The sequence below is a fragment of the Hyla sarda genome, chromosome 4 (assembly GCF_029499605.1).
Source record: "Hyla sarda isolate aHylSar1 chromosome 4, aHylSar1.hap1, whole genome shotgun sequence".
In the NCBI taxonomy this organism is placed as follows: Eukaryota; Metazoa; Chordata; class Amphibia; order Anura; family Hylidae; genus Hyla; species Hyla sarda.
Window position 1 is genome coordinate 252392606 of NC_079192.1, and position 288358 is coordinate 252680963.

General features: G+C 41.7%; 1 protein-coding gene across 12 annotated transcripts; it reads left to right on the forward strand.

Annotated features, from left to right (window-relative positions):
- Window positions 1-9239: 9239 nt before the first annotated feature.
- On the forward strand, window positions 9240-239932 carry NRCAM (neuronal cell adhesion molecule). Of its 12 annotated transcripts, XM_056573929.1 has the most exons (30): window positions 9244-9402; window positions 154133-154324; window positions 157574-157679; window positions 159350-159546; window positions 162846-162968; window positions 164671-164841; window positions 167463-167519; window positions 169719-169830; window positions 185953-186137; window positions 193546-193677; window positions 194588-194731; window positions 195608-195716; window positions 202488-202654; window positions 202745-202892; window positions 203175-203299; window positions 205467-205496; window positions 208812-208913; window positions 209281-209478; window positions 209562-209632; window positions 210094-210319; window positions 210419-210534; window positions 211072-211276; window positions 211978-212097; window positions 213752-213937; window positions 226957-227013; window positions 230658-230771; window positions 231254-231397; window positions 234733-234864; window positions 235928-236006; window positions 236724-239932. In XM_056573929.1, exons 2-30 carry the CDS (start codon window positions 154237-154239, stop codon window positions 236959-236961), a joined length of 3882 nt encoding a protein of 1293 aa, XP_056429904.1. In that variant the 5' UTR covers window positions 9244-9402; window positions 154133-154236; the 3' UTR covers window positions 236962-239932. The 12 variants fall into 12 exon arrangements, with proteins under 12 accessions (XP_056429911.1, XP_056429905.1, XP_056429912.1 ...); XM_056573930.1 differs by lacking the exon at window positions 205467-205496 and having other exon boundaries at window positions 9241-9402; XM_056573932.1 differs by lacking the exon at window positions 167463-167519 and having other exon boundaries at window positions 9248-9402.
- The last annotated feature ends 48426 nt before the right edge of the window (window positions 239933-288358 follow it).

Below are 288358 nucleotides of genomic sequence, written 5' to 3' on the forward strand. Positions count from 1 at the left end.
GATAATAGAGCTAATACTACACTAGCAAAGTAAGAAAGCTAATGGGATAATGAAACCCATTGCCTCTTTGTCTATGGCCAGACATGGACAGCTCTCCTGGAAACTACAAAGAACACTTAACAATGTATACGTGCATCATTTTTGGTGAAAATGACGGTGTATACTGTGTGTGCTTTACTTTAGTATTTGTGTAAAAAAAGAATGAAATCTTGTGTTTTATGTTAGCCAAGTTGGCATGGTAATAAGCAAAATCCTTTTAAAAAAGTTTCAAAAAAACATAGGCCCAGAATTCATATTCTGCCTGAGACAAAAACTGTCTGGTTTGCCAATAGCAAAAAATTACACCTGAGCCTTCATTTTACTAGAGCGTTTTAATGTATGAATGCTGAGCTGTGATTGGTTGATGTAGGCAAACCAAGCGGTTTTTGTAATACAGTAGATGAGCCTGACCAAATGACTGGCATAAAATGTAAGCCATAAGATTAAACTAAAGAACTGTACCTGCTCTTACATAAAATAAAATAAAATAAAAAAGTAGCAAATGGCATAAAATGACAGAACAAGAGAATAATTCATAATTAAATTTTGCATGGAAATTTCGCCGTGTGAACATAGCCTAAGAAGCTGTATAGTGTATCCCTTTTTATGCAAAATTTTAATCTGTGGCATGCTTTATGTTGAATATCTAATATTATGGTGTGTGATGTAATGGAGGAGAAATGTGTTTAATAATTAATCATTTAATAACATATTTCATATTTCAGTTTTTGCATTCCTGCAAATGTAGCAATTAGTAATTTTTGTAGAACTTAGTTGTAGTTAGTTGTATACGTAAAATTACTAAATAACCAAAACTAAATGTTCATGCACACATTGCGGAAAACAGCTATTAGTACAATGTTGCATGCAGGGGTCATATGCGTAAACTATTTCTTTTTTTATAGTATTGAAAGGATGTTTTACCTAAAGAGAACTCACTGAAACATGCAGGATATTTATGTGAGGTCCCGTTGAGATTAAAGGGGTACTCCGGTGGAAAACTTTTTTTTTTTTTAATCAATTGGTGCCAGAAAGTTAAACAGATTTGTAAATGACTTCTATTAAAAAATCTTAATCCTTCCAGTACTTATTAGCTGCTGAATACTACAGAGGAAATGTTTTTCTTTCTGGAACACAGTGCTCTCTGCTGACATCACGAGCACAGTGCTCTCTGCTGACATCTCTGTCCATTTTAGGAACTGTCATGAGCAGCATATATTTGCTATGGAGATTTTCTCCTACTCTGGACAGTTCCTAAAATGGACAGAGATGTCAGCAGAGAGCACTGTGCTTGTGATTAAGCAGAGAGCTCTGTGTTCCAAAAAGAAAAGAATTTCCTCTGTAGTATTCAGCAGCTAATAAGTACTGGAAGGATTAAGATTTTTTTTATAGAAGTAATTTACAATTCTGTTTAACTTTCTGGCACCAGTTGATTTAAAAAAAAAAATATGTTTGCCACCGGAGTACCCCATTAACCTGTTGGGGACGAAGGGCGGGCGTATGCATACGCCCTTGCGTCCTCGTACTTAAGGACGAAGGGCGTATCCATACGCCTGTGGGAATTTCGGTCCTCGCCGTGCGCTGGGCGGGGACCGGACCGGGGTGACTGCTGATATCGATCAGCAGGCACCCCTGCAAATGCCCAGGGGAGTCATTAGACCCCCCATGTCGGCGATCGGCGCAAATCGCAAGTGAATTCACACTTGCGATTTGCGCCGATTCCGGGTCATACGGGTCTATGGTGACCCGGTGACCCGAAATATAAGGGGATCGTGGTTGTTTAAGACACCTACGATTCCTCTGAAGGAAAAGGAGTGAGGTGGCACGGGTGCCACCCCTCCTATCCCTGCTATTGGTGGTCTAGACGCGACCACTAATAGCAGTTCGGGGGCGGGGGGGGGGGGTTAACTTTCGTTTTCCCCATCCTGCCCACCCACAATAGGCGGGGCAGGACGGGGAAACTGGCGGGGACCGGCGCTGAAGATTCACTTACCGATCCGGAGGCTGCGGGCGACGGTGATCGGCGGGCGGTGATGGCGTGCGGCAGAAGAGGATGGCTCCCTGGATCCTACGGAAGCCGGTAAGTTGCCTAGCAACATCTGGAGGGCTACAGTCTGAGACCATTATGCAGTGGTCTCTAACCTGTAGCCCTCCAGATGTTGCAAAACTACAACTCCCAGCATGCCCAGACAGCTGTTTGGGCTTGCTGGAATATGGAATATGTAGGTTTGCAACAGCTGGAGGGCTACAGTTTGAGACCATTATACAGTGGTCTCTAAACTGTATCCCTCCAGATCTTGCAAAACTACAACTCCTAGCATGCCCAAACAGCTTTTTACTGTTTGGGCATGCTGGGATTTGTAGTTTTGCAACATCTGGAGGGTCACAGTTTGGAGATCACTGTGCAGTGTTCTATAAACTGTAGCCCTCCAGATGTTGCAAAACTGCAAATCCCAGGATACCCAAACAGCAAACAGCTGTCTCAACATGCTGGGAGTTGTAGTTAAGTACCTCCAGCTGTTGCATAACTACATCTCCTAGCATGCCCTTTGGCGATCAGTACATGCTGGGAGTTGTAGTTTTGCAACAGCTGGAGGCACACTGGTTGGAAAATACTGAGTTAGGTAACAGAACCTAACTGAAGGTTTTCCAACCAGTGTGCCTCCAGCTGTTGCAAAAGTACAACTCCCAGCATGCACGGTCTGTCAGTACATGCTGGGGGTTGTAGTTTAGCAACAGTTGGAGGCACAATGGTCGGAAAATACTGAGTTAGGTAACAGAACCTAACTGAAGGTTTTCCAACCAGTGTGCCTCCAGCTGTTGCAAAAGTACAACTCCCAGCATGCACGGTCTTTCAGTACATGCTGGGGGTTGTAGTTTAGCAACAGTTAGAGGCACAATGGTTGGAAAATACTGAGTTAGGTAACAATACCTAACTGAAAGTTTTCCAACCAGTGTGCCTCCAGCTGTTGAAAAAAAAGAACAACTCCCAGCATGAATGGTCTGTCAGTACATGCTGGGAGTTGTAGTTTAGCAACAGTTGGAGGCACAATGGTTGGAAAATACTGAGTTAGGTAACAGAACCTAACTGAAGGTTTCCAACCAGTGTGCCTCCAGCTGTTGCAAAAGTACAACTCCCAGCATGCACGGTCTGTCAGTACATGCTGGGAGTTGTAGTTTTGAAACAGCTGGAGGTTTGCCCCCCCCCCCCCCATGTGAACGTACAGGGTACATTCACACGGGCAGGTGTACAGTTTTCGCCGCAGCGCAAACTCCTAGCGGGAAACTCACCGTAACAAGCCAGTGCGAATGTACCCTAAAACACTACACTACACTACACTAACACATAATAAAGGGTAAAACACTACATATACACCCCCTTACACTGCCCCCCCCCCCCCCCCCCTCCAATAAAAATGAAATACGTATTGTACGGCAGTGTTTCCAAAACGGAGCCTCCAGCTGTTGCAAAACAACAACTCAACATGACTGTCCAGGCAGGCTGGGAGTTTAGCAACAGCTGGAGGCACCCTGTTTGGGAATCACTGGCGTAGAATTCCCCTATGTCCACCCCTATGCAATCCCTAATTTAATCCTCAAATGCGCATGGCGCTCTCTCAATTTGGAGCCCTGTCGTATTTCAAGGAAACAATTTAGGGCCACATATGGGGTATTTCCATACTTGGGAGAAATTGCACTACAAATTTTGGGGGTCTTTTTCTCCTTTTACCCCTTATGAAAAGGAAAAGTTGGGGGTTACACCAGCCTGTTAGTGTAAAAAAAATAAAAAAATTTACACTAACATGCTGGTGTTGCCCCATACATTTTATTTTCACAAGCAGTTTTCAAAGGAAAAAAAGACCCCCAAAATTTGTAACGCAATTTCTCCTGAGTACGGAAATATCCCATATGTGGGCACAAAATGCTCTGCGGACGCACAACAAGGCTCAGGATTGATAGCGCACCATGTACATTTGAGGCCTAAATTGGTGATTTCCACAGGGGTGGCTGATTTTACAGCGGTTCTGACATAAACGCAAAAAATAAATACCCACATGTGACCCCATTTTGGAAACTGCACCCCTCACGGAACATGACAAGGGGTATAGTGAGCCTTAACACCCCACAGGTGTTTGACGAATTTTCATTAAAATTGGATGGGAAAATGAAAAAAACTAAACTTTTTTCACTAAAATGCTGGTGTTACCCTAAATGTTTCATGTTCACAAGGGAAAATAGGAAAAAAGCCCCCCAAAAATTTGTAACCCCATTTCTTCTGAGTAAGGCTGGGTTCACACTACGTTTTCTCCCATAGGGGAGCGCATACGGCAGGGGGGAGCTAAAAGCTCGCGCTCCCGTATGTCACCGTATGCGCTCCCGTATGTCATTCCTTTCAATGATACGGTGACATACGGGAGCGCGAGCTTTTAGCTCCCCCCTGCCGTATGCGCTCCCGTATGGGGGAAAACGTAGTGTGAACCCAGCCTAAGAAAATACGTGGATGTAAAGTGCTCTGCGTGCAAACTACAATGCTCAGAAGAGAAGGAGCGCCATTGGGATTTTGAAAAGAAAAAGTGTCTGCAATTGAAGGCCACGTGTGTTTACAAAGCCCCCGAAGTGCCAGAACAATGGACCCCCCCCACATGTGACCCCATTTTGGAAACTACACCCCTCACGTAATGTATTAAGGGGTGCAGTGAGCATTTACGCCCCACAGGTGTCTGACAGATTTTTGGAACAGTGGTCCGTGAAAATGAAAAATTAAATTTTTCATTTGCACAGCCCACTGTTCCAAAGATCTGTCAAACACCAGTGGGGTGTAAACACTCACTACACCCCTTATTAAATTCTGTGAGGAGTGTAGTTTCCAAAATGGGGTCACATGTGGGGGGGGGGTCCACTGTTCTGGCACCACGGGGGGCTTTGTAAACACACATGGCCCCTGACTACCATTCCAAACGAATTCTCTTTCCAAAAGCTCAATGGCGCTCCTTCTCTTCTGAGCATTGTAGTTCGCCCATAGAGCATTTTACGTCCTAACAGGGGGTATTTCCATACTCAGAAGAGATGGGGTTACAAATTTGGGGGGGCATTTTCTCCCATTACCCTTTGTAAAAATGGTAAATTTGGGGGGAAAAACTGCACTTTAGTGAAAAAACATTTTTTTTTTCATTTACACATACGATTTTAATGAAAAGTTGTCAAACACCTGTGGGGTGTTAAGGCTCACTGGACCCCTTGTTAAGTGCCTTGAGAGGTGTAATTTCCAAAATGGTATGCCATGTGGGGTTTTCTGCTGTTCTGGCACCATAGGGGCTTCCTAAATGTGACATGCCCCCCAAAAACCATTTCAGCAAAATTAACTTTCCAAAATCCCATTGTCGCTACTTCCCTTCTGAGCCCTCTACTGCGCCCGCCGAACACTTGACATCCACATATGAGGTATTTCCTTACTCGAGAGAATTACAGAATTACAAATTTTGGGGGGCTTTTTTGCTGCTATTCCCGTGAAACACCTAAAGGGTTAACACACTTACTGAATGTCATTTTGGATACTTTGAGGGGTGCAGTTTTTATAATGGGGTCATTTATGGGGTATTTCTAATATGAAGGCCCTTCAAATCCACCTCAAAACTGAACTGGTCCCTGAAAAATTCCGATTTAGAAAATGTTGTGAATTGCTGAACTTTGAAGCCCTCTGATGTCTTCCAAAAGTAAAAACATGTCAACTTTATGATGCAAATATAAGGTAGACATATTGTATATGTGAATCAATGTATAATTTATTTGGTATATCCATTTTCCTTACAAGCAGAGAGCTTCAAAGTTAGAAAAATGCTAAATTTTTAAATTTTTCATCAAATTTTTGCATTTTTCACCAAGAAATTATGCAAGTATCGATGAAAATTTACCACTACCATAAAGCAGAATATGTCACGAAAAAACAATCTCGGAATCAAATTTATAAGTAAAAGCATCTCAGAGTTATCAATGCTTAAAGTGACAGTGGTCAGATTTGTAAAAAATCTCCGTCCCCAAGGGGTTAATAAAACTGATATAAAACTAACTTGCAACTATCTTTGCATTGCATAGAAAAAACAAGCATGCATAATATAACAAACAGTATAATTATGGCATACCACAAAAATTAGAGGCATGCAATATGTATATGTCTCAACCACCCACAATGACACTTGGGGCCCACCCTAATCTTCTCCCTAGTGACCATTGGATACCTTTAGTTGGTGCACATTAAATAGATGGGGCCCATAATAAAGTAATTCTCCACAGAGGCTCCCAAAGAACTGGATATTATTAAAGGTTGGGTTGAACCATCTCTTTGTTTTACATTACATACCTATTTAGATCTATAAGCTCCTTACAGAAGGAAGATTACTAATCTGTTCATCACCTCTAGAACCCCTTTCACAAGGCCTCAGAAAACAACATCAGTGGTATTGATACCACTACCTTTAAAGGGGTACTCCACTGGAAAACATTTTTTTTTTTATCAGATGGTGCCAGAAAGTTAAACAGATTTGTAAATTACTTCTATTAAAAAATCTTAATCCTTCCAGTACTTATCGCTTGCTGTTATGATCCACAGGAAGTTCTTTTCTTTTTGAGTTTCCTTTCTGTCTGACCACAGTGCTCTCTGCTGACGCCTCTGTCCATTTTAGGAACTCTACAGAGCAGGATAGGTTTTCTATGGGGATTTGCTTCTACTCTGGACGATGGCCAATCCACTTGATGTGTTTCCCTCTTTATGCACTGAAGCTGGCACGTTCCCTGAGTTTTTCCAGCAAGATGGTGCACCACCACATTATGGGTGTCAGGTCCGAGCATTCCTAGATGAACAGTTTCCTGGAAGTGGATTGGTCGTCGTGGGCCAGTTGAATGGCCCCCAAGGTCTCCCGATCTGACCCCCTTAGACTTTTATCTTTGGGGTCATCTGAAGGCAATTGTCTATGCAGTGATGATACGAGATGTGCAGCACCTGAAACTACGGATGCAGGAAGCCTGTGCTAGCATTTCTCCTGTGGTGTATATAGTAGTATATAGCAGTGTATACGGATACTGGAAGCCTGTGCTAGCATTTCTCCTGCGGTGTATATAGTAGTATATAGCAGTGTATACGGATACTGGAAGCCTGTGCTAGCATTTCTCCTGCGGTGTATATAGTAGTATATAGCAGTGTATACGGATACTGGAAGCCTGTGCTAGCATTTCTCCTGCGGTGTTGCTATCAGTGTGTGAAGAGTGGGAGAAGAGGGTTGCATTGACAATCCAACACAATGGGCAGCACATTGAACACAATAGGTTTTGCAAATGCTTTTATTAGAAAATTTTCAGTATTTAATACTGAAAAATCCAGTCGACAAACTGGCCACTAGGGGTCCTGCACCAGGTGCCCACAGATTGGGCTACAGTTGTGCGGGGGGTTTGGAGGCACCATCTGACCGGGACTGTAGTTAGATGTGTAGTTAGAGGCGGCCCCGGGCCCAGAGCGCCCCTCGCAGGAGCTGCCGACCCCCGGACATCGCTGCCCAACTACTGGGAGCCCGGAGCAGCAGAGCCTGGTGCACAAGGAGCGGGGTTTAGGGTACAGTATAATAAATGTTTAGCCAGGATTTGTATAATGCCCTGACAGATCTACAGGCTGTCATGGCATGATAGGAGTTGTAGTTGTAGAGCAGCTGCAGAGTGACTGGTTGTGGAGGGAACATATAAAACTTCAACCCTCAGCATGCCCTGACAGTGAGGACATGCTGGGAGTAATTCCTACATGTAGGAATTATGGATTCAGAGGGGTTTTTCACGCACATTTTTGTTAGTTCACAATCCAGAATGTCTTTATGGAATTCTGCATGAATTTATAGCCAATACACATTAATGGGATTCCACTGTCCCATTCACACCGCAGAATTTCCTCTATAAATTCATGCAGAATTCCATGCAGAAATTCTGCCATGTGAACATAGCCTTACCGACCACAGTAGAGAGTATATTTAAAGGGGTACTCCGGCCCTAATACATCTTATCCCCTATCCAAAGGATAGGGGATAAGATGTCTGATCGCAGTGGTCCCGCCGCTGGGGACCCCTGCAATCTCTCATTCTGCACCCACCTTTGTGAGCTCTCCGCAGCACTGGATGCTCCGAGTGTGAAGCGTGACGACCACGGGGCCTGAGTATTGTGACGTCACGACTCCGCCCCATGTGATGTCACGCCACGCCCCCTCCATGCAAGTCTATGGGAGGGGGCGTGGTGGCTGTCATACATCTTATCCCCTATCCTTTGGATAGGGGATAAGATGTATTAGGGCCGGAGTACCCCTTTAAATTAAAAAGAGCGCAATTGCCTCTACTACAATACCATACCAGAGAGCACTCAATCTGCACTACACTGACGTAGCAGAGCACAGTCCCCTCTGCTATATTAACATAACATAGCACAGTCCCCTCTGCTATATTAACATAACAGAGCACAGTCCCCTCTGCTATATTAACATAACAGAGCACAGTCCCCTCTGCTATATTAACATAACAGAGCACAGTCCCCTCTGCTACATTCACATAACAGAACACAGTCCCCTCTGCTATATTAACATAACAGAGCACAGTCCCCTCTGCTATATTAACATAACAGAACACAGTCCCCTCTACTATATTAACATAACAGAGCACAGTCCCCTCTGCTATATTAACATAACAGAGCACAGTCCCCTCTGCTATATTAACATAACAGAGCACAGTCCCCTCTGCTACATTAACATAACAGAGCACAGTCCCCTCTGCTATATTAACATAACAGAACACAGTCCCCTCTGCTATATTAACATAACAGAGCACAGTCCCCTCTGCTATATTAACATAACATAGCACAGTCCCCTCTGCTATATTAACATAACAGAGCACAGTCCCCTCTGCTACATAAACACAGCAGAGCGCAGACAGCCCATTCTGTACCTGGGCACAACTAGCAGAGATAGGGAAAGTGACTGACATCAGTGGCTGACATCCCGCTCTGTGTTTTCCGAAGTATTCGGCAGCGTCCTTCTGCCCGGGCTCTAAAGTTTTCTGTGAGAAAGAAGATCAGCAGAGCAAATAGTAGAGAGTGGGCGTGTCGCGGTCAGCCAATCAGCAAGCGGCTACTACATCAGCTCCACTGAGGTGGTGAATGTCCCAGTTTTCTACCATCTCGCAGAGAACTTTAGAGCTCTGGCTGCTGCTCGCGCGGTCCAGGGAGGCGGGGGCGCGCAGGAGATGCTGCTGGTGTGAGCTGAGGCTGCAGAGGCGTCGGAGGGAGCTCCGGAGGACCGAGCATCATCTTCCCGTGCACAGAGAGGAGGCTCCAGTGCAGGTAAGATGTCTGCATGTGTGGGTGTGGAGCTGTGCAGTTGTGACAGGCAACAGATGAGTAGTGCAGTAATCTCCTTAATGCTGAGCTGGGAGTTCTCGGTCCGGTCACGTCCCTCAGTGCTGTCACCTCTCTGCCGCCCACATATATGGGAAGTTTAATGACAGCTCCCTGGCTGCAGTGTCAGCGCCCCCCAGGATCACAGGCTTGTCTGCCTATAGCAAATGGCCAATAGGAAGTTAAGTAATGGACGTGCCCTGGTGCCCATTCATTTCCCCGGATCGATCATCTGATCAGACATCTCCTCAGGGGCATTAGCTGGCATCAGGGATGGTTTGCTGGCAGCCAGCTCCTCAGTATATGCATTCACTACTGGCTCCAGCTGTCACATAGCGGCAGCCATCGGCCCTGTCTAGTGCTTCAGGGATACTAGACATTGTGCCCTCTCCAGGCCCCAGGGCAGGGGCTCCCCAATACCAAACAATTGTGACTGCTCAGGTGGGAGATACCTTGGTGCATAGTAAAGGCTGTGGTGGTAGATGGCTGGCATCACCACATACTATAGATCACTGCACTTCTACATTTACTGCGTCTTGGTATGTGTGGAGAGCAGATGTAGCAGAGCTGACCTGGTCACTGGTCTAAGCTCATCATGTTGTCTGTGGTTGGATAGAAGAATCTATTATATTGGAGGTTAATCTTTTTAATGTCAGTTTATATAAACAAGCATTATCTAATTGTGTTGCTTGCTATGTAGAATTTCAGTACCCAGCTACATGGACTGCACTGCTTAAATATCAGGAGATAGGGAGCACACTGTACCGGACTACTATAATATTACATATACTATAATATTAGATGGACTGCACTGCTTATATATCAGGAGATAGGGAGCACACTGTACCGGACTACTATAATATTACATATACTATAATATTACATATACTATAATATTAGATGGACTGCACTGCTTATATATCAGGAGATAGGGAGCACACTGTACCGGACTACTATAATATTACATATACTATAATATTACATATACTATAATATTAGATGGACTGCACTGCTTATATATCAGGAGATAGGGAGCACACTGGACCGGACTACTATAATATTACATATACTATAATATTACATATACTATAATATTACATGGACTGCACTGCTTATATATCAGGAGATAGGGAGCACACTGTACCGGACTACTATAATATTACATATACTATAATATTACATATACTATAATATTAGATGGACTGCACTGCTTATATATCAGGAGATAGGGAGCACACTGGACCGGACTACTATAATATTACATATACTATAATATTACATATACTATAATATTACATGGACTGCACTGCTTATATATCAGGAGATAGGGAGCACACTGGACCGGACTACTATAATATTACATATACTATAATATTACATATACTATAATATTACATGGACTGCACTGCTTATATATCAGGAGATAAGGAGCACACTGTACCGGACTACTATAATATTACATATACTATAATATTACATGGACTGCGCTGCTTATATATCAGGAGATAAGGAGCACACTGTACCGGACTACTATAATATTACATATACTATAATATTACATGGACTGCGCTGCTTATATATCAGGAGATAAGGAGCACACTGTACCGGACTACTATAATATTACATATACTATAATATTACATGGACTGCACTGCTTATATATCAGGAGATAGGGAGCACACTGTACCGGACTACTATAATATTACATATACTATAATATTACATATACTATAATATTAGATGGACTGCACTGCTTATATATCAGGAGATAAGAAGCACACTGGACCGGACTACTATAATATTACATACACTATAATATTACATATACTATAATATTACATGGACTGCGCTGCTTATATATCAGGAGATAGGAAGCACACTGTACCGGACTACTATAATATTACATACACTATAATATTACATATACTATAATATTACATGGACTGCGCTGCTTATATATCAGGAGATAAGGAGCACACTGGACCGGACTACTATAATATTCCATATACTATAATATTACATGGACTGCACTGCTTATATATCAGGAGATAGGGAGCACACTGTACCGGACTACTATAATATTACATACACTATAATATTACATATACTATAATATTACATGGACTGCACTGCTTATATATCAGGAGATAGGGAGCACACTGGACCGGACTACTATAATATTACATACACTATAATATTACATATACTATAATATTACATGGACTGCACTGCTTATATATCAGGAGATAGGGAGCACACTGTACCGGACTACTATAATATTACATACACTATAATATTACATATACTATAATATTAGATGGACTGCACTGCTTATATATCAGGAGATAAGAAGCACACTGGACCGGACTACTATAATATTACATACACTATAATATTACATATACTATAATATTACATGGACTGCGCTGCTTATATATCAGGAGATAGGAAGCACACTGTACCGGACTACTATAATATTACATACACTATAATATTACATATACTATAATATTACATGGACTGCGCTGCTTATATATCAGGAGATAAGGAGCACACTGGACCGGACTACTATAATATTACATATACTATAATATTACATGGACTGCACTGCTTATATATCAGGAGATAGGGAGCACACTGTACCGGACTACTATAATATTACATACACTATAATATTACATATACTATAATATTACATGGACTGCGCTGCTTATATATCAGGAGATAGGAAGCACACTGTACCGGACTACTATAATATTACATACACTATAATATTACATATACTATAATATTACATGGACTGCGCTGCTTATATATCAGGAGATAAGGAGCACACTGGACCGGACTACTATAATATTACATATACTATAATATTACATGGACTGCACTGCTTATATATCAGGAGATAAGGAGCACACTGGACCGGACTACTATAATATTACATATTATAATATTACATATACTATAATATTAGATGGACTGCACTGCTTATATATCAGGAGATAGGGAGCACACTGGACCGGACTACTATAATATTACATATACTATAATATTACATATACTATAATATTACATGGACTGCACTGCTTATATATCAGGAGATAGGGAGCACACTGGACCGGACTACTATAATATTACATATACTATAATATTACATATACTATAATATTACATGGACTGCACTGCTTATATATCAGGAGATAAGGAGCACACTGTACCGGACTACTATAATATTACATATACTATAATATTACATGGACTGCGCTGCTTATATATCAGGAGATAAGGAGCACACTGTACCGGACTACTATAATATTACATATACTATAATATTACATGGACTGCGCTGCTTATATATCAGGAGATAAGGAGCACACTGTACCGGACTACTATAATATTACATATACTATAATATTACATGGACTGCACTGCTTATATATCAGGAGATAGGGAGCACACTGTACCGGACTACTATAATATTACATATACTATAATATTACATATACTATAATATTAGATGGACTGCACTGCTTATATATCAGGAGATAAGAAGCACACTGGACCGGACTACTATAATATTACATACACTATAATATTACATATACTATAATATTACATGGACTGCGCTGCTTATATATCAGGAGATAGGAAGCACACTGTACCGGACTACTATAATATTACATACACTATAATATTACATATACTATAATATTACATGGACTGCGCTGCTTATATATCAGGAGATAAGGAGCACACTGGACCGGACTACTATAATATTCCATATACTATAATATTACATGGACTGCACTGCTTATATATCAGGAGATAGGGAGCACACTGTACCGGACTACTATAATATTACATACACTATAATATTACATATACTATAATATTACATGGACTGCACTGCTTATATATCAGGAGATAGGGAGCACACTGGACCGGACTACTATAATATTACATACACTATAATATTACATATACTATAATATTACATGGACTGCACTGCTTATATATCAGGAGATAGGGAGCACACTGTACCGGACTACTATAATATTACATACACTATAATATTACATATACTATAATATTAGATGGACTGCACTGCTTATATATCAGGAGATAAGAAGCACACTGGACCGGACTACTATAATATTACATACACTATAATATTACATATACTATAATATTACATGGACTGCGCTGCTTATATATCAGGAGATAGGAAGCACACTGTACCGGACTACTATAATATTACATACACTATAATATTACATATACTATAATATTACATGGACTGCGCTGCTTATATATCAGGAGATAAGGAGCACACTGGACCGGACTACTATAATATTACATATACTATAATATTACATGGACTGCACTGCTTATATATCAGGAGATAGGGAGCACACTGTACCGGACTACTATAATATTACATACACTATAATATTACATATACTATAATATTACATGGACTGCGCTGCTTATATATCAGGAGATAGGAAGCACACTGTACCGGACTACTATAATATTACATACACTATAATATTACATATACTATAATATTACATGGACTGCGCTGCTTATATATCAGGAGATAAGGAGCACACTGGACCGGACTACTATAATATTACATATACTATAATATTACATGGACTGCACTGCTTATATATCAGGAGATAAGGAGCACACTGGACCGGACTACTATAATATTACATATTATAATATTACATATACTATAATATTAGATGGACTGCACTGCTTATATATCAGGAGATAGGGAGCACACTGGACCGGACTACTATAATATTACATATACTATAATATTACATATACTATAATATTACATGGACTGCACTGCTTATATATCAGGAGATAGGGAGCACACTGGACCGGACTACTATAATATTACATATACTATAATATTACATATACTATAATATTACATGGACTGCACTGCTTATATATCAGGAGATAAGGAGCACACTGTACCGGACTACTATAATATTACATATACTATAATATTACATGGACTGCGCTGCTTATATATCAGGAGATAAGGAGCACACTGTACCGGACTACTATAATATTACATATACTATAATATTACATGGACTGCGCTGCTTATATATCAGGAGATAAGGAGCACACTGTACCGGACTACTATAATATTACATATACTATAATATTACATGGACTGCACTGCTTATATATCAGGAGATAGGGAGCACACTGTACCGGACTACTATAATATTACATATACTATAATATTACATATACTATAATATTAGATGGACTGCACTGCTTATATATCAGGAGATAAGAAGCACACTGGACCGGACTACTATAATATTACATACACTATAATATTACATATACTATAATATTACATGGACTGCGCTGCTTATATATCAGGAAATAGGAAGCACACTGTACCGGACTACTATAATATTACATACACTATAATATTACATATACTATAATATTACATGGACTGCGCTGCTTATATATCAGGAGATAAGGAGCACACTGGACCGGACTACTATAATATTCCATATACTATAATATTACATGGACTGCACTGCTTATATATCAGGAGATAGGGAGCACACTGTACCGGACTACTATAATATTACATACACTATAATATTACATATACTATAATATTACATGGACTGCACTGCTTATATATCAGGAGATAGGGAGCACACTGGACCGGACTACTATAATATTACATACACTATAATATTACATATACTATAATATTACATGGACTGCACTGCTTATATATCAGGAGATAGGGAGCACACTGTACCGGACTACTATAATATTACATACACTATAATATTACATATACTATAATATTAGATGGACTGCACTGCTTATATATCAGGAGATAAGAAGCACACTGGACCGGACTACTATAATATTACATACACTATAATATTACATATACTATAATATTACATGGACTGCGCTGCTTATATATCAGGAGATAGGAAGCACACTGTACCGGACTACTATAATATTACATACACTATAATATTACATATACTATAATATTACATGGACTGCGCTGCTTATATATCAGGAGATAAGGAGCACACTGGACCGGACTACTATAATATTACATATACTATAATATTACATGGACTGCACTGCTTATATATCAGGAGATAGGGAGCACACTGTACCGGACTACTATAATATTACATACACTATAATATTACATATACTATAATATTACATGGACTGCGCTGCTTATATATCAGGAGATAGGAAGCACACTGTACCGGACTACTATAATATTACATACACTATAATATTACATATACTATAATATTACATGGACTGCGCTGCTTATATATCAGGAGATAAGGAGCACACTGGACCGGACTACTATAATATTACATATACTATAATATTACATGGACTGCACTGCTTATATATCAGGAGATAAGGAGCACACTGGACCGGACTACTATAATATTACATATTATAATATTACATATACTATAATATTACATGGACTGCACTGCTTATATATCAGGAGATAGGGAGCACACTGGACCGGACTACTATAATATTACATACACTATAATATTACATATACTATAATATTACATGGACTGCGCTGCTTATATATCAGGAGATAGGAAGCACACTGTACCGGACTACTATAATATTACATACACTATAATATTACATATACTATAATATTAGATGGACTGCACTGCTTATATATCAGGAGATAAGAAGCACACTGGACCGGACTACTATAATATTACATATACTATAATATTACATGGACTGCACTGCTTATATATCAGGAGATAGGGAGCACACTGTACCGGACTACTATAATATTACATATACTATAATATTACATGGACTGCGCTGCTTATATATCAGGAGATAAGGAGCACACTGGACCGGACTACTATAATATTACATACACTATAATATTACATATACTATAATATTACATGGACTGCACTGCTTATATATCAGGAGATAGGGAGCACACTGGACCGGACTACTATAATATTGCATACACTATAATATTACATATACTATAATATTACATGGACTGCACTGCTTATATATCAGGAGATAGGGAGCACACTGGACCGGACTACTATAATATTACATATACTATAATATTACATATACTATAATATTACATGGACTGCACTGCTTATATATCAGGAGATAGGGAGCACACTGGACCGGACTACTATAATATTACATACACTATAATATTACATATACTATAATATTACATGGACTGCACTGCTTATATATCAGGAGATAAGAAGCACACTGGACCGGACTACTATAATATTACATATACTATAATATTACATGGACTTATAGATCAGGAGCTAGGGAGCACACTGGACCGGACTACTATAATATTACATACACTATAATATTACATATACTATAATATTACATGGACTGCACTGCTTATATATCAGGAGATAGGGAGCACACTGGACCGGACTACTATAATATTACATATACTATAATATTACATGGACTGCACTGCTTATATATCAGGAGATAGGGAGCACACTGGACCGGACTTCTATAATATTACATACACTATAATATTACATATACTATAATATTACATGGACTGCACTGCTTATATATCAGGAGATAGGGAGCACACTGGACCGGACTACTATAATATTACATACACTATAATATTACATATACTATAATATTACATGGACTTATAGATCAGGAGCTAGGGAGCACACTGGACTGGACTACTATAATATTACATATACTATATTACATGGACTGCACTGCTTATATATCAGGAGATAGGGAGCACACTGTACCGGACTACTATAATATTACATATACTATAATATTACATGGACTTATAGATCAGGAGCTAGGGAGCACACTGGACCGGACTACTATAATATTACATACACTATAATATTACATATACTATAATATTACATGGACTGCACTGCTTATATATCAGGAGATAGGGAGCACACTGGACCGGACTACTATAATATTACATATACTATAATATTACATGGACTGCACTGCTTATATATCAGGAGATAAGAAGCACACTGGACCGGACTACTATAATATTACATATACTATAATATTACATATACTATAATATTACATGGACATATAGATCAGGAGATAGGGAGCACACTGGACCGGACTACTTTAATATTACATACACTATAATATTACATATACTATAATATTACATGGACTGCACTGCTTATATATCAGGAGATAGGGAGCACACTGGACCGGACTACTATAAAATTACATATACTATAATATTACATATACCGTACTATAATATTACATGGACTGCACTGCTTATATACCAGGAGATAGGAAGCACACTGGACCGGACTACTATAATATTACATATACTATAATATTACATGGACTGCACTGCTTATATATCAGGAGATAAGGAGCACACTGTACCGGACTACTATAATATTACATATACTATAATATTACATGGACTGCACTGCTTATATATCAGGAGATAAGGAGCACACTGTACCGGACTACTATAATATTACATATACTATAATATTACATGGACTGCACTGCTTATATATCAGGAGATAAGAAGCACACTGGACCGGACTACTATAATATTACATATACTATAATATTACATGGACTGCACTGCTTATATATCAGGAGCTAGGGAGCACACTGTACCGGACTACTATAAAATTACATATACTATAATATTACATATACTATAATATTACATGGACTGCACTGCTTATATATCAGGAGATAGGGAGCACACTGTACCGGACTACTATAATATTACATATACTGTAATATTACATATACTATAATATTACATAGACTGCACTGCTTATATATCAGGAGATAGGGAGCACACTGTACCGGACTACTATAATATTACATATACTATAATATTACATGGACTTATAGATCAGGAACTAGGTAGCACACTGGACCAGACTACTATAATATTACATATACTATAATATTACATGGACTGCACTGCTTATAGATCAGGAGATAAGAAGCACACTGGACCGGACTACTATAATATTACATATACTATAATATTACATGGACTTATAGATCAGGAACTAGGTAGCACACTGGACCGGACTACTATAATATTACATGGACTGCACTGCTTATATATCAGGAGATAAGAAGCACACTGGACCGGACTACTATAATATTACATATACTATAATATTACATATACTATAATATTACATGGACTTATAGATCAGGAGCTAGGGAGCACACTGGACCGGACTACTATAATATTACATGGACTGCACTGCTTATATACCAGGAGATAGGAAGCACACTGGACCGGACTACTATAATATTACATATACTATAATATTACATGGACTGCACTGCTTATAGATCAGGAGATAAGAAGCACACTGTACCGGACTACTATAATATTACATATACTATAATATTACATGGACTGCACTGCTTATAGATCAGGAGATAAGAAGCACACTGTACCGGACTACTATAATATTACATATACTATAATATTACATGGACTGCACTGCTTATAGATCAGGAGATAAGAAGCACACTGTACCGGACTACTATAATATTACATATACTATAATATCACATGGACTGCACTGCTTATAGATCAGGAGATAAGAAGCACACTGTACCGGACTACTATAATATTACATATACTATAATATTACATGGACTGCACTGCTTATATATCAGGGGATAGGGAGCACACTGGACCGGACTACTAAAATATTACATATAATATAATATTACATGGACTGCGCTGCTTATACACCAGGAGATAGGGAGCACACTGGACCGGACTACTATAATATTACATATACTATAATATTACATGGACTGCTCTGCTTTTAGATCAGGAGATAAGAAGCACACTGGACCGGACTACTATAATATTACATATACTATATTACATGGACTGCACTGCTTATAGATCAGGAGATAGGAAGCACACTGGACCGGACTACTATAATATTACATATACTATAATATTACATGGACTGCGCTGCTTATAGATCAGGAGATAGGAAGCACACTGGACCGGACTACTATAATATTACATATACTAAAATATTACATGGACTGCACTATTTATACACCAGGAGATAGGAAGCACACTGGACCGGACTACTATAATATTACATGGACTGCACTGCTTATACACCAGGAGATAGGGAGCACACTGGACCGGACTACTCTAATATTACATGGACTGCACTGCTTATAGATCAGGAGCTAGGAAGCACACAGGACCAGACTACTATAATATTACATATACTATAATATTACATGGACTGCACTGCTAAAAAAAATAAAGGGAATACTTAAACAACACAATGTAACTCCAAGTCAATCACACTTCTGTGAAATCACACTGTCCACTCAGGAAGCAACACTGACTGACAATCAATTTCACATGATGTTGTGCAAATTGAACAGACAACAGGTGGAAATTATAGGCAATTAGCAAGACATCCCCAATAAAGGAGTGGTTCTGCAGGTGGTGACCACAGACCACTTCTCAGTTCCTATGCTTCCTGGCTGATGTTTTGGTCACTTTTGAATGCTGGCAGTGCTTTCACTCTAGTAGTAGCATGAGATGGAGTCTACAACCCACACAAGTGGCTCAGGTAGTGCAGCTCCTCCAGGATGGCACATCAATGCGAGCTGTGGCAAGAAGGTTTCCTGTGTCTTTCAGCATAGTATCCAGAGCATGGAGACACTACATGGAGGCCAGTACATCAGGAGATGTGGAGGAGGCCGTAGGAGGACAACAACCCTGCAGCAGGACCACTACCTCTGCCTTTGTGCAAGAAGGAGCAGGAGGAGCACTACCAGAGCCCTGCACTGTGTCCACTCAAATGGTCAGAATCAGACTCCATGAGGCTGGTATGAGGGCCCGACGTCCACAGGTGGGGGTTGTGCTTCCAGCCCAACACTGTGCAGGACGTTTGGCATTTGCCAGAGAACACCAAGATTGGCAAATTCACCACTGGCGCCCTGTGCTCTTCACAGATGAAAGCAGCTTCACACTGAGCACATATGACATATGAGTCTGGAGACGCCTTGGAGAACGATCTGCTGCCTGCAACATTCTCCAGCATGACCGGTTTGACGGTGGGTCAGTAATGGTTTGAGGTGGCATTTCTTTGGGGGCCGCACAGTCCTCCATGTGCTTGCCAGAGGTAGCCTGACTGCCATTAGGTACCGAGATCGATGCCTCAGACCCCATGTGAGACAATATGCTGGTGCGGTTGGCTCTGAGTTCCTCCTAATACAATCACGTGACACATCACGCCGGCACCGCGCATAGACTGGACCAAGACCAGTATACTCACACTATACCTACAACGAAGAGTGTATCCTTGTTATGGACCTGAGGAAGGCTAAATGCCGCAATGCATTGTCCGAAATTACTGAATAAAAATTTGCTTTTTCCTGTGCTGGCCTGTGTTCATTTACTGTCCTCCAAAAAGAGCAGTGCCTCCTCTGAATACCGTCATTTTTTCATACCATTGTCTCTACTAATACAATGCTAGACCTCATGTGGCTGGAGTGTGTCAGCAGTTCCTGCAAGAGGAAGGCATTGATGCTATGGACTGGCCCGCCTGTTCCCCAGACCTGAATCCGATTGAGCACATCTGGGACATCATGTCTCGCTCCATCCACCAACGCACCACAGACTGTCCAGGAGTTCAGGAGCCATCTCATCAGGAGCTTACCCAGGCATTGTAGGGCGGTCATACGGGCACGTGGAGGCCACACACACTACTGAGCCTCATTTTGATTTGTTTTAAGGACATTACATCAAAGTTGGATGAGTCTGCAGTGTGGTTTTCCACTTTGATTTTGAGTGTGGCTCCATATCCAGACCTCCATGGATTGATAAATTTGATTTCCATTTATAATTTCTGTGTGATTTTGTTGTCAGCACATTCAGCTATGTAAATATGAAAGTATTTCATACAATTAGTTCATTCATTCAGATCTAGAATGTGTTATCTTAGTGCTCCCTTTATTTTTTTGAGCAGTGTATAATATTACATGGACTGCACTGCTTATAGACCAGGAGTTAGGAAGCACATTGGACCAGACTACTATAATATTAGGCCCAATTCACACTATAAAGTTATTCCATTAAAAGATCCGTTATGAATGTCAGTTAGAAAAGCAATGTTAAACAGCCGTTACAAAATCCCATTAAAGTCTATGGGATTTTTTGATTATCTGTTATTACCCATTATAGCCTGTCATGAATAATGGACATTATGTGTGACTGAAGAAAAAACGGCACATGCACAAATGTTTCTTCCGTCACAAGAAACGGGTAACTTAATTGCCGTTATTTTTAAGTCTATGGCAAACGGATGAGCTTTTATGTCATCCGTTTGCACCTGGTTTATAATATCCGTTATTACTTCTGAGCATGCTCAGAAGAGGTGACATCAGCAGACTCCTGCAGTGCTGCGGAACTACTACTACCATCATGGAACAGACTTGTTTCCATGATGGGAGAAGTAGTTCCCTGGCTGCGGGAGTCTGCTGGTGGCTGGGGAGGCTACATTAGTGTTTGTACTACAATCCCCATCATGAAACAGTCTCTGTTCCATGATGGGGGTTGTAGTACAGGGGCTGAGGGATTGGTCTCGCTGCTGAGACCCGATGCCATTAGAAGTTATTAAACGGGGGCGGGTGGCATGCTGTGTTCCCCTGCGATGTACAATGTATTTTACTTTCATTTTTAAATTCCCCACTGGGAGCCCTGTTCCATGACGGGAGAAGTAGTAGTCGTGGCTGTGGGAGTCTGTAGGCAGAGGTGTTAAAACTGCCATACAGTGTTATAACGGGTCTTAACGGATGAATATGTGTAAAACCATTTTTACACAGAAAACGGATGTTTAATAACGGATGAATACTCATAGCGTGAAAGGAGCCTTACATGGACTGTACTGCATAGACCAGTTTTAGAGCGCCAAAGAGTTTACAGACACATGCATTAGATCTGTCTAGTGTCGTTGGCTCTGTTTACAAATTATGGTATTACTGTTCATTTTTGTTTTTGCCCTTTAGTTGCCTGAGGGGGCCAAGGCATGGTGGGTAAAGGGAAACAGACAGCTGGCTCACCCCCACTAAACCCAATACACATGTTTATAGGGCACGTGAACTGGATTAAAATGGTGTATTACTCACCCAGATCCTTGGCCCGGTTGCACAGATACACGCTGTTTTAGCCACAGAAGGTAATATGTTAATTAATAACATGCGAAATGGAAGTGGAGCCAGTGTTCTGGGCTTCCATGCCTCTGTCCCACTCTGCTCCGATATGCTTGTCCACCTCAAGCTCACATGGGTGAAGACCATTGCCCAAATATGGTTAATTAACATATGAGCAACGGGGGCTAATATACCGTGTATCTATTGAATCGGACCACAGATCCAGGTGAGTAATACATAATTTTAATCCAGTCCACCTGCACTATAACCCTGTGTATTGGGTTTAGTGTGAGTGAATCAGCTGTCAGATTTCCTTTAAATGTCTGTGTGTATGAAGAGTTCTTATGGTAATGAGTATACAGAGCATTGTGGGAGCATGTCTCCTTACAGCTGCTTACATAAACTTATGTATGTACTGAGGATTTCTTTGTCAGATTATGGAAATGAGAACAAGATTTCCAGGATCTGGTGCATGCTGTACTACTGACGTATCCTCACATTGGTGTGCTTCTTGTTTACTGTTAACCCCTTAGGGACAATGGACATACATGTACACTGTGGTGCGCTGGTTCTTAACGCACCAGGACATACATTTACATCAATTACTTATCCCCTATTCTGTGGATAGGGGATAAGTTCCTACTTTAAAGTAAACCTGTTAGGTTAAAATTTCAGACATTGGCCCATATTTATCAATCAGCCTAAAACCCTAATTGTCTGATTTTTCCCACAGCAACCAATTATAGCTCAACTTTCACTTTACAAGAGCTCGTTAAGATATGAAAGCTGAGCTGTGATTGGTTGCCATGGGAAAAAACAGACAGTTAGGGTTTCAGGCCGATTGATAAATCTCCCCCATTATGTAATAGAGTAGAAAAATCTGAGCTGGGTGGTCCTACCCAGTAATTGACAGCTTTCTGTATGCACGCTTATACACAGATAGCTGTCAATCACTTAGTAGGACCACCCACTTGACTACTTGGCTAGGACTGAACAGATATGTACAGTTATCCTAGAACTTTTTCCACACAATTATACATCAATCCACTTAGCTCCGCCTGCTCTATAACATGTTGCCTGCAGATTAAACTGCATTTGTAATGTAACAGGTGTCTTTTAACATAGCATTCTTTACAAGTGGCAATCCTTTTGAGGAACTTAAAGGGACATTTAACATTGTCTTTTTACATGGTGGCCCTTCAGATGATTGGCAACTCATTGAGTGGCTCCTCATTTTGGCTCTGAGAGGGGGTTTTCGGGGGGGTGAAAACATTCTTTCAAAGTTTGAAAACCAGTGCGGACCTAATGCTTTTCACAGCTGAGAGGCGGATACAGTTGTATGAAGCCTTTGCCTCCAGTTAGAGACGTTTTCTGCCATGTATGTAAGTGTATCAGCCTGGAGCCCAGGACAATTAGCCCACAAAGGTTTGCCTAGGCTCATGGCAACTCGATTTACTTCCTATTTGTGGAACGTTTTAGACCAGAAAGTCAACCTTTATTTATCTGAGGTGGAACCATTAGACACCAGAATGCAACTCCAGCAATAACAGCTGATCGCCTGGGGTTAGAGAAGGTCAACTTTATTCTAACACAACTTCTTTTCTAGTGAGTTATTACAAAACATTAACAAAGAACATTTAAAGGTGTACTCGGGTGAAAACCAATTGTTTTTTAAATCAACAGGTGCCTGAAAGTTGAACAGATTTGTAAATTACTTCTATTTAAAAATCTTAATCCTTCCAGTACTTATCAGCTGCTGTATACTACAGAGGCAGTTCTTTTCTTTTTGAATTTATTTTCCATCTGAGCACAGTGCTCTCTGCTGGCACCTCTGTCTGTCTCAGGAACTGTCAAGAGCAGGATAGGTTTGCTATGGGGATTTGCTTTTGCTCTGGACAGTTCCTGAGACAGATAGAGGTGTCAGCAAAGAGCACTGTGATCAGACAGAAAAGAAATGTAAAAACAAAAGAAATTCCTGTGGAGCATACAGAAGCTGATAAGTACTGGAAGGGTCAAGATTTTTAAATAGAAGTAATTTACAAATCCGTTTAACTTTCTGGCACCAGTTGATAAAAAAAAATGTTTTCACTGGAGTACCCCTTTAACCTCTTCAGGACACAAGGCATACAGGTACGCCCTGACGTCCTGGTAGTTAAGGGCACAGGGCGTACCTGTACACCCGTTGGAATTTCGGTCCCCACCACGTGCCGGGCGGGGACCGGAGCGAGATGCCTGCTGAAATCATTCAACAGGCATCCCGTGGAAATGTCTAGGGGGTCATGTTGGCGATTGCTGCAAATAGCCGATCCATTCAGATCAGCGATTTGCGGCGATTCCGGGCTGATCGGGTCTCTGGTACCCAATCACCCAGAAAATAGGGATGATCCGAGCTGTCAGAGACAGCCCTGATCATCCTAAAGGATAGGAGCAAGGTGGCAGGGATGACACCTCTTCCTATTCCCTGCGATTGGCCGATCAGGACTTACCGGCGAATTGCAGGTGTGGGGGGTGACAGTTCATTTCCCCTGCTCTGCCGTCCCCTGGAAGTCCTGGCAGAGTAGGGGAAGATGGCGGCGACGGCTGCGGGGGCTAGCGTCGTGGGGGACCAGCGGCAGTTACCCAATTACTGGTGGGGACAGGCGCAGACAGCGGGGACCGGCGCAGGCAAGTGGATCCATCGGCGGTGGCGGTGTCAGATGCAGCAGTGAAGATTGCCGTAAAGTGATCTTCACTGCTGCTTCTAGGTGTTTCAAATCTATAATTCCAAGCATGTCCAGAATGTCTGGGCATGCTTGGAGTTGTAGTTTTGCAACATCTGGAGGGACACAGTTTGGAGACCACTGTGCAGTGGTCTCCAATCTGTGCCCTTCTAGATGTTGCAAAACTACAACTCGGCACCATGGGGGCTTTGTAATCGCACATGGCCCCTGACTTCTATTCCAAACATATTCTCTCTCCAAAAGCCAAATGGCGCCCCTTCTCTTCTGAGTATTGTAGTTCCCCCGCAGAGCACTTTACATCCACATATGGGGTATTTCCATACTCAGAAGAAATGGGGTTACATATTTTGGGAGGATTTTTATCATATTACCCGTTGTGAAAATGAAGAATTTGGGGTAACACCAGCATTTTAGTGAAAAAATTGACACATTACAAATTTACATATTTCCACATTACTCACTGTACCCCTTGATACGTTCCTTGAGGGGTGAAGTTTCCAAAATAGTATGCCTTGTGTTTTATTTTATTTTTTTGCTGTTCTGGCACCATAGGGGCTTCTTAAATGCGACATGCCACCCAAAAACCATTTCAGCTAAATTTGCTTTCCAAAAGCCAAATGTGACTCCTTCTCTTTCGAGCATTGTAGTGCGCACGCAGTGCTCTTGACGTCTACACATGGGGTATTTCCATACTCAGAAGAGATGTGGTTACAAATTTTGGTGGGGGCATTTTCTCCTATTACCCCTTATAAAAATTAAAAATTTGGGGGAAAACCATGCCCCCCAAAAACCATTTCAGAAAAACTCACTCTCCAAAATCCCATTGTGGCTCCTTCCCTTCTGAGCCCTCTAGTGCACCCACGGAGCAGTTTATGTACACATAACTTACTCGAGAGAAATTGGTTTATAAATTTTAGGGAGATTTCTCTCCTTTTACCCCGTATAAAAAATAGAAAACTGGGTCTACAAGAACATGCGAGTGTAAAAAATGAAGATTTGAATTTTCTCCTTCACTTTGCTGCTATTCCTTTGAAACGCCTAAAGGGTTAACACACTTTCTGAATGTCATTTTGAATACTTTGAGGGTGCAGATTTTATATTGGGGTCATTTATGGGGTATTTATAATATGAAGGCCCTTCAAATCTACTTCAAAACAGAACTGGTCCCTGAAAAATTCAGAATTTGAAAATTTTGTGAAAAATTGGAAAACTGCTGCTGAACTTTGAAGCCCTCTGATGTCTTTCAAAAGTAAAAACATGTCAACTTTATGATGCAAACATAAAGTAGACATATTGTTTATGTGAATCAATATATAATTTATTTGGAATATCCATTTTCCTTATAAGTAAAAAAAAGTAAAAAAAAAAATGCTACATTTTTTAATTTTTCATCAAATTTTTGCATTTTTCACCAAGAAATGATGCACGTATCGACGAAAATTTACCACTAACATAAAGTAGAATATGTCACGAAAACACAGAATGAAAAGTAAAAGCATCCCAGAGTTATTAATGCTTAAAGTGACAGTGGTCAGATGTGCAAAAAATGGCCGGATCCTTAAGGTGAAAATGGGCTGGGTCCTTAAGTGGTTAAAGAGCTTAAAGGTTTTTTCAGTGGATACAAAATAAAAGAGAACTTGAATTACCCCTTAATTTGCCACCACCGCTCTGGCATCCCCTGCGCAGACATTGCGTTTGGCGCTGCAGCCAATCATTGGTCTTAGTGGCTCTTCATGTAGGAAGACACCGTCAAGGCCAGTGATGGGCTGTAATTTCACATGTACAAAGGGGAATTTGAGGTTGTTTTTTTCCCCTTTTCTTTTTTATTTGTACCACAGTCTGAGCCCATATACAAATGTAACTACGGGAACTCCCCTTTAATGCCAAGCTCAGCCCTGCTCCCACTGTACCAAACCATAAATATATGTGATGTCATAATACGTAAGGCTGTACCGTCGGAAGGATTATGACATCTATTTTGAACAGACAGGTCCAGGTTGTATCACGACTATATTGAAGCAGTCTGATGAAGACATCTTTGATACTGACTACTGTAGATGTACTTGTGTCAGGTACACATCGGCGTAATAGGATATTGTGTTGCCAGTCAGACCTTTTCTAATGGAGATAAGATTGGCAGCACAGCCCTTAGTAGAGTGCATTTCTTTTTGTGTCTTGTCTTAATGAAATATAATCCTTGGATGAGTTGATGTATCGGGTCAATGTATTCTATTATCCAGTGTTTCATTAACCATTTGGAGTGTGTGTCACAATAGCTACCTGTTGGTTTATAATAATCATCCACATGGACTATTCAAGAAGAACGTGGCTTTATAGGGAAGGTAATGGGAAGTATAGGGAAGGTAATGTCTTTGGTAACTATCCTCATGGAGCTTTCCCTATGCATTTTACATATGTATAGGGAAAGCTCCATGTAAATTAAGTCACCTTACACAATTCTCCTGGGGTTCTACCTGTTCCGAACTAGGAGTTGTGTTTACTGGAAATGGAATATGCTTACTACCTTGTCACCATGGAGGCGGATATGGTATAGGTGTCATACAGTCTTTGTGTGCAGAACCAGCAGAAACACTGATAGAGTCTTTAAGGTGTTTGTCAAGGAATGATGCAAGATAAACTTTATTGGTACATTTTTATTTATTTAATGTTTTCATTTTATTTCTAAAGAAAGTGCAGCAATAAGAAAGTCAGTTTCCATGATGTCATCACCCAATACAGTAGTCCCCTGACATACGATGGCCCCGGCTTACGATAGTTTGAACATACGATGGCCATCGAATGTTGAAGGCAGCATCAACATACGATGCCTCTGTGTGTCGGGGCCATCGCAAAAACGCCTATCCGGCAGCGCTGACTTCTTTAGCCGTTTAATATGCCCCATGTGCACCGCTCAATGATACTCACATGTCCCCGCCGCTCCTGCCTGCCAGTTCAGTGCTCCTCTGCTGCCGCAGCTCTCCATCGCCGCCATCACATCACCGTTCACACCGCCCCGTCGTCCAATAGTAGCGACGTGATGACGGAGAGCGACGGCATAGGGCAACGGCAACATAATGACACGGCAGCAGAGGAGCGGCAGACTGACGGGCCGGAACGGCGGGGACATGTGTGTATCATTGAGAATCTACATGTATCTGTATGTGCCTCCATGTTATACAAGTGGTCCCTCATCCCTCAACATACGATGGTTTCAACATACAATGGTCTGCCTGGAACCAATTACCATCGTATGTTGAGGGACCACTATAGTTTAGAGATTATATATAAGTACAGTGGTGGTGGGGAAGAAGAAGAAGAAGTGTGCTAGTGGATTTAAAGGGGTACTCCGGTGGAAAACTTTTTTTTTTAAATCATCTGGTGCCAGAAAGTTAAACAGATTTGTTAATTACTTCTATTAAAAAAAATCTTCCAGTACTTATTAGCTGCTGAATACTACAGAGGAAATTATTTTCTTTTTGGAACACAGAGCTCTCTGCTGAATCACGAAGCACAGTGCTCTCTGCTGACATCTCTGTCCATTTTAAGAACTGTCCAGAGTAGGAGAAAATTTCCATAACAAACCTATGCTGCTCTGGACAGTTCCTAAAATTGACAGAGATGTCAGCAGAGAGCACTCTGCTCGTGATGTCAGCAGAGAGCTCTGTGTTCCAAAAAGAAAATAATTTCCTCTGTAGTATTCAGCAGCTAATAAGTACTGGAAGGATTCATCTTTTTTTAATAAAAATAATTTACAAATCTGTTAAACTTTCTGGCACCAGTTGATATAAATAAATAAATAAATAAATAAATAAATAAATAAAGTTTTCCACTGGAGTACCCCTTTAAAGATAGTGCATTCTGTAGAATGAATGCTTCACCCCTCTCTCCACATTTTCATCTCATACTGTTCTCCTATGTCCCTGTTTTTTCCAGCATGGTGGTCAGCGGTGCTTGGCCCTTTCCTCCTGTGACAACCTTACAGCAGCACGGCCTCTGCACACGCACCTCTGATGCTGCCATACAATATCACTGGCAGCATTGGGAATAGAAGACATTGCAAACAATGTAGTAACAATGCAAAATTGCCCAGTTATGGCTGCCACCTCCTCTGTAATTATCCAATCGTTTCCCCTCTATGCTCTATAGATCGCTGTTAGAGATGAGCGAACTTACAGTAAATTCGATTCGTCACGAACTTCTCGGCTCGGCAGTTAGTTCATTAGTTCAGCTTTCAGGTGCTCCGGTGGGCTGGAAAAGGTGGATACAGTCCTAGGAGACTCTTTCCTAGGAATGTATCCACCTTTTCCAGTCCACAGGAGCACCTGAAAGCTGAACTAATTTATGCAGGAAAAGTCATCAACTGCCGAGCCGAGAAGTTCGTGACGAATCGAATTTACTGTAAGTTCGCTCATCTCTAATCGCTGTATTCAGCCACAGTTGCAAAGCTAAGTGTAGCTGAGGCCTTATCTGCCATAGATCTCTTAGTAACTTGCAGACTGCATCCTTATTCCCTTATAGGATATATGGAAAGGGGCTTGTCGTTGTGAGGGTATGTCCACATGGTGGAATTATCACAATTCCGCAAAAAATTCCATTCAGCAAGCTTTGCAGAATTGTGCTGGAATCCTGACAAAATTGCAGCAAAATTTCTGTTTTCACTGAACACAGATTTCCTCTTAAAGTCATTGACGTCAATGAGATTCTACTGTGGAATTCCGCAAAATATCAGACCGATCTTATGTTTATGAAAAATCCCATTGAAAGTAATAGGTAGTAAATTCCGGCAGAATTTCCAGCAGAATTCGTCCGCGGATTTTGAAACAGTAATTCTGCTGTGTGATTTGTGAACATACCCTAAGGCTATGTTCACACAGCGGTATATGTGCAGATTGTCCGCGGACAAAGACAAACATTCCAAACATATGCTTGTTTCAGCGGCGCTAGGAGGACCGCTCGGAAATGCATTGCCATTTATAGAATCTGTAGAAACTGTGAACCACTTCAATGTTTCTACGGACATTGGAATAGGGTTTTCCCAAAATTCCCGGAATGTCCACAGTGCATCGAAATCCCTCTTAAATCAATGGGACACTGCCACAGTGGGTTTTCCAAGCAGAATATTCCTGCGGAATTCTGCTCGGAAAGTCCGCCATGTGGCCATAGCCTCAGACAGCACTTTAATACTAAGGCTATGTTCACACGGCAGAATGTCCATGCGGAATTCCGCATTAATATTCTGCACAGACATTCCGCAGCAGCAGAGTCCCATTGATTTGAAAGGAATTCCGCTGTAGTGTTCATATGGCCGAATTTACACTTGTTTGCTTTTATTACAGCAAAACATACTTTAGCATAGTCTCTACAACCTTGGTCATGTTGGTTTTCTATATAATTTAGGTCTATGCCAGATCAAAATGGTCTTCCTTTCCTAAACTGTTCCTAAGTGTGTTTTCTGTCATTGCCACTATAAAAGATAAAATGTAACTCCATATGCAGAGGTTTTTATTTTATAATAAAACAGTGATTTTAGAGTTATTTATTATCCTGTGCCAGTGTAAGAGAAGCACCATGCTACCACCACTACCATTCTTTACAGTACATATGCTTTATGCTATGCAGGTCTGGGCCCATGATAATGAAAAATGCATACACCATGTACCATACACCTAGGATCCCTAAGCGTGATTTATTAGACATGAAAGTCGCCTATTTCCGGCTAGTGTAAAGTTAGTTGCTTAACCCCATGCCAATGAAATAATTCCGAAAGGAAACCAAAGCTGGTTGTATTTATCCTGTGCATGCAAGTAAAAGGGTCATCATCACCTATTTGCCTGCAGATTTGATCTGTTTAGTTTACCTATTGGGCAGAGGCGTTTGCATGACATTCAAGCAGTTTTAGGGTTTCTTGTAAACTATGATGCCAGTGTACATGATTTTTAGGTAACTACTAGAGATGAGCGAACTTACAGTAAATTCGATTCATCACGAACTTCTCAGCTTGGCGGTTGCTGACTTTTCCACCTTTTCCAGCCCACGGGATCACCTGAAAGCTTTACTAATTTATGCAGGAAAAGTCAACAACCGCCGCGCCGAGAAGTTCGTGACGAATCAAATTTACTGTAAGTTCGCTCATCTCTAGTAACTACTACACATATCCTCCTGCCTTGTTAGTAAAGGTTTTAGAGGGGTTGCCCAGGATTAATAGACTTTCATTTCAATAAAACTGAGCTGCAATACCTCTCTGAAACTGAGGAAAAGAGTGGTGCTGTTTCTTATCCTGAAAAACCCTTGAAAGACCCCAGCATTGTGCCAACTCAACTGCATTGGCCATCAAATGGGAAATGAAACATTATATGCCAGTTGCTCTAAAGAATGGCTGCCCATAAAATATATATATGCATCTGGCCCATCAGAGTGAAGCTGATTCTACAGAGAAACATTCCATTCTGTTTTATTAAGGGGATCTTAACTGAGAAATCCATTCTGAGACTTGATAAGACATAAAGTCACTAGCTGACTCTTTTCGGCTGACTTAAATGGGCACTGTCACCAACTTTATTTTTTGATATGTTGTAGTACTTATGTACTACAACATATCTCTAATATACTTTTATTATTATTTTTTTCATTAAAAAGGTTTAATTTACATTTAAAAACCGGCTAATGAAAAAGGACTGATTTTAGAGTGGCAATCAGTCCTTTTTCAGTTAGGCTGCACTCGCTCCCTGCCTGTCAATCAGACAGGCGGGAGCGAGAGCATTGGCTCCCCGTCCGCTGTAAATTTAGTTACAGTTTTTTTTTTATATTGAGAGGCTGAAACCCTGATTGAGAGTTTCCATTGATTGTTCTGTTATATTTGATAGCAAGAATAAGTGCTGCATGCTGCGTTATTCTTACATGTTACATGTTATGAAGGTGCATACTAGTTATTAGTGTTGAGCGGCATAGGCCATATTCGAATTCGCGAATATTCGCGAATATATGGACGAATATTCGTCATATATTCGCGAATATTCGCACATTCTCGTTTTATTTTCGCATATGCGAATATTCGCGTATGCGAAAATTAACATATGTGAAAATTGGCAAATACAAAATTAACATACGCGAATATTCGCATATGCGAAAATTAGCATATGCTAATTTTCACATATGCGAATTTTCGCACGCCAGTCTCACACAGTAGTATTACAGCCTTCTTTACACCACACAAGCTGGAAGCAGAGAGGGGTGATCACTGTGATGTGTACTGTGAAGAAAAAAAAATATAAAAAAATACGAATATTCGTAATTACGAATATATAGCGCTATATTCGCGAAATTCGCGAATTCGCGAATATGCGATATTCGCGAATAATATTCGAATTGCGAATATTCGCGAGCAACACTACTAGTTATTAACAGTCTCTAGTAATAGGATAATTGCTAAAAATGGTCGGTAAGGCTGAATCTTTAATATGTATTATTATTTTAGAATTAAAGGAAACTTGTCAAATTTAACACACAGTCCAATCTGCAAGTATCATGTTATAGAGCAGGAGAAGCTGAGCAGATTGAAGTATAGTCAAGACACTTTTAAAGCCTTGGCTGTGTTGTTGATCTGACATTTACCTCCAGCAGCCAGCATTAGGCTGCATTCACACCTCGTTTTTTACATACGGGTGCCGGATCCGGCTGGGGGAGGGGAAAACCGGGCGCTCCCATACCCCAGCCGGATCAGCCCGTGACTCCATTAACTTTAATGAGCCCACCAGAGTCAAACGGTGACTCCGGTCGGCTCAGTTTTGACCCCTATCTGGTTTTGGACCGGACCTAAAACCGCAGTATACTACGGTTTTAGATCCGGTCATGAAACCGCATACGGGGCAAAACTGAGCCGACCGGAGTTACCGTTTGACTCCGGTCGGCTCATTAAAGTTAATAGAGTCACGGGCTGATCCGGCTGGGGTATGGGAGCGCCCGGTTTTCCCCTCCCCCAGCCGGATCCGGCACCCGTATGTAAAAAACGAGGCGTGAATGCAGCCTTAGAGAGAGTTTTGATGGCTCCATAGGTTTTCCTGGCAGCCAGAAATCTAACAAATATTTTACTATTGGTTGATATCTTTTAGGCTGTTGTCTAACGGATATCATGGACAAGAATTATTGCTATGGAATATTCAAAAGAATTATATATTCCATCATGTGATCACAACTTAAGGTCCCTCCGTGGGACTAAAAAGAAAAGATACATAGAGTAAAGAAAAAAAATGTCCAAAATCATGTTGCTTGCCCCTCCTTCAAAAAAAAATAAAAAAGCTAAAAATCATGTCTTCATACAGCTGTGTTTATGGGAAACCAATGGGAAATTTTTAAAGACTCAAAATAGGAAGTAAACACAGCCCTTGACGACTAGTTTTCCTTAGGAAGTTTGTTCATAATGAAATGAAGCGTTCCCATTCTAAGAATTAGCTTGACATTTTGGACATACTGTATAATTCTCAGAGAAATGCACACATAATGGGTTTTGCTCAGCCAGATATCTTCATGTTCTCCACAATGTATTTCTGTATTCAGACAGAAGACCATTGTAGTCCACAAAATGATAATTGCTTACCATGCCTTGATATATATGTATGTCTACTGGGAAGACAATATGTAACATATGCAGAGGTTATAACGGTGACCATCCACGCTGCAGTGTTATAGAAACCTTTGCCACTAAAACGATTGGAGTTTTTGTACTAAATACATAGAATGTCACATCATAAGCTAAGATGGGCCATTATACTCTACTGTTCCTTTATATTTCTTTATTTGATGCAACGTGAAAACCTTAGAAATCCCCTGGGGAGTCTACTAGGAGAAAACACGTAAGAAGTTGTCCATGATTACAAAAAAGTTTTTATGCATAGAAACAGTAAAACACATGATATTACATACATTGACTTCATACCTTTTTTCCAAACCCGGACAACCGCTTTTATTAAAAGGGATAGATTACATTGTCAGGCTATGTTGATGGCGGAATTTGAGCAACTCTGCAAATATTCAGTTGCTGAACGGAATTGCAGAATTCTGCTAAAATTCTGTGAAATTTCTGTGTTCTCTAAACACAGAGTTCCGCCGAAATTCAAGCCCCTTCGAGTTCAGTGGTGGATTTCCGCCTGCAATTCCACAAAGATTAGAGACAGATCTTAAAATTTTTTGGAATGGAGAATTTCCGCCATGTAAACGTAGCCTCAGAATGCCCCTTTAAGACTGAATGCTTTTTTACAGTACCCAAAAATGTGGCTTCTTTTTAGAGATTACCATTACAACAGACACCTATTTGTCACCACATATACCATATTAGACTTTTAGAGCATGCCTGATCTCAGGGGGTCCTGCCGCTGGGGACCCCGGCAATTTCTCCTGCTGCACCCCTGTACATCAGCAGCATGGAGCTATGTTTGCTCTGTGGCTGAAGACGGGCGATACAGGGGACGGGGTATCGTGACATCAAGCCCCTCCCCCTCATGATGTCACGCGCCGCCTCCTCAATGCAAGCCTATGGGAGGGGGCATGGCAGCTGCCACGCCCACTCCCACAGACTTGCATTAAGGGGGCGATACCCCCGTGATCAGACATCTTATCCTTTGGATAGGGGATAAGATGTCTAGGGGCGGAGTACTCCTTTAAGGCCAAAATGGGTTCTTTTTTTCTATTCTTTATTTATCAATTTTTTTCAAAGGCACACACAGAAAAAAAGTGCAAAACAAAGAGATGGGGAAACACAAATATGGGGCATCGAAAAATCCCTTATGTATAAAAGAGCAAGACAAGCTTCTTTCTTTACTGTTTTCTATACTGTTATTAAACTAACATCTAGGTTACGAAACCCACAATCTTAACTACCTGACACGTGAAATATGTATTTTAAAAAAATAAAATAAAAAAAGAGAAAGGGTCGGTGAACGCACTCTTAGTCAGAGTTTCTAACCTCCTATTTGAGTCTCAGGGTTCTATATTCTATTATTTCTTGAAATCTGATCCAGTAACCCCAAATCTTCTGAAACTGCACTGTCCGTCCTTGTGAGCGCGCTGTCAGCTCTTCCATTTGCTGTATCCTCCTTCTGGATCCATAGTACTAGGGACAGGGGCTCAGAGCATTTCCAAAATGAAGTAATACATGCTCTAGCAGCATTCACTAGCTGTCGGAGAAGAGATCTACTCATTAGATTTTAACCTGTATCTCAGAAAGATGAAACGGAAAAAAAGTTTGAGATTGTGGGATTATGTATTCTGTTAACGCTGACATAACTTGGAGGACCTCTCTCCAAAACTTGCTCAGGACTGGACATTCCCAAAAGATATGTAGCATTCTACCTATCTGTCCACATTCCCTCCAACAGGTTAGGGAAGGATACATTTTATGTACTCGCGTAGGAACCCGTTACCAGCGTGTATTTTATAACCTTCTTTCTGATATCTACATCAGATAGACGAAGTATGTGCCCATGTAGACAGATTGTTCCTCTGAGTAGTAGAAAATCGACACCCCTAGTCCTGATCCCACAGTGCCACAGTGCCACATATGCAGGATCTTTCATATCTGAAGGGGAGCTTAACAGTGCAGAATGTTTTGAGAGGACATGCCTAACGGACCCTGTCGCAGAGCAAAGTATTTCAAAGGGTGTTTATGTACGAGAGAAGAATCCCAAAGAAGGTAGACATGAATGGAGGGGGCGCAGCGTGATGTCATGAGGGGGTGTGGTGTGACGTCACATCTCCAGTCCCGGAACTCCCTCAGTATCCTTGTGTTTTCTCACCTGTTGTAGAAATGGTTTTAAAACCAAAATAAAGATCAATGGGGAGAGAGGACAACGCTGTCGGGTTTCATTCGTAATTAAAAAAAGAGTTGCAGTATAGCCCATTTACTGATACCTAGGCTGTGGGTGTAGAGTGTAAGGCACCTATCCACCGACGCATTTTGGGGCCCAGACCAATATGATTGAGGATACCATTATTTTTTTTTACATCAATCTTAAATCCAAGTCTGTTAGGGTAAATAAAACTTGGCAGGAAATGTGACATATCTTCAGCTGTCCACAAGACAGAAACTGAAATTGAGTTTTATTAAAATTTGCACCGTGCCCCATTACTGATAACCCCACCCATTTTTGTTACCACTTTTTGAGGACGACAAAAGAAAAAAGGAGAGAATGGTCACACAGTACAGTGAAAATATAACATGCATCATAACTTTCTACACCAAAATATTGGCTCAAATCAATTAATTTTCCCCAGACTAACCCCCGCCCCCCCCAATTACCATTACCATCTGTATCTTTGAGAGTTATGGTATTATTAGAGAGGTTGATTTCTCTACAGGGAAGAGGTCAATATTCCAGATATATTTGTAGTTCACTTGTATTGAGTTTATTGCAGGAATCCTTTCATGGGTCAACTCTAATGTAGAAATCCTCCCGCAGTTCTGAAAAGTTCAATGTTGGCCTGGAGCGGGAAATAACTGATTTTAATGTCCTTCACGGTACATGTGGTACTGATGTATCTGATTTTAGATTGTGATTATAGGTGTTGTATTCCTTTTTGTCATCTACAATATTCACATTAGGTGCCCACCAGACATCAATTAGGAGCTGGTACAATCATGTTTCTAGTGTTAACCCGTTTACTGAAAGTAGCTTGGTATAGCAAAAGGGAACGGGCAACAACTGCTTTTTCTACCTAGTGTTAGGTAATATTTAAGTTGTGTTCTTGAATGAATCTAAATGCATTGCACAAAAATGTTGTGACTTTTTTACCCATTGCACAAATATTTACAATAATTTATAACCAAATAACCCCCCCCCCCCATACTTCTCTAAAAAAATCATGTTTTCTTCCATTGTGAAAACATGCTCATGATATGATCAAAAGATGATGGCTAAGGCAAAAAATAGCAACTTTGTGAAAAGCTTTCATTCCAAAAGGGTGGGGTTTGGGAACAGTTACACGCTTGGAGCTTAGCAAGAATTGGGAACAGTTACATGCTATGAGTTTAGCAAGGATACTGTGCTGTATCATCTTTACATTTTTAGCTATAAAGGGATGAGATGGCTACAAGAATTCCTCAGCAGTTTTGTTCCCAGTGTTGCAAGCACCTTCCACGTTGTCCTTGCCTATTGTAAGAACTTTCCTTCTTTCCAGCTTGTATTGGAATGCTAAGAACAGATCTCCTTTTTTATAAAAATGGGTGGAAGGGCGGGATATTTTGGAGCAGCAACTTGTGCATCAGAACTATAGGACCCTGAGCCGCTTTCATTCACATGTAAAACATTGCATGTCACATTGATGAGCAAGCAGCTAATTGGTTAAAAGACGACAATATGTGGATTTGCATACGAATGTGTCCGCTGTGCTCTAATGTTTGCAGAAAGGGCTGACTACTTAGTGCAGAAGTTTGCCAGTGAAAGTAAATGGAGGAGCTGTTTTTGTATTCCCTGCAGATGCTACCCAAGTGCAAATAACTTTCTCAGACAGTCCAGAGTTCCAATCTTTCAGTAAAGTATACAGAGCTCAGCCCTCCTGTCCTAGGATTTTTCCACCCACCTTTGTGTGGGATCGAGCTTACAAATGATATTTACTCATAGCCATTTTTATATTTGGCCCCTTTATGACATTGGATTGGGAATATTTTACCTCTTACATTTCAAAGCAACAATTCCTGACTCTATTTATCTTTTTTATTAGTTTAAAAATGTAAACTTTATTTATTTATTTGTGTTTACATTTATTTATTTATTCATTCATTCATTTGTTTTAGTTAGAGAAGAGCAAAATAAACTAGTAACAGTAAACACAGGCACTTTACATGTATACATTTTTTTTTTTTTTACCTTACCGCTCGGTATTCCCTCTTATTTTTTACTTTTAATTTCTTTTTCATCTATGATGTGAACACGTTTCCGTAAAATTGTGATTGAAAAACAAGTTCTGTCCCTAATGTTTAAGGTTGTCACTAATGTTATGCACTCTAGCGAGTAGAAAAGCATCTGAATAGCTATACTCAAGTAAGAGCAGGACTAGAATAAAACCCATTAGCCTAGTGAAGGCTGGGGAATACCGTGGGAGGTCATGAGCTATGAAAGATGTCATGAATCTGGAACCCTTCGCAGTGGGCTCGCTATTCTAACAATGCAGCATACATCATTATGTCTGATAATATTTCTCATGCTTTCTCACACTCTTTCGGCAGAGGCCTGGGACACTACTTTTTGTACTGGGCGATAAGGATAAACAATGATCTATTTTCTTTTGTTCCAGCATCACAGCATGTCTTTGATGGCTGCCGCTCACATTTGTAGGTATGCTTCTTGACGGAAGTATGTTGTGAATTTAAGGTTTTGTGCCGTGCAGTGGTCTAAAGCTATATAGACGTGTTTCTGTGTCTTAAGTCCCTTACCCCTACCACACATTTTCTTTAAGTGATTATGGTCAAGTTACAAATTTGCTCAAACTTGAGATGTATATCTAGTGGATTTGTAACAATATTCTGTGAGGTAGATTAAAGCTGGCCGCTGCTTTTTGTCTGTTCCTTAAAGGCTGGATAAGCCTTTTCATTTATTTACCTCAAAAGAAAAGGGCCAGAGGAAGAAAAAGAATGAACAAAGACTGTCTGTTTTGCGTGTCCCACTTGCTGGGCTGTTGTCTTTCCCCTTTTCTCTGGAGGAAGGGTAGAGTTGGGTCAAAGTTGAAGAAAACTGAAAGGACATTGAAGCCTTACTGTTGAAATTTGAATGATATGGTCTGAGTGCGAGTGTGTGTGTTCACTGGAATTTTTCAAGCAGTGGGTACTTGAGGTGACAGATGGCACGGCAGTAGCATACAGAAATGCACGCTTCATGTTTCACACTGAAATGAGCTTCTAATCTGATGAATGCCATTAGTAAACATATCTTACATGCTGTCCAAGGGCAAAAGAAAATTGTAAACAATATGAGTACAATCCTCGAGTCGGTGTCGGGATGCCTTGTTTGACTTCAGAGAAGGAGAACGTCCAGCACTATTACAGCAACAAGTATATACAAAAGAGGCAGCTGACTGTCTTCATGGAATTTACTTTCTGAATAAAACATAGCTGTAGTTATATAAAAAGCACCGTACAAATAGCAGAAAACACAACATGTCAAGATTTGCCTGGCTGGCTGCAAATTATTCCTTTTTTTCTCATGTCTCATTTTTGTTTAAAATGTTACTGGACCGCTACTATCCATGCATGGTACTGGTATTACATTTCCTGTAGAATGCTTTGCCCCCTTCCGCTTTTATCCTCCATGTACAATGTTAGGGCTGGGCGGTATGACCAAATGTGTGTATCACGGTATTTTTGTAACTTTCGGCGGTTCCACGGTATATATCGGTATTTCCTCTGCCTCCTCCTCCTTCACTTAGCCTTAACTTCAGAAGGTCATAAGTACTGAAAGGATTAAGATTTTTTAATAGAAGTAATGTACAAATCTGTTTAACTTTCTGGAGCCAGTTGATCTATATATATAAAACTCAACATGTGTATGTATGTATGTATGTGTGTATGTTCCAGCATGTTAACCCTTACTCACCCCCATTTGCCAGGGGCGGGGTTTATGTTTAAAGTCCCATACAAGTCAATGGGAAATATATGTTACTGCATAACTTCTAAATGGCTGGAGATATTTCGATAATACTTGGTCACATGTTACTTATATGTCCACTTAAATATAGGATAGTTAATTTAACCCTTAACTACCCTCATTTGTGAGGGTCGGGGTTTTGTTTAAAGTCCCATGCAAATCAATGGGAAATGTATGTTCTCACATAACTTCGGTACGGCTGGAGATATTTCAATAACTGGTACACATATTACGGGTCTGGATAGGAGGTCGACATAGGAGGTTGGGATAGGAGGTTGGGATAGGAGGTCGGGATAGGAGGACGGGATAGGAGGTCGACATAGGAGGTCGGGATAGGAGGACAGGATAGGAGGTCGGGATAGGAGGTCGGGATAGGAGGTCGGGATAGGAGGACGCGATAGGAGGACCAGGATAGGAGGACCGGGATAGGAGGACGGGATAGGAGTTCGGGATTGGAGGTCGGGATAGGAGGTAGGGATAGGATTTCGAGATAGGAGGTCGGGATAGGAGGTCGGGATAGGAGGTCGGGATAGGAGGTCGGGATAGGAGGACGCGATAGGAGGACCAGGATAGGAGGACCGGGATAGGAGGACGGGATAGGAGTTCGGGATTGGAGGTCGGGATAGGAGGTAGGGATAGGATTTCGAGATAGGAGGACGGGATAGGACGACGGGTTAGGAGGTCGAGATAGGAGGACGGGATAGGAGGTCGAGATATGAGGACGGGATAGGAGGTCGTGATAGGAGGACGGGATAGGACGACGGGATAGATGGACTGGATAGGAGGACGGGATAGGAGGACGGGATAGGAGGATGGAAAAGGAGGACGGGAAAGGAGGACAGGAAAGGAGGTCGAGATATGAGGACGGGAAAGGAGGACGGGATAGGAGGACGGGATAGATGGACGGGATAGATGGGCGGGTTAGGAGGACGTGAAAGGAGGACGGGAAAGGAGAAGGAGGACGGGAAAGGAGGTCGAGATATGAGGACGGGATAGGAGGACGGGATAGGAGGTCGGGTTAGGAGGTCGGGATAGGAGGTCGGGATATGACAACAATATATGAGGACGGGATATGAAGTCAAGAGCTTCCTCCTTTGTTTATTTTCCTCCCCAACATGGATTAGGAAGGAAAAACCGCGCAACGCCGGGTACTCAGCTAGTATATATATAAAAAAGTTTTTTCCTGGAATACCCCTTTAAGTTTTTATCATTTGTTGGAAAGGAGATGGATTAACTACATGACACTTAGAGTAAGGGGTTCTCAATGAGTTGACAGAGACCAAGCTCCTCCTATTAGTATGTTCCACTGGCCCTGATTTACTATTGTAAACGTGACATGTTTTGTTGGGTTGTGCACCAGATTCTGGCACATTGCACCAGGAATTCTGTCTGCGCCAGAATTTGCGGCAGAATTGGAAAAACAATGACTAACTCCCCATTTTACGTTGGAAGCTGCGGGATGCCACGGGGAGCCAGCAGAAGGATACAGAGATCCCAGAACGCTGCTGTTGCTGAGTGTGTGTGGAGATCCAAGGCGGCAGTGGGAATGACTGGTAGCAGACTGGTCTGGAGGCAGAACAGCCGGAGAACTCCAAGTGACCATAGCCAGCCAGCAAAGGTGAAAAGGAGGACCTGTGGTGAGAGCACGGACCCCGTAACCAGAAGAGGAAAGGCTTCCTTACACATTTAGTGGGAAGAGGGTGAGACCTATGCTGTGGTGAGAGCACGGTTGTCACGATGCCGGCTGGCAAGAGGTGGATCCTCTGTGCCAGAGAGGGATTGGCGTGGACCGTGCTAGTGGACCGGTTCTAAGTCACTACTGGTGTTCACCAGAGCCCGCCGCAAAGCGGGATGGTCTTGCTGCGGCGGTAGTGACCAGGTCGTATCCACTAGCAACGGCTCAACCTCTCTGACTGCTGAAGATAGGCGCGGTACAAGGGAGTAGATGGAAGCAAGGTCGGACGTAGCAGAAGGTCGGGGCAGGCAGCAAGGATCGTAGTCAGGGGCAACGGCAGGAGGTCTGGAACACAGGCTAGGAACACACAAGGAAACACTTTCACTGGCACAATGGCAACAAGATCCGGCGAGGGAGTGCAGGGGAAGTGAGGTATACATAGGGAGTGCACAGGTGAACACACTAATTAGAACCACTGCGCCAATCAGCGGCGCAGTGGCCCTTTAAATCGCAGAGACCCGGCGCGCGCGCGCCCTAGGGAGCGGGGCCGCGCGCGCCGTGACAGGACCGACGGAGAGCGAGTCAGGTACGGGAGCCGGGGTGCGCATCGCGAGCGGGCGCCACCCGCATCGCGAATCGCATCCCGGCTGGAGGCGGTATCGCAGCGCACCGGGTCAGTGGATCTGACCGGAGCGCTGCAGTAGCGAGAGTGTAGCGAGTGCTCCGGGGAGGAGCGGGGACCCGGAGCGCTCGGCGTAACAGTACCCCCCCCCTTGGGTCTCCCCCTCTTCTTGGAGCCTGAGAACCTGAGGAGCAGACTTTTGTCTAGGATATTGTCCTCAGGTTCCCAGGATCTCTCTTCAGGACCACAGCCCTCCCAATCGACCAAAAAAAAGGTTTTCCCTCTGACCTTCTTGGAGGCCAGTATCTCCTTTACGGAGAAGATGTCCGAGGAGCCGGAAACAGGAGTGGGAGAAACAAGTTTGGGAGAGAAACGGTTGATGATGAGTGGTTTAAGAAGAGAAACGTGAAAGGCATTAGGAATACGAAGAGAAGGAGGAAGAAGAAGTCTGTAAGAGACAGGATTAATCTGCCACAAAATTTTGAAAGGACCAAGATAGCGTGGTCCCAATTTGTAGCTGGGAACACGGAAGCGGACATATTTAGCGGAGAGCCATACCTTGTCTCCGGGAGAAAAAATGGGGGGAGCTCTTCTTTTCTTATCAGCAAACTTCTTCATGCGTGATGAAGCCTGTAAGAGAGAATTTTGGGTCTCTTTCCATATGGTGGAAAGATCACGAGTTATTTCATCCACAGCGGGCAAACCAGAGGGCAAGGGAGTAGGGAGGGGGGGAAGAGGGTGACGGCCGTACACCACGAAAAATGGGGATTTGGAAGAAGATTTAGAGACTCTGAAGTTATACGAGAATTCGGCCCATGGTAGAAGATCTGCCCAGTCATCCTGGCGGGAGGAAACAAAATGCCGTAAATAATCACCCAGGACCTGGTTAATTCTTTCTACTTGCCCATTGGATTGAGGATGATAAGCAGAAGAAAAGGCAGACTTGAGCTGTTTAAAGGCGTCTTCCGCTTGAGGAGGCCAAGACTTAGGATTGGCATTCTTTTTGGTTAAAGCCACGATAGGAGCCACAATGGTAGAAAAATGTGGAATAAATTGTCTGTAATAATTGGCGAACCCCAAAAAACGTTGGATAGCACGGAGTCCGGAGGGGCGTGGCCAATCTAAGACGGCAGAGAGTTTGTCTGGATCCATTTGTAGTCCCTGGCCAGAGACCAAGTATCCTAGGAAAGGAAGAGATTGACATTCAAACAGACATTTCTCCATTTTGGCATAAAGTTGATTGTCACGAAGTCTCTGAAGAACCATGCGGACATGCTGGCGGTGTTCTTCTAGGTTGGCAGAAAAAATCAGGATATCGTCCAGATACACAACAACACAGGAATATAAGAGATCACAAAAAATTTCATTAACAAAGTCTTGGAAGACGGCAGGGGCGTTGCACAGGCCAAAGGGCATGACCAGATACTCAAAGTGTCCATCTCTAGTGTTAAATGCCGTTTTCCATTCATCCCCCTCTCTGATGCGGATGAGATTATAAGCACCTCTTAAGTCCAGTTTGGTAAAGATGTGGGCACCTTGGAGGCGATCAAAGAGTTCAGAGATAAGAGGTAGAGGGTAGCGGTTCTTTACCGTGATTTTATTAAGACCGCGGTAGTCAATGCAAGGACGTAGGGAGCCATCTTTTTTGGACACAAAGAAAAATCCAGCTCCGGCAGGAGAGGAGGATTTGCGGATAAAGCCCTTTTTTAAATTTTCCTGGATGTACTCAGACATAGCAAGAGTCTCTGGGGCGGAGAGAGGATAAATTCTGCCCCGGGGTGGAGTAGTGCCCGGGAGGAGGTCAATAGGACAGTCATAAGGCCTGTGAGGAGGTAGAGTCTCAGCTTGTTTTTTGCAAAATACATCAGCAAAGTCCATATAGGCCTTAGGGAGACCGGTTACAGGGGGAACCACAGGGTCACGGCAAGGAGTACTGGGAACCGGTTTAAGGCAGTCCTTGGAACAAGAGGTACCCCAACTCTTGATCTCCCCTGTGGACCAATCCAGGGTTGGGGAATGGTGTTGAAGCCAGGGTAGTCCAAGGAGAATTTCGGAAGTGCAATTGGGGAGGACCAAAAACTCAATTTTTTCGTGATGAGGTCCGATGCACATTAGGAGGGGCTCCGTACGGAAACGTATGGTACAGTCCAATCTTTCATTGTTAACACAATTGATGTAGAGGGGTCTGGCGAGACTGGTCACTGGGATGTTGAACCTGTTGATGAGAGAGGCCAAAATAAAATTTCCTGCAGATCCGGAATCCAAGAAGGCCATAGTAGAGAAGGAGAAGGTAGAGGCAGATATCCGCACAGGCACAGTAAGACGTGGAGAAGCAGAGTTGACATCAAGGACTGTCTCACCTTTGTGCGGAGTCAGCGTACGTCTTTCCAGGCGGGGAGGACGGATAGGACAATCCTTCAGGAAGTGTTCGGTACCGGCACAGTACAGGCAGAGATTCTCCATGCGGCGTCGTGTCCTCTCTTGAGGTGTCAGGCGAGACCGGTCGACCTGCATAGCCTCCACGGCGGGAGGCACAGGAACGGATTGCAGGGGACCAGAGGAGAGAGGAGCCGGGGAGAAAAAACGCCTCGTGCGAACAAAGTCCATATCCTGGCGGAGCTCCTGACGCCTTTCGGAAAAACGCATGTCAATGCGAGTGGCTAGATGAATGAGTTCATGTAGGTTAGCAGGGATTTCTCGTGCAGCCAGAACATCTTTAATGTTGCTGGATAGGCCTTTTTTAAAGGTCGCGCAGAGGGCCTCATTATTCCAGGATAGTTCTGAAGCAAGAGTACGGAATTGTACGGCGTACTCGCCAACGGAAGAATTACCCTGGACCAGGTTCAGCAGGGCAGTCTCAGCAGAAGAGGCTCGGGCAGGTTCCTCAAAGACACTTCGAATTTCCGAGAAGAAGGAGTGTACAGAGGCAGTGACGGGGTCATTGCGGTCCCAGAGCGGTGTGGCCCATGACAGAGCTTTTCCAGACAGAAGGCTGACTACGAAAGCCACCTTAGACCTTTCAGTAGGAAACTGGTCCGACATCATCTCCAAGTGCAGGGAACATTGAGAAAGAAAGCCACGGCAAAATTTAGAGTCCCCATCAAATTTATCCGGCAAGGATAGTCGTAGGCCTGAAGAGGCTACTCGCTGCGGAGGAGGTGCAGGAGCTGGCGGAGGAGATGATTGCTGAAGCTGTGGTAGTAGCTGCTGTAGCATCACGGTCAGTTGAGACAGCTGGTGGCCTTGTTGCGCTATCTGTTGTGACTGCTGGGCGACCACCGTGGTGAGGTCGGCGACAACTGGCAGAGGAACTTCAGCGGGATCCATGGCCGGATCTACTGTCACGATGCCGGCTGGCAAGAGGTGGATCCTCTGTGCCAGAGAGGGATTGGCGTGGACCGTGCTAGTGGACCGGTTCTAAGTCACTACTGGTGTTCACCAGAGCCCGCCGCAAAGCGGGATGGTCTTGCTGCGGCGGTAGCAACCAGGTCGTATCCACTAGCAACGGCTCAACCTCTCTGACTGCTGAAGATAGGCGCGGTACAAGGGAGTAGACGGAAGCAAGGTCGGACGTAGCAGAAGGTCGGGGCAGGCAGCAAGGATCGTAGTCAGGGGCAACGGCAGGAGGTCTGGAACACAGGCTAGGAACACACAAGGAAACACTTTCACTGGCACAATGGCAACAAGATCCGGCGAGGGAGTGCAGGGGAAGTGAGGTATACATAGGGAGTGCACAGGTGAACACACTAATTAGAACCACTGCGCCAATCAGCGGCGCAGTTGCCTTTTAAATCGCAGAGACCCGGCGCGCGCGCGCCCTAGGGAGCGGGGCCGCGCGCGCCGGGACAGGACCGACGGAGAGCGAGTCAGGTACGGGAGCCGGGGTGCGCATCGCGAGCAGGCGCCACCCGCATCACGAATCGCATCCCGGCTGGAGGCGGTATCGCAGCGCACCGGGTCAGTGGATCTGACCGGAGCGCTGCAGTAGCGAGAGTGTAGCGTGCGCTCCGGGGAGGAGCAGGGACCCGGAGCGCTCGGCGTAACAACGGTGGATTGGAGAAGCAAAGCTGATTCCTGGCTAACAAAGTCTGCAGGACAGGTGCCTCTAACTTGTTGTCCCTGGATAAAATGGGTTTCCACAGAAAAAGGTTTCCACAGAAAATGGGGTGGATTTGTGCTGAGGAAAACTCGACTAATCAGAGCATGTGTAAAAAAAATAGCAAAATGTAGAGTAACCTTAGTGAATAACCTTGGGAAATAAATTGTAGGGAATTAAAACCCCACAAATAAAACTACACTCTACTCTTAGTAAATCAGGGCCATTGTTTTCTATGAGATTCTGCTACACTGTGGAATTCTGTCGGCAGAATGGACATCCAAAAAGCAGATAGCTCAGTAATAGTGTGACGGATCCTAGAGTCACCCTACCTACTTGGATGGACTTTAGGACATCACTATTTGTACCCCTCAGTTGATGTTGTCCAGTGACATAAAGCTCAGAGTTAAAATACTTTTATTTACTGTTTTCATACACTTTCTGCACACGGTCCACTTTCTGTGCACAATACACCTTTTGCACACTGTCGACCTTTTGCTCACTGTCCACCTCCCTTACACATTACACCTTTTGCACATGGTTCATATTTTGCACACGGTCCACTTTTTGCATGTGGTTCACCTTTTGTACAATACACTAATTCTACACATGCTTCTCCCTTTTGCACATAGTCCAACTTCTGCACACCTCCACCTTTTGCACTCAAGGCACTGTATAGGGAGAGCTAATCACCTTTATTGGATTATCTCCCAGACTCACTGTCACCTGTATTGTCTTTACTGACCCTTCCCCCTGTGATGTCCTTCCTATAAAAGAAGACACTTGTTCCACAATAGAGAGTTCTGATTTTATACCTGAAGACTGGTGTTACCTGGTTCTTTGGGTACAAGGATGCAATAATCTCTAGTTCTGCCTGGGGATATTGCCTGTGATATGCTGGGGCTTGTCATCCAGAAGAAGTCAGTCCGTCACAAATAGAATTTGTCATAGACTATTACAGACCCCCATCAACAGTATGAAATCAATCAATTAAACCTGGAGTATGACTTACAGATTAAAAGTTCCATTTTATTAGATATACCAGGGTAAAAAACATATAATCCCCAGTAAACAAACATATATCAATCTTGTGACAAAGAAAAATCACAAATGATAGAACAAACTATTGTCCACCACCCAACCTATTGCACATATATATAATTGTCACTTTACAGTCATGTAGCAGTGTACACAGCCAGTGGAAAAAAGTGCAAAGTGCATAATAAAGTGCCTTAGGAAATCACAATTTTAGAAATAACTGCATATTGTAACATATGCATCCTGGCCTCCAACGCAGCGTTTCGCTTTCCTTAGCTCGTCAGGGAGACATGCTCACAGGTTGTTACATCTCGGCAGGTAAATGTTTTTTACCCTAGGATATCTAATACTATCCATGAGATGGCATATTTCCATGTGGTTCTACCACCCATGGTTTCGGCAGTGCCTGCTGCAAGTGTCCGCAGCGTAAATGAGCACTTATTCAGTGTTACCACAACTAGTGTAAGCAAGACATTGTAGGAGGTGTGCAGTCACTACATGACTGTGATAGACTATGAGACCTGCACAGATCATACAGAAAGACGTACTGTTTTCCAACCCAGGAATAGAAAACTATTTAGATGCCTGGATTGGGCAGTTCTTCAAAGAACACTTTTAGCTCAAAGGCAGGGAGAAGCAACAAGTAGTCCAGTCCTTAGGAGACATCAGTAAGTATTGCATTGGCAGATGCGTTGGCAGATGTTTTGTGATAATTGTAGCTCCTTTCTGATGAAGTCATCTCTAGCTTTACTTGTAATCTCCAAAAATCCATGACGAATGATGAGTGATGTTCTTTTGGCAAGCCTTCAGCAGTCCTAAGATTGATGCCAGTGTACCTAAGAGATAATTTACTGAGCCAGTCAGATTAAGGAATGTTGAATCTTTCCTGCCTTCATATAACCATTGTCGAACCAATATGATATTGAGTTTATTTTTCACACATAATATTGAAAGCATCTTGAACACCATGACATGGATCATAAGTCTGGTCAAGAAAGGCAGATCTGACACCTTCTTGTAGCCTTAAATTGACACAAAATCCTGTTGTCTGATATTGTGATATTGTGATCTGTTACCAGGTACCTAAAAATGACTGAGCAATAGTTGAAAAAGGTCTAGTTGACTTTGCAGCTACTTTGTTAGTTTTTTACTATTATTATTGTTATTATTATTATTATTTTAGAGCTGGTTTGACTCCACACAGGGGAACTACAAAATGGTGGTTTCGATGTTCTGGTTGATTGGTCTATGTGTCTGCATTGTTACAGTCTTCACATACTGTAGGTACCCGTTCTTTAATATTACATATTTTACACATCTGAATAAAAATAAAATATTACTAGAATACAGAACATTAAAAATATATGTTTTTGTGCTTGGTCATGTGTGTCAGGAGGTATAGGGAATTTAGAACTTAGGACTCCACTAGTTCTGCACTAGTGTTTGTTGGGGTCCTAGTGATCCATTATATGACAATATATAGATAATAAGCAATAAATCTTGCTTCCCACCTCCCATGCTTGTAAAGGAAGCAAATGAAGAGTACATCTCCTAATATTCATGTGTTTTCCTAATATGTTGGTGCCTGTATTTATATCTATGCCAGTTGACACTAGAACCTAGGATACGAATGATTGTGCAGGATTTCATGACCCTACATAAAGAGTGTTTTTTTCATTCTGAATAATATTATTGTGGCCAAAAGTGCTTCTTTGAGAACGTCCACTGCTTGGCCCTAATTCTTGTAGCCCACAGCATTACCTTACATTCCCATTAGCTATAGTATAACATTTGCTTCCTCTGTTTCCCGTTATTGGCATTTCTTTTTTCCATTGTTTTTCCTTGTATTTTATGACAATACTTCACTGTGTTCCCAGCACAGGGGTCCATAGTGACTGCAGTAGTGAATGCATTTGTTTTGAGTAAGGTCAGGAGAGACTTGAAGACAAAGCAGAGTTTGCAGGTGCCATGAGTTGACTGGCATGGTGCCAAGCTGGAATATAAAGCAGGTCCTGTTGGTGCCTGAGGAGCAGATTAGAGATGAATTCACATGTAATTAGTAGGAATCACCTTGTATATTTATTGTTCAGCTGTTCACTTGTACCTCTTGTAGGTTGCTTCAGGTTTCTTTCTTCCTGAGGTGAAGCATCCGATTAAAATACCTTTGGTTAAATGTTTGATCTATGTATGCTGTGTGGTTTTGAATGGGCAAAAGGTACATGCAAGTAAAAGTACCTATATATGCAGTAAGTGCATAAATGTGTATACACCTTTGGATTGTCTAGACTAGAGCGTGCAGCTAGAGGTCATGGTACAGAATATCATATGTATAGCAACACATGCTAAGAATACCATAACCCAATGTATATTTCATTGTTACCTGATTCTAGCTAGTAAGCTGCAGGTGACTGCATGATGGGGCTTTATGTGACCATGTCATTTTATTTGTTCCCACAACTGGAAGCTTTGTGTCCACCACTCCCTGCTAGGGTAACTGGAGCTGTTAACATCCCTGTTCTGAAGTAACACTACACTTAGGGAAACCTGAGCACTGTGAATTGCTTTGTGTTCTTTTCATTGTGACCATTTATGAAAGCAAAATAAAATGGACCTTGTGTACACAACTGTACTTTGATATGATGAATATCGCGGTTTGCGCTTTACAAAATGTTTTGTTATTTGTTATGGAGTTCATAGAACTCCATTAAGGTACTGGAATGTCAGACTATTGAGTTTAGTAGAAGTAAATATATAGCTCTTTTAAAATAAAACTTAACTGCTTCTGTTTGGTGTACTTTCTCGCAGATTGTATTTGTATACACTCTTATGTCAATTAGGAATAAAATGGGGACCGATTTACCTAGAACACATTTGAGCTTAAAAGGGTTGCCTTGTATAAAGGGTGTGTCCAGATTTGGCTAAAAATTAAATAAAAAAACAAACAAACAAACTTGTACCATGGTGCACAGTTATGGCTGACAGCTCCCTTCTCTGCCATTCCATTCAAATGTATCTGCACATGGAGAATGCAATTGCAGTTAAAGGTGATAATTGCTGGAGATCTGGTTGTGCTTGTGCCCTAGATCCCCAGCGCAAGCAAAACCATTGGCTGTAAGGAATGAGAGAGCCTGTCAGAATTTCATGCTGCTGTTATATTGAGACCTTATGCTGAAGAAAAAAAAAAAAGCTTTTCCCCCATCATTCTGCACTCCATAACCCCTAATGACATAGTGAAAAGATATTGTTAGAAATCTTTACTAATTTATGGAAAAGGAAATACTAAAATATTGCATCAACATAAGTATTCAGACCCTTTACTCAGTACTTACCGTAAATACTCGAGTATAAGCCGACCCGAATATAAGCCAAGGCCCCTAATTTCACCCCAAAAACCCAGGAAAAGTTATTGACTCGACTATAAGCCTAGGGTGGGAAATACATCATCCCCCCATCTCATCATCCCTCCCTGTCATCACCCAGACCCCCGTCATCATCCCCCCCCCTTCATCATCACCGCCTGTTAATCCCTTCATCAGTGGTCTTCAACCTGTGGACCTCCAGATGTTGCAAAACTACAACTCCCAGCATGCCCGGACAGCCATCGGCTGTCCAGGCATGCTGGGAGTTGTAGTTTTGAAACCTCTGGAGTTCTGCAGGTTGAAGACCACTGCGGCCTTTGTCATCATTCAGACACCCCCTTTTTAGTTTTCTACTCACCTCCCCTCGGTGGGAAGGAAGGGTGAGCTGGTCCGGCCATCTATGCTGCAGGGACCGTCCGGTGGGGAGGGCAAGTCGTAGGTGTCTGAATGATGATGAAGGTGTCTGAATGGTGTCTGAATGATGATGAAGGTTTCAAAATTGCAACTCCCAGCATGCCCGGACAGCAGATGGCTGTCCGGGCATGCTGGGAGTTGTAGTTTTGCAACATCTGGAGGTCCGCAGGTTGAAGACCACTGAGAAGGCCTTGACAAGCGGAGAGTTCACTCGAGTATAAGTCGAGGGGGGCGTTTTCAGCATGAAAAATCGTACTGAAAAACTCGGCTTATACTCGAGTATATATGGTAGTTGAAGCACCTTTGGCGGTGATTACAGCCTCAAGTTTTATTGAAGATGATGTAAGGTTTGTACACTTGCATTTGGGGACTTTTCATCATTGTTCTATGCAGATCCTTTCAAGCTCTGTCAGGCTGAATGGGGACAATCGGTGGAAGCCATTTTTCAGGTCTCAGGTCTTTTTCAGGTTTAAACCAGGGCTGGGCAGCTCGAGCATTTACAGAGTTGTCCCTAAAACACTCCTGTATTTTCTTAGCTGTGTGCTTATGGTCATTGTCTTCTTGGAAGGTGAACGTTCAGCCCAGTCTGAGATCCAGAGCAATCTGGATCAAGTATTTATTAAAAGGGTTTTCCCACCTTGTGACTTCCTGGTTTTCGGGTCAGCTGTCTGTTTTGGCCCATTTTGGATACACCAGGGTTTTGTGCCCATATCCTGATCTATACTGATATACCATCCAAATGTTGAATGAATCCAGCCATAACCCTAACACAAGTGCTGATATGTGACAACCTTCTTTATGGCAGCTTTTTTATGTATATAGAAGGAGGAGAAAATCCTACTTTGACTGCACTTACATATTTGCAAGGTGGAACTCAACTACTATAACACTGGGTTTTATTATCTATATTACATTCTGCTCAGTCAGTTGGATGTCCTTGACAAGACAACATTTCTGGACATTATGAGCTAATTGTTTTTCTTTTTAGAACAGTTTTCTTGTTGGTCTGTTAGCGCTGTGGATAGTCATTATGCTGACATGGGGCATTTTGTTTAGGATGGTGTTTGTGAAGGCTTTTCCAGAGGCTGAATCTTTTTCGGTTTCCACACGTCACATTTTTTGTCCTCACTAACTGTATGTCTGCCTTTGTCATAGAGATTAGTTTATTAATGTAATTGTCTGTCGGAAAATGCCAGTGTGTGTCTGGCTGGATGGTTTCCCATCCAGTGTACAGTAAATGGAGTTTACAATAAGCAGAGGGCAATACTTAGTGTAGAGTGCAAGTTCATGTGTAGCTGCTTAAAAAACAGACTTTGGACATGTGTTCAGCATTTCCCTTAAAGAATCCCCTTTTCCTTGCATATTAATCAATAAAGAGTACATAGATCCCCTAAACATACAGGTTACTTTTCGCCATTTCTAAAATTGCTCAGCTGACCAGAGCCCTGCAATTTTCCCTATTCAAGACGAATCCCTATTTACTTCTAATATGATTTTAGATAGTTGATGATGTCCAACAAATCTCTATATCAGCCCTAAGATTGCCATGCAAATAGATAGATGTATGGAAACTGGATGACTGCTCACATATACAGTCATGGCCGTAAATGTTGGCACCCCTGAAATATTTCAAGAAAATTAAGTATTTCTCACAGAAAAGGATTGCAGTAACACATGTTTTGCTATACACTTGTTTATTCCCTTTGTGTGTATTGGAACTAAACCAAAAAAGGGAAGAAAAAAGCTAATTGGACATAATGTCACACCAAATTCCCAAAATGGGCTGGACAAAATTATTGGCACCCTTAACAATATTTGGTTGCACACCCTTTGGAAAAAAATGAAATCAGTCTCTTCCTATAACCATCAATAAGCTTCTTACACCTCTCAGCTGGAATGTTGGACCACTCTTCCTTTGCAAACTGCTCCAGGTCTTATTGGAAGGGCGCCTTTTCCCATGAGCAATTTTCAGATCTCTCCACAGGTGTTCAATGGGATTTAGATCTGGACTCATTGCTGGCCACTTCAGAACTCTCCAGTGCTTTGTTGCCATCCATTTCTGGGTGCTTTTTTGACGTATGTTTGGGGTCATTGTCCTGCTAGAAGACCCAAGATCTTGGACGCAAACCCAGATTTCTGACACTGGGTTGTACAGTGCGACCCAAAATCCGTTGGTAATCCTCCGATTTCATGATTCCTTGCACACTTTCACTTTCAAGTGAACTACTAAGTGAACTTCTCTCCTTTTTATCTGCTTTCAGGTGGGATTTTTATATTGCACACACCTGTTACTTACCCCGGGTTTGTTTAAAGGAGCATCACATGCTTGAAACAATCTTATTTTTCCACAATTCTGAGGGTGACATTTTGAGGGCTTCAGAACCACTTACCTTCAGAACCAAGGAAAACTGTCAGCAAGTTCACCCACACTAAACCCAATACATTGGGTTATAGTGTGGGTGAACAGGAGTATGTAACTGCTCACTTAGTAAAGTTTTGTTTTGGCCAAGTTTGCGTCCTCTAAAGTGTCTGCCATCCATCCGAGTTATGTGCACAGCAGGCGGGTCCCCCCGTCGGCAATCTTACTTTGTGTTCCGGAGGCAGGCACCCGAAGCCTGCCCCCCCTTGTTGCATGTACATTTTTTGCTTCTCCACGTCCTAATGATGTGGAGTTATCCACCCCCACTCAGCTGATTTTGCTACTGATTGACTTCAATAGGTAGGAAAATACGCAGCAGCAAATACACAGCAAAATACATCACATGTGACCCTACCCTTAAAGGGGTACTCTGCTGAAAACATCTTATCCCCTATCCAAAGGATAGGGGATCAGATGTCAGATCGTGGGGGTCCCGTCGGTGCAGGGAGCAAACTCTGCCTGTCACACCCCCTCCATTCACATCTATGGGAGGAGGCGTGACGGCTGTGTACTAAGGATAGGGAATACGTTTCAGATCGCGGGGGGTCCGACCGCTGGGGCCCACCGCCATCTCCCGTACGGGGCTCTATGCTGTTTACTGAAATAGCATGTTTCGACCATCGCATGACGCGGCGGCAGACACGCCCCCCTCAATACATTTATATGTTAGAGGCAGAGACTGCTGAATGCAGAGCTTCGGCTCTCCCATAAAGATGTATTGAGGGGGCGTGTCGGCTGTCGTGTCATGCCGTGGTCGGACACGCCCCCTTGCCACTGACTGCTGGGGCCACGTACAGGAGATCACGGGGGGGGGGGGCCCCAGCAGTCGGACCCCCCATGATCTGAAACTTATCCCTATCCTTAGGATAGGGGATACGTTTTCTTATCCCGGAGTACTCCTTTGAAACTGCCCCAAAGAAGTTGCACCGACATTTTCGTCAAAACAGTTATAACAAACTTGGGAACAGTGGTCCATCAGGTTACAATATTATTAGTTCCAGGATGAGCATTGCATGTTGAAACCATTGTATTTTGAGAACATAATGTTATGGAAAACTAGTAAAAAAAAAATTGACAAAAATGACAAGTTAGATAATAGAAGCCAGTCCCTACATATAAAAATTATAAAAGGCTGCTAGAAGCTATACACTACTTTATACATTGAGGGCAGGTTCTGCTTCAGGGTCTTGTACAGTACCTCAGATACAAAATTGAATGTCCAAAGGGTTATTCCAGAATTATTTTTTGACTATGCTACAGGGGCTGGAAAGTTAGTGTAGTTCACCTGTGTTTCATGGTGGTCTGGCAATTATTATGTGATCTTTGCCCAGATGTTTATATTTAACAGCATACAAAAGGAGTGTCGTCTCAGGTTTTCCCAGGTTGGAGTGCGGCCCGAGACATTAAAGATGGGTGGTGCGGCCGCAAGTGGAAAGGAGATCATTCTGCAGTGAATTGTAGTTTTGTAACAGCTGGAGGCACCCCGGTTAGAATACACTGATCTATTGATTACAGCAGATCAATGGGTGGGATGGCTCATGTATGGGAGGCAGAAAAGTACCACATTTACAAACTAGGAATTCTGGGACATGTAGTTGGGGAGAAGGAACTCCAACAGGAAATAGCCAGTTCACACAAAAAGAAAGCCTCAGCTTTATGGTAATCTTACAACATTTGTACAAATAACATGCATGCATCGTATGTCTTAGGGGGGATTAAACTGGCAGAGTCACTGGTAGAGAAAGATCTGGGTGTACTTGTAGATCACAGACTTCAGAATAGCATGCAATGTCAGGCTGCTGCTTCCAAAGCCAGCAGGATATTGTCATGTATAAAAAGAGGCATGGACTCGAGGGGCAGGGACATAATACTCCCCCTTTATAAAGCATTGGTACGGCCTCACCTGGAATATGCTATTCAGTTTTGGTCGCCTGTTCATAAAAGGGACACTGTGGAGCTGGAAAGGGTGCAGAGACGCGCGACTAAACTAATATGGGGCATGGAACATCTTAGCTATGAGGAGCGATTAAAGGAGTTACAATTGTTTAGTCTTGAGAAGAGACGTTTAAGGGGGGATATGATAAACGTATATAAGTATATAAATGGCCCATACAAAAAATATGGAGAAAAACTGTTCCAGGTTAAACCCCCCCAAAGGACGAGGGGGCACTCCCTCCATCTGGAGAACAAAAGGTTTAATCTAAAGGGGCGACACGCCTTCTTTACCATAAGAACTGTGAATTTATGGAACAGTCTACCTCAGGAACTGGTCACAGCAGGAACAATTAATAGCTTTAAAACATAGATACATTTCTGGAACAAAATAACATTAATGCTTATGCAGAATTATAAAACAACATCCCTTCCCCTTATCCCCTTATACCCTTCACTTCAATTCCCTGGTTGGACTTGATGGACGTATGTCTTTTTTCAACCATACTAACTACGTAACTATGTAACATTTAGCCATTTAGCCCCAAGACAAGCACGGATCCTTCCTAAGCATGTGCATTACTGTCTGGCAGGTAAGTACTAAAATCACCTTATGGTGGATAACCCCTTTAAATGTTGAAAATATTGTAACCAGATGTCATTGTAACTTGAGGAATCAATGTCCGTACAGACATTTTTACGTGAATAGAATGGAAATTCTCTGGTCCTGAAATGACAATGATATCTAAACCCAGACTTTACTATATGAAATATATTGTCATACAGCATATTTATCCATTATCATTGCAATGAGAAGCAAGCAGCTGTTTGTCAGTCAGTTCTTCCTTACAGTTTGGGAGAAAATCGTCCACTGACCTAATTGTTCATTTATGATGTCTGTGCTACTAACTATTTATGTACAGGGTAGAAATATTGTGTGCATACAGCCTATAGAAAGTCAAACAACAGCTTAAAATGTTCATTTTGAGGACTACTGAGAGGTAACACTGCAGCAACACTGAATGTTGGCAGCTGTGAGGAGAATATGCCAGTCAAATGGTGGTAAATTGCAATTCTAGACACAGTATCACCAACAAAGTGGTGTGGTGGCCCAGTACAGCATCTTCAGCTGCTACCTGAGGTTTATAGCTTGCAGAGGATTAATAGTTTTTATGTATTGCATCATTCTGTACAGTTAAATAAGGATGCATTCACATGCAAGTTTCCAATTATTTCAAGAACCAGTCCGAACTCCACCCCCTAGCCTGGGAAAAGAGGAGAACCTAACATTGCCCTAGTTAGTTGAGGCCTGGCTTTTGTCAGGTGCACATATTTGCTCCGTCAGCTCTGTCATTCTTCCTGAGGACCTCCTACATATAGGCCACATTGTCACTAGTCCTGTCTGCGACAAAATCTTTTTTGAATTAGTTCCAGCCCTGCTGCAATGATTCTGTTTATGTTTCCCTTCAAATATAACAAAGATAAGTTGAACAAGGGTCTTGCTGTGTTTCTCTGGATCTTTCATTGACCAGTGCCAGTCTGTCTTCCGAGTCAGAGCGTATTACCACTGGATTTGCTTTTCCAATTGTTGTGTCACAAATTACCTCAAAAGTGAGTGCTTTTGTTTGCATTTCCTCACAGTCCCCTCCCGTGATATTTTCATTAAATAGTTAATGTAAAAGTTAAAGTGTAGCTAAGTGATGTAACCCAAGGTTCACCACAACTTTTTTTCTTATAAAGCTGTTCCCTGATGCAAAGGCCAGGAATGAGGCCTCTCAAGCCACTGGCTTCAGAGGCCTCATTCCTGGCCTTTGCATCAGGGAACAGCTTTATTAGAAAAAAAAGTTGTGGTGAACCTTGGGTTACATCACTTAGCTACACTTTAGGGACTAATACCCTTATTATAGCCCTAACATCATCCCAGTGATCACTACAGTGTCTTAGAGGCGGTAGAGACCGCCACGCCCCCTGCCATAGACTTGCATTAAGGGGACGGGCCGTGATGTCATGAGGGGTGGAGCCATGATGTCACGCTGCTCCGGCCCCTGTATTGCCCGTCATTACGCACAGAGCGAACTCGCTCTGTGCAGTAATGATGGCGGGGTGCTGCAGCAGCGATCCCAGGGGTCCCCAGCAGCGGGACCCCGGCGGTCTGACATCTTATCCCCTATCCTCTGGATAGGGGATAAGATGTCTAGGGGCGGAGTACCCCTTTAAGGTTAGAGGTATGTTTGAATGGGAAAGCTGTCGTGCCTGCCCCCTATTTAAGGTATTAAAAACTGTTGCTTGTTTTGTGAACTGTATATCGAAGGGAGGTTGTGTACCTCTGACAATGTCACGGCCTTGGTCTTGTTGATACCTTATTAGGGCTTTACTATTGGCGGAATAGCTGTAATTAATAAATGTCCTTGCATAGTTTTATATTTTATTTATAGCTCACCAGTACTAAGTTTGTGATGCAGATCACATTCTAAAGATCCCAAATGTAAAAATTGTAGCTAAGATAAAGCATTCTAAATGCACCTGTGCTTTACCGCAAAGGGACCCAGTCTGACTTTTGTGTCTTGTAGTCAGCCTATTTGAGGTTCTGTCATCGCCTCTGTTGTTAACAGCCTGGAAATCTACCTAGTAATCTCCCAGGGAGCCATAGACTGTGTTAGACCACAGAAACCTTGCTTCTTGTTATGTATCTTTTACATTACTACTAGAATTTGTTTGATGTTTTGTTGCTTTATAAGCCTCATTGTCTTTTATGTCTATCAGATTAAGAGCAGGACTATGAGCAGTGGTTTGTTTTTGCCAGAATAGTCTCAAAGATCAATGGCTCATCAATAGCTGCAGGTGGCTTCCCATTCCTTTTTCAGATCTAATTGTTCTGCTTCTATTAAAAGCCAACATGATCCAATATTTTATACATTATATTAAAATAGTAAAGGCAGGAATATTTTCACATTCTTACATTTTGGGGTCAAGAGCTATGCATTTGTCACCGAACATTTCTACTTAATGCTCTTCCCTACTCTACATGGGTTATTTTCAGTTACATAGACAAGGGCAAACCCTACATCACCAGGAAAGACGTTACAACACTCCACTTTGCAGCAGCGTTGGCTCGTAAAACTATAATACAAGTGTGGAAAAAGCCATTACTGCCTTCCATGAAATTGTTCCTAGACAAATTCTCATTCATCATGAGGATAGATTGGGTTGAAGCTTCTCAACACAAGAAACAAAGGTTGAACCTTTCCTTTACTGTCTTAGGCTGGTTTATTGCTCTGTTCCCTCCAGTAGTTACATCTAAATTACATACTATTTTGTGGTACCAAGAAGAAATTTTGCTTGATAACCAACCTATTTTTCTGACATTTTTTTCAATTTTTTTCTTCAATTTTTTATTTTCTTTTTTTTCTGTTTCAATGTGACTAACAAGGCTATTGCGTTATCAATATCCTTAATACAGTAAATATCCTTTATACCTATTACATTGTCACTACCACTGATAGTACTCTGGACCTCAATATTTACCATAAGGAAGGCTTCCTGGCCTTTTTTTGCCGCCGCCGGAGATGGTTGGGAAGTGGAAAACAAAAGAGTTGGCTGACTTTCTCAGATTGCGTGACTCCCATTGACATCAATAGGACTCACATTATCAGTGTAGCTTGTGGGGCTACTCCATTTACACAGCTCCCATTAATGTCAGTGAGTTACGCAGATAGCTTGAGACAGTTTTCGGCTGTTTTACCATATTTGGCAGCCGCAAACAGGCTGGAGATAGCTGGGAAGCCATCTTTTTTGTACATGAAAAAAAACCTTTAATAATTTGACTTAGGTTTAATGCAAGAGACTGTTGTTAATTTTTATTTTTCATTCAAATTCTTTTTTGAATTTTTGTGACCTTTAATGTGCCTGGCGTATGATGTAGCTCCATGAGGATTCAAAACCTGTCTTCAATTTGCCAGCTGTATTTACGTTGTCTTGGATTTATTGTATAACTTTTCATGTAATATTTGTAACAACTGAATAAACACACATTGGAAAAAGAAAATAAGTCGGTCAATGGGGGGCCTCATGTCACTAAATATTTTTGGGCTGCCCACCAACGTCATCGTACTCTTACCATACAGTCGCTGGATGGAACTAGAGAAGTTGTGGTTGGCCCCCATACATCTGAATACTCTTCTATGGTGTATCCCTCCTCCGGACCTGTCTTCGACTTCTTTGTTAGGCCTAATGTCCTTCTCTAAGTATATGTGGGGATATTGTTTCAGGAAATTTAGTCTATTCTCTCCTTTTGCTACTATGCAGTCTTTCCTGTACCACCCTGGTTTTTCTTCGGGTTTATCTTCAAGCTTGGTGAGGGAGTGGGGCTCTCGTGGTCTCTTCTGTTGGGCTGATGTGGTGGACCCCTTTTCTCGTTCTCTCCTATCTTTTGATTTGTTGGTTTCTCGCAGGGAGCTCCCCCGTCTGAGTGGTTCCATTATTTGCAATTCAGGCATTACATTACCTCTTTGCTGAATTCTTTGGTTGACTCCCAACCCACCAACTTTGAGCGTTTATGCCGTAATGGCTCTCAGGCGAGGGGACTTCTCTCCGATATTTACTCTTTCCTTCATCCCACGGGTAGTGACCCTCCTTCGCATCGTTATATGAGTCGGTGGGAAGAGGTTTTAAAAACATCCATCTCTAGCCTGCAATGGTGGGTTATTTGCGAACCGGCTTCTAAGGGCTCTACTTGCACTGCTTATAAGGAGACGCAATATAAAATTCTTATGGGTCGGCACCACACCCCGGAGCTGTTGAATAGATTAAATCCTGACACCAACTCCCCCCCCCCTCCCGGTGCTGGCACTGTGGTGTGGGACTGGGGTCAGTTTTCCCCCTTGTAGTAGATTATTATTATTATTGGTGCAACGCTTGCTCAATGATGTCTTGTGTGTCTCGCTTTTCATCCATATAATGCTTGCTGCTAAGACCCTCATAGCCAAATGCTGTAGAAGGACCCTTCCTCCCTCTGAACTAGATTTGCTGGCTCGTATTCGTGAAATTCGCTTTTGCAATCTCTTATAGCTTCCTTGAATAACTCTACACCTTCGTTTCTTTCCGCATGGGAACCTTGGGACCGCCTTTCTGATCGCCAACCCCGTGAACTTTTTCACTCTCTCCCTTCTTTCCTTTCCTCCTGCTCTTTTCTCTCCTTCCCGTCCCTCCCTTGACCTTGAGTCTCGTGAACTGTCTTTGTGTTGGTCTTGTGGTCCCCCCCTCTTTCGTGACTGTGGTCTGTTGGGCTGCTGTGTTTGTATTTGTCGCTGGTTTATTTGTCTTAGTCTCTACCGCCCTAAGGGGTGGCCTGTTTATTATTTTACGTGCGCTATACTTTTGTAGGGCTGTTTTTACTGGCTGCGATTTTTCCTTTGTTGCAGTACTGTGGTTTTATTTTATGCTCTGCTGAATGTTTTGGGGTCTCTCGACCTCTTGTGATACTATTATCTGTACATTTTCACTTTTTGTTTATTTATTTTGTTTTTTTATATGAAAACCTTCAATAAAAATTACAGTTTAAAACAAAAGGAAAAATAAAATATAAAGATAGTCCAGGTGGGCTGTAGAGAATGTGCTTATAAATTGCTTCCTGACCATATTTGCATATTTAGTTTTCTAATGAATTTATCATATAAAAAGTTTTATAACTGCCAAACCGTAGTGATATCTACATAGGCAGAAAAAAGGGAAATGGGGAGGAGATGGAACTATGCATGGCTTTTGGTGATACTATATTGGCTATTGTTTGTGGTTGCCAATATCTGTTATGGTGGTTTAGCTACTAGCAGTGTTGACTTGCTGCCCTGATATGCTAACCTCAAGTGGGGACTGAATGAAATCTGCATGAAATTTGTATGATCCCACAGGTTTACTACTTTTTTCTACCACATCCGGTGGGCTGATTCACATCATTGTAAATTGATCCAAGAATGTGGGTAATGTGCCCACTGGAGACAGGATCTGATGTGAGTAAATGCAGCCTGTGTACAGCTCTGCTGATTTGTTGGAAATGTATCAATTTTGTCTGTATGATATGCCGCCAGGTGTCACCATTCTTAATCCTGGGTTACAAAAAAATAATAATAAACAAAAAAAAAAAAGACTAACTGTTAAAAAGGGCCATAAAATGTTAGTTGTGTGTACTAAGCATATGCTTCGCGTCAGTCTGGTCTATGCTATGCATGCATCCATTATCTGGACTCAGACAGTTGGAAGGAATAGAACAATGTCACTCAAAATCAGTCTGGTGTCTTCACATGCTGGCATCAAGCTGAAATAATGGGAAAAGGTGGCACTTGTTTCTCTCCGACGGGTTTCATTTAGGATGTGAATGTGTATACGCTGCCACTATCAATCTCGTCACCTTCACAATATTTCTTCTCTTGTGTAAGCACAAGGTTTCATGAAGTTTTTTAATAATATAAAACAATTACATTCAGGCTAGGTTTCCACTTGTTTTTTTTTTTTTTTTACACCTAAAAAAACGCCAGCAAAAATGCCAGAAAAACTGCCACAGCTTTTTCCTACACATTGGCAGTTTGTCTGGCGTTTTTGCCTTTGAGTGAAAATTGCATTGTTGACCCCTTTGGTGTTTTTTCTAAATTTGTTGGGTACCATAAAAAAAAAGGGGATGGAAAAAGATGTACCCGACAGAGGGACCTAAGAATGTAGCCGAAAATAACACAAATGTAGAAAGAGGCCATTTAAATGTAAAAATAATATATTTTTTATAATAATTTTGTTAACATTTTTATTAGTAATGTATTTTAATAATGTGTGTGTTTTTTTTTTTACTTTTAGAAGTATGTGTACTACTCCCATCATGGAACAGTTGTCAGGAACCGGACTAGTATGCGGGTAGGGTACGGGTAGTGGATCCTCTGTGTCAGTGAGGTGATGATGTGGGCCGTACCAGGGGACCGGTTCTAAGAAGTTACTGGTTTTCACCAGAGCCCGCCGCAAGGCAGGATGGACTTGCTGCGGCGGTAACTCCCAGGTGGTATCCCCTGATAGCGACTCGACCTCACTGACAGCTGAGATAGGCGTGGTACACAAGGACAAGGCGAAGGCAAGGTCGGACGTAGCAAGAGGTCAAGGCAGGCGGCAAAGGTTCGTAGTCAGGGGCAATGGCAAAGGGTCTGGATACACAGGCTAGGGATACACACAAAACGCTTTCTCAGGGCACTAGGGCAACAAGATCTGGCAAGGACGGGAAGGGGAAGTGGTTTTTATATGTTTTGCACTGATTGGACCAGGCACCAATTAGTGGTACACTGGGCCTTTTAATTTCATAGAGCCAACGGGCGCGCCCTAGAGAGGGGGGCCGCGCGCCGGGATGGAAGTGAAGGGGGATGCGGCTGGTAAGTGACATGGGATGCGATCCGTGAGCGGGCATGTCCCGTCCCGCGGATCGCATCCCCTCCGGTGACAGAGGAGCAGCGCTCCCGGTCAGCGGCGCCGACCGGAGCACTGCAAGCAGGGGGACGCCGCGAGCACTCCGGGGATGCAGCGGGACCCGGAGCGCTCAGTGTTACAGTACCCCCCCCTTAGGTCTCCCCCTCTTTTTGGAACCCAAGAATTTACGAATGAGTTCCTTGTCAAGGATATTGGCCTCGGGTTCCCAAGACCTCTCTTCGGGTCCACAATTCTTCCAATCAACTAGAATTTTTTTTTTTTTTTTTACTTCGGACGACTTTGGAGGTGAGGATCTCCTTGACAGAGAAGACATCAGAGGAGACAGGAGCAGGAACAGTGACCTTGGGAGAAAAGCGGTTAAGTATGAGAGGTTTGAGAAGAGAAACATGGAAAGAGTTAGGAATACGAAGAGAAGAAGGAAGATGGAGCTTGTAGGAGACAGAATTGATTTGATTTTAAATGGCCCGAGGTACCGAGGACCAAGCTTGTAGCTAGGGACACGGATACGGATGTATTTGGCAGAGAGCCACACTTTGTCACCGGGGGCAAAGACAGGAGGAATTCTTCTCTTTTTATCAGCATGTCTCTTCATGCGAGATGAGGCCAGTAGGAGCGACTTTTGAGTTTCCTTCCAGATAGAGGAGAAGTCTTGTGTCAATTCATTTACGGCAGGGACTCCAGATGAAGTGGGAATGGGGAGAGGGGGGGGGGGGGGAAGCGGATGACGGCCATACACAACAAAAAATGGAGATTTGGAGGAAGATTCAGAATTTTTGAAGTTGTACGAGAATTCAGCCCAGGGCAGAAGGTCAACCCAATCATCTTGGCGGGATGAAACAAAATGTCGCAGGTAGTCACCAAGAATCGGGTTCACTCTTTCCACTTGTCCATTGGATTGTGGATGATAAGCAGAAGAAACATTTCATTTGATTTTTAATTGACTGCAAAGTGCCCTCCAAAATTTTGAGACAAATTGAACGCCTCTATCAGAGACAATATGCGTGGGAAGCCCGTGGAGATGAAAAAATTCGGAGAAAAAATTGTTTTGCCAATTGAGGCGCAGAAGGAAGGCCTGGAAGCGGGACAAAATGAGCCATTTTGGAAAAACGATCAACGACCACCCAAATGACAGTGTTGCCATGAGATTAAGGAAGGTCAGTGATGAAGTCCATAGCTATATGGGACAATGGTTGTTCAGGCACAGGCAGAGGAAGGAGAAGACCAGCAGGCTTCTGGCGTGGAGTCTTGTCACGTGCACACACTGTACAGGCCCGTACGAAATCCGTCACATCTTTCTCCAGGGAGGACCACCAATAGTGTCTGGCAATTAACTGTATGGACTTTTTGATTCCAGCATGACCAGCCAGGTGGGAGGAATGACCCCATTTGAGAGTTTGGAGGCAAAGACGTGGAGGAACATAAGTTTTTCCCGGAGGAATTGGCACCAGAGAAGCAGGAGCAGAGGAGATCAGACACTCTGGGGGTATGATGTGCTGAGGAAAAGCTTCGGATTTGAGGCATCGGTGGAACGTGATAGAGCATCTGCCCTGACATTCTTGTCCGCAGGGCGCAAATGAATCTGAAAATTGAAACAGGCAAAAAACAACGACCATCTAGCCTGGCGAGGATTTAAACGCTGGGCGGACTGAAGATAAGACACATTTTTGTGGTCTGTGTAGATGGTGATGGGATGAAGGGACCCTTCCAGAAGATGTCTCCACTCTTCAAGTGCCAACTTAATGGCCAATAATTCACGGTCACCTATAGAATATTTTTTTTTCAGGAGAAGAAAAAGTATTGGAGAAAAATCCGCAAGTGACGTTTTTTTCCCTTAGCGTTTTTTTGAAGAAGGACAGCTCCGGCTCCAACTGAGGAGGCGTCAACCTCATGGAAGAAAGGCTTGAGAGGATCTGGCCTGGACAAGACTGGTGCAGAGGCAAAGGCAGCTTTGAGGTGGTTAATGGCTTCCTCCGCCTGCGGTGGCCAGGATTTCGGATTAGCATTTTTCTTGGTCAATGCTACAATAGGAGCAACGATGGTGGAGAAGTGGGGAATGAATTGTCGGTAATAATTAGCAAATCCGAGAAATCGTTGGATAGCTCACAGACCAGTGGGGCGTGGCCAATCTATTACCACCGATAGCTTGTCGGGGTCCATTTGAAGGCCTAGACCGGACACTATGTATCCCAGGAAGGGTAGACTGCTACGCTCAGAGAGACATTTTTCAATTTTGGCATAAAGTTGGTTTTTGCGTAGGCGCTTAAGCACTTGACGGACATGGAGGCGGTGTTCGTCTAGGTAGGGGGAAAAAATGAGGATGTCATCAAGATAGACTACCACACAGGAATACAACATGTCCCGAAAAATCTCATTGACAAAGTCCTGAAAGACTGCAGGGGCGTTGCATAGCCCAAAGGGCATGACAAGGTACTCAAAGTGTCCATCTCTAGTATTGAAGGCGGTTTTCCATTCATCACCTTCTCGAATACGGATGAGATTATAGGCACCCCTGAGATCGAGCTTGGTAAAAATGTTTGCTCCCTGGAGGCGATCAAATAGTTCTGAGATGAGAGGCAGAGGATAACGGTTCTTTACAGTGATTTTGTTAAGACCGCGGTAATCAATGCAAGGCCGTAGGGATCCATCTTTTTTGGCAATGAAAAAGAAGCCTGCTCCTGCAGGAGATGAAGATTTTCGGATAAAACCCTTTTAAAGGTTTTCTTGTATATATTCAGACATGTCCTGCGTTTCAGGAGCGGATAGTGGGAAAATCCTGCCACGGGGTGGAGTAGTGCCAGGAAGCAAATCAATAGGACAGTCAAAGGGTCTGTGTGGTGGTAAGACTTCTGCTTGCTTTTTAGAGAAAACATCAGAGTAGTCCTGATAGGCTTTTGGAAGGCCTGGCAATGGTGTGGCGAAGGAGACTTGACAGGTAGGAACAGACATGAGACATCATTTGTGGCAGGAAGATCCCCAACTTTTAATGTCCCCATTGGCCCAGTCGAGGGTAGGTGCGTGACGCTGGAGCCAGGGCAGACCAAGAAGAATTTCAGAGGTACAGTTGGGTAATACAAAAAATTCAATACTCTCATGATGGAGAACTCCAACGCTCATGAGCAGAGGTTCTGTGCGATAACGCACGGTGCAGACCAGTCTTTCTCCATTCACAGATGAAATGAAGAGAGGTTTGATGAGACGGGTAACAGGGATATTGAATTTATTGATGAGAGAGGCTTCAATGAAATTTCCTGCTGAACCTGGGTCCAGAAAAGCCACAGCGGAGAAGGAAGTATTAGTACTTGCAGGTTCAGAAATCCGCACAGGTATAGTCAGATGTGGAGAGGATGAATTCACACCTAGTAACGCCTCTCCCACGTTAACTAGGTGCGCGCGTTTCCCTGACGCGGAGGACGAATAGGGCAGTCCTTTAGGAAATGTTCGGTACTAGCACAGTTCAGGCACAAATTTTCATTTCTGCGGCGAGTCCTCTCTTCTTGGGTCAGGCGAGATCGATCCACTTGCATAGCCTCCTCGGCGGGAGGCACAGGAGTAGGTTGCAGTGGACTCTGGAAGAGAGATGCCAAGCGAAGAAACCGCCTGGTGCGAACAAGATCCTTTTCTTGGCGGAGCTCCTGGCGTCTTTCAGAGAAACGCATATCAATGCGGGTGGCCAACTGGATAAGTTCAGACAGGGTAGCAGGAATTTCTCGTGCGGCCAGAACATCTTTGATGTGGCTGGATAAACATTTCTTGAAGGTCGCGCAGAGGGCCTCATTGTTCCAGGCGAGTTCAGAGGCGAGGGTACGGAACTGTATGGCATATTCGCCCACTGAAGAGTTCCCTTGGACGAGATTCAGAAGAGCCGTCTCGGCTGAGGAAGCCCGGGCTGGCTCCTCAAAGACACTGCGTACTCCGGAGAAGAAGGGCTGGATGGAAGCAGTGGCAGGATCGTTGCGGTCCCAAAGCGGTGTGGCCAAGGACAAGGCCTTTCCAGACAACAAACTGACCACGAAAGCCACCTTAGACCATTCTGTGGGGAACTGGTCCGACATCATCTCGAGGTGCAGGGAACATTGAGACAGGAACCCACGGCACATCTTAGAGTCCCCATCAAATTTCTCAGGAAGAGACAGGCGGACTCGAAAAGTAGAAGCGGCAGCTCGCAGTGGAGGGGAAGCTGGAGCTGGCAGAGGAGATGATTGACGCTGTGGAGGCAGAAGCTGCTGGAACATGGCGGTCAACTGTGACAGCTGTTGTCCTTGTTGGGCGATCTGTTGAGACTGCTGGGCAACCACGGTGGTGAGGTCAGCGAGACTAGGCAGCAGCACCTCAGCAGGATCCATGGCCGGATCTACTGTCAGGAACCGGACTGGTATGTGGGTAGGATACGGGTAGTGGATCCTCTGTGTCAGTGAGGCGATGACGTGGGCTGTACCAGGGGACCGGTTCTAAGAAGTTACTGGTTTTCACCAGAGCCCGCTGCAAGGCGGGATGGACTTGCTGCGGCGGTAACTCCCAAGTCGTATCCCTGATAGCGACTCGACCTCACTGAGATAGGCGTGGTACACAAGGACAAGGCGAAGGCAAGGTCTGACGTAGCAAGAGGTCAAGGCAGGCGGCAAAGGTTCGTAGTCAGGGGCAACGGCAAAGGGTCTGGATACACAGGCTAGGGATACACACAAAACGCTTTCTCAGGGCACTAGGGCAACAAGATCCGGAAAGGACAGGAAGGGGAAGTTGGTTTTTATATGTTTTGCACTGATTGGACCAGGCACCAATTAGTGGTGCACTGGCCCTTTAAATATCATAGAGCCGGCGCGCGTGCCCTAGAGAGCGGGGCCGCGTGTGCCGGGATGGAAGTGAAGGGGGATGCGTCCCCTCCGGTGACAGAGGATCAGCACTGGAGGGAGCGCTGCGCGGAGCGCTGCAAGCAGAGGGACGCCGCGAGCGCTCCGGGGATGCAGCGGGACCCGGAGCGCTTGGCGTTACAACAGTGTGTTCCATGCTGGGAGAAGTAGTACTAACTAAAAAATTTAAAAAATAAAGTTAAAAACACACAAACACACTTTATTCAACACATTATTAATAAAAAGTTTAACAAAATTAATGATATCAAATATATTATTTTTACATTTAAATGGCCCATTTCTAAATTTTTATTATTGTCCGCTACATTTTTACCTCCCTGCCCGCCCACACAAAGGGATCTCTGTTTAAAAATTAATAAAAATGTTGTTATAAGAAAGATAAATTTTGTTAAATACAATTTTTTCTATGACTGCTGTATCTTTTTTATAATTTTTTTTAACCCCTTAAGGACCATGGGTTTTTCCGTTTTTTAACTTTCATTTTTTCCTCCTTATCTTTAAAAAAATCATAACTCTTTAAATTTTGCACCTAAAAATCCATATGATTGCTTATTTTTTGCGCCACCAATTCTACTTTGTAATGGCATCAGTCATTTTGCCCAAAAATCTACAGCGAAATGGAAAAAAAAATCATTGTGAGACAAAAAAAAAATTTTAAACGCCATTTTGTAACTTTTGGGGGCTTCTGTTTCTACGCAGTAAATTTTTCAGTAAAAATGACACCTTATCATTATTCTGTAGGTCCATATGATTAAAATGATACCCTACTTTTATAATGATACCCTACTTATAAGTTTGATTTTGTCGTACTTCTGAAAAAAATCATAACTACATGCAGGAAAATTTATATGTTTAAAATTGTCATCTTCTGACCCCTATAACTTTTTTATTTTTCTGCATATGGGGCAGTATGAGGGCTCATTTTTTGCGCCGTGATCAGAAGTTTTTAGTGGTAAAATTTTTGTATTGATCGGACTTGTTGATCGCTTTTTATTCAATTTTTCATGATATAAAAAGTGACCAATAATACACTATTTTGGACTTTGGAATTTTTTTGCGCGTACGCCATTGACTGTGCTGTTTAATTAATGATATATTTTTATAATTCGGACTTTTCCACACGTGGCGATACCACATATGTTTATTTTTATTTACACAGTTTTTTTTTTTTAAATGGGAAAAGGGGGGTGATTCAAACTTTTATTAGGGGAGGTGTTAAATGATCTTTATTCACTTTTATTTTTACTTTATTTTTTGCAATGTTATAGCTCCCATAGTGGGCTATAACACTGCACACACTGATAGGAAACCAGTGATCAATGATTCTGCCGCTTGACTGCTCATGCCTGGATCTCAGGCACTGAGCAGTCATTCGGCGATCAGACACCAGGAGGCAAGGTAGGAGACCCTCCTCGTGTCCCACAGCTGTTCGGGATGTCGCGATCTCGCTGCGGCGATCTCAGCCCCCTGAGCTAACCGGCAGTGATTTACTTTCACTTTAGACGTGGTGTTCAACTTAAGTTATAGAAAGGTAAAGGACTCAGGACGTACCGATACGTCCTTGGTCCTTAAGAAGTTAATGGTACTCTACGATATTTTATTTAAAAAGGTATCTCCATCACTTTTTTTGGTTGCTTAAGTCCAAAAAAGAATAAAAACTGCTGGCAAAAATACCTAAGTTAAAACCCACATGGCGTTTTTCTTGGTGTTTTTTCACTCCCATTGACTTCTATAGGAGAAAAACGCCAAAATCTCAACAAGAGGTCGTTTTTTTTTTATTTTTTAAACTGCCAAGGAGCCAAAAATAGCTGTAAAATGGCAAAAGGATAAAAAAAAAAAAAAACGCCAAACTGAAAAACGCCAAGTGGATATGGCATTTTGCAGTTCCCTATTGACTTGCAGCTGACATATTGCTGCAGTGTTTTTTCGCAAAAAAATACGCCATGTGGCAGAATGGGCGTTTTTATTGGCATTTTTGCAATGCCAATAAAAATGGCATTGTTTTCCACACAGATGCCCCAGAGCTCAAATGTTTGGTTATGAAGCACATTAATTAGGAATTGAAGTAGTATTTAACCCCTTAACGACTCCGGACGTAAATGTACGTCCTGGTGGGCTGGTACTTAACGCACCAGGACGTACATTTACATCCTATGCATAACCGCGAGCATCGGAGCGATGCTTGGGTCATGCGTGGAAGGTCCTGGCTGCTGATAGCAGCCAGGGACCCGCCGGTAACGCATGTCCACCATTAACCCCTCAGATGCCGTGATCAATACAAGTCACGGCATCTGCAGCATCGCGGTCACTAAAATGGATGATCGGATCGCCCGCAACGCTGCCGCGGTGATCCGATCATCCAGAACGGCAGGCGGAGGTCCCCTCAACTGCCTCCTCTGCCTTCCACGGGTCTTCTGCTCTGGTCTGCGATATTGAAAAAGTCAATACTGACTATGATAGAAAAGTCCAAACGATGTATGCATCAAACCAGCACTGTGGTCCTGATCGGGTGCTCTGCATCCAAGGGCTAGACTCGTATTATCCAAAACATGTATCTACAAGTAGAGAAACGGTACTGAATAAAGTCATGAAAAGTTATATTTATTCACCCATCCCAGTTACAGCTATGCAATGTATGTGTGTCTTGGATAGGTGAATAAATAGCTTTTTTAATGAATATATGGAGTGCCGCTTTTCTACCTATGGATACATGACTATGATAGAAAGGTGTAGAAAAGCCTACAGTAAACGCGAGAGAGAGAATAGAGCAGTGGAAGAAGGTGGCCTAGTCTGATGAATCACATTTGTTCTTTCTTGGACATAGGTATTACATGGACATAGATATTTTCTATGACACTTGACATTTAGCTCTCTGTCCCCCCATTTCTCTTGATCATCTCTGAGATGTTTCTACACCTTGATTGGAGTCATCTGTGGTACAATAAGTTGATTGGACAGGATTTGGAAAGACACATTCCCTGTCTATATAAAGGTCTCACTGCTAACAATGTATATCACAGCAAAAACCAAGCTCTGAGGGGGAAAGAATTGCCTGTAGAGCTCAAAGACAGAATTGTGTGGCACAGATCTGTAGAAGGGGTCAAAACATTCCTGCTATTCTGAAAGTTCCCAAGAGCATGGGGGTCTCCAAAATTCTTTAACCCCTTAACGCAGAACGACGGGTATACCCGTTGGCTGCTGAAGTGGGTTTGCGCAGAGCGACGGGTATACCCGTCATTCACATATTTGCAGCTACTGCTGCATCCCGGGGGCTGAACTTTTCACCTCAGGTTGTCTCCGGCAGGTGAGAAGTTCTGCTTAATAATCTTTAATAACCAGAAATCTTTCTAGAGCTGGGCACACCACCAAACTAGGGGTGAGAAGGGCCTTGGTAAGAGAGATGTGCCCAATGGTCACACTGTCTGAGCGCCAAAGATACTGTGTACAGATGGGAGACATTTCCAGAAGGTCAATAATCATTGCAAAACTCCACAATCTGGCAATGTGGCCAAAAAGAAGCCTATCCCTAGTAAAAGACACCTGAAAGCCCACCTGGAGATATTCTGGTCTAATGAAACCAAGATTAAACTTTTTTAACATCGGTTCTAAGGATCATGCCTGGAGGACTCTGGCCACAGTGGTGTTCTGCCCAGGCTGAGTAGGCAGATTCTGGGAAGCAGGAAGAAAACAGAAGATTGGGGGACCTGGCAGAGTTGAAGGGGAAAAGTGAGGATCAGGGGAAGGTAAATATAGTTTTTTATTCTATTTTTTCCCAACCTCAGCAGGATATGAATTTGAGCAAAATGGTGGATAACCCCTTTAAATAAGTTTCCCCCCAATTTTTATTTATTTATTCATTTTTACAAAATAAAAGGTAAACATATTTTTATCCTTTCTAAAGCCATAAAAGTTTTCTGAAATAACAAGATGGACACAAAATGTGTACTGCCTAAAAATCCAACTGAAAAGGCTATGGTAATATGACAGTGTATCCCTAGCAACTATCTGTCTAATATGATTCAGCTGATTCACAGCTGGCTCATTGCTGTGCTGAGCAGGGAATAAGGACAAAATATGAGTTAAGCCATGATATACTCCAATTTAATCAAATTTTTCTAAATTGGTAAAGTTTTTGCTGTAACTTCCTTAGCAAAGCCAGAAATGACCCCCAAAGAAATGAAATGTCTAAAGAAACTACTCCTATTTTATAACCCCTTGCCGTTGAGCACCGTAAATGTACAGCGCTGCAAAGTGTCACTTCTCGCACAGCGTCGTACATTTACGGCGCTGTGTTCCTTGATCAACGCGTCTCCGGACGCAGTGATTGGAACAGGATGATCTCTGGTGACCCGATCGCCCAGAAAATAGGGATGATCAGAGCTGTCAGAGACAGCCCCGATCATCCTAAAGGATAGGAGCGAGGTGGCAGGGGTGTCACCTCCTCCTTTCCCCTGGGCCAGGTCAGGACTCAGGGGCAGGAGAGGGGTGCGGGGTCAGACATCCCGGCAGTCCGGGCAGTGCGGGGTAAAGATGGTGGCGGTTACCGGCGGCAGACCGTGGGGGGGGGGGCAGCGGCAGACATCGAAGGATCGGCGGGGAGGAACGGTGGCAGCAGAATGCAGGTGTCGGTGGCGGAGACAGAGGCAGCAGTGAAGATCTGTTAAGGGATCTTCACTGCTGCCTTGTAGTTTCACAACTTCTGGAGGGCTGCAGTTTGGAGACCACTTTATAGAGGTCTGCAAACTGTGCACTTCCAGATTTTGTAAAACTACAACTCCCAGCATGCCAAGACTGTCCAGGCATGCTGAGCGTTGTAGTTCGCCAACATCTGAAGGGCCAGATGTAGCAAAACTACATCTCCCAGCATGTCCTTCGGCTGTCCGGGCATGCTGGGAGTTGTACTTTTGCAACAGCTGGAGGTACACTGGTGCAGAAACACTGTGGTAGTCTGTTACCTAACTTAGTGTTTCCCAACCAGTGTGCCTACAGCTGTTGCATAACTACAACTTTTAGTGTCACATATGGGGTATTTAAGTACTCAGGAGAAATTGCATTACAAATTTGGGGGGGCTTTTTCTCCTTTTACCCTTTATGAAAAGGTTAAGTTGGGGTCTACACAAGCTTGTTAATGTAAAATTATTTTCTTTTTTACACTATCATGCTGGTGTTGACCCATACTTTTCATTTTTACAAGAGGTAAAAGGAAAAAAAGACCCCAAAATGTGTAACACAATTTGTCCTGAGTACGGAAATACCCCATATGTGGACGTAAAATCCTCCGCGGACGCACAACAAGGCTCAGGAGCGCTCCATGTATATTTGAGGCCTTAATTGGTGATTTGCATACGAGTGGCTGACATAAACACAAAAAAAAACACACTTGACCCCATTTTGGAAACTTCACCCCGCACGGAACGTAACAAGGGGTATAGTGAGCCTTAACACCCCACAGGTATTTGACAAATTTTCTTTAAAGTTGGACCAGAAAATGAAAAATCTGATATTTTTTCACTAAAATTCTGATGTTACCCCAAAGTTTTTATTTTCACAAGAGGTAATAGGAGAAAAATCCCCCAAAATTTGTAACACCATTTCTTCTGAGTATGGAAATACCCCATATGTGGATGTAAAGTGCTCTGCGGGCGCACTACAATGCTCAGAAGAGAAGGAGCACCATTGGGCTTTTGGAGAGACAATTTGGCTGGAATTGAAGGCCATGTTCATTTACAAAGCCCCCATGCTGCAACAGAACAGAGCAGTGCCCCCCCCCCCACATGTGACCCCATTTTGGATACTACACCCCTCACGGAATGTAATAAGGCGTAGGGTGTAAATGCTCACTGCACCCCTTATTAAATTTTGTAAGGGGTGTAGCTTCCAAAATAGGGTCACGTGGGGGGTCCACTGTTCTGGTAGCATGGGGGCTTTGTAAACGCACATGGCCCCCGACTTCTAGTCCAAGTAAATCCTCTCTCCAAAGCCCAATGGCGCTCCTTCTCTTCTGAGCATTGTAGTTTGCCCCCAGAGCACGTATGGGGTATTTCCATACTCAGAAGAAATGGAGTTACAAATTTTTGGGGGCTTTTTCTCCTATTACCCCTTGTAAAATGGAAAAATTTGGGGTAACACCAGCATTTTAGTGAAATTTTTTTCTCTTTTTCACGTCCAACTTTAGCAAAAATTTGTCGACACCTGTGGGGTGTTAAGACTCACTGTACCCCTTGTTACGTTCCTTGAGGGGTGTAGTTTCCCAAATAGTGTGTCATGTGTTTTTTTTTTTTTTTTTGGGGGGATGGGGGGCTTCCATCATGGGGGCTTCCTAAATGAGACATGTCCCCCAAAAACCATTTGAGCAAAATTTACTCTCCAAAATCCCATTGTCGCTCCTTCCCTTCTGAGCCCTCTACTGCACCCACAGAGCACTTTACATCCACATATGAGGTATTTCCTTACTCAAGAGAAATAGGGTTACAAATTTTGGGGGACATTTTTACCTATTACCCTTTGTAAAAATGAAAAAAAAAATGGGTCTACAAGAACATGTTAGTGTAAAAAAAAAAAATGTAAAAAAAGGTTTAACAAACTTTCTGAATGTCATTTTGAATACTTTAAGGAGTGCAGTTTAAATAATAGGGTCTATTATGAGGTATTTGTAACATTAAAACCCTCAAATTCACTTTGAAACTGAACTGGTCCCTGAATAATTCCGATTTTGAAATTTTCATAAAAATTGGAAAATTGATGCTAAACTTTGAAACACTCTAATGTCTTCAAAAAGTAAAAACATGTCAACTTTATGATGCAAACACAAACTAGACATATTGTTTATGTTAATCAACATATAATTTATTTGGAATGTCCACTGTCCTTACAAGCAGAGAGCTTCAAAGTTAGAAAAAGGCAAAATTTTCAAATTTTTCATTACATTTTGGAATTTTTCACCAAGAAATTAGGCAAGTATCGATAAAATTTACCACTAACATAAATTAGAATATGTCACGAAAAAAAACTATCTAGGAATCAAATTAATATGTTAAAGTTTCCCAGAGTAATTAATGCTTAAAGTGACAGAGGTCAGATTTGTAAAAAACAGCTGCAACCTTAAGGTCATAATGGGCTGCGTCCTTAGGAGGTTAAATAAAAATGCATAAAATCTGTTTCTGAAACTCTATCAGACCTGCACAAGTTATTTCATCCTTACGCTAGGTTTCCGCTAAGGTTTTTTCTGGTGTTTTTTTTTTTTTTTTTTAATTTCCACTGCAGTATTTGAGCCAAAGCTAGAAGAGTAGACAAAAGTAATGGGAAATATAAAGGAAGGACGTTTACTTCGCTTTCCTACTGGATCCACTTCTGACTTTGGCTCAAAAACTGCAGTGGCAGTTTAAAAAAAGATAAAAAAAATGCCAAAACCTGTGTGGAAACCTAGCCTGAGAGTTATTTTTAAAAGATCCACTTAATTTATGTGCCACAGCCTATTGCCACATGTCCAACTCCCAATACCTCTAGCAAATACTGTAGCTTGTATGGGGAACTGGACTACAATAACACGCTAACCCTCTTGCTTTCATGCTGTTTGCACTGTAAATTCTTATATGCCACACTGCCTGGTGCTCACAGTAAAAGCTGGCAAACGCTCAGTGCTTTTGCGCATTAGTTGAACAAGAACGGCAGGAGGAGATGGTGTCATCAGTGAGAGCTATTGTTCTGGTGTTTTCTGCTGACATGAAAGTAGTTGTTGCAACATTAGAGGCACTTTTCTGCAGTAACTTGTTAGGGGCTAGGCACATCCTTAAAAATGATGTGTTTAAAAAATAACTTTTTGGCACATCTAGGGCACAGGTTCAGTAATTTACATGAGCACTAGAAAGACAAAATGACAAGTGAGAGAGAGAGAGAGAGAGAGCAGGTGTCAACACTAGCCAGGAAGCCCTTAAATTGGTCACTAGAGAGAGAACAAGCCAAAGAGGCCGATGGGATTAAGGTTGTTGTCCCTGGGTGCCAGGGGCTGTATTAGTCCTAGCATTATAAGCAGGACTGGTGGCATACTAAGGATAGGGGATATGTTTCAAATTAAGGGGGGGTCCGACCACTGGGACCCCTGTGATCTGCCGTATTGGGCCCTGGCAGTCTGCAGAAAGGGAGCATGTCGACCACTGCACGAAGTGGTGGTCAACACGCGCCCTTTGTGTGGACTGCCAGGCACCATATGGGTGATCGCTGGGGTTGATCTGACACTCAGGAAACAAGGAAATGCCTGAACAGATAGATGGCTGAACCAGTAACAAAATTCCGCAAGTAGGATTGCTACAAAGTACCTGATCATTAGAATGACTGAAGTTACATTTGAATATAATAATATACAAGGTGATCAGTTTTGTGGTGTGCTCTTGCTACACAGTGCTCTGATCTTACCTCCATCAAAAATGTGAGACAGACCTTGACTTACATTACTGCTTGATCTCACACATGCGGTTTGGGCTTAATAGGCACAAATCCTTACAGACACACTACATAGACTTGTGGAAAGACTACATAGAAGACTGGGGAAGTACTGTAGTTGGAAAAGAGGGTTCAACTCCATTATAAAACCAATGGTTTGGCATAACCAACATACTCATACAGGTTATAAAACAAAATGGTATAACCCAAAGGCAATTGCTAAACCTCTTAATAATCAAATATAGACTCAATGGTAGCTCCAGTTCTATAGTCTTGTTTCCATCACTTCTCCTAATCATATTATGGAATCGGTTATGTAATATAAGGCAGAATCTAGACTACATGTTAAATGCACAATTTTCTTGAGGTTGAATGGAATGAGCTGAACTCTTTCGCTATATTCTTCTTTCTTTCTTTCTGATTTAATGTATGTTTCCAGTGCTGCATCTGCGGCATTATCAAATGTCAAGAACAATTATGTTTTGACATTCGCTTTACGCTTCGTTAAAAAAAAGTAAAGAGTAATATAATGTATGCATTTTTCTCCAACAGTTGGGTTATGCTGCATTAACTTCCTTAGAGAATTATCAGTAAATGAAAAACTTAAACCAATGTAAACCAACAGAGACCAAATGTTCCTTAGGATATAAATATGATATGATTGTGAACACATCTATACATTTCTCCAGCACTTTAATGATGAAAAACATATTATATATTCTGAAATGCTTAGATGTAAACTTGAAAAGCGCTTTGTAAAAATATAAATTCAAAATTCAAATGTAAGAAAAATTAGTAAGGGTTGCTCACCAGTTGTGGAGTAAAAACTTGTTTTTTATATTGTTAAAACCACATCAACAGCTGTTTTGCACCTCCTGGCATTTTGTCAAATTCAGGAAGCTTGACAAAGCACCAGGAAGTACAAAATGGTCATTTCCACAGTATCTGCCAAGAGTAAGACCTATTCACTCTACACATTTTCCAAGCAGAATTCCAGTCCACACAGAAAATGCAGTGCAGCAGTCTCCCATTTTTTGTAACTGGATTCTGTTGCACCATTCTGCTTCAGACATTCCGTCATGGAAATGACAGATTCTAGACTTTCGGATGAATGCTCTCGGAAATACATTGCTATCTATGGAGACGGTGCATTTCCAATCGCTCCTAGCACCAGTTTTTTCTGCCAGTGCTTGCTGCACGCTTGCTGGCGTAGGGAATTTAGCTAAGACCAACACTTCAGGGGCTGGTGATGCATATAATCATGAGTGACCGAGTTGGGTCGTGATTACATACAGGACCTTCATGTTTACCTTATGCTGATTGCGGACACATCCCTTTGCATACTATTTTGTTAAATCATTTCCATGCTTTTGCTTCTTACAAGAGATTGAATGTGCCATCCTGATATGACTTGTCATGTGTCACTACAAGTTCTGAGCCCCTTTCAGATACCTACATATGATTCATCTATAGTGTTGGTTAGTGTAGTGTTTTGTTATGGTCTCCTGATGAACCTAGCTACATCTGTCTAGGGGAAACACGTTGAGACTGTTAGTGAACCAGGTGAGACTGTTAGATGACTAGTTAAGGCCGGTTATGTCTTTATTTTTGGACCCTATTTATTGGAAACATACTACTGTGAATATATCTCTAGGATACATGTCTTTATCTTTGATAATATCCCCACATGGGCGGTTGTGTTATTTGGCATGTTGTTTTATCCTTATTATATTAAAAGTTAAGTTTTAACCCCTTAACGACCGGTGCCGTATATATGTATTCATATTCTTTCTGTCCCGGCTGCTACCAGCAGCCAGGACCCGCGGCTAATGCTGGATATTGGCGATTGGGATGATGCCCGACATTAATCTTTTAGATGCCACAATCAAAGTTGACTGTGGCGTCTAAAATGCTGAAATGCTGGCAGCTCAGCGGAGCTGATCAGAATTTTCGCGGGGAAATCGCGATGTCCCAATCAGCTAAGAGGACGGCTGGAGGGCCTTTACCTGCCCCCTCGCCGTCCGATCGATTCTCCAAGGCTCCAGTCAGCCTCAGCAGGCTGGAGCAATGGAGTACAGATAACACTGATCAATGCTATGCTATGGCATAGCATTGAACAGTGTATGCAATCTAATGATTGCATATGATACTCCCCTATGGGGACAAAAAAATACTGTAAAAAAGATAAATAAAAAATGTTAATAAATGTGAATTAACCCCTTCCCTATTAAAAGTTTGAATCACCCCCCTTTTTCCATAAAAAAATATATTGCTGTGTAAACGTCCGAACTATAAAAATATAAAGTTAATTAAACCGCATGGTCAACGTCGTATGCATAAAAAAATACTAAAGTCCAGAATTGCGTATTTTTGGTCACTTTGTATACTCTAAAATTTTTTATAAAAAGCGATCAAAAAGTCCCATCAAAACAAAAATGGTACAGATAAAAACTACACACGATGTCACAAAAAATTTGCCTTCATATAGCCCCATATATGGAAAAATATAAAAGTTATGGGAGTCAGAATAGGACATTTTTAATCATGCAAATTTTCTTACAAAGAGTTCTAATTTTTTAAAAGAAGTAAAACAAAATGAAACCTATATAAGTTTGGTATCATTTTAATTGTATGGACTTCGGAATAAAGATAAGGTGTAATTTTTACCAAAAAGTGCACTGCGTAGAATCTGAAGCCCCCAAAATTTACAAAATGGCGTGTGTGTGTTTTCTCTCTTTTTTTAATGGTCCTAATATTAAACTCTCTCCAGATGTATCATGTTAATTCATTTTCACAACTGTAGAGAAACTGGTCCAGATGTATGATACAAAAATGTTTCTGATTTTTGTCTTGGACAAACCTATCCCAGCTCAGCTGTCATTAAAATAGAACAATTTGAGAAATTGAAGCTGAGCTTTCATAAGTTGCCATCTAGTCAAAAATCAGACACCTTTTTTTTTTCTCATTCAAAGTTTTTATTTTGATAATAAAGGGATACAGGAAAGAAAAAATAAAAGGGGAAAAATTGAAAAAAAAAAACATACATTCCATGAATTGACATAGATATTATTTGTATAAAGAAAGTATAAAGGGAATGTAAAACATGAGGTAATAACATCATAAACATAAAGGGCATATATAAATATACAAAGATACGCTTAATATAATCATTCATATTAGATTTGTTAAGAATTCACAAACCCAAAAAAGTAAATGACCTCTACACTTTTGACAGTTATTCTCGTGTTTTTCCTTTGGTATACGTACTGAAAAATTTGAAAAAAAATCAAAATAAACACCTGTAAAAGTTAATTCTTACAGGAGGGGAACCCACCTAGGATGGGGGGTCGTACATGACTGTGGTTTGCGTGTCCCTAGAATTATGAAGGTTGAGGTATTCCAATGAATGTGTAAACGTCACCCATGGAAGCCATATTCTGGAGTTTATGTCAGATTTGGGATTGTTGGCAGATAAAAGGTCCTCCATTCTACACACCCTATTTACATCTGCAAACCATTCAGATATTGTTAGAGGGTGTGAGGACTTCCACAATCTTGGAATAACTGTTCTAGCTGATTGGATCGAAAATCTAAAAAGAGAACGGGACGTGTGGGCAATGCTACCAGGGAATATGGATGAAAGAAGAATAGGCCAGTAATTTGTGTGAATTCTAATGTTTTCAGCCAAAAAGGCTCTATTAAAATCAGACACCTTTTTATACATTTTGGCTCTAAAGAGATTTTCCAGTTTAGAAAAAACTTTTTTAAAAATACTGTTAATGATTTTGTGTAATTCAGAACCAAAAATCAAATAGCCATTATAGAGATGAACTTCAAAGAGCATCTATTTTTCATTTAAAATAAGATATCTCAGCTTTTCCTTTTTATGTGTCCTTCATTTATGACCTGTTCCTTGGTTTGTTTTAATAATTCCAATTAAAAAGCTGACCATGTGAACATACCCTTAGACTTCCTGATAGCAACTTATTTTCTGTTTAAATAAGACACAGGGTCACAGGGCTTTCCTCGCCACAGCTCTGTGTGTGCAGTAAGATTTCTAGGCAGGCTGTGCGTCAGTTACATTGTTGCGCTCAGCACGCTTTAGAACCTTGCTGCTCACACAGGGCTGTGACAAGGGAAACCCTGTGCATCTGTTCATAGCACATACTCAACATATTTCCCACTGCCTGGCAGATTTCTTGCAGTGTTAAATAAGCTGCATATGTTCTGTTAAACTTTTACCTGAGATTTTTTTTTATCTTATTATTTTTCTGTCACAGTTTAAAACCAAAATACATTGCTCAAAAAAATAAAGGGAACACTTAAACAACACAATGTAACGCCAAATCAATCACTGATTGACAATCAATTTCAAATTCTGTTGTGCAAATGGAACAGACAACAGGTGGAAATTATAGGCAATTAGCAAGACACCCCCAATAAATGAGTGCTTCTGCAGGTGGTGACCACAGACCACTTCTCAGTTCCTATGCTTCCTGGCTGATGTTTTGGTCACTTTTGAATGCTAGCGGTGCTTTCACTCTAGTGGTAGCATGGGACGGAGTCTACAACCCACACAAGTGGCTCAGGTAGTGCAGCTCATCCAGGATGGCACATCAATGCGAGCAGAAGGCTTGCTGTGTCTGTCAGCGTAGTGTTCAGAGCATGGAGGCACTGCCAGGAGACAGGCCAGTACATGAGGGGATGTGGAGGAGGCTGTAGGAGGGCAACAACCCAGCAGCAGGACCACTACCTCTGCCTTTGTGCAAGGAGGAGCACAGCCAGAGCCCTGCAAAATTACCACTCAAACGGTTGGAAACAGACTCCATGAGGGTGGTATGAGGGCCCGACATCCACAGGTGGGAGTTGTGCTTACAGCCCAACACTGTGCAGGATGTTTGGCATTTGCCAGAGAACACCAAGATTGGCAAATTCGCCACTGGCGCCCTGTGCTCTTCACAGATGAAAGCAGTAGGGATCGACCGATATCGATTTTTCAGGGCCAATACCGATAATCTGTGAATATCAAAATATCCAAAATCATGAATATCGCCCGATAATATCGGCAAAACCAATAATCTGTCGATCACTAGAAAGCAGGTTCACACTGAGCACATGTGACAGAGTCTGGAGATGCCATGGAGAACGTTCTGCTTCCTGCAACATCCTCCAGCATGACAGGTTTGGCGGTGGGTCAGTAATGGTGTGGGGTGGCATTTCTTTGGGGGACCACACAGCCCTCCATGTGCTGGCCAGAGGTAGCCTGACTGCCATTAGGTGCCAAGATGAGATCCTCAGGTCCCTTGTGAGACTAAATGCTGGTGCGGTTAGCCCTGGGTTCTTCCTAATGCAAGACAATGCTAGACCTCATGTGGCTGGAGTGTGTCAGCAGTTCCTGCAAGAAGAAGGCACTGATGGTATGGACTGGCCCGCCTGTTCCCCAGACCTGAATCCGATTGAGCACATCTGGGACATCATGTCTCACTCCATCCACCAACTCCACGTTGCACCACAGACTGTCCAGGAGTTGGCGCCACCTCATCAGGAGCATGCCCAGGCGTTGTAGGGAGGTCATACGTGCACGTGGAGGCCATACACACTACTGAGCCTCATTTTGACTTGTTTTAAGGACATTACATCACAGTTGGATCAGCCTGTAGTGTGTTTTTCCACTTTGATTTTGAGTGTGACTCCATATACAGACCTCCATGGGTTGATAAATTTGATTCCCATTGATAATTTTTGTGTGATTTTGTTGTCAGAACATTCAACTATGCAAAGACGAAAGTATTTCATACGATTAGTTCATTCATTCAGATCTAGGATGTGTTATCTTAGTGTTCCCTTTATTTTTTTTGAGCATATAATGTGTATATAATTTGGAAATAATGTGTCAAATGAGCTAGCTAAAATAAAACATTAAAAACGTATTTTATATATATGTATATATATATATATATATATATATATATATATATATATATGTTCTCTAATTGTCAAGGAATGGCATTATCTGGTGGAAATCATTTAAAATGTTTTTTTATTTTTTTATTTTTTTATTACTCAAAGCACATTTAAACACATAAAAGAATTAAGCAAATTAACTTAGCTTTTATTTGTTACCAATATAAATTACATTATGTACATCTGGGAATTTAATACAATGGTACGATTTCGCTGTCAAAATTACATTAAGGTTGAATAGACGCCCCAACTCTTTTGTTTCTCACAGCAATTACAACAGGTTTAAAATTCTAAGCAGGTGCAGAAATATCTTGGTGTATGCAGGCATTTCTTACAGAGGTTTAATGTTTGTTTCCTTTAGTAAAATGTATATGTCATTTATACACTAATGTGCATTGTCATTGGAATAATGAATCCCTGGTGAGTGTAAACGTGTGGCCATGCAGTATTATACAGTTCCAGAAAACATGATTTAAAGGAAATTTTCTATTTCAGTTATCGATTACCAAGTCTATTTTCCAAGCTCTGTATTTGTCAAGGACTAATTTTAGCATTTCTAAATTTTACTGTTGTCCAGGGTGCCTCCAGCTGTTGCACAACTACAACTCCCAGAATGCCCGGACAGCCAAATGCTGTCCGGACATGCTGGAAGTTATAGTCTTGCAACAGCCGGAAAGACACTAAAACACTGATTATATGGATGCCAGCGCTAGGGCTCCATGTTACTGTGGGCAGTATTAGTAATGAATGGTCCACTGTCCTTACTTTAACCTATGTTCCCCTGAATTTTAATCTGTATGAACAGTTGTCAAAAGTTTTTATTCCCTCCATAACTGACTCGATAAATTGTAGACCAAGGAGATATGACCTTTATTCATTGGACGCCAAGAAATGTAAGCTACTTACCCTACAATCTTTTTTACTTTATTTTTAGTATGAAGTAAGATTTCTATGCTAGTGACGCTAATGTTTGGGCACAAAGAAATGTTCCAAGGAGTAACTTTTATTTTTTTTTTATTTTTTTTAAATACATGTGCTCAGTCAGGTGCTAAAAACTAAAATAAATCTATACTCACCTTTCTCACTCCCCTGCAGCTATCACAGAGCGCCAGTCGTGCAGCCCACTTGTTCTAGGATGAAAATGCATGATCAGCCAATCAGTGGCTGAGGTGAAACACCACTGTGGCTACTGATTGGCTGGGTGGGAAATTCCATATGCCATTCTGACCCCAAAAGGGCTTCACAGCAGGCCTGGAGCTCTGTGATAGCAGCAGCAGTGAGGAAGTGAGGAGGGTAAGTACACATTCATTTTTTTTTACCTGTCTGTGCACATTTATAAAAAAAAAAAAAAAAAGTGAATCCCTGAAATACTCCTTTAGGGTACGTTGACATGAGCAGATCCCCAGCGTGTATTATGCTGTGGATCCGCCACGGAGGGACTGCTGTATGCTTCCTTTACAGGTGCCTGCTTGGAGCGGCAATACGCCACTACAAGCAGACACACTGAAGCGATGTGCGAGTCGCTGCGCATGCACAGTGTACTCGCACACATCGCAACCACTCCCCCTACTTTATGAGCTAGGCCGAGAGCTGTCGCGATGTGCGAGTATATCGCACATCGCAGTGTGTCTGCTCATAGTGGCATATTGCAGATCCGAGCAGGCACCTGTAAAGGCAGCATACAGCGGTCCTTCAGCAGCGGATCCGCCGCGCTGGGGATCCACTTGTGTAAACGTACCCTTATTTGTATTATCTAGGACAATTTTAGCATTGGATAAAGGTCTGTTTGGGGCACTGTATGACACCATTATTTCATGAGCATTGTGTGATCATTAAATAATGTTCTCTTACAGTGTATCAAGTTTATTCATAAAGAAACTGGTCTAAATGGTCCAAATTATTCGTATATGCAGCCTGTCAGCTTTCTGATGGGAAATAGATATAGCCACATGGAACCCAAGGGGAAATTTCCTTTCTTGGCTTCTCTGATGTACTGTATGTTAATCTCATCATTTGAATAATGGCCTGTATGTTGGAAGCTATGTATGGGAAGCAGCATTCCCCACACGTATACGCATGGGTCCTTAAGATTTTATTATGGCTTTACTCTAAAAAATGAATGTCATTTTAAGGGGTTGACCCATCTGTTAAACCCCTTTTCCCATGGCATATTGATGACACAAAGTGGTGTCTCCCCGAAGATGACCTGTGTCATCAATTTAGTTTGCATTTTGGTGCAGATTTCACCTAGGGAATGTCTGAAACATACAGCATATTTAACGCTAACCTCCACCCAAATTTCCCAATCAAGTAGTGGTGCATGTAATGGTTTTGGATTACATCACCAATATATATATAGCTTCAGAAAGGTATTCTGACATATACTATGTTATATCTACTTTATACCTAACAGATCAACGCTTTGGTCTGTATAACAAATATAAATGTTTGTATACAGAACACTTAAACAGTCCTAGCCCTAAAGACTAGCTTATCTGGCATATGTATATTTTTAATGCAAAGGTTATAGTAAAGATTATTTCTAAAAAAAAAAAAGTTTTTTTTTACCATATAAAGCAATTCACTAGTGTGTATCTACCTTCTCCCATTACAGTTCTTTTGGCACTAGCCATGTTAGAATTACACTTTGAAGAACGAGCAACTTAGCTGCAAATTAATTTGACTGCTCCCATGTCTGCAAAGGAAATACAAGGCAAAGTTTTCCGAAAAAAGAATAGTGCTTTATTGCAGAAGTTGGCATGAGTCATGGAAGAAAAGATGAAATGCCCATTATTGCCAGCGTATTTAGATTTTTCTGCACAGCTGGCATCTTTTTAGAGTACACTCATTGGGAGAGAAAAGCCGATTTGATCTCACATAATACATGTATAGCATTTGCTATTACAGGCAGTCTCTCACCAAGACTGAGGCTGAACCCTTACAAAACCTGCTTGGTGCTGCTCACAGCCTGAGAAGGAACATTCATCACAGACCCGATCATTATTTTAGGGGGGGTGTTTACTAATTTGGTTATTTCTTAATGAAATTCTTCTATCTTGGCAGCAGAATCTCTTCTAAAGGAAATCCACTTACTGTAAAAGACGAGGCAGGGGTGTCCCTCTGGCCTTTTCTATTCTGCATTGCTTTAGAACCCCTTGCTGATTTTAGGTGTTTTAGATTTGTATGACAGGATTAGAGTGGACTGAATTACAGAGTAGCTCTTTTTGCAGATGACTTTGTTTTCTAAGGCACAACCAAGCCAGCACCTACTCAAGATCTTCTATGCTGTAGTAGAATTTTGAAGGTATTCTGGGTATTAAATAAATATATGTATGTAGTAAATACTGGAGCTAGGTTAATTGTGCACCCTAAAAGAGGTGAACAACCCCATATTTCTGTGTATGCTGCTATTGGACTAGTGGTAACCCTAAATACCACTTATCAGGTTGTAACCACCCTGATGAAGGAAACCATTTGTTCCTTAAATGCATTGTAGTCATTTTTACCCTAGCAGGCTTCTGTAGTGATGTTACAACCCAAAGCGCAACTTTTTAACAGCACTGCTGGGTTGAGACCTCACAAAGCATGCTACCCAATGAAGGACCTATTGAAGAACTGCCGTGACAGGGTTGGATCCCGATTCTTCACCCGATCTGATGACACATGGATAGCCTCAAAATGCCAATCCCCCACTTGGTATTGACTTACATACACATTATCAATGCTACTTTTGCACCACATCAGTTTCTTTTGTCTTTCCCTACAATAACCTTTGTATACTCTCCCTCTCCGTCACCTCCCCCATCTTGCACTGTTGGCTATATACAGCTTTTATTTTACAAAATAAATACTACCACATTGGACCTGCTTATAGGCCAGAAGCATTGCAATATATTTAGAGGGTGCCTTACTCTTTGTACAGCTTTTTGTTACCCACCACTAATAGACTAAACAAAATGTGTCTTATTTGCCTACTCTTCTGTTGTCTACATTCGGCAGATGTTACCTGATAAAAATAATGTGCAAAAAATGACCAGTTGCCCTTATCAACCAACCAGATAGATTCTTTCATTTTTAAAAAGACCTCTAAAAAATAAAAGATGCAATCGGAATGGTTGCTATAGGCAACTGCTCCACTTTTCAATTGCACATTTGATGAATCTGCCTTTTTAAGTTATGCTTGTTTAAAATTGAGCATTTTCACTGGTTTTATAGGACATCCTATACCTCTCATAAACTCTAATTTATTTCTAAAGGGCCTATTAACACATTTGTGGGATCTGCTGTAAAAGCCACTCTCCTCTTTTTCTAGAGTTGCTTGTATTTCTGCAGAAGTTACTTGTAGTTTTTACTTTGTATCCCAAAATATTCTTCTGTCACTTTTGGCTAAAACCTTTAGTGATTAAAAAGTATGGACTGGCATTTCCAAGGCTTTGGATAACTTTTTATTTCCATCTTTATAAAGTTGCCTTACCATGTTACACATGTGGTGAGAGCTAACGAACTCATTGGCTATACACAGACACTAATTGCAATTTAAAAAGCCACAGGTGTGGGAAATGAACCTTTAATTGCCATTTTAACCTTTGCGTGTCCTTATATGTGTCTGCAACAAATCCAAACATTCAAGGATAACCTTTTGATAATGTGGTTCATTTCTGTTATCATTATAATATAAAAAAGAGACAAATCATTATGACATAAAAAGGAGACAAAGTACTATGCGATAATAAATTGCTTCATATGATCACTATCATTAACCCCTTAACAACCACGGACGTAAATGTATGTCCTGGTTTGGCGCATCAGGACGTACATTTACATTCTGTGTATGACCGCGAGCATCGGAACGGCTGCTAGCAGCAGCGGGGGACCCGCCAGTAAATCGATTGCGTCGATGTCCGCCATTAACCCCTCAGATGGCGTGATCAATACAGATCACGACATCTGCGGCAGTGCGGTACTTTTAATGGATAATCGGATCGCCCGCAGCGCTGCCGCGGCGATCCAATCGTCCAGCATGGCGGCCGGAGGTCCCCTCACTTGGCACTGGCCGTCTCCCAGGGTCTTCTGCTCTGGTCTGAGATCGAGCAGACAAGAGCAGAAGATCACCGATAATACTGATCAGTGCTATGTCCTATGCATAGCACTGAACAGTATTAGCAATCAAAGTATTTCTATAGATAGTCTCCTATGGGGACATAAAAAGTGTAAAATAAAAGTTGAAAAATGTAAAAAAAAAAAAAAAAGTGAAAAATCCCCTTCCCCAATAAAAATGAAAATTGTCAGTTTTTCCCATTTTACCCCCAAAAAGCATAATTTTTTTTAAATAAACATATTTGGTATCGCCGCGTGCGTAAATGTCCGAACTATCAACATTTTATGTTAATGAACCCATATGGTGAATGGCGTAAACGTAAAAAATTTAAAAAAATGTCCAAAAATGCTGCTTTTGTGTCACATTTTATTTTTAAAAAAATTTATTAAAAATGATCTAAAAGTTTTATATATACAAATGTGGTATCAATAAAAAGTACAGATGACTGCACAAAAAATGAGCCCTCATACCGCTCTATATATGGAAAAACGAAAAAGTTATAGGTTGTCAAAATAGGGCGGTTTTAGATTACTGGTTTTGTACAAAAAGTTTTAAATCTTTTTTTTAAAGCGGTACAAAAATATAAAAGTATCTATCCATGGGTATCATTTTAATTGTATTGACCCATAGAATAAAGAACACATGTCATTTTTACCGTAAAGTGTACAGTGTAAAAACAAAAGCCTTCAAAATGTGCATAATTATGGTTTTCATTAAAATTTCCTCCCTAAAATATTTTTTTGGGGGTTCTCCGTACATTTTATGGTAAAATGAGAGGTTACATTACAAAGTACAATTGGTCACGCAAAAAAATTAGCCCTTATATGGGTCTGTAGATGGAAACATAAAAGAGTTATGGATTTTAGAAGGCGAGGAGGAAAAAACGAAAACGCAAAAAGAAAATTGGCCTGGTCCTTAAGGTTAAAATGGGCTTGGTCCTTAAGGGGTTAAATAAAAAACAGTTTTTTGAATGTCAGTCATATTCCTAAATCAATGTAAAAAAAAAATCACAATTTCTCCCAGGGTATGCAATCTTTGGAGCACAACTGTGTGATGATGCAGAATTTTACTTTTGTTTCAAAAAAATATAATAAAAAGATTTTGAAAAAAGAGAAGATAAATGCAGCCTTAGTTGATCTTCTGGTCTGCTATTAGACTTTACCTGTCATTACACATTTATAATATTTTAGTCAGATATTGACTGGGTTTATGTGATGAATAATATTTTCAGATATGAAAAACTAAAGACTAGTTGTAAAGAGAAACATTGATAGGTCATTGTCAAAAAATCACTCTGTATAACACTCAAATAATATTAAACTTGTACAATATGAAAAAGATATAAAACAGACAAAAGCGCAAAAGACATGTGCCGTTATTCCGATGGTACAGAGATAAATGGAAGCAGCAGTAAAGATAACCGCTCACCTGAGGGCGTTATGCTCCGAGCACAACACCTATCGAAGCTTGTAACCCAATAATAGGGTAAGAAGTCAGGAAGCAGCCTGTATCCTGCCCGCCTCTGTGTAGCACAGTAGCGGTCGGGGAAATCACGTTTGGAACTGCAAGATTTGCAGAGGAAAAAACTTGGATCCTCCTGGCGCTCACCCGATAAATGAAGAAGCTGTGAAGGACAGTAGATAAAATATTCACAACTCTTTAATCAGCGCTAGAGACTACGCATTTCAAGGGGTGGGACCCCCTCTTCGTCAGGTCATCTGAAGAGGTCCTCCGCCTCCATCTGCTCCTGTGGAGATGACAGGACAATCTTCCGGCACAGCCGGAAGATTGTCCTGTCATCTCCACAGGAGTAGATGGAGGCGGAGGACCTCTTCAGATGACCTGATGAAGAGGGGGTCCCACCCCTTGAAACGCGTAGTCTCTAGCGGAAGATTGTCCTGTCGAAGAGGGGGTCCCACCCCTTGAAACGCTTAGTCTCTAGTGGAAGATTGTCCTGTCATCTCCACAGGAGCAGATGGAGGCGGAGGACCTCTTCAGATGACCTGACGAAGAGGGGGTCCCACCCCTTGAAATGCGTAGTCTCTAGCGCTGATTAAAGAATTGTGAATATTTTATGTACTGTCCTTCACGGCTTCTTCATTTATCGGGTGAGCGCCAGGAGGATCCAAGTTTTTTCCTCTGCAAATCTTGCAGTTCCAAACGTGACTCAAATAATATTCTGATAATAGCAAAATTTCCGCCTATATACTGAACTGGAGGCTGTCCTAATCCTAAAAAAATGTTGTCTGATTTGGATTTCTCAGCTTTGCTTTTTCTGCCCATAACTACTATTATTTTAAACAAAGCAAAACACAATGTTATGCTTTGTAAAGATTAGTTATTTATATAAAAGGGTTGGATTAGAGTTGTGATTCACAAGTTATTTTTCTATTTCCTTGAACAAAATTGACCAGTTATACGAAACTGTTGAAAGGACCAACTTCGTTTGCTGTAAACATCAATTTTCCTAACTGTTTCCATGGTTTTGTTATTTTCAGGTAAATAAAGAAATACCCTATCTATATTATCTCTATTTCTCTTTAGATTTTGGTAGAGCGGGACAGAATATTTTGTCAGAAAATAGTTTGCCATGGCAACTAGAAAATCTGTTGGAGTCATCTGGATCCGGTCTTCATTCCAGCTCTCTATGCTTCTACCTAAAACCAAATATTGTATATGGAGCCAGCCAGACCTGTACTAAAAGCGTCTGCATCCATATTTACTTGTAAAGGTAGCTAAAGACCACTTTACCTGTGCAAAGACACACAGCAGCTATGCTTTCATATGAACTGTGCGTGCTCTATTCGCTGGGAACTCTGATGATGTAAGCTCAGAAAGCTTCTGCAGTATCCAAAAATAGACTGTTCACATATAGATTTGCTGACTACAGGGGGAGCATTAGGAGGTAAGTACAGGGAGAAAGGGGCAGTGCTGTGACTGATGGATAGATAAAAGAGGCACCACCATGATTGGCATAGATGTAGAATTGTAGAAAGGGGCTAACCATGTCAACCCAGACCAGAACTAAAACTACAGATGCCAGACCCTTACAATTAACACCCCAGACCAGACCCCATTATAGAGACTGCATAATTTAGATCAGACACTCCAAACCAGACACCAACATTTAGATTCAAGACTTAGAGGGGTACTCCACTGGAAAACATTTTTATTTTAATTCAGCTGGAGCCAGAAAATTAAACAGATTTGTAAATTTCATCTATTTAAAAATCTTAATCCTTCCAGTACTTATCAGCTGCTGTATGTTCCAGAGGAAGTTCTTTTCTTTTTGAATTTCCATTCTGTCTGACCACAGTGCTCTCTGCTGACAATTCTGTCCATTTTAGGAACTGTCCAGAGTAGAAGCTAATCCCCATAGCAAACCTATCCTGCTCTGGAGAGTTCCTAAAATGGACAGAGGTGTCAGCAGAGAGCACTGTGGTCAGACAGAAAGGAAATTCAGAAAGAAAATAACTTCCTCTGTACTATACAGCAGCTGATAAGTACTGGGTTAAGGTTAAGATTTTAAAATAGAAATAATCTACAAATCTACAAATCTACTTGTCGCTCATGAAAATCCACTTGTCCTGGTACACAAAATAATTTCAACTTAAAGGAGATATCCATTGCTGAAAAACTTAGGATAGGTTTCAGATAGCGGGGAGGTCTGACCGCTGCGGCCCCCTCGATACCTTGCACGGGGCCCTGGCAGCCCGCGGGAAGGGGGCGTGTTGACCACCGCACGAAGTGGCGGCTGACACGCCCCCTCAATGCATCTCTATGGCAGAGCCGGAGCTCTGCCTTTGGCAATCTACGGCTCTGCCATAGCGATGTATTGAGGGGGCGAGTCAGCCGCCGCTTCGTGTGGTGATCAACACCTGCTATCTGGCCAGCGAGCCAGGGCCCGTATAGGAGATCGCGGGGAGCCCCAGTGGTTGGACCCCCCGCAATCTTAAACTTATCCCCTATCCTTAGGATAGGGGATACATTTTTCAGCACTGGATTAGCCCATTAAAAAGTACGTAAATAAGGTCTTTATTTGTTTATTTTCTTAGTTTTTGCACTTTCGTTTTTTTCCACGCCCTATAATGGCCATGACTCTTATTATTCTATCTACATACCTATATGAGGGCTTGTTTTTTGCGGGACCAATTGTACATTGTAATGACACCTTTCATTTTTCCATAACAAATGCTCTGAAACTAAAAATATATATATTTATTTTTGAGGTGAAATTAAAAAGAAAAAAAATGTAAATTTGGGTTTTTTCGTTTTTTACGCCATTCACCTTCTGGTCAAACTTTCATGTTATTTTGATACCATAGGCCAGCCTGACTACACCAACACCAAATTTGTTTAGTTTCCATCATGTTATACTAATTTAAAAAAATTCTAATACATTTAAAAAAAAGTTTCTGACCCCTATAATATTTTATTTTTCTGTATGCTGAGCTGTATGAGGGCAAATTTTTTGCGCAGTAATCTCCTGTTTGTATCAGTACCAATTTGGTATTAAAGGGGTACTCCCCTGGAAAACTTTTTTTTTTTTTAAATCAACTGGTACCAGAAAGTTAAACAGATTTGTAAATGACTTCTATTTAAAAATCTTAATCCTTCCAGTACTTATTAGCTGCTGTATACTTCAGAGGAAGTTCTTTTCTTTTTGAATTTCCTTTCTTGTCTGACCACAGTGCTTTCTGCTGACACCTCTTTAGGAACTGTCAAGAGCAGGATAGATTTGCTATGGGGATTTGTTTCTACTCTGGACAGTTCCTGACATGGACAGAGGTGTCAGCAGAGAGCACTGTATTCAGACAGTGCTCTGGAAAATACAGCAGCTGATAGGTGCTGGAAGGGTTAAAATTTTTAAATAGAAGTAATTTACAAATCTGTTTAACTTTCTGGCACCAGTTGATTTAATTTTTTTTTTTTTTCCAGTGGAGTTTAATCTGCCATTGTGAACGCTTTTTACTTCATTTTTTCAGGGATATGATGTTATTAAAAAACACAATTCTGTGGGTTGGTATTTTGTTACATTAACGCCAATGACCATATGGGATATATAATGTTATATTTTAATAGTTCTGACAATTATGCACACGTTAATACGTTTATTTTTATCATGGTTACCTATTTTTTATATGGAAAATGGGGGATGATGTGAACTTTTAATATGGAAGGGGTTAAATGAAATTTTTTTTGCTTTTTTTAACCCCTTAAGGACGGACCCATTTTTTACCTTAATGACCAGGCTGTTTTAAAAAAAAAATTGACATGTCTCTTTAAATGGTAATAACTAGTGCTGAGCTACTTTAAAACGCTTTCTCTGAGGGAAGAGATTCTGAGATAGTTTTTTCATGACATTTAGTTTTTTCCTGTTTTTTCGTACTTTATATTAGTGGTGCATTTTTGTTGACACATGCAACATTTTATGTGAAAAACTCCAAAATATTGTGACAAACTGGAAAACATGGAAAATTTCTGATATTTTTTAAAATATTTTTTTATAGTGCAGGGGTGTGGAAATAAAAAAAAAAAAAAAACTACTTGTCCAAGGGACTAAAGCGGAACAAAATCCACTTGTCTTGGTAGATAAAATAATTTCAACCAATATAGTACGATCCACCCCACTAGACCACCAGGGATGGATATAAGATCCCTTTAAAAAAAGAAGGGTTCAAAAAAGAAGGGTTCAAAAAGAAGTGTGTGTTTGATATTTGTTTAACCCTGTATGTGCATGCTGTCTTTTGTACTGAAGTGTACTAATAAATTAATCTCAATTGGTATTACCGGGTGTGCTGCTATCTTTCAGTGATGTCTTTTTCTTACTATTGATAAGATCCCTTTAGACACTGCTGTCAACTTAGACAGCTGTGATCTAATGGTTTAATAGCGGCCACGGCGATCGCAGCATGCCAGGCTATTAGCGGCGGGAGAGCTGTAGCTCCTTTTACACCCGAGCCAAGCCCAGAAAAGTCTAGATATAACTTTTTGATCACCTTATAAAAAATTTCTTATATGAAGTGACGAAAAATTAGCAATTCTGGACTCTTTTTTACATTTACACCATTCACCGTACGGTTTAATTAACATTATATTTTAATAGCCTGGACATTTCCACACGCAGCGATACCACTTACGTTTATTTTTGTACATTATTTTTATTTAAAGAAAATTGGAAACTTTTATTAGGAAAGGGGCTTATTCACATGTATACGCACTTTTTAAAAATATTTTAATCATTATTTTTCAGTCTTCATAGGGACTTATGTGTTACTGGGGGGGGGGGGGTTCTGCTTCTCCAGTTTATGTGGTGCATTTTATTTACTCTAATTTATGTCAGAAAATGTGGGAAGTTGCATTTAGTTAATAGATAACTACAACACCCAGCATGCCCTGATACAGCCTATGGTTGTGTGGGTGTTGCAGCATGTTGCACTGTATAGTAGTACAGTTAAGGTTATTGTGTAACATGCTGGGAGTTGTAGTTTTGGTTCGTGCGTGTCAGCTGCAGAGCCATAGGCTGTGTCAAGGAATACTGGGAATTACAGTTAGTAACTACAACACCCAGCATGCCTTGATGCAGCCTATGGCTCTGCAGCTGACCCGAGCCAAAACCACAACTCCCAGCATGTTACACTTTATAGTTCTACAGTTTAGGTTATGGTGCAACATGCTGGAAGTGTAGTTTTGGTTGGGGCGTGTTTGCATGCATCCGTGGGGCTCTTGGTCGGCGGGCGAGTATGAAGGGGGCGGGATTCTGGGGGGTGCAATTTTGTGCAGGTGGCCAGAAGCCACTAAAAATTTAAGTTTAGATAGCACAACTGGAAGCAGTGCCCCCCCCCCCCCCCAAGACACAGGCCCTTGGGCACTGCCCCTGTACAAAACATACATGCATACACATATCATACATACACATCATACATGCATCGGCCACTGCCCCCATATCATACATACACACACACCCACCACTGCCCCCCCACATCATACATTACATACACACATCACAGATACATCATACACATACACTCACACCATACATATGCACACATCATACATTACATACACACATCATACATTACATAAACACATCAGATACATCACACATACACTCACACCATACATATACACACATCATACATACAGCCGCCGCTGGCCCCCCATCATACATTACATACATACACACGTCACACATACACTCACACCATCCATATACAACCACCCTTCCTGCCGCCGCCTGCATGCTCGGCCTCCTCACCTGAGCTGGCCATGAGTGGACATCAGAGCTGTAGTCCCGACGCAATAGCAGCTAGGCCACATGAACTCTCTTTTCACCCACAGTAAAGACCGCCGGCCGGTGTGAGGTTGCATGGGTTTGAAAATCTCACCTCACACCGGACGTCCTCTCTCCCCTCTCCGCTCTGTGTTTTCCCCGTGCAAACTTGCAACCTCCCCGTGGTAGATTAGGTCCTGTGGAGACAGAGCAGGGGGAGGGGAGGAAGCTGTGTACAGGGGAGGGAAGGAGCTGTGTACGGGGGAGGGGAGGAGCTGTGTATGGGGGGGAGGGGAGGAAGCTGTGTACGGGGGAGGGGAGGAGCTGTGTACGGGGGAGGGGAGGAAGCTGTGTACAGGGCAGGGGAGGAAGCTGTGTATGGGGCAGGGGAGGAAGCTGTGTACGGGGGAGGGGAGGAAGCTGTGTACGGGGCAGGGGAGGAGCTGTGTACCGAGCTGTGTACATCCTATCTCTCCCCCTGCTGTGTCTTCTTGTGTAATGTAGAGCTGCGTCCTCCATCCTCCGGGAGGAGGGGATAAGGGGGTGTGGCTTAATTATGTCATGCAAACATGCGACCTCGGGCTCTGCGCGCCGGTGTGAGGTGCAGACTTGAATCGGCTCCTGAGCCTCACACTGGCTTTAAAGAGAAATAAGGGGGAAGTCGGTCTGTCCCTGCTAGCCCGATACAGGGCTAAATTTATGAAAAATTCACATGCCCGGCGCCCGGAACTACATGTCCCGGGCGTCGAGCGATAGGATTTCCACATCCTTGTGGTGTTCACTGTGCGGTAAAAGTGATGTTATATTTATTCTGTGTGTTGGTATGATTATTGTGATACCCATTTTATATAGCTTTTTATGTTTATTTTCCTTTTCTGAGCAAAATTCATTTTTTCCCTTTTTTGTGTTACCATTTTCCGTAACTTTTTTATTTTTTTTTGTCCAACGCCATTGAGTGAGGGCTTATTTTTTGCGGGACAAGCTGTTTTTTTTTTTATTGGTATCATTTTTGCAATACATGCTACCTTTTTATCTTTTTTATTGCACTATATGTACCATAATTGGCAAATTTTGCACTTTTTTGTTGTTGTTTTTTTATGGCGTTCACCATGCGGGATGATTTGTGTAGTTTTTTTAGCATAATACTGGGTTTTTATTGGGAAAGGGGCATTTATTTTATTTTTTTTACACTTCATATTGAAGAACCTTTTATTAAATTTTTCACTTTTTATAGGTTATACTATGCTGCAATACATTTGTCCTGCAGCACAGTATGACCTGATGAGCTGCACACAGTACAGCCTGTGGCTGGATCTCACAGGCTTCCATAGCAGGCAGACAGGAGGTCATCAGCTGCCATAGCAACCAACAGCGACTCGCGATCGTATAGCGGCGCCGCGAGCGAGCTGCGAGCGGCAAAGCAGGAGATCAGCAGGACGTATGCATACATCCCAGCACACGAACATGTCGGAACGTATGCATACGTCCTGTAGCGAGAAGGGGTTCAACTCCCCCGCCCCTACATGTTGGCTATTAGCCGCAGCCCCCAGCTATAGGATTCAGCTGGGGCTGCCGGGTATGGAGCAGGCTCGAGTTAGAAGCCATCACTTTTCTCTGTAAAAATGTGTGAAACAAACCTAGAGTTTGCTCAGCTTAGATTGCATTGATATAGGGGTCATAAATTGGGGAAAACTGTCTAAAAGGAGAACTGCCTTTGTTGACTAGTAACCAATCACAATGCAACCTTAGTTCTCCTTAAAGGGGTACTCCGGTGGAAAACTTTTTTTTTAAATCAACTGGTGCCAGAAAGTTAAACAGATTTGTAAATTACTTCTATTAAAAAATCTTAATCCTTCCAGTACTTATTAGTTGCTGAATTCTACAGAGGAAATCCTTTTCTTTTTAAAACACAGTGCTCTCTACTGACATCTCTGTCTATTGTAGGAACTGTCCAGAGCATCATATGTTTGCTATGGGGATTTTCTCCTACTCTGGACAGTTCTTAAAATGGACAGAGATGTCAGCAGAGAGCACTGTGCTCGTGATGTCAGCAGGGAGCTCTGTGTTCCAAAAAAAAGAACTTCCTCTGTAGTATACAGCAGCTGATAAGTACTGTAAGGATTACAATTTTTTTTATAGAAGTAGCTTACAAATCGGTTTAAGTTTTCCACCGGAGTACCCCTTTAATAACTAAATCTGCACTGTGGTTGCTATGGGTAACAATTCCAAATTGTTCATTTCCCAAAAATTTTCAAAGTTGTTTTTTTTCTGGCACTTGCTTCCATTTTAGGTGAAAGAAAAATATGTGTGAAAGGAATAATTCTAAAGCCTTTACTATTGGGGCCCTAGAAGTCAGGGCATGTTGACCCCCAGGCCCCTCTATTGGTTGAAGTTTGTGAAAAAAGAAAAACAAAATTAATTATCTTAATTTTTTTCTTTCTATTTTCTCTTAAAGGAGATATGCAGCGAACCCTACAGGATGTAAGTGTCTGATAGTGGGGGGTTTCACCACTGGGACCCCCCGCCATCTCCTGCCGCGGCTCTCCCGTGCAGGAGGTGTGTCGGCCGCAGCATGACGTTGACACGCCTTTTCCATGTATCTCTTTGGGAGAGGTGGGGAGGCAGCATTCATGCCTCCCCGCTTCTCCCATAGAGCTGTATGTGGAGGGGGCGTACCATCGACCTCAGGGAGGTCGACGCTACGCGCATTAGCCTGCGCACAGCACGGCAATGCAGGGGCCACGTTCCGGAGATCGCGGGGGGTCCCAGCAGGACCTCCCACGATCAGAAACTTATCCCCTATCCTGTGGACAGGGGATAAGTTTTGTTCGCTGCAGATGTCCTTTAAATTCAGTAGAACCCTGAGCCTATTTATTAAAAAAAATAAAAATAAAAACAACTAAAAAAACTTTTGCCTAGAGAGCCCCTGTGAAGTATAAACCAGAGAAAGACCCATGTAGCATATAAGGACTTTTACCAAAATGTCTTCCCCTTCTGTACCTCACCAACAACTGGGGGCGCCTAAACAGCCTTTGTCTGTAGATCTGTATCTATAGCAGGTCATTCACATTTCTTTGTAGTAGAACAAGATATTGTATGCATATATGAATAAAACCTTAGTTCAGTTTGGAAACTTCCTACATCAGCACAAGAGAAGCCCTTTAGTTTGTTGGAGGATGGTAATTCCGTATTTTAAAAACTAGTGAAAAGCCTTCTTAAAAAGAACCTGAGATATTGAAAGTGTCTACTTTTTTTGGACATTTGGCAGGGAAGAGAACCTGTCACTATGGGCAGCATGAAACCCTGACAGGCTCCCTTATCACAATGATGTATGTGTCATTTCAGAGAAATCCCCATTATAATTTAAGCGTGAATTGTGATTCATTGAGGCGGTCCATGACATTCCAGGGCCTTTAAAGGGGTACTCCTGTGCTTACACATCTTATCCCCTATCCAAAAGATAGGGGATAAGATGCCTGATCGCGGGAGTCCCGCAGCTGGGGACGCCCATGATCATGCACGCGGCACCCCGTTTGTAATCAGACCCCGGAGCGTGTTCGCTCCGGGTCTGATTACGTGCGACTACAGGGCCGGCGGTGTGTGACGTCACGCCCCCGCCCCCATGTGATGTCACGCTCCGCCCCTGAACGCAAGCCTACGCGAGGCTTGCATTGAGAGGCGGAGCGTGACGTCACACGAGGGCGGGGGCGTGACGTCGCACGCCGCCGGCCCTGCGGTCGACCATAATCAGACCCGGAGCGAATACGCTCCGGGGTCTGATTACAAACGGGGTGCCTCGTGCATGATCACGGGCGTCCCCAGCTGCGGGATACCCGCGATCAGGCATCTTATCCCCTATCCTTTGAATAGGGGATAAGATGTGTAAGCACCGGAGTACCCCTTTAAGAATTTATGGGATAGGCATAAGGCTATCCGATATATATAAGATAGGTCTAGGGACTATTCATAGTATTCAGAATATTGGGCAGACTAAATGTGCCAAATGGTTCTTATCTGCCGACATATTTTATCTTTCTATAAGGGAGCATGTCAGCTTTTCATCAAACCAGTGGTAGGTTCCCTTTAATACTTGAAGCAGATGTATAATAAAGTGACAGACAATAAGGAATATCTTTCTAATCTATCCATCCCAATTTGTTTAAGGGGGGGAGGGGAATGATGATGGAGTGTATGGTAGGTAGCTCCCACTGTATAAAGTGCCTGAAAGCTATCCCTACCCCCCCCCCCCCCCTTCCCTTGCCTTTATGTATGTCTTTATCAACTTTATATCATGGAAGGTTATCCATGCCCCAGGCCATAGAGACACTTCAGCTTTCCTTGACATTAGTTTTACTGATTCTGGGCTCTATTTGTGCTCCCTTCTTTTATGTGTAGCTTGCAGTATAAAATAGACTATACTTGCCAATACAGTACAAAAATTGCATACCAATGTTCACCAGAAACACCAAGATCTTAGATTAATATAATGAAATAGCATTACATTGATCTATAAGTATGGCTTATCATAGCCCCATAAGGGGAAGGGTGCTAAAAATGTGTAAAAAAAAAAAAAAGAAAAGTATATAAAAAAATGGTTTTAACCTCTTCAGGACACAGGGTGTATGGATACGCCCTGCATTCCAAGTCCTTAAGGACACAGGCCGTATCCATACGCTCGTGGGAAATCCAGTCCCCACCGCTAGCCGGTTGGGGACCGGAGCCGGATGCCTGCTGAGCCCCCCCAATGTCGGCGATCGGAGAAAATTTCATGTCAATTCAGACATGCGATTTTCTCCAATTCTGGGCTGATTGGGTCTCTGGTGACCTGATCACCCAGAAAATAGGGCTGATCGGAGTTGTCAGCAACAGCCCCGATCAACCTAAGGGATAGGAGTGAGGTCGCAGAGCTGCGATCTCCTCCTATCCCCTGCCATTAGTCAGAACGGAGTTCTGACCAATGGCAGCGCAGGACAGGGGTTGCCATGGCAACCCCCCGTTCTGCCCGCCCCTGGATGTCGAGGGGATCGGGGAAGAAGATGGAGGCCGTACCTGCAGGAGAAGATGCCTGGGGACCCGGGATCTGCGCTGGAGCCTGCTGGATACTGGATCAGGTAGGGAATTGATGGTGGGGGGGGGAATTGAAAGTGAAAGTAAAACGATCTTCACTGTGGCAACCACTAGGCATGCTGGGTGTTGTAGTTTTGCAACATCTGGAGGGTCACAGTTTGGATACCACTGTTACAGTGGTGCCAAACTACAATTCTCAGCATGCCGGGACTGCCCAGGCATGCTGGGAGTTGTAGTTCTGTAACATCTGTCCCTTCAGATTTAGCAATTTTCATGAAATTTTTGAAAATTGCTGCCCTACTTTGAAGCCCTCTCATTTTTTCAAAAAGCAAAAGTATGTCCATTTTATGATGCCAACATAAAGTAGACATATTGTATTTGTGAAGAAAAATAAAATTTATTGGGAATATCCATTTTCCTTACAATTAGAGAGCTTCAAAGTTAGAAAAATGCAAAATTTTCAACATTTTCATGAAATTTTGGGATTTTTCACCAAAAAAGGATGCAAGTAGCGCCGCAAATTTACCACCAAAATAAAGTAGAATATGTCAGAATATTCGGTAAAAGCGTTTTCGCGTCATTAATTCGTAAAGTGACGGTGGTCAGAATTGCGAAAAAGGGCTCAGTCCTTAAGGTGAAAAAGGGCTGCGTCCTTAAGGGGTTAAAAATATGAAAATTGCCCCCTAATAAAATTTGAATCACCCTCTTTTCCATTGTAATAAACAAAATGAGAACGTATTACCCCATGTGTAATTGTCTGAACTATTTAATTATTACTTCTAATTTCAAATATAAAAATTGCTGATTTTTGATCAAATCACATCCCAAATATCCCACGTAAAACAAAACATAAATAACCCAAGTTTGGTATGATCAGCTTTGTACTGACCAATAGAATAAAATTAGCATGTCAGTTTCACAGTATTGTGAACTCTGAAAAAATTATTGCCCGACAAAATTGCGCAATCCCATATTTTTCCCTACATTGAACTTTTTCTGGCTTCATAATACATTATATGATAAAATAAAGTGTATCAATAAAAAGTACAACTTGCTCCACAAAAAAATAAGCTCAATACAACTATGTTGTTGGAAAAATAAATGAATTAAGGGTTTTAGTACGCGAGGATGAATAAAACGTTAGCCACATATCAAAAGGTTACAGAAGAATGCTTTTTTAATATGGGCAGTATCTAAGAACCAATGGTTCAACTAAACTGCAAACATTTTCCAATATTTTATTTCACAGAAATTCTGCAGCTCTGTATCTTTATCTTAGCAATGAGAACATGTCTAAAATTCATCCAGAAAGGACTCATAGCGTATCACCTTCTCCGTACAGAGGTAAAATAAGCACAGCTGAACCAGACTGCTCCTTTGTTATACTTTCCAGTGTGTTTCAGAAGCTGGTGTCAGGTGACACTATTTTTAGCCTATTTAGACAGACACCTTATTTTGTATTAAATAATGAAAAAAAGAGTTTTAAAGTGAAAATTCACCACTCAGGACCACTCAAAGTGCTCTTTACATCTAAAAAAGGGTACTCCGTTGAAAAAAAAATAAAGCATTTTTTCAAATCAACTGGTGCCAGAAAGTTAAACAGATTTGTAAATTACTTCTATTAAAAAATCTTAATTCCTCTAGTACTTATCGGCTTCTGTATACTACAGAGGAAGTTGTGTAGTTCTTTCCAGTCTGACCACAGTGCTCTCTGCTGACACCTCTGGTCATGTCAGAAACTGTCCAGAGCAAATGAAATCTCCATAGCAAACCTCTCCTGCTCTGGACAGTCCCTGACATGGACAAAGGTGGCAGCAGAGAGCACTGTGGTCAGACTGGAAAGAAAAACTCAACTTTCTCTGTAATATACAGCAGTTGGAGGCGAATGATTTTTAAATAGAAGTAATTTACAAATCTATATTACTATCTGGCACCTGTTGTAAAAATAGTACTACTTTAACTCATTATCCCCTATCCATAGGATAAGGGATAATAAGCCAATTGGTGTGGGTCTGACCACTGGGACCCCCGCAAATCCCGAGAATGGGGATATAATTTCCCCCCGAATAAATGGTGCTCACCGTTCCTGCGCAGCCACCACTCCATTTATGCTCTATGGGGCCACTAAACTCTTCCATGTTTAGCTTTTGGAAATGTTAGGGGGATAAGATGGAAATGCCCCTTTAAAGTTAGTCATTTAAATTCTGTTTTATAACCGTAAAATAATCCTTTTTTATTATGATAGCTTGACACATTTTACTTGTGGGGACTTTGGCTTTTGATGTCCTTTACACAGGGAGATGCTATTTTGTTGATAGTTTTTAGTAGTCTTGTGAGAAGCATTGTTGGCAGCAGTTCTCAGTGGGAGGCCAGGAAGAAATGAGTCTTCAGAAAATGGAGTGTTTATTGGGTCAAGTGCTGTAGGGAATCACTGTGCAGAATTAATTTGGATTTGTCGTGGTCAATCAAACCACATGATCAGAATTGTCTTCTTTTCTATGATCTTACCATCTCTTAGGTACACAGAACCTTGACCTATAGATGAAGCTTTTTACTGGTGAAGATAGTTACTCCAGACTTATTCGAAGTGTTAGTAGTCATGATGGTCACATACCCCTCTAATGTAGCTGTAATGGGTCCTGTCCTTGTCCATAACATTATCCCATGGAAAGGAAAAAAATAACATACATTTAACATAGATCTTTAAAACCATGAAGAATTGAGGCAGAAAGTATATTGGATAATTCTTAACATTATAAAAGGAAATAGAGCAAAAGCAACATTAAATGGCAGAACTAGATTTCTTTCAAGAATGCCATATAAGTACTGAGCTCTATTTATTAACCTGTCTTACAACAGACACCCAAATGGCAAAATTAAATGGAAACCTATCATTTTCTTCTTGGCCCAACTTGACTGTCTTCTTTTTTATCTTGTAACTTTAGTCCCAGAAAGTGATACAGATTTGTTTATTACGTCTGTCTAAAGAAGTCCACTACGTATCATCTGCTATATGCCCTAAAGGAAGTCATGTAGTCTTTTCGGGCACACATTGGGGGAGATTTCTCATTGCTTTTAGAGCATTTTTTTTGTCTTTGTTTTGGCGCAGTTCAGGCGCAAGCAGCATATTTAGCGACTTTTATGTGTCTTTTGATATAGACAGTTTCACTCTTTTTGCCTACCTGTAGAACCTTTTCTTTTTGACCATGCTGTGGTCACGTATTTATCATTTGTGACTTTTGTCAAAGGTCACTATTTTGTGCGCAAATGTACTTTTTTAGACGCAAAGCTACACCACCTACCAGTAGGCGTGAGAATCACTTCTACCTTCCGCAATTCAATCTTTAACCTCTTGTGCATTATAGTGTCCCACTCCCCTTCTATGACATGCGCTCAGGAGCTGAGTGCAGGTCATAGCTGGGTGGTCCTGGCAGCCATCTGCCACCAGGACCCATCTCTAATGCCAGACATTACCGATCATTGTGATTCCCGGCTTTAACCACTTAGACACCGCAATCAAATTTGATTGTAGCATCTAAAATGCAAGTAAAAATGTCCCGGCAGCTCTGTGAAAGTAAGTAAAATCACCTAACCTGCCAAATTCAGGACCCGGGAAAGTGTCTACTCCCCTCCCTCACAATTGTCTAGAAAAAGTGTAAGTAGTAGAGCGTTTCCCACCACAGCAGAGCTGCGCAAAATTCATCATCCTGCTGCACCTTCTTGATAAATAAGATGCACGCTAGTCAAACCCACTACCCAAATAAACGTGGGAAAATAGCTCTACCATAGACATTCTTTGATAAATCTGGGCCATAGTGCTCCCTGCCCCCATCTCTGTCCATGGCAGAGGTGGCAGCAGTGAGCACTGTGTCTGAGTACCTATGGCTATGGATACCATTTAAAGGATTTTTTTTTTGCCCCCTCATCCTTTTCTTTACATACATGTTGATCTTTTATTTGCAACATTATCTACCTGCACTTTTGAATTATTTGTTTAGAATTTTTACAAAAATGTATGTTTGTAATGGAAAGATCAACTTTTGTTGTTTTTGTTTCATTTTGCAAACTACATAAAGAATTAGCAAAATCCAAATCAGCTTAAAAGTTTGTTCACAGGGAGACATAAGAGCTGGAGGCCCTTGAAGGATCTTCACTGTGACTGAGGCAGTGGCCAACAGTGTATGTGCAAATAAGGAGGTAGTAGAAGAGAAAATGAGCACATTTTTTAACAACCCTACAATGAAAATACTTTATCTTCTCCTTAATAAGTACAAAACAAAAATAAAAAAATGCTTCCATATGTGTCCACAGCCTTTTGAAGCAGTCTGTCAGGAGATATATCCTACGTTAACCACAGGCAGCCTATAATTCTGACAGCCCTTAAGATCAGTAATGCTGAGCCGGGCAAGAAAAAACATGGAAACAATCTCCCAGCATTTCTGGGTGAAATATAGTTGGTAGCAACAAAGAGTAACAAAAGTAACAAAGTATCAGAGAAGTCTGATGAGATTCCATATTGTCCTTGGGTTGGGCAGCATAAATCTCTTGACAGACCCTTTGAGCACCTGGCAATTTTGGCAATAGTAACATCAAGTTGACAGAATAGAGACCACCTCGGTTTGTAGTCACATTGGCACAGCTTTTACCTGCACAATATATATATATATATATATATATATATATATATATATATATATATATATGCTCATGACTGACTCTTAGCTTCTGTGGGGAAAAGAGGAGGTCTGATAATCTTAGGCACACCTCATTTTACAAGTAGGGCTTGACATATTTGTTATGACGCTAGGAGCCAGCAAAAAAAAGTTAGAAGCAATGTTGTCACACGTGACGCAACATGTCATACAAGTTTTCCCTCATCTTTCCCTGTGTCACAGTCATAAGTGTCCCCTCATCTCTCCCTGTGTCACAATCATTAGTGTCCCCTCAACTATTCTTGTGTCATGATCATTAGTGTCCCCTCATCTTCCCTCATGTTACTGTCATTAGTGTTCCCCTCATCTTTCCTCATATGTCAAGATCATTAGTGTCCCCTCATCTTCCCTCATGTTACTGTCATTAGTGTTCCCCTCATCTTTCCTCATATGTCAAGATCATTAGTGTCCCCTCATCTTCCCTCATGTTACTGTCATTAGTGTTCCCCTCATCTTTCCTCATATGTCATGATCATTAGTGTCCCCCTCATCTCCCCTCTATGATGATCATTAGTGTCCCCCTTATGTGTCATGATCATTAGTGTCCCCCTCATCTCCCCTCCATGATGATCATTAGTGTCCCCCTTATGTGTCATGATCATTAGTGTCCCCTCATGTTTCATGATCATTAGTGTCCCCCTCATCTCCTCTTTATCATGATCATTATTGTCCCCCTTATATGTCATGATCATTAGTGTCCCCCTCATGTGTCATGATCATTAGTGTCCCCCTCATCTCCCCTCCATCATGATCATTAGTGTCCCCCTTATGTGTCATGATCATTAGTGTCCCCCTTATGTGTCTTGATCATTAGTGTCCCCCTCATCTCCCCTCCATCATGATCATTAGTGTCACCCATACGTAAAGTGGCAAATGATCAGCTGTATTCAGAACAATTACATATAATTATTAACTTGTGCACAAACTGGGGTTGACACGCTCCCTCCATGTATCTCTATGGGAGAGCCGGAGATACAAGAGTAAAAGACATGCATGGAGGGGGAGTGTCCCCTACCTGCTCAAGGTAAGTTGGAGCCAGGGGTCAGGTCTTGGGAAAAAAGTATGGGAACTCATCCATACTCACCTGGTCCTGCAGGACTCCTGCTAATGGGAACAGTGTTTCTGCTGTGGAAAAAGTGCAGGAACTCTGTTCCCATGTGTTCCTGCAGGAATAGAGCCCCGGCTGGAGGGCCGTGCAGGAGATCGCAGGAGATCGCAGGGGTCCCAGCGGTCATGCCCCACGTGATCAGGCACTTATCCCCTATCTTTTAAATACGGGATACATTTTGTAAGTGTGAATACCCCTTTAATTAACCAACTGTTATTTGCATGGGACTGGGAGCCACCTTAGGGTAAGGGTTCTGGGGTGGAACCTCCCTGTTTTCCCACAGGCCACCATTGGAAGTCTTGTCTTTGACCATCCCAGTTGGACTGTCAAGAGACTTGAGACCACCAGATAGGATAACATTTGTTCGAAAGGTGCAGACAGAAGGTAAATGGAGGAATTTGCAGTGGAACTTACAGACCTTGAGAAGGGCCTCTTGCCGAAACGAGTCGGTCTGTTTACCCCACTTGATGTTTTTATACTAGATATTGAATAAAAGTCTCATATGTTTTAATCAAGTTTTGTACAGAGTTCTGCGGAATTGCACTCCTACTTCTGGTTTCTGAGTTTCTTCTGTCTACGATCAGTTGAATTTACTGCTTCATATAAGAACCTCTTTATTGTTGCCTGGGATAAGTAGCATTAACATAAATGTTACAACATGTTTTGAGCATCTTCTAACTTATTCATTAGGAGGTAGTGTAGCACAATGTTTCTCTAATGCTGATATGTTTTCTAGTAGCAACAGCAAAACATAACAATAACTATCTGTCATCTTGTCACGATGCCGGCTGGCAGGTAGTGGATCCTCTGTGCCAGAGAGGGATAGGCGTGGACCGTGCTAGTGGACCGGTTCTAAGCCACTACTGGTTTTCACCAGAGCCCGCCGCAAAGCGGGATGGTCTTGCTGCGGCGGTAGTGACCAGGTCGTATCCACTAGCAACGGCTCACCTCTCTGGCTGCTGAAGATAGGCGCGGTACAAGGGAGTAGGCAAAAGCAAGGTCGGACGTAGCAGAAGGTCGGGGCAGGCAGCAAGGATCGTAGTCAGGGGCAACGGCAGAAGGTCTGGAAACACAGGCAAGGAACACACAAGGAACGCTTTCACTGGCACTAAGGCAACAAGATCCGGCAAGGGAGTGCAAGGGAAGTGAGGTGATATAGGGAAGTGCACAGGTGAACACACTAATTGGGACCACTGCGCCAATCAGCGGCGCAGTGGCCCTTTAAATCGCAGAGACCCGGCGCGCGCGCGCCCTAGGGAGCGGGGCCGCGCGCGCCGGGACAGAACAGACGGAGAGCGAGTCAGGTAGGGGAGCCGGGGTGCGCATCGCGAGCGGGCGCTACCCGCATCGCGAATCGCATCCCGGCTGGCAGCGGAATCGCAGCGCCCCGGGTCAGAGGACGTGACCGGAGCGCTGCCGCGGGGAGAGTGAAGCGAGCGCTCCGGGGAGGAGCGGGGACCCGGAGCGCTCGGCGTAACAGTACCCCCCCCTTGGGTCTCCCCCTCTTCTTGGAGCCTGAGAACCTGAGGAGCAGACTTTTGTCTAGGATGTTGTCCTCAGGTTCCCAGGATCTCTCTTCAGGACCACAACCCTCCCAGTCCACTAAAAAAAATTTTTTCCCTCTGACCTTTTTGGCAGCTAAAATTTCTTTGACCGAGAAGATGTCCGAGGAGCCAGAAACAGGAGTGGGAGGAACAGATTTGGGAGAAAAACGGTTGAGGATGAGTGGTTTGAGAAGAGAGACGTGAAAGGCATTAGGGATACGAAGAGAGGGAGGAAGAAGAAGTTTATAAGAGACAGGATTAATTTGACACAAAATTTTGAAAGGACCAAGATAGCGTGGTCCCAACTTGTAGCTAGGGACACGGAAGCGGACATATTTAGCGGAGAGCCATACCTTGTCTCCAGGGGAAAAAACGGGGGGAGCTCTTCTTTTCTTATCCGCGAACTTCTTCATGCGTGATGAAGCCTGTAAGAGAGAATTTTGGGTCTCTCTCCATATGATGGAAAGGTCACGAGAAATTTCATCCACAGCGGGCAGACCAGAGGGCAGGCTCGCACAAAGTCCACAACATCCGTCTCCAGAGTCGGCCACCAATAGAAGCGGGAGATGAGTTGCACAGATTTCTTGATACCCGCATGACCTGCGAGATGGGAGGAGTGACCCCATTTGAGGATTCCGAGGCGTTGGCGAGGAGAAACAAAGGTCTTTCCTGGAGGAGTCTGCCTGATGGAGGCAGGAGAAGTGGAGATCAGGCAGTCAGGTGGAATGATGTGTTGCGGAGAGAGTTCAACTTCTGAGGCATCCGAGGAACGAGAGAGAGCATCGGCCCTAATGTTCTTATCGGCAGGACGAAAGTGAATCTCAAAATTAAATCGGGCAAAGAACAGAGACCACCGGGCCTGGCGAGGATTCAGCCGTTGGGCAGACTGGAGGTAGGAGAGGTTCTTGTGGTCGGTGTAGATAATAACAGGAGAACTTGATCCCTCCAGCAGATGCCTCCATTCCTCAAGTGCTAATTTGATGGCTAGAAGCTCTCGATCCCCGATGGAGTAGTTCCTCTCCGCTGGAGAGAAGGTCCTAGAGAAAAAACCACAAGTGACAGCATGCCCGGAAGAATTTTTTTGTAGAAGAACAGCTCCAGCTCCTACTGAGGAGGCATCAACCTCCAATAGGAAGGGTTTGGAAGGGTCAGGTCTGGAGAGGACGGGAGCCGAAGAAAAGGCAGACTTGAGTCGTTTAAAGGCGTCTTCTGCTTGAGGAGGCCAGGACTTGGGATCAGCATTTTTTTTGGTTAAAGCCACGATAGGAGCCACAATGGTAGAAAAACGTGGAATAAATTGCCTGTAATAATTGGCGAACCCCAAAAAGCGTTGGATAGCACGGAGTCCGGAGGGGCGTGGCCAATCTAAGACGGCAGAGAGTTTGTCTGGATCCATCTGTAGTCCCTGGCCAGAGACCAAATATCCTAGAAAAGGAAGAGATTGGCATTCAAACAGACATTTCTCAATTTTGGCATAGAGTTGGTTGTCACGAAGTCTCTGAAGAACCATACGGACATGCTGGCGGTGTTCTTCTAGATTGGCAGAAAAAATTAGGATATCGTCCAGATATACAACAACACAGGAGTATAACAAATCACGAAAAATTTCATTGACAAAGTCTTGGAAGACGGCAGGGGCGTTGCACAGTCCAAAGGGCATGACCAGATACTCAAAGTGTCCATCTCTGGTGTTAAATGCCGTTTTCCACTCGTCCCCCTCTCTGATGCGGATGAGGTTATAGGCGCCTCTTAAGTCCAATTTAGTGAAGATGTGGGCACCTTGGAGGCGATCAAAGAGTTCAGAGATGAGGGGTAAGGGGTAGCGGTTCTTAACCGTGATTTTATTAAGACCGCGGTAGTCAATGCAAGGACGTAGGGAGCCATCTTTTTTGGACACAAAGAAAAATCCGGCTCCGGCAGGAGAGGAGGATTTACGGATAAAGCCCTTTTTTAGATTCTCCTGGACGTATTCGGACATGGCAAGAGTCTCTGGGGCAGAGAGAGGATAAATTCTGCCCCGGGGTGGAGTAGTGCCCGGGAGGAGGTCGATAGGGCAATCATAAGGCCTGTGAGGAGGTAGAGTCTCAGCTTGTTTTTTGCAGAAAACATCCGCGAAGTCCATATAGGCCTTAGGGAGACCGGTTACTGGAGGAACCACAGAGTTACGGCAAGGGTTACTGGGAACCGGTTTTAGACAGTTCTTGGAACAAGAGGACCCCCAACTCTTGATCTCCCCAGTGGACCAATCCAGGGTAGGGGAATGAAGTTGAAGCCAGGGAAGTCCAAGGAGAATTTCCGAGGTGCAATTGGGGAGGACCAAAAGTTCAATCCTCTCATGATGAGATCCGATGCTCATAAGAAGGGGCTCCGTGCGGAAACGTATGGTACAGTCCAATCTTTCATTATTTACACAATTGATGTAGAGGGGTCTGGCGAGACTGGTCACCGGGATGTTGAACCTGTTGACGAGAGAGGCCAAAATAAAATTTCCTGCAGATCCTGAGTCCAAGAAGGCCACTGTAGAGAAGGAGAAGGCAGAGGCAGACATCCGCACAGGCACAGTAAGACGTGGAGAAGCAGAGTAGACATCAAGGACTGTCTCACCATTGTGCGGAGTCAGCGTACGTCTTTCCAGGCGAGGAGGACGGATAGGACAATCTCTCAGGAAGTGTTCGGTACTAGCACAGTACAGGCAGAGGTTCTCCATACGGCGTCGTGTCCTCTCTTGAGGTGTCAGGCGAGACCGGTCGACCTGCATAGCCTCCACGGCGGGAGGCACAGGAACAGATTGCAGGGGACCAGAGGAGAGAGGAGCCGAGGAGAAGAAACGCCTCGTGCGAACAGAGTCCATATCTTGGCGGAGTTCCTGACGCCTTTCGGAAAAACGCATGTCAATGCGAGTGGCTAGGTGAATAAGTTCATGTAGATTAGCAGGAATTTCTCGTGCGGCCAGAACATCTTTAATGTTGCTGGATAGGCCTTTTTTGAAGGTCGCGCAGAGGGCCTCATTATTCCAGGACAATTCTGAAGCAAGAGTACGGAATTGTACGGCATACTCGCCAACGGAAGAATTACCCTGGACCAGGTTCAACAGGGCAGTCTCAGCAGAAGAGGCTCGGGCAGGTTCCTCAAAGACACTTCGGATTTCCGAGAAGAAGGAGTGTACAGAGGCAGTGACGGGGTCATTGCGGTCCCAGAGCGGTGTGGCCCATGACAGGGCTTTTCCGGACAGAAGGCTGACTACGAAAGCCACCTTAGACCTTTCAGTGGGAAACAGGTCCGACATCATCTCCAGATGCAGGGAACATTGGGAAAGAAAGCCACGGCAAAACTTAGAGTCCCCATCAAATTTATCCGGCAAGGATAAGCGTATCCCAGGAGCGGCCACTCGCTGCGGAGGAGGTGCAGGAGCTGGCGGAGGAGATGACTGCTGAAGCTGTGGTAGTAACTGTTGTAGCATAACGGTCAGTTGAGACAGCTGTTGGCCTTGTTGCGCTATCTGTTGTGACTGCTGGGCGACCACCGTGGTGAGGTCAGCGACAACTGGCAGAGGAACTTCAGCGGGATCCATGGCCGGATCTACTGTCACGATGCCGGCTGGCAGGTAGTGGATCCTCTGTGCCAGAGAGGGATAGGCGTGGACCGTGCTAGTGGACCGGTTCTAAGCCACTACTGGTTTTCACCAGAGCCCGCCGCAAAGCGGGATGGTCTTGCTGCGGCGGTAGTGACCAGGTCGTATCCACTAGCAACGGCTCACCTCTCTGGCTGCTGAAGATAGGCGCGGTACAAGGGAGTAGGCAAAAGCAAGGTCGGACGTAGCAGAAGGTCGGGGCAGGCAGCAAGGATCGTAGTCAGGGGCAACGGCAGAAGGTCTGGAAACACAGGCAAGGAACACACAAGGAACGCTTTCACTGGCACTAAGGCAACAAGATCCGGCAAGGGAGTGCAAGGGAAGTGAGGTGATATAGGGAAGTGCACAGGTGAACACACTAATTGGGACCACTGCGCCAATCAGCGGCGCAGTGGCCCTTTAAATCGCAGAGACCCGGCGCGCGCGCGCCCTAGGGAGCGGGGCCGCGCGCGCCGGGACAGAACAGACGGAGAGCGAGTCAGGTAGGGGAGCCGGGGTGCGCATCGCGAGCGGGCGCTACCCGCATCGCGAATCGCATCCCGGCTGGCAGCGGAATCGCAGCGCCCCGGGTCAGAGGACGTGACCGGAGCGCTGCCGCGGGGAGAGTGAAGCGAGCGCTCCGGGGAGGAGCGGGGACCCGGAGCGCTCGGCGTAACACATCTATCTATCTATCTAGCCATCTTTATAATCTATCTATCTATCTATCTATCTATCTTTATCTATCTGTCTATTATCTATCTATCTGTCTATCTATCTTTATAATCCATCTATCTATCTTTATCTATCTATATTTATCTATCTATCTTTATCTATCTGTCTATTATCTATCTATCTATCTTTATAATCTATCTATCTATCTTTATCTATCTATATTTATCTATCTATCTTTATCTGTCTATCTATCTATCTATCTTTATCTATCTATCTATCAATCATCTATCTATCTTTATCTATCTATCTATCTATCTATCTTTATCTATATATCATCTATCTATCATCTCATATCTATCTATCTATCTATCTATCTCATATCTATCTATCTAATCTATTCTATCTATCTATCTACCGTATATACTCGAGTATAAGCCGAGTTTTTCAGCACGATTTTTCGTGCTGAAAACACCCCCCTCGGCTTATACTGGAGTGAACTCTCCACCCGCAGTGGTCTTCAACCTGCGGACCTCCAGAGGTTTCAAAACTACAACTCCCAGCAAGCCCGGGCAGCCATCGGCGGTCCGCAGGTTGAAGACCACCGCGGCCTTCGACATCATCCAGCCCCCTCTCGCCCCCCTTTAGTTTTGTACAGTACTCACCTCCGCTCGGCGCTGGTCCGTTGCTGCAGCGCTGTCCGGTGAGGAGGTCGTCCGGTGGGATAGTGGTTCCGGGCTGCTATCTTCACCGGGGAGGCCTCTTCTAAGCGCTTCGGGCCCGGCCCCAGAATAGTCACGTTGCCTTGACAACGATGCAGAGGTACGTTCATTGCCAACGTACTTCTGCGTCATTGTCAAGGCAACGCCTCTATTCTGGGCCCGAAGCGCGGAGAAGAGGCACCCCCAGTGAAGATAGCAGCCCGGAACCACTATCCCACCGGACGACCTCCTCACCGGACAGCCCTGCAGCACGGGACCAGCGCCGAGCGGAGGCGAGTACTGTACAGAACTAAAGGGGGTGAGAGGGGGCTGGATGATGTCGAAGGCCGCAGTGGTCTTCAACCTGCGGACCTCCGGAGGTTTCAAAACTACAACTCCCAGCAAGCCCGGACAGCCGATGGCTGCCCGGGCTTGCTGGGAGTTGTAGTTTTGAAACCTCTGGAGGTCCGCAGGTTGAAGACCACTGAGGGCGGATGATGACAAGAGGATGATGAAGGGGGGGTGTGGGATGATGAAGGGGGGTGGGGATGATGACAAGGGGATGATGAAGGGGGGCGTTGTGGGATTATTACAAGGGGATGATGAAGGAGGGGGGGTTGTGGGATGATTACAAGGGGATGATGAAGGGGGGTGGGGATGATGACAAGGGGATGATGAAGGGGGGGTGTGTGGGATGATGACAAGGGTATGATGACAGGTGATGATGATGAGGGTCTGGATGATGACAGGCGGTGATGATGATGAGGATGTTAATGACGGGTCTGGATGATGACAGGGGGGGATGATGTATTTCCCACCCTAGGCTTATACTCGAGTCAATAACTTTTCCTGGGATTTTGGGTTGAAATTAGGGGTCTCGGCTTATACTCGGGTCGGCTTATACTCGAGTATATACGGTATCTATCTATCTATCACCTATCTATCATCTATCTAATCTATTCTATCTCTCATCTCATATCTATTTATTTATCTATCTATCTCATATCTATCATCTCATATCTATTTATCTATCTCATATCTATCTCATCTATCATCTCATTTCTATCTATCTATCTATCTATCTATCTATCATCTATCTATCTTTATCTATCTAAGCTATCATGTATCTATCTATCTATCTCATATCTATCTATCTATCTATCATCTCATATCTATCTATCATTTCATATCTATCTATCTATCTATCTATCATCTATCTAATCTATTCTATCTATCTTCATCTATCTATCCTCTATCGATCATCTATCTATCTATCTCCTATCTATCTATCTATCTATCATCTCATATCTATCTATCTATCATCTCATATCTATCTATCATCTCATATCTATCTCATATCTATCTATCTATCTATCTATCTATCTCATATCTATCTATCTCATAATCTATCTATCTATCTATCTCACATCTATATATCATCTCATATCTATCTATCTCATATCTATCTATCATCTCATATCTATCTATATCTTTCTATCTAACTATTTATCTATCTCTTATCTATCTATCTATATATCTATCTATCTATCTCATATCTATCTATCATCTCATATCTATCTCATATCTATTTATCTATCTTTCTATTGCCAACATATTCCACAAAACTTTACAATTCTGAGGATACATATACAGCCAAAATCAGACAGTTCAGAAATAACAAGAGGAGTAAGGACCCTGGTCACAAGAGCTTACGATCTGGGAGGAAATGTGGTTGATTCAGCCATCCAGTTCTCAACCATATCTGTCATCACTCAGTCTCTATACCACTTGTCACTTCCTTTCAGCACATTTCCCCCACTCCTACTGAAGTCAATGGACATGGAGTTTTGGACAGTGACATTGTGCTGTTTTGATCATGAAACATCCTTTGTAATTCCACTATATCTGTGTTGCATGGTTGTCAGGAAAACCACTTGATGTGATTTGTGGACTCTAATAACCAAATATGTGCCAAAACATATGTCATTTGGTCAGTATACATTGGTATTTCACAGATCCAACTGCATTGACTATCTTACTGTTTACAAAGGAAAACATAAAACACCGCACGTTATATGTTTTCTTTTTTCAACAATCAGATAGTCTAGTCCAGCCATACATTCAGCAGAACAAATCTCAAAGAGCGCTGCTGAATGTAGTCATTAAAATACACTTAATAAATAGACTTTATAGTAATACTTGTTTTCCATCCACACTGATATATTTGAGCTTCTGATGTGTTTTTCACCCATAACATGCGCTGTTCATAAACTATATATATATATATCATTTTTTTTATATAAAGGAATGCTCGATACTTTCCTCGCTTCTTTAGCATTCCTCTGTAAGTCCTTCTTCAGGTGCCTGGTATCTAGAACAATACATAATGTTAATAAGGGATTTGTAGCCTTCCTATTTCTGAGTTATGATTGCATTTGTAAATAGTTTTTTAGGTTAGGACTGGATGTCATTTGCTCCTGAATATATGTAGCTGATCCATTGTGTGGACACAGACAGAGTGGAAGTTTAAGCTCTTTTGTATTGTCATGAAACCTCTGCTGATCACTGAGAGGAGCCTGGGAGGTCCACATGGCTGGGGATTGGCGGAAAGACTGGTATCTCTGAATGTCATCACATGCACACACTCTGGTAACAGCAGGGATCAGCAGCACACTTGTCAGCAGGATTACAGGAGCGTACATGCCATCAGTGTTCCGGCTCTCACAGTCACCAGAGGGGAATCGCCACCTATTACATGGTAATTACAACTTACAGTAGAAAATTCCCATGTGAATCCACATGGACTGTGCAGGTAGGAATCAGGGGGGCTGCTTATTCCAGCACATGCGCTTGTCACTACATGACTACATCCTGCCTCTTTAATAGTGCTGTAGATCTGTGTTTACTGTAAACTCTTATATTTATTGTTTATCATTGATGTATAAATATTTGCTGATTTGGATTCTGAGTTGTATTATGGAATGAAGCTAATGTTGACGTAGTTGAGCTCGGTGTTTTAGCACTAATATTGGAAAAGGTTTGTGGAAACAGTATTTGTTTGGATGTAACAGGCTGTGTGCACAGGAGTGCCAGGAATGCCCCAGTGTGGCCGGACCCAGCAGCAGCTTGCACATGTTTTTCTCCGCTTTGCTATTTGCACACATGAGTTTGTAGAACCCTCCGCAGACTTTTCAGTTTGCTCTTAATTGTAGCTCTCTTTTATCTCTTTAGAAAGTCCTTCATAGGGAAACAAAGACAATAGGATGTTGCCATTCAGAGTTCCAGTGGCAAAATTCTCCTAGTATCATCCATCATGCTAAGACCTCAGGAGGGGACTGTATTCAGTAGCTTTTTTTATTATGCCCTCTGTTCTGCTATTCTAAATGGTCGCCATTATCCGCTGGACTTTTATGACCTTCCTTTTAAGTGGAATGCTGGATGAATGTACAGTCACAAATTATGGCAAAGGGAACTTTCCCTGTGAAAGAATAATAGTTTCTGCAGATGGTTGGCATGTAGATGTTGTTTAGTGGAAATGTCTATGGCAGGTCAGGTTAAAATCCTGACCGGCACCATACTTCCCTTTTTCTTTATGTGTACCAAACAAAGATACGTAGAAATGATGCACTCACCAGGTCTTGAGGTGTATTGCCAGCTCTTTATTTCATTTCAGCTTACAGCGAGGAAAATTCGTACAGGGAGAGCGGACAGGTGGAACGAGGTGGGGGAACACCTGTACGAATTTTCCTTGCTGAAGGGGCCTGACGAAGCACGCAAGCGCGATAACGGACCATCGCCCACCTTGTTCCCCCACCTCATTCCACCTGTCCTCTCTCCCTGTACGGATTTTCCTCGCTGAAGGGGCCTGACGAAGCGTGCAAGCGCGATAATGGACCGTCGCCCACCTTGTTCCCCCACCTCGTTCCACCTGTCCGCTCTCCCTGTACGAATTTTCCTCGCTGAAGGGGCCTGACGAAGCACGCAAGCGCGATAACGGACCGTGACCCACCTTGTTCCCCCACCTCATTCCACCTGTCCACTCTCCCTGTACGAATTTTCCTCGCTGAAGGGGCCTGACTAAGCGTGCAAGCGCGATAACGGACCGTCGCCCACCTTGTTCCCCCACCTCGTTCCACCTGTCCACCTTCCCTGTACGAATTTTCCTCGCTGAAGGGGCCTGACGAATCGCGAAAGCGTGATAACGGACCATCGCCCACCTTGTTCCCCCACCTCGTTCCACCTGTCCGCTCTCTCTGTACGAATTTTCCTCGCTGTATGCTGAAATGAAATAAAGAGCTGGCGATACACTTCAAGACTTGGTGAGTGCATCATTTCTACGTATCTTTGTTTGGTACACATCTTGGACTTTTATATGATAGCACCGGGAAGGTCTTCTTTGGCCGTGTTAAGCCTAGCGGAGTATTGTCTTTAGTGGAATAGCAGTGCCGGGCACTTTCGATATTGGACTGTATCTCTTTTTCTTTAGTTATGTATTGCAGTAATAGCCCACGTGGGGACTTTACCAGCTGACTTCATGTCCTATTCATTAAATATATTGATATGGTTTTACAGGTAATAAAAAATGAACTGCTTGTTATTTTTGTAATGTGCATGTTAATATTTTTTGCTAAATTCCTCTTCACTTTTCTAGTCTTTCCGCTCTGGATAGCTATTTGGCCAGTAAACAGGAAAGATGGCCATTCCCTGTTAGTAAGCATACTGACTGCACCTGTTTGTTATTCTTTTCTTGCACGTTTTTGTTCCTTGAGTTAAAAGAAAGAATGAAGAAAGCATTGTCCTGTGTGTCTGCCATAGTACTGCCCTCTAACTGCCAAGGAATGGGGGATCTTGAAGAATACATTAAGCAGCATGAAACAGAAGAGGGAAAATAGGAAACAATCATTTACCTCTACTGACACAAAACAACAGAAGTTGTAAACCCCCTGTTTTCTGTGCAGTGAAAGAGACTTGTTAAGTGCGCCTAGATTTCTATTCTCTGGACTTGTATTGTTTTATGGTTGTTGGTTTGGGTTGAATAGGAAAGTCTATTACCAGGGATTTTTCACTACATTAACAATTAACATAGTTTAGAAATACTGTGGTGATCAGGGAAACCCCATAGTCAGCAGGTCCATAATAATCTAATTGACGTAATGGAATTTCCAGAAAATTTCTACTCACTTGGGTTTGTAGTTGTTTCTGTTGAAGTTGAGTAGAAAAAGTAGTAGTGGAAAAATATTCAGTGGATTCTTAGGCCATGTTCACATGGCGTAAAATGTGCGGAACGTCTTCACGGAAAACACAGATGACATTCTGCACATTTGAAAAGACGGGCAGGAGCTAGGACTGCTTGGAAAGGCTCTGTGTCATAGACAGCAATGCATTTCCAAGTGGAATCCACATTAAGAATAGACTACTCTATTCTTTCTGCGGATGCTGGAATTAAAATCGGAAATTCCACCATGTGCCCAGTGCAGCACAATCTTCTTGAAATCAATGGGGATCTGTTGCAGCTGAATGTCCATGTGGAATATTTGAGCACAATTCCTCCATGTGAACAGCTGTCTATAGGTTATGTCTGATTTTGCATCTCAGGTCCATTAAAGTAAATGGGCTTAGTTGTGTACAGGTGGAGAGCTGCTTTCTTTCAGGTATAACTTTAAAGGGGTACTCCGGTGGAAAACATTTTTTTTTTAATCAGCTGGTTCCAGAAAGTTATACAGATTTGTAAATTACTGAATCTTTATCCTTCCAGTACTTATCAGCTGCTGTATACTACAGAGGAAGTTGAGTTGTTCTTTTCAGTCTGACCACAGTGCTCTCTGCTGCCACCTGTCTAGAATAGGAGCAAATCCCCATAGCAAAACTTTTCTGCTACAGACAGTTCCTGACATGGACAGAGGTGGTAGCAGAGAGCACTGTGGTCAGACTGAAAAGACATGTGGTCAGACTCTGGAGCAATTAAAATAACATATATATATATATATATATATATATATATATGTATTCAAAAACAATGCAGCACTACTTCACCATTAGATGCCCGGTGCCAGCGCCCCGACTCGATCAAAGTCCATGTAATAGAAAACAATGGCACGCTTTGCAATTTTGGAGTGCTGCACCATTGTTTACTATATATATATATAAAATATAAAAAAAAAATATATATATATAAAAAAAAAAAATATATATATATATATATATATATATATATATATATATAAAATAAATAAAAAAAATTGTAACCCTTTAAATAGATGCACCTTATTCCTTATATTTCTATTCTAGTATATATATTGTCCACAATCCACAATGACAATTGTGGGCACCCATAGGTGCTTCAGATGTTATCTGTCAGGGTGATTCTAACAGCCTATTATAAAATACATACTGAGACACACGTGCGACCTAAATGGAAATAGGGGTTTTCACTTATCCTATATTACAACTTTCATTACTATTTGAATGCTGGGAAATATTGTGTGCACTGGGAAACAGCACTGTGAACTATGAGCTGTCCATATTGTCTACACATAGGTGCTATATCATTCATTTTCCATCTCTGAATGACAGTAAGACAAAAGCTCGCACAAAGAGATGGCAGTGAAGAGCACATCTTACAAGGTCTTCTTTTGGGGATGTGAAAAGGAAAATTAATGATTTCTGAATGAGCTTCCATTCCCTCTGGCAGAAAAATAACTCTTCCTGTTGCTGCAGCCTAAGAGGTTGGTAACCTGCTAACTTCTGGAGCCCATGAATTAAATATAAAGGGCATTTGACTAGCTGAGGGCCTCATTAGTCCTCTTCATAGGGTGGAGGAAGAAGAAAGGTTACACCACGTGGAAGGAGTATGGGATAGGTTTCTTTGGTTGTTCTTTGTACAGGAAGACAATTTAAAGGAATGGTTTGTAAAAAAAGATAAGTCTTAGGAAAGCATAGTCTTTTAAGTAACCTTGATGGCTACCGTATATACTCGAGTATAAGCCGACCCAAATATAGGCCCCTAATTTCACCCCAAAAACCCAGGAAAAGTTATTGACTCGACTATAAGCCTAGGGTGGGAAATACATCATCCCCCCTGTTATCATCTAGACCCCCGCCATTAACACCCCCGTCATCATCACCCTGTCATTATCCCCCCCCCCCCTTCATCATCACTGCCTGTCAATCCCTTCATCAGTGGTCTTCAACCTGCGGACCTCCAGATGTTGCAAAACATCAGTGATGGCTGTCCAGGCATGCTGGGAGTTGTAGTTTTGAAACATCTGGAGGTCCGCAGGTTGAAGACCACTGCGGCCTTCGTCATCATCCAGACCCCCCCTTTAGTTTTCTACTCACCCTGCGCATGAACGTCCCTGTGCGTCGTCGTCAAGGCAATGTCACTAGTCTGGGGCCGGGCCCGGGGCGGAGAAGAGGGCATCCCGGTGAAGATGGACAGCCCGGAACGACTAACCCTCCCCACCAGACGGTCCCTGCAGCATAGATGGCCCGGACCAGCTCACCCTAACGTCCCACCGAGGGGAGGTGAGTAGAAAACTAAAGGGGGGGTCTGGATGATGACGAAGGCCGCAGTGGTCTTCAACCTGCAGACCTCCAGAGGTTTCAAAACTACAACTCCCAGCATGCCCGGACAGCCGATGGCTGTCCGGGCATGCTGGGAGTTGTAGTTTTGCAACATCTGGAGGTCCACAGGTTGAAGACCACTGAGAAGGGATTGACAGGCGGAGAGTTCACTCGAGTATAAGCCGAAGGGGGCGTTTTCAGCACGAAAAATCGTGCTGAAAAACTCGGCTTATACTCGAGTATATACGGTAATTGGTTTCAACACATCCTATGTTTTCAAGGCTGAGCACATGTTGCCAGGCAAGAGATACAGTTTTCAGGATGTATTAGCATTGTGATACATCACGTTAAGCACATCATAGGAAGTATTTTCAAGCATGAAAATGTAAACAGTTTGAAAGCAAGATTGTGAATTTCATAGTGTCACTTTTACTACTTGTCAACCCAACAAGGCCAGCGCACAGAGAAAAGAACTGCATTAGGGTCACAATGCCGTGCGGCTCCATATTTCGCAGTAAAGCTTTCTGAAATACCTATTTTTGTTGTGAGCACAGTGTGTTCCTGAGAGCCGCAATTGGAGATTTCATGGGACGGTGTTTTTATGGCTCAATTGAGTACAGGGTTTGGTATCTCTAAGGCCTTTCCACTAATATTCTAATTCCATAAATATTTGTTAAACGTTGTAACATTTTTGTGATGTACCGTAAGTTAAAACTTTTTGTGTATGTTCAAACTTTTTCATGTTTGTCAAACTGGGTCTTTTTACTAAATTACAACATTAAAGACAGTATTGTGATAAACACATTACCTTCATCAATAACAGTGGTCATAACAGCATTTCAGGTATCCATTGAAACTATATAATGACCATTAAAACAAAGTGATCTAAACTATTTAAAAAAAAAATGCTATACCAAAATGAAGTGAATTTTAAAGAAAGTAAAAAGAAAATAGTTGATGAAGTATAGCATCCTAGGAAAGATGAGGGAGCCATGTCCGAGGCACTTCATCCCACCGCAATGAGAGTCATTACTTCCAATTGGAAAACAGTTGGGTCAGTAGTGAATCTGGTCAAGTGCTTAGTTGCCGATCCATTAATACGGCTCCATGTGCTGCTATGCCTTATTGAACTTCCTAAACAACCTTTACTAAGCAACTTATCCATATCCACCATATCCACAAGCTGATCACTTGCGGGGACATTTATCATTGTTGCTTTGGTAAGCGAGTTCTATAGGCATGTTTTTTCTTGGTTTTAATTTTGTTTATGTGTGACACATTTATCATAGTATCACATGGGGTGATAAATTTGGCTTACATAAGCAAAAAACAATAAATCACTTTTGAATGGCATTTTTTTTTTATCACACATAAGCAAAAAAAAAAAAAAAGACTCCAGAACACCACTTTGTTACCCCCACCTCCTCTATAGATATATATATATATATATTTTTTTTTTAAACCCCTTTAGGACACAGGGTTTTTTTATTTTTGAAATTTTGTTTTTTCCTGGCCTGGGCTGTGATTGGCCTGAGACCGGGAAGTATGAAATTACACTGTAGTCGGCTCCGCTGCCCATCTGCCCACTGCCCATCTGTCCCCCGCTACTGCCGCCACCCATCTCTCCCCCTGCCGCCGTCCATCTCTCCCCCTGCCGCCACCCATCTCTCCCCCCACCACCGCCCATCGGGGGAAAGATGAGCTGCGGCAGTGGGCAGATGAGTAGCGCCGGTGGGGGGATGAGCGGCGGGGGAGAGATGATCAGCGGAGGAGAAATGAGTGGCGGTGGGGTGTGGGCGGTAGATGAGTGGCGGTGACTTTTTAAAATTTGCTCACGCATGGGGAGGTGGTGGGCAGATGAGTAGCGCGGGTGGGGGGATGAGCGGCAGTGGGGGATAGACGAGGTGCGGAGGAGAAATGAGCGGCGGTGGGGTGTGGGCGGTAGATGAGCGGCAGTGACTTTTTAAAATTTGCTCACGTACGGGTTGTTTTGTACTCCAGGTAAGACCTGTAGCAGACTTTTTGAAGGGGGTTTGCAACTTTTTTATGCCTACGAGCGACTTTTGCACATCATAAATATCTGACCACTGCTAAGTGAAAACTGAAATTTGCTAAGATAAGGCTGTTTGTAACTTTTTGCTTACCCACAAAATTCGCACAAAAAAGTGCTTAGGCGCATGTGTGACTTTTTGTGTGACTTTTGTAAGCAAAAAAAGGCTCTAAATATCTTGATAAATGTCCCCCTAGAAGACAACTGGCATTCCTTATTTATCTTGTTAGAAGTCAAATGTCATAGAGGTGGTAATATGAAGAGAAGATCCTTGTCCATCTTAGGACCTGGACAATTTGCCATTTTAAAAGCAAAAAAGTTGTACACTTTATCAAAGAAATATTCAGCAAAATGTCTGGTTAAACATCCATAAACTGACATTTAGATGTGTTCAGCAACGTAACAGTGATCCAGAACACAAGAGCAAAGCTATCAAGAGAAACAAAATATAGTTCTGTATTGTCCCAGGCAACAGCTCATATGCTATACCATATTCAACATAATGCTAAACGTGGTGCATCTTTAGACACTGCTATCTAACTTTATTCCACCAACTGGTTGGATTATTTCGGCCAATGTTTTGCACCCAACATTTGGTACATTTTTGTGTTTGTTCGATGCCGCATTTTAAGTCATACTTGTCACAATCACTTGTCAAGCGAGCACATAAAGTGTCTACACCACACAATAAATATGGCGCAGGCATGTAAACCATTACTTTACAGCAACATCTCTCTGGACATTGATTTTTTTGCACCTGTTTGCGGTGGGTGCGGATGAAACCCCTGAGCTCAGTAATTATGATGGGTGTTCACATACTTTTGACCATGTAGCTTAAAATACAATACACTTTAAATAAAATATGATGTTATATTCTAAAGAAGTATCAACTTTAACTATTCTATTAAAATAAACATGTATAATTGATCAACTTTCGAACTAAAAAAAACAATCTCTTAATATACTAATAAAATTGTTTATTATCAATGTCTTTTTTAGCCAGCAAAGCCCAGGTGGTTAATTTAAGAAAATGATTTCATTGCAGACCTCTGCCTGGAAGATGCCCAGGTTCTTTAGGCATTTTTCACATAGATTAGTATTAGTAAATAATGTTATACTGTGTGTTGTCTAGCTTTTTGGCTTCAAGGTAGACCTTGTACAGCCAAATGCAAAACCCGCCCCCCCATCCCCCCAACAGTAAGATCATATAGTGTCTCTGAGCTGTTGACAATATGCTTCTTCTCTCAATTGGTTTTGTCATGATTTGACCTGGTTTTGGCAGAAGGGTTAAGTTTCCTGGGGTTTGGCGGAAGAAGCATCATGCATTGCTATGACAATGCCGGGCCAATCAAATCTGATCTCAGTCTCCACGTTCTTCTCAGGTAGATATAAATACCCAGCCAGCCTGTCATTTCTTGGTTGTATTTGGAATTATGGTGGAAAGGTTTAACCTTGGTTTCATCCCAAATGATTTTGGGGGACTTATTATTTGTTTTTGCAAAATCCTACTAGAACAGCTGAACTGTATTTGTGATTATTCATGATCACTTTAAATGATGACAGGTGTAATGACTTCTATTTAACATGAGTTTGAATGTGATTGGTTTATTCTGCAATTTAATGTTTCAAGATATAGGTCACATTAAAGGTAGAAAAAGTTCTGACATGATTTATCTTTATCTCATGTTTTATAATGAAAATAAACTGTAATTTTTAGACTTTTTATATCCACTGTATTTTTAGATATAAATGTTATTTAAGGAGTACCTGTCATCATCTTGTTAAATTTTATAATCCTCCCAGTTCACTGCCCCCATCATGATAAACACATCATTTTGAGATGAACTATGATTGGATAAGGCTGAACCCCTCCCCCTCAGCATTTCCTGATTTTGGACTCCTGCCAGCCCAGTAGGAGTCCAAAGTCTTTGCAAAAGATGGGGGGGAAATGTGCTCTGGACAAGTAGGGAGACACCTAGTGGCAGCCTTTTTAAACACAAATAAAACATAGAAAACTACATTAGAAAGATTTTTGTATTTACCATAAGGAGTACAATAGCAAAATGTAGTTTTAATGATTGTGTCCATTGTGTTGGAAAAGGGTGCATATAATTGATTTTCTAAATGTGGTATGGTTACAAGGTGTATAGGTATAAGCACACTTATTCAATTCTTTTCATACATGACCATTTGGTAATAACATAGTAAATTATCCAGCTAGAAGAAGGCTTGTCTCATTGTTACAGTAGTTGTATAGTTTTCCTGTGTTCTTGGATTTGCAGCTTCTCAAAATAGATACAGAACAGATATCCAGCTGCACTCTTTTATAGCTATCTCTTATCCATATAAAGAATGTGGAATACAGAAAGGAAAGGTTACATTCAGAGACCTTGGGCACAGTACAAGACACAGTGGGAAGCCTTTTTGAATGCAAGATATCAATCAGCTTCAGTGGAGGGGGAGGATACGTTGCCTTTATTACTACTGTGTGTCTGAATACTTAAATATCGACAACATACTGTCACTCTTTAATGGTTGTCTTGCAAAATAACGGGATATCAGAAAGTAAAGCAATAAATAACTGGCATAAGTATTTCATGATGTTTTATATAAAGTTTGCTGAAATGTCATAGCCATATGTCTTAGGTTGCATTCACATCACGATTTTGCTATACAGTTCCCGTATACGATTTTGTATAGGAAAACCGTATACAACCGTATATAAAACCGTATACATAGACATCCCATGCAAAAATGTATGCAACAAGAAGCATCAGGTTGTGCATGTTTTTGGTCATGTACGGTTTTCTGCGTTTTTCTACCGTACACAAATCCGCAGTCTACTACGGTTTTGTGTCCTGTTTAAAAACCATATACGAACTGTATACATTTTTTTTTTTTACATTGAAGTCAATGAAAACCGGATGGGTCTACAGTGGAATATGGTTTTTTTCTTGCACATGGCAAACCACACCTACTCTTCTTGGAATTTCAATAAAACAATCTGAACTGTATTGCAAGAAAGTGTTAATAAAAAAAAGTATCTATCTATCTATATAGATAGAGCAGCACACCTGGTAGTGCAAGGGGTAGTGGGTACAGGCAATCAAAGGGACCCCGGTCCTGGGTCCAACAAGTAGACAGCAAAAAAGGAATAGATTGCAGCACACCGGCGTATCCAAAAAATGATGTAGCTTTATTCCATAGATACAAGGACTACGTTTGTCAATGGTGGTGTGAGACCACAGAAACGTAGTCCTTGTATCTATGGAATAAAGCTACATCAATTTTGGATATGCTGGTGTGCTGCAATCTATTCCCTTTTTGCTATATATATGTATATGTATATCGGCTTGAAAATGGTTTGGTGAGCAAACCGAAATGTCGCCTCACGTTGTGTGAATAAAGACACTATCTTGCACTTTAAAACATGGTTGCTGCTGCTGCTTAGGGTTGCTGTTTGTATATATATATATATATATATATATATATATATATATATATGTATATATCTATATCTATATATATATATATTTTTTTATTTTTTTGCAAAAATTGATGCAACTGTCCTTTTAGGCTGGGTTCACATATATTAGGCATCCGACATAGTTTTCCTCCAGTGCGCGCCATTTGAATGGGATGGGTCACAATAATCCAGCACCTTAATTTTGACACCTGATGGCTAGACACGCCGGAGGGCTCCGGACAGGGGAATGCAACAAGCTGCGTTCTCCTGTCTGCCATCCAGAAACAATGAACGCCGGATGCCATACAACTGATGACAAAATGTGGCATCAGTTGCGTCAAGATCTAGGCTGAGTTCACCTATGCTGAATGCCAGACATATGTGAACCCAGCCTTATAGCACACGTTTACCAGGGGCAATCGCTGGATGTCGTATATCTGGATTTTTCCAAAACATTTGATACGGTTCCACATAAAAGGTTGGTGCATAAAATGAGAAGGATTGGGCTGGGGGAGAATGTGTGTAAGGGGGTAAGTAACTGGGTCAGTTATAGGAAACAGAGGGTTGTTAATAAGGGGGTCAGTATTGGGTCCTGTCCTATTTAATATATTCATTAATGACCTTGTAGAGGGGTTGAATAGTAAAGTAGCAATCTTTGCAAATGATACTAAACTCTGTAAAGCGAAAAACACTATAGAAGACAGTGCACTGTTACAAATGGATCTGGATATGTTGGAGGTTTGGGCTGAGAAGTGGCAGATGAGGTTCAACACTGATAAATGTAAGGTAATGCACATTGAGAAGAAAAATCCAGGCTGGGATTATGTATTAAATGGGATAACACTTGGGACAACTGACTTGGAAAAGGACTTGGCAGTCTTAGTTAATAGTAAATTTAGCTGTAGTGACCAGTGTCGGGCAAATAAAATCATGGGGTGCATCAATTGGGGCATTGATGCCCATGACAAGGAAATAATTCTACCGCTGTACAAATCACTAGTCAGACCATACATGGAATACTGTGTACAGTACTGGGCACCAGTGTACAAGATAGATATAGGGGAGCTGGAGAGGGTTCAAACCAGGGTAATATGGGGAATGGGAGGATTACAGTACCCAGAAAGATTATCAGAATTAGGGTTCTTTAGTTTAGAAAAAAGAAGGCTTTGGGGAGACCTAATAACTGTGTATAAATACCGTATATCAGGGGGCAGTACAGAGATCTCTCCCATGATCTATTTGTACCCAGGACTGTATCTATAACAAGGGGGCATCCTCCATATCTAAAGGAAAGAAGGTTTCTACACCAGCATAGACAGGGGTTCTTTACTGTAAGAGCAGTGAGACTGTGGAATTCTCTGCCTGAGGAGGTGGTCATGGTGAACTCTGTAAAAGAATTTAAAAGGGGTCTGGATGCATTTTTGGAGAATAATAACATCGCTGGTTATGGATTCTAGATCTATAGGGACAGAAGGTTGATCTAGGGATCTATTCTGATTGCCATATTTGGAGTCGGGAAGGAATTTTTTCCTTTAGTATGAGGGTTTTTTGCCTTCCTCTGGATCAACTCAGTAGGGACTCATTACGGTTATAGGCTGGTCTTTTTTCAACCTTATGAACTATGCATGATATTATGTTACAGTTTTATCAGCTGTTAAGGCATAGGTTATGCAAAAAATAAAAACTGATGCAAAACAAACAGTATGGCAAAATCGTCATGTGAATGCTCCCTTAGACCTACAAGGTTTTTTAGTTTTTTTTAAGTAAAGAGGAAAGTTTTAGGCTACATTTAATATCACAATTTTTCCATACTGTTTTGAATCAGTTTTTGTTTTGGAAAACATATCCTTCAAAAACTGACAAAACTGTATGCAATTGTGTGCTCAATGCGGTTACCATTGACTACAATATTATGAAAACTGTTTATGTTTTTTAAAGGACACAAAACCCTTTGTAAACAGAAAACAGGACACAAAACAAACACATACACAAAAAAAAAAGCCAAAACAGTGGGAGACTGAAGTTTTGTTCACAGCAAAAAGCACAGAAAAGATACACAACCGGATACGTCTTGTTGTGTATGTTTTTGTTTGGAATGTCAATGTATACTGTTTGCTATATGGTTGTATACATTTTTCAAATACAAAACCGTATAAGTGAACCCTATAGCAAAATTGTGATGTGAATGCACCCCAGATGCTACAGATATTGTTTGTATGCATCCAAATCTAAATTCTACTAAGGATCAGACTTCATGGGACTGCTTAGGTGTACTGGAAGATAGACAGTCTGAATTGCAGGGTCTTTTGTTGTCTTGGAGATAAAAAATAGTGTCTAGAGAAGAAGGGGCAAGACACTCTTTAGAGACACTGAACAAATCAAAGAGAAGAAAAAGAGATAAGAAAGAGCAGATAAACCAATGAAAAGTCTAGAATGAATACCGACTATTGTATAAAGCTTTTCTTTTCCTACAATACAGTGTGCGTGAATGGTTATCTTATCTCTGTTTCTTATCCTTAAGGCTGGAATACCTTTTGAATCTGCAAGTGCCAATAAAAATCTTATTCCTTAAAAATCAAGAATTTCAATTCAATAACACTGGCAGAATTTCAGTCTAGTCAATGACAGCTCAAATTCAATCAGTCGCTGTATATGCAGCACAACTGATTTATTTCTATTAGATTTTCTTTATTAACCTTCCTGTATTTTAAAGATTTAAATTTTTTTTTAAAGATAACTGTATCCATGTCAGCAATTGTGCAAACGTTATACAGTCATGGCCGAAAATGTTGGCACCCCTGAAATATTTCTAGAAAATGAAGTATTTCTCTTAGAAAAGGATTGCAGTAACACATGTTTTGCTATACACATGTTTATTCCCTTTGTGTGTATTGGAACTAAACAAAAAAGGGAGAGAAAAAGCATGGACAACAGACAGAGGAGAAGAGAACTGTCTGAGGACTTGAGAACCAATATTGTGGAAAAATATCAACAATCTCAAGGTAACAAGTCTATCTCCAGAGATCTAGATTTGACTATGTCCACAGTGCATGACATTATCAAGAAGTTTGCAAACCATGGCACTGTAGCTAATCTCCCTGGGTGTGGAAGGAAGAGAAAAATTGATGAAAAGTGTCAACGCAGGATAGTCTGGATGGTGGATAAGCAGCCCCAAACAAGTTCCAAAGATATTCAAGCTGTCCTGCCGGCTCAGGGAGCATCAGTGTCAGTGCAAACTATCTGTCGACATTTAAATAAAAGGAAACGCTATGGAAGGAGACCCAGGAGGTCCCCACTGCTGACACAGAGACATAAAAAAGCAAGACTAAATTTTGCCAAAATGAACTTGAGTAAGCCAAAATCCTTCTGGAAAAACATCTTGTGGACAGAAGAGACCAAGATTTTTGGTAAAGCACACCATTCTATTGTTTACTGAAAACGGAATGAGGCATACAAAGAAAAGAGCACAGTACCTACAGTGAAATATGGTGGAGATTCAATGATGTTTTGGGGTTGTTTTGCTGCCTCTGGCACTCTGTGCCTTGAATGTGTGCAAGGCATCATGAAATCTGAGGATTACCAACAGATTTTGGGTCACACTGTACAACCAAGTGTCAGAAAGCTGGGTTTGCATCCGAGATCTTGGGTCTTCCAGCAGGACAATGACCCCAAACATATGTCAAAAAGCACCCAGAAATGGATGAAAACAAAGCACTGGAAAGTTTTGAAGTGGCCAATAATGAGTCCAAAGTTAAATCCCATTGAACACCTGTGGAGAGATCTTAAAATTGCTGTTGGGAAAAGGCGCCCTTCCAATAAGAGAAACCTGGAGCAGTTTGCAAAGGAAGAGTGGTCCAACATTCCGGCTGAGAGGTGTAAGAAGCTTATTGATGGTTATAGGAAGCGACTCATTTATGTTACTTTTTCCAAATGGTGTGCAACCAAATATTAAGTAATAGGTGCCAATAATTTTGTCCAGACCATTTTACGAGTTTGGTGTGACATTATGTCTAATTAGCTTTTTTCCTCTCTTTTTGGTTTAGTTCCAATACACACAAAGGGAATAAACATGTGTATAGCAAAACATGTGTTACTGCAATCCTTTTCTGTCAGAAATACTTCATTTTCAAATTGCAGGGGTGCCAACATTTACGGCCATGACTGTACACCGGACACTACATCTTGTAGTGGGCACAGAGAAAGGAAAGCGACACTCGTCTACACATGCGCCAATCTTGTCTACTGCACAGCCTGATGAACTACATCTTGGGGAGTAATACTCCATAAGAACAAAGTCACGGCACTCACCAATTTCAGATCTTCAATATTCTTTATTTCAAGATGTATAAAACGAACATCAGTGCTTAAATAGGACAATAGAGGAAAAGGCAATGGCGGGGGTAGCTCCGCTGGGCGACAGTTGCCATTTTGCGCTGTGCACAGCGCTTCAACTGGCCCTTTAGAGTGCGAAATGGCCAGTTGAAGCGATGTGCAGAGTGCGAAACGGCCAGTTGAAGCGATGTGCAGAGCGCGATACTGCAACCAGCTCCCAGCGGAACTACCTCCACCATTTCCTTTTCCTCTATTGTCCTATTTGAGCACTTATGTTCGTTTTATACATCTTGAAATAAATAAGTTTTGACGTGGGTGAGTGCCCTGACTTTCTCTTTTTACGGAATATTAGTTTATTGGACTATATACATGTCAGTGAGCACCATTAGTCAGACTGCTACCTGGAAGGATTATGGAAATATCCTGTGAGTAGGCATATTATTGTTCACAGTAGTGCCGAGTTGATCTACTTTGAAATACATCTTGGGGAGCTTCACATTTTGTTGACTTGCCAGCTGAATAGGACAACAGGCGAGCACAACATAGAGGGTGTCCTGCATATAAACAGCTCTTGCTGTATCAGCTGTATCAGCGTTTGGAGCTCTCAGCAATGCTGTTTTGTTAAGTGCCACTGAATAACACTCCACTGCTTATATTGTATTGCTTATTTGTACAGTGCGACTTTACAAATGAATATAGAATACAATTGTAGAAATGAGTTCTGAAGGCATGCTTGGTGCTCTGCTATGATAAGTATTTATATGCAGCTCTGGCAAGTCATGGTCATGGCAGGTACACTCTAATATATCCTATTGCTTTTGTCTGGCAAAGAATGTCTATAGCAGCTAGTGATTCTTTATTGTTTACTGTGCTTTGGCTGTTTGTAACAGAACAGCACTTGTTCTACCGTGACTTATTTGTTATTATGCTATTGGTTCCCTGTAAGCAGCTGTCTAGAGTAATCAACCCTGCAGCCATGTTAACTTGACAGATTTTCACTTGGATTTTGATATTCTGCACCACAATCTGTATGAATTCTGCCAGGAATTCGTATTTCCATTTTTTTTTCATTGGAAATCTGTGCTGGGATTCAAATAATGTGTTTTATTTATATCTGCGCTACAGAAAATATTCCATGTGTTCCATGCGTGAATTAGGCATAGTGGTTTGGAGATGAATAAGTCCCATTAAATGGGGCTAAATCCATGTCCAAAACCAAAACTAATTCTGTGGCCTAAAAAAATTCAAGTGTATTTTCCATATAGATTCTGTAGAGGATTTTTTTAATCTGCTATGTGAACATTCTCCATATCACTGCCTGATTTGGCAAGTACCAGAAGAACTTCAAAATGAAGGAATATTCAGGAATTCAGATGGTGGTGACTGTGAGCAGGACATGAATGGTCATACAAGTATCACGATGCATGCGCAGCAAAATGCGTTGCATGTCAGTCAATAAACTCATGGTGCATTCATACAACGTTTTTGCAGTACAGTTCCCGTATCAGGTTTTTGATGAAAAACTGATTCCTCAAAACCGGACTAAACTGTATTAAAACGTGTGTAAAAATTTTAACCCATATACGGTAAAAAAAATGCATTTGTTTTTTAAGAAAAAAACGTATACGTTTTTAACTTTTCACTCCATTATGAATAGATTTTCACGTGTTTGATTGAAATTCCAAGAAAAAAAACTATGCAAAGTCAAAAACTGTATGGTGAAAACTGGATGAAACCGTACGCACATCCAGTTCTGTACGATTCCCATTGACTCCCATGTTTTAAAAAAACGTATACGGTTTAATATGGTTTTTCACCCGGACCAAAAACCGTGGAAGGCTTTTCTGGTGGCATACGGTTTTCAATGGAGAATCAATACATACGGTTTTCAATACGGTTCCATGCGGTTTTCACATTGAAAATCTATACGTGAACTGTATTGCCAAAACATGGTGTGGATGCAGCCTTATGTGTCTCACCGTTGATGTCCTGCTCACGGTCAGCGCTGTCTGAATTCCTGAATATTCCTTCATTTTGAAGTTCTTCTGGTACATTGATTTCTTGCAGGAAGGCTGCAGACCAGATCTCCCCAAACACTTACACGCAATCCATTGTTGTATGTGTTTACACAACACTGTCCGGTAAGCGGTTTTAATCCCTATTATTGGAGCAGTTTTAAAGGACAACTGCAGCGGAATTACACTTATCCCCTATCCACAGGATAGGGGATAAGTGTTTGATCGTGAGGGGTCCGACCGCTGGGACCGCCCTCGATCTCCCTAATGGGGCGCTGGCATTAGTGCCCATGGTGATGTAGCATCGACCTAGAGGTCGATGGTGATGCCCCGTCTCCTCCCCGTCCCCATACAGTTCTATGGGGGTTGCGGGGAGGCACGAATGCTGCCTCCCCGTCTCTCCCATAGAGATGTATGGAGGAGGCGTGCCGGCCGCAACGTCATGCTGCGGCTGGCACGCCCCCTGCACGGGAGAGCCGCGGCCCCGTACGGGAGATCGCCGGGGGCCCCAGCGTTCGGATCCCCCGCGATCAAACACTTGTCCCCTATCTTGAGGATAGGGGATAAGTGTTTGTAACGCTGCAGATGTCCTTTAATTCCTTCACATTGGAGCGCTTCTGTTTGGCCAAGTCTAAGATAGGTAAGAAATGTACTATGAAGGAGATAAGACATAGATAAGCAGCTAAATGTTGGTGGGATTTCTGATCTGCTACAATGTGCTGGTATAAGGTAATTTGAGATAACAGCACAAGAATATAAAACAGGATTTTTACAAAGAAAAAAAAATAATGTACCAGCATGAATAAACACAATCACATGATGTATCTGTATATCTAGAAGAAAATATTGCTTTTTGCATTGCGTATGTTTCCATCACAATATACACTCATTCTAAGTTATGAGACCAACGGGAAGAACCCAGTCCCATTCTTCAATGATGGGCATGGACATCTTATTAGACAATGTTTACTAACATGCCCATTAGCAGCCACATATCCCAAAATGAAATACATTTTACTACTATTCAAACTTATTTATTAGAACCCTGAAAACCCATTTAATGAAATGAATAAAACACATGACCATTCTAGAATGTGTACTGGACATACTGCCATAGAGTACTTTTGTAGCATACTGTATAAAAACAGCACATGTGAAAAAAAAAGCCAACGAACAAATGGGGTTACATTTGATGGGTCACAAAGTTTTCTTGCACAACTAAATGGTCTTGTGTTAATAACAATGAGAAGTTATTTCTGGATGACAGAGCAGGTAAGTTGCTGATTCCTGAAAGCCTAGTTAGTTCATCAGTATTCCTACTGGAATTACTAATGAGCGATGCCACTAATACAGGCCGTCTATTGTATTGCCGAGGGTTTAGAAACAGGCCTGACAAAGACTTTGGGGTGGAAATGGACATTTCAAGAATTAAGACCACAACTTCCCAGAGTTGCCCTTTCAGACAAAATCCAGCGCTATTAATGCACTTAATGCTCTCATGGAAAGTGTAGGTGGCTTAACTTCCTAAACATTGTGAGATTGCTTAACTAGAAAGTCTACCCTCTCTTCTTATGCCTGTTTAACCCCTTCATGTCTAAGCCTATTTTGGCATTGAGGAGGAATTTGTTTTAAAATGACCATATTATTGATTAAATGTCATAAAAAAAAATATATATATATATAAATAAATAAACAATTGGCGAAGGAGAATTGAAAAAAAACACTTTGTACTTTTTTCACAATTGTTAACCATTTGGTTTATAAAATGTTGTTACAATTGTAGCAATATCATATATGTGTACACCTTTAAATAGATGTATTTATTCATGTATTTGTTTTATTTTACCATACACTCAATGTTCCAGAAGGTGGATTCTCACATGGCAGATTTGTTGCAGAAATTTCTGTAGCTGGAAATCAGTTTCCTTTAGTTGAGTGGAGTTATTTCAGCAGCAAACACATGGATTTCTGCAAGTTTTATTAAAGGAGAAGTCTTGTCCAAACATTTTTTGTACCATTAGGCCCGAGCTGCCAACATCTAAAATGACAAAGTGGACTCACCTGCCGCCGCTCCCTCGGTTCCCCATATTGCCACTGCAGTCTTCCATTGTTTTCCTGGTTTTCCACTATCTATGTATCAAACTGCTGATCAGCAAATCACTGCAGCATTGTCCCACCTCAGCCAGCGATAGGCTTAGCAGCAAGTGATGCATTGAGCCCCGGCACTGAGGGAGCGGCAGCAGGTGAGTCCGGTTTGTTGTTTTGATGATGGCAGCCTGGGCTTAAAGGTACAAAAACTTCTGGAAGGGACTTTTCCTTTTAGGGTATGTTTACACTGCGTAATTCCCACGGAATTCCGCAAGTGAAATTACATGCAGTGAACATTAACATCAGTGTGAATGGGTCTTCCGCAAGACCTGTTCACACTGAGGAATTTCAGCGGCAGACAGTTCCGCTGCTGAAATTTTTCAGAGCAAAGAAAGACATGATCATTCTTTGCGTTGAAGTCTGCAAACACTGCATTGCCATCAATGGTGACGGCGCAGTGCCGCAAAGTCCTACCATCAAAGTATTTTGGTATTTCGGTATTCTTTGAGCGGAGATTCCACAGTGTGAACGTACCCTAAGGGTACGTTCACACAAGCGGATTTTCGCAGTGTATTTCGCTGCGGATTTGCTGGTGAAGGCCCGCTCTATGCTGTCTTTACATGTGCCTGCTCGTAGCGGCATTACCCGCTACGAGCAAACACACTGCGATGTGCGAGTCGCAGTATACTCGCACATCACGTGAGCTCTCTTCCTAGCTCAGAGCAGGGAGAGTGGCCGCAATGTGCGAGTACGCCGCGCACATCGCTGCAGTGTGTCTGCTTGTCGCAGCAAATTGCCGCTACCAGCAGGCACATGTAAAGACAGCATAGAGCGGGCCTTCACCAGCGGATCCGCAGCGTAAAATCCGCTGTAAATCCGCTCGTGTGAACATACCCTTAGGCTGAATTTGATAGTTGCAGAATTTCTTTGCAACAAAAAGTGCTATTGCTGGTCAGTAACTGATAGGCAACCTATTTAGCATTTGCTGGTTAATTAAAGACCTATAATATTAATATTTAAAAGCTATACCACTATTAAACAAAACTCTGAAACCACCAAAGTACCGCACTTAACAATAATGTAGTGTGTGATCTGAATGAAGAAGTAAAAATACAGTAACACTGTGGTAAAATAGTAGTTACTGTAGTAATAACATCCCATCTGCATATAGTCCATATGAGGAAGGATAATTGTATGCTTGCAGTAATGTGTGCTGCTGAATAGACCTTAATGTAGTGTTGATAGTAAAGCATAACTAAGACTTTTTATTAAATGTAGGTGAAGTATAATCAAACTAAGCGTGCAGAGGGAATACAATGCCCCAGTTCAAAGAATTAAACACCTGCTTTCTTAATATGTAAATCTTGTATTTATCCAATGACCCCCTAGCTTTGGTGGTGTATGCTGGGTTTCCTGTGTCGCTATTATAATGATTAATTAGACAATTATAGGAGTCACTATGGTTATCTCTCAGTGATGATCCCCTAATAACATCTATATCTATGGTGAAGATCAGTGAGCACTATCACAGCGCACCAGTCATCACAGCATAATTGAATATTAATATGCTTTTGTTAAGTGAAGGTGAACCTAATGTCAGTCTTCATTTATGCAGTACATAAGGGAATAGCATACACATCATTCCTCTTCTGTATCTCTTTACTGGAATAACTCACTTAAGCAACTATATTATTTCATAAACAAGGTGATTGCCCTTGCTCCTTCCTTGGGCAAGAACTATGCTAACCCATGACCTGAGTACCACAAATCCATATATCAACGCCTAAAGAGAAAAAGCAACCCGAATGCAATGCTAAACAAACAAAGATCAAAATACTTGTCTTATCGTAATAATTCTATTTTTGATTGGCTGCATTTCTGCTGACAGCTTGTATGTTTGCTGAAGGGTTAATTACTAAAAAGCTTGACTATTTGTGCATTGTGACTAAGGCTTGTGATATGTGTGATCAGGCTGAGATTAACATAGATGCAAGTCTTGTCCTGAGTACATTTCTGATGACCTGAGCTGACATCGGTCAATTGGGGTCACCAGACTTTTGGTCAGATCATGTCTTATGTCCATAATACGAATGCAAAAATATACATGTAATATGCTTGTGTCAAACCAGCTTAAGGCTAAGTTGACGCTACTAAATTGCGCTACATTTAGGGTATATGTTGGCATAACAGAAGACAGGTATGGTGGCATAAAACATGGTGAAGCAAACCTCCCAACGTTTAGGGATATTCTTTACAGCAGAACCCATGGACATAGACACAATTAACATATCTAGACCATATTCTTTGTATGGGGCAGGCTTTTAAGCTCGCTCTGTGACCTGTGCAGAGATCATCATACAGGGAGGGGGTGGCTGTGTTCTCTATCAATTGGGGTCACCTTTCAGTGTAATGCTGTACAGATCACTTTCCAGCAGCCTGTCCCTTATCATCATCAAGACAGAACAAGAAGTCTCCGCTTAAATTTTGAAATTGCTAGAATTCCTATAAAAGAAAAAAACAAACAAACCTTGATTTAGGGTGCATTCTGACATACACACATACCAGATCCGCTGCGGATTTGAAGGTGCGGATCCGCAGTTGTAAAATCCACTATTGGGGATCCACAGCTGTGGATTTTACAAGGCAATCTTTATGTATTTTTCATTATTTGTATGAAAAAGGGATTTAAATAAAACTGCAGACTTTACAACTGTGGATCCGCAACTTCAAATGCCCCCTTAAAGGGGTTTTCTTGTTATGAAAAATGTATCCCCTATGTACACGCATTCACTTTGAAGTGCTCCTGGTATTTAAAGGAAAACTTTTGACCTGTCATAGACAAAATTCTGAGACCCCAATGATCAGTAGAGCAAGCAGAAGTGCAGGGTTATGAGCCTCACTCCCTGGCTCACAGCCATCTCAGTTCAGCTTAAGTAGATGGCTCCATTATGAGTCTATTGGGCCTTCTAGTGAAACTGGATGAAGATCACTACGAGCCAGGGTTTGAAGTGCACAGCCTCACTCGTTCTACTGATCCATGAGGATCTGAGCACTGGGACCCCAAACGTTTAAAATCTTTTCATATGTCTCTGTTACGTCAAAAGTTTTTTTAAATGACAGGGACACTTTAAGGCTATGTTCATGCGGCAGAATTTCTATGCAGAATTCTGCATTGAAATTCCGCACAGAGATTCCGCAGTAGCTTTGCCTTCTGCTGGACAGCACATTCTCGAGCGGTCTTTGCATCGGCATTTTATGTGGGCACTTCGCATTTAGGGGAATGTCTGCTCAGAGATTCACTGAGCAGACATTCGCCCATGTGAATACACATGCAGAAAATATCTTCCCTTTTTGTATGTTGTAGGGTCAGCACAAACTACAGTGCAGTGTACTTTATTTATATATTTATGTAACCACACTTTTTATACTGACCCAAATACATACTATGTCTGTGTCCTTAAAGCTATGTTATCACGTGTAGTTATGGTGCATTGGGCTTTCATTAGACATATAATAGTACAGATGATGTCTATAGATGGTGTCTACAATATGAGTGTTCAGATACCGTATGCATCATACGAGGTGTCTTAAACATGTTTCTCAGAGGCCCACCATACTAACAGTAAGTGATTTGATCTTGCATAATAAGTGGATGTCTGTGGACAATGTGTGGGCTAATGCTACCAGAAGTAGCTTTGAAGTAGAAGAAATGAATGTAAGTTTCATGACCTCAGACAGATTTTTCCCAAGGCACCAAGACTTTATTTTCTCCATCTAAAGCTCAATTGTACTTGTCTGGTATTTTAAAGTTTATCATGTTTTTCATATATAATAGCACTATTTGTGTCATAAATACATTGCATTAGAAGCCCTTTTGCGGGTTCTTTTCTTGTTATTGATGGCTGCATTGTTATTCTGTATATTTGCTTTTTGTATAGATTTTTCTAAATTGATTGAGTACATGCATATTGTTTGCCCTAGGAAACCTATTTACTAGTGATGTCTTTTTAGATTTGTTATGGTCCAGTGACATTGTAAAGCATTAGAGCTTGTCTGGTTTGTTGATATGTATTAGCTTTTATTATACCTGCTGAAAGAATAGGAAATGATCATGCGCTGCTCCATACAGACAAATGAAGATTGACATTATGTTTCTTTTGTTTGGAAAAATAAATATTTAAAGTGACAGTAACTAAATTCTACATATAACTTTTATTTATTAAGAGAAGAAGAGAAAAAAAACGGGACTAAGTACATTAAAATAATTTGTTAATTAAGACTATTGTTACTCTGGTAAGGTGGCCTATATTTGGTGTATATGATGGCATGCCAGCAGAAAAGTATACTGTTATATGCTGTAGCTTACCCATGGCTGGTCCATCCAGTTCTGTGGATCGATTACAGTCTGCTAGTGGCTACATTCAGTCCATTTCAATCTAAATGTATACTTTTAAGGAGGGAGAGATAGTTTATAGAAACATAGAATGTGTCGGCAGATAAGAACCATTTGGCCCATCTAGTCTTCCCAATATCCTCAATACTATCAGTAGCCGCTGCTCATATCTTATATGAAGGATAGCCTTATGGCTATCCCATGCATGTTAAAACTCCTTCACTATTTTTGCTGCTCCCACTTCAGGAAGCCTTTACAGAAAGTCTATTCCATGCATCCACTACTCTGTGTAAGTTCCCAGCTGCTACAGTGTCCATGAGGCGGGATCTTAACTAGTAGCTCTAGCGTCCAATGAGTGTATGCTCGTAGTAAATAGACTAAATTTGGTCTATTCACCTAAATGGGCACAGTTTGGGTAAATGGTGGTATGTATCAGCATACCTTTTTGTTATGCTGATGTATATAATGAACGGAGGCCAATTTAGAAGTGTGAAAATACCCTTGTTAAATTTGGTTTCTATTGGGTTTAAATATTTAAGTAGTAGAATAATAGAATTATTATTGTCATTTGTCACATTACTGCTTACCCTTATACAGCGTGCGTGTCACTTACATCCCTGACTGAGTTATACATATAGTTGTGCTTTTTTATAGTTTTTACGCTGATGAGCGTTTTCTGCTAAATTGGTTATTATGTTGTAAAAATGGTGCTAGTGAAATGGACTGTCCAGGATTAGAAAATCATGATTACTTTCTTCCAAAATCAGCAGCACCACACCTGTCCTCAGGTTGTGTGTGGTATTACAACTTGGCTCCAATTACTTAAATGGCATTGAGCTGCAATACAACATAAAAATTTAGGACAAGAGTAGTGTTGTTTCTAGAAGAAAGCAACCATGTTTTTCTGATCCTGTATAACCTCTTTAAGAAGGAATGAAGAGCAAAGTCTTACTATGTAGAACCTATGACCCTGGCCCAATATTATAGCTCCTTAGTGCCTAATGTAACTTAGCTACATCTTGTATCCAAGCACTAGAGAGAACAGACTGTCACTGGCAGAAGACACATTGAGGCAGACTTATTCATGTATTTTTGCCAGAAATGTACTGAAAAGTATGACATTGGCCGTGAACACCTTATTATGAACAACATATTTATTAAGTCTTAGCCCGGTTTTTCCCACACGTGCTGGTGTTTCAGGAAAAGGGGGTGGGCTACAGAGCGACACTAAGCTTGACTCACTTTCATTTTCAGCACTTTCAAAATTCAGCTGAAATTCAGTATAACCTATGGTATACAGTGCTAGTTTAAAAGAGTATTCCTGTGTGACCAAAGAAATGATATTTGTAGAGAGTAATTGGAAGGGATAAGTGTTGTGATTTCAGTATTAGAGGATAAGGAAATAAGGATTTGTCACAGAAATCAAATCAAGCTTGTATCCATACGTTGTTGTACGTGCTAAAACTTATCTCCATTCTTAGCTTTTTCATTATATGCCTTTATTCCCCGTAAATCTCTGCCCCATGACTCTTTATTTGATCATGCTAGTAGAGTAAGTGAAAGTTAAAGGGGTATTCCACTGAAAACATTTTTTTTTAAATCAACTGGTGCCAGAAAGTTAAACAGATTAGTAAATTACTTCTATGAAAAAAATCTTAATCCTTCCAGTACTTATCAGCTGCTGTTATGATACACAGGAAGTTCTTTTATTTTAGAATTTCCTTTCTGTCTGACCATCGTGCTCTCTGCTGACACCTCTGTCCATGTCAGGAACTGTCCAGAGCAAGATAGGTTTTCTATGGGGATTTGCTCCTACTCTGGGCAGTTCCTAAAATGGACAGAGGTGTCAGCAGAGAGCACTGTGGTCAGGCAGAAAGGGAATTCAATAAGAAAATTACTTCCTGTGGATCATACAGCATCTGATAAGTATTGGAAGGATTAAGATTTTGTAATAGAAGTCATTTACAAATCTGTTTAACTTTCTATCACCAGTTGATTTAAAAAATTTTTTTTTCCAGTGGAGTACCCCTTTAAAATCAGTCTCACTTTTATTATTCCCATGTGATCACACAGTGTATGCATAGGAACTTCCTTTTTATGTTTTGTTTTCTTAATACTAGATAAATATTAGAAAAGGCTAGGCTACATAGTAAAAATCTAAATTGGGCCCCCTTAACGTTATTACTAGAATGAATAGGCAGAAGCACTTGGCTGGGCGATTTGGGGGAGATTTCTAAAAATCTGTGTAGAGGAAAACATCTGTGGTTCAGTTGCCCGTAGCAACCAATCTGAACGCTTCTTTAATTTTTCACAGGCCTCATTAAACATGAAAGAAGTGAGTTGATTGCTATGGGAAACTGCATCACTCTTCCTCTGCACAGGTTTTGATAAATCTCCCCCATTTTTTCTATGTTTTTTTGATCATGAATGAGCAGTATATGGATTTGCAGAAAGTTCCCAACAGTTTTATTGAATCCATATCCTTCTCGCTCTGCTTTCATGAGCTGAGTGTGTCTGCCCCTTTATTCTGCCAATCAGTTGGGATCTTAGCAGCCAGACCCATACTGATCTCAAGAGAGATGCAGGTAATGGCCAACACCAACGATCGCGCGGATGTCTGCCATTAACCCCTCAGATGCCGTGATCAATACAGATCACAGCATGTGCGGCAGCGCGGCTTCATTTTATGCTGATCTGATCACCCGCGGCAATGCCGTGGGGATTAGATCAGCTAACATGGTGGATGGAGGTCCCCTCACCGGCCTCCGCCGCCTTCCTGGCTTCTTCTGCTCTGGTCTGAGATGGAGCAGACCAGAGCAGAAGATCGCCGATAACACTGATCAGTGCTATGCCCTATCAACTGATTGCTATAAATAATCCCCTAAGGGATATCATAGTGTAAAAGAAGTAAAAAAAAAAAAAAGTTGGAAATTTGTTTTAAGCACAGCAATAATAGAAAAGTATGTAATCATGGGTATCATTTTAATCGTATTGACCTACAGAATAAAGAACACGTCATGTTTACCATAAATTGTATGGCGTGAAAACGAAACCTTCCAAAATTTGCTAAATTGTGGTTTTCTTTTTAATTTCCCCACACAAATAGAATTTTTTGGGTTGCACCATACGTTTTATGGTAAAGTGAGTTATATCATTACAAAGGACAACTGGTCGTGCAAAAAACAAGCCCTCTTACTAGTCTGTGGATGAAAATATAAAAGAGTTACAATTTTTAGAAGGCAAGGAGGAAAAAAAGAAAAATTCAAAAATAAAATTAGCCTGGTCCTTAAGGTCAAAATGGGCTGAGTCCTTAAGGGGTTAAGGGTATGTTTTCTACACCCGTAATTTATGGTGGGTTTCCTGCATTCACTTTAATGGGTCCACGGAAATTCTGCAACAGTGGCAGATTTGTAAGATTGCCAGCGGAACCATTGAAGTGAATGGTAGTGAAACTCCCAGCGGTCCATTTCTGTCCAGCCACCGCTCTTTTCCTAATATTTACTAGTGCTTATATTCAGGAGCCCCTATAGAGAATGAATGGAGCAACGGCTTTGCCCATGCACCACACTCATTTTGGTGGTTGTAGCCTTTATATATGAGTAGAAGTAGTAGTAATGGTAAAAGTAGTAGTTGACATTATTTTCTAAATGTTTCTGGGTGTCATTTAACATAGATTGATATAGAAATAGATCATAGGTAATCCTCTGTTCTCTACTGTAATGGTAATGGTTGGCAGAATGGCCAGTTTGCAGAGATGGAGTTATGAGCAGAAGTCCATCCGCTCTGTTTGTACTGAGGGCACGCTTTTTAAATTGTCTGTCTCACTGCAGTTCTCAGTGTGCAATTGGTGTCCACATGATCTGTTCTGGGGGGGGTTTGGTTTCGACCAGTGGACATTAGAGAGGCTCATACCATTTGGCTGCTGTTAGGCCCCGACATACACACACACTATATACACATGCAAGCACACTTACATTCAAAGTGGCAAAGCTCAAAGGTTCATATGAAGAGAAGTCCTCACAGCCGGCAATGTACTATCTTCTCCATTTTCCCCCTCCTCTGTTTCGACAGCAGAGGAAAGGAAGCAACCTGGGAGGAGAGGAAGGGCCCTGCAAACAGTGCAGAGGGAAAGAAAAGATTGTTTGCTATTTGTATTGCTATAAAAGAATATTTACAGCGTTACTGTTATTAAAAATAACTTCTGACATGCTGCGATCATGAGTTATTAGCCGGGGAAGCAGGTGGCATAGTGCTATGCTTCTCAGCCGGCCAAGAGAGCTATACATTTCTCTGCATAAAAGACTATTCAGAGAAATGTTTGGATGTCTCAGCCAGCTGGGTAGCAGAGAGCAATGTCGCCTGCTTTACCGGCTAATATCTCACCATCGCAGTGTGTCTCAGGAGTGAGACCTGATGTGATCTATAACTTTTGACAACTTTTATCTGATTGTCACTTGAAAATTTATTTTTAATAACAGTAATACTTTAAATATTCTTTTATCGCACTATGACATCATTGAGGTAGCCACACAACCTTTAAAGGTAGATTACAATGCACTTAGAAAACAAGAGTATCATACGGAAGTATCATTGGTTCATTCCATTTTATTTTGCAAAATTATATTTATTTAATATGAAAATAGATAGATAGCTTTATGCAATACATTTTATAGAGCTCACAAACACAAACGGGTGCACCACATTAAACAAGTCACATAACATTATGCATCTTATAAATTATAGGAATAAAAAAGTACATTTCATTCCTTAAAAATAATAATAATAATAAATAATAATTTTATTCAGTATTGGCAATCATGACATTGTACATAAAAATTCCCATACAGGGACATAAAAAGTGTAAATAAAATAATTAAAAAAGTTTTTTTTAATTTCAAATAAGCCCTTCCCTTAAAAGAAATTAAATCACCTCCGTTTCCCATTTTTCAAGTAACACAAACAAACAAACAAACAGGAAAACACATAATTAAAGGGGTACTCCGGTGGAAAACATCTTATTTTAAATCAACTGGTGCCAGAAGGTTAAGCACATTTGTAAATTACTTCTATTTAAAAATCTTAATCCTTCCAGTACTAATCAGCTGCTGTATGCTCCAGTGGAAGTTCTTTTTTTTTTTCTTTCCTGTCTGACCACAGTGCTCTCTGTCCATGTCAGGAACTGTCCAGAGCAGGAGAAAATCCCCATTACAAACCTATCCTGCTATGGAAAGTTCCTTAAACGGACAGAGGTGTCAGCAGAGAGCACTGTGTTCAGACAGAACAGAAATTCAAAAAGAAAAGAACTACTACCATAGTACACAGCATCTAATAAATACTGGAAGAATTAATATTTTAAAATAGAAGTAATTTACAAATCTGTTAAACTTTCTGGCACCAGTTGATTTAAATTAAAATGGTTTCCACTGGAGTACCCCTTTAACCCGTCTAGGACACAGGGTGTATAGGTCCATACAGGAATTCCGGGTTCACCGGACTGGGATGCCTGCTGAAATCATTCAGCAGGCAATCCCCTGCGGCGATTCTGATCATACGGGTCACATATGACCTGGAATTAGAAGGTGATCGGCAGTGTACTGTGCACTGCCAATCACCTCCAGTTGCTGGAGTCTGACCAATAGCAGCTGGCAGAGAAGGGGTTAATGTCCCCTTCTCTCAGCTCTGCCAGCCCACCGAGCTCAGTCAGTGGGCAGAGCTGAGAGAAGGTGCCAGGGAGCCCCCTCTGTGAAGATCTGTGCCCCTCAGAGTGAGGGAAAAGTAGGTGAAGTGTTAAAAAAAAAAGTTTAAAAAAAAATTCCCCCCTCCCTGACCTCTTACCCGCTACCCATTTTTTAGCGTGACCCGGGCCCTATTAGGGCTTCAGGGTGCTGCAATTTGCCACCCTTTTTTTTTTTTGGGCCACAGCGTTTTATTTTTTTCTGTTGAAATATATATGATGTGTAACTTATCACACACCGTTATATAGTTTGCACCCAAGCACACACACACACTTCTGAAATTGACTTTTTTTAGTTCCGACGGTTCGAGGCCATGCAGAAATGCCTGCATTACTCCGATAATGCAGCATGTCGTCCCCCCCCCCCCCCCAAGTTATCCTGCCTATGACAGGCTTTACAAAGTGAGGCCAGTCATAGATCACTTTGGGGCCAAATTTTTGGAGGCCTACGTACCCCTAAGGGAGCTCTCGGTTGATGAGTCTCTTATCAGTCTTAAGGGGAGACTCATCTTCCGCCAGTATATTCCCTCAAAGCGGGCGCGGTATGGCGTGAAACTCTACAAACTTTGCAAGAGTACCTTAGGGTACATTTACAAGTTTAGAGTATATGAGGGACTGGATTCCAGTATTGAACCCCAAGAATGTCCCCCCACTCTGGGTGTTCGCGGGAAAATCGTTTGGGACCTTGTGCACCCATTGCTGGATAAGGGTTACCACGTGTACGTGACAACTTTTATACCAGCGTCCCTCTGTTCACATCCCTTGCCGCCAGATACACGTCTGCTTGTGGGACCGTGCGGAAGAATCAGAGATGCCTCCCTCTAAATTTTCTCCAGACTCCTATGCCCAAGGGTGAGTCCTGTGCCCTTACCAATGAAAACCTGTTGCTGGTCAGGTATAAGGATAAGAGGGATGTCCTTATGCTGACCACAATTCATGGTAACGGTAGCTCACCTGTCCCTGTGCGAGGTACCACAACAACGGTCCTCAAGCCCGATTGCATTCTGGACTACAATCGGTATATGGGGAGAGTTGATCTCTCTGATCAAGTCCTCAAGCCATGCAACGCTATGCGGAAAAACCCGGGCATGGTACAAAAAAGTTGCGGTCTACTTGGTACAGGTTGCCATGCACAACTCTTTTGTACTGTCCCAGGACATTCCTCCAGTGCCAAGAAGAAGTCCTAAAGGTCCTGATCTTTGGCGACTGGGAAAGAACAGGCCGGAGTTCCCAAGGAACTGGAAATATAGATGCCAGGATCGTGGAAAGAAGAGATGATCCCAGAAAAAATGCAGTGTGTGTCATAAGAGCAGGATACGGAAGGACACCACCACTCACTGTGACACTTGCCCCGATCATCCGGGCCTTTGCATTAAGGATTGCTTAAGGGAGTATCACACTTCCATGGAATACTAAATTTTCCCTATTCATTTTGATTTCCCATTATTTTACCCCAATGTACCAAGTCCAGAGTACATTCCAAATGTTAACCCCCATAAACCACTAAATTGCCCAAAAAACACTTTCATTAAAAAAACAAACAAAAAAAAACAACTGATAAGACCTCTGGGGGTCATGGGTCACCAAGTCACTATCATCAGGGGGTTTTATGTTGCCTCAAATGCCCAGCGCTCTCTTTCCACCTGAGCGGTGTGCGCATTTGAGGCAACAGGTTAGGGACGGCCACACACATCACATTCCCAGAATGATGATTCAGAGCATAGGGTTTGGGCCGGGCATATTTTTTTTTACTTTTGGCTATTTCCATTTTTCCCATAGTACACCTCATCCATTCCTGGAAAATAAATTTTGGGAACACCAGTCCGCTCCAAATGTCAAGTCCCCCCTATACACCTTCCCCGGGGTACTGTCTGTAATAGGGTCACATGTGGGTGTTTCTTTTTGTTATTTTCCGCTGAATACATGTAACCTTCAGCTACTGATTTGCCATATGCCTCAAACATAGCTTTATGATTCTTGAGGCCTTTAGTTCGCCCACACAGCATTTTTATGTCCACATATGGGGTATTTCCATACTCAGAAACAATGTGGTTTCAAAATTTGTGGGGCATTTTCTTCAATTACCTTTTGTGCAAATGAAAAATTTGAGGTAACACTGGCATTTTTGTGAAAAAATACTATTTTATCATTTTACGGCCCACTGTTCAAAACACCTGTGAGGAGTAAATACTCACTGTACCCCTTGTTATGTTCCTTGAGGGGTGTTGTTTCCAAAATGATGGCACTTGAGGTGGGGATCCCGCTGTTCTGGCACAATGTAAAGGCCCCTGGCCGATTCCAGCAAAATTCTCCAAAATCTGAATGGAGCTCCTGCTCTTCTGAGAACTGATGTGCTCCCGCAGAGCAGTTTGCATCCAAATATGAGGTATGTCCTTACTCCAAAGACATGTATCCACAAATTGTGGGGGACGTTTTCTCCTGTTACCACTTGTGAAAATGAAACATTTGGGGTAACCCCAGCATTTTAGTGTAAAAAGTAAAATTTTTCCTTTTCACATCCCACTTTAATGAACATTTATCAAACACCTGTGGGATGCTAAGGCTCACTGTACTGCTTGTTACATTCCTTGAGGGGTTTAGTTTCCAAAATTGTATGCCATGTGTTTTTTTTTCTTTTTTTGCTGTTATGGCACCACAGGGGCTTCCTAAATGCGACATGCTCCCAAAATCCATTTCAGCAAAATTCTCTCTCCAAAAGCCAAATGTGGCTCCTTCTCTTCTGAGCATTGTAGTGCAACAGCAGAGCATTTTACGGCCACACATGGGGTATTTTCATATTAAGAAGAGATGGGTTTTACAATTTTTGGGGGGCATTTTCTCCCATTACCCCTTGAAAAAATGGTAAATTTGGGGGGAAAAACTGCATTTTAGTGAAAAAAAATTAATTTACACATCCAAATTTAACGAAAAGTCGTCAAACACCTGTGGGGTGTTTAGGCTCACTGGACCCCTTGTTACATGCCTTGAGAGGTGTAGTTTCCAAAATAGTATGCCATTTTTTTTTTGCTTTTATGGCACCATAGGGGCTTTTTAAATGCGACATGCCCCCCAAAAACTATTTCAGCAAAATTCACTCTCCAAAATCCCATTGTCGCTCCTTCCCTTCTGAGTCCTCTAGTGCATCCACAAAGCACTTTACATCCACATATGAGGTATTTCCTTACTCGAGAGAAATGGGGTTCCAAATTTTGTGGACCTTTTTCTCCTAATACCCCTTGTAAAAATTCAAAAACTGGGTCTACAAAAAAAGAAGATTTTGGATTTTCTCCTTCACTCTGCTGCTATTCCTGTGAAACACCTAAAGGGTTAACACACTTTCTGAATGTCATTTTGAATACTTTGAGGGGTGCAGTTTTTATAATTGGGTCATTTATGGGGTATTTCTAATATGAAGGCCCCTCAAATCCACTTCGAAACTGAACTGGTCCCTGAAAAATTCTGATTTGGGAAATTTTGTGAAAAATTTGAAAATTGCTGCTGAACTTTGAAGCCCTCTAATGTCTTCCAAAAGTAAAAACATGTCAACTTTATGATGCCAACATGAAGTAGACATATTGTATATGCAAATCAATATATCATTTATTTGGTATTTCTATTTTCCTTACAAGCAGAGAGCTTTAAAGTTAGAAAAATTCTAAATTTTCTAGTTTTTCATGAAATTTTGGACCAAGAAATTATGCAAGTATCAACGAAAAAGTAGAATATGTCCCGAAAAAATATTCTAGGAATCAGAATGATTAGGAAAAGCATCCCAGAGTTATTAATGCCTAAATTGACAGATGTCAGATGTGCAAAAAATGCTCTGGTCCTTAAAGGGGTACTCCGGTGCTTAGACATCTTATCCCCTATCCAAAGGATAGGGGATAAGATGCCTGAACGCGGGAGTCCCGCCGCTGGGACAGCTATCACGCCTCTTCCCATAGGCTTGCATTGAGGGGCGGAGCGTGACGTCACACGGGGGCAGAGGCGTGATGTCATACGCCGTCGGCCCTATGGTCGCCGGTAATCAGACCCGGAGCGAACGCTCTCAGGGGACTGATTATAAACGGGGTGCCGCGTGCAAGATCACGGGAGTCCCCAGCGGCGGGACTCCCACGATCAGGCATCTTATCCCCTATCCTTTGGATAGGGGATAAGATGTCTAAACACCGGAGTATCCCTTTAAGGTCATAATGGGCTGTGTCCTTAAGGGGTTAATATTGCCATGTTTGGAAATGTCTGAACTATTAAATCATCTTGTTTATGATTCCATATGGTAAATGGCATAAACATAAAAAATACCAAAGTCCAAAATTGCTGAATTTTGGTCACATCACATCCCAGAAAAAAAGCCCAACAATGACCCTTCTGGTACCCAGGTAGTTACTGTCCTTCTACAGTAACAAAAAAATAAAAAAACCAATAAGCTTGTTATTATGTGTATGGCTAATAAAATACTGATCAACATACTATGTGTGAACAACAGCTTCACGGATGAATGGAATGTTTGGGAAGATCTGTGTAAATATTGAGATCTCCATTCAACCAAAAACTTTTTCCAAAACTGATAACGTACTCTGACTTCTGAACTATAGAATACAGTAAATATATTTCGGATGTCCACATTCCTGCAGCCTCCTTCAAGATCCTTTGACCATGATCCTCACTTATTATTTCTGTTTATCAGAGCTCACAATGATACCTAACCCATACAAAACAAATTTTTTTTTATTACTTGTGAGCCATACATGCCTTGATATATACAGTGACCCCTCGACCTACGATGGCCCGACATACGATCATTTCAACATACAATGGCCTCTCAGAGGCCATCGCATGTTGAAGACAGCATCAACATACGATGCTTTTCTATGTCAGGGCCATCGCATAAACGGCTATCCGGCAGCGCAGACTGCTTCAGCTGCCACCGGATAGCCGTTTACGGTGCCCCGTGTGGTCCGCTGACGATCACTTACCTGTCCTCGGGGCTCCGCCGTGTCCTCTTCGAGATCCCCTGCATCGGCGGTGCTCTCCATGGTCGTCATCACGTCGCTGCGCAAGCCGTCCCGTCATCTAATAGGAGCGGTGTGCGTAGCGACGTGATGGCGGTGACGGAGCGCGCGGATGCCGGAGAAGCAGAGGCCTTACCGGAGCGTTGGGGACACCCCAGGGGCCGTTGGCTGTCCGGGCATGCTGGGTGTTGTAGTTTTGCAACATCTGGAGGTCCGCAGGTTGTAGACCACTGTCCTATACTTTACATTGCACGGATCCCTCAACATACGATGGTTTCAACAAACGATGGTCCATTTGGAACGGATTACCATTGTATGTTGAGGGACCACTGTATATATATATATATATATATATATATGTGTGTGTGTGTGTGTGATCATATTAATTCACCTTTATGTGTCGGAATATAAAGTACTATGGGATTTGTTATACCAGAGTAGTAGCTGGCCACAACACAGATGTATCTATATTTGTATCCTGTCACTCAGCACAGAATAAGGCTTCCAAATACAGAATCAATCATGTTGTGCCTTGGAAACTGTCCTAATGGCATCTGGAATACACAGGAGTGCACTTCCCGTGTAGAAGACCTACAAGCTCTGGTCAATGGGGTATGTTTCTAGTCACCATGGCAACTTGTTTACCAGAATTTGTTCAGCCCTGTTTGGATATTTCTCCATGCTCCTGTTATATTGTAAACTACTTTCCTTTGAGCTTAAAGTGAAAAGATGAAGCTTTTAAGATTCACATTTAGCATTGCATATATTTTTTCGGAACATTTTAACGGTTAGCTTAAGGGCTAAAACTGCATTAGGCTCAAAGTCTGGACTTTGGGCTGAAGTTTATGAAATGAGGTCATACAATATACTGCTTTTCTTAACTTCTAAGAGAGATTGTATGAGTGGGATTGTAATTGGAGTTAAGATAAGTAAAATACATATTTAATTCGAATAACAGTGTCGCAAGATCTCAATGCCATTAACCTATATGGTGACAAAATCTTCACTGCAGATCATTGTTAGTGCTTAAAGGCAATTGACATTTTGAAAATGGAAAAAACATGATTTTTACATATGTTAGTGTTTGCCTTAAAGGGGTTCTCCCTTGTTTATACTGTTTTTTGTTATTATGTTTGTGTGTTATGTGTGTATAAGTATGTTTTTTTTTTTTATGTGTAGATCCGGAAGCTGGCCCCTTTTTCTTCCAGTGGCTTGCTGTGTAACCTCGGCCTCCGCCATGTTGTGTTCGGTAAGTGGGATGTCGGGGCTGTGTTCTTGCTTCTGTCCTTCCTATCTTCTGACGTCCGAGGCAAATCTTTTCTTCCTGTTTCTTCCGTGGCTCAGCGACGAATCTGCGGCCTCTTCCGGTTCATGCGCATGTAGTTTGTTTGTATTGTTTACCAATAAAGTTTTTTTGTCTAATTGACAAACTGTCTGCGCATGCGCCAGTACGCAAGTGCTACGCTAACAGCGTAGCGTACGTTAGGTCTACGCTAATAGCGTAGCTTTGCGCAAGCGCAGACAGTTTGTCAATTAGACCAAAGAAACTTTATTGTATACAAAAAAAAAACTACCAGCGCATGCGCCGGAAGAGGCCGCAGATTCGTCGCTGAGCCACGGAAGAAACAGGAAGAAAAGATTTGCCTCGGACGTCAGAAGATAGGAAGGACAGAAGCAAGAACACACACCCCGACATCCCACTTACCGAACACAACATGGCGGAGGCCGAGGTGCACAGCAAGCCATTGGAAGAAAAAGGGACCAGCTTCCGGATCTTCACAAAAGGTAAGAAAAAACATATGTACATAATCACAACACACATAAAAAAAACACATACTTATACACACATAACACACAAACATAATTACAAAAAACAGTATAAGCAAGGGAGAACCCCTTTAAGTTAAATGTTGCACAAAACATGAATGGTGGGGGCGAGACATGATATCACAAAGGGGGCGTGGTGTTATGTCATGTCTCCAGTCCCGAAAATGTCCGGTTTCTGAGCCTGGAGACGCAGCTTTGCACATAATGTGGGTGCTGCAGGGAGATCACATGGCATCCAAGTGGCGGGTCCCCCGCGATCACACATCTTATCCCCTATCCTTTGGATAGGGGATAAAATGTCTAAAACTGGAATACCCCTTTCAGTGAAAGGGATGGAAAGTCAAAATAGACATTAGATTGTGTCGTATGCAAAAGGTCAGACAGATGAGAAAAAAACAGATAGAGAAAAATCATGTAAGGGTATGTTTACATGGGCACAAACACGCCAGGAAAAGCGTGGGGTTGGGGTTAAAGGGAGCAGGTGCCCTTACCCTGAAGCTCCCATTCATGTGATTGGGAGCTTTCACACTGAACCAAAGGGAGCAGGGTTCTGGGCAGTGACACTGTTCTGTTTTGGATGTGGCGATCATTTTCCACATCTAAAGCAGTATGTTTTATACCCACAGGATAGTGCACACAGCCATATTAAGTTTTTGGTCAAAAATCTTCCATTTAGTGCTTATGGCAAGATCAGATCATATTCCATGAGATCAGGAAGGCCTCAACTAAAGTTTGCTATCGTACGTCTTTCTCATCTGACAGGGCAGGGTTGAATTCTGTTCTTGGCTCTAAGTTTACAACTCCTGCATTATAGTTTGGGTCAGTAGACCCATGGGGGGATCAGCCCTAGCATGAACATAACAATGTGGCCATATTCCACTATTACGAAACCTGTCTTAGCCAGGGTTTACTCTTAGTATTTTTTGTGTTTTTGCAGTTTATTCATGTTTGAAAAAGTACATACATTTTCATGATTTGATCTAGTTTTTGCCAGAGTGCTTTTTACTGGCAAAACGCACAGACAAATATTGCATTAGAAATTCCTGGTAAAAATACATCTAGTTTTTCAAATGCATTTTTTCGCTGCAAATGTGACAAACCTGCAAAAAGAATAGAAAAGCCACACTGTTTGAATTTTCCTTACAAATTGTGTTCAGTTTAATTTTAGGTCATATTTACAAACCATAGAATAAAAAAAAATAAAATGCAATACTAAATATGACTGTTTTTTATACGGTGTGAGAACATGGCCTTTTTTTGTTCCTACTCTGGACAGTTCCTGACATGGACAGGGGTGGCATCAGAGAGCACTGTGGTCAGACAGAAAAGAACTACACAACTTTCTCTGGAGCATACAGCAGTTGATAAGTACTGGAAGGATTAAGATTTTTAAATAGAAGATATTTACAAATCTGTTTAACTTTCTGGCACCAGTTGATTTAAAAAAAAAATTTCCACTGGAGTACCCCTTTAATCCTATTACAAAACCATACCATGTGCAGCAAATCTGCATTGTGCTGCTGACACTCAGGACATTCTGAGTGTTGACATAAACCAAACTTATACATAGACCTGTCTTTATTACGTTAAAAAATGTGTTTAATTTAAGTTTTATTTTAAAGATTATGGCTATGACAAGGACACGTGTTTGATAGACCCAGGCAGAGATTCAGAACTTGGAATTGTTTTGCTATTATGACTGGGAGGCATTTTAAAACTATATTTTGAATTGAGAGCCAAAGATTAAAGTATTTTGTCTGTTTGATACAGTGTGAGAGTCAATCCACAACTATTGTGGCTTAATAGGAGCCTAAAGCTAAAACTAAATATAATCTTCTAAAAATCCTTTTATCCATCTAGAATTGTTTTCTCTAACCTCATAACATTTATTGCTGGAGATAGATTTGCTTATGCCTTGGCCGAAATATAGAGTATTCAACGCACATACTCTGATCGGCATAGCTCAGCTTGCAAATACAAAAATAAATGACAGAAACATTATCTGAATGTGAAAGATCATATTCAATGCATTTTACATTTTAGTAGTCCTTTGTTAACAGATAAAATCTCTTTGAAATCAATGGTTGAATCCATTGTATTATACGTTTTGAATGATGTAATAATATTCTGAAACATAATTTGTTGAGCATATTATTGTACTGTACCTACTACTCTACTGCACCCCAATATGTGAGCCAGAATGAAGAACCAATCAGTAAAAGCAGCCTCTACTCTGTTGGAAACAAGCCAACAAAATCTGCTGTAAACCAAAAGGGATGACCTCTGATGAGACAACCACTTTAGGTTCTGTGATATAAGCAAAGTAAATAGTCAAGGCCATCAGGATATATACTGATATATACTTTTGAATGCCATGCACTAATGGCTGTGACTAGGGCGGAAGCTGTTAATACAGAAGCTTTCTTTAACAGACTGTATTAAACGATTTTTCTTGTGCTTTTAACATAGTATATAGCCAACATTCAATCAATCTTTCAGTCTACTGATGGATGATCACCAATGCCATTAGGAGACTGAAGTGCACAGTCGTACACACACATAGCTTCAAGGCTTAGAAAGGATAGAATTGGATGTAGGAAATGTACCATTTGTGATAAAAGCCAGGAATGTGCACATACACTTATGGAGAAGAAGCCATGTAGTGTAGGGTTGAGTGTTCAGTATATGACTACACTCAAATCTTGGAGAACTTTTGGTCCAATTGGTCATTGAGGGAGAATAAAGGAGGAATACCAATTGGACATCTATGGCATATCCTGTGGATTTGCCATAAATGTCCAATACATTTGGGTTATACCTCTAAGACCCACACACGTCTCTGGATCTGGAGCCTTCTGGCCATCTCCAGTCTTCTTGCTTCCACCAAAGGTGGGTAGGTAGGCGAAAATAGCCAAATGGTAAAAATAAATTGTGTAAATAAAAAATTCTTGGGAACTCATTTAGTAAGAAAATTTCTCTTTCAGTAGTAAATTATTAACTTTATTTTTGTAATCAAACAACATAGTTTCGATTTTTGGATGGGATCTTTATAGAAGGGGTTAATTCTTGAATGCTTACATTTTTTTTCAGAATTTAACAAAATTATGGATTGCTCTTAGTTCAGGAAGTCATTGTGGGCTTGCGGCATCAGCAGTTTTGAACTGTCTGTTCTTGATGATGGTGTCCACGATATTAGTGGAGACAGCTGTCTTAGTAATGGACAGAAGTGAAGGATCAGTGTCTGGATCTATAATTACCTGAATGTTTGCATCCCCTATATGATTCTGTAGTACTCAGGTATGCATTTCTCTAAGGAAAATCCCACTGAAAGGCATTGTCTTAGAATGTGTGTTCACATGGTACAAGCATCATAAAAATATTTATGATTGGTACATATGTTCTTCAGTATATTTATATACTGAAGAATGTTGTTGCTGAGGATGTAGTTGCTGTGTTCTATATAATTAAATATAAATGTGTTTTTTTGTTTCAGCCTTTATCTTCATGACACTTGGATTCATATTGTGCAGAAATCTGTTGTGCTAAGAAGAAAGACTTCTGTCTCTCAGCAGGAGTAGATTAAGGCAGCTTAAAATAATGCAGAAAAAAAGATTATTCCCAAGCAGAGCTTCTCTGGTACTTGTCTTGTGCCAAGTAATTACAGCACTGGAGGTGCCACTTGACCGTAAGTATCAGCCTTTTTTTATAGGTTGGTGGTAGCGCTTAATATGTGTGTTAAGGTCTCCCATAGGCACCAGCACTGCCAAAATCCTTATGTCTTAAAGAATACCTATCACCTGGATAGAGTAAGGGGTTGTAAATGACAAAAGGTTATCGATTGATTCCAAACTTCCAGTTAAGCAGCTCCCATCATGTCCCTAGCACCCTCCCAAATTCCCTGGCAGCATACACTCTCAGGCTGGGTTCACATATGTCCGCATAAGGTGCACCCCATGCAATTTTGGCCCCTCTCGGCCCCTCTCCTCAGCTGTCCAGAGATTTCCGAACATACAGTGAGGGGAAGAGGAAGGCGGAGCTGTGCAGGACGCAGTTCTGCACCTCCATCAGCCCTGTACACAGCTCCCTCCTCCCCCACCCTGATGAGGAGGGACGTAGATTCTCACAGCCCCGCTCCTAGATGTAAGTTTTATCAGCTGTGAAAATCTACGTCCAGGGGGCTTTGGGAATCCCTCTCCTCTTGAGGGAGGAGCATTAAAATTTACATCCAGAATCGGGGCTGTGAGAATCCCTCTTCTCCTGAGGGAGGTGCAAAGCCCCACTCGCACAGCCCCCTGGATGTAGATTTTCACAGCTGTCAAAATCTGTCCAGGAGTGGGGGAGGGAGGGGCATAACTGGGGATGATTTCCATAAGTGTTTTTGGAGGAAAAAGCAGGTTTGCACGGGCATAGCTAAGGCAGAGCAGATCGACAGAGGAGGTACATTTGACTCCTTCCTCCCAGCTGATGCAAACCTGCGTTCGGAGAACAGGGCTGAGAAGGGGAGATGAGGAGGGAGTCATATGTACCTCCTCTCTCCCCTGCTCTGCCTCAGCTATGTCTGTGTAAACCTGCGTTCTCCAAAGGCAGGCAGAGCAGAGGGAGTGGATATGAAGAAGGCGTGTACGTCCTCTCTCTCCTTGCTCTGTCTTCGCTCTGCCCTCCCCCCAGCTCTAGCTTCGGAAATCTTTGGAAAGATGAGGGGAGGAGCAGAAGCAATTTTGCACGGGGCACAAGTTTGCACCTCACACCGGCATAGGTGAACTCAGCCTAAATCTCAATGCAATACAACTTGTCATCAGTTGTATGGCATACGGCGCCCATTGTTTCTGGGCCTCAGACATGGGAACACAGCAAGCTGCGTGCCCAACCATCCGGCGTCAAAATTGAGACGCTGGATGATTGTGAACTGTCCCATTCAAATTAATGGGATCAGTTCTAGCATCAGTTTCCCACTGGTGCACATATGTGAACGCAGCCTTAGGTAGCTAGCTAGATATTTCAGCTCTTACTATAAAAACAGGTCTGTATATAGCTATATAGAGTGGGTCAGGTTGCTGTCAGCAGTAACACTTCTCCTGAGGGAGGTCAGGTGAAGGAAATTAAGGTCACAGCACAGGGGGCACAGCCAAGCTGCCTGGTTTTCCTTATGGGCAAATAGCATATATGGACTGTTATATCATTGGAGCCTACCCATGTTTTCCCTTCAGGGAGTGGCCAACCTATCCTATGGTATGCCTATACAGTAGGATACATTGCAGCATTCTGTTGCAGGTATACATGGGGATTCTTCCTAATGTTTAGCTTAAATAGAAAACTTAAATTTATCCTGATATTGTAAATGATTTTTAAAGACTTGTTATCATCGAAAGTAAGTGTTCACTTTGTAACCACCCTGTCTATCTATACTGGTCCACACTCATGTTCAGATTAAGTTTATGACATATATATTGAACAGGATTTCAATCCACTGTTTGTGACAAAGCTACAAATTTCCTATACCCTTCATCTAAACCAAGGGGATATTTTACAATATTTAAAATTCTGTATCCGAAAAATAGAGCTCTATAAAAACATAGGCTCAGTTTTGTCAAACTGCCAGAAACCCAAGCTGTCAGATTTGCCCATAGCAGCCAATCACAGCTTTCATTTTACCATTTCTAATTAAAAGGGTTATTGGATGACACAACCAAATTGTGTTATTTTCCTACCTTTCTGTCTGGTGTACACTATGTAAAGTACTTTCTGTCGGGTCAGGACACTCTAGTATGCAATTCAGCCAACTCTATCTCCCTCCCTCAATGTTGGAGGAGTTTTAGTCAAGCAAGTGTAGTGGGTGGGAGACAGAGTTGGCTGAATTCCATACTAGATTGTCCTGACCTGACAACAGAGCAGACAATCTGAAGAAGAAGAAAAGCATGAAAAACATATAAAGATAGTAAAATAAATGTATTTATTCATATATGTTAATTTATTAGACAGTTGAAAATAGGTTTAATCGTCAGACAACCTCTTTAAAGGGGTACTCCGCTGCTCATCGTTTGGAACAAACTCTTCCGAAAGCTGGAGCCGGCGCCGGGAGCTCGTGAGCAGCGGCGTACCCCTTTAAGACGTGAAAGCAGAGCTGTGATCGGTTGCTTTGGGAAAAACTTGGTGGTGTTGGTTTTAGGCAGATTGATAAATCTGGGCCATAAAATGAAAATATTGGCACAGAATTTTAGATCTTTGGATGTTCAATGGTGGACTCTTCTTTTATTTAATATACTGTACATGTTTACTTACACAACATCCAATTTGGTCATATAAAGTTATTTTCCTCTCACTAACAGTCAGTTCTCTTGATTTCTGTTTATCTTTACAAAAACTGATTCTCTTGTGGATAAAAGTACAAGAAAAATGTAAGTTTTTGTGCTATGCAACTATTTATGCAGCATGTTGAAAAGAAATACTTTAGTTTGTTTTGCTTCTTTTTTTTCATTTACAAATGGACTTGTGTTTGCTGTGGTTATTCACCATATACGTACAGCTTGTGTACCCTAGTGCTTTTTTCTAGTGTTGATTTTTTATTTATTTTTTTACAATTTACTGTTGTTTCTTTATATAATTTGTTCTTCCTCTTAAAGTGAAGCTCGATCACCCTGGAACAGCAAAACCACTGTGTCATAGGCTTTCATAAAAAGCAGCTTGCATTCTGCTGATCATTTCGCAGGATGAGCGTGTAGAATTTTTAATTTCCTGTAGCTTAAGAAATTATTATCTTGATTATTTCTGATTACGTATTAGAGGGTTATTATATATACAATTCTGAAATAAACTCTAGCTTTAAAGGTTGTGATTCACTTTAAGAGATTTCACTTTTTTGTAAAAACTATATTATAAATCTATTATTAGTAGATTATTATTATTATTATTATTAATATATACATTTACTTTGTAGTGCCTCAGCCTCCAACCATTACTCACCAGTCACCAAAAAATTATATTGTGGATCCAAGAGAGAACATTGTGATTCAGTGCGCGGCAAAGGGAAAGCCCCCGCCAAGGTAAGTTGTCCCTATGTTCATTCATCTTGATATAATAAGAGGGTATCTGCTGAACCTGCTGTATAGCAGACATCCAGCCATGTACATTCTATTATGAGCAAGGTGAATTTGAACGTCCAGAATTAACCCAAGCTACACAAAGCTCTGTTACATCAGGATCCATCACATCACTCTGGTGGGAATGAGATGAGACATGCCGCCTACAGGCAGGACTATGTTTGCTGAGATTATAGTTCTCAGAAGATGAAAGTAATTGAGCTAACGAGAATGGAGAAGACCAGGATGTCTTTTTGATGTATATTATTTGTTTGCATCTCTTGATAAGCTTATTTTTGGCAACTAGTCAGGCTATGAATGCTATCTATAGGAAAGAGTTGGATTTGTGATTTGCACAGAAAAAATATACTCTTGAACAGTCGTCGTTTTAGGTTGATCTATCATATGACAACCCCTAGTTTCCATTTAGGGCCCTCTTGTTATGACAGATGTGCACATTTAAGCAAAAAATCTACATCAAATCTGCAACATAAATTGACATGCAGCAGATTTTAATATCTACCCCATGCACATTTCCACAAGGAAAATCTGTCTCAAACCCATCTAGCGTGCATTTACCCGAAGGGTACGTACCGTACCCTTCGGGTAAATGCACACTAGAAGGGTTTGCTGTCACACAATGGAATTTGTGACAGAAAAAAAGCATTTTTGGATTGGGTTGAAAATAATGATTTAAGCAATGCTATGTGTGAACATTTCCATGTGAAAAGCTTGTTTTATGTAGCATGTTACAAACTACACATACTACTTGATAAACTACATAGGTGGAGTTGCAATAATTTAAGAGTACCTTTCATCAAACCATACTTTCTAAACTAACTCAGATTATATTCCCTAACTACTCCTAACACCCCTCCTGCCCTTAAAAACATTTTCCGAGCTTTAAAAAGCTGCGTATCATACCTTTTCCCTTGCTCACATTGTGTGAGCTCCCGGCAGGAGAAAGTGGGCGTTCCCCAGCAGGCGCAATGTCACTGAAGCCTGTGAGAGCTGTGCCTCACCCTGCCCTGCATGCATTTACTGAGTTTGGTTTCCTGCCAGGCCGGGAGGAGACCAAACTAACTGTTTGACTTGTGCAGGGAACAGAACAGAGCCACCTAGTGGCCGTTATTTCAATCACATCAAAAACATATAAATGTTGAGAATTTCAACAGCAAATGACATAATGAACAATATATTTAAAGCTTAGTTTGGTGACAAGTACTCTTTAACTTATTTATAAGATTTTTTTTTAGCCTCAACTGTAAATGTGGGGAATCCCGCTGTTTTGTTTGTATATGTACTGATAAAATCCAGAAAATTACAGACACGCTTTATGGTCTATTCAATAGAGTCAAACCTTGCCAAAAGACTAACTCTTAGAGAAGACCATCCCCACCAGATTTTTCAGTGGCAGATTTTTAATTCCCTCATCTTCTGTCCATACTCGTCTCTTCTTTGACAGGTCCACCATATAAACTTCCATTTTCCACTTTTCCATTGGGTGGAAATGCCTATGAGAAAAAAATCTGCAAGATATCTGCATCACAGAGCATAATATTTAGAATTTTTTTCTAATCTAACTTCATGTTATGTTATAATCAGGTTGTTTGCATCATAATTTTGTCCTGCAGTTTCACCTGGACTCGTAATGGCACACATTTTGACACAGAAAAAGATCCACTGGTGACAATGAAGCCCAACTCAGGAACTCTTGAAATAAACATAATGAATGGTGGAAAGGCAGAAGCTTATGAAGGAGAATACCAGTGTACAGCCAAAAATGACCGTGGTACCGCTGTGTCAAACGTTATTGTCATCCGTCAATCCAGTAAGTTACTAATTTAGTCATCATCTTCTAACTAACAGTGTATGGTATTTATTGTTGATTTATTGTTGTTAATGTGTTATTATTTCTTGCATTTTATATTATGCTCTTTTCTTTTATGTCATTACATCACTTTTTCTAATGAATACATATGTTTATAAGTTAAGTCACTGAATCCTAGTCATATCTGTTGAATAGTTTTTTATTTTTTATTTTAGCTATGAATTTATTTTCTCTTTAATTCTCTTGCTTTTCTTTTCTTTAATTAAAGACATCTTTAAATTCCTCAAAGCCATCTTATTAGAAGGTAACGGCAAACCACAGCCCAGGTTATGTACAGCATGGAAGTACAAACTTATCCTCAAATTTTCCTATTTGTGGGACCCCCAAAATGTCCTTTTCTCCCAGAATGATACAATCTCTTTGCTGAGATTGTAGAACACAATGCCAACAGAAAGTAAACCTGGGTAATGTAACAAGCAAACGCTCAATGTCCGTCACAAATTAATTATTTTTCTTAAATTTTTACCAAAATTTGAATCAAATTCAAAATGTTTTTTCTCTCTAAATATTATTTAAATTTAAGCAAATTTTATGTCATTGCACCTTTGACATTATTTTAGGATTTTTTTGGGGAAAAATCGATACATAAAGGATCAAATATGTTTTAGTTTATTGAAATGCATATAATCTAGTCTCCTGAGTTTTATGAGGTCATCTTGTACATTACCGAGTGTTTACCTTTGACAACTACAATACCTTTTCACCCATTGCACACATTCCCTGTATGTCATTAATACAAATCCTCTTTATTTTCCTTTATTCAAAGCCATTCACTGTTCAACCCAGATGTACTGTTATTGACAAAAGTGAAAGATCATAAATGTTATTCTTTTCATTTATATAACTACATCTACTCTATAAACAAGAGTCGGAGAGGTGAATGTAACATTGTCCGCTGCGCAGTAATTTATCGGGCATTATTATACAGGCATGGAGAAGGGCTGCTGCAGTTATTAGTTATAGATAGTCAGGTAGAGGCCATGTTGAGATCTCAGTGGGACACTTACTTTTAGGATGTTAGTGAGTTCAGAACACTTGCATTGTATTTTCCACACTCTGCAAGAGAAATATTTAAATGGAAAATCACAGTTTGAGGACTTTCTTCACAGTGAGACATGAACTTGTTATACAAATAACAGAGTACACAACTAGCCGAATTATCCCTGAGTGCACATTACAGAAGCCCCATACTTAATGTAGATGAAAGGAGGTGAGTGGGGAGGATTCTGTTCACCTTGGTCTTAGTTAACCTTTTTGTAACCAAGTTAGACTAAGAATAGTGATGAGCGGCAAGGGCCATATTCGCATCTGACAAATATTTGTGGACGAATATTTGTCCTATGTTCGCGAAATTTGCATATTCGCTATGTTCGTTCACTTTTTTTCCATGTGAAAATCGTAATGAAATTCTTTTTTCCACCTATTGCTTTGGCAAAATAAAAAATTCATAAAACATATGCATTAGTAAATTCACCATTGGCTACTTTCATTGAAAGCAAAATACAACCCTAATGTAATCTAAGTTTGGATTAGTATGACATCGGGAGATCTATATATTGTGGCCAAAATAGAGCCTATAATGTGCAAGCCATGTATTGTCTAAGTTTGGGTCATCAGATGCAGTGTCAATCAAAACTAGCAGCCATGATACAAAAATGTGTCTGTAATACAAAGGGTTAAAGTGAATGGATTTTTTTTTAGTGTTTCCATTTACACTATGCAGGTTCAAGTGATGTTATATTTTTAAGTAAACCTTCACAAGTATTGCGTAGAAAAGCCATTTGAAATTTTCAGAAAAGTTTCCGCTGATCGTATCCTACTGACAGAGACCTCTGATATGGCATAGATTTACAGTGGGAATTCCCAAACATTACACTAAATATATGGTGGATATTTTCAGCTCCGGACTTAAAGGGGTACTCCACCACTAGACATCTTATTCCCTATCGAAAAGAGAGGGGAACAAATGCTGGGTTCTGGCGGCAGTGGTTATGATGTCACGCTACACCCCTCAATGCATGTCTATGGAAGGGGGCATGATAGGCACGCTACACCCCTCCTATAGACATGCATGAAGGGATGCAAGGCATGACATCACATAGGGGCGTGGCATGACTTCACAACCACTGCCACAGGAACCCAGCATTTGTTCCCTTCTCCTTTGGCTAGTGGATAAGTTATCTAGCGCCGGATTACCCCTTTAAGTCCGGACTTAGCTGAAAATGTGAACCATATATTTGTTGTAATGTTCCCACAGTAAATCTATGCCATATCATAGGTCTCTGATATGGCATTGAGTGGTGACTATACCTATAATACCAGGTACAGCCACCACCCAATGTACAGCATTGTTTCCCTTAAGTCAGATGATTGCTGGGGGTGCTGAGTTTCGGACTCCTACCAATTGCATATTGATAACCTACCCTAACGAAACGCAAGGGAAACCCCTTTAGGAAAGGCCTGTTAAAATCTTGACTGCAGCATCATAAGCATCTATTAGAATTCTTTACAAAAGTTTATTTTAAAAAAAAATGCATTTCCCATTTTAGGGGTAGGGTCACACATGCTGTATTTTGCTGCATATTTGCCGCTGCCAAAGTCAATGGGTAGCAAAATTAGCTGCAGAAAATATGCAGCAAAATATGGCATGTATGTTTCCACACATTTTTGTACAGGTTTGGTTTTTACGTGCACTAGGTGTTCAGTGCCCTGCTACAGTCCTCTCCTGAACATGCAGAAATAGTAGTGACCGTATTTAAAAGAAAAGAACTGTCCCAGCATTTATATACAACATTTAGTAACATTTCAGAGCCTACACTTTTCATTGCAGCTTAAACAGTGAATGCTGGGCTCTGGCTAGCATACACAAACCTACAGTACATTTATTTTATTTTTTTACTGAAAGCCACTGAATTGTAATAACTACACTTATATGCACTATTGGTTGCTAAAGGGTCAATCTGTTGCTTGAATAGATTACGTTTTTTTTTTTTATTGCTCCAACATCAACAGTAGTAGTCCTATGCAAAAACAATATATGGTGCCATGGAAAGGTCATTTATACCACCATGTCTCCGAGTTGAACCACGTTCAACAATAAATGTATGTGAGTCTCTTCAGTTAGTATTTCAGTCTGTATCCTGGGATTCACAGACAAGGTTTTTTTACTTAGTCTGCATCATCCACATTATGATATAATAGAAAATACCAAAATAGATCACTAAGGTTCTCTTTTGTAGGATCACCACTATGGACTAAAGAGAAGATTGAACCTATTGTAATACAACAGGGTATGCCTCTGGTCTTGCCATGCAAACCTCCGAAGGGTTTACCACCACCCCTCATTTTTTGGATGAATAACTGTAAGTCATTTTTGTTGTTTTAGCCTTATATGCTAACTTTATACTGTATGTGGAAATAACCATACTATTGTTCAGCTCATTTGTGCTGCCTTCACTGAAGCAGCATTAAGTAGGGACAGACATGTTTTTAAAAATAAAGCAAAATTTACAAAGACTGGTGTGAGTTTTGAACTTGTTTATAGCACAAATCTCACAGAGAAAGTGGCGGATGTGCGCCAAATTTATCAAATGTCACACAGACAAATTATGCGGTCGCTGAATAAAACTACCGTAAGTTATGTTCTATTTTATGTAATCGAAGCTGCAGAGTAAGTGGCAGCCGTGCAACAATTGTATCAAGTGTTGCACAGACCTTAATACAATTGTCACATTAGGGCAGGGTTGACTTGCCCTGTGAGTTCTATAGGGCAGGGTTGACTTGCCCTGTGAGTTCTATAGGGCAGGGTTGACTTGCCCTGTGATAACTTCAAAATCTGGCCCATGCGACATTTTTGCAACATTTCTGCACGTGGTAAATCAGTGACCACAGCACAAAGTGCTCTAAATAAGAACACTTCATGGTAATGACATGTAAACATTCTAAATGAAATGTCACAGAAAACTGCACGGGCCAGACTGCGACTTTTCATGCAACAAATTTAGATGAAAAAAAGCAGTATAAATGGTTTGATAAATTCCCCTCACTGTAAGGAAAGTCCAGCCAGGTATTATGAAACATAGAGACATATATTGAATAAGATACAAGAAAGATTGTACAATTATGCCTCAGCCCCCTTTAGGGTATGTTCTCATGAGCGGATTTACAGCGGATTTTACGCTGCGGATCTGCTGGTGAAGGCCCGCTCTATGCTGTCTTTACATGTGCCTGCTCGTAGCGGCAATACGCCGCAATGAGCAGACACACTGCAGCGATGTGCGCGGCGTACTCGCACATCACGGCCACTTTCCCTGCTCTGAGCTAGGCAGAGAGCTCCCACGATGTGCGAGTATACTGCAACTCACACATCGCAGTGTGTCTGCTCGTAGCGGCGTATTGGCGCTACAAGCAGGCACATGTAAAGACAGCATCGAGCGGGCCTTCACCAGTGGATCCGCAGCGAAATATGCTCCAAAAATCCGCACGTGTGAATGTACCCTTAAAGTAAGCACCTTGGGACCCCACACAGTTCTCCCAAGCACCAGTTGTCCATCACTGCAGCCATTTTTATAGTACTCCTTATTAATTGTTTGGCCTTGAGGAGCGGACTGGTGATGGACAACCCCTACCCAATCAAAAAACACAGTTAACATGGTCTTAAACCTGATGCACCTTTTACCGCACATTCTTTGGGCTCGCATGTGCATTCCAGTACATTCTCCTTGGTTGGCTGGTTATATCGTTGTTTTCCAAACTATTCTCACTATATTAAAAAATGGCTGGACAAATCATTTATAATTCATTACTAGCTTGCCTAGGAATGCATCATAGGTATCCCAATATGGTCCATGTCTTATACTACGCAACAACTGTATCATTTTTATTTGGTCACAACCACTTTGTTTCTACAAAGATTATTCCGGTTATAATGGCCCACCCTGCTACTGACGTAAGTGAATAGTGATATAATATTGTTCAGTGCCATGTAGACATACCAGATAGTTGTAATGTGCTTGGATTAGTCATTGTTCTATAATAAGTTAAAGAATACTCTATTTTTCACAGATTTTCAGCGATTACCTCAGAACGGAAGAGTTTCCCAAGGACTGAATGGCGACTTGTACTTCTCCAATGTTCAGCCAAATGACACACGAGATTTTTACATTTGTTATGCGAGGTTTAACCTCACTCAGACTATCCATCAGAAGCAGCCAATTTCTTTGAAGGTTCTAACAAGTAAGAATATTCTTTACACTGTTTTCTCTAACTTTATGCAAGATAATAAAAAAAATTGCATAATTTTCCACAAGGTGCAAATATTTGCTAAATTATGCAATTTTTTGTTTTTAAACTGTAGTTGAAATCTCTGCCAACTTATTTCAGGAATGGCACATCGACAATCCTAAATGCACAGGGATTTATGTAGAGGCATGTATATTACCCAGCGAGCCTGTGTGTTGGAGGAGGATACATTTAGGCGAAGATGCCAGTCTTCATAAATCCTCCTCTTAAAGTATAAAAAGTCAGTATTAGGCTAGATTCAGACCTTTGTCATAGTCTCAGAATCAGTCCAAACAACCAGCATGCAGCATGTCTGGTGAAAACCTGTCAAAGGAACATGGAAACCCAACAGACTCTTTTAAAGTCAATGGGGTCCATTGGCCTCCATTTGTGTCCAGCATGCAGTGGATCGCCCTGTTCTGTTTGCTGCTGCTGATCCAAGTCTGAAACGGAGGCCCTGATTGTAGTCTCCAACACAGATGTGAACCTAGCATTATATAGATAAATAATGGTAAAGTGGCTAGTGAATGTATGGCATTGACTGCAAGTGTAGCGTAGGCTAAGATCACACTGAGTAAAGATTTTCAGCATATTTTATTTTATTCATTTTATTTTCATACATAATTGGCAAAAAAAAACTACCTTCATTTTTGCTCTATTTTTTTATTTTTATTTTTGGTGATTACCAACAAAAATATGTGCATAAAATAAAATACGTCAGGAAATTGGACATAGTGTGAACTTAGCCTTAAAGTTTGTACATTGCGTAATCTGTGAGATGGGCTAATTCTCCTTGAATTTGTGATGGTAAACTGGTCAACCTTTTATCCAAATATCTAAAATATTTGAAGTGTAAAATATTTAGTTTTAAGGGTGGCTTCACCTATGCTGTTTTGTTGTCATTTTTTTTTAATGAAGTTTATAGCCTTTGCCTGGAGTCACTATTAAAAGGAGGGAATATAGAGGTTTTGGCTTTTAAACCTGCATAATAAAACTTTAGAAAAACGATATGTGTAAAACTACCTTAAAAATATAGTTAAAAGAATTGTATGGTGTTGTACAAGTAAGGCTGATAAAGAGCAAATAAAAGCACATTCTCTATAGCCCATACTAATGGAGCTACTCTGGATTAATCTTTGTACACAGTGGTTTTTATTGGAGCTTTAGGAGGCATGTGTGAATTGATAAATAAAGCTCCACATTTAGTGGTCCCAAGATTTTCTCTTTGGAAGTACTGTATATTGCTCATGCTATATTATTGTTCACAAGACGTAAATTGTGTGGAATGTCCGAAAACATGGACGGACATTCCGCACATTTTCATGTTCCAGCGGCGCTAGGATTGCTCAAAAAAGCATTGTCTCTATAAACGGTTCACTGTTTCTATGGCCAAAAAACGGGATTCCACTGTGTGAACATGCCCTTATACAGAGAGCACTACTTTTTCTCTCATTGCTTGCCTCTGTAATCTGCCTTACTTTTCCAAGACCATAGAACATTTACCGTATATACTAGAGTATAAACCGACCAGAATATAAGCTGAGGCCCCTAATTTCACCCCAAAAACCCAGGAAAAGTTATTGACTCGACTATAAGCCTAGGGTGGGAAATACATCATCCCCTCCCCTGTCATCATCCAGACCCTGTCATTAACACCCCCGTCATCATCACCCTGTCATCATCCAGACCCCCGTCATCATCACCCTGTCATCACCGCCTGTCAATCCCTTTAATCAGTGGTCTTCAACCTGCAGACCTCCAGATGTTGCAAAACTACAACTCCCAGATGGCTGTCCAGGCATTCTGGGAGTTGTAGTTTTGAAACATCTGGAGGTCCGCAGGTTGAAGACCACTGCCGGGCCTTCGTCATCATCCAGACCCCCCTTTAGTTTTCTACTCACCTCCCCTCGGTGGGAAGGAAGGGTGAGCTGGTCCGGGCCATCCATGCTGCAGGGACTGTGGGGGAGGGTTATTCGTTCCGGGCTGTCCATCTTCACTGGGAGGCTCTCTTCTCCTCTCCGGGCCCGGCCCTGGACTAGTGACGTTGCCTTGATGACGACGTACAAGGACGTTCATGTGCAGGGATGTCCCTGTGCGTTGTCGTCAAGGCAACGTCACTAGTCCGGGGCCGGAGCGGAGAAGAGGGCCTGCCGGTGAAGAAGGACAGCCCGGAACGACTAACCCTCCCCATCGGACGGTCCCTGCAGCATAGATGGCCCGGAACAGCTCACCCTTCCTTCCCACCGAGGGGAGGTGAGTAGAAAACTACTGGGGGGGGGGGGGACTGGATGATGACGAAGGCCGCAGTGGTCTTCAAAGTGCGGAGCTCCAGATGCTGGCAGTTGTAGTTTTGCAACATCTGGAGGTCCGCAGGTTGAAGACCACTGAAAGGGATTGACAGGCGGAGAGTTCACTCGAGTATATGCCGGAAAATCGTGCTGAAAAACTTGGCTTATACTTGAGTATATACGGTACTTACTTAGCATCTCAAAGTTAAGTCTGATTCCTTAAGAGTATCTTTACTTTTTCACACATTTTTGCTGAGAAATACCTATGTAACCTGTTTTATTTTTTAGTGGCTGCTATGAATGAAAGTATAGCTGCTAATTTAACTGAAAATGATTTTTATGGTGGTGAGTCTTGGTAAAGAAAGGACCTTATTGAGTATCACCTTTAATACAATAATTCCACTTTAACCTTCTTATTTCCTACTTGTCTATGTCACTATATCCCTTTTAATATATTACTTTACATTTCCTTACCAAAACGTCTTGCTAGTAATAGCAGAAATTAATGAGGAGATGGAACGCACATTTTTTGTGTCTGGAAAGTAGTAAATGCATATTTACAGTTGAATAAAAGAAACACTGCAATTCATATATTTGTATTTCCAAATACTTCTATAGCTGATCTCTCCAGGCTATAATCTTTTAGCATAATGGAGCTCAATGCACATTTAAAAATAATACACCAATCTTTTCTTAAATTCTGAATTGGTTCTAAATATAGAAGAATTCCCAGGAAGATTATTTACCAAGCATACAATGCGAAACACTCTTGTATAAGTAGCTGTCAAATATTGAGATTCCAACTATTTTTACCATGGTTTGATGTTTGCTGTTTGGAAAAAAATTGTCTGTCCCAGCTTATTATTTTACAACATAATCCTGTTTTTGGACACAAATACTTACTTTTAGAGGTGTAAGTAGACTATAAGATATCACATGCCTGTGAGGAAGTGAAGTCTTACATCAGTTCCCACTGGAATGGTAGAAGGAAATGGCTTAAAGGGGTACTCCCACTGGAATGGTAGAAGGAAATGGCTTAAAGGGGTACTCCCACTGGAATGGTAGAAGGAAATGGCTTAAAGGGGTACTCCCACTGGAATGGTAGAAGGAAATGGCTTAAAGGAAATTCTTTTCTTTTTGGAACTCAGAGCTCTCTGCTGACATCACAAGCACAATACTCTCTGCTGACATCTCTGGACATTTTAGGAACTATCCAGAGCAGTATATGTTTGCTATTGGGATTTTCTCCTACTCTGGACAGTTCCTAAAATGGACAGAGATGTCAGCAGAGAGCAATGTGGTCATGATGTCAGCAGATAGCTCTGTGTTCCAAAAAGAAACCATTTCCTCTGTAGTATTCAGTAGCTATTAAGTACCGGAAGGATTAAGATTTTTTAATAGAAGTAATTTACAAATCTGCTTAACTTTCTGGCACCAGTTGATTTTAAAAAAAAGTTTTCCACCTGAGTACCCCTTTAAAGTGCCAGATTGCGGGGGGTCCAACCCGTAGACCCCCAGCGATCTCCTGCACAGCGCTACGGCTCTCCTTGTGCATGGAATAGGGGAGAGGGCGAGAGTGAAACACACACCTTGCGGTGGCGGGCAGTAATGGTCAGAAATTCAGCAGTAGTGGGATTAAGAATACAGTCCGTGAAGGGCTCTACAGTGCACCTTAGAACACTTCTCGTGTAGTGCTGGCCTCTATTTGTAAATCCATTGCCATTAGACTTAATTACATATTTGGGTGGGCTATTTTATTGCAAATAATGGCAATACATTTTTGAAAGAAAGTGAGAGCAATTTGATTTTATTGGCCGCAATATAGAATAAAATATAAATAACATCATTTCCATTTGAAAGGGTATACCTGCTTTCTAGGGCCATTCTGCATGTAAATGCATCTTTTCAGCTATACTGGCACATGACTAATTGGTACAACTTTATTACTAGATGAATATTTTATTGTGGTCTCAGCTGGAAATATGGGGGGCAGGAGCTTAGTTTTAACTTTTAAGTTTCAGGGCCACAACTATTCCACCAGGGTTTTTTACACGTTAATTCTGCATTCAAACTTAGATAAAAAAATGTCCCAGGGTTTGCATAATCAAGTAAAACTGTATATTATATTCCCTTGTCAAGCTATTGCATGGAACCCAACATGAATAAGGCATGAAGCTCCACGGGGTGGCTCATGTTAATTATTGGATGATACGTGCATGTGAGCTCTCATTACCGGCCTGTCACTGGGATTACTTAGTTTACTTATATATTCTTAAAAAGAGCCACTAATCTATTTCTAGTATGAAATAAATCTAAGAGAAAGGGAAGATGAGTAGATATATCCCTCATCTATTTAACTGTCTCTTTCCAAGCCACTATTAAAATATTCAGTACTAAACCTGAACTTCAGAAGATCAGTCTTGCATGCTATGTATAACATTAGTGTAATACTTTCTAGACTTCATTTCTTTTCTATCTAATCATTTCTGTCTTCATTATTGTCATATTTTTATAGTGTTTTTTAATCTTCCTTTTACATTCCAGATAGCCCTGTTGATAACAGACCTCCAACTTTTTTAACGCCTATTAGTCAAACAAGTAATAAAACTGTCCTAAAAGATCAAGTGCTCTTACTGGAATGTATCGCTGAAGGACTGTAAGTATCTACCTAAATATTCTAAATTTATGCTGTGCTGTGGTCATCATCTCAATCTGACTCAGGCTAGCTATACACAAGTCAATTTTATAGTCTACTAGCAAAATTCTCATTGTTGCCCGGTCTCCCTACCTAAACCCTGTGAGAGAGGAAAGCTAGAATAACGCTCTCCTCCTCAAATCTCATCCTCTTATCCCAACCTCATATCACATCCTCATATTTTGACCTCCTACCCCATCCACATAACCTGTCCTCATACCCTGACCCAGTGGTTCTCAACCTGGGGTACAAATACCCCCAGGGATATTTAACAGTTCTCCAGGGGGTACTTAAAAAACTATCAGTAATGACAGCCACAGCCACTGGTTACTGGTCTTGACCACTTGGAAAGAAATGGTAGGCTGACATCACAGCACCGAGGTGCGGAGCAGGAGGATAGCAAAGGGGAAGGGGGGGAACTGGGCTGCTGTGGGTAGTAACTACCATCAGCTTTGGTGCTCCACTGCCATTGCAGAGCAGGGACCTACTGCTATGAGCCATAACAATAGGTCCCCAGAGCAGTGGAGCACCAAAGCGGGACAGTATGGTGGCCTACAACTATATATGGGGGGCAGTTTGGGGGCCTACAGCTATATTTGGGGGCATAGAGGGGGCCTAACAGGTTTATGGGGAAGCAAAGTGGGTACTATTACTGTGTGTGACAATCAACATAGGGAGTATGTAGATAGGTAAGTATTGTACTGCAGAAAGAAGCCTAAAATGTTTGTTTGGCTGTTTCTGTGGAGAAGTCTTGTATTGGAGAAATCTTAATGGCGGTCTAGGCCAGATAATGGAGAAAAGAAAAATAAACAACTCCGGTTAGAGAAGATGTCTGGGGACTGGGGATATAGAGAGAGGAACGGGGGGCCTGTTATACAGGAAAGTAAAGCATATGAATTATACTATAATCATTACAAAATGTCTCTAATATGGGGGGTACAATTTTTGGGGAATTACCCGTCAAGGGGTACTCAGGGAACAAAGGTTTAGAACCACTCTTCTATCCCGTCCTCATGTCACATCTTCATATATCCTCATATCCCATCCTCATATCCCGTCCTCATATCACATCTTCATATCCTGTCCTCATATCTCAAACTCATATCTCATCCTTATATGCCGACCTCATATCCTGTCCTCATACCCCATCTTCCGTGCTTACTATTCTCTGCACCTGTCTTCAGTGTCTGCCGTGCATCTGCGCTAGACAAACGGAGACAGTTGCAAACAGATCACAGTGCAAAAAAAGTTATAAGTGGTCAATATAGGGCAATTTTTAAACATTCTTATTTTGTAAGGAAAAAAAAAAAAAGTTTAATATTTTTTAGAAGCAGTATACTAAAAGAGAAGCATGTGCCCAGGGGTATAATTTAATCGTACTGACCCACAGAGTAAAGAAAACTTGTTATTTTTACTGTAAAATGTAAATCATGAAAACAAAATCATCCAAAAATTTTTAAATTTGGGTTTTCTTTTCAATTTCCCCTCAAAGATAATATTTTTCTTTTGTTTTACCATACATTTTATAGTAAAATAAGTGATTTAATTAGAAAGTACAATTGGCCGTGCAAAAAAACAATCCCTCATGTGGGTCTGTGGATGGAAATATAAAAGCATTATGACTCTTAGAAGGTGAGAAGGAAAAAACAGGACTTAAAAACACAAACATCAATATTGACATAATGTATCAGTACAAAAGAACATACACATCCGTATTTGTGGTTGGGAGTCTTCAGTTTGTGTGTATTTTGGTAAAATGTATTGAACAATAATTTTTCGGAAGCTCATATTTTCCTTTTAATGCCCCGGCTAATGCCAAATTGTTGCCTAGGTTTTACGATGTATCTACACAGATAGACTTACATAGACTAAGCAATGTAACATTTGCATAATACATCATACTTTGAAGGAAATTGTCCTGATGATTTATACTTTCTAATGATATAATAAATTATACCAAAGATAGAATGTGTCCTATAAATGACTTTTCTTTCAATTTATTGGTGGAACCTTTTTTGCTTATATGGAATATGTTGATAAATAAAACAATAGCTGCTTTTAAGATTAGTCATTTGAAGGCCAGCTTAACCTCATAGTCTGATCTTCTTTATTGTCATGGTAACCGCAGCCTCAGTTGACAAGCGACTGCTTTGAAATATTAGACTTTTCCTATGTAGTGATAGAAATACAGACACCACATTATAGCAGTGTTAAATCTATATTATTCTTGGTCTACAGCTCATTTTTAGGCTTATTGGCATGAGCTGTACAAATCCTAAATCACGTCTAGTAGATTGGTCATGGGCAGTAGACAGTTAATAGATACGACCCACCGGCTTACAATTGAGTGTCTGAACAGCCTAAAGATCGGGATTTATGAGCACAGTAATACCAATGTCTAAATTGTAACATTAGGTAAAAATATTCAAATCCATTAGGGACTACATGCTGTACAGCGTAATGGCATTTTCAACATTCAGATTCTGCAAAGTATGTATAGGTGTGAAAAGCAGATCACTCTAATGTACCTTTTATAGCACTGAAGTCTAGTCTGAGAACTTCTGTTTCAGAGTGGTGGGCATTCTACATTGGGACAAAAAAGTATTTAGTCACACTTAAAAAGATTAGAATGGCCTGTCATTTTCATCATAGGTATACCTCAACTATGAGAGAAATAATGAGAAAAAAAATCCATAAAATCACATTATCTGATTTTTTTAAAGAATTTATTTGAAAATTATGGTGGAAAATAAGTATTTAGTCAATAACAAAAGTTCGTCTTAATACTTTGTTATATAGCCTTTGTTGGCAAGGACAGAGGTCAAACGTTTTCTGTAAGTCTTCACAAGGTTTTCACACACTGTTGCTGGTATTTTGGCCCATTCCTACATGCAGATCTCCTCTAGAGCAGTGATGTTTTGGGGCTGTTGCTGGGAAACATGGACTTCCAACTCCAAAGGTTTTCTATGGGGTTTAGATCTGGAGACTGGCTAGGCCACTCAAGGACCTTGAAATGCTTCTTACAAAGCCACTCCTTTGTTACCTGCGTGGTGTGTTTGGGTGTGTTTGATGTTTCCACCCCCATGCTTCACAGTAGGTATGGTGTTCTTTGGATGTAACTCAGCATTCTTTCTCCTCCAAGCACCACGAGTTGAGTTTTTAAAAAGTTCTACTTTGGTTTCATCTGACCATATGACATTCTCCCAATACTCTTTTGGATCATCCAATTGCTCTCCAGAAAACTTCAGACGGGCCTGGACATGTACTGGCTTAAGCAGGAGGACACGTCTGACACTGCATGATTTGAGTCCCTGGCAGCGTAGTGTGTTACTGATGGTAGCCTTTGTTACTTTGGTCCCAGCTCTCTGCAGGTCATTCACTAGGTATCCTGTGTGGTTCTGGGATTTTTGCTCACTGTTCTTGTGATCATTTTGACACCACGGGGTGAGATCTTGCATGGAACCCCAGATCGAGGGAGATTATCAGTGGTCTTGTATGTCTTCCATTTTCTATTAATTGCTCCCACAGATGATTTCTCCACACCAAGCTGCCTGCCTATTGCAGCTTCAGTCTTCCCAGCCTGGTGAAGGTCTACAATTTAGTTTCTGGTGTCCTTTGACAGCTCTTTGGTCTTGGCCATAGTGGGGTTTAATTTGTGACTGTTTGAGGTTTTGGACACTGTCTTTTATACTGATAACAAGTTCAAACAGGTGCCATTAATACAGGTAATGAGTGGAGGACAGAGGAGACTCTTAAAGAAGAAGTTACAGGTCTGTCAGAGCCAGAAATCTTGCTTCTTTGTAGGTGACCAAATTTTTATTTATTTTTTTCCACCATAATTTGCAAATAAATTCTTTAAAAATCAGAAAATGGGATTTTTATGGATTTTTTTTCTCATTATGTCTCTCATAGTTGAGGTATACCTATGATGAAAATTACAGATTTTTTTCTTTACAGAGTTTGTTGCTCCTATGTATTTTTATAAAGAGTCAGACAAATCCTTTAAAAGGGTAGTCCAGGAAACTGAACTTAACAGACACTTATCCCCTTATCTACTTCTACCCGTCTTTGGCACCCTCTGACCTCCACCTTACTGGTAAAGCGCAGGTGACATCATATTCAGCCAATCACCATCTGCAGCAGGACATCATGTGGGTCCCAGCAGTTGAACCCCCATTGTCAGTCACTTATCTCCTATCCTCTGGATAGGACATAAATGTCTGATAAGTTCAGTTCCCTGGAGTATCCCTTTAAGCTTTATATAGGTTATTTGGAAATATTTAGGTATATAAAAATATCAGAAAAATGCAACCTGTATCTGGCAAATGTGGGCATATTCCAAAATTCTGTTTGCTTATTATTATTATGCATTGGGATAGCATATCCAAAGCATTTCAGCTGTGAATAGGTAAGTAGGACCATCACCGTATCTAATAGACAGAAGTATATGCTAAATAATAAAACTTATAGTCAAGTGGAAAAAATAAACTTTGTTTCCCCCCAGGATGCAAATAAATAATCCTAGAATGCCTTATGGTTTAGAGAAATATATAGAAAAAGACAGAGGAGACACAATGCGCATCTAAGCGTAGTAAAAAAAAAAAATATATATATATATATAGATAATCTGAGTGTAAAAGAAAATAATTAAATTAAATAAAAAATTGATGTCGGCTCCAAGGAAGGGGGGGAGCAGCCGTTTCCAGATTCGTGTTTTCAGTTGTTATGTTAGGTTTGCTCACCTTTCTGTGTTGTACCGTGGGCACAACACCAGTAGACGCTTGTTTCCCACTATTCTGGGGGACACAGATTGGAGGAGTGCAGCCGGCACTAGACCCGTTCTCACCGGCGGAGGAAGGTCACTGGAATGGAAGAATATCGGTCCGGTGGTCCCGAGAAAAAAGAGAAGTGCTTCTGTGGGCGCTCACCTCCGTCACAGATGTAGTCCGTCACAGGTATGTGGAAGTTTCCGAGAACTTGGTAAAATAAAACCGCTTGGACACGGATGTATTTTGGAAAATAAAAAGAAGGTTTATTCCTTCAGCATGCAATACAGCAACGCGTTTCGAGGGGCAGGGACCCCCTCTTCATCAGGCTGTCTGATTGGGCAGTGTGGATGTCCTTTATTTATACCTCATTTGCCCGCGAAAATCACATGTGTGTGTTACATAACATGAAAATAAAACAATAAAGAAAAAAAAAAGAAAAAAAATTGTTAAATAAATAAATAAATAATCAAAATAAATAAATAAAATCCATAGAAAAGAAGACATTTACATTAAAAATGTAAGTGAGCATTTTGTAGAATAACCCACAGATGGTCAGTTTGACTAACCATTATATTATGCACCTTATCTTGTATTGCATATGTGATATGTAATAATTCTGCAGACGACGGGCCATTTCAAATGCTCTCCCTTCGGAGATCTACAGTGGCTGGGTGAGAGGTCTGAGGCACCGACCGCCGGTCTGTCCACACATCCGTCCTCCTGGCCGCTTATTGGATGGGGGACTGGCGTCAAACCCATTTCCCCACACAGGGATGATTACAAACAAACCACAACAAAAGCATCCCAAACGAACAGGTAATTTTCCTTACCAATTGTCTGAAATTCATTCTTGAATACAATTTTTTCTCATACAATGGCACCCTATACCATCAAATAAGGGGGACGGCCATGGGGACCAGAGTGGCACCATCATATGCGAACCTCTTTATGGGTTGCTTTGAAGAACAGGTGATAAAAAAACATCCCCTGTATAAAAAACATGTTACTATATACAAAAGGTATATAGATGATTTGTTTTTATTATGGCGTGGCCACCCAGAGAACATCAAATCTTTTGTCACGGATATTAATACCAACCACTGGGGTTTGACATTCACCCCCGTTTTTTCCTCCACTTCAATTGAGTTTTTGGACCTCCACATCACCCATAAAGGGGATAGATTCATCACATCCACCTTTTTCAAGAAAGTTGATTCCAATAATTATATATCCTTTACCAGTGGCCACTATAAGAAGTGGAAACAAAACATCCCCTTTGGACAATTCAAGAGAGTAAGAAAAAATTGTACAGATATTGCCACCTTTTCCGAACAGTCCAAAATCTTAAAGTCCAGATTCATAGCAAAAGGATATCCGAAAGAATTAATTGAAAATGCATATGAAAAAACCTGTGCACTTACCCAAGAGGAATGTCTTGAGGCAACGGACTCGGGAGCCTACCACCTACAAAAGAAAGAAAAAGAAAAGGAGAATGAGGAAAAAACCAGATGCAATTTCATCACCACATATTCAGCGGGTCAAACAAAAATCAGAAACATCATGAAGAAACATTGGGGAATACTACTAAGTGATCCACATCTAGGAAAAATTCTCCCAAAAAATCCGGGATTGACTTTCAGGCGGGCACCAACCATAAAGGGTATGATAGCCCCAAGCAATCTCAAATGCTACAACAAATCCTCCCAGAAAAACGACAAAACTGGAAACGTGGGAACATACAAATGCAGAAAACCTAGATGCCTATGTTGCTTTACCATACGCCATAACCAAAAATGTTTTTCCAGTACCCATTCGAGTGAAACCTTCCCCATCAAACATCTGATGACATGCCAAACGGAATATGTCATCTACCTCATAGAGTGCCAATGTGGTAAACAATATGTTGGAAGAACAACACAACCATTACATTTGAGATTGAATCAGCATCGTTCCAACATAAAGAAGAGATTCATGCACCATAGCCTATCTAGACATCTGAGCCTGATGCATGAGGGAAACATGACAGCCATATCCATAACCCCAATTGAGCACATTCCACCGGGAAAGAAAAATAGGTTTGAAATCCTGTCACGCAAAGAAATGTTCTGGATTTACAGCCTCCAGACATTACAACCACATGGCCTGAATGAAGCGGTGGAATTAATATCTTAAAAAGATGAGATAGTTAACAACTGACACAACAACCACAACAAACAAACTGAATTAAAACAAAACAAACAGCTGATAAGTACACATCCATCCACCATGCGTATGGATGTGTGTGTATGTACATACACATATGCATTAAATAAATGTAATCATCCCTGTGTGGGGAAATGGGTTTGACGCCGGTCCCCCATCCAATGAGCGGCCAGGAGGACGGATGTGTGGACAGACCGGCGGTTGGTGCCTCAGACCTCTCACCCAGCCACTGTAGATCTCCGAAGGGAGAGCATTTGAAATGGCCCGACGTCTGCAGAAGTATTACATATCACATATGCAATACAAGATAAGGTGCATAATATAATGGTTAGTCAAACTGACCATCTGTGGGTTATTTTACAAAATGCTCACTTCCATTTTTAATGTAAATGTCTTCTTTTCTATGGATTTTATTTATTTATTTTGATAATTTATTTATTTATTTAATAAATTTTTATTTATTTATTTTTTTTTTTCTTTATTGTTTTATTTTCATGTTATGTAACACACACATGTGATTTTCGCGGGCAAATGAGGTATAAATAAAGGACATCCACACTGCCCAATCAGATAGCCTGAGGAAGAGGGGGTCCCTGCCCCTCGAAACGCGTTGCTGTATTGCATGCTGAAGGAATAAACCTTCTTTTTATTTTCCAAAATACATCTGTGTCCAAGCGGTTTTATTTTACCAAGTTCTCGGAAACTTCCACATACCTGTGACGGACTACATCTGTGACGGAGGTGAGCGCCCACAGAAGCACTTCTCTTTTTTCTCGGGACCACGGGACCGATATTCTTCCATTTATGGTTTAGAGAACACATATGAAGTTGCAAGGTTGGACTGGCCCTCTAGCGTACTAGAGAATAGATACCCTGGTAGGCCCAAGCCCTTATACAGTAGTGGCCCTACATAGTCAGCAGACTTTTGGGGTAGTCGAACATTTACCACTGCAGCCTATTATTTATGAGTTAACCCGTTCCTGGCTATATCTAGAGATCGGTGAGGGTCTATACACTCCGACCTTGTCCAATCGAAACTTTTTACATGTCAGGGACACTTAATTCACAAATAAGTTGTTTTTCCTTGACAATATGTCCTGCATGTACAATGAGAACAAGATTGATGTCACAGTGAAAACAGAACCTTTAATGTGCTCAAGGAACCAAAGTACTGACACATGACTAAATAGACATACTACTGTGTATTATGGCTATACGGCTATACTATTACTGGTGTCCCGCTCTGCATACTTCTCTTTTACACCTGTTTTATTGACTTTGTATTGTTTCAGTCCCTAAATGACCCTTTAAAAATAACAGAAAATCACTGAACACAGAACATCTTTAGATGGAAAAGAGCGTTATTGTGAAGTGAAACAAAGGAACGCTCTGTTAGTCAGTGATCAAACTATTGTATTTGTACAATCTGGCTGCACATACATCTATTATGTTCTCTGTCACTCCGTAGCCTTTTGTTTCTTCTGCCTCATTTCATTTAGTGGAGAACACCATTTATGTGTATTGCGGGAACACACACAGATAGAAATTTATGACACAGTAATTGCTCATTTTCACATAAGAAATTGCCAGAAGCGTCTTTAAGTGAGTTGTTTTTTTAATCCTGATTTACAGCAGCATGACAGCTTATGAATAAGCACAGTGGACTTGCTAAAGAAAGAATGCTGGACATAGCTGTCCATTGTTTTTGTTTTTTTATATTCAAATTTACAACAGATGTTACAGTTTAAAGGGCTTTGAAGGGGTTATCCAGGAAAAAACTTTTTTTATATATATCAACTGGCTCCAGAAAGTTAAACAGATTTATAAATTACTTCTATTAAAAAATCTTAATCCTTTCAGTACTTATGAGCTGATGAAGTTGAGTTGTTCTTTTCTGTCTAAGTGCTCTCTGATGACACGTGTCTCAGGAACCGCCCAGTTTAGAAGCAAATCCCCATAGAAAACCTCTTCTAAACTGGGCGGTTCCCGAGACAAGCAGAGATATCAGCAGAGAGCACTGTTGCCAGACAGAAAACAACAACTCAACTTCAGCAGCTGATAATTATTGAAAGGATTAAGATTTTTTAATAGAAGTAATTTACAAATCTGTTTAACTTTCTGGAGCCAGTTGGTATAAAAAAAAATTTTTTTTTTCCCTCGAATACCCCTTTAATGACTGTCCTATTATAACACTCACGTTTCAGAAGACAGGAACCCCAGTGGATGTGGATCCGCTGGACCTGTGTGGCAGATAACTCGGACCCTACCAGGGAGCGGAATCTAAGGTGCCACTGGTTTACACCAGAGCCCTCCTCAAAGCAGGATGGACTTACTGCGGCAGGCGGCACCCTGGTCGCTACCCCAGGCACAACTCGACCACACAGGCGGCTGAGGAGATGCGAGGCACAGGAGGGATAAGGCAGCTCGTAGTCAGGATAGCAGAAGGTCAAGGCAGGTGGCAAAGTAGCGTAGTCAGGACATAGAAGGAGGTCAGTAGGCAGGCGGCAGAGGATCAAGGTCAAGTCACAGAGCAAAGGATCAGATACACGGTAAGGCAACTCTCAGGAATGCTTTCTCTCAGGCACAAGGCAACAAAGATCTGGCAGGGAAGTGAGGAGGGTGGAGGAATTTATCAATGAGCCACAGGTGAATTACACTAATGACAGTACTGGCCCTTTAAATCTTAAAGCTCTGGTGCACGCGCGCCCTAGGGGACGGAGACATGCGCGACGGAGCAGAGAGGCAGAGGCTGGGGCAGGAGAAGCACCAGGTGAGTGACGGATTGGGGCTCGCATGTGGGCACGTCCCGCAATGCGAGTCCTAGCCCCGCTGGCAGCAGCAGGTAACAGGACCATGCGCTCACGGCCAGCGTGTGCAGCCGGAGCGCATAACATAACACTTATACTTAGGATAGACTATCAGTTTTGTTAATGGAGGTCCAAGAGCTGGACCCCACCAAGTAGCAGAACTTAGTGGTTGCACTGCCTGGTAATAAATTGCAGCTCCATTCACTTAAATGGACTACACTACAGTATAGACTACAGTATAGGCAGAGCCACACTCATGTTTGTCTGAATGAACAATGATGTGTTCACATTACTGATCATAAATAAGGATAGTGAATTAAAAGAAAATATTAGACAACCTCATCAGCTCACTGCAATACAATGATGATGGTTACTTATGAACTTCAGTTGTGAAAAACACCAAGAATAAGCGCATAACGATCAAAAAAATATGTTGATAAGATACTTTATTGAACAGATATACTCCAAATTTTATTAGCAACCTCAAATACCCCAGGTAGGTCCGGGATTTCAATTATAACTAAACACAATTACCCCGTAGGCTGAACAGCCCGAGGTACAACATCCCTATGTTAACTCACTACCTAAAACTTTACCTTTATTGTATTAAAGTAAACATAAACCAATGATTGTGACTATTAAAAACACATGTCTCTATATCCTGTGACCACTCTTGTTAGTGTATGACCACCCACATTAATATGCTGCTGGGGACCTGTCCGTTACCACCCCTTTTTGGCATATTATAGTATGCCACTTCATAATATCAGGTATATAGTGTACACGCTGTTAAAACAAGAACAGAACTGCCTCCCTCTATGTTTCAGTGAGGAAACACCGTCATCAGGTGGATACACGTGCGAGCCTCCACCGCCCAGCGTGGTGGAGGCTTGCACGTTTATCCCTCGCCATTGTGGTAATGATGTTGTGTTCTGTTTATGCATTCCTTTTTACATTTGTAGCCTTCTTTTGGACCTCTGTGATCTACATGTCTTATGCACTGTGCCACCTTACTTATGTTTAATGCACTGCAACCACTATGGTCCCTATAGTTATTATGATGCATATTGATTAAATTTTTTACTAGGCTGTATGCTAAGTGCGTAGTCTCCACTTGTTAGTCGGTTCCTCCAGCACCTTTGCTATTACCTTATTACTCTGTAATTTTTTTTAATATGTTTTTAAATGTATGTAATTTGGAGTATATCTGTTCAATAAAGTATCTTATCAATATATTTTTTTGGATCATTATGCGCTTATTCTTGGTGTTTTTCACAATTGATGTCCATAGCTTAGATCTACTACACCTTGGGGACTTATGTTCAAAGTATTGATTAGTTATGAACTTGCAAATATTAAGTGACTGCTGGTTCGATTGCCCCATGCCAGCACTGCATTGAGAGAATTCACACTGCCATAACAGTCATCTGAACTCATGCAATCAAAATCATCAGTCTACCCATTCAGTCTAAATGTCTGATAACTCTGTAGAAAGTAAAGTTCCTTTTTATAGAAATGATACAACAATAGGTCCCACTAGTGCTATAATCGCTCACACAGCTTTCACCTTCACCACCCCTGCAACACACTCCAAAAGCTGACTGTCCCAGAAAGTACACTTAAATTGGCCTTAAATGCTATTCTGCATTGACTCTCAATGCTTTCAATGTGTGTTTAGATTAAACTAAGGTAGAAATGTTATGTTTTATTAAACCCAGAAAAAGCACACGACTTAGATTACTATTCTGAATTCTCTCTCAATTCTTTTAATGCTTATTTATGTTTAACCCAGGTAGAAATATTGTATATTTGATTAAACCCAGAAAATACACGTAACTGGCCTTAGATGGCTATTCCACATTTACTCTCAATGCTTTTAAATGCATATTAATTTTAACCCCAGGGAAAAATACTGTATGTTTGATTAAATCCAGGAAATTCAGACAACTGAGCCTAAAATGTATATTCTGCGTTCACTTTTTAACGCTTTCAATATGTTTTTATATTAAGCCCAGGTAGAAATGTTATAGGTTTTATTAAACCCAGAAAATACATGTAACTTGGACAAAAAATGCCTATCCCACATTCATAGTGCTTTTTAATGTGTATTTATATTCTAATAAGTGTCAACCCACTGTTTTACTCATCTTACTAGGTATTGTAATGTGATAGCTTGTTGCTGGCTGCAAGGTATGCTGGGCTACCCTGACATCATCTCAGTGTTCCTAGTACTTTCTTTTTTCATTCATCCCTTCTGCTATAATTACCCCCTTTGCCAGGCTCGAGCCAAGCCTGGCAAAGTTTGAAAGCTTGGTGAGCCGCTGTCACTCCAAGTTCTGAGCGAGAATGGGTTCGCTGAGCTTTGCTCGCTCATCTTAAAAAAAGGACTCAAATAGTTCTAATAGCCCTACATACAAAAAAGTCTGAAATTTTCTGGTCATCACAGTCAACATATGCTTATCATTTAGAGGTTAAGTTGGTTGTAGAGATTTACATCTGTGTCAGTACATGGTAATGTGGTATTTCCATCTGGTGGTCTATTTGTCTGTGTAATTTGCAGTTAACACTAATAAATAGAGGAATGACATTGAGAATGGAGAATCTCATATAATTTATTAAATGATATTGGGACTGAGAAGACCTCATGTGTATAATAGCCTGCATATATTTACTATATATATATATATATATATATATATATATATATATATAAATGATGTTGTTGAGCACAACATGTGATGCGCCAACCCCACATTAAACAGCCATTTGTAGACAACATTACACAGAGGTTTGTGAACTGTTTGACTGTGATATAAACCACTAGAGATTTATTAAGCTTCCTATGTTCAGATTTCCATCACTAGCCCAGAGGTCGGAGAAGTTACTTAGTATGCCTCTCCCTTTTTGAGGATCTGTCGTCTGGTGGTGATATTGAAAGGAAATGACATTGTCATAGTTCCCCACATATCACAGCTGATAGTTAGGGTATACTTTGTGATCAAGTGACCTTTTTAGCAAATATAGGTTCACATTTATTTAAGACGTTACCCCTTCACAGATACTGCACAATGGCCCATGGAGTCTTGTAGACCCTCCATGAGACATCATATTCTACTCTACAGGCAAAGCAATGTAGAGCAGGCCATAATAAAGCTGTGCACATATATGACTGGATGGGGGATAACAAGCAGACTGGTGGGATCAGATCACAAGAATGAAGGAAAACTGTCCCCTGAATGAATGGGACCTCCCAGCGCCCTCCCAGCGCTTCCTTCATTTCTGTACTGCCACACTCCCAGAGAGAATCAGATGTTATCATGTGGAAAGTGGATAATTTTGCAAGTTGGGAATACCCCTTTAATTTTTTTTTCATTTATGAAGGTCTTTTGTGAGCTGTGTTGGAAAGTTACTTGCTGGGATGGCCATAGATGTTGGTTATTTTGGTCTTGTTTCTGCCTATGCCACAGAGAAATTTGTCAAAGCTGGCAGGGCATTTTCACAAATAACTAATCTCTGTGGCCACCTTAAACCATTATTCAGTTCATTGTCTATAGATGGCCGTAGATTGTAACTGAGGCCATTTCCAGATGGCTGCAATGTGGCTGCAATTTAGTGTCCTTATTATGTTTGAAACAAATGGATTCCCAGAGATTAAAAATCAAATATCGGATATCACCATATTGCTTTTTGGTGATCAGAGATCGCATCACGTCCATACTAGTATTTAAGTCGCACGGGCAGTGACTGCATATGGAATGATGTCATGATCGATAGCAATCACAGCATCCGGGGAGGGGGGGGGGGGGGACTCTGTAGGTTTTGCCCCTGTTAAAGGAGAACTCCGGGATAAGACAACTTAGGGGATACATTTTAGATTGCAGGGGGGCCGCCCCGTGATCTCCCGTACGGAGCCCTGGTATTCAGCGACAAGGGGGCGTGCCCAACCACCACATGACATGGCGGCCGACACGCCTCCTCAATACATTTTTATGGCAGAGGCGGAGGCAGCCGAATGCAACGCACCCATAGAGATGTATTGAGGAGGCTTGTCGGCTGCCACGTCATGCGGTGGTCGGGCACGCCCCCTTGCCACTGACTACCGGGGCCCCGCACGGGAGATTGCGGGGAGGCCCAGTGATCGTACCCCCCGCGATCTGAAACATAGGATAGGGGATACGTTTTCTTTATGTCTTTTATCCCCATTCCTGTAATACAATCGCAAGATGTGTTCAATTGCTATGGAAGCCAGAGGCCTCCTAAATACCTCCACGCCAGCCACAGTGAGTCTTTTTGTATAGACTGTACAAGTAAAGAGAATATCTCATTGATCATTGCTATGTAATTATCAGTAGAAACAATCAAAACATTGTGTATAAAAGTCCCCTAGAGGGAATTAAAAAATGTAAAAAGCTCCCACCTTGAAAACTGACAGCAGCGTCACCAGCACTAACCTGCTGGTACTGCCTGTTAGTGCTTGTGATGCTGACCAATCGTTTTTACCTTATTTTTCTAGATTCCATTATTCCTGATATATTGCTAAAAACCCTAATATGTAAATCAAGCTTATGGTGCACTCAGAGCATTCCCAAGCCCTGTGGTGCACTACTGGTTCCTTTTCCCAGCCAGTCCCACCTAGTAAATATATATATATATATATATATATATATATATATATATATATATATACCGTATATACTCGAGTATAAGCCGACCCGAGTATAAGCCGAGACCCCTAATTTCAACCCAAAATCCCAGGAAAAGTTATTGACTCGAGTATAAGCCTAGGGTGGGAAATACCTCATCCCCCCCTGTCATCATCCAGACCCGTCATTAACATCCTCATCATCATCCCCTTGTCATCATCCCACACATCCCCCTTCATCATCCCCTTATCATCCCACACATCCCCCCTTCATCATCCCACACATCCCCCCTTCATCATCCCCTTATCATCCCGCACATCCCCCCCTTCATCATCCCCTTATCATCCCACACATCCCCCCTTCATCATCCCCTTGTAATCATCCCACACCCCCCCTTCATCATCCCCACCCCCCTTCATCATCCCCACACACCCCCCCCCCTTCATCATCCTCTTCTCATCATTCGCCCTCAGTGGTCTTCAACCTGCGGACCTCCAGAGGTTTCAAAACTACAACTCCCAGCAAGCCCGGGCAGCCATCGGCTGTCCGGGCTTGCTGGGAGTTGTAGTTTTGAAACCTCCGGAGGTCCGCAGGTTGAAGACCACTGCGGCCTTCAACATCATCCAGCCCCCCTCTCACCCCCTTTAGTTCTGAGTACTCACCTCCGCTCGGTGCTGGTCCGGTCCTGCAGGGCTGTCCGGTGAGGAGGTCGTCGGGTGGGATAGTGGTTCCGGGCTGCTATCTTCACCGGGGGCGCCTCTTCTCCGCGCTTCCGGCCCGGAATAGAGGCGTTGCCTTGACAATGACGCAGAAGTACGTTGGCAATGAACGCACCTCTGCGTCGTTGTCACGGCAACCGGTGAAGATAGCAGCCCGGAACCACTATCCCACCGGACCACCTCCTCACCGGACAGCCCTGCAGGACCGGACCAGCGCCGAGCGGAGGTGAGTACTCAGAACTAAAGGGGGTGAGAGGGGGGCTGGATGATGTTGAAGGCCGCAGTGGTCTTCAACCTGCGGACCTCCGGAGGTTTCAAAACTACAACTCCCAGCAAGCCCGGACAGCCGATGGCTGCCCGGGCTTGCTGGGAGTTGTAGTTTTGAAACCTCTGGAGGTCCGCAGGTTGAAGACCACTGCGGGTGGGGGAGTTCACTCGAGTATAAGCCGAGGGGGGTGTTTTCAGCACGAAAAATCGTGCTGAAAAACTCGGCTTATACTCGAGTATATACGGTATATATATATATATATATATATATATATATATATATATATATATATATATATGCTCTCCCTTGTCAGGGCTGGATGAGATCTGTGTATGCTTGTGCAGTATTTAAGCATAGTCAGAATCAGTGGCTGTCCGGAAAGAAGACCCAGTGCACCTCGTGGGTAGGGAAAGAAGTTGTGAGTGCACCGAGAGGCTAGTCTTCATATTAAGATTTTTAGCAGTGTATATATTTATAGTAAAATAAAGAATGCTATTAAAAAACAAGCCCACATATAATTCTGTAGATGAAAAGATAAGAGTTTTATGTTATGGAGGGCAAGGAGTAAAAAACAAAAATGCAAAAATGGAAACATTTAAGGGGTTATTGAGGGGTTAAATCCCTACATATGTATGGATATTAGGCACTGTAATTATTTCTGAATTTCTTTTACAGGCCTACACCAGAGATTCGCTGGAACAAAGAAGGAGGAGAACTGCCCAGCAATAGAGTTTTTTATGAAAATTTTAATAAGACACTAAAAATAATTGGAGTGTCGGAGGAAGATGCCGGCAGGTACAGGTGTACAGCTCAGAATAATCTAGGGTCCATTCATCATGTCATTACAGTTATTGTTAAAGGTAGGTGATATACAAAATGTTCCACTGCTACCACACTGGGAAAAGCAAATAAAACCCAGTAATTCCACTCTAGATTTTTATTTTTTTGCATTTGTTGCCATGTGGTATGTTTATTTAACTTTTTTTGTTCTTTTACTGGTTTCACTTTTTTGATGTAGCAATTGCTTAAAGGGGTATTCCAGGCAAAAACGTTTTTATATATATCAACTGGCTCCAGAAAGTTAAACAGATTTGTAAATTACTTCTATTAAAAAATCTTAATCCTTTCAGTACTTATGAGCTTCTGAAGTTAAGGTTGTTCTTTTCTGTCAAAGTATTCTCTGATGACACCTGTCTCGGGAAACGCCCAGTTTAGAAGCAAATCCCCATAGCAAACCTCTTCTAAACTGGGCGTTTCCCAAGACAGGTGTCATCAGAGAGGATTTAGACAGAAAAGAACAACCTTAACTTCAGACGCTCATAAGTACTGAAAGGATTAAGATTTTTTAATAGAAGTAATTTACAAATCTGTTTAACTTTCTGGAGCCAGTTGATATATATATAAAAAAGTTTTTGCCTGGAATACCCCTTTAAGATTAAGGCTGAGTATTTGCTCGGCAAAGAGTTATCTCTCTCAAAACATATGAACATTTAACATGGCTGAACGTTCATGTTTTGTCTATGGGGAGGTGAGGGGTAAACTACAGCAAAAATAGCTCTGGCAGCAGCTTAGCTTTCCTATAAGGTATAAGGTGTATGTACATCTTATGGTAAACCTGTCTGCCATAATAACTCATCATCTCTCTAAGATTTTATTAGATGCTTCTATTGACTGTGGCATCTAGTGTTGAGCGGCATAGGCCATATTCAAATTTGCGATATTTCGCGAATATATGGACGAATATTCGTCATATATTCGCTAAATTTGCATATTTATAATATTCACGTTTTATTTTCGCATATGTGAAAATTCGCATATGCGAATATTCGGGTATGCGAAAATTAGTATATATAGAAATTAGCATAAACAGAAATTCGCATATGCGAAAATTAGCATATGCTAATTTTTGCATATGCAAAAATTCGTACGCCAGTCTCACACAGTAGTATTAGAGCCTTCTTTACACCACACAAGCTGGAAGCAGAGAGGGATGATCACTGTGATGTCTACTGTGAAAAAAAAAAAAAGAATATTCGTAATTGCGAACATATAGTGCTATATTCGCGAATAAAATTCGCATTGCGAATATTCGTGAGCAACACTAGTGGCATCTAAGGAATTAAACAGTCAGACTTCAAGTATCAGTGATCGCCAGGCTGCTGCAGGGATCACCTAGGCACAGCTTTTAGCTCCATGACCATGATGTATGGCATGATGTCTTGATTTCTTAAGCAAGATATGCCAAAGGGTTAAGTTTGGTATTGAAAATAAGTTGCTTACACAGTAAAGACTTTTTTTTTATTCAGTTGTGTTATTTTTGTCTAAAATGAAATATATTAAAAACCAAAAGATGGAAATAATTTTTAATAGAAATCTTAAGTATTTTTGTAATTGCCTGTTAAGGGCCAAAAACTAATGCAATACACAACAGCGTATAAAGCCATTGTACTCTTCAAATATTATGTTTCATGGTGGATTGCACTGACCTCAAAGTGGTTTGCTGCAGATTTTCCACTGTGAAAAATCCGCCACAGAAAACCCACCACAGCTCAAACCCACATCCGGAAACCCACAGGTAATCCGCCAGTGTGAACCTACCCTAAACACAAAATTGCTGTAAAAATAGTACATTGACATATAAGTCTTTTGTTATTTTACTGTGTAAGAAATGTAAACACAAACAGACGTTCAGCTTCAAAATATTTTTCTAGCTTTATTAGTCATTTTCAAAAAAAAGTAACTGGTCAAGCCAACGTGTTTCTGACAGTTAATCCTTAATTGTCGTTACATTAAGTAATCTGGTGTATACAAGGAAAAAAACAGAAACGGCTCAATGTAGATGAGGGAGGCATAGTGGTTATTGTTTTATGTCCTTATGGTGTTATTGTTCTTCAGATGCCTTTTTGTCCCTCTGACTCTCGGCCGAGAGCAGTATATGTGGTCTAGTGGACAGAGGCAGGACTTTTAATAATATTATAAGGGTGGGGTTTAATAAGGGGTTTTGTACCCTGATATTTAGGGAAGTTCTTCTTTGGAGTTCTTTGATTTTACGGTACCCCAGTCATTGTCTTGTTTGAAGAGGAATCTATGGCCCTTTCTGAGATCCCATGCACTCTGGATCAGGATTTCATTAGCAATATCTCTGTACTTTGTTCCATTTAGCTTTTCGTCAATCCTGACCATTCTCCCAGTCTCAGCTGGTAAAAAAAAAACACCCCACAACATGATGCTGCCCCCACCATGCTTCACTGTAGGGATGGATTGGGCCGGTGATGAGCAGTACCTTGTCACCTCCAGACATGACACTTAGAAATAAGGATAGAAAGTTCAATGTTGGTTTCATCAGATCAGCAAATCTTATCTCATACAGTCTGAGTGTCCTTTAGAGGTTTTTTTTTTTTTTGCAAACCGTGGGCTTTCTTGTGTCTTTTTCTGAGGAGAGACTTCTTTCTGACTACTCTACCATAAAGCCCAGATTGGTGGACTGATGAAACATTGGTTCACATTCTAGACGGTTCTCCCTTCTGCACATAGTATCTTTGGAGACTGACAGACTACCCATTGGGTTCTTGGTCACCTTTCCTAACAAGGCCCTCCTCCCCTGATTACTTAGTTTGTTGGAGTGGTCTGGTGGTACCAAACTTCTTCAATTTAAGAATTATGGAGGCCACTGTGCTCTTGTGAACTTTTTGTGCATATCTGTGCCTCCACACAATCCTATCTCTGAGCCCTACAGGCAGCTCTTTCTGCCTTATGGCTTGGTTTTGCTCTGATATGCATTGTCATCTGTGAGACCTTATATAGACAGTGTGTTTATCCAAATCCTGTCCAATCAACTGAATTGATGACTCCGATCAAGGTGTAGAAACATCTCAAAGATGATCATAATGGTAGCCCATGCTAAAGTTTGTGGGCATTGTAGTTTTGAAACATCTGGAGGGCCACAGTTTAGAAACCACTGAGCAAAAGCAATGAGAGGCCCCCAAAGGTACATTTCATGAGTCATAGCAAAGGGTCTGAATACTCATTTCCAAGTGAAATTCTCATTTTCAGTAAAGTTGTCAATATTTCTAAAATGCTGTTTTCCTATTCTAATTATAGGGTTTTGAATGCAGAATGATGTGTATTATTTTATTACGGTAATTAATTTATTTTTTTTTTTTTTTAAGCACAAGGCTGAAACATAACTAAAAATAAAGAGTCGGAAAACTTTATAAATGCATTAGAACTTTTAATATAATGGTCTGAAAGGAAATTCATACATTTGTAGCTGGCATGCACCAGTAGTGTTGGCTCGCCAATGCCAGAAAACATGTCTTTTTCGGAAAGGTTTCTTAAGATGTTTTGCTGTTATCTTGTGCCAATTCTATGCGAAAAAAGTTTTCTTGTGCCAGCATCCAGTTGTGTGCCATTCATGAAAATTTGGCGCACATTCAGATTGTGAGCATTCTGAGCATTGTGACATTTTTGCCAATGAAAAATTATTGGGAAACTGTGCTGTAGGACTTTGTAAGGCACTGGTACTTGCTTTCTTTAGCCCTAGAGCTTTGATTTTAATTTTGGGAATGTGAATTATAATTCTCTTCCATTTTTAAACATTTCTAATGTAGTCCATTATCCTATGACAGGTGAACTGACTATAGGATGAGTCCTGAGCTAGGAGCCGTAATGTCTAATGGGCTGTACTTTTCATGTCTCTAGCACAGTGTTTTCCAACCAGATTGCCTCCAGCTGCTGCAAAACTACAACTCCCAGCATGCCCGGACAGCCAACGGCTGTCCGGCATGCTGGGAGTTGTAGTTTTGCAGCAGCTGGAGGTACCCTGCTTGGGAAACACTTCTCTAGCATGTTGTTCGGGGAGGATAGGTGTGCATGAGGAACAGCAGGCATACCAAAATAACTAATTTAGTCCATTTTTACCATCTGAATGTTCAAGTATATATATATATATTTATACAAAAGAGCTGATGAGATTTATTAAGCCCTCTAAACATAGCGGAGTCTAAAGACCCATATTTTTCCAGCGTTTATTATCCTTTTTTCGAAGTAATGTTGGAGAAGAAGCCAGTTACCATGGTAATCTTCAGTAATGCTTTCTATTCTTGTCCAAGTGATTTACACTGCAAAAAAAAGCAAGCGCTTCCCATACCATACAGATGGGTATTGTGTCTCCTATGCATACAGAATATATTTGTGCAGTGTACACGTTACCCAGTCACGGCAGTCTCATGAATAAAAGTTTAATGTGCACTGTCATTTGCAAAAACTTTCTAGATATTGTAGATAGAATTATATATTTGTAATATGCATTGGTTAAATGTGTAAAATTTTGGGTGATAAAAAGCTGTTTTGTCTGTTTGCCTCTCTGTGCAGAGGGCAAGCAGGACAAACAGGCTTTTGGAGACACCTCCGGCTCACACAGCAGGCTCATTGACTATCCAGAAGCCTGCATAAAGCCCTGCTTTTCCCGCCCACACTGCAGGGACAGCATTTTTTTCACCCAAAAATATACACATTTTTTAACCAATGTAAATTACATCTACATTATATAAAAAGCTTTTTAAAAATGACGATTTGCTTTGTTGGGAGTGTTTTTTTTGTTTTTGTTTTTTTTTGTTCAATTGACAATTCACTATAGATTGAGTCTGTGAGTTTTGTAAACAGGTCTATTTTTTTACTTAAAGGAATACTGTAGTGGAATATAACTTATTCCCTGTCCGAAGGGCTGCGGTAGTCCGCAGGAAGGAACGTGCCGCCTCAGCAGGAAGCCGCGGCAGATACGCCCCCTCCATGTATCTCTGTGGGATACGTGGAGGGGGCGTGTTGGCCCGCCGCATCATGCGGGGACCATAGGCATGCGCATCCTATTGCATTATGGCGTGCACCCTAAAGCACAAACTCACACTGTGCACGTGCTTGCTCATAATCTCTATGGGGGAGATTTATCAAAACCTGTGCAGAGGAAAACATGCCCAGTTGCCCATAGCAACCAATCAGATCACTTCTTTCATTTTTAACAAGGCCTCTGCAAAATGAAAGAAGCGATCTGATTGGTTGCTATGGGCAACTGGGCAACTTTTCCTTTGCACAGGTTTTGATAAATCTCCCCCTATGTGAATTGGACTCAGTAAACCAGCCCAGGTCAGGTGCTCTGTGAACAATATGTAGTATCATGCAAGTTTAAAGCAATAAATCAGAACAATCTGTATTTGAATCTAAACTATCAGTAGGGAGCCATTTGCCCCTTTAATATGGGTCTGACTGAGGCTGAACGAATGAGTAAATGAAATAAAAAAGCAGCATGAAGGAAGAAGAAATAGTGTACATGGCTGAGGAAAAAAAATTAAATCTGAAAAATATATATAAAATAGAAAACAATAGCTGTTATCATGAAAGCTGTTAAACTAAAACATTAGGGTGACTAACTAACTAGAGAATCCATAGAAAGATGGTAGTGCTAGTGTACACTATCATAATTATAATAATAATTATATAACCAATAAATGACACAATTTAGTACAAATTTAAAAATGAAAAAATCACCTCTAGCAGATATTGGCTGCCGTAAGCCGTTCTGGGAGAGTGGGATACCGAGAGTAATGCCGCTGGTATTGCGTTGCCATGACTCCGCCTCCGCGTGATGTCACGGAATGCGCCGCGCATGCTACAGGGGAGGTCTGGAGGAGGAGCATGACCATCCTAAACTGTGCGGCGATATTGAACGCATAGTGTAGGAGGATTGGTTCAGCAGGGAAACAAATAGAGGCCCCACCCCCCACCCCCTCCCTACCTTACCTATACAGGACCATATAGAGGTATATACCCCCTCCCCCCAGTAGGCAGGTAGTATCCCCAGATTAACCCCCCCCCAGTAGACAGGTAGCACCCCCAGATTAACCCACTCCCCCCAGTAAGCAGGTAGTACCCCCAGATTAACTCTCTCCCCCCCAGTAGGCATGTAGTACCCCCAAATTACCCCCCTCCCCCAGTAGGCAGGTAGTACCCCAATAATAATAATACGAGGCCGACAAGCGTTGATATACGGCATTTAACTGGGGAGGGCGGGGAGATCCTAAATTCCCGGCAACTACAGGTGAGCTGGGCACAAAAATAGAAGCCGGAGGCCGAGCGGCTTTAGTCTCTGCCTCCTGCTCCAGGCTCTCGCACTGCGGGCCTGGCTGGCCGACAGGTCAAGCTGCCGAACCGGGATAGGGGCAGGAGGATGGCTCGGCACATCAAGCACCGGCTCTGCTCGGGGCCCCAGCCAGCTCGGGGCCCCAAGCAATTGCTTGGTTTGTCTGTCCTGTAGCGACGGGCCTGAACAAATGCACGGCAAAGCAGTGCAGCACAGAGGTGATAGAGCCTCAAGTTTGAGGCTTGATTAGGGTGTGCCCAGACACACCCGGCACACCCCGTGCGCACGCCTATGGCGGGGACAGAACGCTTCCTTTCTTCAGACTGCCGCTGCAGAACAGCTGGGGATTGCGCAGGAGATCGCGGGGGATCCCAGATAGAGGATAAGTTATATTCCACTACAGTATTCCTTTTAAAGGGACCTGGTACTGGGACAGACTGCTAAGGAGGCTGGAAATAAGGGGTCTTTCTTTTGTACTACACCAAACCCTGCAAAAGAGAGGGGTCACAGAGAGGGGTCACTGTTTATAGCAGTGTTGCCCAACCAACATGCCTCCAGCTGTTGAAAAACTACAACTCCCAGCATGTCCGGACAGCCAAAGGCTGTCCGGGTATACTGGGAGTTGCAGTTTTGCAACAGATGGAGGCACCCTAGTTGAGAAATACTGATATAGGATCACTATATGGACCTTCAAACACAATGGATTAGGCACTTTCAAAGCTAATGTGCCCCTACTTTTAAAGTGAACCTTTCACCGCTTTCGTGCTGCCTGTGGAAACGCTTGCTTTGTACAATGATGTAAGAATAAATTTGAGTTGCACAGGAATCATCATTAAAAAGCTGGCCAAAAACAGGACTCTGAACCATCAAGGTGGTCTCCAGTGGCTTCTCCCCACCCAATGACCTTGATTGATAAGTTTGGAAAGATCAGTCAAGGTCAGCGGGTAGGGAGAAGCCACTGGGGACTAAATTTGTGGGTCATCTCTCTCTTCTTGTAGCAATTTTGCACAAAGCAGAATGTAAGTATTGTTAGTATTTAGCATGTAGTCATATGCTGTAGTGTTCTGTTTGTGAAATTTCCTTTCTCTGCACCATTGTTCCATTCGCTAATAAAATATTCATTTCTCTTCTAGCTGCACCTTATTGGATCACTAAACCTGAAAATCTCATACTGTCACCAGGAGATGATGGGACATTGATCTGCAGAGCTCATGGGAATCCCGCTCCCAGTATTACGTGGTTAATAAACGGAGTTGCAATTGATTGTACGTAAAGAATTCATACAGCAATCTATAAAAGTATAATTAAAGGGATAACATATTGCTAGGATATGCTACCACAGTATGATTGGTAATGGTCCGTATCCTAGTGATATACTATAGCTTTATGAGTCAAAAATTCAGTTTCTTCGTTCTTCCACTACTTTAATTGTATAGTGTTTACATGGGGCGTGTGTAACTATGTCTTACTAACCATCTAAAAACATAAAGACACAGATCACATATTTTCCCTAATTTCATAATGTATAATCTTCAGGATGGTTGTCATTCCCCTATAATATTAAAGGGGTACTCTGGTGGAAAACTTTTTTTTTTTTTTTTTTTTTTTTTAAATCAACTGGTGCCAAAAAGTTATACATATTTGTAAATTACTTCTATTAAAAAATCTAAATCCTTGCAGTACTTATTAGCTGCTGAATACTACAGAGGAAATGGTTTTCTTTTTGGAACACAGAGGTCTCTCCTGACATCATGACCACAGTGCTCTCTGCTGACATCTCTGTCCATTTTAGGAACTGTCGAGAGCAGCATATGTTTGCTATGGAGATTTTCTCCTACTCTGGACAGTTCCTAAAATGGACAGAGATGTCAGCAGAGAGCACTGTGGTCATGATGTCAGCAGAGAGCTCTGTGTTCCAAAAAGAATTTCCTCTGTAGTATTCAGCATCTAATAAGTACTGGAAGGATTAAGATTTTTTAATTGAAGTAGTTTACAAATCTGTTTAACTTTCTGGCACCAGTTGATTTAGAAAAAAAAAAAGTCTTCCACCGGAGTACCCCTTTAAAGCAAATGAGAAAAGAAATTAATGAGATCTTATCAATGACAATGGCTGTATAGGTGTTCCCCAAATGCTATTACTGCCCTAAATGGTTTGTATGTTTGTTGTATTTGCAGTGGCTCCCAATGACCCAAGCAGGGTGGTAGATGGTGATTCTGTCATTTTCACCAAAGTGCATGAACGGGCTAGTGCAGTGTTCCAGTGCAATGCTTCAAATATTTATGGCTACGTCTTGGCAAATGCATTTGTGAATGTACTCGGTAAGTTGAATCTTTTAATAACTTCATTGAATATAATGGAATGACTATTGAATTGCAGTCGTACTCATGCATATTCTTTATAGTGTTTATTTTATTATTTTATTTAATGCATGAATGTATGTGTAATGTCTGTACCAACAATGTAAAGTGTTTTTATTGCAGTTTTTTTGGATTGAAAAACAGTGTTTATTGAGCAAACAGTAGAACTCAAAAGAGAAAAACAGTGATACGGGGTACAATAGTACAATCACCAGTGGCAAACAAGGAACAGTACGTCAGGAGCATAGCATGCAAGTGTGTCAATGCAGAGGGATTCACTAAATATGAAAGAAGCTAAACAACATAGGAGGAAGTTATAAACAGTATATATATATAGATAGATAGAAATATATATATATATAGTGCTTCACAAGGGGTGACAGCTCGAGCGGACGCATGCTCAGCTTGTTCGAGGAGACAACAAGGATTGCCTAAACATCCGAAAAACAGGAACCTCAAACATAGATATAACATTAAACCTAGAAGCAAAACAAGGGGAGAAAGAAAAAAGAGAAGGAAAGGAAAAAAGAAGTAAAGAGAAAGGGGGGATGGTGCACAAAGGAAAGGTACATCAGCCAAGTCAGGAGATAGAAACTGGCTGGGTTGAGAAACCATAGCTCAGGAATTGGGGAGATAAAGAAAAGGCAATCCAAGTACCCCAGATAATGGTCTGAAGTGGTCCGTAGATTGGCTAAACATTCCTCCACCCCCTGTATTTTCAAAATCTCTTGGAGCCAGTCCGCAACTGTGGGGGGGGGGGATTATGACTTCCAGTGCCAATTGTTGTATTTTTATAAACAGTAGATTTTAGTAGAATCTATTTATTTTATGTTTCAGCGGAGCGACCACGGATTCTTTCTTCACAAAAGATTTATCAAGTCATTGCCAACAGACCGGCCTTGCTGCACTGCAAATCTTTTGGATCACCTGTTCCGAGTATAGAATGGTAACTCTACAGGATTACTTATAAAACAGTGTCAATGTTGATAGTGTCTCACCCAAGTGAGCCAAGTACCACCTAATAATACCCAAGGCTATTCAACAGAGCAAAGTACTGTATGTAGTGCTGAATAATACCGTACGTGATGCTAAAAAAGCATATGGTACTATACAAATACAATTAAGGAACAAGAGATGCAATATTCAGATGCTTTCTCCATTGAGGATTTTATTAGTTATGTGTTAGTTTTATATTTATTGGTATGCATTTTAAGTGGTTGCAAGTCATAATGATTATGGTTTTCCTTCAAATCAATTGTCTATTATTTTTCCTTATACCACATTCATTGCTATTTTAGCATCACATCCGTTACAATTCAGCACTATATACAGCTTTTTGTTCTGTTGTATAGCTTTGAGGTGTCTGCAGTTTTTTGTATTATAGAACAATATGGATTTTTAGTGTAAGTTTGTAATAATAGGACTTAAATATGAAATGTAGTGCAGACATCTGTGGTATGTTATAAGGCGCCACCTGCATTGCATGGACCCACTACTTTATCTCTTTGTCTTTGATTTTATATGGGGGCATGCAGAGTTGTTTTCATATATGACATTGCTTCTGGGTAGAATAGCTCTGTACATATGGCACCCAACAAAGCCTATATGAGGACACATGGAGACTACAGGCTGTGCTCACACTGCTCTGCTATGTACATGGGGCCTTGAAATGGAGCTGTTTACCATGAATGTATTTTTATTCATAGCAAAATAAAGAGATGCAGGCAGTTTCTCATTACAGCTTATTCAAATGACTACTGAGACAGGACCATAATCTTTTCCCATGAATTGAATAATTTAGGAATAATAATAAATAGTATGGAATGGATTTAATGTAGCAAAAATGGACACTGGAGTTGTTGCCTCTGGTACATATCTGTAATAAGCCTTCAGATACTTAAGAGTACCTGTCATGATCTTGTTAAATTTTTTAATCCTCACAGTTCACTGCACCCATCATGATAAACCACCCTCTGCCTTTATTTTTTATTATTTTTTAGTTTTCTACCTTGACATCGCTCTGTATTTTCTGGTCAGTCTTAGTCAGATTCACAGACTGGGAAGGGGTGTTACCCAGCAGGTGTGACATCATCTGAAGCCATACAGGAGAGAACATCTTCCCTCACTTTGCTACACACTGCCCAGAGCAGTCCAGTGTAAGATGAGCTATGATTGGCTAAGGCTGCACACACTCCCATCAGCACTCCAGACTGCATTCCTGATTTTGGACTTCTGCCAGACCAGCAGGAGTCCAAAGTCTGTGCAAGAGATGGGGGGGGGAATTGTGCTCTGGGCAAGTAGGGAGACACATAGTGGCAGCTTTTTTAAACACAAAACAGAGAAAACTTAATTTTTTTAAACAAAGCACATTAGAAAGATTTTTTATTTATCTTAAGGAGTGCAATAGCAAAAATCAGTTTTAACGACAGTACCCATTTAATGGGTCAATTTTTTTTTAAAATGTAGCAGTGTAAGAGAGGCTTTGGGTGGTGTTCGTTGTCACCCAGTGTGATGTCAGCATCATCCTTTGTTGTTTCACACTTTGAGCACTTTAAAGGGGTACTCTGCCCCTAGCATTTTATCCCCTATCCAAAGGATAGGGGATAATATGTCAGATTGAATGGGTCCCGCTGCTGGGGACCCCTGGGATCTCCGCTGCAGCAACCCGGTAATAACCGGCAATACAGGGGCCGGAGCATCATGACATCACGCTCCGCCCCCTCGTGATGTCACAGCCCGCCCTCTTAATGCAAGTCTATGCAAGTCTATGGGAAGGGGTGTGATGGCCACCACGCCCCCTCCCATAGACTTGTATTGACGGGGCGGGCCATGACGTCACGAGGGGGCGGAGCGGAGAAGTAACAATGCTCCAGCCCCAGTATTGCCTGTCATTACACACAGAGTGAGCGTGCTCTGTGCAGTAATGATAGCGGGGTGCCGCAGCGGAGATCTCTTTGGATAGGGGATAAGATGCTATAGGCGGAGTACCCCTTTAAAGGGGTACTCCACTGGAAAACATTTTTTTAATCAACTGGTGCCAGAAAGTGAAACAGATTTGTAAATACTTCTATTACAAAATCTTAATCCTTCCAGTACTTCTCAGCTGCTGTATGATCCACAGGAAGTTCTTTTCTTTATGAATTTCCTTTCTGCCTGACCACAGTGCTCTCTGCTGACACTTCTGTCCATTTTAGGAACTGTCCAGAGTAGGAACAAATTCCCATAGAAAACCTTTCCTGCTCTGGACAGTTCCTGACATGGACAGAGGTGTCAGCAGAGAGCACTGTGGTCAGACAGAAAGGAAATTCAAAAAGAAAAGAACTTCCTGTGGATCATACAGCAGCTGAAAAGTACTGAAAGGATTAAGATTTTTTAATAGAAGTCATTTACAAATCTGTTTAACTTTCTGCCACCTGTTCATTTAAAAAAAATGTTTTCCAGTGGAGTGCCCCTATAAGCAAAACGTGACATAATAACTTGACAAAGGGATAGGTCATCCATTTTATTAAAGTATCTAAACTTTCAGTCACTGTATGTTGATATGAATAATATGTGTTGCCCAATAAAAATACTTTAATTAAAAGGTAACGTAGGTATAATAGGGTATTTAAAGGGGTACTCCGGTGCATAGACATCTTATCCCCTCCCACAGGCTTGCATTGAGGGGCGGAGCGTGACGTCACACAGGGGCGGAGGCGTGACGTCACACGCCGTCGGCCCTGTGGTCGCCGGTAATCAGACCCTGAGCGAACACGCTTTGGGGACTGATTATAAACGGGGTGCCACGTACAAGATCACGGGGGGTCCCCAGCGGCGGGACTCCTTCGATCAGGCATCTTATCCCCTATCCTTTGGATAGGGGATAAGATGTCTAAGCACCGGAGTACCCCTTTAAACAGATGTAAAATCAGGAGTTTAAGAAAATACAATCAGCAGTTAGAACTCAAAACTGGAAGAGACAAAATGTTAAAAAATAATAATAAACAACAATAGCAAACAATTATATGATCCGGCCCAGGCAAACAGCAGTCGGGCCCTGAAGGCTACAATAGAAAATGTGCAGGATACCATATAAAATAAAATACTGATATAATGTTCAGCAAATATTCCACACTCGTGCAACAGAGATCAAATTAAATCGGAGGTTCAAAGTGTTATATTGCTCTTGTTCCTTCCCACAATTGTTCATATAAAAGCAATATGTTGAGGTGGACTAGACAATGCTCCAACATATAATTAAAGTGTTCAAAGTGCATAAAAGATATACCGTATACTGATTGTATAATGCTGGCGCTGTGCACCGCTCGCCTGTCCTGGTGCTGGCCGCCTGTATACTGTAGTCCCAGTCAATGCAGGTTGCTGTTGCAAGCGTTGTGGATGACATTGAATGCAAAAACCATGTGACTTATGACTCCCCAAAGTTTATCAGAAAGTTCTTTGTATATTCTTTGAATATCCTTATTTGTGAATTGTAAATTAAAGTGAGTAAAGTTACCTGTTCAGGATCAAGAGATGTAACAAAGCACTTCTTGCTCTGGAGGACTTGACTTGAAATTGAACACTTGCTGCCAGGTTTCCCCCACATCTTAGAGCAGATCACTGGGGTCCCAGGGAGACACATTTGATCTGCTTGTTGTCAAGGAGGTATCTAAAAGGTGGGGATTTCTTTAAGCACTCACCCAGCTAAAAAGCAATTCTTAGCTTCCATATATTGTACGCAAAAAGTTCAGCATGGATGTATATTAACATTTACATCTGACACCACTCATGTAAAAAAAATATATACATATACAAAATAGGCCAAAAAAGAGAAACTGACTTTAACCCCTTAAGGACGCAGGACGTAAATGTACGTCCTGGTGAGGTGGTACTTAACGCACCAGGACGTATATTTACGTCCTGTGCATAACCGCGGGCATCGGAGCGATGCCCGTGTCATGCGCGGCTGATCCCGGCTGCTGATTGCAGCCAGGGACCTGCCGGCAATGGCCGACGCCCGCGATCTCGCGGGCGTCCGCCATTAACCCCTCAGGTGCCGGGATCAATACAGATCCCGGCATCTGCGGCAGTGCGCGATTTGAATGAATGATCGGATCGCCTGCATCGCTGCTGCGGGGATCCGATCATTCGTAATGCCGCACGGAGGTCCCCTCTCCTTCCCGGCGTCTCCTGCTCTGGTCTGTGATCGAGCAGACCAGAGCAGAAGATGACCGATAATACTGATCTGTTCTATGTCCTATACATAGAACAGATCAGTATTAGCAATCATGGTATTGCTATGAATAGTCCCCTATGGGGACTATTCAAGTGTAAAAAAAATGTAAAAGTAAAAAAAAAGTGAAAAATCCCCTCCCCCAATAAAAAAGTAAAACGTCCGTTTTTTCCTATTTTACCCCCAAAAAGCGTAAAAAAAATTTTTATAGACATATTTGGTATCGCCGCGTGCGTAAATGTCCGAACTATTAAAATAAAATGTTAATGATCCCGTACGGTGAACGGTGTGAACGAAAAAAAAAAAAAAAGTGCAAAAATCCTACTTTTTTTAATACATTTTATAAAAAAAAAAATTATAAAAAATGTATTAAAAGTTTTTTATATGCAAATGTGGTATCAAAAAAAAGGACAGATCATGGCGCAAAAAATTAGCCCCCATACCGCTGCTTATACGGAAAATAAAAAAGTTAGAGGTCATCAAAATAAAGGGATTATAAACGTACTAATTTGGTTAAAAAGTTTGTGATTTTTTTTAAGCGCAACAATAATATAAAAGTATGTAATAATGTGCATCATTTTAATCATATTGACCCTCAGAATAAAGAACACACGTCATTTTTACCGTAAATTGTACGGCGTGAAAACTAAACCTTCCAAAACTAGCAAAATTGCGTTTTTCGTTTTAATTTCCCCACAAAAATAGTGTTTTTTGGTTGCGCCATACATTTTATGATATAATGAGTTATTTCATTACAAAGGACAACTGGTCGTGCAAAAAAAAAGCCCTCATACTAGTCTGTGGATGAAAATATAAAAGAGTTATGATTTTTAGAAGGAGAGGAGGAAAAAATGAAAACGTAAAAATTAAATTGTCTGAGTCCTTAAGGCCAAAATGGGCTGAGTCCTTAAGGGGTTAAAAGTCAAAAAGTAACCATTACAATTAAAATCAACCATCAAATGTTTTTTTTTTTTACTTTTGCTGATTTGAAAAGAATCACATGAGCCTATTACCCCTCCAGTGCTGTAATATTCAGGAAATGCAACCCTGCTGGAGTGGTCTGAAGTACAATGGCCGGCATTTATCATTGTAGGTGTAAGTGAAGCATTTATCATTGTAGGTGTAAGTGAAGCATTTTTTTACACCTTTTTTTGTGTGCTGATAATGTGTAGGAGCACCAAATTTATTAAATGGTCGCAGAGCATTTGATACATTTTTTGCAGGTCACATTTTCTGAAACTTCTTTCTTCACATTCACCAAAAAGCTAAGCTAAGTCTGGGCTGGTGTAGTTTTAGAGACCTATCGGTGGTTTTGCGCCTTTTTTGCGCCTTTTCACAAAAAGGTGCAGTTAATAAAACCCTTCCATATCATGTGTATTGTCAATATCAGTGGAGTGCAACTCAAAATCAGCAGAAATGTGTAAACCAAAAGGCGCAAAAAAAAGGCTCAAAAAAGGACACTTGCTCCAAATATATTCTGAAAAACAGGGTAAACACAATAATAAAGGCTGGCCAAGAAGTTCAGTGCTTAGAGACAGGGCCAAGGAAGGAAAAGCTGAAATCCATCCACCACTGAACAAGACACATAAGTTTAAACGTCAAGACTGGGACAAAAACGTTATCTGTAGATAGATTTTTTTATGGGTTTTATGGACTGATCAGGTGAGAGTGTTTCTTGGCATTCCAGATAAATGGGCCAGTAGCTGGATCAGTAACAGGCACCGAGCTCTTCTTCCACTTCCAAGGTGGAGCTGGAGTACTGGTATGAGCTGGTTATCTCCAAAGATGAGTTAACTGGACCTTTCTGAGTTAAAGATGGGCTCAAAATCAACTTCCAAACCTACTGATAGTTTTTAGAAGACACTTTCTTCAAGTAGTGGTACAGGAAAAAGTCTGCATCCTTCAAGAAGATGATGCTTTTTATGCAGGATAATGCACAATTGCATGCGCTGAATTACCCCACTGCCTGGCTAGCCAGCAAAAGCCATAAACATGAAAGAATATTGACATGGCCCCTATCTTACCTGACCTAAACCCTATTAAGAACTTGGGGGCCTTTCTTTAATTGGAGATTTACAAAGAAGCCAAATCAGTTCACCTCTGACATGCTCCATGAATGGAAGGCTTATGATTATTATTTAAAAGAAGGATGACTATATTGGTCAATGTTTTATTTATGTATTTATTTAGTCGCAAAAGTTTATTTTTAAATATGAGTTGTAAGCGAGTTTTTATTTATTTATTTAGCTGCATAATAATTCTGCACACGAACAGTTGCCCACTAATGGTGCACGCATAGATATTCTCCATGATGAAAGCCAAAACTTCACCTTTATATTCTTTAATATTCAGGTTTAAGGTTTATTAACATTTTGGACTGACAGAGAGTAGAACTGTTGTTCAGAAATAAAATGAATTCTGAAAAAAACCATCTTGACTAATGCTTGTGCACACAGTGTATGCTGTTTAATCCTATTTAATGGTTGTTATATTACCTTTTTGCAGGTTTAAAGGTGTGCAGTCTAGTTTTCTGCATGGAAATAACTATGTCTTCCATGACAATGGAACCCTGGAAGTACAAGTAGCACAGAAAGATAGCAGTGGTAGATATACATGTGTAGCCAGAAACAAATTGGGCACAGACCAAAAAGTCATTGAGCTTCAAGTCAAAGGTAATACACAGATAATGCATACACTGGGCCTAACAATAAGTTGTCATGTTCCGGCATATTATTATTATTATTATTCTGCTTTATTTCTAGATCCAACAATGATAATCTCTCAACCAGAATACAGAGTGGTTCAGAGATATGGCAGTACATCCTTTGAATGTAAATTCAAGCACGATCCGACATTAGTAGCGGAGGTGATGTGGCTGAGGAATAACAGTGAACTGCTGGCTGATGACAGGTATTTTGACTTCTTTTAGGGTCTATTCACACGTACAGTATTCTGCGCAGATTTGAGGTGCAGGATTTCAAGCTGTGTTCAGTCATTCAGTTTACATTGAAATCTGCAGCAGAAAATCCTGCGCATCAAATCTGCACAGAATACTGTACGTGTGAATAGACCATTAGAGCGGAAAATGAAAATATGCATAATGCATTGTTTCTTGTAAACAGATATATACCCATTTAGTCTTAAAACAGTACTGGGTTGAAGCACAGTTGATAGCTATCTTATGATTTACAGGTACATTCTTGAAAAAGAGCGGTTGACCATCAAGAACATAACAGAGAAGGATAAAGGCATGTACACATGTGTGGCAAATACTACCTTGGACAGGGTTTCGGCTAGTGCAGAGCTTTCTGTTGTTGGTAAGTTGCTCCCTAGATTTTCATTATGAGAACTTATTTCTATTTCGGTTTGTTGGCTCAGTTGCATAGATTGTATTTAGATAGGATATCAATAAGTCTGCAGTAACTTCGCCTATCCTGAGAATATAACACCGTTCCCTAAGAGCTGCATCCTTGTTTTTCTCGGCACTGCACGACCATGTGCAGCACACTCTGTGCAGGGAACTTTAGGTTGGCCTCATTCAAGGATGACCTGAGTCCACCAGAATGGCAGCCACTCCCTCAGAGCAGCTCTAGGTTCTGGGTCCTAGAGGGGTGCCCTGAGTGGGGAAGCCTAACTCAGTAATGTGCATAGGCCCTAATGGGGCATTTGGACAAGGGTTGTTTTCATGAGACAACCCTGTAAGTATTTGGATTGTTTAATATATGTATTGTCTGAATATACCAAAAGGTCCGTGTCCCAGCTTTTTCTATCTGTTCTTACAAGATGTCAAGCTTGAATATATGTTGACCAAATGTCATGTTGATCATTGGCAAATTTTACCTGTTTAGATCAAAATTCAATGTATCTCATGATTAACAACTTGTACAGGCAACTTGGTTGTCCACCCACACTTCCTGTATTTGGTCTCCTCAAAGAGACACACATGCAATAGCTGCAGGGACAAAAATATACACATTTTTTAACCAATGTATATTACAAATATACATCTAATGTTATTTTCTACATTATATAAAAAGTGTTTGCTAATGACAGTTACACTTTAAATGTTGATGTGTTTATGTAATGCAACATATTTAATATGGTAAGAATAACCCAGATAGCAGTTTTGAGCTGGGAAGGTAGAGTTCTAAGAGTATGAGAAAGACTTATAAATACCTGTGCCAAGAAATACTGGGGTAAAACCTAAAACAACCAATCATGTTGCTGCTTCAAGTTTCTATTCTTGCTTGTATATGAAACATTTTCACCACTGAATATAATATGAGACATATAAAGACATCTGAAAGGGGCGGTAGACCCCAGCAACTGTCTGACAGGAAAAAGGCCAGTGAGCAGCTGATCGGCACATGCCTGTTTCGTTAAACCCCTGAACTTCATAAGTTATTTTTTTAGAATATGCTACATTTAGTCATACATGTTATGTACATGTACACTACATATGGCCTAAATATCTGACCATGTAATGCATAGAAATGACAGGATTGAAGCTGCCTCCCTCCGTGACTTCCATGTGTCCTAACAGGGCAATAGACATGGATTGTCTTCATGAGACAATGTCACTAAACACTGGGCACTGTCGGATTATAAGGTTTAGTCATTTGTGTATTGAGTCAAATTCATGAAATTGTTGTAGGATGCTCTCATATGCTGTTTGTTAGAATGCAGCAAATGTAATTTTTTTTTTTATATGCAAGTAAAAAAGAGAGTACGGGGAGACACTGTTCACATTGGTAAAAACGCAGAAAGTCCCAGCAGTGGCAAAACCAACTAAAAAATGGATGGTGTAGGAGGTGCACGGACAAACAAGTAAATAGCGAAAAACGATAACTAAATCCAGGTAGAAAATCCCGCACTCACCATGTCCATCGCTGTGTCAGAGAAGGTTCAACGGAAGAGGAAGGTGCAAAGAGTAGACGGGGCTCAGAGGCTTCTGCCACCACAGTGATGGACATGGTGAGTGCGGGATTTTCTACCTGGATTTAGTTATTATTTTTTGCTGTGCTTTTGGATTTAAAAGGTAGAGACTAATGAAGTTATATTGGATAATTTGTCATGCATTTAGTCATCAGTAGGAATTGTTACACCCAAGGTTATTCAGCCTTCCTAGGAAATAATGAGCCAGAGAGTTATGAAGAAAATCATTTGTGCTATAAGAAATATTTAATATACCCTAAGTGTTATTTATCTGGTCAGTTAAGACTTTCTCTCTGAGGTCTATATTTAAATGGTGATACATTTTACGCCGTGATACAGATTAGTTCCAGAAATTTCCATATTAGTTATTCATGAGAATTGTCGGCTTATCCAGATACAGTATATCAAATGGCTAAAAGTAACAAGAAAGAAGGAAACTTTATATACAGTTTATATAGCTACAGCTCCTGTATTCACTGAACATGATCTACGCGGTCTTTATAACACAACGGTTGTTAATTACTAACATGTTGTTAATATCCCTTACAGAACCTACTCAGCCACCTCCAGTAAAGACCGGTAAACTAGCAACCCTATCCATATATATATATGCTGAAACACATCAGTGCATCACACTATCACTATGTGCATCTTCCATGGATGATTTTGTTGCATGAATGTTTTTTACTTTTAAAGGAACACTCCAGGGTAAACTTCATAGAGTTTTATGTCTAGTGCAGGGCCTGTGGGGGTGGTGCGTGTCAAATATTCAAAGCAAACAAGGGGCGCCAGAGAGCAAGCTCTTTACTCTCCGAGAGAGCTACTTTGCATTTTCTTTTCCCCAAAATTCCCAGTGGAGCCTTGAATAACCTATAAGTCTCCACATGCTTTTTAGCCCTCTCCTCAAGGAGGAACATTATCCTGCCATAAGGATTTAAAGAACACCAAAGCAAGAATCTATAACTCATGCATATCCTCCTCAGCCCCAGTACTACGCGTACTACACATTAGCTTTGCCTGTAGTGTTCCTTTAATTTACATGCATATTTTAAAGGGGACATATACTTCTTACAAAGTGCATGTTGTGTAGTCCTGCTGACAAAGGAGACATAACTAAGAGGTTTTATCCATAAACAACTAAACGCCTCTTTCACTTATTCGGCAAAGTGCTATTGTTATTGCTGACTATTACATTGGGATTACGTTGTGACCATGCTCAACATAAATGCCTAGAACATTTCCCTTTCTCTCATGTGTTGGACTACATAATTTCCTGTTAATAGTTCCCCTTTATTTTGGACCATTATATTTGTTGATGTAATAAGCTGGCTATTTTTGTGCATGGCCTCAGCTGCAGTATATGGCTTCATTTACGTAGACCAGTTCATTGTATGTGTGTGAGCACTGCTGGAAGTGATCAGGCCTATTTAGTTCTAGAAGTGTTGTACTACATGTGCTTGTTAAAAGTGTACTGTGTATGTATTAGATGTGTGGTGCTAGTATTCTAGAACCTAAAAATGTGTTTGTTGTCAATGGAGGGTCTTAAGAGCTCATATTCTACAAGCATAATCCGCTCTCTTGGGCGATAGATTGAAGGGTTTATCCCAATACAGCACCTTTATCACTTATTCAGGGGGTAAGTAGGTGTCTGAATAGTCTTGGTCAAACAGCTGAGATCTCAAGGGGTCTTGTATGCCCAAGATTGAATGGAGCAACAGTTGAGTATGTATGCTGCTACTCCACTATGCGCTTTCATGACCCCTCTTTTTAAGATGAGATAGTATCAATGATGTGTCTGATTTGTGGAGGTCCAACCACTGGGACATCAGACACTTAAAGGGGTACTCTGGTGGAAAACTGGTGCCAGAAAGTTACAGATTTGTAAATTACTTCTGTTTAAAAATCTTAATCCTTCCAGTACTTATTAGCAGCTGTATGCTACAGAGTAAATTATTTTATTTTTGTCTTGTCCACAGTGCTCTCTGCTGACACCTCTGTCTGTGTCAGGAACTGTCCAGAGCAGCATAGGTTTGCTATGGGGATTTTCTCCTGCTCCGTATCTCCTGATACTGGAACCAGGTATCAGAAGAGAGCACTGTGGACAAGAAAAAAAAATTTCAAAAAGAAAAGAATTTCTTCTGTAGCATACAGCTGCTAATAAGTACTGGAAGAACAAATATTTTTTAATAGAAGTAATTTACAAATCTGTTTATCTTTCTGGCACCAGTTGATTTAAAAAAATAATGTTTTCCACTTGATTACCCTTTAATACCTGTGAATATGATAGATCCTTTAACCCCTTAACGACAATTGACGTAAATGTACGTCATGGTGCGGTGAAACTTAGCGCACCATGATGTACTTTTACACTCTGTAATGACCACGAGCACGGGACCGTGTCATTCACGGCAGGTCCCAGCTGCTATCAGCAGCCAGGGACCCGCCGGTAATGGCGGACATCAGCAATCGCGCTGATGTCGGCCATTAACCCCTCAGATGCTGTGATCAATACAGATCACGGCATTTTCGGCAGTGCGGTACTTAAATTGGATGATCCGATCACCCGCAGTGCTGCAGGGATCTGATTATCCAGCATTTCGGCCAGAGGGCCCCTCACCTGCCTCTGGCCATTTCCAGGGGTCTTCTGCTCTGGTCTAAGTTCGAGCAGATAACACTGATCAGTGCTATGCCCTATGCATAGCACTGAACAGTATAAGCAATCAAATTATTGCTATAAATAGTCCCCTATGGGGACATAAAAAGTGTAAAAACAAAAGTAAAAAAATTAGAAAAATCCCCAATAAATATGTAAATCGTCCCTTTTTCCCCATTTTACCCCCAAAAAGCGTAAAAATAATAATTAATAAACATATTTGTTATTGCCACATGCATAAAAGTCCGAACTATCAAAATATATTGTTAATTATCCTGTACAGTGAACGGCGTAAACGTATTAAAAAAAAATTCAAAAATTGCTGCTTTTTTGTCACATTTTATTCCCCAAAAAATGTATAAAAAATTTATATAAAGTTAAATATAAGCAAAAGTGGTTCCAATAAGAAAAACTACAAATCACGGCGCAAAAAATTAGCCCTCATACGGCCCCGTATATGGAAAAATTTGAAAGTTATAGTTGGTCAAAATAGGGCAATTTTAAACATACTAATTTTGTTAAAATAGTTTGCGATTTTTTTTAAAGCGGTACAATTATAGAAAAGCATATAGCATGGGTATCATTTTAATTGTATTGACCCACAGAATAAAGAAAATATGTCATTATTACCGCAAAGTGTACAGCGTGACAACAAAACCTTCCAAAAGTTGCTAAATTGTGGTTTACTTTTGAATTTCTCCACATAAATAATATTTTTTAGGTTGCGCCATACATTTTATGGTAAAATAAGTGATGCCATTACAAAGTCAAATTGGTTACGCAAAAAATAAGCCCTCATATGTGTCTGTGGATGGAAATATAAAAGAGTTATGATTTTTAGAAGGTAAGAAGGAAAAAATGAAAATGCAAAAAAAAATTAAAATTTGCCTGGTCCTTAAGGGGTTAAGGTAAACTGCTACATAAAGCCCTAGTCAGGGTATATAGTGGTGGACAAATTCCAGAAGCTAAGAAATGGGATAAGAAAGGTATTTAGTGTTTGAATGCTCTAATATCTGTTACAGGTGGCTACATTTTATTTTCTAGATTTCATCCTGCATTTTGGCAGATCTATGCCTAATCTATGCCTAACGCTGTCATTTGTTATTGTACTTTTAGCTGCATGTGAATATATTTGTCTCTTGCCCCACATGAATTAATAGATTTTCTTCTTGGTTGCATATCTCTCAGCTGTTGGTAGATGAGTAGAATCTATTTTATATAATAGAACATTTGACTTTCAGATCGGCCAGATCCACCTTTAGATTTAGAATTGACCGACCGTCTTGACAGAAGCGTACAGCTCTCTTGGGTACCAGGAGATGATAATAACAGTCCTATTACAGGTAATAATGCATACACATTTTTTTTTTTTTTTACATGTTTCTTACATAGTAAATTAGATTTCATTCCAGTATTGTTTTTATAAAGGCCCATATTTGTTTCTTAGAAGCAATTGGTTTCATGGTCTCTTAAGAATTAATCTTAGATGTTTTTCAGTGTTGGCTGCAAACCAGTGTATTAAACTAATATTTTTAGATTTTACAATCTATAGATTGCATCTGGTTACATGATTATATTTTTTTGTCAAAAATGTAATCTATACCAATATTTTTTAGCTATATTTTAGAAAACTATTTTACAGTTTCTAGGGTGCAAGGATTTAGACTAAAGAGGATTTAGCTGTTATTCTAACATCTCTCTTGTCCTCAGAGTTTATCATTGAGTATGAAGATGCAATGCATGAACCCGGAGTATGGCACGTCCATTCTAAAGTCAGTGGTACACAATCCACAGCAACCCTGTCCCTTTCTCCCTATGTAAACTACTCCTTCCGCGTTATAGCTGTCAATGAAATTGGTCGTAGTGACCATAGTGATTCATCAGAACGTTACATGACAAAAGCAGCAGGTTCGTAAGCTGGAATGGAACATATTAGTTTTAATAGCAAACAAAGCGATGCAAAATTTACATTTATATATTTTTATTCCCAGAGCCTGATTCTAATCCATCTGGTATAAAGGGTGTAGGTACAGAGCCAGACAACTTGGTGATCACTTGGAAAGTAAGTGTGCACTTCTCTACAGTTATCTTTACAGCATAACGAATGTGTCAAAAACATTTATCATGTCAGAGCAGTATGTCAGAAGCCTTGCTCTTGTGGGGTTCCGAGTCTTAAGACCCCCATGATCAGTAAAACAAAAGGGCAGAAGCACTTGTGTGAAGCAGTGTAGACTTTTTGTGAATTCTCGTACCACACAGTTGAGTGCTCTGACCCTTCTTTTCAATGATTTGTTGGGGTCTCAGGACTTGAACCCTAACTGATCAAAATACTGTATGTTAATTTTCTTTTATTATTAGTTACCCTTTTAACTAATAATATATGTGGAGTATTTAAAGGGGTATTCCGGCCAAATACATCTTAGGGGAGAAGATGTATTTGGCCGGAATACCCCTTTAAGTATGGAAATATCTGTAAAGTGTACATTACATATGACATCTTCCTGTTCTTCCTGACCCATTTAGCCTATGAAAGGCTTTGACTGCAATGGACCTGGTCTTCAATACAAAGTTAGCTGGAGGCAGAAAGATGTTGATGAAGAATGGACATCTGTCACCGTGGCAAATGTTTCCAAGTACATAGTGTCTGGCACGTCAACCTTTGTTCCATATGAAATAAAAGTTCAGACTTTAAATGACCTCGGATATGCTCCAGAACCGGCAGTCGTGATCGGACATTCAGGAGAAGATCGTAAGTATTGTAAAAGTTCAAGGGGCCTAATAGAAGATTATTATCAATGAACTTATTCTCTCATTATGAGTACTAACTCCCTTTTATCTCCTTCATCAGTTCCAATGGTTGCACCCAGTAATGTTGAGGTGGAAGTCATTAATACTACTTTGGCAAAGGTTCGGTGGGATTCTGTCCCTTTGACATCTGTTCGAGGTCATCTTCAGGGATACAGGGTAGGAGTTTTGTATGATGTAATCCTGCATATAAATAAAGAAATAAAGACTGACATATGTCCTATACGTTTGATGCACTGTTCCCTGAGTAACATTTTTTACTGATTGTAAGAAACATCTCTGGCAAAAGCCTAACTCTTCTAACAGTGGAAAAATCCAAAACCCGAAAGGGAAATAGGAACAGCTTTCTTTAGTGATGAAAAATCCACATTCTGCTTCCATCATTTTGTATAAACCAAAACATTTTAAGCTTATATTTGAAACATGTTGGTTAACACGGAATTATGGAAGTAAGTTGGTTTCAAGTACACAGTGTTTGCCAAAACAATTCCAAGCTGGAGATGATAACATGTATGAACTGGGGAGCATGTCTAGACTAAAACATTGTTTGTAATTGGATAAGAATTTTAAGTGTTTTTGCCCACTTTTTCTCCTTTTCATTTTTAAAGTTCATTAATGGGTCCTAGGAAAATTTACCATACATTCTACTTAAAATGCTATTAAGCTTTATAACATGTTGTGTCTTGGACATTATAGGTCTACTATTGGAAAGCCCAAAACAAAACTATCCGAAATCGGAGGCACATAGAAAAATGGATGCTGCCATTTTCTGGAAACAGAACGCATGGAATGCTTCCTGGCTTACAGCCCAACACCAACTACTTTCTCAATGTCAGAGTGGTCAATGGCAAGGGGGAAGGTCCTGCTAGCAAAGATAAATACTTTGAAACCCCAGAAGGAGGTACGAACATTTTCAACACAGTAATGCTTATTGGCTCACCATTTTGTGTGTTAACAACCATTACAAAAGGAGAATACAATTATTGTTGTTGTTACATATTTGTAATGTAGCCCCCCTATTGTCATCAGGAGTATTCAGACAACAGAGCTTTAACCCTAATAAAATCTATTAGCAAAATGCTACATACATGCATCTATTATAAATTTATACATGTCTACCTTAAAGCATGGGGATATATATATATATATACATATATTTTTTATATTTATTTATATGTGTGTGTATATATATATATATATATATATATATATATATATATACATATATCTACAACGCTGCGCATGGACTGCTATGTCTCTTTAAACAAGTATTAGAAAAAGTAAGGTAATATTCAATAAAATCATCTCCCTGTTGAATGACACAGTAACTAATACTTAGGATTATAGTGATAATAGTTGTGTTTTGGTTGATCATAATAATTGCTAAGTAATAGCTACAGCTAAATCTGCAAATTTTTTTTTGTCAATGTGATGTATTTTGGTGATATTTAGTTGCTGAGGTATAATATTACTGGACACATGCATTACTTCTATATTGAGATTTGTATCCTTATTCTTTAGTGTACTGCATTAATAGTGGTAATGAATATTTAAAATAAACAATTAGAAAAGTTACTCTTTTTTTTTTTTTTTTTTCAATAGTTCCCAGTGTGGCATTTCTACAGATTATACATCAATCTCATGATTCATTGACACTGATGTGGAGCCCACCAGCACATCCGAATGGGGTCTTGACTAAATATACTTTAAAGTACCAGTCAAGTAAGTAATCAAAGACTTTAGTTATGAATATTCTCTGCTTTTATTAATAAAGAAAGCTATAGAATTGACAGTATACTCTGGTCGGTGGTTACTGGCCGCTTTCCTCAGCCGGTTGTCTCTCCAAGAGCACCCCTGTTGGGTAATCCACATTTGGAACACCTACGGGGGTTTGAGGCAGCTGGATTCTGGAGCTCCAGGGGAGTCAAATTTGCCATGCACCTGTTTGGAGAGGACTGTGTCTTTCCCTACTTTGCTGAGATTAGAGACCACTTTCATGTCCCTCAGGATGCCCACTTCCGGTATCTTCAGCTGCGACATGAGGTATTTGCACAGTTTGGCTCCCTGGAGGTTACTCCTGTTTTTAATGAAGTGGAGCAGCTACTGGGGACCACCGACCTTGCAAAGCCACTTACACAGAGTTATGCTTTACTACAATCAGTGGGTCCGGACCCGTTTGCTGTGGCACAGGGGAGGTGGGTTGAGGATATTCCTACTCTATCTGAGGCTATGTGGAAGGAGGTTATTGAAACGTATTATCCTACAGTTGTCAGCGCCCGGGGTATGCTTATTCAATCTAGGTTCATCTTTCGTTTGTATTATACCCCTGTTAGGCTGCATCGGATGGGGGTCTCGGGGTCGGAGGTCTGTTTTAGGTGTGGGAGAGAGAGGGGGACCTTTCTACATGCAGTTTGGAACTGCTCCTGTGTTGCGCCCTTCTGGAGGGACATGATGGCTTTCTTATCCGATCACTTAGAATTCCCCTTTGTTTTCACGCCGGAGGTGTGTCTGCTGGGAGTTGTTAATGGGTTGGAGAGGGGCTCTTATAGAAGCATTTTGATATGGTTTCTTTTGTTTTGTGCACGCAAGGTTATAGTGAAGGCCTGGAAGGATGTGTCCCCACCATCTCTGGCTCGGTGGATAGCTCTAGTTAATAAATATGTGCCATTATATCACGCTCTTTATGTCAGTAGGAAATGTCCCAAAAAGTTTGACATGGTTTGGGTTCCATGGTTGTTGCTGGATTTCTACAGACTGGTTTCTACTGGTTTCTACAGACCCCCGATTCGGGGTGCCTCCCCGACCTAAGCTAGCTATTTGGATGCTGAGGAGCTCATATGGTATGGCTGGATATGTGTGTGTGACTGGAATGTCTGTAGTGTTGTCTTCGTCTGATGTTCTTCTGTGTGGGACCCCCCTTCCTTGATTCTGTTGAGGGTGGGAGGGGGAGGGTTTAAGGGAAATGTTCATATGTCATACTAATAAAAATATGTAAAAAAAAAAAGAATTGACAGTATACTTATTCATGTCTATGGGAGGGAGTGTGACAGCCATCATGCCCCCTCCAATAGACATGCATGGAGGGGCGTGGCATTACGTCACAAGGGGGTTTGGTGTGACGTCACAACCACAGCCACCGAACCCAGCGTTATGAACATAATGTTCAGCACGCCAAGTGCGTGGATGGTGATCGCAGGAGTTCCCAACAGCCGGACCCCCTCAATCCAACATCTTATCCCGTATCCTTTGGATAGTGGATACGATGTTTAGGGGTGGAGTACCCCTTTATAGGAGATTTCATGGTAGGTTACCCTAGAAGTAGCTACTACTACGAGTGTGACTGTGTGCCTATTAATACATTTTCCTTTCCTTCCAGTAAATGCTACACATGAATTAGGCCCGCCAGTTGAAATTACAATCCCTGTAAATGAAACAAGTCACATTCTTAAGAACTTAGCTCAGAATACAAGATACAAGTTTTACTTTAATGCACACACTGCTGTTGGACCTGGAAGCCAAAGTACTCAGGAAGCGATAACTCTAATGGATGAAGGTAAGATGGGTATGTACCTACATAGACTTACTCTCTGGCCTTGATTGTCATTTTCTTGTTATTATTAATGTATTATGCCAACACAATGACACTTCATGACACTTTATTTACTGTTTATTTTCTGCACAGTCTCTAAATGGAGCAGGATAAGCTTTTCTCCCTTGCACCCTTTTTTGAAGAATTTTTTCTCCAAATTGGATTAGATTTCGGCCAACTATCCTTATTTTAATGGGATCTTACAGGAATATTATGTCTATGAGACTGGTAAAAACATCATGCTTGTCAATGGAGGATTCTTGGCCAAAGCTATTGTCTGATGAAAAATTCAATTGTGTATCCTGGTAGTGGATAACGATGAGCCATTAAAGGGGTAATCCGGTGGAAAACTTTTTTTTTTCTTTAAATCAACTGGTGCCAGAAAGTTAAACAGATTTGTAAATTACTTCTATTAAAAAATCTTAATCCTTTCAGTACTTATTAGCTGCTGAATACTACAGAGGAAATTATTTTCTTTTTGGAACACAGAGCTCTCTGCTGACATCATGACCACAGTGCTCTCTGCTGACATCTCTGTCCATTTTAAGAACTATCCAGAGTAGGAGAATATCCCCATAGCAAACATATGCTGCTCTGGTCAGTTCCTAAAATGGACAGAGATGTCAGCAGAGAGCACTGTGCTCGTGATTTAGCTGAGAGCACTGTGTTCCAAAAAGAAAATAATTTCCTCCATAGTATTCAGCAGCTAATAAGTACTGGAAGGATTAAGATTTTTAATAGAAGTAATTTACAAATCTGTTTAACTTTCTGGCACCAGTTGATTTAAAAAATGTTTTCCACCGGAGTACCCCTTTAACAGGATTGCCTCATGGAGATAATTGCCCATATGTCGTACTAGAGTCAATGGATGTCAAAACAGGAGTCCAATTGCTTTAGGTCCCCCTATGAACCAAAGTGGAGAGCTGCGCATGGATGGTTATTCCATACTATCTGACTGGTTGGCCACTGTCTCCCATACAATCTGCCATTTCTCTGTCACAACTACAGTCTTAAAGGGGATGTCTTGAATTAGTGTTAGTGGTGTGGAAGGATAGCACTCGAAAATAGGAACTGCATATTTAGTGTGTTCCTCTTCTATACAAAAGCTACTCTAGTGTGTGGCCAAAAAACGCTCAAATAGCGTATTTTTCTGAAATGTTTTTTTCCCAGTAGAAATTGTTGTGTACATCAGGTCCTAAATATTATTTATTTAGCGTCCTTCTGCTTTCATGTATAGCTAGTTTTCCCTCACCTGCTGTGGGAGCAGGCAAAGATGAAATGTTTTGTGAAAGCCTTGCATTAAAGGAGTACTCTAGTGCAGAGTATTCCTGCTCCTTTCTGCCCGGGCTGCAAAATAAATGAAAATGAACCATCACTCACCTCCCTGGGTTCCCGCGGAGCGTCACTACAGCTGATCGGTCCTCCGGTCCATCCTCTTCATACTTCCGGGTGTAACGAAGCGTCACATGGCGCTCAGCCTATCGCCGGCCGCCGCGATGTTCAGCCTCGGCCGGCGATAGGCTGAGCGCCATGTGATGCTTTGTTACACCAGGAAGTATGAGGGAGATGCACCGGAGGACCGAACAGCTGTAGTGGCGCCCCGCGGGAACCCAGGGAGGTGAGTGATGGTTCATTTTCATTTATTTTGCAGCCCGGGCAGAAAGGAGCAGGAATACTCTGCACTAGAGTACTCCTTTAAGAGGATCAGCCTTGCATTAAAAGAAGCCATTTTTACAGATGGTGATGCAATGTATTGTGTTGTTGTGACTCCTTCACTTAGAAATAGGATGTTTAAATGATAGCATCTAAGGACACAGTTGCCTTTACTTTAAAGGGGTACTCCGCCCCTAGACATATTAGACCTATAAGATGTCTGATCGCGGGGGTTCTGCCGCTGGGGGCCCCCGCAATCTTTTTGCTGCACCTGACATCCGTTTGGAGCATCGGTGCAGCGCAGAGGCTCGTGACGTCAAGGACGTGCCCCGCTCGTGATGTCACAGCCACGCCCCCTCAATTCAAGTCTATGGGAGGGGGCGTGCACACGCGCACGCCCTTTTCCCATAGATTTGCATTGAGGGGGCATGGCTGTGATGTTACGAGCCACCACCCTGCTTTGCCAGTCATCTGGCACGGAGCAAAGTTCGCTACGTGCACCGAATGTCTGAGATGCTGCAGCCAAGATTGCAGGGATCCCCAGCGGCGGGACCCCAGGGAAAAGATGTCATGGGGCGGAAACTGTTTAGTTTCACCAGTTTTGTCACCTGTTAACATTTTTTTTTATCTATTTGCATGCAACAGCCACCACTTTATAGTTATAAATATATATATATATATATATATATATATAAATTTTGTTTAACACAACTAGTGTCTTATATTTATTACTTTTTATTTAGGATGAAAGGACATATTTGCTACTTCCTCCCTTTGCTGTCACTCCTTGCTGACATCTCACACATTAGCTGTACATTATACCTGATTCACAGTTGTGACTTGACATGAATCTGTACAGTTTAATGCTTATGGCAAGTAGCTCAGGGGCCGCAAAGGTTCAATGACGCCTTCCGTTATAACTCTATTGGGTGTAACTGAACTATGTCAGCAGGTTCAGACCATGGATAATAGGAGATAAAATGGTATCCTGTATCATTTTAATAGATTTAGATGTAAAACATTTTCAGTTATTTTGTCACAGTTTATAATGAAAATCCCAATGCAGTTCCAGATCATATAACAGATACCAATCGGGCCCACGGGACTTCAATGGCTACAGAACCATCAATATAAGGTTGCAGTCAGTTAAATATAGTTTAGTGCATTGGTGTAAAGTTCATCATGTAATACGTGCAAAGTATTAGGAAAATGTAATATTTATAGGAAAAATGTCTGCAATCTCCATTTGTAAAAATGTGTACAAGCATGCACCACTAGATGGCAGCACACACAGAGAAACTGCTGACTAAGGAATTAAATGCGAAGATTGAAATCTTCAAACTGCTTGTGGCTGCTGTAGGGTGGTAGTGTGTCATGCTGTCTATAACACAGATTGCTGTGCATTTTTGGCAAATACAAATGAAGTACTTACAAAACAGTCTGTGGTTTTGCTGCTCTTCCCTGTTTGATCTTCTACTATCATGCCGCTGCAAAGAAGGAACTGCAGCCAGAGCTGGGTCCCGTTAAGGAGATTGCGTGGGGTCCCAGTGGTTGGACCCCCCAAAATCAGCTACTTATTCCCTACACACAGGCTCACTCAGAGCCAAGTCCCGTCCCGTTCAGGAGATTGCGGGGGTCCGACCTGTGGATAGGAGATAAGTTCATTTTGGCTGCAGTGCTTCTTTAAAGGCTTGTATGCACGTTATGATAATGTCATTTTGGAAGAATAGTCTGCAGCCTAGGTGCCAAGTCATGGCGCATGGTAGACAGGTGGAATTACTGCAATAATGGGTAGAGTTTACCAAGATACTAGGGTTCCATTGAAAAGGTAATTCACTAATGTATGGTTCAATTGACATTGATGGGGGAAATAAAGAGACAGCAATTACAGATCTATTATGTAATTCCTTTGTGAATAAGTACATGCTGTACATTGAGCGAGCAGAGTAAGAAAATAAGACTACAGCTTTAATAATAGAAATAATTGTGATCTTCACTGCATATTGACTATATACTTGTACTTATAGAATGTATTCTTTGTTTTTATGGAGCAGTGTGCATAATAGTGTGTGTCAGGTTTTTGACATTAGACTCATGTGTCAGGAAACTGAGGGTCAACTTTCTAGAGCAGTGTTTCCCAACCAGTGTGCCTCCAGCTGTTGCAAAACTACCAGCATGTCCGGAAAGCCAATGCATATTGGCTCACTTATTTAACCCCTTAAGGATGCAGGGTTTTTCCGTTTTTGAACTTAAATTTTTTCCTCATCACCTTCTAAAAATCATAAAGCTTTCAATTTTGCACCTAACATTCCATACTATAGCTTATGTTTTGCGCCACCAATTCTGCTTTGCAGTGACATTAGTCATTTTACCAAAATATCCACGGTGAAGTAGAAAAAAAATTCATTGTCCAACAAAATTTAAGAAAAAATACAATTTTGTAACTTTTGGGGGCTTCCGTTTCTACTCAGTGCATTTTTTGGTAAAAATTACATCTTATCTTTAGGTGATACCCTACTAAGGCTGGGTTCACACTACGTTTTGTCCCATGCGGGAGCGCATACGGCAGGGGGGAGCTAAAACCTCGCGCTCCCGTATGTCACCGTATGCGCTCCCGTATGCCATTCATTTCAATGAGCCGACCGGAGTGAAACGTTCGGTCCGGTCGGCTCATTTTTGCGCCGTATGCGCTTTTACAACCGGACCTAAAACTGTGGTCAACCACGGTTTTAGGTCCGGTTGTAAAAGCGCATACGGCGCAAAAATGAGCCGACCGGACCGAACGTTTCACTCCGGTCGGCTCATTGAAATGAATGGCATACGGGAGCCCATACGGTGACATACGGGAGCGCGAGCTTTTAGCTCCCCCCTGCAGTATGCGCTCCCGTATGGGAGAAAACGTAGTGTGAACCCAGCCTTATATAGGTTTGATTTTTATTTCATCTAAAAAAAAAATCATAACTACATGCAGGAAAATGTATATGTTTAAAATGGTCATATTCTGACCCCTATAACTTTTTTATTTTTCCGCGTACGGGCCAGTATGAGGGATAATTTTTTGTGACGTAATCTTTAGTTTTTATTGGTACAATTTTTATATTGATCAGACTTTTTAATCGCTTTTTATTCGTTTTTTCATGATATAAAAAGTGACCAAAAATACATTTTGTTGCGCGTACGCCATTGAACGTGCGGTTTAATTAATTATATATTTTTATAGTTCAGACATATGTTTATTTTTATTTACACAGTTTTTTTTATGGGAAAAGGGGGGTGATTCTTACTTTTATTATTTATTTTCACACTTTTTTTTTGCAGTGTAATAGCCCCCCCTAGTGGCTATTACTCTTCACATACTGATCTTATTCACAGATCATTGCCGTGCATTGACACGGCAAAGATCAGTGTTATCGGCGGTCGACTGCTCAAGCCTGGATTTCAGGCTTGGGGAAATCAATTGCTGATTGGACACGACGGAGGCAGGTAAAGGGGACCTCGATGGTCCCGTTCAGCTTGACTGAGCTGCCGGGAAGCTTTTACTTTCATTTTAGAGTCTAAAGGGTTAATAGCGCGCGGCACAACGATCGGTGCCCAGGGTCCCGCCTGTCATTAGCCGCCGGGACCGACCCGATATGACGCAAGGTTAAAGCGTGACCCCGTGTTATAAAACGCGTCCTTAAGAGGTTAATGTGTCAAGATACAAATGATGCACGAGTTGTATTTTCTCTGCATTTACAGACGATGCAAAGCTATCTAATGCATAGATAATGTAAAGGATGTAGATATTGTTTGAATATATTACTTGTTACCATTAAAGGGGTACTCTGCTGCTCAGCATTTGGAACATACTGTTCTGAATGCTGGCGCAGGGAACTTATGACATCATAGCCCCACCCCCTCCCATAGACTTGCAGTCGTCACGCCCCCTCCCATAGACTTGCATTGAGGGGGCGGGGTGTGAAGTCTTGAAGGGTGGGGCTATGACGTCACAAGCTCCCGGCTCCAGCGTTTGGAAAAGTTTATTCCAAATACTGAGCAGCAGAGTACCCCTTTAAATACCATTAGTGATGACAATTATAAGATATAGGGTAGCAGTATAAGATATTGGGTAGCAGTTGTTTTTTCAATGTATTTATTAGCATTTTCAAAACAGAACAAAACATAAAACAGAACACATAAAACAAGCCCCAACAGTGCGGCCAAAAACCAAATAGGCATACAGTGCAAAAAAAGAGCATAACATAAATGAGAAGCCACAAGGCATTCCAACATAACAATCCAGGGTCCCGAACAGGCTGAAAGGCCCAGTAAGATAGTCTATCACATGCGATATAGGTAGCCAGTGACAGATGATCCACACATCCCTGAGTAAAGGAAGGAATATAAAAGATCCCCAGGGTATCCCAAATACGAACAAAAATGTGCGGGACAAAGCCAATCACATGCGTCCAAAGAGAAAATGGTCAGTGAAAGCTGAGGCGACCCAAAGAGCCGTTGAGAGCCTCCATTTTATACCATTCCGTGTACTGGAAGGGGCGCACTATGTCAGCTATCTCCTGCACATAAAAATTTGTCACTATGAATGATTTCCATTTCTGGAAGACCTTTTTGTGCCAGTCATTTTGTGATGCACTGCATCTAGCCTATCTACCCCAAAGAAAACCTTCATTTGAGCAATCAGCATGGACAAATCTGGTGTAGTGTCTGAGAGCCAAGAAGCAAAGAAGCAGCGTAAAGCCACCAACAAGGCCACATGAACCATCTGAGGGGGCTTCCTTCCCTCCCTGTCCTCCCCCCTCCAGGGGACGCAACTTGTGAAAGAACAGGCTACTCTGTGTAATCGGGACTCTCACTCTCCAATGGTCATTAATATAACTTGCAGCTAACTCCCAGTAGGAGCTAGAATGTGTGCACGTCCAGACACCATGATAAAAATTTGTCAAGGATTTTTGGCATTTAGGCCAACTGGTAATTCTGTGTGGAAAATCCGGAGAGGAAAATAGTGCAGCGTGAGCCATTTTAAAATAAGTTCCCCTCCATCTCTCATTTATTACACATTTATGTACCACCGTCCATCCGGAGAGGATGACCTTCGCCCAGTCCACCTCTCCCACGTACAGAATAATGTTTTAGGGTCCATTTTAAGAAACCCACTAGAACAGGCTTGTTAGAGTAAAGAGATTGAAGAGTGTCTAGTTCTCGTACCGATTATGTAATCTAAGTAGTGGGATTGTGATTCAAGTGTGAGATTATGAAGCCTACTATTACAGAATGTATTGGCTTGATTGGCAAGAGCAAGGGAGAGCAAAGGGAGAGCTAGGGAGAGCAATATGTGAGCTAGGGAGAGCAAACTTAGATAATATCTCAGCAGGAGTGTACCACCGACAATCCTCCTTATTCATAAGGTCCCCAACCACTAATATACCTCGGTCCTTCCAGAGGGACAGCCAAGTGTAGGATCTCCCTTGCGGGAATTCAGGATGATGACATAAGGGCATCCTCTTGGAGAGGAGAAAGGGGAGGCCAAAAGCCTTCTGCATCTCCTTCCTAGAGACGATAGGATCATGTAACAAGACCAGTCGCTTAATCATGAGGGGCAGTTTCGAGTAGGCGGTATGCAGAAGGGCTACCAAGTCCCACTGTGCTGCCAGGTTCTGTTCTAGGAACACATTGGAATAGAAAGCAGAACCCTGCCGCCAATCAATTACATGCCGAAATAAGCAGACTAAGTTGTAGTCCCTCACATTGGGTAGGTTAAGACCACTCTCAGTCTTGCCCCGTATCAATTTTTTCAGAGCAATGTGAGGGCGCTTACCCTGCCAGATAAAACGAATAACCGCTGAATTGAGGCATTTAACATCATCATGTTTGAGTAGGATAGGAAGGCTTTGGAGGGGGTATAACAGCATGGGAAAGCTGATCATCTTCAAGAGATGACAACGTCCCATGAGAGTTAACGGAAGATTCTCCCATTTGCGCAATTCGGAAATTATTTTAGCCAGAAGGGGAAGGTAATTAAGGGAATAGAGGGAATCAGGTGTTTTCCCAATCATGATGCCTAAGTATTGAATGTGAGAGAACGCAACTGCGACCCCTAGATTCCCCGCCTCCGTGAGCGTGGAGGCGACAAACCCAATGGCAAGAGCTCGCATTTTGACATGTTTATTTTATAGCCTGACAAGCCCCCAAAATAAGAAACAAAATCCAGGACCCGAGGCACGTCCCTAGCAGGGTGACTAAGATATAAAACGTCATCGGTGAACAACAATATTTTTACTTCAGTGGAACGCAATCTCACTCTCGAGTACAGGTCCGTAGTCAGCAGATATTGCGCCAACGGCTTAATGGCCAGATCAAACAGAAGGGGCGAGAGTGGGCACCCTGGGTAGCAGTTGTTTAATGCCGACATGTATGTACTGCAGTTTTTATTAACATCAGTTTTAAAACAAAAGTGTCACATAAATAATATAGTTTCTAATATCATAAATTAAGACATTTTCTTTGCACATACATTGTTCCCATCCTTTTTTTATTTGCATTTTTTATGTAGAAATGAAAGAATATTATAGAGTACTTAAGCTTTTAAATAAATGTAACTTTGGATCAGTTGAGTTTTGGCTGCTGAGACTCTCTAGAACCAAGGGGCAGCATCGCTTGGCATTGTGCTGTGCCACTTTGGCTTTGCTTTGATTTACTTGAAAAGTAAAGCAAGTGGTGTACAGACTAGGGCTGCACAATATAAATATTGTGATTTCGATTGCGATATAATTAACAAATTGTTAAATCCCCCCTATTTAAAGGAGTACTGCAGACAACTTATCCCCTGGGACCCCCCCCCCCCCCCAATCTCCCCTACAGGGACCCAGCACTGCCACGGCTCTGTGCGGCCAATGCTATAGTTTTAATGGGACTTTTTGGTCACTTTTTATGACTGGGGATGCACTCTCCCAGTCATATGACCATCACAATTTGTCTCTTGGTCACTCAGATCCTTACAACTGGCCTATTTCCCGTACCACATAATCCCATTGATAACAATGGGACTCTGCTGCTGTGGAATCTCTGTGCGGAATTCTATTATGGTCTAATTTATCTCACCCATTGTCTCAAGATAATCTATTTAATTTAGTTCACCTGTCAGTGGTTTTATGTTATGGCCGAGCAGTGTATATACACTTCAACTTGTGACCATGCATGCAAGAGGAGAACATATGGTATTTTCAAGTAGAAGAATATAATAGCGCCTAAAACTGTGTCATAGTAAACTATGAGATGCCATGCAACTCCCAGTTTTCTGTTTAAAGGGGTACTCCGGTGAAAACCTTTTTTCTTTTAAATCAACTGGTGGCAGAAAGTTAAACATATTTGTAAATTACTTCTATTAAAAAATCTTAATCCTTCCAGTACTTATTAGCTGCTGAATGCTACAGATGAAATTCCTTTATTTTTGGAACACTGATGACATCACGAGCACAGTGCTCTCTGCTGACATCTCTGTCCATTTTAGCAACCATGCATAGCAGATGTATGCTAAGGGCAGCATTGTGGCTCAATGGTTAGCACTGCTGTCTTGCAGTGCTGGGGACTTGGGTTCAAATCCCACTAAGGACAACAATAAATAAAGCGTTATTATTATTATAATAACGTCAGCAGAGAGAACTGTGCTCGTGATGTCATCAGAGAGCATTCCAAAAAGAAAAGAATTTCCTCTGTAGTATTCAGCAACTAATAAGTACAGGAAGAATTAAGATTTTTTTAATAGAAGTAATTTACAAATATGTTTAACTTTCTGCCACCAGTTGATTTAAAAGAAAAAAGGTTTTCACCGGAGTACCCCTTTAAGGCTCTCTGCCATTTTTACCTTCTGCTACCATACATAACTAATATGTGAATGTACACAACAATCTTGGCTATTAAAGGCAGGATGCAAAGTAAAGTGCAGGATGTGCCAGTAAAAGGTCATTAACAATAATATCTACTGCAACAAAAATCTGTTTAAAATAAAGGAAATTAGAATTTACCTGAATTCATGCATATGTAGATAAAGGTTTGTAGGCTTTTTTATACATTCTATCTTTATTAGAAATTTATATAGTCTGGGTGAAGTCGAGTATTCAATATTGCATGAAAAGATGATATACAATATCTCCCAAGTAAGCACACCACTTATATTTTTGTAAATCATTTATTGTATCGTTTGATTTGACAACATTATAGAAATGGCACTCTGCTGTAATGTAAAGTAGTGAGTGCACAGCCTGTAAAACAGTGTTTAATGTTGTGTCCCTTCAAAATAACTCAACACACAGCCATTAATGTCTAAACCTTGGCAACAAAAGTGAGTAACCTAAGTGAAAATGTGCAAACTGGGTCCAATTAGCTATTTTCCCTCCCAGGTGTCATGTGACTTGTTAGTGTTACAAGGTGTCATAGGTGTAAATGAGGAGTGGGTGTCTTAAATTTGGTGTCACGTTCGCTAATAATGGTCACTGGAAGTTCAACATGGCTCCTCATGGCAAAAAACTCTCTGAGGATCTAAAAAAAAAAAGAATTGTTGTTCTACATGAAGATGGCCTAGGCTATAGGAAGACCCTGAAACTTAGCTGCAGCACCGTAGGCAAGACCATACAACGGTTTCACAGGACAGGTTCTACTCAGAACAGGCCTTGCCATGGTCGACCAAAGATGTTGAGTGCACATGCTCAGCATCTTATCCACAGTTTTTTTTTTTTTAAAGATGTATGAGTGCTGCCAGCATTGCTGCAGAGGTTAAAGGGGAGGGGGCGGGGAGTAATCCTGTCAGTGTTGCTTTTGCTGTTATGTTGTGCTTTTGCAAAAGAAATACCAAAATCCTCTTTTAAACTTCAGGACATAGGGTTATGACCATCTGGTGGGTTATAGACTAACTGATATAGCAAATGGTTTATACATTGGGGCAAAAAAGTATTTAGCCAGCCACCAATTTTGCAAGTTCTCCCACTTTAAAAGATGAGAAAGGCCTGGAATTTTCATCATGGGTACACTTCAACCATGAGAGACAGAATAGACGGAAGGAATACAGGAAATCACATTGTAGGATTTCTAATGAATTAATTGGTAAATTCCTTGGTAAAATAAGTATTTGGTCACCTACAAACAAGCAAGATTTCTAGCTCTCACAGACCTGTAACTTCTTCTTTAAGAGTCTCCTCTGTCCTCCACTCGTTACCTGTATTAATGGCACCTGTTTGAACTTGTTATCAGTATAAAAGACACCTGTCTACAACCTCAAACAGTCACACTCCAACTCCACTATGGCCAAGACCAAAGAGCTGTCGAATGACATCATTAACAAAATTGTAGACCTGCACCAGGCTGGGAAGACTGAATCAGCAGTAGGCAAGCAGCTTGGTGTGAAGAAATCAACTGTAGGAGCAAATTATTAGAAATTTGAAGACACACAAGACCACTGATAATCTCCCTCGATCTGGGGCTCCACGCAAGATCTCACCCCGTGGTGTCAAAATGATCACAAGAACAGTGAGCAAAAATCCCAGACCCACATGGGGGCACCTAGTGAATGACTTGCAGAGAGTTGGACCAAAGTAACAAAGGCTACCATCAGTAACTCACTACGCCACCAGGGACTCAAATCATGCAGTGCCAGATGTGTCCCCCCTGCTTAAGTCAGTACATGTCCCATGTCCGGGCCCGTGTGAAGTTTGCTAGAGAGCATTTGGATGATCCAGAAGAGGTATTTGAGAATGTCATATGGTCAGATGAAACCAAAGTAGAACTATTTGGTAAAAACTCAACTTGTTATGTTTGGAGGAGAAAGAATGCTGAGTTGCATCCAAAGAACACCATACATACTGTGAAGCATGGGGGTGGAAACATCATGCTTTGGGGCTGTTTTTGAGGAAAGGGACCAGGACAACTGATCCGTGTAAAAGAAAGAATGAATTGGCCATGTATTGTGAGATTTTGAGTGAAAACCTCCTTCCATCAGCAAAAGCATTGAAGATGAAACGTGGCTGGATCTTTCAGCATGACAATGATCCCAAACACACCGCCCGGGCAATGAAGGAGTGGCTTCGCAAGAAGCATTTTAAGGTCCTTGAGTGGCCTAGCCAATCTCCAGATCTCAACCCCATAGAAAACTTTTGGAGGGAGTTGAAAGCTCGTGTTGCCCAGCGACAGCCAGAAAACATCACTGCTCTAGAGGAGATCTGCATGGAGGAATGGGCCAAAATACCAGCAACAGTGTGTGAAAACCTTGTGATGGCTTACAGAAAACATTTGGCCTCTGTAATTGCCAACAAAGGTTAAATAACAAAGTATTGAGATTAACTTTTGTTATTGACGAAATACATATTTTCCACCTTAATTTGCAAATAAATTCTTTAAAGATCAGACAATGTGATTTTATGGATATTATTATGTCTCTCATAGTTGAGGTATACCTATGATGAAAATACAGGCCTCTCTCATCTTTTTTAGTGAGAGAACTTGCAAAATTGGTGGCTGACTAAGTACTTTTTTTGCCCCACTGTATAACTTACAGTAAAACAAATGTTCTCAAAGGTGTCTGGAGGCTTAGGTAATGAAGTTAATTGTTCTGTTTGTCAGACTGTGGCCTGGGGGAGGTTCAAGGGGAAGGAGAGGGCAGGGACCCTACTGCCAAAAAGAACCCTCCACCAGATGACCTGCCTGGAAGCACCCAGTTTGTATCCAAACACAGAATGTGGATTCATCTAGACAACAGCCAAAGTCAGAGATACCTGCTGTGGGCAATAGGTTCTATGTGCGTCTTAGCAAAATTGTGTTTAATCTGTTTATTTCATCAACTTGGACAGCTCTGAGGGAATAATTTAGCAACATAATTATTCATTTTATGCTCATTCTAAATTTACACTGAGTTTAGGAGAAAAATGAGAGTTGAATATTAAAATGCACCAGTTTATACAGAAACAGAATTTTGCTATCTAGATTTGATCACAATGGTTTGGTATATGTTCTTGGTATTTTTATTATGTCATGGTGATTACCATATAACAACAATGAATATGGATGCAATTAACATGAAATAAAGGTGGCAACCATGGTTACAATATAAAAGTCATTCATGTTAGAGAAAATATGGGAATAAAGGTGCCATGCATGACTGGGTACCTTGATATCAGCTGTTATAATTGACTTTGCAGCTTTCTAACACTTTACCTCACTAAAATAAGCATGAATTGCATGGATGTATGTTAACAGGTAAGCACGTGATGCCATTGACATTAACACGTCTGATAAAGTGCCTTTCTCTCTTTGCTTCTCTCTTCCTTTCCATGCTGGTGCTGGATAAACAACAGATTCCTTTTTTGCCACTTCCACTGTTACACACAAAGTCCATCCGTCGCATTCTGGGGGTATTGTCTTTCTTCTTCTTGTGTGGTAGAGTCTATTGTAGATATGCACTAGTTCTGCAGATAGTATGCATGTAAAGTATTATCAAAGAAAAAGTGAAATCCACTAAATGGAGTAGAATACTAGCTGGGCAGATGCTTCGAAGCCGTTGTGTTGACCTTTTGTGGTGGTGGGGGTGTTGGTGGTTTTGGCTGCAAATGCAGATGTACATGTAGTTTGCATACATCTTGTGACTGTTTGTTGCTACTTCTGCATTTACACTTACAGTTCAGTAAGATACCATATAGCAGAGAGAACATATTTTCTCCCTTTGGTGGATTAAGCTTTGAATGGTCAGATTATGAACTATGCATCAAGTCTGTAGACTGTGTTGCTGAGAAGGTAATATCTGCATTGGTATAACATGAAAAAGAATATAAAAACCACATCAAGTAACATGAAATACACAATGATAGATCTGCAGAAATCTATTTATTTTTCTTATTTCTAAGAAACTATACAATTATGCAAGTGTGCATATGAGGCTACTGCCAATTGGTGCTGCCAAGTACTATATGAATTGGGGCTGCAATGCCAGGAAGAAACACATTATAGCCCCAGATCTAGAAACAATCTGTAATAGCACCATCTCCTTATCTTTATAAATTCTGCAGCATATTATGGACTTCATTAATGATAGGAGAGCTGGTAAAGAATGATGATAAATTTCACCTGTGTTTCATGTATTGTAGTTTAGCCAGGGAATAGATAAACTTCTTGTGCTACATCAGTAGGTTCAGAGGTAGCAGAGGGATATACTTGGCCTCTAATATACACAAAAGTTGTGAATAATAGTGATACAGCAATGATGGGGAAGCACTACAGTATGTAATACACAACCTACAACTATGTTTTCATATAAATAGAGGCCTGTTATTTGGTCTTGGGACCGTTAAGTAACACACTTCCTATTTGCATCCTATTGTCTTCCAAAGTAATTATGACCTAAAAACCATGGCAAAGTCATGTGCATAGAGCCCATAGAGCACTCACACAGAGCCTGTCTGGTCCTATGTTACAACACCATACACAGCTTTATGAAGGAACCTGTGAGTTTGCTTAAAGGGGTACTCCACTGCCCCAGAGTTCAGAACATTTTGTTCCGAAGGTAGGTAAAGAAATCCCGGTACTCACAAATAATGCTAAATCCCGGCATCATTTGTGAGTGCCGGGATTTCTTTTCCTACCTTGCTGACTACTTGCTGACTACTTGTCCGCAGGCACCACGCCACTGAGATGAGTGCCGACTCCCCGCTACTTTTATATCATTTTGTTCCAAACGCTGGGTGCGTTCTGCGGGGGTTGTGCCGTCACAACACGCTCCCTCAATGCAAGTCTATGGGAGGGGGCCTGGTGGCTGCCATGCCCCCTCCCATAGACTTGCATTGAGGGGGCGTGTCGTGATGGCACAACCCCCGCAGCCCGCACCCAGCGTTCGGAACAAAATGTTCTGAACTCTGGGGCAGTGGAGTACCCCTTTAAAATCTGCCAGAAACTCTCTGTTGCATGTAGTGTGTGCATGAGATCAAATTGTAGATATGCACTGTGTAGAGTAAAAATGCATACGTAAGAAGGGTCAGTAACGTAAAAGCACAATACAGTATATATTTCTTAGTTGTCTATCATAGACTAAAACAGCATGAAATATGTAGGCATTACATGATGGACACAAAGCATCATTTTTGGGCATGTAAAATGACATGTATTTTACACTGAAGTTTCGATAGTTGGGGGTCCATGTGCTGAAACCCCCACTAATTCCTAAAACAAGCACATAGAAGCTGTGCACATTCATTTCTGCTAGGCACTTCTCAGCTCTGCTAGGAGAGTGGCATAAGTCATGGGAAACACCATAGAATTTCTTTTTGAGTAGAGCAGAGCAGTGCCAATCAGAAATAAACAGGCACAGCTTCTGTTTTAGACATTGGTGGTCACCATTGGACCTTCACATATCACTCCTGACATGTCACATTTGTAGAAGGCTTTTTATAGGATAAGGGTGTCCCACAAATTAATGTAAAAATGTATCTGGAATATCATGCACAAATTTTTTTTTCAATTGTCATAAAAAATAAATAAAAAAAAACTCCTCTAATTTACTCTCAGAATCTCCACCCGACATGTCAGTGCTGGTGGTCACGTATTCCTTCTATTTGGCACTGGACATGTGGGACACCAAAAGAAGCCCTAACATATATGTAACAACAAAATCTAGACTGAGGAGAAAAATGTAAAAAATTTGCATGATGTAATAGAATAAAATTATTATTTCAACCCCCATATAAAGAGCCTTTCTGGTTTTATGTAAATTAAGCTTGATTATTGTATAATTAAATATTGTAACTTTCTAGTTACTTTAAAATGTTACTGTTTTCAAGATTATTGCTACCTGTTAGTGAGTAGAAACTCACTTGTTGTTTATTTCAAGAGATAATATAGTATACCACTGTATTTACCATTAGGGCTGTATTTACCATTAAGCACCCAAGGGCCTGTACCTAGGGGAACAGTGTTAAGTGGGGAAGCACTGCAGTGAGAAAAGAACAAGGATAAATACTTTGGTGTGGCTGCTGCAGCCTGAAGCAAAAAAAAATAATAATCCCAAATTCCATATGGGTCTAAACACCTGCAAAATGTTGTGAATTTGTAATTGATTTCACCATTTCTGTGTATAGGTGTAAGATCCACATTAAAGGGGTACTCCAGTGGGCAGCGTTTGGAAGTAAATGTTCCGAAAGCTGTTTTTGCTCTGCGGGGGTCGGCCACGCCCCTTGTGACATCACGGCCATGCCCCCCAAAAATACAAGTCTATGGGAGGGGGCATGACGGCCGTCATGCCCCCTCCCATAGACTTGCATTGATGGGCCATCATGCCCCCTCCCATAGACTTGAATTGAGGGGCCGTCATGCCCGCTCCCATAGACTTGCATTGAGGGGGTTTGGCCGAGATGTTACGGGATTGAGGGGCATGGCCGACCCCCGCAGCGCGAAAACAGCGTTCGGAACATTTACTTCCGAACGCTGGCCAGTGGAGTACCCTTTAAAGTGCCTCAAAATCCACATGTAACTCATGCGGTTTTTAAGCAAGTGCCTAGGGCAGCACAAACTATAAATACGGCCCACTACTGACACTGGTGCACTCTTAATAGAAGAGTGAGAACTCTCATAGATTATCATAAGCCATACCTCTGTTTTAGTTTAAAATGATCAGTACACATTTTCATTCTCTCAATGTATTTAATACATTTCCATTCACTGAACCCTACAAGAGATTTTATTGAAGCATAATACTAAGTATATTGGAAAGTTACACCACTTTAAGGCAATAATTATGTTTGTTTACATAAAACCGCCAAACCCCTTTAATGTTGCCAAAGTAAAGTCTGCTGGATAGCCTTAGTCTTCTCAGTTTTAGTCATTTTACATAGATGCTGGTTAAACACAATACCCTAGATCCACAGACCACATGATCTAAAATAGATTGCATTTTAGATCATGTGATAAGATCTCTTTTTTCCTCCAGAAATTGAGCGCAAAATAGAGTGCATGCTTTCTATGGAAACATGTTGAATCAATGTTAACGTCTTTCTTCTTACTCAACATTTAGCTCAGCCATTCGCACCTCTGATCAAGAATATCACTGCTGCGGAAACATCAGCTACTGTCGTGTGGAATTTTGAGTACTTAGAGACCAAGATCTTTGTTAAATATGTAGAATTGAGTAAGAACCTATTTCAGTAAATTGCAACCATAGCTTTATCAGAGACCCGTTAAAATCTAGTCAGAATAAATCTTAGGATAATGCCACGTGAGCCGAATTCCAATTATGGATGATGGAATGCCATAAGTCACTACTTACCTGGCATTAATGGTTGAGAGCCCCCTAATGTGTATAATATTGAATAGGAACACATGTATTGTGAGTGTTCTTCTATGTCACAGTCTGGTTACTGGAAAGTCCCTTTGCCTTTTATTCTTACTATAAAAAACTTAAACAGTTGCATTGGGTGCAGTTCACTTTGCCTAACTAAAATTGACTATTCATCTGAATCCTGTCCAGTTGGATAATGACTTCAAGCTCAGTTTTGTAGTCTATAATAACGTTTTCCTTGCATGCTACTTGAGTGCAATTGACCAGAACCTATACGCAGTACATACGAATAATGACATAAGTTATTCCTATGTTGTCTGAAATTCTTCTAGACAAAGAAGACTGGAAAGAGGAAATTATAAATGCTACTCAGAGCGGCTTTGTATTAAATGGTTTAACTCCAGGAACATCATATAGAGTTCGGGTTTCTTCTGATGGTCGTACAGATTCAGAAGAAATATTTCAGACAGGTCCAGGTGAGGCATTTGTGCAGCAACCCATGTGCCTCACACAAATCTCTCCTCTATGTTGGTGGAGTGGAACATCTCCCATCATGACAATGGAAAGGACAGCTGCTAAAACGTTGTGTTTCCTGTGTGTTCATATTGTATCTCATGACACCTGTAACCAATAATGAACTTAGGGGATTTTGACATTTAGGTCAACTTTATCAAGATGTTGATCTGATATTTTGAATATGAGGTTTCTACATTTATAAAAATACTTGAAATAACAAAGTACAAGAGGTACTGTTAGAAGTGTGCAGTCATGAATTTTGGAATAGGTGGTATAATGCACTGGATATGTTTCTTGTTGAGTGTAAAGTTGGAGAATTAATCCTCATACTCCTAAATATTGGTAACTGAAGTTAAAGTTGATTTTTGTTTTTGTTTTAAATGATGTCCATAAAAGTGTGACCCACTCTCATTTGTGCAACCTCATAAAACTGAAGTCACACAGAAGGTTCAGTAAGGAACAATGGCCCCGCTCCTCATTATCACCCCCCAAGAATGATTCATATTCCCTCAGCCTTATTATTACATCAACTCAGCCTGATAAACGCATCCAAAGCCTGATTCATGTTCCCTCGGCCTCATATTCACACCCTCTGAGCCTAGCATTCACACCTCTATGAAATGCATTTTACACTCACCTGACTATTCGGGGAGTACAGAGAGTAAATTAAATAATAAAATCCATATATCTTAAATGAGAGAGGGGCTGGTGGCATTGCACCAAAATAAAAACAGCATTGGTATCAGGACACCAAGCCTACAAAATGGTATAAAAAATGTTATACACTGACCATAGACTCTCTTAAGGAGACTAAAAATCATGTAGGTAATGTATTTTCCCTTATTAGGAAAAAAATAAATAAAAATTTCATGGAAAAGAAACAAATGTCTATACAAGAAACATTTTAGACTACCAATGTCAAACCACTGATGTGCTTATTTTTACAAGTGGCATACATTGTTTGTGAAACATAAGCTGGCCATAACATTAGATTATTGTCAGCTGTCTGACTGCCTAATGTTTATGGGGGCTTCCCAACTTTCCTCTGGCATCAGAAGACAGGAGTGAAGGATCAAACTTTTGATTTTCAACATGCCATTAGGGCTGGGCAGTATACCGGTTCATACCGAATACTGAAATTTTTTCCCTGCACAATTTTTTCCCATGCCGCAATACCAGTTGGGCCCCTCCTCCCCTCGAATGAATGAATTATCAGTCGCAGATGAGTTGCGGTGGCACTTTAAATGAATGAGTTTGTGGCTGCCGGCGCTTTATATGAATGACTTGCCAGCCGCGGCGCTTTAAATGAATGAGATGTGAGCAGTGGCAAGCTGTCACCTTCTGGCTCGCAACTTAAAGGAAAACTTGCAAGCCACGCTTTAAATGAATGACTTGCGGGCTGCCAGCGCTTTAAATGATTGACTTGCGGGCCGTGGCGCTGGAAACGATTAAAGGAAAACTGTCAGATATTTTCTCCCGCATTATCCACAGGTACTGGTGGATAGTGCGGGAGACACTGATTAAAACGAGCCCTACCTTACTTTGGTCCGCCCGGCCGTTCGCCCGCAATTGTGGTTTTATTCTATGTGTATATCTTGCTGTAACTGGCACAGGTGGGGCTTCTGCAGCTAACTGGCACTGATGTCAGCGCCGCTTATGAATATTCATCCCCCTCCCTCCAGTTAGGAGCGGTGAAGAGAGGGTGAGCTGGCGGGAGGGGGGATGAATATTCATAAGCAGCGCTGATGTCAGTTATGGAACCGTCATAACTTGCAAAAATACCGTGATATGCATTTTTGGTCATACCGCCCAGCACTACATGCCCTATCTTTCTGTTCTGAAGGAGGATAAGCTGCTGCCATTGGCTGAAAGTGTCTTACTCCCTTCTCCCTATTTAGAACACACCTTGTCATGGGTGTATGTGTATGAAGAGGGAGGGGGGATCAGGAATAATAGCTTTTCAGCTGACAGCTGTGTATGATAAAAAGCCTTACTATGTTGATCGATAAACTAGCAATCTCCATGGTCTGTCTTATATTGAGTACTTTTTGATACAATTAAAATGTCTCCCTTAAAATGGTGGTCTTCTTTACAAATGTTAAGGAATGGATTTATGTGTAATCTGAATGAATGTAACATATACTGTAGCTTACCTTGACCATGAATAAAAGATAGTTTTGGATGAAATTGATTGTAGGGAATTGAATGCCACTGTCTTCCTCAACAATCATCCTCTGCTCCCATATACCCTTTCCTCAGAGACTTAGGGTGCGTGTAGGTTGTAGACACCTCTGAAATAGGCCATTTATTTACTGAAGACAGACATCACTTTATAACATGTTATGTATTTGCAGGATAAGGCAAATGACATATAGATTAAGCCTGTGGCTCAGATAATGCATTGGGGTCCAGCAGCATCAAGCCACATTTAGAAAATAGTCGCCCACAAATGACACACTGTATAAAAATTGTGCCGAAAAAAAACCAAAGGCAATAGTTTAAAGAAATGCAACTTAGATGGTCAAATGTATTAATGCTTGGACATTTTTACAATAAGCATGGTCAGGTGGACTAGTAGCCCTCAGGAAAAAGTACATTAACCTGTGTGCTACCATATAGAGATCATTATATAAACATTAACTTTTTCTTTATTTGATATCCACTAAAGTTCATTTCAGTATTCACTAATGTGAAATGGCTTTTTGGGGGGTTATTTTGGTTATCCCATGAATAAAAAATATGGCCTGTACACTAGCTGAAAAGTGGGGGTCCAACCACATGTTGTTACTTTATTCACCTGGAGGACAAGGGACCTCTATTCTCCTAATTGCTGGGGTCACAGCAGTCGGAAACCAACTGATCAGCTTGTTATCACCTTTCCTGTGGATAGTTCAAGACGTTTAATCCTGGGGATAACCCCTTTAAGTATAGCTTTTCATGGATCTTACAAAGCAGCTTACAGTGGACTTGTGGTGAATGTGATTAAGCATAATCTTTAAGGAACTGCAGAGCATATATGACTCTGATTGTGTTTTATGCCGTTGTCTTTGGCTGTGTTTATTGCAGGTTATGTGTTTTTATATCATTTTTTAACAAAACAATACCAAGCTGTTTGCAACGCAAGCTGTTGGGGAGCACATATCTGACATTTTTTACATTGTTTTATTGTACAAGAAGGACATGACAGTTTAGCTAATTTTTTATATTTGTTTTATTTTGACCTCTTTAGTTGTTTTTAGGCTTACCCTTCTTTTTCTGTATTACCTATTAATAATCTGTCCTTCTAATTTTATAGCTATGGCCAGTCGACAAGTTGACATAGCTACACAGGGATGGTTTATTGGCCTGATGTGTGCTGTAGCCCTCATTATTTTAATTCTGCTGATTGTTTGTTTCATCCGAAGAAATAAAGGTGGAAAGTATCCAGGTAAGAAACATTTGTATATTTATTTACATATATTACTATGACATTATTGGTGTAAACATTGATGGAGATGGTGACCGTCTCCTTATGACAAGGCTGACTCATCGGATACAGGCAGAGAATAGAATGTTGAGGGAGTAAAAAATGAAAATCTACTCTGAATAAAAGGTTTTTTTTTAAATAAATATTTTAATAATATGATACCATGTATTATACCATTGTCATGTGATTCCTAGTCTACAAGAGGCATAGTTGCGATCCCTAGTACCTAGTATAAGCATTATGAAATCATAAGGAAGATTAATCGAGCCAACACCAGGTCTATGTAGCAGCAGGAACAATGAATAGACCCCTAGGCTCTGAAACTCAGAAAAACAATAACATTTACTTCTTCTTTATTAAAATTGCTGTACAGGCTGTAATAAAACTCAAAAGAAATTATCACATGTTTCAAAGTATTACCGTTCTTAATCAAGACATAATGGCTATATACAACATGACACCTATATATACTTAACAATTATTAGAGTGATCAGGGCTGCCCCCATCCCACTCATGGTCCCCAGCCTGGTGGGGCTGAATGATGGGCAAAAGCCAATGCCATTCACCATCCAATGCAACAGCATAATAGACATTACAGGTAATGCACAAGTGTTTTCAACATACAAAATATAAAATATATTTTGTAATTTACCAAAGAGACCTAACATATTAGCAGTACTCATCTTGATCTGAATATTAAAACTTACACATAGTATGAACCTAATGTTTCTACAACCAAATAAGTTATTTTGGAAAACCCAATAGCGGATTAACCTATAAACCACATACCTTTTTATGTTATCATAAATGAAGTGTGCAAGCCTAAATAAATCAGTATCTATATTAAATCATTAGGATATTTAATATTTTTGGGATAATAATCTAAAATGCTTCCCTTGTGAATAAAGGCAAATACTTTCTTAATACCATTAATACCTGATAAGGGTGAACACACCTGTACGCATGCATTTATCCCGTGCTCCATCCATTGGTTTTTGTAAATGTTTTCTTTGCTCATTAATAGTGAAAGAAAAGGAAGATGCCCATGCAGACCCTGAAATACAACCCATGAAAGAGGATGATGGAACATTTGGTGAATATAGGTGAGGAATTTATTCCAAGACAAAGATTTGCTTTTACATTGAACAGCAACCTATAAATAAAAGCAGCTTTAGAGCTCGTTCACATTCTGTTTCAAACTCACAGTTTCCCATGACCGAGCCCTAGACAGAACCACTATAGGTGGAACATGATAAAAAAGTTACATTAGAGTAGTATGCAAACTGAAAATATATAATTATCAGTGATAAAGCACACTTCTAAATAAAATATGTTTGTTATGTTGGATAATCTTGATGTCTTTCCCTTAGGTGATTATGTTTTCTTTATTTTTCTATGGGATATGTAGGTTACTTGGAAGGTAAGAGTGGACATTTGCAACCCTACACTACAGTGGCTTCTAAAAAGCTTGATATTTTACCTACCACTTTTCCTTCAGTATACAGTTACATATATGTATTACTATGAATAGAATCATACAATATTATGGCTTTACACAGTCAATAAGTATCTGAATTAGGTATTTTGAAAAAATTGCTTTTCCTTTCTATGTTCCGCTTTAAGCTTCCAGGCCCAACTGCTTACTGGAGGTGTCACTCATACAGAGTGACTCAAAGCAACCTGGTAAATTGCAGTACGGTTGTGTTACCTGTAAAATGCTATTGTATAAACTCAATTGTTGGAAATTGTATTTAGTTGCATGTTGAGTCATGACAAACATGCAAGTATTTCATTCCTAAACGTAGTTATTTTTCTACCAGTGATGCAGAGGACCACAAACCACTTAAAAAGGGAAGTCGGACCCCGTCAGACAGAACTGTAAAAAAAGAAGACAGCGATGACAGCTTGGTGGATTATGGAGAAGGAGTAAATGGGCAGTTTAATGAAGATGGCTCCTTTATTGGACAATATAGTGGCAAAAAAGAAAAAGAACCCGTAGAAGGCAATGAAAGTTCAGAAGCTCCATCTCCTGTCAATGCCATGAATTCCTTTGTGTAGTCATCATTAAGCGGTCATATTCTCTTTTGTAAGCTGCCACGTTCCATTCGATGCACTCAGCTTTCATTCAGTGGTCCACACGACGTAGAGTTATTCATACATTGAACGGTACTTTCTAAATGCAAACTCTTGTAAGTGATACTGGATGTCGGTGTAATGGTACGACATGTCCATCTTTTTTGTGTTGTTTTTCTACAGTGTGCAGAAACATGCACAGAATCTACAATGTAGCAAAATGAAGTAAGCCTGAAGCCTGTTTCATTTATGAACCTATAATGCATGGAATGATCCACATTTCACTTACCACCCAGTGTATGTAAGCCATGGTTTGGTCCTTTGTTATGCAGTCCTTGGTCAGACAACTGGGTATCGAGTCCATTTCTTTTGTCAGTATTATAGTAGTGTGACAGTGTGTAGAACTTCAATGTCTATGTGGACATTGGTGGTGAAGTTGGTGAATTTATTGTATAGTCTACCACGTCTTTCTAAAAGACTAGAATGTGAGTATATCTATATGGCGACTAAATAAGTTAAGTATGACACTTGCATTTGCTGATGCTTACTCAGACCCAAATATATGCTATTTGCTCCCGTTACTTTATAGCCTTTTTGACTTATAAAGTATTATACTGTACGTACAGTGTTGTATTTAGTACCCCATATATAAACAGGCTATTTCGATTCCATAAAGTTATAATCTTTGCAATGCATTCTGGGATTTGTATTGTTCACAGTCACTGAGGGGACATCATGAGCCCCCATGCATATTGTTCAGTGCCTTTATTTGATATGCATTCCATGATGCACTGCTCTGCTGGGTATGTTGGTACAGTAAAGTCAAATTGATGAACTACAGTATCATTTTTGCCAAAAATGTAAATTGTGTAAATGATAAAGATGTTATAAAAGCATTATTGGAACGAAAAAAAAAAAATCTCTATTGTAAAATGAAATTGTCTATATGCTGCTGCAGGTCCATTGTTTACTGACATTGCTATGAACAGAAGAGTGTGCACATAGCACAAGCCACATTAAAAAGGAAAGCACAGCATGCGCTGAGATCCATATATCGCTTATATGAGCCCATCTGTTTCTCACTGGGTGTCAGTGAATATCGACACCTAGGACATGTACACAAATATCTACTTCAGATCCTATTAGAGCTAAAGAACAAAAAAAGCAGAATGAAGCCCTGCACAAGAGAATGCAACTCTCAGTGGTTCATAGAATGGATGGAAGTCACCTGTGGCAAAAGTGTATTTATCTTGACTACGTAAACTATTCCAATACTGTGGTTTAGCTTCATATGAAAATATATAACAGCCTATGGTTGAAGCACTGCTCAGTTTCATTTGCCAATATATTGCATTTTCATAACTTGCATCAAGTTTAATTTTAAGTGAGCTATTATATGTAGATATTTTGTTCAATTTGTAAATATACAGAAAGATTAGATGCTTTTATGCTTGTAGGTGTTACAGAGAAATAAAGCAAAGATTACGTTGTACTGTGTAAGAAGAAATATAGCCAACGGAGTGCATGGTATTTTCAAAGCATCTACTGAAATGCATATATTTTGCTGTGAAATGACATAGTGAACTATTGTATTTACTGCAGACTTCTTTAACTTGTGCCAGTATGTTACATTTGTCATTCCTCTTCTCAGACTCTATAGGACGAAATAAAAGCACAAGTTTGGCAGCTGTGTATACACTCATGTCCCTTCACTTACATTATGTATCAGCCCCTGTATGTAGTAACATATTTTGGTGTCTTAATGGAACCTGAAGGAGTGAAAATAAATTCTACAACTCATATTACAAAGCACAACTAGGCAGTATCCGGTGATAAAGAGACTTCAATAGCTTATCGGTGGCTGTGATGGTCTTTTATCAAGGGGAAATCACTGTGACATAATTCTGTGTTGTGTCAATTTATATAGCAAAAGATGTGTCTGCTTGTCAAGGTTACCTGTCTGCGTCCTTAAGAGTAGCATATTCTTCACATGTGACTCTGCCGTGCTTTATAATTGACACAAGAGAGCATGAGAATTGTGCCTTAGTCCTTGATCAATGACCTCTGGACAAGTAACACATGCTAATACAAGCTGTGCATGTAATGGTTCACCTGCAGACTCTCTTGTGTAAAAACAACATTTTGTATATTAATAAATGTATTCAAGTTTCAGCACTGTGTTTTCACTGTGTCCTTTAAAGCTTCGTCTTCAGATTCCCCACCTATCTGGCTAGATAACTATCCAAAAGGAGAATAATGCTTTGAAGGGGTACTCCGGCGCAAAACATCTTATCCCCTATCAAAAGGATAGGGGATAAGATGTTAGATTGCGGGCATCCCCCTGCTGGGGACCCCTGCAATCGCCGGCCTGCCCCCCACCCCCTCCCATAGACATGAATGGAGGGGTGTGGTGTGACGTCACAAACAAGGGAGCTCCATACTCCCGTGTTCTGGACGCCGTGTTCTGGCCCAGAGATCGCGTGGGTCCCCAGTGGCGGGATTCCCGCAATCTAACATCATATCCCGTATCCTTTTGATAGGGGATAAGATGTTTTGCACCGGAGTACCTCTTTAAGGATTGCTTATAATGTTTGTCTTCCTCATATGTCACTGTCTACTTTTCCAATATGCCAGACCTTCAACCCTAAAATAAATCTATTATCTTCCATATAAGATTAAAATCTTTGTAAATGTATATTTTTTTGTTACTGTAAATTGTAACACGGCATCAAAGCAAAGAGATCTGGACTTCTAGTAGCTTCAAGGTTTAAGAAGAGCACATTCAAGATGCATCACATGCAAATTTACATGTTGTACTTGCAAATTTTGCAGCCGATCTGCTGCAGATTTCTCTCATTACAGCGGTAAAAGCCACCGGTAAACTATACAACATAAACTGACATACTGCTGATGTAAAGGGGTTTTATATATGCTTCAATAAATCTTACAGTCTTGACTGCAGTTCTCTTCTTCCTTCTGATGACATTTCAATCCTAATAAGCCAATCTCACCTCACAACCTCATCAGAAGAAGAGGATTGCAGCGGGAACAAATGATTTGGCAAAAGTGTGTGTGTGTGTGTGGGGGGGGGGGGGGGGTGAGCATGCCATCTATACCATCTATATGCCACAAGGAGGCATATATCATAGTAATATATATGCCCACAAAACCCCTTTAATATCCATGTTATAGGTCAATTCTATGCAGACGGTTTACTTACAAGCCCAGAAGAAAAATCTGGAGGTATCTCCCCCTTATGAACATACCCTTAGAAGATGAAATTTCCTATGGCTATACCTAATGTAATCTCTATTGATCAAAGCCAAGATAAACACTATAAGAAAATAACACGTACATTTTTACACTGTAACCATGATAAACTGATCAAAGAGGTTTCCAGCAGGATGTACACGATCGTATCATATTATTTATTCATTAATAAGCCAAGTGTTCTCATAAAAAGAAACCTTCAACATCTTCAGTAGTCTCTACTCACTGGGATGGTTAAAGACACACATTTCATTTACTGTCTGCAGCTTTTCAGTGCCTTTAAATCACAATTCTTAGAAACACCCACTCTTCATATAGTGCAGTCTACTTAGTAGTAATGTCTAGATTGTTGTAAATTATGCATTTCACAAGACATGCCTTTTACCTAGGCAACAAGTCTATCACAAGCTAAGCTAGAACACCCTGCTCAGTACTGAGGAGAGGCAACAACATCGAAACAGCGCTGTCTACAGATGGGTCCTCTTTCCTTCTGAGAAGATATCTGGCTCTGGTTAAATTCCAATCAGTTTCTAAAACTCTGTAACTAGAGTAAGAAAACTGATGTTTAGGGAAAACTAGCTGATAGATGGTGTGATCCAGCGGCTTTCCATATTCCCTCTTCCCAGAATGTGCAGTGGAGTGCTAATGGCCTTTGAAGCTCCACACACCAGTAATGGTGTCTCCATAATGAGAAATATTATCTCTAGATATCCTAGAAAATAATATGTACTCTCTACTCATTGATGTTGCCATGCAAACACAGTACTACTGTAATGATCATGTCACATAGGGCAGGAAAGAAGTGCTACCAAACTTTCCCTAAAGCTGCATTTCTTCCTACTTGCAAAGACCCCAAAGCGGAGAATCACAACTTTGAGCCGGTCCATACACTGCGCTAATGTGCTGGATCATCAGAGTCAAAATAACAAACAAACTGTACAAGGTTGGGGTACACGTCAAGAACACAAGGGGCTAACACAATAACCAACAAACAGGAATAAGGACCTAATCCACGGCAGGAATGCTAAATAGCAACTAACAAAAAATATCAAGGCAAGATATATCATACTGACAGTTTAGGAACCAGAGACAAGATAAATGGTAGATGTGATAACATGAAGAAGACTGGATAACAGGATAAATATCAAACAGCTAAATATGACCAGGATATGCAGGGGATGAATGGTAAGACACCATACAGGTCAGGATTACAAGAACACAATTCACACTAGGCAGATAAAAGAAAAACTTCAAAAGACAAACTTCATAACATGGAGGAATACAGGTCAAGATTCTAAACAGGATTTAACACTGGATTAGTCTAAACAGACTCCAAGAACTAAACAGGAATCACTAACAAGAACCAAACAGGACTTACTAAAAGAACTTAACAGGACAAACTAAACACGGGTCTAACAAAGGTACACTAAACATATATATAAAGCATAACACTAAAACCCAGAGTAAAGTACAAACATAACAGCTAAAATCTAGATACACTAGATTCACCAATGGCTAAACTCAGGATACATGTGCACAGACTAAAGTGCTATATGAAACATAGCGCAATTAGTAGCCAGGAATACCAGCAGAGCTGGGGTCTAAATAACCCCACCCAGGAGCCTATAGGCTGGAAACATTAACACAAAAAACTGGTCAGGCATAACAAGCAGGTGTGAATACACACTAACACAGAAAAACACGGAACATAAACACTACAACAACCTCAACTAAACACTGGCCCAGCAAGCCTTTTTTCTGGACTGCTAAGACTCTATTCCATCTGGATCTAGTGCAAGTAAAAAGTAAAATATATAATTCTGATACACCCTGAAAAAAAAATTCACATGAGTCAGAAAAAGTGTGCAGAATATCACTGTGTGAGACATTGATCAAAGTTGGTTTGTCAGGTCTCTGGGGTAGTGACCAGCACACTATATGGTGTACCAATCTATTGTAAAATTTCAGTGCTATCTTTCTGGTCCACTAAGAATGTAATCACACTAGCAAGGAGGTGTAACATTGTATGGTTAGTTTTCAGATGCCATATTTCAGTCACTATTAAGCATGCTACACGTTAAAAATATCCTTATTCTTAACAAAAGTTTTGCATTTTTCTTTGCTGTGTACTGTGACAGATACCATGGGAAGATTTTATACCTGTAGTAGGTTCCTTTGCTTTCTACAAATAAGCATTATTTAGAAAGAAATAGAATTTTTCATAATCAGAAATGGAAGAATGGCGGCTATTTGAGGCGTATTTATATACAATGCATTTGTATTCATTTTCTTATCAAGGAGCTTGTATTTGTATTTTGACAGATGGCTTTTAGAAGACAAAATTTGTATACAGCAAGGATGTTTTAGCAGTGGGAAATGACAGGTAAAGAAAGACTATGATAGGGCATAATTACCATGCAGACCTCAATATATCTCTAGACATTCATGGAAGCGTCTCAGCTTAGACACAGACTACTGATGCATAATATTAACAATTGGGGAAAAGGACAAGAACAATAAAGAAAATGTATTCAGTCAGATTGTAGTCCGTTTTACCAATATTGTCAGAAACCTTGAAATGTCAAAACTTTAAGTTACAAAACTATGTATACTATTAAAGGCTCCAGAATATAGAAAAACTAAATTCTTGATGACTTGTAAAAAGTCACTGCTTTTCACTTGCCAGGCACAAAATTTGTTACTACTCCCATTTTTTTGTACGGTTTGGAAAAATCCATAGCTTCCTCCCATACCTCTGTGCGTTTAAAAAATGGTAGGCATCCGCCAACAAAAAAAATAATAATTTTTGGACCTTTTTACACAATTTTTTATACCTAATTTTGCACAAGCTGTAAGTTACCACACGTACCATCTGTTTACCCATAAGCATACATGTTGCCATAACTTTCACATTAAGGGGGTTATCCATTGATAGAAAGATTGAGTTAATTTCTTCCGAAAACAGTTCCTCTGTCCTCAGGTTGTGTGTGGAATTGCAGCTCAGTTTTATTGAGGTAAGTATATGAGGTAAGTTGTAATACTACACATTGCCTGAGGACAGGGGTGGTGCTGTTTTTGAAAGAAATTATCTATGCGTTTCTATCCCTGAATAACCCCTTTAACTTAAAAACTGTTTTGAAGTACTGAGATGCACTCTTAAGTTCACACCTCTCTACTTAGGATAACACGTGTTGGGATACTTTGCGTAATATAAAAGTCAACTGCTTAAAGAGCATATCTCTTATATGATGCAAATACTCTATGAGGCATTCACTTCCAGTCAATGGAAGAGAGAGGTGGTTTGTGGTAAATATAAAAGCAAGTACACTAAGCGATTGTCTGAGCTAGCGATTGTGTGTCTATATACAAGTTAGTGTAAGTATGAAAGTGAGAGGGACTTAAAATTAAGGGACTTTAAATTGAAATATTTGATAGTTTTTTTTTACTGTTAATTTTTGATATCCCCAAATCTAGTATGGCCTCCATGTTGGAAAATGCAGTCCAGTGTACATCTTGCACAATGTATGCAATCCTTGAACAGCAGTTTGAGGGTGCATATTGTTGTGTGAAATGTGTGGGTTGTTCACTTGGAAGCCCAGATCCTGGATCTAGAGGAGCAATTAACAACATGGAGAGGAGTCTCCTGCTCACTGAGTAAGTACTCTCTTGGGTAGAGGTTGGGAAGGATATTGGGAAGGAGGTGCAGGACAGTCAGGCAGTTAGCTGGGTTACAGTTAGAAAACGAGGTAGAGGGAAAAGTGTCAGGGAGGCTAGTCCTGAACTGGCACACCCCAACAAGTTTGCCCGGTTGGCAGATGAGGGGGATGCCATTTCAGAGCTAGCAGTACTGCAGCAGGACTCTGCCTCTGACTGCAAGGGGGTGTCTGCTCCAGTAAGGAGGGAGGAAGGAGTGCAGGGTAGACCAGACAGGTATTAGTAGTGGGGGACTCAATTATTAGGGAGACAGACAGGGCGATCTGTCACAAAGACCGGGATCGACGAACAGCGTGTCTTCCTGGTGCTCAAGTTCGCACATCGTGGATCGGGTTGACAGGTTGCTGGGTGGGGCTGGAGAGGACCCAGCAGTTATGGTACACATTGGCACCAATGACAAAGTAAGAGGTAGGTGGAGTGGCCTTAAAAATGATTTCAGGGACTTAAGCTGCAAGCTTAAGGCAAGGACCTCCAAGGTAATATTTTCTGAAATATTACCTGTACCACAAGCTATACCAGAGAGGCAGCAGGAGATCAGGGAGGTAAACAAGTGGCTCAGAAGCTGGTGTAGGAAGGAGGGGTTTGGGTTCATGGAGAACCGGCCCGACTTTGCTGTCAGTTACCGGCTCTACCGTAGGGACGGGCTGCACCTCAATGGGGAGGGTGCAGCTGTGCTTGGGGAGAAGATGGCTAGAAGGGTGGAAGAGTGTTTAAACTAAGGACTGGGGGGGAGGCAACCTACAACATAGAGGGGGAAGATAGTGTAGATAGTGAGGGGGGACTTATTAATGTACCTGGGGGTGGAGCGGAGGGAGGGGCTAGAATAGTTAATAGGAATAGGGGTCATAGGGGGAAAAAAAACATACACCATTGAATTGCATGTTGACTAATGTCAGAAGTCTGACCAATAAAACTGACAAACTGGAGTTGAAAATGTCTGAGAAGGATTATGGTATAACAGAGACTATGTTGGACGATAGCTGTGACTGGGCGGTCAACATACAGGGTTATAGTCTGTTCAAGAAGGATCGGACAAAACAGAAAGGGGGAGGAGATTGTCTTTATGTCTAGTCTGAAGGCCGCACTGTGTGAGAGTATATATGGGAGGGAAACAATAATGTGGAGTCATTATGGGTAGAAATATATGGAGATAAAAATAAAAAAAATTCTGATAGGGGTTTGCTATAAGCCACCAAACATAATGGAAGAGGCAGAAGATCAATTACTGAGGCAAACAAACAAGGCAGCAAATCAGAATGAGGTGATAATAATGGGAGACTTTAACTATCCTGAAATAAACTGGGAGACTGAGACCTGTGAATCTCATAAAGGAAACAGGTTTCTGACTATAGCTAAAGACAATTATCTGTCCCAAATGGTGCAGGGCCCGACCAGAGGGGGCGCCCTACTGGACTTAATATTAACCAACAGACCTGACAGATTAACTAATGTGCAAGTAGAAAGACACCTAGGAAATAGTGATCATAATATAATACATTATAACTTATTCTTCAATAAGGGAATCTCTCGAGGGGCCACAAAAACAATGAACTTTAGGAAGGCAAAGTTCGATCAACTCAGAGAAGCCCTTAACAATATAAAATGGGATAATGTCCTCAAAAACAAGAATACTGACACTAAGTGGGAGACTTTTAAAAATATCCTAAATTCTCACTGTAAGGGGTATATACCTTATGGAAATAAAAGGGTCAGAAATAAAGGAAAACCAATATGGATGAATAAAAATGTTAAGGAGGCAATACATGACAAAAATAAAGCATTTCATTTACTAAAACAGGACGGCAGTGAAGAAGCATTTAAAAGCTATAGAAAAAAAAGTAAAATATGTAAAAAACAGATAAAAGCTAAACAGACAGAAAGACTCATTGCCAAAGAGAGTAAAACTAACCCCAAGATGTTCTGTAACTATATAAACAGCGAAAAGATAAAAAATGAAAGTGTTGGCCCTTTAAAAAATGATGAGGAAGAAAATATAAACAGGGATCATGAAAAAACAAATACATTAAACAAATTATTCTCCACTGTATTCACCGAGGAAAATGTAATGCCAGGTGAAATACAGCGAGATAAGGTAAACTCCCCAGTATAGGTCGCCTGTCTAACCCAGGAAGAAGCACAGTGCCGCCTACAAAAAATCTAAATAGACAAATCACCAGGTCCAGATGGCATTCACCCCAGTGTTCTAAAGGAATTATGTAATGTAATAGACAGACCGCTATTTTTAATATTCAGGGACTCTATAGTGACAGGGTCTGTTCCCCAGGACTGGCGCATGGCAAATGTGGTGCCAATATTCAAAAAGGGGACAAAAGGTGACCCGGGGAATTATAGGCCTGTTAGTTTAACCTCGGTTGTATGTAAATTGTTTGAGGGTTTTCTAAGAGATGTTATTTTGGAGTATCTTGATAAAAATAAATGTATGACTCCATATCAGCATGGCTTTATGAGGGATCGGTCCTGTCAAACTAACCTCATCAGCTTTTATGAGAAGGTGAGCTCCAGACTGGACCAGGGGGAATCGCGTGATGTCGTATATCTGGATTTTTTGAAAGCATTTGATACGGTGCCACATAAAAGGTTGTTGTATAAAATGAGAGGGATTGGGCTGGGGGAGAATGTGTGTAAGTGGGTAAGTAACTGGCTCAGTGATAGGAAACAGGGTGGTTATTAATGGTACTTATTCTGATTGGGTGGCGGTTACTAGTGGGGTACCACAGGGGTCAGTTTTGGGTCCTGTCCTATTTAATATATTTATTAATGACCTTGTAGAGGGGTTGAATAGTAAAGCAGCAATCTTTGCAGATGATACTAAACTCTGTAAAGCGGTAAACACTATAGAGGACAGTGCACTATTACTTATGGGTCTGTATAGGTTGGAGGTTTGGGCTGAGAAGTGGCAGATGAGGTTCAACACTGATAAATGTAAGGTAATGCACATGGAGAAGAAAAATCCGGGCTGGGATTATGTATTAAATGGGAGAACACTTGAAATGACTGATGCGGAAAAGGATTTAGGAGTCTTAGTTAACAGTAAATTTAGCCGTAGTTACCAGTGTTGGGCAGCTGCTGCCAAGGCAAATAAAATCATGGGGTGCATCAATAGGGGCATAGATGCCCACGATTAGTGATGAGCGCCATTGCCGATATTCGAATTTTCACAATTTCGAAAATATAGCGAATATATTCGCGAATTTGTGATATTCACGATAAAAATTCGAAATGCCAGTATTCGCGCCCAACACTACCCACGACAAGGAAATAATTCTACCGCTGTACAAATCACTAGTCAGACCACACATAGAATACTGTGTACAGTACTGGGCACCAGTGTACAAGAAAGATACAGTGGAGCTGAAGAGGGTTCAAAGACTGGCACCCAGGGTAATACGTGGAATGGGAGGACTACAGTACCCAGAAAGATTATCAGAATTAGGGTTATTTAGTTTAGAAAAAAAGAAGGCTTAGGGGAGACCTAATAACTATGTATAAATATATCAGGGGCCAGTACAGAGATCTCTCCCATGATGTATTTATACCCAGAACTGTATCTATAACAAGGAGACATCCTTTATGTCTAGAGGAAAGAAGGTTTCTACACCAGCACAGACAGGGGGTTCTTTACTGTAAGATCAGTGACTATGGGACTCTCTGCCAGAGGAGGTGGTCATGGTGAACTCTGTAAAAGAGTTCAAAACGGGTCTGGATGCATTTTTGGAGAATAATAACATTACAGGTTATGGATTCTAGATTTATATGGACAGAACGTTGATCCAGGGATTTATTCTGATTGCCATATTTGGAGTCGGGAAGGAATTTTTACCTCTAGTATGAGGGTTTTTTGCCTTCCTCTGAATCAACTCATTAGGGATATAGGTTGAACTTGATGGACTCTGGTCTTTTTTCAACCTTATGAACTATGTTACTATGTTACTATGAAAATGTTATAATTGTACCTTAACCTTCAGTGAAATCTTGAAGCAGGCGGAAAGCAACTTTTATCCCAGAGCCATGTAACTTATTATGCACATATATAAGCTAAAAATACATACATTTGCACATATACTGTAGATACATTCACACATTCCAGCCAACAGTGATGTGCAGACACTAAAGCTGTCCCCTCCTCCTCCCTCTGCTCCCCTGCTGTCTCTATGTATTGCGGTCTGCCATCTGCTGGTGAAAAGTGAAAATCTCCCAACTAATGTACACAGGAGATAGGAAACAGCTCTAGATACAGACTGGTCTGTTTACATTGCGTTCTTCTGTACGTATGGTATGTGCACTGGGCTTTTCAGGGGGACACACTTGAAAAACATATATTTAAATTGTTTACGTTATTGTTTTTTTACAATTGGAGTCAATGACCACTGTATATCGCTGTATACCTATAGAACGGTGGACGTCAGAGGTATACATAGGGGAATATGTAGGCATATACCTTCACTGGAAACAGTAAGTCATATGTGCAGATATTTAACTCATAACAGCCTTACTAGAAGACCATAGAGGGGTGAGGGTATAAGGGAAAGGTTATAACCCCATAACTCCCCTTCATGTGGATGCTCTTGTCTTATGAGAAGATACTAAGGGAAGCAAATGAGGCTACGTATACGCTGTGAATGATAAAGTGGAGACACAACCATTGAATTATAAGCAAAGAATTAGATTGCTTCATCTATTACAGTTTTCAGTTTTTATTTTAAAACCCCCCAATAAAACATGAATACATTCTGCACCTACAGGTGGATAATCTGCTTACTATTCAGCTGGACAACAACTGACAAATCAAATCATACCCTTTTACCACATTTTTAGAAAGTTACACTTTCCTGAATGTTATCTTTCTGAAGATCCTAAGTGTCCTCTTCTAGGATGAACGTGAAGCCTCTGCTGACAATGACAGCTTAAAGGAGTCTTGTAGTCAAAGATAAGTGATCCCCTATCCAAAGGATAGGTGATAAGTTACAGATCACGAGGCTTCGACCGCTGGGACCACTGCGAACAGGGCCCTGGCAGTCTGCTGGAAGGGGGTGTGCCGACCCCGCAGGAAGCCATGGCTCACTCAACCCCTCCATGTATCCCATAGAGATACATGGAGGGGGGGGGGTCAGCCACGGCTTCCTGCAGGGGTCGGAGCGGCACAGCAGGATTAGCATAAGCCACTTGTAGGCAGCACAGGAAACATCACAGTGCTAACCATGAGTAGTGGACAGAAATAATCATTCAGGTAAGTAAAAATGAAATGCAGATAAGGCTATCCAAGTTAACAGCACCTAAATTTCGGTTGTAGAGACTTTGTTTATTTAAAAAGAACACAAATAGGAATGTAGCAGTTTAATGTGTATGGATAAAGTATGAGGAAAGAGAATAATAAAAATACAAAAACCATGGAAACATAGGATGTGCCTATTCATTCATGCTCTGAAGGGTTAAAACATTATTAGCATCATCATCATATCCTTGTATGAGATCAGTTATGGAATAATTAAATGATGAATCTGATTCTGGAGATATTGTATAGTGTTCAGGACAGTTGTGGATCCAGAGTTTAATTCGGCAGGGGCAATATCAGGCACTATTGCATGGGGGTATGTCCGCATGGAAAACCTCAGCACTAGGAATAGTGGCAGGGAGGGCCCTCGGGGGCCAATTGTCTCCCCTCTGGATCTGCCCCTGGTTCCAGAGGTGCTTTATCTTTGGGTAGGTCCACCAAATATGAAAATTATTTCCTGCTGTTTGTCATCCTGTAAATCCTGGACGGGACCATATATGTGCTATGAAGTACAGTCCAGAGGTGCTTGAAAGTTGTTAAGCAGGTGGATGGCTGTGGATTGTGTCGGTGATGATCTGAGCTGGATGGAAATTCCTGTGAAGATACTTTAAAAATACTTTAAGGGTATGTTCACATGGGTGGATTACCTGAGGAATTTCTAGAAAATCTTATAGTGAGAGAGCACAGAGGAGTACTATAAGACAGGAGAGAGCACATAGGAGTACTATCAGACAGGAGAGAGCACAGAGTAATACTATCAGACAGGAGAGAGCACAGAGGAGTTCTATCAGACAGGTTGAGAGCACAAAGGAGTGCTATCATACAGGAGAGAGCACAGAGGAGTCCTATAAGACAGGAGAGAGCATAGAGAAGTACTATCAGACAGGAGAGAGCACAGAGGAGAACTTATCAGACAGGAGAGAACACAGAGGAGTACAGTCAGACAGGAGAGAACACAGTGGGGTCCTATAAGACAGGAGAGAGCACAGAGGAGTACTATCAGACAGGAGAGAGCACAGAGTAATACTATCAGACAGGAGAGAGCACAGAGGAGTGCTATCAGACAGTAGAGAGCACAGAGAAATGCTATCAGACAGGAGAGAGCACAGAGGAGTGCTATCAGACAGGAGAGAGCACAGAGGGGTCCTGTCAGACAGGAGAGAGCACAGAGGAGTACTAGCCCACCCTCACTTACTTGACTTTGTCTGATAGGACAGAAGAGAGCACAGAGGAGTACTATAAGACAGGAGAGAACACAGAGGGGTCCTCTCAGACAGGAGAGAGCACAGAGGAGTACTAGCCCACCCTCACTTACTTGACTTTGTCTGATAGGACAGAAGAGAGCACAGAGGAGTACTATAAGACAGGAGAGAGCACAGAGGAGTCCTATCAGACAGGAGAAAGCCCAAAGGAGTACTATCAGACAGGAGAGAGCACAGAGGAGTATTATCAGACAGGAGAGAGCACAGAGGAGTGCTATCAGACAGGAGAGAGCACAGAGGAGTGCTATCAGACAGGAGAGAGCACAGAGAAATGCTATCAGACAGCAGAGAGCACAGAGGAATGCTATCAGACAGCAGAGAGCACAGAGGAGTACTATCAGACAGGAGAGAGCACAGAGGGGTACTATCAGACAGCAGAGAGCACAGAGGAGTCCTATCAGACAGGAGAGAGCACAGAGGAGTCCTATCAGACAGGAGAGAGCACAGAGGAGTGCTATCAGACAGGAGAGAGCACAGAGGAGTCCTATCAGACATGAGAGAGCAGAGAGGAGTACTATCAGACAGGAGAGAGCACAGAGGAGTACTATCAGACAAGAGAGAGCACAGAGGAGTGCTATCAGACAGGAGAGAACACAGAGGAGTGCTATCAGACAGGAGAGAGCACAGATGAGTACTATCAGACAGGAGAGAGCACAGAGGAGTGCTATCAGACAGGAGAGAGCACAGAGGAGTAGTGTTGCTCGCGAATATTCGCAATTCGAATATTATTCGCGAATATTGCATATTCTCGAATTTCGCGAATATAGCACTATATATTCGTAATTACGAATATTCGACTTTTTTTTTTTTCTTCACAGTACACATCACAGTGATCATCCCTCTCTGCTTCCAGCTTGTGTGGTGTAAAGAAGGCTCTAATACTACTGTGTGAGACTGGCGTGCGAAAATTCGCATATGCGAAAATTAGTATATGCGAAGTTTCGCATATGCGAATTTTCGCGTATGCTCATTTTGTATATGCTAATTTTCACATCTGTAAATTTTCGCATACGCGAATGTTCGCATATGCGAAAATAAAACGAGGGTATGACGAATATGCGAATATTCGCGAATATATGACGAATATTCGTCCATATATTCGCGAATATTCGCGAATTCGAATATGGCCTATGCCGCTCAACACTACAGAGGAGTACTATCAGACAGGAGAGAGAGCACAGAGGAGTGCTATCAGACAGGAGAGAGCACAGAGGAGTACTATCAGACAGGAGAGAGAACACAGAGGAGTGCTATCAGGCAGGAGAGAGCACAGAGGAGTAGTATCAGACAGGAGAGAGCACAGAGGAGTACTATCAGACAGGAGAGAGCACAGAGGAGTACTATCAGACAGGAGAGAGCACAGAGGAGTACTATCAGACAGGAGAGAGCACAGAGGAGTACTATCAGACAGGAGAGAGAGCACAGAGGAGTGCTATCAGGCAGGAGAGAGCACAGAGGAGTACTATCAGACAGGAGAGAGCACAGAGGAGTACTATCAGACAGGAGAGAGGACAGAGGAGTACTATCAGACAGGAGAGAGCGCAGAGGAGTACTATCAGACAGGAAAGAGCACAGAGGAGTACTATCAGACAGGAGAGAGCACAGAGGTGTACTATCAGACAGGAGAGAGCACAGAAGAGTTCTATCAGACAGGAGAGAGCACAGAGGAGTACTATCAGACAGGAGAGAGCACAGAGGAGTACTATCAGACAGGAGAGAGGACAGAGGAGTACTATCAGACAGGAGAGAGCATAGAGGAGTACTATCAGACAGGAGAGAGCACAGAGGAGTACGATCAGACAGGAGAGAGCACAGACGAGTGCTAGCCCACCCTCACTTACTGGACTTTGTCGATGCCTGTGCTTCAGCTTGGACAAAGCCATGATTTTATAAGCCATGACTTTTATAAAAAGAAAATAACATTTTCTTATGAAGTGTATTAGAAGGGTGTTTTGTCAAGATGTACAACATATAAAAAGTTTTTATAACTGACAGTGCCCATTTACTACTGACTATAAATTAAAGGCAGTAGATTTAGCAGAAAAATATCACATGCAAAAATATTTAATTCAAAAACGATTATACAGTTGACTCAAGCTACACTTCAAGCTAACAGGAAAAACATATGAGCCATTTCCTCTCATGGACATTATTCTAAACATTATTCAGTACTATCCCTGATCAATAGTCAGCTTTTTTCTCTTGGTTAGAAGTGTTATTTCTTTTTTTGCTTGCTCAGAAATGTAGCACTTTACGGAGATGATTTCAGCTCAGGAACTTATTAAAAAACCATGTGCAGGAATTGATTCAAAATGACACAGCACATTAGTGAGCTCTGCCTGGCCGAGGAGATCCCATCATACTCCTACTCTTCAGGCCAAAGGAGAATCTTAGACTAGACTGAGGCTGTCACCATTCATTACCAGCCTTAGCATTTCTACAAAACTATTGCTGTCTTAGTGTGATCTTAAGCCATATGTAACAAATAGCACTAGATCAGTCTCTGTTCACTGCGGAATGTATTTGTATACAGCATACGCTATGCTGTAGTGATATACAAGCTTGCGTTCTGGAGATATACAAACACCATAGGATTACTATTAACATTAGGTCTTAAAGGGTACCTCTCATCAAATAAACTTTAGATATATTTTAGATTAATGAATGTTGAATAACTTTCCAATAGCATGTTAATGAAAAATATGCTTCTTTCTATTGTATTTTTCAAGATCAGTCATGTCAGCAAGCATTTCTGACTCATGCTGGAGTCCTAAACACTCAGAGCTGCCAGCCTGCTTTGTTCACAGCCAAACAGGCTGTGAACAAAGCAGGCTGGCAGCTCTGAGTGTTCTCCTTTGTGAACAAAGCAGACTGGCAGCTCGTAGTGTTTAGGACTCCAGCATGAGTCTAAAATGCTTGCTGCCAGGACTGGTAGGGAGACCCCTAGTGGTAATTTCTTCAAAGTGGAAAATTAAATAGAAAGAAGCATATTTTTTAATAACATGCAATTGTGAAGTTATTCTGCATACATTAATCTATAATATATCAAAAGTTTTTTTTGATGAGAGGTACCCTTTAAGGAGGAGCATTGCAGGAGTAAAGACAAATATGAATGATTATTATTTTTTTTATAAAGTAATGTTTATTGTAAGAAAAGTGTCAAAGCACAGTGAATTAGAGACGAATACATGTAATAAAAAGACACCTAGTGACCAAAAAAGTAATAAGAAATCACAAAACCATAATACCAATGAACTATTTTAAATTCACATTTAATACAAACAGTCAGGTAAAAAGATACCGCTAGGTATACTTTGCTATTATTGTGTATCTGTCTATTTGTTTACTATTTAGTTTCAACAAAACTTACTCATTTCTGTATATTATATGAAAAGTTACTAGTATCCTAGACCAATGAGTCCAAAGGAAAATTCTATAAAAGTACAAATAAAACTTTTTTTTTTTTTAGACCAAAGTCACACACCATGATTTAGCCAAGTTCAGCCGGCCAAGATGTATCAAGAGGCGCATACTTAGCATGCAGGCTAATGCTTATGATGCCATGACTTTTGGATTGCCTGCAGCACTAATATTTGCACATCAGGTTTTCCAGATACACTTGGCCTGGCGCAAGAATGATAAATGTGTAGTGCATATGAATCTACCATATTTTTCGCCGTATAAGACGCATTTTTTCTTCCCCAAAACTGGAGAGAAAAAGTCGGTGCGTCTTATACGGCGAATACACCCCTATCGCGGCGGTCCCTGCGGCCATCAACGGGCGGGATCCGCGGCTAATACAGGACATCACCGATCGCGGTGATGCCCTGCATTAACCCTTCAGACGCGGCGATCAAAGCTGACCACCGCGTCTGAAGGGAAAGTGACACTAACCCGGCTGTTCAGTCGGGCTGTTCGGGACCACCTCGATTTCACCGCGGCGGTCCCGAACAGCCCGACTGAATAGCCGGGTTAGTGCTTACAGGACACCGGGAGGGACCTTACCTGCCTCCTCGGTGTCTTCTCCGTTCAGGGATCCCCTGTATGGCCGGCGCTCTCCTTCCTCGTCATCACGTCGTCGCGTACGTGCGTCGGCGTGCGTAACGACGTGATGGCGGCGACGGAGAGCGAGGATACCAGGCCGGCAGCAGAGACGTTCCAGAGCGACGGGGACATGGCGTCAGCGATGGAGCGACATCCAGGGCAGCGGTGACGGGTCCGGAGCGGCGGGGACACGTGAGTATTACCTCCTATACCAGTGGTCTTCAATCTGCAGACCTCCAGATGTTGCAAAACTACAACTCCCAGCATGCCCGGACAGCCAACGGCTGTCCGGACATGCTGGGAGTTGTAGTTTTGCAACATCTGGAGGTCCGCAGGTTGAAGACCACTATTGGGTGCAAAATCTTTATTTTTTTTGATTTTGCACCTATAAATTGGGTGCGTCTTATACGCCGGTGCGTCCTATAGGGCGAAAAATACGGTAAGTGTCAAGGTGTTGTTTGCTATATTGTAACCAGGCTTTTTTGTGGCTTTGGTGCAGTAAAATCTTCTTTCTGGCAACTCAACGCTGCAGCTACTTTATGTCCAAGCATTCTTGTATTGTGCTCTTTGAAACAAGCACACTGTCTCCCCAGAGCAACCTGTATTCCTCCTGAAGCAACCTGAAGGTTTTTCCATGTATCCCAGAGAATTTTTCTGGCAGTTGTGGCTGAAATATTTTTTTGGTCCACTTGACCTTGGCTAGGAATCGAAAGATATCCAAGGCTTTGGATATCTTGTTATGTTCTTTTCATAATTTAAAAAAAATTCCACTACCTTGGTATTCAGATCGTTTGTCAGTTCTTTTCATCTCCCCATGGCTCAGTGTCCAGCCTGCTCAGTGCATCCATGTGAGAGATAACAAACTCAATGATTATTTATACAGACATTAATTGCAAATTAAAAAGCCACAGGTGTGAGAAATTTACTTTTCTTCGACATCAAACCTACCCACCCATGACTTAAGGAGCTTGCTTTGTGCACTGGGGCACAGTCATGCTGGAACCGGAAAGGGCCGAACTCACTCTATTCCCACAAAGATGAAAGCATAAGGTTTCTCAAAATGTCTTGGCATGCTGAAGTATTAAGATTTCCCTTCACTGGAACTAAGAAGCCTAAGCCAACCCCTGAAAACAACCCTATAGCATTATATTTCCTCCTCTGTCTTTATAGTTGACTCAATACAGTCAGACAGATACAGTTTTTCCGGTATTCATCAAACCCTTGTCCATCAGACTACAAGAAAGAGAAGTGTAATTTGTCACACCACAAATAATGTTTCCACTGCTTCAGTCTAGTGGCATTACTCTTTACATCACCTTATCTGATTCATGGCATTGGGCTTGGTGATGTAAGGCATGCATGCAACTGCTTAACCATGGAACGCCATGCCATGAAGCTCCCTGTACACTGTTTTTGTGCTTATTTTATTGCCTGACAAATTTTGAAAATATGAATAAATCTCTGGGTCAACGTTCTGTCCCTATAAATCTAGTATCAATAACCTGTAATGTTATTATTCTCCAGAAATGCATGCAGACCCCTTTTGAACTCTTTTCCTAAGTTCACCATGACCACCTCCTCAGGCAGAAAATTCCACAGTCTCACTGCTCTTACAGTAAAGAACCCCATCTGTGCTGGTGTAGAAACCTTCTTTCCTCTAAACAGCAGTTTGCTGTCTGTGCATGCTGGGATTAGTAGTTTTGCAACATCTGGAGGGCCACAGTTTAGAGATCACTGTGCGGTGGTTTCTAAACTGTGGCCCTCTAAATCTTGCAAAACTACAACTCCCCGCATGCATGAACAGCAAACAGCTTTCTCACCATGCAGGGAGTTGTAGTTCCATACCTCCAGCGGTTGCATAACTACATCTCCCAGCATGCCCTTTGGTGATCAGTACATGCTGGGAGTTGTAGTTGCATACCTCCAGCGGTTGCATAACCACGTCTCCCAGCATGCCCTTTGGTAATCAGTACATGCTGGGAGTTGTAGTTTTGCAACAGCTGGAGGCACATTGGTTGGGAAATACTGAGTTAGGTAACAGAACCGAACTGAAGATTTTACAACCAGTGTGCCTCCAGCTGTTGCAAAAGTACTACTCCCAGCATGCACGGTCTGTCATGTTGGGAGTTGTAGTTTTGCAACAGCTGGAGGTTTGCCCCCCCTCCCCCCATGTGAATGTACAGGGTACATTCACACGGTGGGTTTACAGTGAGTTTCCTGCTTCAAGTTTGAGCTGCAGCAAGTTTTCCGCCACAGAGCAAACTCCTAGCAACTCACCGTAAACTCCCGCCTGTGTGAATGTACCCTGAAAACACTACACTACACTACACTAACACAAAATAAAGGGTAATAGACTACAAATACACCCCCTTACAATGTCCCCCCCAATAAAAAGGAAAAACTTATTGTACGGCAGTGTTTCCAAAATGGAGCCTCCAGCTGTTGCACAACAACAACTCCCAGCATTTACGGACAACCACTGACTGTCCAGGCATGCTGGGAGTTTGGCAACAGCTGGAGGCACCCTGTTTGGGAATCACTGGCGTACAATACCCCTATGTCCACCCCTATGCAATCCCTAATTTAGTCCTCAAATGCGCATGGCGCTCTCTCACTTCGGAGCCCTGTCGTATTTCAAGGAAACAGTTTAGGGCAACATATGGGGTATTTCCGTACTCGGGAGACATTGTGTTACAAATTTTGGGGGGCTTTTTCTCCTTTTACCCCAAATGAAAAGGAAAATTTGGGGTCTACACCAGCCTGTTAGTGTAAAAAAATAAAAATTTTACACTAACATGCTGGTGTTGCCCCATACTTTTTATTTTCACAAAAGGTAAAAGGAAAAAAGACCCCCAAAATTTGTAACAGGTTTAGTGCGGGTTATACAACTGACAGATTTCCTTTAACTCCTAAAAGTTCAATCACCAGGGGCCCTCCTTCTGGTCCTGCCTGCAGTCCTGTCTCCTGCAGCAGCCTGGCAGAGATGCCTTCAGTGCATAGTGCTAAATATTGTGCTAAACATTGTGCTGTGTATTTCTGCTCCCTTTTTCAGCAGCTGGGCAGATCTGAGCAGACTGTAGAGCCTATCACAGCTCATCACACACTGAACTGCTCTAGGCTGTATGTTCAGAGCAGCAAAGCAGAGTTAGGCTAAGTTTCCGCTTGTTTTTTTTTCTGTCAGTTTTTGGAATACTGTCACTGCAGTTTTTGAGCCAAAGCCAGAAGTGTACTCAAAAGGAATAGGACATATAAAGCAAGGACTTACACTTCTCCTCCCTTATGGATCCACTTCTGACTGTGGCCCAAAAACTGCCAGAAAAAAACAAGTGGAATCCTGGCCTAAGGGAGAAAGTTTTCCCCAGCTGGACTTTAGATCATGTCATGCCTGCTGGGGAATGCCCCTTCCCAGTCCATGGAGGTCCATATCAAGGTAGAAAACTATAAAATCTAATTTGCTTTTATGAAGAGGTGAGTAGAAGCCTTGACAGAGGAATGGCTGTGGATATAGTGTTTCTGGATTTTGCTAAAGCATTTGATACTGTCCCTCATAGACGTCTGACAGGTAAGTTAAGGTCTTTGGGTTTGGAAATTTTAGTTTGTAACTGGATTGAACACTGGCTCATGGATCGTACCCAGAGAGTGGTGGTCAATGATTCGTACTCTGATTGGTCCCCGGTTATTAGTGGTGTACCCCAAGGTTCAGTACTGGGACCGCTGTTGTTTAATTTATTTATCAATGATATAGAGGATGGTATTAACAGCTCTGTTTCTATCTTTGCAGATGACACCAAGCTTTGTAGCACGGTACAGTCTATAGAGAATGTGCATAAGTTACAAGACGACTTGGATAGACTAAGTGTCTGGGCATCCACTTGGCAAATGAGGTTCAATGTGGATAAATGTAAAGTTATGCATCTGGGTACTAATAACCTGCATGCATCGTATGTCTTAGGGGGGATTAAACTGTCAGAGTCACTGGTAGAGAAGGATCTGGGTGTACTTGTAGATCACAGACTACAGAATAGCATGCAATGTCAGGCTGCTGCTTCCAAAGCCGGCAGGATATTGTCATGTATCAAAAGAGGCATGGACTCAAGGGACAGGGACATAATACTCCCCCTTTATAAAGCATTGGTACGGCCTCACCTGGAATATGCTGTTCAGTTTTGGTCACCTGTCCATAAAAGGGACACTGCGGAGTTGGAAAGGGTGCAGAGACGCGCGACTAAACTAATATGGGGCTTGGAACATCTTAGCTATGAGGAGCGATTAAAGGAGTTACAATTGTTTAGTCTTGAGAAGAGACGTTTAAGGGGGGATATGATAAACGTATATAAGTATATTAATGGCCCATACAAAAAATATGGAGAAAAACTGTTCCAGGTTAAACCCCCCCAAAGGACGAGGGGGCACTCCCTCCGTCTGGAGAAAAAAAAGTTTAGTCTCAAGGGGCGACACGCCTTCTTTACCGTGAGGACTGTGAATTTATGGAACGGTCTACCTCAGGAACTGGTCACAGCAGGAACAATTAACAGCTTTAAAACAGGATTAGATACATTCCTGGAACAAAATAAGATTAATGCTTATGAAGAAATATAAAATCTCATCCCTTCCCCAATATCGCGCCACACCCCTACCCCTTAATTCCCTGGTTGAACTTGATGGACATATGTCTTTTTTCGACCGTACTAACTATGTAACTATGTAACTATGTAAAATAATAAAAATAAATGAAAGTGGTGGTTTATTATGATGGAGGGAGTGAGCTGGGAGGATTAAGAAGTTTATCAAGATTATGACATGTACTCTTTAATAACATTCATTATGTACAAATACAGAGAGAAAAACAGCTCATATAGCACATTGTAGAGATTATACAAGCAAAGGTAGGCATGTTGTTTGTTTTTCTGCACCATAATAAGTACTGACCATTCATTCACAGCTTTTCCGGGCTAACCGCGTCTCTGGTGACATGATCACCCCAGAAAATAAGGGTGATCAGTGCTGTCCGAGACAGCAACGATCACCCTGAAGGATAGGAGTGAGATGGCCACCTCCTCCTATTCCCTGGGATTGGTTGGTTGGGAGCCACTGACCAATCGCAGGCTGGCGTGGGACTTTTAAAATGAATAGTGTATTCCCCCCCCCCCCCCCCCCCCCCCCCCGGGGAGATTAGTAGCTGCAGTATCAGCGGTGAGAAAGTGGCGGTTGGACCAGCGGCGGTGTGACCAGATCAGTGGTGGGGGTGTGGTGAGGTGAGGTGAGGGGCAGATGTCCAAACTGTGGCCCTCCAGAAGTTTCATAACGAAAACTCCCAATATGCCTGGACAGTCTAGGAAGGCTAGGAGTTGTAGTTTTGCAACACATCTGCAGGGGTACAGTTTTGGAGACCACTACACACTCTGCCCCTCCAGATATTGCAAAACTACAACTCTCAGAATGCCCAGACAGACCGTGCTTGCTGGGAGTTGTAGTTTTCAACAGCTGGAGGCACACTGGTGGGGAAACACTGAGTAAGTCTGTTACCTGAATTAGTCAGTGTGCCTCCAGCTGTGGCAAAACAACAACTCCCAACATGCACGGGCTGTCAGTGCATGCCAAAAAAAAAGTACAGGGTAGATTCACACAGGCGGGGGTTTGCAGTGAATTTCCAGCTGTTAGTTTGAGCTGCTGCAAATCCCCCCCCCCCCCCCTAAAAATTGAAAATGTATTGTATGGCACTGTTCTCTTATGGGCCCTGGTTATGTCCACATATGGGGTATTCCCTTACTCAGAAGACATGGGGTTACAAATTTTGATTTTTTTTTTCTTCCTATTACCCCTTGTGAAAATGAATTTTTACTGAAAATTTTTTTTTATTTTAGATTTTCACATCTAACTGTTAACAAAAATGCGTCAAACACCTGTGGGGTGTCAAGGATCACTGTACACTTTGTTACATTCCTTGAGGGGTGTGGTTTCCCAAATAGTGTGCCATGTGTTTTTTTTTTTTGTGCGGTTCTGTCAGCATGGGGGTTTCCTAAATGCCACATGCCCCCTAAAAATCATTAAAGCAAAACTGTCTCTCCAAAATCTCCTTCCCTCCTGAGCCATGTTGTGTGTCCGCAGAGCATTAAACGTCCATATATGAGGTATTTCCATACTTGGAAGAAATTGGGTTACAAATTTTGGGGGGCATTTTTTTTCCTTTTACCCCTTTGGGTTTACAAGAACATGTTAGTGTAAAAAAATGGAGATTTTGAGTTTTCTCCTCCACATTGCTGCTATTCCTGTGAAACACCTAAAGGGTCAACACATTTTGAATCTCATTTTGAATACTTTGAGGGTATAAAACTGCACAGTTTTCATAATGGGGTAATTTATGGGAGATTTCTTAAATCAATACACTCAAATTAACATCAAAACTGAACGGTCCCTGATAAATTCAAAATTGCTGCTAAACTTTGAAGCCCTCTGATGTCTTCAAAAAGTAAAAACATGTCAACTTTATGGTGTAAACCTAAAGTAGACATGTTGTATATGTGAATCAATATAAAATTTATTTGGGATGTCCATTTTCCTTAGAAGGAGAGTTTGAAACTTAGAAAAAGTATCGAGGAAAGTATCAATGAAAATTTACCACTAGCAAATAAGAATATGGCACAAAAAACAAACTCATAATCAGAATGATAAGTGAAAGCATCTCAGAATTATTAAAGCATAAAGGTCAGATTTGCAAAAACATGGTCCTAAGGGGTTAAACCCAATGGACCAATAGTCTACAGTTTTGCTGCTGCTGACATCAACTTTCTAACAAACAGCATCTGAATGTTTCATTGTATTTAAATAAAAGCTTCAAAGATGTCCCCTACAGCCAAATGATCTTCATTCCAATGTCAGTCTAATGACCTTTTTTTATAGAATGACTTTTATGTTTCGAAAAAATCTATCTTCAAATTGTATACAAAGATTTTATTATGATGAGAAATAGTCAATTACAATATCATAGTGTGTTTGAGACAAAAATAACTATATTTATCTTTATAAACTGGGGTAAATTTATCAATGGCTTCATGCCTGTTTCCTGTTATAGAGACACATAAAAATATTTAACTTTGTTAATCTATTTAAAAAGATAGAAAGACAGGACTCTTTACCACTACTTTCTATGATTTCTTGTATTAATACGAATGTACCATGTTTATTGTATTCTTCTTTTTCTGTTATATTTGAAAAATCAAATAAAAGCACATTGTAAACATCCCATTTACTACCTTAGATCTTCAGAGATGTACATAAAACCCTTTATTTGTATAGACCACAACACATGATACTACACAGTGCACTGTAAATGGTGTATGGGGGCACTGAGGTGGTACTGTTTATAGGGGGCACTCTATTGGCCATGATGGCTATATAAGTTTGTTATTGTGTAATACATGAGAGATATTTGCGTGTTCTGTATGGTGACTTTAGTAATGTGTACAATAAATTGCAGAATTTGCTACAATATCCCCAGTGTATTCCAATAAGTGGACAAAAGTTTGGGGATTTAATAGGCATACTGTTACCCCTTAAGGACTCAGCCCATTTTGGCCTTAAGGACTCAAACAATTTTTACATTTTCATTTTTTCCTCCTCGCCTTCTAAAAATCATAACTCATTTATATTTTCATCCACAGACTAGTATGAGGGTTTGTTTTTTGCGCGACCAGTTGTCCTTTGTAATGACATCACTCATTATATCATAAAATGTATGGCGCAACCAAAAAACACTATTTTTGTGGGGAAATTAAAAAGAAAAAGGCAATTTAGCTAATTTTGGAAGGTTTCGTTTTCACGCCGTACAATTTATGGTAAAAATGATGTGTGTTCTTTATTCTGAGGGTCAATACGATTAAAATAATACCCATGATTATATACTTTTCTATAATTGTTGTGCTTAAAAAAAATCACAAACTTTTTAACCAAATTAGTACGTTTATAATCCCTTTATTTTGATGACCTCTAACTTTTTTATTTTTCCGTATAAGCGGCGGTATGGGGGCTCATTTTTTGTGCCATGATCTGTACTTTTTTTTATACCACATTTGCATTTAAAAAACTTTTAATACATTTTTTATAATTTTTTTTTAACAAAATGTATTAAAAAAGTAGCAATTTTGGACTTTTTTTTTTCGTTCACGCCGTTCACCGTAGGGGATCATTAACATTTTATTTTAATAGTTCGCACATTTACACATGCGGCGATGCCAAATATGTCTATAAAATTTATTTTTTACGCTTTTTGGGGGTAAAATAGGAAAAAACGGACGTTTTACTTTTTTATTGGGGGAGGGTATTTTTCACTTTTTTTTACTTTTACATTTTTTTACATAGGGGACTATTCATAGCAATACCATGATTGCTAATACTGATCTGTTCTATGTATAGGACATAGAACAGAACAGTGTTATCGGTCATCTCCTGCTCTGGTCTGCTCGATCTCAGACCAGAGCAGGAGACGCCGGGAGCCGGACGGAGGAAGGTGAGGGGACCTCCGTGCGGTGTTCTGAATTCATTCAAATCGCGCACTGCCGCAGATGCTAGGATCTGTATTGATCCCGGCACCTGAGGCGTTAATGGCGGACGCCGGCGAGATCGCGGGCGTCGGCCATTGCTGGCGGGTCCCTGGCTGCGATCAGCAGCCGGGATCAGCCGCGCATGACACGGGCATCGCTCCTATGCCCGCGGTTATGCACAGGACGTAAATGTACGTCCTGGTGCGTTAAGTACCACCGCACCAGGACGTACATTTACGTCCTGCGTCCTTAAGGGGTTAAAAACAGTTTGGATGCTTGGCTTTGAATATTGTAATCCATCAACTACAATATTTATAGATGGGAATCAATCTAAGCCATTTAAGAAAACAGAAAGGTTAAGGCAGGATTATTCCTTTTCCCCATTGAGCTTTAGCTTTTTATTTTTTTTACATAACAATTTTTATTGTTTTTAAAACAATGATACAGGAAAAGAAGCATCAAAATGAGAAAACAAGGCGACCATGTTTTACACAGATCTGTATGAACAGTCATTGTAGTCCCATACAAGCTTGTCAAATAAGCTAGCTAACATAGTAAACACCTGGCAACCTGGCTTCATAGTGTCCCTTACTAGACAAAGTTACAACTGTGGTGACCCACGGTGTATGGCGGGACCACGGGGTGTAGCGGTGTAGGTGGTGGAGCCAGATGGTATTAACCTCTGGGGCAAGATGTTGTTAACCCCTAGTGTTTGTGATGCAGAATGTGGTTGCATGGTGTAGGGCACTGCCGACAACCAACCCAGAAATGGCATATATTAAATGAGAGTCTAGAGCAGGTTTTGATGCAACTGGAACTTTACTGAAGAAGGTAGTATAACGTGTCTTACAGAGGTGACCGGGACACAGGGAACCTCTCAGGCTTGCTTGGACTTGTAGTGATAATAATGATGATGCAGGCCACTGTACTACTGTTATGACTTTGGTAGGGACAGTAGAGACTTGACTTGTAAACATAGATGAGACTTACAGATTAGATGTGGCTGCAGACTTGTAGGCTTTGGCCTAGCTGGACTGGACTGAACTTGTACAGGACTTATGCTTGCTTTACTGTCCAGGAACTAAAAAGACCTAGTGTGGAGACTACAGCCCTTTATATATCAGGGGCTGGACTAAAGCCCATTGGTAGCTGGTTTCCTGTGGTTACCTGTTCTTCTGGAACTCTGGGTATCAGGTGATCACATATCACATGACCTTATCACATGACCTTAGGTAGGTCCTATACAGTTTAAACTTCCTAATAACCTTAACACATAGTTTATATTCACTGTACAATACCGATAATAAACATTCATAATTTATGTACAATAGAAATCATAATAATGACCTAGGGGGATCCTGCAGGAGAGCCCTGTGGACTTGAGGGACTCTACCTGAGGGGACTTTAGGAAACTGTACAAAACCATGTTCTGTACCAGGACACAACACAACTGTATAAGGTCTTTCGGACTTCAGATGTTATGGTCAGGCTGAAAACCTGAAGGTGAAGTAACGATCCGCCTACCAGAACTAGGTTTAGTAAAGTGGAACAATCGAGGCATCTTCATAGCAGTGCAAACTAAGGCTCTATATTTCTGCATATTTTAAACTATGATGAGCCCCGAACAAAATAATGGTAAAAAATACCAGTACGAAATATTAAACAAGGAGGAAATTCAACGGTTACAACCAAATAGACGGACACTATGGACGAACAAACATATAAGCAGCTGCCGCACAGAACTTCCTGGACATATGCCCTCTCAGAGCCTTGGAGGAATATCAGGAAGGAATGGAATAATGAATGATGAGTATTAGAAGATCTTTAACTTTTTAATTAGCAAAAAGTATATAGATTATTTATTTTATAAAAAGTGTCATATGAAGGAGTAAGGCTAGGTTCACACTGAGGAATTTCCAGAAAATTTTCAACCAGACATAACAAATGCACCCGATGCCATTTGAATCAGTTGGCGCAAGGATGACATGGATATTGCTGTCCCCACTGACGGCAATGTATACCACTTGGATTCTGCCGAGAGAATGAGCAGGATCATTCTTTTGCCTGCGGCAGAGAAATTTGACCAGTGGAACTTCCGCTGAAGTTCCATAGTCTGCACTGTGCAGCAGAATCCTATTGAAAGCTATTTCCTAGCACAATTTTTAAGCAGAATTATGCTTGGAAATTCAGCAGTGTGAACCTAATGTTAGGATTATATGAATAGATAGTATGCAGCTAACATAATAATTCAATGTGTCGGTTTTAAGGGTATATTTGGAGGTGTCATTTATAAAAGTAACACAAAAAATGCAGTTTCTGCCCTTTACAAAAAGTGCAAAGAAAAACCAGAAAAAACAAAAAAACAAGCCCTTACACAGCTCCTTAGATGAAAAAAAAAGGGGGTTACACGGGTTAAGCTATGGTGATGCAAAGCATTTTTATTTTTTTTAAAGAGGTTTAAAGTTTGTAAAACTATGAATTGGGTATCATTGTAATCATTAGAGACAAGTGAATCAATCTGACGAAGTGAATCCAAATTTCCTCATGCTTCGTGGTAATGAATCGCTTCATTCATTACATTTTGTGAAGGCCAGGGGGCTAAAATGGCGGCTACACGTTTGAGGATATGGGGCAAGAAAGTCTGGGAAGGCGGGTAGGCGGGATCACCCTGTCACATGGCGACATGCAGCCTATAAGCAGCCAGACAGCCCTGTGATGTCACAGCCCTATATATTCAGCAGCCATTGCAAAAGACAGGCATTTCCTAGAGCAGAGACTGTGTGTGTGCACTAATCACCATTACTGACAATACAGATCTTTACAGCAGCAAATCCATTCACCTCAAGCCCGCATTCGTTCTGGCTAGAGAGAGAGAGCAGACACTGTGGTCACTAATCAGCGTTACTGACAATACAGATTAGCACAGGGGAAATCCATTGACATCAAGCCCACATCACTGCAGGCAGGCAGGGAGAGTTTAGAAGTCTGCCAATTTACATCATCACAGGAAGCACTCCCCATTCAAAGACTGCAAGCAACCATAGTGCAGGCATGCACATCCAGACTGTCATTGTCTAATAGCAATGCCTGTAATCTGCATGTGATATTGAATAACAGTATTATTTCACTACTCCAGCACACTCCATATGCGTTTTACGCAAGGCAAAGTGTTCTACACCCCTATTGATCCTCTCTGTAGCCCAGAAATAGCCGTTTTTAATAGCATTTTGCCGCAAATATATTTGGATTGAACCAATTTTTTTCGGAAAATGTGGCAAATCCCCCAAATCGAATTTTTATAAAATTCGTCCACCTCTAGTAATCATACTGACCCACATAATAAACACAACATGTCAGATTACATTTAATGGTAAAATGAGGTATGTAGTTAAAAAGTACAATTGGTCATGTAAAAAAACTAGCTCTTATATGGCTCTGTAAGTGTTTTTCAGTGATTTTTAGAAGATGAGTTCTGGCTTTGAGAAGTTGAAGAGGATAAATCAAAAACACATAAATAAATTTGTCTTGGTTATTAAGGAATTAATATTAGATTAGGTGTTCCAAATTATTATTCATGTCATTAGAAGCAAAAAAAATTGAGCTGGCTAATTGTGGAACTTAAGAATTCCAAAGGGATCACATCACATGAATTAAAACATCCATTTATTTAAACCATTAAAATCAAAGCAGTACAAAAGTAAGGTGCAAACATCCAGAAACACTTGAGGTTAAACCTCCCCTTCTGATGCATTTCCACCCTACTGGGCATTAGTCGTAGGTACAGAGAGCAGTACTCATGGGTTTACATAGAACACCTTTAACCACACCTAAAATGGGTGTGTATATCTGAAGAATTAAGACAAAAAAATATATAAAATAAACATAAGCATCAATAGCTCATAACCAAGGCTAGTCTATGATTAATTCACTTAGGGTATGAACAATTTAACATTAGAATCGAGAAACCTTCCCTGTTTAAAAATGTTGCGTGTCTGTCCCCACCTAAAGTAGGTTAAAGGGGTTCTCCGGTGCTTACACATCTTATCCCCTGTCCAAAGGATAGGGGATAAGATGCCTGATCACGGGAGTCCCGCCGCTGGGGACCCCCATGATCTTGCACGCGGCACCCCATTTGTAATCAGTCCCCGGAGCGTGTTCGCTCCGGGTCTGATCACGGGCGACCACCAGGCTGGCGGCGTGTGACGTCACACCTCCACCCCGTGTGATGTCACGCTCCGCCCCTCAATGCAAGCCTACGGGAGGGGGCGTGATAGCTGTCACGCCCCCTCCCGTAGGCTTGCATTGAGGGGCGGAGCGTGATGTCACACGGGGGCGGAGACGTGACGTCACACGCCGCCGGCCCAGTGGTCGCCCGTAATCAGACCCGGAGCGAACACGCTCCGGGGACTGATTACAAACGGGGTGCTGCGTGCATGATCCCGGGGGTCCCCAGCGGCGTGACTCCCGCGATCAGGCATCTTATCCCCTATCCTTTGGATAGGGGATAAGATGTGTAAGCACCGGAGAACCCCTTTAAGTAACCCTTTCTATTCCCATTATTCATATTATTTCAAACCAAAACCAAAATATGGTTAATATGAGAAAAAAGTCAAATGAAACAAAATCCTAAAAAAACAGACTAGATGAGGAGGAAGAGAACACCACAAGAAGACATTCACAGAGGCAAATACAAACAACAGAAATAAATGTTGTTAATTCATCCTCCTTTATTGTCTCAGAGAATCAAAATAAATTAGTATCCAAGGGACTGTGTTTTGCACCCACTAATGATTTCGATTCGTACCAAACAATCAAAGACGTCAACCGATTTTCCAGAATTTTGACAGTTTAGAAACTTTAGAATTTAAACTGACTAAAGAATTAAAGAAACTATAAGAATTTTCCTTCTTTCCTGCCCCCACCCTCCTTCTCCTTACTCTTTACTGGCTGCCCTTCCCTCCTCCCTGCTCCTTTCCCCACGTTAAATCTATTTGCAATTGGGATCTGTTCACTTAGTGAACTCTGAAACTTAGTTGTTGCTAGCTATGTAAATATTGATTTATATATTCCCTTGGGAAATGTTGGGCACGTGTGCCGCATTTACTTGTTTGTTATGTTTATGTTTTATAATAAAAACATATTTGATAAAGAAACGAAATAATTTTTTGATCATGTTGCACAAGAAACACACTTAAAGGGGTATTCCAGGAAAAAACTTTTTTTTTTTTATATATCAACTGGCTCCAGAAAGTTAAACAGATTTGTAAATTACTTCTATTAAAATTTTTTAATCCTTTCAGTACTTATGAGCTTCTGAAGTTAAGGTTGTTATTTTCTGTCTAATTGATCTCTGATGACACGTGTCTCAGGAAATGCCCAGTTTAGAAGATGTTTGCTATGGGGGTTTGCTTCTAAACTGGGCATTTCCGAGACACATGTCATCAGAGAGCACTTAGACCGAAAAGAACAACCTTAACTTCAGAAGCTCATAAGTACTGAAAGGATTAAGATTTTTTTAATAGAAGTAATTTAGAAATCTGTTTAACTTTCTGGAGCCAGTTGATATAGAAAAAAAAGTTTTTTCCTGGCTAACCCCTTTAAATTTATTAGTCTGAATTGTCTCCAAACTATCTGCCTGAAAATGTAGACACTCTGGCTCTGATTTACAATTGTAAACCTGACATGTTTTGTCGGGTTGTGCGCCAGAATAAAAAAAAAAACTAGACCAACACTCCATTTTACGTAGAAAACCCAAAAAGGGGGCATGGCTACCGAAAGGGGGCGTTTTCCTGACATTTTCATAAAAAAAACAACATACTTACTAAGGTTTCCACATAAAATGTAGTGGATTTGAGTTGAGTAAAACCCTAGAGATCAGAGCATGTGTAAAAAAAAAAAAAAAAAAAAATGTAAGAAAAATGCAAAATGTACAGAAAAGTGCAAAATATAGGGAAACCTTAGTAAATATCTTGGGGAAAAAATTGTAGGGAATTAAAACCCACAAAGAAAACTACACTCAACTCTTCAGGGTCTCTATCTTTTTAAGAGTGTGTGGCTATTAATTTGTTAAGGTCCTAGAGTGAAGAACATAGCTGTATGAAATTAAAAAATCCTTTTTTCTATCCAGTTCAAGCCAGATGTGAATTTGTATATGAGGAACGTATTCATCTACATCAGTGGTTCTCAACCTTTTTTGCCTGAGTACCCCTTGGCAGCCCATTCCCAAAAAATTGTACCCGCATATTAGAGACATTTTGTAATTATTATAGTTTAATTAATTTGCTTTACTTTCCTCTATAACAGGCCCCCTGTTACTCTCCCTATCTCCCCAGTCCCCCGATTTACAGGTGTTGTCTTCTCTAACTGGATTTGTTTACTTTTCTTTTCTTTACTATCTGGCCTAGACCGCCATTAAGATTTCTCCCATACAAGACTTCTCCACAGAAACAGCCAAACAAACATTTTAGGCTCCTTTCTGCAGTACAAGTCATAAACAGTACCTGCTTTGCATGCCCATAAGGTTGTAACTCTCCCTCTGTGCCCCCAAATATAGCTTTAGGCCCCCAAACTGCCCCCATATATAGTTGTAGCCACCATACTGTCCCGCTTTGGTGCTCAACTGCTCCTCTGGACTGGAAACCTATTGCTATGGCTTATAGCAGTAGGTCCCCGGTTTGTAGGGGCAGTGGAGCAACAAAGCTGATGGTAGTTACTGCCCACAACAGCCCAGTGCCCGCGCTACCCCTTTGTTGTTCTCCTGCTCCGCTCCTCGGTGCGGTGACGTAAGCCTACCATTTTTTTCCAATTGGTCCAGACCAGTAACCAGTGTTTGAGGCTGCCATTACTGAATTTTTTTTCAAGTACCACCTGGAGAACTGCTAAGTACCCCTGGGGGTACTTGTACCCCAGGTTGAGAACCACTGATCTACATTGAGAAGTTAAGAATAATACAAAAGGAAGTAATAAAAATAATCTTACAAAAGCTAAAAGAGAGCAATGTCTGATCTGAAGGAAAATGATGATTTGCTGGTTCGATCTGCAGACAAAGGGGGAGCAGTAGTTCTATTGAACAAAGATTTATATATTACCGTATATACTCGAGTATAAGCCGACCCGAGTATAAGCCGAGACCCCTAATTTCAACCCAAAATCCCAGGAAAAGTTATTGACTCGAGTATAAGCCTAGGGTGGGAAATACCTCATCCCCCCCTGTCATCATCCAGACCCGTCATTAACATCCTCATCATCCCCTTGTCATCATCCCACACATCCCCCCTTCATCATCCCCTTGTCATCATCCCACACATCCCCTTATCATCCCACACATCCCCCCTTCATCATCCCCTTGTCATCATCCCACACATCCCCTTATCATCCCACACATCCCCCCTTCATCATCCCCTTGTCATCATCCCACACATCCCCCCTTCATCATCCCCTTGTCATCATCCCACACATCCCCTTATCCCACACATCCCCCCTTTCATCATCCCCTTGTCATCATCCCACATATCCCCTTATTCCACACATCCCCCCTTCATCATCCCCTTGTCATCATCCCACACATCCCCCCTTCATCATCCCCTTGTCATCATCCCACACATCCCCTTATCATCCCACACATCCCCCCTTCATCATCCCCTTGTAATCATCCCACACCCCCCCCTTCATCATCCCCACCCCCCTTCATCATCCCCACACCCCCCCCCCTTCATCATCCTCTTCTCATCATTCGCCCTCAGTGGTCTTCAACCTGCGGACCTCCAGAGGTTTCAAAACTACAACTCCCAGCAAGCCCGGGCAGCCATCGGCTGTCCGGGCTTGCTGGGAGTTGTAGTTTTGAAACCTCCGGAGGTCCGCAGGTTGAAGACCACTGCGGCCTTCAACATGCGGACCTCCAGAGGTTTCAAAACTACAACTCCCAGCAAGCCCGGGCAGCCATCGGCTGTCCGGGCTTGCTGGGAGTTGTAGTTTTGAAACCTCCGGAGGTCCGCAGGTTGAAGACCACTGCGGCCTTCAACATCATCCAGCCCCCTCTCACCCCCTTTAGTTCTGAGTACTCACCTCCGCTCGGCGCTGGTCCGGTCCTGCAGGGCTGTCCGGTAAGGAGGTGGTCCGGTGAGGAGGTGGTCCGGGCTGCTATCTTCACCGGGGGCGCCTCTTCTCCGCGCTTCCGGCCCGGAATAGAGCCGTTGCCTTGACAACGACGTATCTGCGTCGTTGTCAAGGCAACGTGACTATTCTGAGGCCGGGCCCGAAGCGCTTAGAAGAGGCCTCCCCGGTGAAGATAGCAGCCCGGACCACCTCCTCACCGGACCACCTCCTTACCGGACAGCCCTGCAGGACCGGACCAGCGCCGAGCGGAGGTGAGTACTCAGAACTAAAGGGGGTGAGAGGGGGCTGGATGATGTTGAAGGCCGCAGTGGTCTTCAACCTGCGGACCTCCGGAGGTTTCAAAACTACAACTCCCAGCAAGCCCGGACAGCCGATGGCTGCCCTGGCTTGCTGGGAGTTGTAGTTTTGAAACCTCTGGAAGTCCGCAGGTTGAAGACCACTGCGGGTGGGGGAGTTCACTCGAGTATAAGCCGAGGGGGGTGTTTTCAGCACGAAAAATCGTGCTGAAAAACTCGGCTTATACTCGAGTATATACGGTAAGTTAAATAAAGATATGCTGAAAGATAATAAAACATATAAGCTCCTTGCAAAGGAATCTACCAACAAGTCCTAAAAAAACAGTTGGAAGATGATCTGGCAGTAGGGATCCTCATACAAAAAGAATATGATTTTTTGTCCCATTACTCCAATATTTCATTCTTTACCGAAGATTCATAAGAGCCAATTCCCGCCACCGTAAGTCCTATTGTGGCAGGAACTGGCTCTTTAAATGAATCGTTATGTGAGTGGGTCGATCAGTTTTTGAAGCCTTTAGTCAAGCGGATGTATGGGTATATTAAAGATATCTAACATCTGCTTAATATTTTTGACAATCGGATTACAAGTGGTTAACATATGATATTAAAATGTTATATATGTGTATCCCTCACCATCTAGCGCTGATAACTTTTGAAGTTCATCTTGATAAATATTCTAATTACAGTTCTGATTTACTAACACACAAAATTTTTGTTTAATTCTTAATATTATTTACAGTATGTAGGTGCCTCTTTGAGTGCAAAATACTCTCCTTCATTAGCAATCCTTTACATAGCATGGGAGGAGCTTTATCTATTTGATGCATTTAACCCTTTTGTTACGGATGTGTTGTGGTAAGGTCGCTACATAGACAATGTCATTATTATTTTGAAGTCTGATGTAGCGACAGTGCCCAACTTTATAAAGTAGTTAAACTGTAATCCCTGTGCTTTGAAATTTACATATGATTTTCACTGTACCAAAATAACATATCTTGATCTAAAATTACAAAGTAGTGACCAGAATATTGTTACATCTACATTCAAAAAGCCCATGGCAGGTAATTCTGCATTACATGTAGGCTCATCTAACCCAAGACATATTATTAAAAACATACCATATGGCAAAGTCATTTGGAGCAAAAGAAACTGCCCCACATCGGATTTGTATGAGAAAGTAAAGCACTTGCTGAGGGATAAAAGCGGATAAATTATCAAGTAAAACTCATAGAAGCGGCTCCTGAAAAAGTTAATTATGTTAATAGAAAGGAACTTCTTTGTGCAAAACATAAAAAAATGGGAATATTAAATACTAAAAAAACAAGGACAATGGAGTCACTTTTGTGACTACATATAGATAACAATTAAAAATATAATAAACATTGTCCTTAAATATCTTCTGCTCCTGAGGCAGGGTAATATATTGTTATAAATTCTTAAAAATGTTATAGGTATTTGGGTGGGTCGATCAGCTGGGTTGATCTATTCCTTAAAATTTCCCCCACTCATCTGTAAAATTGTGGCAGAGCTCAAGTGGTGGTATACCCTGCAGCTTCCCCTTTTGGCACACTTAAAATGCTTAGCTTTTCTAAGTTGCTGTATCCCCTTCAGACAACCACTATGGGGGAGATTTATCAAAACCTGTGCAGAGGAAAACTTGCCCAGTTGCCCATAGCAACCAATCAGATTGCTTCTTTCATTTTTCACAGGCCTTCATAAAAATGAAAGAAGCAAGCTGATTGGTTGCTATGGGCAACTGGGCAAGTTTTCCTCTGCACAGGTTTTGATAAATCTTCCCCTATATTGATACCAAGGAGTAATCTATCTTTGCTCACTACAGCCTTTACTAAGTTTATTTGGGCCAATAAATGCCCCTGAATAGCCCTCCGCAAGCTTATGCTACCTCGGGAGCAGGGGGGGAGGGGTTTTTGAAATTTCGCTCACTATAACTTAGCTTGCTTATACCGCCATTGTATTGACTGGATTAGGGGCAGCGACTCCTACTCCAAAATGGCGTTGGAAGCCGAATTAGTGGGTCCCTGGTCTCTATCTGCCCTCCTGCATATTAAATTTGGAGCTATCCCAGGTTCTTTACGGGGTCTGTGCATAGTTCAGGATACAGTGGAGGCGTGGAAGGCTGACGGAGTGGCTATGCGGTTGTCGTTCTCGGTCAGCAAACACATGCCATTATGGTCCCTGCTAGAGTTTACTGTAGGTGGTGAGAATAGTATGTTTAGTCTGTGGCGTACTGCTGGGGTACAACATATCCTTTGCCCTACTGAACCAAGGTATTTAGCCTTTTCAGAATTCTTGACCCAGTATTGCTTGGGTCCTGAACATGTTCTCCCCTATGGTCAGGTCATGGCATTTTTGAGGCCTCACCTTCGAGATCTTACAAGAGAACATGCACATATAACCTTTGATGCCTTTATCTCCTCTGAAACGAGTTACCACTCCCTGTCAGGGCTCTATAAACATCTCAGTAGGAAGGGCACAACTGCGATCCAGACATCTTTATTTAAATATTGGGAGGGGAAACTGAATAGGGCTGATTTAGTAACATAGTTCATAGTAACATAGTTCATAAGGTTGAAAAAAGACCAGAGTCCATCAAGTTCAACCTATATCCCTAATGAGTCCCTACTGAGTTGATCCAGGGGAAGGCAAAAAAAAAACCTCATACTAGAGGTAAAAATTCCTTCCCGACTCCAAATATGGCAGTCAGAATAAATCCCTGGATCTACGTTCTGTCCCTATGAATCTAGTTTACATAACCAGCAATGTTATTGCTCTCCAAAAATGCATCCAGACCCTTTTTGAACTATTTTACAGAGTTCACCATGACCACCTCCTCAGGCAGATAATTCCACGATCTCACTGCTCTTACAGTAAAGAACCCCCGTCTATGCTGGTGTAGAAACCTTCTTTGCTCTAGATGTAGAGGATGCACCCTTGTTATAGATACAGTCCTGGGTATAAATAGATCATGGGAGAGATCTCTGTACTATCCCCTGATATATTTATGCATAGTTATTAGGTATCCCCTACGCCTTCTTTTTTCTAAACTAAATAACCCTAATTGTGATAATCTTTCTGGGTACTGTAGTCCTCCCATTCCCCGTATTACTCTGGTTGCCCGTCTTTGAACCCTCTCCAGCTCTACTATATCTTTCTTGTACACTGGTGCCCAGTACTGTACACAGTATTCTATGTGTGGTCTGACTAGTGATTTGTACAGGGGTAGAATTATTTCCTTGTCGTGGGCATCTATGCCCCTATTGATACTGTCACGATGCCGGCTGGCAGGTAGTGGATCCTCTGTGCCAGAGAGGGATTGGCGTGGACCGTGCTAGAGGATCGGTTCTAAGTCACTACTGGTTTTCACCAGAGCCCGCCGCAAAGCGGGATGGTCTTGCTGCGGCGGTAGTGACCAGGTCGTATCCCCTAGCAACGGCTCAACCTCTCTGGCTGCTGAAGATAGGCGCGGTACAAGGGAGTAGACAGAAGCAAGGTCGGACGTAGCAGAAGGTCGGGGCAGGCAGCAAGGATCGTAGTCAGGGGCAACGGCAGGAGGTCTGGAACACAGGCTAGGAACACACAAGGAAACGCTTTCACTGGCACGATGGCAACAAGATCCGGCGAGGGAGTGAAGGGGAAGTGAGGTGATATAGGGAAGTGCACAGGTGTAAACACTAATTGGAACCACTGCGCCAATCAGCGGCGCAGTGGCCCTTTAAATCGCAAAGACCCGGCGCGCGCGCGCCCTAGGGAGCGGGGCCGCGCGCGCCGGGACAGAACTGACGGAGAGCGAGTCAGGTACGGGAGCCGGGGTGCGCATCGCGAGCGGGCGCTACCCGCATCGCGAATCGCATCCCGGCCGGAGGCGGTATCGCAGCGCCCCGGGTCCGTGGAACCGACCGGAGCGCTGCAGTGAGGGGAGTGTAGCGAGCGCTCCGGGGAGGAGCGGGGACCCGCAGCGCTCGGCGTAACAGTACCCCCCCCCTTGGGTCTCCCCCTCTTCTTGGAGCCTGAGAACCTGAGGATCAGACTTTTGTCCAGGATATTGTCCTCAGGTTCCCAGGACCTCTCTTCTGGACCACAACCCTCCCAATCCACTAAAAAGAAGGTTTTCCCTCTGACCTTTTTAGATGCTAAAATTTCTTTGACGGAGAAGATGTCCGAGGAGCCGGAGACAGGAGTGGGGGGAACAGATTTGGGAGAGAAACGGTTAATGATAAGTGGTTTAAGAAGAGAAACATGAAAGGCATTAGGAATACGAAGAGAAGGAGGAAGAAGAAGTTTGTAAGAGACAGGATTAATCTGGCGCAAAATCTTGAAAGGACCAAGATAGCGTGGTCCCAACTTATAGCTAGGGACACGGAAGCGGACATATTTAGCGGAGAGCCATACCTTGTCTCCAGGGGAAAAAATGGGAGGAGCTCTTCTTTTCTTATCCGCGAATCTCTTCATGCGTGAAGAAGCCTGTAAGAGAGAATTTTGGGTCTCTCTCCATATGATGGAAAGATCACGAGAAATTTCATCCACAGCGGGCAGACCAGAGGGCAAGGGGGTAGGGAGGGGGGGAAGAGGGTGACGGCCGTACACCACGAAAAACGGGGATTTGGAGGAAGATTCAGAGATTCTGAAATTATACGAGAATTCGGCCCAAGGTAGAAGATCTGCCCAGTCATCCTGGCGGGAGGAAACAAAATGTCGTAAATAGTCACCCAAGACCTGGTTAATTCTTTCTACTTGTCCATTGGATTGAGGATGGTATGCAGAAGAAAAATTTAATTTAATCTTGAGTTGTTTACAGAGAGCCCTCCAGAATTTAGACACAAATTGGACGCCTCTATCCGAGACGATCTGCGTAGGCAACCCGTGAAGACGAAAAATGTGTACAAAAAATTGTTTAGCCAACTGAGGCGCTGAAGGAAGACCAGGAAGAGGGATGAAATGTGCCATTTTGGAGAATCGATCAACGACCACCCAAATAACAGTGTTGCCATGGGATGGGGGTAAGTCAGTAATAAAATCCATACCAATCAGAGACCAAGGTTGTTCGGGGACAGGCAGAGGAAGAAGAAAACCAGCGGGCTTCTGGCGAGGAGTCTTATCCCGGGCACAGATAGTGCAGGCTCGCACAAAGTCTACCACATCAGTCTCTAGAGTCGGCCACCAATAGAAGCGAGAGATGAGTTGCACAGATTTCTTGATGCCCGCATGACCTGCGAGATGGGAGGAGTGACCCCATTTGAGGATTCCGAGGCGTTGGCGTGGAGAAACAAAGGTCTTTCCTGGAGGAGTTTGCCTGATGGAGGCTGGAGAAGTGGAAATCAGGCAGTCAGGAGGAATGATGTGTTGAGGAGAGAGTTCAATTTCAGAAGCATCTGAGGAACGAGAGAGAGCATCGGCCCTAATGTTCTTATCAGCAGGCCGAAAGTGAATTTCAAAATTAAATCGGGCAAAGAACAGAGACCACCTGGCCTGACGAGGATTCAGCCGTTGGGCAGACTGGAGGTAGGAGAGGTTCTTGTGATCGGTGTAAATAATAACTGGAAATCTTGATCCCTCCAGCAGATGCCTCCATTCCTCAAGTGCTAATTTAATGGCTAGAAGCTCTTGATCCCCGATGGAGTAGTTCCTCTCCGCCGGAGAGAAGGTCCTAGAAAAAAAACCACAAGTAACAGCATGCCCGGAAGAGTTTTTTTGTAGAAGGACAGCTCCAGCTCCCACTGAGGAGGCATCAACCTCCAATAGGAAGGGTTTAGATGGGTCAGGTCTGGAGAGCACGGGAGCCGAAGAAAAGGCAGACTTGAGTCGTTTAAAGGCGTCTTCCGCTTGAGGAGGCCAAGACTTGGGATCGGCATTTTTTTTGGTTAAAGCCACAATAGGAGCCACAATGGTAGAAAAATGTGGAATAAATTGCCTGTAATAATTGGCGAACCCCAAAAAACGTTGGATGGCACGGAGTCCGGAGGGGCGTGGCCAATCTAAGACGGCAGAGAGTTTATCTGGGTCCATTTGTAGTCCCTGGCCAGAGACCAAGTATCCTAGAAAAGGAAGAGATTGGCATTCAAACAGACATTTCTCTATTTTGGCATAGAGTTGATTATCACGAAGTCTCTGAAGAACCATACGGACATGCTGGCGGTGTTCTTCTAGATTGGCAGAAAAAATCAGGATATCGTCCAGATATACAACAACACAGGAGTATAGGAGATCACGAAAAATTTCATTAACAAAGTCTTGGAAGACGGCAGGGGCGTTGCACAGGCCAAAGGGCATGACCAGATACTCAAAGTGTCCATCTCTGGTGTTAAATGCCGTTTTCCATTCATCCCCCTCTCTGATGCGGATGAGATTATAAGCACCTCTTAAGTCCAGTTTGGTAAAAATATGGGCACCTTGGAGACGATCAAAGAGTTCAGAGATGAGGGGTAGGGGGTAGCGGTTCTTAACCGTGATTTTATTAAGACCGCGGTAGTCAATGCAAGGACGTAGAGAGCCATCTTTTTTGGACACAAAGAAAAATCCGGCTCCGGCAGGAGAGGAGGATTTACGGATAAAGCCCTTTTTTAAATTTTCCTGGACGTATTCAGACATGGCAAGAGTCTCTGGGACGGACAGAGGATAGATTCTGCCCCGGGGTGGAGTAGTGCCCGGGAGGAGGTCAATAGGACAATCATAAGGCCTGTGAGGAGGTAGAGTCTCAGCTTGTTTTTTGCAAAAAACGTCCGCAAAGTCCATATAGGCCTTAGGGAGACCGGTTACAGGAGGAACCACAGGGACACGGCAAGGGTTACTGGGAACCGGTTTTAGGCAGTCCTTGGAACAAGAGGGCCCCCAACTCTTGATCTCCCCAGTGGACCAATCCAGGGTTGGGGAATGGAGTTGAAGCCAGGGAAGTCCAAGGAGAATTTCAGAAGTGCAATTGGGGAGGACCAAAAGTTCAATCCTCTCGTGATGAGATCCGATGCACATTAGATGGGGCTCCGTGCGGAAACGTATAGTACAGTCCAATCTTTCATTGTTTACACAATTGATGTAGAGGGGTCTGGCGAGACTGGTCACCGGGATGTTGAACCTGTTGACGAGAGAGGCCAAAATAAAATTTCCTGCAGATCCGGAGTCCAAGAAGGCCACAGCAGAGAAGGAGAAGGCAGAGGCAGACATCCGCACAGGCACAGTAAGACGTGGAGAAGCAGAGTAGACATCAAGGACTGTCTCACCTTTGTGCGGAGTCAGCGTACGTCTTTCCAGGCGGGGAGGACGGATAGGACAATCCTTCAGGAAGTGTTCGGTACTAGCACAGTACAGGCAGAGATTCTCCATGCGGCGTCGTGTCCTCTCTTGAGGTGTCAGGCGAGACCGGTCCACCTCCATAGCCTCCACGGCGGAAGGCACAGGAACAGGTTGCAGGGGACCAGAGGAGAGAGGAGCCGGGGAGAAGAAACGCCTCGTGCGAACAGAGTCCATATCCTGGCGGAGCTCCTGACGCCTTTCGGAAAAACGCATGTCAATGCGAGTGGCTAGGTGAATGAGTTCATGTAGATTAGCAGGGATTTCTCGTGCGGCCAGAACATCTTTAATGTTGCTGGATAGGCCTTTTTTAAAGGTCGCGCAGAGTGCCTCATTATTCCAGGATAATTCTGAAGCAAGAGTACGGAATTGTACGGCATACTCGCCAACGGAAGAATTACCCTGGACCAGGTTCAACAGGGCAGTCTCAGCAGAAGAGGCTCGGGCAGGTTCCTCAAAGACACTTCGAATTTCCGAGAAGAAGGAGTGTACAGAGGCAGTGACGGGGTCATTGCGGTCCCAGAGCGGTGTGGCCCAAGCCAGGGCTTTTCCAGACAGCAGGCTGACTACGAAAGCCACCTTAGACCTTTCAGTGGGGAACTGGTCCGACATCATCTCCAAGTGTAATGAACATTGGGAAAGAAAGCCACGGCAAAACTTAGAGTCCCCATCAAATTTATCCGGCAAGGATAGTCGTATTCCAGAAGCGGCCACTCGCTGCGGAGGAGGTACAGGAGCTGGCGGAGGAGATGATTGCTGGAGCTGTGGTAGTAACTGTTGTAGCATAACAGTCAGTTGAGACAGCTGTTGGCCTTGTTGCGCTATCTGTTGTGACTGCTGGGCGACCACCGTGGTGAGGTCAGCGACAACTGGCAGAGGAACTTCAGCGGGATCCATGGCCGGATCTACTGTCACGATGCCGGCTGGCAGGTAGTGGATCCTCTGTGCCAGAGAGGGATTGGCGTGGACCGTGCTAGAGGATCGGTTCTAAGTCACTACTGGTTTTCACCAGAGCCCGCCGCAAAGCGGGATGGTCTTGCTGCGGCGGTAGTGACCAGGTCGTATCCCCTAGCAACGGCTCAACCTCTCTGGCTGCTGAAGATAGGCGCGGTACAAGGGAGTAGACAGAAGCAAGGTCGGACGTAGCAGAAGGTCGGGGCAGGCAGCAAGGATCGTAGTCAGGGGCAACGGCAGGAGGTCTGGAACACAGGCTAGGAACACACAAGGAAACGCTTTCACTGGCACGATGGCAACAAGATCCGGCGAGGGAGTGAAGGGGAAGTGAGGTGATATAGGGAAGTGCACAGGTGTAAACACTAATTGGAACCACTGCGCCAATCAGCGGCGCAGTGGCCCTTTAAATCGCAAAGACCCGGCGCGCGCGCGCCCTAGGGAGCGGGGCCGCGCGCGCCGGGACAGAACTGACGGAGAGCGAGTCAGGTACGGGAGCCGGGGTGCGCATCGCGAGCGGGCGCTACCCGCATCGCGAATCGCATCCCGGCCGGAGGCGGTATCGCAGCGCCCCGGGTCCGTGGAACCGACCGGAGCGCTGCAGTGAGGGGAGTGTAGCGAGCGCTCCGGGGAGGAGCGGGGACCCGGAGCGCTCGGCGTAACAGATACACCCCATGATTTTATTTGCCTTGGCAGCAGCTGCCCGACACTGGTCACTACAGCTAAATTTACTGTTAAATTAGACTCCTAAGTCCTTTTCCACAGATTTACTGTTAACTAAGACTCCCAAGTTCTTTTCCACCGATTTAACCCTTCCTATTCTTGAGGGCTGGGCAAAAGTCATGGCGGGAGACGTAATTTCGGATCATTCATCATGCCATTTATGGCTTTATTTTTCCTCGTAAGCCCCCTCATCTAGACAGCATAGAGGATTACCCTAATTGTTGGCAGAATAAAACAGATCTGCTCTGTGGGCTGGTTACCTGCTCATTGGAAAGGTTTTATTCTGACCTCTTTGCGGTTCTGAATAGAAAGCTCCATGTATCCCTCCAAGTTGACCCTTCTCTCATAGTTCTTCATATAGCTCCTGAGGAGGACTCCATTGTGTCGCTACTGCTTCACCTGATTATTCTGGTAGCTAAACCGTGTTTGTTGGCTCACTGGTTACAGCCCTCTGCACCCAAATTATCTGATGTTTTTCTGCAGGTCAAGAGATATCTATTCTTGGATCTTACAGATCTTGGGCATTCGAGGGAAAAGTCAGCTTAAACTTTTTTTTTTTAAATGGAGGACTTTTATAGTAGTGTTTCTTACCGATGAGGAGATATTGAAGATTATGGTCCTTTTAGGGAGACTACCTGGCACTTGACGAGGTCTCTAGCTGGCTCTTTAGATAGGCTGGATATCTCTTCTGGGATGGGGCTATTTGAGTTCGTCTGTCTGTGGAACCAAGCTGCGTGTTTTCTTTTCTTCCACCGCATTAATTTTTTTTTTTTACTGGTGTATTACCTGTTTTCTAATGGTTTACTGTCATACTGGCTGTGTTATGCTGCAGTAAATGACCCTACAGGGTCTCTTTAGTGGCTTAGGTTGGGGGAGGGGGTTCTTTGGGGGGTGTGGGCCTAAGACTGGTGTCCTTGTTCATGTTAGGATTTTGTGTATTCTGTTTAACATGTTTCTATGTCAGGGGAATGTCCTGGATTACATGTGTGGTATGGGTATGGATGGCATTAACCCCCTGTATTCATGATGACAGGGTGTGGTTTATCCTCAATACCACCCGAAGGTATACCGCTGGATCCTGGGATAGGCACAAGGGCAATAATAACTCCAACGCCAAGTTACAGACAACGGTAGCTTTACTGAGGTTAGACAGGTGGAAAAGTCTATACAGTTCAGCCAGGCCCACGGAGGTGACTTCAGAAACCTTAAGAGCTTGCTGGGACTTAGTAGTAGAACTGGACAATTTAGTGCAGGCTGCGCTGACTGGACAGATGACTTTGACTTGACTGACTTGGGACTGACAATGCTGTGACTGTGGCTTCCTTATAGCTTGGGGATGCAGACTTGACTTGAGGTTTCCTATGACTCCAGACACACTCATAGTCCAGACTGCACTGGAATTCAACAACAAGAGCTCTAGGCTCCAAGAGAGTGAGCAGAGGCGCAACCCAAGGCTTATATGGGAAGAATCTGGTGGGGTCCCATTTGTCACCCCTAGGTCACGTGGTCACTGATACCTCCTGGGTAACAATCATATGACAACTCACATGTTAAACAGTCTTCACACATTACACAGTATAATACATGGTAAACATATGTACATTGGGGGGACAAGTGCAAGGGGGGCCCAGGAGAAACTTAAGGGAGGCTGCCTGACAGGGCAGCAAGGATTCAGGTTAACAACTCCCATACTTGGCCATCACACATGTTTATTCTGCTGTATTTTGAAAAAACAAATAAAAAATTGTTTAAAAAAAAAAATGTTATAGAAGGTGGATGTAGATTCTCGGACAGACACCCTCATAATCTACTATCTATTCTAGCTCATGTGCAGGACAGAATTATTAAGACTACATGGTTGGATATTAAAGGGGTAGTCCAGTGGTGAAAAACTTAGGATAGGGGATAAGTTTAAGATCGCGGGGGGTCCGACCGCTGGGGCCCCCAGTGATCTCTCTGTACGGGGCCCCTGGCTCGCTGGCCAGATAGTGCGTGTTGACCACCGCACAAAGCGGCGGATGACACGCCTCCTCAATACATCACTATGGCAGAGCCAGAGATTGCCAACGGCAGCGCTCCGCCTCTGCCATAGAGTTGTATTGAGGGGGCGTGTCAGCCGTCACTTCGTGCGTTGGTCAACACGCCCCCTTCTCACAGGCTGCCGAGGACCCGTACAGGAGATCGCAGGGGGCCCCAGTGGTCGGACCCCCTGGGATCTGAAACTTATCCCCTATATATGTTTTTCACCTGATATCTCCTTTAAGGATTGCTATAGGCGTTGTAGCAACGGTTGCTGTGCGTTTATAAATCAAATGAAGTCAGAGAATCAGTTAATGGATCTAGATATATCATTAGTCTTTTATTAACTGCAATTCTACGTGGATCATTTATTATATACTCTGTAAAATCTGTAATCTTGGTTATGTGGGATGTACCAGTAGACGTATAAAAGACAGATTGCGTGAACACATTTATGGTGCGACTTACCCTGAAATGATAAATCCCTCCAATGTCTCTAAGCATTTTGCTCAGATACATACAGGTGATGTCAGTGCCCTTACCATAACAGGAATAGAAAGGGTTACTAAACCTACTCGAGTGTGGACAGACATGCAAATTTATTAAACAAGAAAGGTTTCTGGATTCTAATGTTTAATACTTCGTACCCTAAGGGGATAAATCATAGACTAGACTTGGTTATTTTAGATGCAGACTGGTGGAAGCACTTTCCCCTAATGGTCATAACTGCACCTCTACTAATCGTAAAAAAATTCAAGGGCATGAACACTGTTTCTAAACCGCTTATAGGGACCTATATGCTATCAGGTAAGAATAATTGTATAGCTAAATAGGGAAGAGATTTAAAAGGGTACTGCGGAGGAAAACATTTCTTTTTTTAAATTCGGATAGAAAAACAGACATGGTGCACATCTACAATCTTGTACAATGATCTGATTGCTTCTCAGCATAATATCAAAAACTAACAGGTTGCTAGTATGCATTTTTGATCAAAAAGTACAAGCCCACTCGCCACGTCAAGGCCACCTATTTAGAGTGGGTCCCTAACGTCCCTAGCATAAAATGGCGTTGCACTGGGCGGCGACCACCACTGCCGCGACACCAATGCACACAGGGGGGAACGACCCACCGGCAGAGAGGCCCCAATGCCACTCAAACCAGTCTATGGGCTGCAACCCCCCCCCCCCCCCCCCCGCAGACACGGCGCCACGGCAGCAACGGACACCGCACAGCACCACGCCAGTGTGAGCAAGGTGTAATGGCTCACTTACCATGCTCTCCCAGTCAGACTGGGAGGCTGCTAGGAAAGAAATGACCCATGTGTAGCTAACTACTACTTATATAGGGTTGGGCTGAGGGGGTTGGGAAGAGTGCAGCACATGTTCAAACAAAAACAAAAAGAGGGGATAGAAATCACAGTGTGAATTCGGTTAGAAAAACAGACATGGTGCACATCTACAATCTTGTATAATGATCTGATTGCTTCTCAGCATAATATCAAAAACTAACAGGTTGTTAGTATACATTTTTGATCAAAAAGTACAAGCCCACTCGCCACGTCAAGGCCACCTATTTAGATTGTGGGGGGGTGCGGCCCATGGACTGGTTTGAGTGGCATTGGGGCCGCTCTGCCGGTGGGTCGTTCCCCCCCTGTGGGCATTGGTGTCACGGCGGTGGTGGTCGCCGCTCGGTGCTGCGCCATTTTATGCTAGGGACGTTAGGGACCCACTCTAAATAGGTGGCCTTGACATGGCGAGTGGGGTTGTACTTTTTGATCAAAAATGTATACTAACAACCTGTTAGTTTTTGATATTATGCTGAGAAGCAATCAGATCATTATACAAGATTGTAGATGTGCACCATGTCTGTTTTTCTACCCGAATTTCTTTTTTTAAATCAACTGGTGCCAAAAAGTTAAACAGATTTGTAAATAACTTCTATTTAAAAATCGTAATCCTTCCAGTACTAATAAGCTGCTGTATACTACAGAGGAAGTTCTTTTCTTTTTTAATTTCTTTTCTGTCTGACCACAGTGCTCTCTACTGACACCTCTGGACAGTTCCTGACATGGGCAGAGGTGTCAGCAGAGAGCACTGTGGTCAGACAAAAAAGAAATAAAAAAAAAGAACTTCCTGTGGAGCATACAGCAGCTAAGTACTTGAAGGATTAAGATGTTTAAATAGAAGTAATTTACAAATCTGTTTAACTTTTTGGCACCTGTTGATTTAAAAAAAAGATGTTTTCCACTGGGGTACCCCTTTAAGGAAGATATTTTCCCTACAAGATTGGAACAGTGTACGAAATTCAAATAATATTTCTTCATGTACTAATCATATAGAGCATTCAGATAAAGTGCTTCTAAGATGGTTCATTTTTCCCTTAAAAATAAATTGCTTCCTATTTATTCTAGTTTATGTTGAAGGGTGTGAAATTGATGGCACATTAATTATCAGTTTCTAATCTTATATCACAAATAACAAGCTTTCCATTTCAATGCTTACCAGATATGACTTTATTGGATATACAAGCTGAAAATTATGCAAAAATTCTGTCGAAATGTCTTCCTAGTGGCAAAAATATGTTTAGCAAAACTGGAAACAACTAATTCAGTGGCAAATTTAAAAGCGGTTATACAAACCTTGAAGCAAGATATGTTTTGAAGGGAATTTGTCAGTTACTGTATTTATCGGCGTAAAACACGCATTTTTTAGGCTAAAATTTTTAGCCTAAAGTCTACCTGCGTGTTATACGCCGATAAGCCGCTGCAGTTCAATGATTTAAAGCGGGCGCTTTAAATCAATGAACTGCAGCGTCTTTTGCAGGTCCAGGGACCTGCCGTCGCTGCCGGCTTCTCTGCCCCTGCCTACCTGGGGATCCAGAGACTGCCGGCGCCGCTGCCCCATTGCCTCCCCCCATCCCCGGTTTTATAATTACCTGTTGCCGGGGTCGGGTCCGCGCTGCTTCTGGCTACGGTGCCGGTCTCCTGTATCGTTGCTATGCGCGGCGCGGCGTAATGACGAGTGACGTCGCATTGAAGACTTCGCTCGTCGCTGCGCCTCGCAGCGCATAGCAACGACGCAGGAGACCGGCACCGGAGCCAGAAGCAGCGCGGACCCGACCCCCGCCCCCCTCCCCCCCTTAGTACGCCACTGACATGGTGAGAGTTGTTTCCTGTACTAGGTACACTTTCTCAGATTACCCTTCCTCTGGCTGTTTTCTCCTTAGCATACTGCTGTCTTGTTCTATTGTTCTGGGGCCATGAGTAATGCTGCTTCTCTGTATGGAGAATATAAGAATGAGCACATGGAGTGGAATTTACCAGAATTATCGGATTTGAAGTGGGTGTTGTTGTTGCAGACAAATTTATTAAAGGGGTACTACACTTGAAAAAATATTTTTTTAAATCAACTGGTACCAGAAAGTTAAACAGATTTGTAAATTACTTCTATTAAAAAAATCTTAATCCTTCCAGTACTTATCAGCTGCTGCATGATCCACAGGAAGTTATTTTGTGGTGACCCACGGTGTATGGCAGGACCACAAGATGTAGCTGTGTAGGTGGTGGGGCCAGATGGTATTAACCCTGGGGCAAGATGTTGTTAACCCCTAGTGTTCGTGATGCCAGAGTGTTGGCCAGGAACCCAGAAGGACCTCACAGCTTGCTGGGACCAATTAGACTTGTAATAAACTTGAGATAATTATCTTGAGGCTTGATTATAGGCTGGACTTGACTATTTGTAGTGACAGAAGACAAACTTTTGACTTACTGGAATGACTGTAGATGCTGGTCACTAGCACTGAGACATCTCTACTGACTGGTTCTCAGTAAAGGAAGAGAAGAGAGTGAATTGTAATGGCCAGCCATTTATAAAGTTGGGGGCTGGACTAAAGCCCATTGGTCAAGCTGCAGGTCATAGGTTAAGCTGGTGCTCTCTGGGTAACATCATGTGACAACATAACATGTGACGCCCCATAGGTCCTGCAGTCATCTCACAGGTCCTTTGGACTAACTATACATTAATGTACTGACTATAATCCTATTACAATAACTGGCATTCTAGGAACAACAGGGGAGACACTGCAGGAGAGTCCCCAGGTCACTGAGGGACTCAACCTGACAGGGCCTAATTGTAGTGCAGGACCATGTCCTGTACTGGGACATTTCACATTTCTTTTTGAATTTCCTTTCTGCCTGACCACAGTGCTCTCTGCTGACACCTCTGGCCATTTTAGGTACTGTCCAGAGTAGGAGCAACTCTCTATAGAAAACCTATCCTTCTGTGGACAGTTCCTGACATGGACAGAGGTGTCAGCAGAGAGCACATCCTGTAGTCCAGAGGAGTTCTGTGTGAGAAGCTGTCGGGTGTGTCTCTTTTGAGCTCCAGACATCCAGAGAAGCAGTATTTTACATCAAGGCTTTCCCAGGGGTGTGGCAGGCTCCCTGGGAGAACTTTCCTGCATGGAGCCTCAGGCCTCCATTCCCCGTTCTTCAAGGCTGGCGGGGGGTGGAGAGAAAACTGCTACAGCCATTGTTCCAGCCGGAGGCAGAAGATCCAGCAGAGTCTGCAGCAATGCAAGCTCTGCTCATCAGGCAACAGGTGCCAGCCAGAGATCTGGTGGTGGAAGGAAAACAAGGAGGAAGAGTTTGGAGATGTGGGCTGAAAGAGGCCCCAAAGAATCAAGTGAGACCTACTGCTCTCGCATGGCCGCACGCTTTGCGGAATACGACCGCTGCAGTAAAGAGCTCAGGCTTGCAAGAGAAGATCTGCATGGGACTCAGAGTCTGGCAAACTCTGGGTCCAGGAGAAGCAAGCCTGAGCTGAAGAAAAGGATCACAGCCCTGAAAGCCCAGATTGCCAAGCTGGAGGAGAGGAAGGCAGAGATCCTGGAGGGCAGCGGTCTCCTAAGAGAGAAGCTGGCAAATGATGAAAGGTTTGCCACCATGAAATCCCCAGGTAAGGTGGAGGTTGAGGTGGATGATGGGGAGAGTAGTGGCGGTGAAGATAGTGAGGATGGCAGTGAAGGAGTTAAGGAGAAGGTAGAGGAAGGAGCGCATGTGGTGGAGGATGCTGTGTCTGTTCCTATGCCCTGTGACACCCAGGACAGCTACATAGAGCCGGCCCAAGTGGCGCTCCCTGTGACTGACAGTGAGGAGGACGATGTGGAGAGTGAGGCTGGGGGTTTATTGAGGGCAATTTTCATGCAGGAATCCCCAGTCCACCTCCAGAATTTCACCTTCGGTGAAGATCAGTGCGAGGATGGAAAAGTCAGGCGTAAAGCAAAGAAGCAGAAGACCCAACAATCTGTGCAGTACATGTTCGTACCTTTCCAGCAGTCTGGGTCAGCTGCAAAGCTGGTTCAGGCTGCTGAGCCCCCCAAACTGCAAGACGCCGTTCCTGTGGTGGAGCGGGGCCAGCAAGGGGGGTATAGAATGGCGTCTGAAATGGCTATGGACGCAATAGATGTGAAGCCCACCCGTCCTGCCGGTAGGGAAGGGCAGGATGGGCTCATGTTGGGCAACTCTGGCGCTGCTGGGACGCCCCAGGGTGGCGGGGGGGCATGTCCAAATGCCAGAGAAGAGCTATGCTGCCGTGTGCTTGGGGGGCGGTTCCCCGAGTGCTGTGGGCACTACCGACGCTGCTGGGTACTCTCCTGTGAGGGGGGGGGAGTGTCCGGGCGTCGGAAGCAGAGAAAGGTCGGTCCGTGTGCTCGGGGGCGGTCCCCCGAGTACTGTGGTTTCTGCGGGCGCTGCAGGGCACTCCTCTGTGAGGGGGGAGAGTGTCCGGGCGTCAGTGTCATCAGCAGAGCCTGAGCGGTCGGGCAAGCCTAGTGGTGGCATTGTGGGAGGAGCTG

Bases quoted from the DNA above. Each gene is read 5' to 3' on its own strand.
- NRCAM (XM_056573929.1), top strand. From the start codon at position 154,237: ATGCAGAAAAAAAGATTATTCCCAAGCAGAGCTTCTCTGGTACTTGTC. The intron at 194,732-195,607 runs GTAAGTTGAATC...TTTATGTTTCAG, and splicing joins TGCATTTGTGAATGTACTCG to CGGAGCGACCACGGATTCTT. The intron at 202,893-203,174 runs GTATTTTGACTT...TATGATTTACAG, and splicing joins GAACTGCTGGCTGATGACAG to GTACATTCTTGAAAAAGAGC.